The 236,662-nt window shown below is 46.3% G+C and overlaps 4 protein-coding genes and 2 pseudogenes across 7 annotated transcripts; 1 reads left to right on the top strand and 5 right to left on the bottom strand.

Annotated features, from left to right (window-relative positions):
* Window positions 1-37,090: 37,090 nt before the first annotated feature.
* Window positions 37,091-142,721, bottom strand: ADD2 (adducin 2). 3 transcript variants are annotated; one of them, XM_047746731.1, is made up of 16 exons: window positions 142,157-142,720; window positions 86,016-86,133; window positions 80,594-80,810; window positions 78,703-78,841; window positions 69,152-69,303; window positions 68,657-68,737; window positions 65,835-65,984; window positions 64,262-64,405; window positions 62,166-62,264; window positions 57,744-57,917; window positions 52,763-53,020; window positions 51,549-51,668; window positions 50,568-50,657; window positions 48,479-48,626; window positions 46,785-46,910; window positions 37,091-41,273 (listed from the first exon to the last, which is right to left on the bottom strand). In XM_047746731.1, exons 3-16 carry the CDS (start codon window positions 80,774-80,776, stop codon window positions 40,966-40,968), a joined length of 2,172 nt encoding a protein of 723 aa, XP_047602687.1. In that variant the 5' UTR covers window positions 80,777-80,810; window positions 86,016-86,133; window positions 142,157-142,720; the 3' UTR covers window positions 37,091-40,965. The 3 variants fall into 3 exon arrangements, with proteins under 3 accessions (XP_047602687.1, XP_047602688.1, XP_047602689.1); XM_047746732.1 differs by lacking the exon at window positions 142,157-142,720 and adding an exon at window positions 141,667-141,695 and having other exon boundaries at window positions 80,594-80,812; window positions 86,017-86,133; XM_047746733.1 differs by lacking the exons at window positions 37,091-41,273; window positions 46,785-46,910; window positions 48,479-48,626 and having other exon boundaries at window positions 50,481-50,657; window positions 80,594-80,812; window positions 86,017-86,133; window positions 142,157-142,721.
* LOC125109806 (60S ribosomal protein L32-like) lies at window positions 119,922-122,344 on the top strand (annotated as a pseudogene).
* A 6,217-nt stretch (window positions 142,722-148,938) lies between the features above and the next one.
* FIGLA (folliculogenesis specific bHLH transcription factor) lies at window positions 148,939-167,409 on the bottom strand. The gene is made up of 5 exons (XM_047746734.1): window positions 167,203-167,409; window positions 163,379-163,531; window positions 161,651-161,804; window positions 149,234-149,268; window positions 148,939-148,989 (listed from the first exon to the last, which is right to left on the bottom strand). Exons 1-4 carry the CDS (start codon window positions 167,407-167,409, stop codon window positions 149,264-149,266), a joined length of 519 nt encoding a protein of 172 aa, XP_047602690.1. The 3' UTR covers window positions 148,939-148,989; window positions 149,234-149,263.
* A 5,215-nt stretch (window positions 167,410-172,624) lies between these two features.
* LOC125110055 (ADP-ribosylation factor-binding protein GGA1-like) lies at window positions 172,625-174,790 on the bottom strand (annotated as a pseudogene).
* A 1,893-nt stretch (window positions 174,791-176,683) lies between these two features.
* Window positions 176,684-189,803, bottom strand: CLEC4F (C-type lectin domain family 4 member F). The gene is made up of 7 exons (XM_047747171.1): window positions 189,696-189,803; window positions 188,697-188,813; window positions 188,275-188,385; window positions 185,191-186,309; window positions 180,132-180,283; window positions 179,072-179,190; window positions 176,684-178,277 (listed from the first exon to the last, which is right to left on the bottom strand). Exons 1-7 carry the CDS (start codon window positions 189,754-189,756, stop codon window positions 178,127-178,129), a joined length of 1,830 nt encoding a protein of 609 aa, XP_047603127.1. The 5' UTR covers window positions 189,757-189,803; the 3' UTR covers window positions 176,684-178,126.
* Window positions 189,804-197,050: 7,247 nt separating this feature from the next.
* CD207 (CD207 molecule) lies at window positions 197,051-220,232 on the bottom strand. Of its 2 annotated transcripts, XM_047745875.1 has the most exons (8): window positions 220,101-220,232; window positions 207,105-207,248; window positions 202,293-202,424; window positions 202,084-202,200; window positions 200,360-200,734; window positions 199,613-199,764; window positions 198,518-198,636; window positions 197,051-198,129 (listed from the first exon to the last, which is right to left on the bottom strand). In XM_047745875.1, the coding sequence occupies exons 3-8, from the start codon at window positions 202,366-202,368 to the stop codon at window positions 197,979-197,981; spliced, it is 990 nt and encodes a 329-aa protein (XP_047601831.1). In that variant the 5' UTR covers window positions 202,369-202,424; window positions 207,105-207,248; window positions 220,101-220,232; the 3' UTR covers window positions 197,051-197,978. The 2 variants fall into 2 exon arrangements, with proteins under 2 accessions (XP_047601831.1, XP_047601832.1); XM_047745876.1 differs by lacking the exon at window positions 207,105-207,248.
* Window positions 220,233-236,662: the final 16,430 nt, after the last annotated feature.

Raw genomic sequence — 236,662 nt, 5'->3', positions numbered from 1 at the left:
CTTTCTGACATGCAGCTCAGAGTCTGGCTCCTAGGAAAAGAAACGAGGAAGCATTTAACCACTTGCTCCCCTCAGCTTTGGTCAACATTGACCCAAAAGACATTAACTACTTCTTACTCTGGCTCATCAGGCAGGGTCCCAGTGGCATCCTACATTGGGACAACTAAGGCCTACAGGATTCCAAGTAATGTCCAAGGGGTGTCCAAGCGATCATCCAAACATGGTGCCTCAAAGTTTTCTTCTATGACTTTTAATTTTTCCTAAGTGTTAGTAGTGTAATCAGGCTTTCTACCTCCTATTTAGTCCATTTTGGTAACTTACACATTCTTCTTTGAAAATCAGCCCATTTCATAAAGATCCTCAATCCAGCTAGCATAGTTTCTCTCTCTCTCTTTTTTAACTAACCTTTTAGGCGTTGTCTAATTTATTTTTGTTTTAAAGAAACCAGATTGGATCGAATTATCAATGATACTTTTCTGTTTTTCAATGAATTAATTTCTGCTTTCATTATATACTTTTTAATAGCTTTACATTTATTTTATATTAAAAAATACTTTCCTTCTTAGTCTAAAACAGTCAAACACAGAAGCAGAGAGTAGAGTGGGGGCTGGGAAGAGAGGGAATTTGGGAGGTGAAGTTCAAAGGGTACCAAGTTTATGCAAGATGAATAAGTTCTGCAGAGCTAATGGAAGGACCACACTATAGTTAACAATATTGTACCACATGCTTGAAACCTGCTAGGACACATGAAACACACACACAGATACAAACACACACACAAAGAATAGAAAAGAACAAATGGTACCTATATGAGGTGATTGATTGTGGTGGTCATTTCACAATAGAATCATAAATCAAAGCATCAAGTTGCATATCTTGAATATATACAATTTTTATTTGTTAATTACACTTCAATGAAGTTGGGAAAAAAGGAATATACAGTGAAGGCTGTCAGATAGAGGCAGGTAAATAAAGAGATGAAACCACCCATTCTAATTACACAGGAAACAAACAACAACAACAGAACTTTCCTTCTTTAGATAAATAGTTAATTCATTATTTTCATTATTCTTTTTGAAAAATAATAATAGCATTCTAGAATGATTTTTTTTTTTCAGTATGACTTTGTCACAAGCCAAAAGTTTTGAAACCTGGTGTTATTATTATGGTTATTTTCAAAACACTATTTAATTACATGTTTTATTTCCTTTGTGACCCAAGGGTTATTTAGAAGAATATTGCTTAATTTCCTGATATTTGGATTCTATTATTTACTATTTTTCTTGGTAATTCTTTGTTTTGCTGGATTATGGTCAAAGAGAGTTTACATCAAGGAATTTATTGGAATTTCTTTATGACCTAACATATCACCTTACTTTATAAATGTCCAATGGCTATTTTATAGGAATATGAGTTAGGTTTCTGTAGACTATAAATGTTGAAAAGCTTGTTGATTACATTAATTCCTTCACTTGTGGGTCCACTTGATTAATCAAAGTACATAAGAGAAATGATAAATGTTACCACTTGGATTACAGTCCTATCGATTTCTTCTTGATTTCTAAGATTTTTATTTTTTAGTATTTAGATGCTATTTTATGCAGAACATAAATATGCATGAGCCTTATATCTTTTTTGTGATTTGCATCATGTGTTGATATATTCTATATCCTTCTTTGACATTAATATTTCCATCCTTTAGTTTTTGCTTGGGTTTGTTTTGTGTTCATATCTTTGTCATCCTTTTAGAGCACAGTTTTACGGGTCACTTTATCTTAGGCCTGCCTTTTGGAAACAATATACGTTACTCAGATTTCTGTGGAGGACATAGAAACCATCTCATGTCTTTCGAGTGGAAAGGGAGTTAAGGCAGAAAGCTGGGTGCTTATTGCAGCTTTAGGGGAAGCTGGAGGAGTGGAGGTTGGTGGCCTCCACTGGGTTACAGAGTCCGACTTCCTACCCAGAGGTGGGGAAGCTACCACTGCTGCTACCAGAGCCCCAGGGCACCAGCCTCCCTGTCCTGACTTCCTTCCCTCTGGGCTCCTTTCCGCTGGTGGGTCTTCCTGTTAGCTGAGTGTAGGCCACCCACTGGGGCTGTAGTCACCAGGAGTCTAGGGGGACAATATTTGGCTTTTCTAGCTCAGTTGAGAAAGACTGGCCTCACTTCTCTCTCCCTGAACCTAGGAAGGTGTCAGAGGCTGGCGTTCCCCACACTGAAGCGTCTATTGCTCATGCCCCTCATGGTGAAAGATGAGAGATTTAGTCCATCTCTCTCTTCTCCTCGGACTTGTCACCAAACATGTACTGACTGCCTTCATGAATCAGAAGTTGTTGCAGGCACAGCATACATCACAATATATGGAAATCAAACAGCCAATTTCTGCCTTCAAGAAATGTATCTTCTGATGTGGAGAGTTAGGTCCTTAGGGGCGCTATCTTAATACCATGAGACATTCTAGAGACATGTATGTCTGCAGGTGGGATCAGAGCAGTGGGAAGGGATGCTTAGCCCACTCTGCATGGGAGAGGACTAAAGACTGACCTGATTTCAAGCAGGGAGTATTTTCTGGGGGGTGGGAGGCACAAGAACCCTGAAATGTGGGACCCCACATAAATAGAAGCCCTTTGCTGTAACAATGGCATGAAATGCAAGCTGGAGCCAACACAGCTGAGGCTGGAGGGGTCAACGGAGCCCCTTACACTAACAAGGGGTGACCCAGGAGAACATGGATCATCCTTACCTCCACCAACTTGGGGCCTGGTGACTCTCTCTTTCTGGGATCTATTGAGTCTTTGGTCCCACAGACCTTCTCACTCTGCTGGAGCCTGGAGAAAGGGGTGGTAGAGAGATGGCAGAGCTGGTCTAAGGGTGGCCACAGGACAGTTGCACCCCTGTTGTTCGGCTCAGCAAAAAAGGAGGGTTCCCCACACTTCAGTAGACACCAGAGGAGGTGCGCGGAGGTGGCTAGGCTTGAGCACTCTTTTAGGTGACAAAACCCCAAAGGCATTTTATAAGGACAGCATTTGGCTATCTGACCCTCAGAGGCCACCAGGGACTTGGCAGTGTTACCTAGAAAAGTAACACCATCCACAGAGTGACCACTAGAGGGACCTCTTCCTTGTCTCCCCTCAGAGCTGGTACATGGGACCTGATGGAAGGCATCCGTGAGTTGACCCTCCTCCCCAACCCCCACCTCCAAGCTGCTGGGGCCACAGCTGTAGCCTGGAGTTTTCAGTATTGGAGTGAGACTGTTTCAATAATTAAAAGAGGTATAAAAAAAAAAAAAGAAAGAAAGAAAGTTCTAGAGTCTTGACGAGCTGTCCATAGGTGAGCTGCTACCCTGTCGGAAAGGGCAATGTGACATAGTTCACAGTTGGAGGCTAACTGAGGATGTGGAGGAGGGAGTTGGTGGCTACACAGTGTGGAACCCTGCGATAATTCCTAAAGTTCTCCTTGGAATCTCTTTCTCCTCCTCTTCCACCACCCCAGAAATCTTTTTTCCTCTCTGTGTTTTCTCACCTAAAGCAATCTACCAGGGCCATCGGTTCCTCCCCACCCACCAAACCTGTCCCGTCAGGGCCTGACCTCAGCAGGCTGAATCATACCTTCCTGGCACCACCGGGGCCCGCATCCCTCTTCGGCCCCAGCCCACCCGAAGCTCCTCACCTTCCCTGAGGGGGGCTGCTTTCTCTTCAGCCTCCTGAATTGGATTCCCCCACAGCAAGAAATCCGGCTTCCTGAGGAAATCTCTTCACCTAGGAGCCTGACCATTAATTGTTCCTGTTATCTGAGCCAGCTGGTCCTGCCTTTCCCCAGGGTGCTCAGCTGGGGCCTTGGGTGAACTGTGGCCACGGGAGGCCCTGGGCCCTGACCACACGCCCCATTCCCGACTTCCTTTCCCCAGGACGCACCACACGGGTGCATGGAGCTCATCTGAATTTTGGCACATCTCAGCTCTACCCTAGAGCCTTCTAGGGCTGGCAGGCATTCTGCCACCGAGCTGGTCTCTGTGGCTTTGTGCCTACAGGTAATTATCAGGGCAGGGCTCGAACACCCTCTCGGCCTCTGGTGCGGCCTGCCAGCCTTGGGCCCACCTCCCCTGCAGCGCCGGGAAACGGCTGACCACAGACTGGCCTAGTGTGGCACAGCAGGTGGTCGGCTTGATCCCCGGTCCCTCCATGACCTTTTGCCCTCCCGAGGCCAGACAGGGGCTGGGAACATGTCCAGTCATGTCTGCCCCTGACCTCCTCATCCATGAGAGATCTCAGGATCTGCAGAAAATGTGTATTTATATACTAATTCCCAGCCCGCGCCTTCTGACAGACCTTCTTCAACCCTCTCAGCCTCGCTTACATAAAGCCATGCTAAGTGTGGTTCTCCATTTCACACATTGGGGCCCTAAAAGTCCACACCTTCCCCCCCATGGTTCCTATTCTGATTTCAGAATTTCCCTCTTCCTGAAGGACTTTCCGAGGATTGCACAACTCCTGTCGGGCCTACCTCCGCTCCCTTGAGCATAGCTACTGGATGGTCATGGTGAAAGCTCATTCTGGTCAGACTTCCAGGGGGATAAAAACCCAGATAAACCACCAACTATGACCTGAACATTCCAGGCTGCCTGGACCATTGCTAGGGTGTTATATGCAAATTAACACAAATCCCACCAAAAAAAAAAAAAAAACAAAAACTGATAAGTAACGCAGGTATTTACTAAAGTTTTCTTCTAGATCCAGAAGACAAGATTACTTAGCATACCATACAAAATACTGTCTGAAATCTTTTCTAAAAATTTTTCTACTCCCCAAACTTTGAGTTCTCCTCAGTTTCTTATGACAAGTGCTCCAGACTAAATCTCTCTGGTGTTTCCCTCTGTTTCTCCATCCCTTCATCTGTATCTGTCTGTCTTTCTGTCTTGCTTTCTCGTTTCCTCTCTCCCTCTGTCCTGGGTTTCATCACATCCACTTCCTTGGCCAAGAAGATGAAACCGTTCTCCCTGAGGTGGCAGACCCTAGAGAGATTTTATCACCATGATATCGTGATGGATACGGTCAAGATACATTTCCAACACACAGGGATCCTTCCTGTTCACCTTTTAGAGCCCCGTCCATTCCCTGCCAGGCCTCTCTTCAGCTGCCAGTCACCACTGATCTGTCCTTTTTTTTCTGTGTCATTTCTAGACTGTTAAAGAGATGGAATTACAAGGTGTGTAATGTTTGGGGGCGGGTTTCTTTCACTTAGCCTAATTCTCTGGAGACTCTTTTAGGAAACCCATCACCCTTCTGATTTGAGGACCGCCCCCAAGGCCCCAACCCCTTTGGGAGTTAGGATTTTATGAATCTGGGGGGACACCACCAGGGCGTAGTATCCCACAGTAGGGCGTGCTGAGGTTTGTTTACCCATTCAACCCTTGAAACTTGCCTGGGTGGGTTCCAGTTTGGGGCTAATACAAATAAAGCAGCTATAATTTTTGTGTGCCAGTTTTTGTATGAACAGAAGTCATCATTTCTCTGGGATAAATACCCCGGAGGGCAATTGTTGGGTCATAGGGCATGTTTAATTTTTAAAGAAGCTGCCAGACATTTTCCCAGAGTGGCCGTATCATTTTCCATTCCCATCAGCAATGTGTCCAGCTTCTCAGCATCTTCACCAGCATTTGGTGGTGTTACCGTTTTTTTTTTGGGCGGGGGGGTGTTTGTTTACTTTTTAATTCCTGCCATTCCTGATAGGTATGTAGTGGTATCTCATTGTGGTTTGAATTTGCATTTCCAGGACGGCTAAGGATACTGAGCAACTTTATGTGTTCTTTTTTTATTTTTTTTAAAGATTTTATTTATTTATTTGACAGACAGAGATCACAAGTAGGCAGAGAGGCAGGCAGAGAGAGAGGGGGAAGCAGGCTCCCCACCAAGCAGAGAGCCCAACGCAGGGCTGGATCCCAGGACCCCAGGATCACGACGACGGGTGAAAGCAGAGGCTTTAACCCACTGAGCCACCCAAGCGCCCCTCTTTCTGTGTTCTTATTTACCCTTTGTACATCCTCTTCAATGAAATGTTTCTCCATGTCATTTTCTAACTGAATTTTTGCTTTTCTTACTGTTGAGTTTTGAGAGTTCTTTATTTTAGATACTTGCCTTTTGTCAGATATGTGGTTTAAAAATATTTTCTCCCACCCTGTAGCTTGTCTTTTCATCCATTTGACAGGGTCTTTCATAGAGCAAGCATTTTTAATTTTGGTAAAGTCAAATTTATCAACTTTTCCTTTTATAGGTTGTGCTTTCGGGGTCAAATCTAAGAATTTGCCTTGCCCTAGAGCTCAAAGATTTTCTCCTGTTTTTTTTTTTTCCTCTGTAAGTTTTACAGTTTCAGATTTTAGATTTAAGTTCATGATCCAGTTTTGAGTTAATTTTCTAAAAGATTTTATTTATTTATTTATTTATTTATTTGACACACACACAGAGATCACAAGTAGGCAGAGAGGCAGGCAGAGAGAAATGAGGAAGCAGGCTCCCTGCTGAGCAGAGAGCCCGATGTGGGGCTCAATTCCAGGACCCTGAGACCATGACCTGAGCCAAAGGCAGAGGCTTAACCCACTGAGCCACCCAGGCTTGGGTTAATTTTTATGCAAGTGGTGAGAGTTAGATAAAGGTTCTTTTTGTTTTTCTTATTATATCCAATTGTTCCAGCATCATTTGTTAAAAAGCTATTCTTAAATTGCTTTTTTCACTTTGTCAGAAATGGACTGGGCAAATTCATGTGGCTCTATTTCTGTGTTCTCTGTTCTGTTTCATTGATCTACATGTCTAGCCTTTCATCAGTACCAATACTGTCTTGGTTACTATAACTACAGAAGTCTCAAAATTGGGTAGACTAATTCCTCCCACTTTCTTTCTTTTTTTTTCCCAAAATTGCTTGAGCTATTCTAGTTCCTTTGCCTTTCCATACAAATCTTAGAGTAATCTTGTCTATATTTTTTAAACTCCTGCTGAGATTTTGATAGGAATCCTGTTAAGCTAGTATATCAACTTGGAAAGAATCAACATCTTTACTATGTTGAGTGTTTTATTCCATAAACACATTATGTCCCTCCTCCTATTTTAGATCTTCTTTGATTTCTTTCATCAGTATGGTGCACTGTTCAGCACAGAAGCCTTGTGCGTGTTTTGTTTGATTTATATCTAAGTATGTCTTTTCTTCTTAGTGATTCTCAATCGTAGTGCATTTTGAATTTCAGTGTCCATGTGTTCGTTGCTGGTATACAGAAATACATCTTTGTATGTTTATCTTATACCCTATGATCTTGCTGGATTCACTTATTAGTTCTAGGGAGGTTTAACAATTTTTTTTTGTATATTCCTTGGGATTTTTTATATGGACAATCAAGTCATCTGCAAACAGGGTCACATTTATTTTCTCTTTTCCAATTTGTATGCTTTTATTTCCTTTCTTAATTCTGTTGCATCACCTAGAACTTTGAGAACATGCTAACCATTAGTGGAACAGAGAGTCCTGCCCTGTTGCCAGTCTTTACGGGAAAACATTCGGTTTTTAGTTAGGATGTGTGTTGGTCTGGATTTCTTTGGGCTTATCCTGTTCGGAATTCACTTAGTTTCTCAAACCTAGAGGTTTATGTGTCGCAAGATTTGGGGACTTTTCAGCCTTTATTTCTTCAACTGGCTTTTCAGTCCTGCCCTCTTCCTTTTCTGCTTCCAAGATTCTAATAATATGAATGATACACCTTTTGTTGTAGTTCCACAACTTCCTGAGATTCTGTTTGTTTTTTTTTTAGTTCATTTTCTCTCTTTTATTCAGAGTTGCCAGTGTCTACTCTTGTATGTTCCATATCACTAGTTTTTTCCTCTGTCCTTCCATTCTGCTATTAGGACCGTCCACTGGGGGTTTTATTTCAGTTATTATATTTTTCAGTTCTACAATTTCCACCTGACTGACTCTTGCTATCTTCTCTTTCTTTGCTACGTCTTTCTTTGTTTTTTTTTTTTCATATGCTTGAAGCATATTCATAATTGCTTATTGGGACATTTTTATCATGGGTGCTTTAAAATCCTTGTTAAACAATCCTACCATCTCTGAAGTCCTGAGGTTGACATGGATTTTTTTTTTAATCAGTTTGAGATCTTCTTCCTGGTTCTCGAAAAATCAGATGAGCGATTTCAGTTAAAACCTGGATATTTTTATATTGTGTTTTGGAACTCTGGGTCTTTTTTAAAAAATTTACTTATTTATTTTAATTTTTTTATTAACGTATAATGTATTATTAGCCCCAGGGGTACAGGTCTGTGAATCGCCAGGTTTACACACTTCACAGCACTCACCATAGGGAACTCTGGATCTTATTTAAATCTTCTGTTTTAGCTGATTTTCTCTGACATCACTGTGGAGGTTCCCTGGGTTCAAAGTCCCCAGCTTGCTTATCTTCTCTATACCTTCCAGCATCTTTTTTACATTGGCTTTCCATATAATATTCAGGGTTTTTAGTTGTACTTAGCAGGAGGAATATGGAAAAGTGCATCTACTCGATCTTCCCAGAAGCAGAAGTCAGGCAGGAATTTTAAAACTTTATTTGTTCCTGTCCTACATGGAAGCAAAACAATAAGATATTTCTTTTATGCAAACTGCTCTAGAGGCTATGTGGCAGAGGCATTTGAACGTGACCCAGATGGAATCTAATAAATTGAAAAGTTATTAAAAAGAGATAATAGTTGGATGGATGGAGAGAAAGGACAAATTCTAGGAATATTCAGGAGATAACATTAACATAGGTGATTATTGGAAAGTGGGAAATGAGAGAGAAAGGAAGGAGTCTAGACTGTTGGGTTTAGAGCTTGGGAATCTTTTCTTTCTTTCTTTTTTTTTTTTGAAAGAGAGAGAGAGCGAGCGAGCAGGTACACAAGGTGGGGAAGGGCAGGGAGAGATGCCAAGAGAGAATCTTAAGCAGACCCCATTCCCAGCAGGGGGCCTGAAAGGGGGCTGGCCGCAAGACTCCATCTCATGATCCTGAGATCATGACCTGGGCCGAAATCAAGAGTCAGATGCTTAACGGGTTGAGTCACCCAGGCATCCTGACAGCTTGGGATTTTAAAAAGTTAATATAAGATTAGGAACACAGGAGGAGGAGCAGGTCTGGGAAAGGGGAAATGGAAGATGGATTTTAGCTGTGTTGGGTTTGAGATGCTCACAGATCCTCCAAGTGGAGACCCCTATCAAGCAATTACACCCACCCATGTGAGGAAGGACAGCAGAGAAGTCAAGGCTCGTGCTATTTGCTTGAGCGGCCTCAGCACAAGATGGTAGTAAAATGATGAGAGAGGGAGATCACATGGTGAGAACAGAGAGGGAAGAGCAGCATGCCAAGAAGGGAACCCTGAAGGGGAGCAATTAGAGGCAGGCGGAGAGAGGAGCGTTGTCTTGGAAACAACAAGAAGGAAACTTCGAAGACAGAAGTGATCAGTGCATCAAATTCTGCAGAAAAGGGCACAATGGGAGAAGGCCAGAGCTTCTTGATTTCACCTTCCAGAAAGCCGTCACCTTTTCCAGAGCAGCTGCAGCAAGATACAAGGCAGAGCTCCAATACAGAGGATTAAGGGGAGGGAGCAGGGGAGGAGGGACAGCAAGCGTAGAAGTGCTTCTGAAAGGGAAGGAGCTAGCTGGTGGGGTCTCCTATGCACTTTTTAAGATAGGAAGGACTTCAGCATTTATACAGGATGGAGGGAAAGCGTCAGTAGCGAGGGAATGCCTGAAGATATGGGAAAGGGAAGAGCTGGCTAGTGGACTGAGGTCCCAAAGGCAAGGAGCAAACAACAAATCAGGAACATAGAGGAAAGGTTGGCTTTGGGTCCAAGTCCAGACACCTGGTGCTCTGAGTCTGGAGGGACGGAGGAAAAGCTGGGGGCGGGGGCAGTATTTGAATAAGTTTGTAGGTAGGAAAAGACAAAAGGAAATTGTTTACTGGTCCCCCCCCCCAACTATCCTGATAAAGTGGTATCTTCTGCCGGCTCAATAGTTAGGGGGTGGATGGAACAGGGACCCGAGAGACAGTTCTGAGGACTTGGAAAGAGAAAAGATGTGGACCATGGACTCGAGGAAGGGTCAACAGCCAGGTCTGAAGACAGCTCAGGTTGGACACATGGAAAAAAGAAAGAAACGAATAAGATATTTTAGTGATGGTCTCTCAACGCAGGGAAAAAAGAAATGTGAATGTGAAATTTGGTCTGTAGGACATCTATTTGCAAATACCACTGGTGGCAGGCTTGTATGGCTTGTGCTGTGTAATTATTGTAAAAAGAAAGAAAAGAATTCCATGAATTGCCTCTATTCTGCTGTTTGGGCACAGAACCAACTGAGGTCAGGTAATAATAAGCAGTCTTGCTACCAGCCTTATTCATCTCAGCATCTCTCCTGCCGCCCAGACAATGCTCCTCTTTATGCCACGTGGAGGCCCGGCGGCTGGGGCTGTAGGAACCCCCGCCAACTCAGCACTTGGCTCGGTGACCCGAGGGTTCTCAGGCCACAGCATCAGGGACAGCTGGTGCCACGGACACATCCGCTGTCTTGCTCCCCACACGATGGCCATTGAAAACGCCAGGGCGGGGACGCAGTGCAGAACCCCTGTTCAGTCTGTGCGGAGCCCCCAGGAGAACGGGACTGACGTCAGCCTGGGAGGTGAAAGGCCCAGGCCCAGAGAAGGCAGGCTGTGTTCCGGGCCAGGACAGTTTCTATGCAGAGAAGATGTATGGGCCTCTTTCTGCAGCAGCACGGCCGAGGCTGGCGGGGCCATGAAGATAAGCTTTCTGAGGCGGGCATGCATTATTCACGAGGTTGCCAAGAGAGCCTGAGATGGCAGAGGGAGAGGGAAACAAACTGTGCGTTTTCAAGCTGGAGGCTCCGCTGGGTGACCGAAGCCTATTTAGATGCACCGGAGACTGGTCCTCCGACGAACCCAGGAAGGCACGGAGCCCAGGGTGGTCTGCTTTTCCCCAGGCAGGACGCCCAGCCCTCCATTAGTCCTAAATTAGCTTGTCCCGCGGCTTCCTCGCACTAATGAAGGAATAAGAACGGGCACTTATTTAACACCTGCTGTGGTCATGTTCTCAAACAGGCCTTCCTTCATCTTCACAACACCTGTGGAGCGGATCCAAGCTTCCTTCTACGGAGGGGCGAGTGGGGTGACAAGCGGGTTAGAGAGATTACCTCTGGCCACACACATCTGAGGCGCGGGGCTGCGATTCAAACACAGGCTTCGTGACGCGGAAGCCTACGAATACGCTTTCCATGACACACAGGAAATCCACAAAGTAATGTGTTCTGGTGTTTTCCTTCCGCTCCCAGTGCCTGTTTAGACATCATAAAGATTTGCATGTGTTATGGTGAGTGCTGTGAAGTGTGTAAACCTGGCGATTCGCAGACCTGTATCCCTGGGGATAAAAATATATGTTTATAAAAAATAAAATTTAAAATTAAAAAAAAAAAAAGATTTGCAGCTCAAGACTGAACGACCTCAGAGAGCAAGCGGGTATTTGCCTGGTGGCCTATGAGGTGGGAGAAACGTTTTCCACTTTGGCAGGTTTGGCACTGGGCGCAGCTTATCGTCTTTGAACTTCCGGTGTTCACTGCCTGTAGTGCCCGTTTTTACATTTGTCCCTGCCCTGACCCAGGTGGGACCCAGCAGACAGGGCCTCAGTCGCTATGTCATATATACAGCTGGGAGGGGAAGCAGGGGGCTTTCCTGAATCAGAAGTAAGCACACTGGGTGCCTGGGTGACTCAGTGGGTTAAGCATCTGCCTTCCGCTCAGGTCATGATCTTAGGGTCCTGGGATGGAGTCCCCCCCATCGGGCTCCTTGTTCAGCAGGGAGCCTGTTCTCCCTCTGCCTGCTGTTCCTCTGCCTGTGCTCTCTCGCTTTCTGATAAATAAATAAATAAATAAATCTGAAAAAAAAAAAAAAAATCAGGACACATGGACTGACCAGGCCTGTTTCTAACTTGCACCTACGTACCAATCAAAGGAGTAACGACTAAGGACAGCTTGCTCACGTGCACATTTAACCGATGACTTTTATGGAAGGAATCACAGTTCTGGGATGTCTGACCGGATGCAGGCGCTGAAAAATAAGGGTGTCCTCGAGACATCTGGGCCGAGTGGAAGCGGTTTTCATGGCGCCGTGCAATGCCCCGGCCCGTGAGGAGGCCCCGGACGGCTTTTCAGATGAACTTTCTGTGCTGGCCGCGGTGGGGAGATAGAAGTCTAAAACCACTTTCTATTAATAACTGTGAGTGGGTGGCATGTTGGAAGTTTTTCTTCAGAAATGTGGCTCATTTTTCTCAGAGAGTGAGTCTCTATGAAGCTGCTGGACCTCCTTCCCTCATCTCCAGGGCCTGGTGCTCGTCCCTGGGGCACATGGTCTCCAACAGCCTCTCTGTGCAGCACCATAGTGACCGTGCCCTGCAGCCTGGGTAGGACCCCCCAACCAAGGCTCCAGGTTGCTGACGGCTGCTTGGGACTCCCCGCAACCCGGCCGTTCCTCAACCAGCCTCCTTTCCGCCAACAGAAACGTTCACATCTGCACCTGTCAGCAGCTCTCTTATTTCTTCCCTGCTTCTTCCCTCCTTACTTAAATAATGTCCTTCCCAACCCTCTCCATTAATGGGAATAATCCCTTAGCATATTCATCCCTTGTAAGTCGCTACTCTGTGTGCCCATGTCTTCAGTCTCTGCCCAGAGCCTTCTTTCCACCTCCTGCCTTGAATAGCTCACTCTCCAGAAAGCTGGGGCCTGGGCCCCCCAGGTGTAGTCTGGGAGGTTGGAAAACCCATCTCCAACATGACATCTCAGAAGGGCTAGATCCCCGGCTCGTGAGGCATCTTGGTGGGTGGACCTGAGAACAGTTTCTCAGGGGCGTGTGCCCCCAGTGTGGCACAGGGAGGTAGGCAGGAGGGCTGACCCAAACAGGCCCAGGCCTTGGGACAAGGAGGGTAAAGGTTGTTAGACCCTCACCTCAGTAGCCGGTGCAGTTGGAGAGCAAGAACACATCGAGAACTCATGGACAAGGTGCCCCACAGCAGAGCCATGGGGCTGGAGGATGGCCAGGGACCAATCCCACACCTCCCCTTCAAGGGCACCACCGTGTCATTGGCAAATACAGTCTTACTTCCGCCTGTCCAAGCTGGATACATTTTATCGATTTTTTTTTTTCTCATCTCATTGCCCTTGCTACAGCTTCCAGAACAGTTGTGAATAAAAATGAGGAGAACAAACATCCTTGCCTTCTTCCTGATCTCAGTGGGAAAGCTTTCAGTCCTTCTCCATTAAATACGTTGTGAGCTGTGGAATTTTCAAAGATGCTCTTTACCAGCTTGAGGAAGTTCCTGTCTGTTCCCAGACTGTTGAATGTTTTTATCATGGAGAGTGTTGGATTTTGTCAAACGCTTTGTCTGCATCTACTGAGATAATCATGTGAGTTCCCCCTCTTTATTCTACTACTCTGGTGTATCACATTGATTGGTTTTTGTATGTTGAACTTACCTTTCATTCCTGGAATAAATCCACTTGCTACACTGCTTGGCTCTCCTTGCAGGTGAAATCCCTTATCCCAGTTAGGCCACCCTTGCTAAGCATCAGCTGGAGGTCAAAGTGCCCATGAACGCCCCCCCTTCACTAGTTAACTAAAAGGAGAGCATCCTCCTGGGGGAGGAGCCAGGTATGAGCTATATACGGCCTGCCACATTCTGAGTCCATTCTACTCATCTGGTATGAAACTTGTTTGGGGGAATATTCTAGTAACTCAGCAGAGTGTCATAATTAGCCTGTCCTTAGATGCCTGTCCCAGCTGGACAGGTCAGGCTGACATCCCTTCTGGAAGCCAGGCAGGAAAGCTCGGGCTGTGTTAAAGCTTCCAGGTTTGTAACTCCAGCTCGTGCCCAGGGAGACAGAACGGAAGTGCTGAGCCGGATACTCTGCAGGGCTCCCTCCCAACAGCCAGTCTGGCCTCTGGGCATGGAACAGGATTCCACCTTCTTCTCTGTGAAACTGGCCCAGCCTGCCTGTGAGCCACTGCCCCCCAGACAGGGCAGAGCATAGTTCGTCTTGGGCTCACCAACATGGAATGCCGGGGGGGGCCTCCTTGCTTTCCTCCTCACCCCACTCTCCCATGCTACTTGGTCTCAAAGAATAGAAGAACCAGGGAAGGAGCCCCTTCCTCCTCACAGAGCTTAAGCGTTTCCCAGGTTTGAGTCCTCCAAACCCTATGGTCCCAAACCTGGAGGCCACGATGATAAAAAGACAAAACCTCCTTCTTCAGACATTGACTGTGAGGGATGGACTTACAGTGTAGTAGTTGCCGTGAAATGCCCATTTTGTCTGTCCATCAAATGGTTTGAACCACTCTCTCAAGTATCACATTTTCTAGAACAGAAGTTAGGAGACAGGGAGGTGACAGGTTACACTGTATCCATAGGGACAGGTGCACAGGGCACAAGACAGCACCACCTTGCAATATCCAGTGGACGCTGTAGTTGCTGGCAAAGAAGGGGCCATATCTGCTGGAAGGTGATGACCTGCCAGAGAGTTCCGGGGAAATGGGTACAGAGAGTCTTGAAACCATTTACAGAATTCTAAATCCAGCCCCAGTGCAGTGCTTGCCTTAAGTAAATCATAGATTGGCTTAGGGCATCTGTTTTTTACATTTTGGAAAAGGGCTCGAAGATACCTACTCCTTGGATGTGCACCGAAGTATTTAATTAGTGTTTGCAAATCACTTTGAGATGCAGTTTGTAGGGCCCACAGCCAAAAACAAAGCCCGCTTGTTTAGGTTGGCAGCAAAAAGGTTAAGCACTCTTTACTAATTAACACCCTATTAGTATAACAGCAATATCCATGTAGAGTTACTCAAGATTATGTTTATTTTCATCACTTGGCTTCGGTTGGTTTCCAAACTAAGAAAACTGGAACTTACCTGATGGTGTGAAGTAATGAATTTACTGAAACCTCCCTTCAAGCCAAACTCAGCCGACCGAGAAATATGCTAAGATGGGTCCGTGCCAGGAAATGCCAGTCAAACAGGTGCCTGTTGGGGAACAGTGATAATCAGAAACCCTGGGCAAACGTTTCCCAAACCAAAGCTCCCTGGGACTGAAGTGTACACTTCCTGGAAAGAGTGTGGGCACAGTGAGAGTGCCCTCTGCTGGCAACAAGGAATATTTCCGGCGATTTGCATGCCAACTTCCAGGAGTCTGGGGAGGAGGAATGGAGAAACTTTGAAAAGTTCAAGGAATGTTATTAGGCCTGCCTCCATTTTTATAATGGCAATGAAGTCCCACATAACCATTTTGAGCAAGTAAACACACAAATGCAGGCCCTGATATAGAGTGTATCTGGAAAAGTTTAAAAGGGCCCTGAGGCAGGGGGGAAATTGATGAGAAGGGAGGGAGGAGGCAGGGGTGATACCTGCAGTAGATGAGTGAGGATGGGACCTGACCCACAGGTGAGGGTGGGGTTCTCTGCTGGGATTGTGAGCCGCTCACCCTGTTAACGGGAGAAGGCAGAGTGAAGACCCTGGTAGGTGAGATGTCACAGTAGGAGTTGGCAGAAGGTTTCTTTTGAATTTACCAGTGAAATGGGAAGCAAATTCATCAGCTGAGGAAGGAAGGAAGGAAGAGGGAAAAGTTTGAAACAGTCTTCTAGAGAAGGACAGAATGATTACACCCGGGGTGGGGGGACTGGAGTAGGACCTGCCCAGCTGCAGTAAAAGAAATGCAGTCATGAATTTCAAGTGCAATCTGTGGAAAAGCCACTTCTGCTTAGGATGCAGGAAGGGGGACAGTTGTCACCCATCGTAACCTATTGCACAATCACAATTTTTCTAGAAACCATCAGAGAGCTGAGATCACAAGGCAGCAAAACTTTTTAGCCCTTTTGCCAAGAGGTCAATTTTGGGAAGCTTAGCATTTTCCTTCAGGCACGAAACTATAGACCTCTTCTCTAAATATACTGAATTTACTTCCAGGGACCAACTAGGACTCCAGGCTGGGTCCCAGTGCTGGTTAGCAAAGCCCTCCATGAGGGCATCTGGGAACCCCCAGCTTAGGTCCGGTGATCTATATGCTAATCCAAAAGAACAGCACACTCACAGCTGAGCCCTGCCAACCCTGCCAAGCGTCCAGCCAGCACACCCACTCCTAGCAGAGACCCAGTCAGAAAAACAGTCACACCCCCAAGTAAGCAAGGAAGCCCACAGCCACTCTTCGAGAAAAGCAACACTGTTTCCCATTATTAAGGGGGAACTGACAATCACCAGCTAGAAGACAGACACCTGAGTCTGGAAAAACAAAGATACACAAACAAAATCACTCCAGAAGAAACAGGTTAACACAGAGAAGAGAAGAAAACATAAAAGCAACCCTCTAATTAATGTCCTCAGAGTTTTTGAGATGTTGTGTGGATATGAATAAAAAGAAGAGCAGGGTGCTATTAAAAATAAACTATTAGAAAATTATTTAGAAAAAAGTTAATAGAACAGTTGGAAGATGAAGTCCAAGCAATTTCCTAGAACATAATGCCAAGAGCTGGAAACCTGAGAGAAAAGATAAAAGGCCTGAAAGTGTCAATCCAGAAGTCAATTAGCTGACCCATAGACCTTCCAGAGGAAAAACAGAGAAAGTGGATCAAAAAAATAATACATTTACTTCCCCAAGGCTCAAAAGAAACATAATTTTCAGATTTTAAAAGTTAAAATAATATTGATTGCCACACACATCTTCAACAAATTTCTACATTCTGAAGAGAGGGTATATCCTAAAGCCGAGACAGGGAGTAGGACAGGGCATTGGGGGTAGGGGGTGGGGAGAGAGAGGGGGAGGCAAAGAGACATTCTTTAACAATCAGAAAGCAAGGGCTCCTAGGTGTCTCAGTTAGTTGAGCGGCTGACTCGATTTCAGCTCAGGTTATGATCTTGGGGTCCTAAGATCAAGCCCTGTGTGGGGCTCCATACTTAGCAGGGAATCTGCTTGAGGATTTTCCCTCTGCCCCTCCCCCTGCTCATACTCTTTCTCTCTCAAACAAATTAAGTCTTTAAAAAAAAAATCAGAAATCAGATTGTCATCAGACTTCTTATCAACCACTGAATTTTAGAAGACAATGGATCCAATTCCTTCGAAGTTCTAAGGAAAAATTATTTTGAATCTAGAATTCTAATCAAATGTGAAGCTGATGGGCGCCTGGATGGCTCAGTCTGTTCAGTGACCAACTCTTGGTTTCCGCTTAGGTCATGATCTCAGGGGCCTGGAAGGGAGCCCCCAGCAGGCTCTGTGCTCAGTGTGGAGTCTGCTTCAGATTCTCTCTCCCTCTCCTTCCACCCTGCTCGCTTGCTCTCTCTCTTGAATAAATAAATAAAATCTTGTAAAAAGCGTGAAGCTGAAATAAACTGTTTTCAGAAATGCAAAGCAAATGAGGTATGGCTTTGGGGAAAAGGCACCCAGCAGGTCTCCAATCATGGGTACTATAATTGAGATGGACCCACTCTTGTGCTTCAAATCTGTAACACATTTGTCAGCCGGTGATAGACTGTAGCGGAGACACTGAGGCAAACCTGCTTCTGGGAGACTGGGGACTCTTCAGTGTCTCTGCCAAAACTTTCCTTTGACTCAGTGGCCGTCTAGGACACTTCTATCCCACCTTCTCATCCTTTCTCGGTCACTTAGCATCCCACCTGCATCATGGTCTGATGACCTTTCAGACCTTGCCCAGCTCCTTTGCTGTCCCTCTCACAAGTACATTTAATCCCATCTTGGAACCTCCTAACATTTAAAATGTTAACAAGGATTATAGAGAAAATTGAGATCAGAGATGTAGACAGAAGAGGTCCAACATGCACATAATTGAAGAAGAAAACCAAAGCAATGAACCATAAGTATTTTGTTAAATACTGGGATATGTGGAAAGGGAGTGATGGCATATGCTCTGGTCTCTGGTATTGACAAATACTTTCCCAAAATTCTGAGAGCATGCCCCAAAGTCCTCTTTGGCTTTGAAGCCATGTGATCTTGAATTTGAATCTTGTCTCTTCCAGTTACTATAAGAGATCTCAGCAGATTGCCTAACATCTCTCTGCCCTGCTGTTCTCATATGGATAGCATGCCCCTAAATACCTACCACATAAGAATGTGGTGAAAATCACAGAAGAATGGTCCACAGTGCCTGATAGTAACAGGCAGAATGAACAAAGATATAATTTAACCAGTCGGAGCAGATCCGGCTTTGTCTTTTGGTAACTAAGTCTTAGAGTAAATATAGTAACATTTTCAAGCAAGACCATGTACAGATTTGGAACCAAATACAGGGGCTTGAATCCCAGCTTCATCACTTACTGACTGGGAGGCCTTACATGACAGCTCTGTGCCTCAGTTTCCCCATTTGATAAGGATAGTACTTATCTCTTAGAGCTGGTATGAAAATTCAATGAGTTAGTACACGGGAGTATTTAGATGACTGCCTGCATCACAATAAATCCTAAATGTCAGCTGTCATTGGGTTTGGATAATTAGCTTTGAGACCCTCTGGGTCCAGGTGCTTGACTGAATAGAATATACGTCTAACATTTCTCCCCAGTAAAGAAACTTTAAAACAAAGTAGAACGTAAACTCATGATGATAGGAAGAACAGGAGACAAGAACTACAAAGTTGGGAAGCTGGAAAGCAGGAGGTGAGCGGGAGGTGAATTAGCAGAGCCAACGAAGCTCAATGTTAAGCTGTCCATGGAGAACCTGAGCATCACACCTGACTCCTCCACAGAACCTCTGAAGGGCTCAGAAATGGGCCACATTGAGCACCTTCAGAACAGGGGGTAAAGGAGGGGGCTCAAACAAGAAGCCGGGGGTGGGGTGGAGGTGGAGAGCTGTCAAGGAGTAATTAGATTTCTTCCTTACTTACACTCCCCGTGGCTGCCCTTACCCCCACCCGGCACCAGACTGAAAGCTTTTCTGCAAAGAGGGAAGCAGAGGCCTGTGTGATGCCCAGAAAATGGGCTTCTGGGGCGGGGGTAGAGGTTGGACGTGTAGGCTCTTCCTGGGGGAATCTGGCCAGTCCAAGAAGAATGAGACTGAGTTGGAGGGGCTCAGTACACAACCCTTTAGACCAGGACAAGCTCCAGTCTGCCAAGGCCTGCACATGGTCAGGACATCCAGTCAGTCGATTTTTTAGAGCCCAGTTTTAGTCAAGAGTAGACAGCCAAGGCTTGTCAGACATTGAGAAATTTCTCTGGTGTGGAATAAAGAGACCCGACAAATAAACAATGAAAGCGAATCTAGGGGCACCTGGTGTGGCTCAGTCCGTCTGACTCTTGATTTTGGCTCAGGTCATGATCTCAGGGTTGGGAGATTGGGCCCTATGTCAGTCTGTGTGCTGGGTGTGGGGCCTGCTTAAGATTCTCTTCTCGGGCGCCTGGGTGGCTCAGTGGGTTAAGCCGCTGCCTTCGGCTCAGGTCATGATCTCAGGGTCCTGGGATCAAGTCCCGCATCGGGCTCTCTGCTCAGCAGGGAGCCTGCTTCCCTCTCTCTCTCTCTCTCTCTCTGCCTGCCTCTCTGTCTACTTGTGATCTCTCTCTGTCAAATTAAAAAAAAAAAAAATCTAAAAAAGATTCTCTCTCTTCTCTCCCTCTGCCCCACCCCACCCTCTAGAATCTAGAGGAAGTGGAACAAATGCAAATTAGAAGAAAACTTCTTTTTTAAAGCTATCATTAGTACTCCTGGAGAACAGGGGAGATGACATCGATGAAGCAAGAATTATGTGTCAAAAACCCTTGAATAATAGCAACAAAAAAAGGCTCTTGAAAATTAAAATGGGACGGCAGAAATAATATATTCAGTAGAAGAACCAGAAGCTACATGGGAAGAAATTTCCTGAAAAATGGAGCAAAAGGAAGAAAGAAATAGAAATTAAGAGAAGTGACATAATTAATTAGAGGGTAAGTATAAAAGATCCAAAATCTGACCAAGAGGAATTTCAAAAGAGAACAGAGGAGGTAAGGAGACTAGATCATCAAAAATATATATTTTAAGAAAATTCCCCAGAACTGAAGAACATGAGTTCTTGTTGGATTAAAAATAATGGATTAAAAATAAATCCACGTGAAGGGGTATCATTGTGAAATTTCAGAACAAAGACAAGATCCTACAAGTTTCCAGACAGAGAAACTAAATCACATATAAAAGAATTCAAATGGTTTTGCACTTCTTAGTAGCAACACTGGCAATGAGAGGCCAGTGGAGAAATGTCCCCCGAATTATGGAAGAAATTCCAAACTAAAAAATCATTTCCAACTTAGAATTCTAGAGTCAGTAGACCATCAAGGAAATGTGGGGACAGACATAATAAAGCCATCTTTGCATTCAAAAACTCTACCTCCCTGGCACCTCCTCTCAGGAGGCCACTGGAAGTGAACCAAGAAAGAGAAGAACATGGGATAAAGAGGATTAATTTCAGCCCAGAGAAGAAATCACTAGAAATACAGTGAAGGGAGATCCCAGAGTGACAGCCATGGACCAGGTGATCGGGCAGGTGTATTGTCCTGATGGGAGCAGGCTCACTCACAGGGCACGTGTGATGAGCACACCCATGCTCTCTACTGCTGGGTCATCTTCTTGACCGGATGAGGCTCCTGGGGCATGTGGTCCATCCCAACAAGCTATTAAACTAAAAAGAGAAAGACATGAAGGAAATAGAAAATCCAACCCAAAGAGAAAGGCAAGAAAAAATTCAGGGATGACAGCAAAGAGAAGCCAGCCCCAGAAAGGCAGCTATGCAGCAGTCTAGAGACCAAAAACCAGCCCGGATGGGAGGAAGCAGGTCTTCACCAGGGATGGTTCCAACAGCAAAAGACAAAAAAAAAAAAAAAAAAAAAAAAAAAAAAGAAAGAAAGAAACAACTAAATTCCCTGATGTTTGTTGACCTCGTAGAAAAATGTTGAGACTTTTGGAAGTTATAGGGTGAACCGACAGTTAAGCATGAAAAATTCAGTAAATTAAAAAGCAAGGCAAGGGTGCCTGGGTGGGTCAGTAGATTAAGCCTCTGCCTTTGGCTCAGGTCGTGATCTCAGGGTCCTGGGATGGAGCCCCACATCAGGCTCTCTGCACAGCAGGGAGCCTGCTTCCTCCTCTCTCTCTGCCTGCCTTTCTGCCTACTTATGATCTCTCTTTCTCTTAAAAAAAAAAAAAAAAAAAAAAAAAAGGCAAGGCAATTATTAACTACAGATAAAACAAGATTTAAGAAAGGAAATGTAATCGGAGTGCACTACAGGGCCACGCGGTGAATAATATTTGTCCTAGGCAGACAATGTAAACAGGGACTATTGATTTAAAAACTGTAATCTACACGGGGAGGGGGAGGGACAGGAAACAGAGGGATGGGGATGAGGGCGTCAGAGAACTAGATCCTCATCTGCTGTAGGAGGAAGTCAGCGGACTGCATCTAGAACTGGTCATGGAAAAGACAACACTGTATACTTGTTTTTTAGAAACACGGGGATGAGTAAAGCTGGGGAAGCAGAAGTTGACCGCAGTGGCCTCCAGGGAGAGGACCATGTGGCCTGCGGAGAGATGGAACAGGGAATCATATTTTGTTCTAAATATGTTAGTTCAGGGACGCATGGGTGGCTCGGGTCATGATCTCAGAGTCCCAGGATCGAGTCCCGCATCTGGGGTCCCTGCTCGGTGGGGAGTCTGCTTCTCCCTCTGCCTCTGTGCATGCACTTTCTCATTATTTCAATTGAAAAAATATATATATGTTAGCTCAGTTTGACCTCTGAAACTGTGCACACTGCTAAAAAATTAGTTTTATAAACGGATTAATTTCTCCGAGCGCCTTTGCTTGCAGGTCTTTTGGAGACCTCCGAACTGTTCTTTTGAACAGGCTCACCTTCCCTTTGAAAGACAAGGGCACTCCCTCCCTTAGAGCAGTGTCCTGCTCCCCCGCCACCCCACCCTGAGCCTGGCAGGGAAATCTACTCAGAGACCATTAACCAAATGAACAGACTGCCCTCTTCACCTCAGAACAATCCTTAAAGCGCTGTGGGAGCTGAAGGGGCCCTCGTGCAACGTGTCCCACCACCTCCTGCTGTGGAACCCCTGACAGGAGCCCGCCTTGCTCTGGTCACAAAGGACCACAAGCTGAGTGGAATTAAACAACAGAAATGTATCCTCTCGTGGTTGTGGAGGCTAGAAGTACGACGACATCGAGGTGTAGGCCTGGCCATGCTGCTTCCAAAGGCTTGAGGGAAGGATCCTTCTTTAGCTCTCTCAGCGTCTGGTAGCCCTGGGCGCTCCTCGGCTTGTGAAAGCCTGGCCCCCATCTCTGCCTCTGTCTTCACATGAGGGTCTTCACGTGGCTTTCTCCCCTCATCGCTTCACATCTTTGTTTTATAAAAACACAATTATATTGGATAAAAGGCCCACCCTACTCCAATGCCTTCATCTAAACAAACTACCTTTATTAACAACCCTATTTCCCAATGAGGTCAGACTCCCAGGCAGTTAAGGCTTGAACATACCTTTGGGGAGGAGACGCGTACAACTCATGACAGCATGGAAAACAGAATTTCTATTTTCTAAAGCACATTTACCACTAGATTGCCTGGTAGCCCCTCTGCCCAAGCAGGGCGGCCCGGTCCACCAGCTCCCACCCGGGAAAGACAGTTCCTCCAGCTTGCTGAGAGGGAAAACTTGAATATTACTTCAGTGTGAGATCGCATTTTAAAGGAGCCTCTTAAACACCAAAGAGTCCTTTGAGAGCTAAATAAATGGAATCACTGATTCAATGAGAAACAGATTTTTAAACTTGGTAAAAGGCAGTGGGGGCGATATTTGAGAAAGTGTCCTTTCTGGAAGGCCTCCATTACACTTTGTGAGTTTCTACCCCTGACTCATGAGCTCAGACATGAAGGCAGGTGTCTGGGGACAGAAAGGCTCCCCCTCGTCTGAAAGGGTAGAACTTCCCTTCTGCTTGCTCATACTCTGGGGCTCCAGCAGTGCCTGGGAGGTCGGGGAGCGCAGGTGGCCACGGAATGCTTCCCGGATGCTCACCATTGTCCTGTCATTTGTGGCCTGTGCCTCTCCTGCCTGCATCCCATGGCCTGCTCCTTTCCAGTCACTACATTGACCCAATCAGGCCCATGATGGCACGGAGACAGGAGCCCAGGGTCATGGGTCTCTTTCTTGCCATGAAAGAGCAAGAGTGCTGGGCACACCCTTTTAGGATGACACAATCTTTTGGGTTGGAACGTGCTGTCTCTTCTTTTTTAAATTGAGACCACAGACCTCTGTGGATAAGGACAGGCTGTCAGGTCATGCTAGCCCCGTGGTGTTTATTTTAAAAGCCGCAAGAATAAATCTGATTCACGTCTTTAATGATTCAGCCTTCCTCGAAATTGTGAGGGAGGAGAAGTTTTTCCTCCACTTCCTTCTCCTCACTCCCCTTTTCCCCTTAGCAGTCCTAAGTCGCACTAGTCCTTCTAAAAGTAGGAGCCCACACCTGTGTGTTAAGTGGTGTCACCCCAGTCTACATTATTAAAGAGCAAAGCAAAAGAGAAACGCAGAAGCACCGAGCCTTTTGTACAAAGAAGGTGATTTTGGTGGGGGTGGGAGGGTTTCCCGTTGGCCCGCCACTCACTGCTCAGAATTGATGTGGACGGTGGGCTTTCGTGGCCGGAGCCCCATCTGTTAGATGGGAGGAGGATCCGAAAAGGTGGAAACCCAAGAGCCATGGTGAGCCCAGGGATCCGGGGCCACACAGACCAGACGTAGGGAAACCATTATGTTCTTCCACCAAAACAAATTTCAAAGGCAGCGATAAGACAAAAATGCTGGGTAATGACATGCCTGAGCTTTCTTTCATCTAAGCATCTGGAATGTCTTGAAAGCATTAATTACGTCTTCCTCCCTTTGGAGAGAGGAGGAACCCTGTGGTTGTCACCATGGCAGGGAACATCTCAGCTCACTGGGAAAGCTGAGAGCCCTGGACAGAAGCCTCCAGGAGATGGGGCTCAGCCTTGGCCCTGTCCACATGGGTTTCTCAGGCAAATTCCTTGACTGGAGTCTTGGTTTTGTTATGTGATGAATGGGAGCAATAGTGATAATCACAATAATCATACTACCCTCTGGTGTGAAACACTTTTGTGAAACAAGTGCTGATGCCCAGTATTGCGTGAGAGTGGCACCAGCTTATCTCAGGAGGCTGGTACTGCCGTGGAGCCCATTTTGTGGATGAGAACATCAAGGCCTGGAGAGAAGGACAGGCTCTGGGAGTAAATAGAGATGTCAGTGTGGGACTGCGGGTCAGCTGACTGCAAAGCCAGCGCTGCTAGGAGGATAAGAAAGTCTAATGAGACAGGATGTGGCAGAGTGTTCAGGCAAATTCCCCTCGGCACGGAAGTGAAAGGAGTCTCGGGACCAGAGTTCCAGGCCAGGCCTGCCATCCCGCCTCCCACCCGAGGCCACAGGCTACTGTCTCACCGGGTCCTTTCTTGGGGTTGTACTTGTGCAAGTCTCGCTCAGAACTCCAGTGGCTTGATTTTGTGGGAGAAACAGCACAGAATGTCCTATACTAAAATGTTATTTTGTTCCTTTCAAAACCCCCCCCCCGGCAGGGCTTCTGAATCCTTCAGTCCAGAAAAGCCAAACCCTTCTAGCCTTAATTAGTTCTGCAAAGGCAATCGTCAAAGTGAGACGATAATTGAGAAACTGTGTTCTGGGTGTTGCTTTCTACCCCTTCCCAAAGCTTGAGAAACATTGTTGGACGGAGGAAAAAGATGGGGGTGAGATGTGACGTGTCTCCTCTCCTTTCAGTAATGAAAAGATGGCAGATTTTGTAACCAACGACGGTGCACTCCAAATTAGTGACATCAGATTCAACAGCACCAGGGCATGGATTCCCCCCTGAATGCATGCGAATAACCAGCCAGGAGGAAACTGCCACGCCCCCACCCCCAAAGGGCCTGTTCTGGATTGTTCCTCCCCGCCCCCCCCCCCCATTTTCGCCAGGCACCGTGCTGGGCGCTGCAGTTTCGCTGGGGGTGGGGTGCAGAATGGGGAGACAACTGCGGCAGGTGGCGAGCCCCACAGTCCGCACTTGGCTTCAGTATTGGCAGACGGAAGAGCTGAAGAGTAGGCGAGGCGGACAGAGGGACACGGGACGACTGGGACACAGGATGGTGTCCTAGAGGCCAGCAGGCGAGGCTGGCGGCGCGCTTAGGGTCAGATCCAAATAGGTATCCAGCTAAATCGCATGAGATTAGTGGTGTGGCCCAGGGGGACCTGCGGTCCTTGAAGATCCGAAGCCAGGATGTGAATAAGGGATGGGGCCGTGTGTGGGGGCGGGCGCCCCCTGGAGGCCGCGAGGCAGCGCTGCGAGCCGGACGCGGGGCCGCTTCCCCCCACTCCCAGGGGGACAGACCGGCCCCAAACTCACTGGAGACGCGACGCATGTGTTATTTTTAACCTTCGTTCAACTTTCTGCAAAAGAACCTTCTGCCTATTGAATCACGCGTGTCCTGAGTGAGAACCTAAGGCCCGAAGCCAGGTTTCCTCAAAAGCGAGTGGTTTCATGACTGCTGTCAGAGTCCGGGCACAAACTTGAACAGACGGAATCAAACATTCATCAAGGGGTTGTTCAGCCCTCTGAAAAAATATTGCTGCTGCTGCACTTTCCTGAGGGGTTCGCTCGGTGACAGTCGTGACAGCAGCGAATACTTACAGAACGTTGGCTCCACGGCCCGCTGTGCTCAGGTTTCAAGGACCCAGCCTCTCCGGGTCACGAGAGGGGACCCTCGGTAACGGTAACCGCGCCGCTAGGAGGGGAGGGGGCGGAGCTGGGCCCTGAACCGCGGCGGCCTGCTCCAGAGCCCTCAGAGAGGGCCACCCATCTGTCATCTCATCCCTCCACATGCCCAACAGAGGCCAGCATTCGCGGGTGCCGCGTACGGAGCCGCAGGGGCTCCTTCGGCTGGGAGATACAGGCAAGGTTTTGTGTTCATGTGTACTTTTCCGGAGAGAGGGTCTTTGCTCTGGGCACTTCCTTGGTCTCAATCACGGAGTAGCCGTGGGGCTTCGGGCCACTCACCTCTATGCCTCCGTTGGCTCACCTGCAGAATGAGGAGAGGGCAGGAAACCGGGGATCTCCCTGACTTCCTCCAGCTCCACTATCCGCTGCTCCGAGTTAGTCTGAGAAACATCTGAGCCCCCCCCCCCCCCCGCCCCATCCGTGCATGGTCCAGCTGCTTTGCAGTGTTGGGGCTACAGGGAAAAGTCATACCAGCCTGTGCCCCCAAGGAGCTCGTGTTCCCCCAAAGGGCAAGCAGCCAGCCGTTAGGTCCAGTCTCCTTCGCTGGCAGTTGGGGGCTGGGAGAGGGAAGCCTGAGGGCATAGCACGTTGGGCGAACATAAAGGCAGAGCCCCTCTTGGAACACTGGTGGCTGCTGGAGACCCCTGCCCCAGGCTGCTGTGAGTGGAGTCTGGTGTGAGGCCAGCAGGCTCCTGACTGAGCCCTCAGGACAAAGATCCTGCTGTCCCGCATGACTCCAATGGTGACCTGCCACTGAGCACTGCCTCACTTCCTCCTGTCAGGTTTGGAGTCTTAGTTCTTTCTCCAGAATCCCATTATGGGATCTTCCCATCCATCAGCTGGAGCCATCCACCCCTCGGGGTCACAGCTGGCTCGTCAGGACCCTGGGTCCAGATTCTGCCCTTTGGGGCTCATCCATCAGCCTCCACCCACCCTTCCTCATCCTCGCAGAGGCCCTCTGCTTCCCTCCCTGTCCGGTCCCTCTCCCTTCACCTCCCTGTGCTCTCTCGACGACAAATGAGATGCCTCTGATCCCCTGGTCAGGTTAGTTCCCCGCCAGGCCAACCAGCACGGCAGTTCCCCTGCCCATAGGGGTCCCAGCAGCTGCAAGCCAGCAGCAAGGGCGCCTCCCAGGACCGCTCTGCAGGGCGGTCACTTAATGCCCACCAGCCACCTGCCGGGCGGGGTAGGAGTTTGCCCAGGGAGCACGCTCACCACTTCCCCTCCACCGTCTCTGCTCTCCACACACCCCTAGCCTCCCCTCCCGCTCCCCCTGACTCCCAGCAGACCACCTTGCCTCCTGCTTTAGAGGAACGAGTAACAGTCACCCCAAAGAAACTATTTTATGTATCTGTAACTTGATTAAAAAGAAGGCACATTGTAGGTGTTCTTCTGGGGCTTACTTTTTGCACTTACTGGACGTTACTATGACCCATCCCTGTTGTGGCACGTACCTGCAGTTCATTCGTTTTAACTGCTCCAAAATGTTCCATGTGTGAAAATATCACAAAGGCATGAAAAACAGGATTCAGGATGGTGCTTGCTTTCAGCAGGGCAGCCCAAGGGCAGGACACAGAAGGAACACATCGTAAGTTATTGTCAATAGGCTAGTTCTTACACTGGGTGATTGTTTCACAGCTGTTTCTTATAATATTAATTTTAATACATAAATATCTCTGACATATATGTACCTGAGAATGTGCTATGAAATGAAACATACAATTAGTAATTTTACATTATTACTGTGACAGAATCTTTCATAAGTATATTTAACCATAATCCTCATATATGCTATTATGTATATCTACATATACATAATATGTAGTATATAATACATAATATGAATTGTATGCTATATACTCATAAATAAAATATGTTTTATATACCATTGTTATGTATTATACAATGAATAACATACTATGTTATTTTATATGATACTTAATCTTTAGTGACATAAAAACTATATTATCATATATAATGATAATAAATTAAAATGCCCCTCCCACCCCCATCATGGCACCCCAGATGCCACTGTTCTTCCTTCCCTTTTCAGAATCAAAGGTCTTCACAGTGTTGCCACCCTCCCTATCTGCATTTCTCTATCTTGAACCTCCTTCCTCATTCCATCCCATTCTGCCTTCTGACCCATCATTTCTCTGAAGCAGGTTTGCCAAGGTCACCAATGGCCTCCGTGTCTCTGAATTCAATGTCCCTTGCAGCCCTTCTTTGCCATGGCTTGGGGCTCCTCAGAACCTCATCTAAAGCTCTTCTCCCACTCTCTCCCTTCATACATTTCTTTGTCCTCACTTGTCCCCCAAGCTGGGTCATTGGTCATTGGTGACATCTCCAGCCATATGTCTCCTTTGAGCTCTGGATTCAAACATCTGGCTGCTCTATCTGGGTATCTTGGCGCTCTGCAACACGGCATGCCAAACGAAGCTCAGGTCCCCCTCCAGCCCCGTCCTTCTCCAGTGCTCCCTGTCTCTGCATGGGCAAATGACCAAGCTGGGCCAGGGATGGCCACCCCAAGCTCTAGAAAGTGTCCCCAGAAAGGGTATGGGGCCTTAGCCAGGTCAGTCAGAGCCTTCCCCAGGATTTTTCTGTGTCTCTCAAGGAGCATACTCCCTTGCCTCTTGGATCATGAAACTGATGGGATATGAGATGGAGGATCCTGGTGAAAACCTGTCTGCAGTAGAGATAACGATGAGTCCAGGCAAAGTTGAGTCCTGGAGCTTTAAGGGCTGGTTCCAGTCCGCACTCCTCCTGCCTCCATTTCTGTACTACTTCCTTTGGTTTGTTGAGTACCTCTATATCTATCCAGTAAACCAAACTTTTTGCTTATGCTAGTTTCTGTTAAGATGGAGGGGCCCATACAGAATGAAGAGGCCAAGACCTTATAAGTTCTCCCTGCATCTCTATTGTTAGGGTAGACTTACCCTTGTAACCTATGTCTGTTGGCTGGCAAGAATGAGCAGGATTCTAAGGGAGTGTGGCTGGCGTCCCAAGGCCAGCACAGCCCTAGGAGCTGGTGGGGGCTGTGGCTGGATGCTCCACTGAACACAGCTTCTCCAGCTTCTGTCCCCTTTTGGGAACAAGTGGCTGCCTCAGGGCTTGATCCCTGTGGGGATTGGGCCAGTGTCGGGGAACTACTCAGCTGTAGACAAGTGTCCCTCAGACCATGTGGGGTCCACTTCCACAGCCGTGCAAACCTCGGTGACAGTCACAATGGCAGAAGCGGGTTCCTGTGACTCTTTGGTTCTCTTCCTAGTGTTTGAATGCCACACTTCTGACCCAATCCCCAGCCTGGGTGTCGGGACAATTCTAGATGCTGCTGGGGGAGACCTCAAGAGGGGAATGCTGGCCTTTCTGCCAAAATGGTCCCATGTAGACCAAACGATGAATGGGAAGAAATTAGGAGACATGATGACATCCGTGCCTGAGGCTAAGCTGTGGGTCATGGTGATATTTATAGACCATACGGGGCAGCTGCGGAGCTGGTGGCCAGGTCAGCAGATGCTGCTGCCGGTAGTGGCACTAATGAGCATGGCGACGTAGAGGCCGGGATTAGAGGCCTACAGCGCTCTCCTAGAGGGAGCACCTGTGTTTGGGAGATGCCTGAAGGATAAGATGAGGGTGGCTCCCTCCATGTCACCGGGAAGGAATCACCCGAAATGCAGTCTGTGGAAAATGAGCTATAATCGTGAGCTGGATCACCCCTGGGTGATCTGATAAAGTCAGTCTTCTGGCCCTGCTGAGGGGAGAGGCAGTGAAGCAACCAACAATCCCGTGCTATTTCCTGTGTGTTTTTGCCATGTTTCAGCAGCCAAGAGCGAGAGGGGGAGGACGGGAGTGGTTCTAACGCCGTGCAAGGGTCCCTTGTCTCTCTGCATTTGGGTATCACCAAAAGAAGCTCCTGCGGCGTTTAGATCCGGGGAAGGCGAAGGACAGCTTGGTGGGGTGAGAAGTGTCCTGTGTTAACCAGGGAAGACAAAAAACACTTGACATATATGGTCTGAGGTGGCTGGTTGATTTACAGGCTAATGAGGGCTGGAAGAAACCAAGCTGTCCTTCGCCTTCCCGGTGAATATTCGGTTTGTGGTCAGTGGTCCCTTCCTGGCCCTCCCTAGGACTCTGGGCAGCAATACTGGCCTTAGATCTGAACGAGAGGGGCCCCGGCCCTGAGGCCCGCTCTACAGAGGGTCCTGCCCTGACACTTTGTCTAGCCGCACCCTCCATGGGCATGGGGCCTGCAGGGCCAAGGGGACGAGCCCACCTAGTGCTACCTCATGCTCTGACTATCCAGGACCTCAGAATGCCCTGCTCTAATGACTGCACAGGTTCTTTACAGAGCTCATACTCCCAGGGGCTCACAGGGGTCCCAGAAGGCAGCTCTTGGCGTGGGGTTATGAATAGAGCCTGGACATGAGGTCCAGGTGTCCCCACATGTGCCACAAGGCCACTTGTGGCAAGGAATGGATCCAGCATTTGGAAGAGAAGGGTAACAGGCCTCAGGATAATAGTTAGAGACCGGAGAGTAGTTTTTCCCACACTACTGTCTTCCTCTGCAGAAGTCTTCTAAATTTGAGTAGCTACTCTGAGTCTTCTAAATTTGAACCTGGCCTTCAACCTCATTATCAATGTATATTTGTAAAGGTAGGAGAATAGAACATATTTAATTTAAAATGTTTGGCTTGGGGCACCTGGGTGGTTCAGTAGTTAAGCATCTGCCTTCAGCTCAGGTCATGATCCCAGCGTCCTGGCATCGAGGCCCACACTGGGCTCCCTGCTCAGCCGGAAGCCTGCTTCTCCCTCTTCTCCTCCCCCTGCTTGTGTTCCCTCTCTCGCTGTGTCTCTTTCTGTCAGAGAAATAAATAAAATCTTCAAAAATGATAATAAAATAAAATGTTTAGCTTGATTTAAAACTTTTCAATGTTTATAGTATGAGAGCTTCCAAGTATACTCCGGGCCTGGACTTCCCAAGGCTCAGAGTGGCTGTGTTGGTCAGGGATGACCTTTGTTACATGTTGAGGCACTAGAGGCAAAGATCCACTTCAAGAGAGGAGAGACTCCTCTTGCTTGCTAAGTCAGGATCTTTTGAGCAGATAAAACAATGGAAGCTGAGATAATCAATTTTAAATTTATTTAGAATGAATAAAAGGGCGAGTAAGAGAGGGAGAGTCTGGGCATGTGCTTGTGTGTATGTGCATGCATTAATTTTAAGAATAGTAGAAGATGACCTTTAGAATCCCGAAAGACTGGAGATTTTATGGTGTCCTTCACTGTACAATTGAAAATTAAAATAATCTTAAATCACCAAAAATTAGTCCCCCCAATTCTGATTTTCCATACTGATTATTTCCTCATTTTGCAGATGAGGGAACAGTAGATTAGAGCTGTTAAGTGACTTAACAAGGGCACATGACCAGGATTCAGCCCAAGCACTATCATTCATGGCTTCTATCATGTTCATTATCGTGCATGGCCTCTTGGCCAGGAGAACAGATCTCAGTGAGCTGGGGCCGGTGGGCAGGCTCCCCAAAAACCCAGCACTCCGGGAAACAAGGCAGAGAGCACTGGTTAGTAGGTAAGCATTAAAGGCTACTCAGAAATCAGGTTCATAGGTCCTATATAAGTCAGGAGGCTCACTGCTCATCCTTGACCTCTTTGCTGGAGATAAGAGGCCGAGTTTTATGACAGAACTGCTAGGGTCTATCTGCCAGAAAATGCAAGAACTGCTTGGGAGGTTTCTGCAAAGTGGAAGCAGAGAAGGGAAATGTCGCCCCCTTGCGGTCCTCTTTAGTAGCGGCAGTAGGAGGCGTAGCAATCTTCGCTTTGGGGTGGGTGGTTAAGACAAGGAAGCTTTCTTGTGTCCTACTGGATGATCATTTTCAGGTGTCCTAAACGTCATTCTTTCCTGTATTTTATTCATTTTGGGGGTTCTGTAGGCAGGGTGACAAATATGGTCTCTTTTAGTCCATCTTAGCTGGATTGCTATTGATTTTTTTTTTAAAGATTATTTATTTATTTATTTGACAGAGAGAGATCACAAGTAGACGGAGAGGCAGGCAGAGAGAGAGAGAGAGAGAGGGAAGCAGGCTTCTTGCTGAGCAGAGAGCCCGATGTGGGACTCGATCCCAGGACCCTGAGATCATGACCTGAGCCGAAGGCAGCGGCTTAACCCACTGAGCTACCCAGGCGCCCGCTATTGATTTTTTTATGGTTACTTTTCTGTTCAGTGATTTGAAAGCTATATTTTCTTTTAATGAAAATTATCTTTACATTTTTATAAATATGTTCCCAACTTTATATGTAAGCGAACCATTATTCCTATAGTAACAATTTTAAAAATGAACTGATCTATTATATCCCTCTCATCAGTAATAAGGACAGCATCATTTACCTCTCTGCTGACCCAAATGTGTGTGTGCGTAGCAGTAACTACTTCTTAAACAATTGCCTTAGATTCGTTAAACTGATAATGAAAAACTAGACTTAGCTATAAATTTACGTGCTTTAATTGCTCACTACTGTTTTTTAATTTCATGTTTTCTCTATTCTTGAGTTATTTACTTATATTGATTTCCCAATCAACCAGATACAGGATAGGCTAATTTTTTTTCAAGTGGTGGACTTGGGATCCTTCACGTCTAAACATATCTTTATGTTCTCCCCATTCATCAACAATATGGAAACTGCCGTTGACTGTCGACGCCTCGTTTTAAAATATGGTATTGTTTTTCACCACCAAAAAATGTGTTTTTGAAGCACTCCCTTTTCATGACTGGCTGGTGTTTTCTGGTAAATGGATATTAACAGAGATTTTCTTAACTTTCCTGCTGCTTCTCCATGGAGCATCGGGTCTTCCAATTTCTCAGACTGGTCTCCTGCTTTTGAACGATTAAGTCATTACATTATTTTTCTCCACGCTTATTCTTGACAGCGTGAGTTCTCTGTTAGATTAAATGTGGTTCCTGTCAGATGTGTGGATCCGTGTTCAATGGCCTCAAGGAAAAGGAAAGGTTTCTATTTCTTACGGTTACATTGTGTTAGATGAGAGAATAGTTGTGCAGTAGCAGGGGATCCACAATAACTTGGTGGAAGGTCTCCTTTGGCAGATTTATTAAGGTGGCCAGCACGGAGCACCCCCTCCCTGCTTCCTCACTGCGACTTTGCAAACAGGGTTCCACAGTGTGAGCCCAGGCACCTTGCCTCCGCTCGAGGTCGGGCCTGGAGCCCACCTCATTCCCCCAGCGTCCCAGCCCTGCCTCAGCGCCATGGGCCAGCTCTGGGTAGAAGCTGGCACCCCCGCCCCGGCCTTCCCTCTTCCTGTCCAGGGGGTGCTCCTGCCATGCGCAGGGAATGGCGGGTCCCTGGGCCCTAGGTCTTCTCTCCTGCGAGGCATCCTCTGAAGAGAGCGCTTGGCATTTCTGGAAGGTAGGAGTTCTGCTCCCATGTCTGTCTGCCTTGGTTCTGCGGCGGACGTTTAGCGGTATGGAAGATGAGCTCCCCTTGAGGGCTGCCAACACGGCCTTCAACAGCAGAGAGCTCTGTAGGGTGGTGTCAGCTCGTGGCTGTGCTCCTTGGTCTGAGCAGAGCTCCCAGCTGTGAGATTACAGAGCTGTTGTGTTGTGTGTTGGGGGGAGGGGTGGGCATGGTGACCTCAGGAGAGGAGACACTGATGGCCTTGGGGCAGGGCTGGCCTAGGGAGCTTCTGGGTACCTGGGTGTAGACGCGGCCCTGTGGACATAGGCCTGCCAGGAAGCAGCAGGCCCAGAAGTAATGATGGAGACTGTTTCGGGGGGATCTGCTCAAGACATTGTTAGTGGGGAAGTTGTGGAAAGGGCAAGTGTTTGTTAACCTATGGCCCACAAAAACCTTCTCATTTCAGAGCCGGTTTCCTCATCTGTAAAGTGGATAATAACAGGACCTCCCTATGGGTTTTATGGGGTTCAAATGATGTCTAAGTGTGGGACACAATGCCTGACCTATGTGTGCAGATGCTCAACAGCTCCTGGGCTCCTTATTTGAGGAAAGAGGGGCAGGGATACAGTGGAATGGGCTCTTTCTTCGTCTTTCTCTTCCCTACTACCTCCATTCCCCTTTCACGCTCTGGGGGGACCTCTTCGCTCTCCCCAGCCTGCTAATTCTGGCCTGACACCTCTTTCCATTCCAGCTGGTGAATCTGCTTCCCCATGGGGACCATCCACGTTTGTTTTTGCAATCCTCTCCCTTACCCCAAGCCAACTACACTGATTTTCCTCCGAGGGCTATTTGCAAATCCACGTGGCTTTTCTCTTCTTAGAGGTCTACAGCATTTTGTCACCTTCTTCCCCATCAGAACTCAGTTAGTCATCTGCTTGGCTTTCCACATGTGAGGAATGGTTTCAAAGATAAGAGTTTCCTGTGTGGCTGGAGGTTTCCTTCTAAGGATTTCAGACCCGCCCTCCCTCCCCCCCCCCCCCCGGCTTCTGCTCCCCTGGGAGCAGGGAGAGCTGGGTGGCCAACAGAGATGGGTCACACACCAGGAAGCCAAGCACGGTAGATTTACTAGGGTAATAGGTGAGATAACAGCACATACATACAGAAATCCATGGGCAGAGATACCATCCGGCATCACAAACACCAAAGCAGCAGGGGAGTGGCAGGGAGGGGGCTCAGGAAGTGGCTTTGGAAAGTTCTCTTGAAAATCCAAGGGCAACTTTGGTGCTCAGAGATTCAAACAGAAAACTATACAAAACCAACCCATAAATATATATATATATATATAATATATATGTGTGTATATATATATATAAAATTGCAAAATAAAAGCCCAAGAAACTAATCGTCAATCTGCACATTAGTGGCTCAAAAAGTGTTAGCGTAGAGAAAGGCAAAACCGTTCGTGGGGATAACGCGTGATCCAGGGGGCTGGCATTTCCGTAGCAGAAAGAGTATTTACATGGAACCCCTATCTGAGACTTCACAATACTAGGAAAAGCTATACACAGACAATGCATGTACAAGGGAAGACGATTGTCAGACACAGACATTTCACTGAAACCATCCACGGCTTTAGAGAACACGGCACTCTCTAACTAGACCCCTGCATATCCAGCCAGGTGAGCTCGGACCCTCTCCCCAAGCGAGGCTTCCCGGGAGAGGGAGGAACACGGCGCCGGACTCAGCAGCTGAAGCATAGATAGCAGGAGTTTAAGGGTGGACTATACCATGGAGATTAAGCCGTCACCCACAAGGCAGGTCTAATAGGCATGAGGTGCGGTTGAGATGTGGGGGCAGGGATCCCCAAAGTATAATCTCATTTTTATAAGAGCTTTGATGACTTTAAATTGGCCCCTCTGTCCTTGGTCCAACTGTCATCCTCCTCCTGATTCATTTAGAAAGGGAAGATCTAAAAGTTATATGAGATGATCTGCTGGAGGGGAGAACGGTGAGGGGGTTTTCTACAGCTCTTCTCCCACCACCCCAAGCCTTTAAGGTTTCTCTAAGCTACTTAGAGTTCGAGGACTTGCCACGTCCATGACGGCCTCATCCTGCTCCTTGGGAACAGGGCGGGTGGGAAGAAAGCTGAGGAGCCACCACACCGGGAAAGCTCTTGAGGCTTGGTCTCCGGCCTCACCTGCGTCCCTGTGTCAGTGACTGTGACCATTTCTCCTCCACCTCAGGCCCAGTTTCTCATAGCAATGACCCAACTTTTGGGGTCATCTTGAAGGCAAATGGCACCAAACACCGATTTGGCAAAACCCAAGTACGAACCAAGACAAACCATCATTTTTGTATTTTTAAGAAAACCCTCAACTGGAGATGCTAATTATTCCTAGAAAGAGGAACCTATCTACATAAAATGAGGAAAGAAGATTTCTCCACTAGAGGAGGACACCCCCACCCGAAATAGCCACGTCGCTTCCTGGGTGAGGGTGGCTTCTCGGGTGAGAGGCTCGAGAGGGTTGGATATGCTCTGGTGACAGGGCTCCCCTGTGCTTTTATTTCTGGCAAAAAGTATGCCCCATCCAGGTGGGTGGGCTGGCTAGACGGGGCATTGGGCAGTCACACTGCGACACCAGGGAAACTGCAGCAGATGAATAACCGATGACGGTGTTTCTTCAGAGTCCGTTCAGGCCTCTGGCTTTTCATGTTTACTTGTCCCTTTTGGAACAGATGAGGAACAATGATGGGGTGCCCTGTCCTTTCTGTGGGCGTGGAGAGCATGGGTTTACCTCCTCCCTAGTTTCTTCTTAGACCCTTTCAGTGCTATTGTCTTTGAGAGTTTGCTTTGACTCAACTGGTGAGAGAGATACAAGATCTGTTCCCTCTACGCTCAGAGTCAGCAGCAGCTCTAGCAACGAATTCAGTGGCTTCCGCTGACCTGCGTAAGGAACAGGAGTAAGGACTGCATGCTTTCGCATTTGCTCAAGAGTCAAAAACTGATCACTCCTGGCTTAGAACTGGAACATAGACTATGCACTTGTGCAAAAAAGGGCCTCCAGAGGCTGATGGTGGGCTACGTGTCCATCTACCCCGATGCATACCTCCATTGAAAAATCCAAACTTCTTTTTGATCTTTTCGGCTTTCAGAAGTGAATCATGCTGTTGGGGGAATGGTTCTTTCAAATCCAGGGTAAGCAGAACGGTGGCCTATAAGGACAGCAATAGCCCTGTTATGATGGTGCTGAGTGACATCTGAATGACTGCCTTGCCACACTCCGGGCATCAGACCCCGGGAGAGGAGTCAAGGCTCAGTGTATGCAAATCCACAGGAGGAGAGCGATGCTTCTAATGGGGTTCTTACAGACCAGGGTCCTCATCCAAACCCCTGCAAGTCCCTTAAAAAGAACTTCTCTGTCTGCAGAGGAAGATCCCCGTTTTCGTTAGAGGACTGTTGAGGGAGGCTATATTTTTAAAAAGACTTATCTATTTGAAGGGCACCTGGGTGGCTCAGTGGTTAAGCATCCGCGGTCGGCTCAGGTCATGGTCCCAGGGTCCTGGGATCGAGCCCCGCATCGGGCTCCCTGATCCGCGGGAAGCCTGCTTCTTCCTCTCTCTCTCCCACTGCTTGTGTTCCCTCTCTCGCTGTGTCTCTCTCTGTCAAATAAGTAAATAAAATTTTTTTTTAAAAAAAGATTTACTTATTTGAGAGAGAGAGAGAGCAAGGGAGCAAGGCTGGGTGGGAGGGACAGAGGGAAAGGAAGCAAGAACCTCAAGCAGGCTCCACACTGAGCATGGAACCCAGCTTGATCCCGGGATGCTGAGACCATGACCTGAGCCAAAGCCAAGAGTCAGATGCTTAACCAACTGCACCACCCAGGCGCCCCTTGGGGCAGGTTATTGTTATCTCTGTGTTACCTGGCTGAATTTGGACAGTTACTTGGGTCACTACAGGCCAGGAAGCTCTCATGGAGCACAGATCTGTGCTAGAGGCTTGCCTCTTGGCAAAGCTTTTTGCAAAGTTTGAGAAAGGTCACATGGTGTGGACAGTTCTCACATCACTTCTGGGTGTCAGCCACCAGCGCACAGAGTCACTGGAGCCAAGTTGTGTCTCTGTAACCATCTCTCCTGCTGCCTCCCCAAGCCACCCCTGCCTGACTTCCCATGGAAACAACCTCCAAACCTCCCCTTTTCCAGGTCAGACATCAGTCACACTGCAGACTGGCTCCCGTGTTCTCAGCCCTTGCTGCAGCATGTCCGAGCACAGCGGCTCCTCCTGCCCACCCACTCTGAGCCCCGCTTAGAGACATTTTCTCCAGACAGACACTGGTCGAAGTTTTCAGCCAACTTTTTCCAGACCCAAAGAAAACGTCCCGTCCTCTCCCTAGAAGCCCACGGTTTTGTTCGGAGTACACGTCTCCTGCAGCGGCATCCAATGCGCTACCCCCGACACTCACGCAAGAGTAAGAAACCGGCAGAGTGCCTCCCGGATCCCATGGCAGTTCTGCGGTGGGACGAGACAGACCTGGAAACCACACTAAGCATTAGCTCTTTGAATGATTCCCTCTCCTTGTTGAAAATCTTTCCTGAGATGCCTTACTCAAAGAGCTTTGGGGAAGTGAAATTCTGTGCAGGAAGCAAGCTATGCACTATAAAGAAAAAACGGAGTGTGAGGCAGGCCACCAGGCACGTTTCTGAGCTGATGGACTTCATTAGGAGGTCTGAGCCTTCACCACATTTCTCTCCAGCCATTCTCCACTCAATCGACTAGTGGACTTTTGTAAAAGTCAAGCTGACCATGACGCCCTGATTGGAAGCCATCAGCAGCTCCAAACCCCCTTCAGGATAAAATCTAGTTGCACACTTCTGCAGATTTCTCTCTGAGCCAGCCCTGCCCACCTATGTAACAAAACCCCCGTCCATTACACCTTATGCTCCGGCGTTCCTGCGTGACTCCGTGGGCCTGTCATGGAGTTTTGTGCTTCTGTGCCTTTGCACATGCTCTTCCCTCAGCACGAATATCCCACCAACCCTTTTGTCTTCCCGGAGAATTCCTCCTTGTCAGAAAACCTAAGTCAATCATCACATCTTTCAGGAAAGTTTCTCTGGTCCAGAAGACAATAAACCATTACTTCCTTATGTCATCTCTGCCCCCTTGCCCTTTTTGTAACTTGCCTACAAGCCTCCTATACCTAAAAACCTCTGTGGGCAGGGACTACGTTCTGCCTTCTGACTCGACTCATGACCCAAGCTCATGGCGTTTTGTTGGTGGTGGTGGTTGTGTTCGAAGGCATGAGGATGAACAAATGCATAAATAAAAGGTGGACCCATGGCATAAATTCCAAGGACAATCCTCCAGCAAGGCTGTGCTGTTTTCACCTAAATGAGGCCTCGTTGTGGTAAAGGGAATAAAGAGAATTTGTTGAATGCGGAGAGTCAATCAACATCATCTCTGAGCTACAACCACTCCAACACAAAAAGCTGCATCAATGGTGATCCTCTCCATTCATCCCGTAACACTGTTTGCTGCTGATGATTCTAGCCACAACGAGGGGTTTAATGATGGCATAATGCCTGGTGCTTTGTGGGTGCTTCACAAATATTGTGAGGGATGAAAGGATGAATGTGAAATCTAGTTTTTCAAAGAAGGCATCAAAGGACTGGCTTTTAAAGGCATTTCCCATTGACTTTTCTGAGACATCAGATGCCCCTGATCACGGGGTTGCCCATCACAAGGCCCATCAGAAAGTAGAGCAGAGCAGGAGCTGGGATAGCATTTAGAGATCTGCACGAGAGAGACACAGTTCTGCATTCTCCTTAGTCATGCTTCCTTTCTTCTCAAGAAACAGCCCCCCGTACTCTGGCCCAACCAGAAGTCTCCTGCCTCTCCTCCGTCAGAGTTCCACACTGGCCTCGCCACAGTCCACGTTTGTCAGAAGCTTAACATGCACTGATGAGGGAGAACACAGGTAGTTTCCTGCCTTCATTTCAAATGCTGACATTACACAGTGGAGACCAGTCATAGAAATGGGTCCTGGACTAAATTAAACCCCCCGCTTGGGGATTTCAAGTTTTCGAATCATCGTAATTGTTAAGAACAAAGGCTCTGGACTCAGACTGACCCAGAGGTCAAATCCAGGCTCTGGATCTTTCTAGCCAAGTTACCCGGAGCAAGTCAATTGTCCTTTTGGGGGCTCAGTTTTCTTACTGGTAAAATGGGACTGTCTTACCCACATCACAGGACTATCATGACCGTCCAAGGGTATAACGTATGGAAAGCAGGCACAGTGTCTGTATATAGAAAGTAAGTGCTCAAAAGTGAAAAACTATGATTAAGAACTTCAAAAGTACTTTCACCATAATCAGAACAAAAAGGAAAAATACTCTTTGAAGACACTGTGCTATAAAGAGAATGGATTGTCTACTTTTTTAGGAGCCAACAATGCTCATTAATCGGTGTCCCGTGGAAGAGTATGAATGGAGAGTGTTGGCGTTAACAGCAGCAGCCGTGGCTCTTGCTAGGCCCCGGGATGGACAGGTAGTGACAGGGCAAGGACACCCAAGCTGATTGTTCTGATAGCTGATCCAAGAGAATTAATTCTCAAGGGCTCATCTCATTCTCCTCTGTTGGACCCAGAGTGACTGAGTCAGAACCCAAAGGAGCCAAGGTCGAGGTGCCAAGGGTAAGATGCCAGTTCCAGTCTGTGAGCCAGTGCTTCCAGGTTGGAAAGAAGGTCAGGGGACACCTGACCGCCAGACAGGAGTGAAACAGGTATAGCCACATTGCTCCATGTACCATGCAAAGCTAGAAAGCATAGCATTTCCTGTGTTGTTTTGATCCTCCTTGTACAACCCAAAGCCAACAGAGGATCTGAATTACCCCAAATTTCCGCCCTGAGCATGAGACAACTTTTCTCTAAGCTAAATTTGGTTTTAGTTTTGAAGCGCCTGAGATGCACGATTCAAATGGGCCAAGTTCCTGGCTTCTTACATTGATTAAACGATGCCCAATCCTGTGGCTGACTTGGCTTGCCCTTATGTATGCCCGCTCTTACAATTCTTCATCCACCCATCGTTCAGGAGGTTCCATGAAGAAAGCTCAGGGTTAGTGGTTGGGGAAGTACAAGCTAAGCCATCAGCCCTTGGGAACAAAGATTAACTCCTGGTGTAGGGGACGGGTCAGTTTGTCTAGTTACTGAGAGCAGCAGGGCGGGGACCCTATGGAAAAGAGAGATTTCTAAACTGTGACAGCTCCATTAGCAGGAGATTGGATTCCTGTGAGGAAGAGGACCTTGCTCAGGGGAAGTCTCAACGTGTCTGATTTGGTCTGAGACTTGTGAGGCCTTCACAGCCCACTCTGGCCTTCTGCCCTGGGCTCAGACTGGTGGACCACATCCTCACAAAGGTAGCCCACAACTAGGCAGTGTTGTGTAGTGGAAAGAGCACTGGACTGGGGGCAAGGAGACCCCAATTCTAGTGGAGGCTCTACCACTAACTAGCTGTGTGACCTTGGGAAAGTCACCTGATTTCTCTGGGGCAAATGGAAAATGAGGGGTTGGTTGGGTCATCTCTAAGTTCCCCCTCAGAGTGTGATCCAGGGTCCTATTCTATCCCTCCTTGGCCCTGTGCTTCCAGGGACAGAGATGGGAGAAGGGAAGGGGTGGAGGGAGAGGGTGTGGATGGGAGCCCAAGGGCACTACCAATCAGGACTCCACTTTCTCCTTCTTTTTGCTCTTTTTCAGGAAGGACGGGGTTCGGAATTTCTTCTTCTTTTTGGAGGGAGACTTGGAAGGTGAGCCCTCTGGAGACATGGGGCCGCTGGTGACCGACTCGGTTTTGTCCTTAGAGGTATCAACATCTGTGTCGGCATTGGTGGTCATCTGGCTCAAGCCTTTGCTGAGAATTTCCTCTGTGGTCTGTTCGTCCTCCCTCCCGTTGACCACCACTCCTTCTGGCTGTGTGGTTTCAGGCTCTGTGGTGGCTTTGCTTGTTTCTGTCTTCTTAGCACCTTCTAGGAAAAGATTAAAAGATACAACCCGTAAGATTTTGACCAGGTGAGAATTTCCATGTGCGGCTAACAGAACCATTTCTAGGCAGTTCTATAAAATAAGACTAGGGCAAAAGGAGGGACAGGCTGACATTGTAGGGGGAAAGGGTTAGGCAGGGTTATCACCCGAAACCTGTACCCCCTTTCACGAAACCTGCCTTGGGAACAGGCCCTTGGCAAGTCTTTTATTCTGGGTCCTTGTCTACAAATGTAAACAGGTAATGATGTCCAAATGTGGCAATACGGCCCAGTTGAGAGCTTCTGTAGGACGAAATGTGGGGACAGACCCAGGTGAGGAGAGAGGTTATAGGAAGGAGGAGACCACTAACACATACAACTCAGTGGAAGAATCTAAGAACTGTTGTAACCAGTTCAGTTTCACCAGTAAAAATATGGAAATTAAAGGGTTTTTTTTTAAGATTTCATTTTATTTATTTGACAGAGAGAAAGAAAGAGCAAGAGAGGGAACACAAGCAGGGGGAGTGGGAGAGGGAGAAGCAGGCTTCCCGCAGAGCAGGGAGCCCGATGCGGGGCTCGGTCCCAGGACCCTGGGATCATGACCTGAGCCAAAGGCAGATGCTTAACGATTGAGCCATCCAGGCATTTAATTAAAAAATTAAAAAAATTTTTAAAGCTTTTATTTAAATTCTAGTTAGCTAACATGGAAATTACATGTTTTTAATACCAATCTCATTTCTGATACCAGAGAGGAACTTTTGGAAAAATGGAGAGTATCTTTCCAATAGGCAGAAAGGGGAAGTCAGAGGGAGAATGGAATTCCCTGAGTGATATGGACCCCATATTTCCAAGATAAAAGGATTAACCAAAGGGGAAGTTGCCTAGTTGGCCCACTCTAGCGGTCACCTGGAGGGAACCTATTTGGATTGCTGCCATGTTCAAAGCCAGAGCTGCTCAGGCCCCAGAAACTGAACCCCACTACTGCCCTTTCTCCCCCTTCCCACTCTCTCCCCAACCTTGCTTCCACTCAAGCTTTGAAATGCCTGGGTGGGGAGGGAGGAGGGGGAATTCTAAAACCACAGACTCTGAAAAGTAGAAAGGAATTTAAAGATCATCTAGCTCAGCTCCTCCCATTTTACAGAAATGAAAGCTGAGTCAAGTAGTAAAAGTGAGCAGACCTCAATCTCCTGACATCCAGTTTTGTGCTCTTTTCACTATGTGAAACTGAGAGGAGTGTGTGCGTGTATGAGAACATGTGTGTGCATGTGTTTGTGAGTGTGTGAGGATGTGTGTGCATGTGTGAATTTGTAAGTGTGTGAATGTGGAGTGAGCTGTGTGAATAAGTATGGGGGTGTGGTGCGTGAGTGTGTGGGTGAGTGTATGAGTTGTGCTGAGTTTGTGTGTGTGGGCATGTGAGTTTGTGAATGGGTATGTGGGTGTGGTGTGTGAATGCTGGTGTGTGTGAGTGAGCTGTATCAGATCTCATACCACAGGAAGGTAATGGGCATGCACCACTCTCTAGGAATGTGAGCAATGGGGGATGTATGACTGGTATGACTTACAGAAGGAAGGGGTGGGGAAGGAAGTTTTAGGAAAGAACTAGGGTACTTGATAGGGGTAAAGACCAGAGAAATGTATGATTACATGGGACACAGGACAGAGGGTTGTAAATCTGGGGACAGAATGGGCTAGCTTGACTGTGGACAAATTCTTATTTGTTAGGTCTTTTCTAACTTCTGAACTTCTCTACGCAAGTCAACATCCTCTTCCAGATGGCTCTTGAGGGCTGTCTCTCTCTTAGCATCTAACACCTTGGCCCTGGCTTCCATCCTTCTACTGTCCTGCCCATGTCCTCTCATCATCCAGTTACTAAGTTCCCTACTACATCCAGCCTTTACTCTGATGGCCTGCACTCTTACCCTCCCACCATGTGTCCCCATGGTCATCACCTGGCAATAGTCTTGAAATCAATACACTTGTCTAAATTCAACCTTCTGTCCATTCTCCTCCTTTACCTGCTAGTTGGCCTCTTAAACCCTCTGATCTGGCTCAAGCCTCCCCTGAAATTTGACAATGATCTTGCCCCAAATTCTCTAAATCCATTGCTGATATATCCATTTTATAGTTTCATGTGTCATTTATCTTCTTTTTTTTTTTTTTTAAGAGGACACAGTTAGGTGTGGTCCCCTGCCACAATGAATCTGAGCTGGCCCTGTGGTTCACAGCCACCAACAGAATGCTGAGCAAGTGCCAAGGAGCCAGCCTTAGGCTGAAGACTTAAGAAGGCCTAGAAGTTCCTGCTTTCAGAGTTTGGGGAGCCTTGAGCCACTGTGTAATGAAGTCTGACTGCCTTGATGGAAACACACATGGAGAGGCCCTACAACCACATGAAGAGAGACAGAGAGACAGAGACCTAGCCATCCCCATGTCCCAGCTGAGCCCAGCCTTCCAGCTATTCCGGCCAAAGCGCCTGACATGAGTACGCCATCTTGGAAGTCCCGGTTCAGTCAGGCTCCCAGACAAATGCAGCCACAGCTCACCTGAATGGAAAAGAACCATCCAGTTGAGCCTGGTCAACCCACAGAAAAATGGATTTCCATAAAACCAGCTCTTATTATGCACCGTGATTCAGTAATTATCTATTGCTACGTAACAACCTCCATCCCCAAGTTTAGTGGCTTGAAACAGCATGCCTGTATTCTCTCTCACAATCCCAAGAACACAGTACGTAATGAGAACTGATTGATGGAAGCAAGTTACAAGGCCCTTTTGTATCCATTTGCTCATTTTATCCCAGTAACAGTGCTATGGCTTAGGATAGGACAAGGATTCTTGTTAGGCAGCCCCCCATTCTGCAGGGTTTTTAACTGACTTATTTGAGATGGCAAAATCGGTAAGTGACAGTGCTGATCATCTGATCCTGAATGCAGGGCTCTTTCTGGCAGGCACAGCCAGTGCTCCTGAGAGGTTATCGGGGGATGGAGTCAGCAGGTGCAGGGATCAGGAGCTGATCAAAGAGAAGGCGATGACAGAGATGACCAGATGTGGAGGAAGAGGGTTTGAAAGAGTCTCCTTCAGGGAGGCTGATGAGGTAGAAGTGAGAGGAGGAGGGACACCGAGGTGACTCAGCACCAGAGCATGGTGGCACGCAGTGAAAAGCCACCCCTGATTCAAGGGGGGAGCTAATGTGAAAGCGCTCACCTTGATGGGAGTGGGAGGCTCAGCCTTGTCAGCCCTGAGGAGCTGGGCAAGCCACCTCGCGGCATGGCCATGGCCCTCTATGCCCCACCCTGATTACCCAAAGCAGCAACAACTCTGGCCTCATCGTGTGGGCTCAGCTCTGTCTGTACTATGGGCCGAATCTTCAGGGAAGAAGATCTTGATTTTTCTAACAACTCTACCAGGGTGTGCCCCTCCATGAAGGCACAGATTTGCACCAGAGAGGGCAAGAATAGGGCTACCTGTGGGAATAATGTCAGGGGTAGGTAAGCATTTATCCTACACCCCTCCTTCCATGCTCTGTCCCTCTGAACAGCAGAGGTTGCTCCCAGAGGTTCCCAGGAGCTGAAATGCGATTACTATCCCTTGTCCCACTGCTGCCACAAGCTGCCTCTCCCGCTTGGATTTCCCTCCTGCGGCTGGTGCGCACCCCTGGGGGATGCTGAAGACACAGTCAGGCCAGGTGCTCTAAGCATCTCCAGAAGGCAGTTGGTTCTCGGGCCATTCAGGCTCTGTGCCACAGCCCTAGAAGAGTTCATGGGCTCCTTGGAGGGGCCATTAGGTAAAGGGATGCCGATGTGCCCATGAGGGCCATAGGACTCCTCCACAGGGAGGGCCCAGGAGCTGGCCCCCCTGCCCTTTCACTGTGCAGGCTTGTTGCCTCTGGGTGGCATGCCCCATGTGAGGATGAGAGTGTGTGTATGTGCACGAGTCCATCCTATGTGTGCATATCCCAGAGGGAAGCCTGCCCATGCAGAGCACATGTGGAGTTGGTCATGAGCTTTATAGCCAAGAAACCTCCCAAAGTCAGGGTTGCCAAAGAAAAAGCTGGGGATAAACACATTTTTTTAAAAAAAGAGACCTCCCTCCCCCATTGCAAGTGTTGGGGTGAGTTAGTAAATAGCCTCTCTATACTTACTACAGAGACAAGTATTCAGAATCGGAGGAAACTCCTTTGATGAAGGCACAAATGGGAAGAGAAAGGAAGACATTGTGGAGACAGGTTGATAACACCACGATGAGACACAATGAACACAAACAGTTAGGGGACATCCACTTGGAGCTCTGGCCACAAGCAGATGAGTTTCCTCTGGCAACACTGGGACTACACTCAAGGCAACAATCTGCCTGTGGAGGGAGCTCAGAGGTTGGGGGGTTCTAGCAGCATCCACACATGTGGTCAGTCTACCCAGAACAGGGAAAATCACAGGGGACCTAGGGAGCAGTGTTCCTGCCTAGAGGGACTCCAGGACCTCAATAAAGACAGTTTTACGATCTAGGTAGTATAGACTAATATAATATAATATAATATAATATAATATAATATAATAGTATTATTATCCACCATATGTATATTATTAATCATAATCACAATCAGATCTTACATTTAAATTTTTTCTTTCTTTTATATTTTTCATTTCATTCTTTATGAATGAAATTTTTATATTTTCCATTTCATGCTTTATGTTTTCATCTACAGCTTTCTTATATGTATAAGAACCTTAAAAAGGGAAAATATTGGTAGTCCCTTTTCACAGACAAGGAAACTGAGGCACAGAGATTATCTGATTTTCTAAAATTAGCAGTAGGGTTGTTATTAGTTAGCAGTTGAGTTGGGCCTAGACCTTAGTTCTGTAAACCCGTATCTAATGAAGTTGTTCTCAGCCTGGGCTACACATTTGATGTAGCTGGAGAGATCTTAAAACTCCAGTGTACTCTTCTGTACCCCATCCCCAGACCATTTAACTGAGAACCACAGGGGATGCTGTGGTGGGACCCAGGCCAGTGTCAGGATTTTTAAACCTCACCAGGTAATTCCAGTGTGTTGAGATTCCAAAGGCTGAGAATGACATCATGAGCCTTACCTGGGAGCTTGTTAGAAATATACAGTCTCAGGTTCCATCCCACACCTATTGCATCAGAAACTTCATTTCAACAAGATCCTGGTGATCCCTAAGCACATTAGAGTCTGAGCACTAGGCTGGTGCATCTAGAAAGACCCACCAGCCAACCTAGTCTGAGTGAGAGGTGGGAAGGCTGTGAGTCAATCATTATTGCTTAAACAGGGACTTAACTGTAAGCTGTGTTGTCACAGCCTTTGAATGAAACAAGCTTAAATTTGGAAACCCGTATTTCAAACTCCCTAGAAATGGCAGAACAGAAAGCTTTCTGGGTAGCAGACAAGTCCTGCTGAGAGGCAGAGTCCCTGGAGTGAGAATGTCTGCCCTGCCTTCCGTGCAGACACCTTTCTGAGCTGTGGAGATGCCTCCTCCCTTCTAGCTGCTCAGCTCCACTCACCGTCTAAAGACTTGGAGGGAGAGACCGCAGGGCTCTTAGTCTCTGACTTCGCTGGGCTCTGTGCTGGAGAAGCTGGTGCAGACCTTACAGGTGAGCCAGGCTCCTCGGCAGTGGTTTCTTTCTCTCCTGAAAATACAGAAAACCACCCCAGGATAGGGGTCAAATAGATGAAAGGAGAATATTTATTAAAAAAAAAAAAAAAAAAAAAAAAAAAAAAGCCTTCTTCCAGCTGGCCCCCGTTTCTCCTAACTGAAGTTAGCTGCTTCCCCCAAACTTTTATCTTTTTATTTTTATTTTTTAAAAAGATTTTATTTTTATTTATTTATTTGAGAGAGAGAGAGATCACAAGTAGGCAGAGAGGCAGGCAGAAAGAGAGGGGGAAGCAGGCTCCCTGCTGAGCAGAGAGCCAATGTAGGGCTCAATCCCAGGACCCTGAGACCATGACCTGAGCTGAAGGCAGACGCTTAACCCACAGGGTCACCCAGGTGCACCTGCTTCCCCCACACTTTTAAAAATTGCCACTACATCTGGGGGGTGGGTGCAGGGAGGCAAATGGGAGGAGTCAGAGTCGTATTCTGTTTCCTCCACCCAAACACATCTGCCAGTGGGATGTCAGCCCCAGTGTGGACCCCAAGCCTGCAGGCTTCCCATCCATGATGTTTACGTATGGCTTATTTATTATTTATCTAATTTTCTTGTTCAGCCCAAATAATCCCTAAGGATAGAAAGCACCACATTTTCTATCTATTTTTTCAACTGTCCCATTAGAACTTCAAGCAAGCTAGCAAGGGTTTTTCTAGGGCCTGTTTGTGCCCAGGAAGATGGCTGACCCTGGGTGGGGTGGGGGGTTGTGGAAGAGGGTCCTCCTGAGGGAATGACAGCCCAGCCTGGTGGGCAAAACCAGGAACTGAATTCCTCTGTGTCTCAGACCCCAAGTGCTCTTGAAACAAAGAGAAGGGACAGCTCAAAGGTGGAGTGGGGTAGAGAGGGACAGAGAGGGCTTTTTAGCTGGAAGAGAGGCTTGAGATGGAAGTTCTGGGGTCAGGATAGCCAAAAGGGAAACCATGCCCGGAAGGGACAAAGGCATGAATGAGAGCATACAAGCGATCATGAGTGCATATCTGGCACTCAATACAGAGAGATGGGCTTGCCTGGAGATTCTGAAATAAAGAAGGAATAAGGAAAAGACCAGAGGTAGCTGGTGCGAGTTTTCATTGCCAGGCTAAAAGGTTTATACTGGATCTGACAGATTCATAGTAATTATCACTATTATAATTATCTTATCATAGCTCATTTTATCTGACCTCCCCCGTACTTCCAGGCCCTGTTCTAAGCACTTATGAGGATTACCTCCTTTAAGCCCAGGTGAGAGGGTCTGACAAGGTCATGGCAGCACGATGTCACCGTGAGGTGCTGGGCCATGAGGACCATTACGTAAGTCACAGCATCACGCTGGTAAGAATATGACTTGGCTGATGGGGCAGGAAGGGCAAACTGGGAATGTGATGGGGGAGAGGGAGAAGTGAAGGCTGAACGTGAAGGCGAGGCAAGGCTAGATGGAGCCCCAGGGGGCCTGTCAGACGGGAGGCATGGGTCCCAGGGTCACTGGCGGGAGCGAGCCTTGCTGGTTGCTCTGCTGCCCCTCTGGGTGCCCCCAGCTCTCCCTCCACTCCGGGCCAGCCCGGCGTATTTACCGTCAAGCTCTAGTTTCTTCCTCTCCACCTCCTTCTTGTATTCCTCCAGCTCCTGGTCAGTGAGTTGGCTGAAGGGGTTGGGCACGGTCTCCTCTGAGTCGTCTTTGGTGTCTGCATCGCCCTTGGACATCAGCTGGCTCTCTGTAGACTGAAAGTTAACCACAGAGTGTGTGTTGCTCTCTGAATGCTGCAGTCAGGGCCCAGGCCCGAGCGTCCTCTCAGACTCATGTGGCTGCCAGCAGTCCTGCCAGGGGCAGCGTGGCATGCGGCTCCTCGGAAACAGCTCAGGGCCTTGGGGCAGGGCTTGTTCATTCCTTCCCACGGCTACCTCACCCCCAGACCTGGGTTCTTTGCAACTGCCTGGATGAATGCAGGGAGTCCACCCTCTGCCCCGGAAATAAAATCAAAGGATGCTCCCAAGTGGAAGGAAGACACACGTTTATTGCAGACCCTCCTGCGGATGCTTGCAAGCCATCACTACGCAAATACAGTCAACAGCCCGGAGTCAGTTAGCCAAAAGCCAGCAAGCAAAGCATTGGCTCAAGCCCGCTTCATGCCAGCCATTCCCCACCGTGCCCTCCTCCCACCCCCCAACAGCAGCACAAGCCACAGCACACAGCAGGAAGTCAAATGCAAAACACACAATGGCTTCAGCGTTCTCAGTCCAAACTGTTAGTCCTGTTTTGCACACAGTCATAAATTACAAGGGGCCAAGGTCCTGAATCTTGGATCTTCAACCTGCCTGGACTGCAGGTCCCTGGTGGGGGACGTGGGGGAGAGACACTGGCCAAAACCCCTGGGGGACTTTGTGGAGCTGCCGCCTCTGGGAGCTCACCAGCGGGGCCTTGTGTGAGCTTCAGGAATCCTTTGTCCCCTCCAGCCCATGACAGGGTCTAAAATTCAGACCCCGTAGCCCTCTCTCCTAATTTGGCATCCTCAGCTTGGCCTTTGAGAATGCGCCGCCCTGAAGCTGAGGCCAAAGAGCGCAAAATGCAGGGGAGGCGAGCCCAGGACAGTGGGCCCATGCCACGCACTCTGGGCTGCCTTCCCTGGCTTGCCAGGTCCTCTGAGGGTGGCCCGTGGCATCTTCAGAAACAGAAGTAGCACGGGCCTATCTTAAGGAATCACAGAGTTCAAAACAGAATCCAAGCCCAGGGTCCCAAGAAGAGGGACTCAAGGAGAACACTTGGCACAAATGGCAGAGTTTTTATCAATTTTGCTCACTGTATTGAGCTCCCACCCCATACCATGGGGTTTCTCTATCCGTGGTCCCATGGCACTTTTGGCATTCCTCATCCTGGCTAGTGGCAGTGGGTGACAATGGTGGTACAATGACATAACCTTCACACTTCCCTACATGGGCACCCACCTTGTGGGCTGCAGCCTGCCCTCAACGATCTCACTTTACTCTCCAGAGAGGAACAGTTCCTGTATCTTTCCTCTTCCTACCACTAAGGAAAATGCTATCCACGTTGCTACCTTGCCATAAGTAGCAGTGGTCTTCAACAGAAGCCAGAATTCTAATCTTTATCCTTTTTGCTAAGCACTAGACAAACACTGTCCTATCTCAGGCATGAAAACAACTTTATACTTTCTAACTCTATGGGGGTTTGTGTGGGCAACTAACCGTCCCAAATGGAGCACCAGTCCTTATGTACATGCCTCCTCTCTGCGACCCCGTGAGCATCTTCCCAGAGCTATGGCCTCATGATGCCATATCCACGCACAGAGGCCAGAAATGCTCAGGGCAGGCAGGCCTGGAGCAGCCGGGAGCTGCCGGCCACACTCCTGTGATGCCCACTTTGCAGGATACCAACAAAGGGCAGAGTGGAGTTCCATGGGTAAAGCATGGAAGTCAGCATCACTCCGGGGGCAGGCTGGGCTGCTGCCCCCCTGCCCAGGACCCACAGGGGGCAATTACACACTGTCCCTGGTCCTCACAGCGTCTGTGCTGTAGCAAGAGCACCAGCGCCCAAGATCAGGGGAGGGTGGGCATGAGGACTCAGGGGTCCTGCTGCCCAGCCCCAGGTACTGAAGACCCAGAAGGCAAACATGTTTCCCCTCCAGACAGGGGCAGCTTCTGCTGTACCGGGCTTCGACTCTTCTCAGCGATGACACTCGCCAGGAGCTGGGACTGAGGCCCTGCCGACTTCACGTCTTGTCGGTTTTGTTCTCGAATCTGTGAGGCAAGGGAAGGGGAGAGTGAGCTAGCTGTTGAGCATCAGTGTGTGGGGGGAGGGGGCATTCAGAGGGCATCCTGGTGTTTCATGTACCCTGTGACTAGGGTCTACAAAGGTCCTCCAGTGGGGGTGAGGGGCCTCTCTCCCCTATTTCTTGACACAGTGTGTCCTCTAAGAGACAAATGACCAGTTTGTAAAATACCAGATTCTCATGAACTCTGAGGAGGTAACTGTAAGAGGTGAAGAGTGAGACGAGGCACAGGAGATCCTTGACGGGGATCCTCACGCTTCACTGAAGCCCCTGAGAAATTTCTTGACCATCACAAACTCCTGGAACCACCCTACAACTACTGAATTGGAGTCCCTCCTTGGGGAGGAACAAGAGGATTGACCCTGGCACGTGCATTTTAAACCAACCTTGCAGAGGGTCCTTGAACCATACAGTAAGTCACTGCTCTGGGAGTGCACCCGACCTTTTGGAGGGGGTCTACTACAACCTAAGTTTTTAAAGTAACATGAGAAACGTGAGTGAGTGAACTGTAAAGCAAAGGTTGAGAGATAAATATAAAGGATTTTGAAATTTTGAAAATGAGCCAAAAGGAGAATAGCATAAAATTCACAAAAACTCAATTTGTGGGCCGGTTTTTTAGACGTATCTAATGTCTCACACGAGCCCTCTATATGTATGAGGGTTATTTAGGACCATGTTAAGTATAGAATTAGCACAGTGCTAGAGTTGGGCCCATAAATGGTCGTTTCTTTCCCCTAAGCGGAATCTGGGGTTTTGATAAGAAAGGTACATCCCAGAAAGTCAGCTCATATTTGTGGGACCTGAGATGGCTCCCCGCTTGGGGGAGAAGAGATGGTAAGAGAAGCAGCTCCCGTCTTACCTTGTTCCGCATGTCCAGCACTTCTTGGGGGTCGGTATAGAGAGGCACAAATTGGTTTGGGTTTTCGATACGTATTGGCATGCCACTGCTGGATTTCTCCACCTCATCAGCCTTCATCCACTGAACACACATAAGGCCAGGGTAAGGCAAAGGAATAAATCACCATATCTTCCCCTATGGCCCACCCCTGAGATCTGGGCTAACCGGCCCCCCATGGAAGGTCAGCAAGCCTATGCAAAGATGTTCTCTCTTCTTGGGCCTCCTTCAGGACTGTCGTCTCCCAAAACAGAGATGAGGAACAAATGACCTGGTTGCCAAAGAAGGCCCCCAGATCAACAGTCAGCCATCAAGAGCGCTGGAGAGTGGGGCTCAGAACCTTGACAACCAATGTGACAAACAGGCAGCCACTTGAACTTTAGTATCATATGACTTATTGATTTTCAATTTTATTTACTTATTTAGAGGGAGAGAAAGATAGGGGGAGAGAGAGAGAGAGCAGGGGGACAGGGAGAGAGAGAACCTCAAGCAGACTCCACACGGAGCACGTAAAGCTTGATCTCACAACCCTGACTGAGATCATGACTCGAGCTGAAGAGTCCAGTGCCAACTGAGTCACCCAGGTGCCCTGACTTACTGATTTTAATTTGCAGGGCTTCATTTTTTTTTTCTAATAAAGAGCTATCCTACTTGGCTTCCAGCTGCTTTACTATTAATGAAACATCAAATTAGAGTTGATGTGTGTGTGTACTGGTGCGTGTGTGAGGGAGACAGAGAGAGAGAAAGAGACAGACAGAGAAGGTGGGGGAGGGAGGAGACAACTTAATAGAAATTAATATCCCACCCACTTTCTGGGTTTGCACCAGATGGACAGTCCAAATGTTGGATGCCCATGTACTTCCCAGAAGGACCCTGTAAAAGGTCCTTGCAAAAGCCAATTGCTCCTGGGTTTTGTGCTATTGGGAGTGAGGTCCAGCCCCCTGGAGAAATTTCACCCCCTGGAGAAATTTGCTCCTCATCCCCAAAACTCAGTGCAGAGTTGCAAGAAACTGGTGATCAGAGGCTCTATGGGCATGAGCAGCTGCTCCTAGATGCCCAAGAGGAAGCCCTAAAGGGAATAACCCAGCCCAAGGGATATTTGTTCTGTTCTCCTTTTAAAGCTGCTTGACTCACAAATGGAGCCACATGCCCTCCCTCCACCCCGATCTCCTCCTTACTGTGGTCTTGGGCCGGGGGGTGCCCATGCTCCTCTGGACCTCATCGGCCACATTGACCCGCAGGTAGGTGTTGGGCGTGTTGAGCCAACGGGTCTTCTCCTTCTGCTGCTTCTGGGCATGCTGCAGCAGGGCGGGCACCGGGGCACCGTCCTCCTCAAACACGAAGGCTGTGACAGTGGCTGGGATCTCCACCTCACTTTTGTGTTTGGTTTTCTCTTGAACAATGGGGTATCGGTACGGGTAGCCTGTTCTGTAACCCTAAAAAGGACAGAAACAGAACCACTTACTATGGGGAACATGGCCCCCACGCACATATCGCAAACACTTCGCCCCCCTTCTTTCTGAAGGACTCAGTTTAACCCAAAAACTCCATAACACAACGTCAGCCTTGCTGCTCCTTTGATGTGTTTCAGAATTGTTCCCTTCTCCTGGTCCCCCAGCCTCTTCCTTCGCCCCAACAAGCCCTCTGATCAGAGCTAAGAAAATCCCTAGAACCTTGCACACCAGACAGACAAGGCTCCTTACCCTAACAGTGCTCCAATTTTCCATCTACTCCAGGGGTCCTTGGCCATGGCTACACACTGGGATCCTGGGCCCACCTCAGAGTGGCTGATTTCCGGTAGAGAGGGGTGTGATCTGGGCTGCAGGATTTTTAAAAGCCTTCCAGCTCTTTCTAACAGTCAACCCTCATTTTCTTGACTCCAAGACTTCTAAACCATTTCCTTCTTGGAACCCTGAAACTTGACTCAGGAACATCCTTGTATCCTAAACAAGACCACGTCCCACAGAGATAGAAATGACTCCTGCTCAGTGAGAACATTCAGCCACCTTGACACCTCCTCCTATGATTCTTTCTTGGCTTTGCCTATCTTCTTCTTCTTTTTTTTTAATATATTAAAGAGATATTAAAATATTTTTCTAATTATAAATACAGACTTATCTAGAAAAATCAGGCAATATGGAAAAACATAAGAAAAAAGTGGGTTCTATTAAAAAAAAATCTCATCCCCAGAGATAACCACTAAAAATCTTTCTGGTCATCTCTGTAAAAAAAAAAAAAAAAAAAAAAAAAAAATATATATATATATATATATATATATATGTGCGCATGTGTGTTAGCATATATATAATATATAACTACAGAATATATATAACTGGATAAAAATGGGACCATACTGCATAAGCAACTTTACAAGCTGTTTTTCTAGTTTATTGAGATTTTTTCCACATTACTAAACCTATAATACATAGAAACCTTTATTTTTTAATGATTTAGTAAAAAGTAATTGATAGCACTGACACTTTGTCATTTTTAAAATATCATAAACTACTGTGAAATAATATCTTTATACATTTTTCTTTAGGCAAATCTATTTTCTTTCATTCTTTAAATTATTCTCTTCTTGAATTCCTAGAATAAAAAGTACCAGGCCAAAGGATATACATTAAAAGTTTTAATGTATTTACCATCTTCCCAAAATGTTGAGCCAATTTATACTTCTACCAGTTGGGCTGGAGTTCCCAGCTCTCATCTCCCTCCCATCTGCTGAATATTGCTGAGGTTTAAAAAAAAAAATCTTTGGGGGCACCTGGGTGGCTCAGTGGGTTAAGACCTCTGCCTTCCGCTCGGGTCGTGGTCCCAGGGTCCTGGGATCGAGCCCCGAGTCGGGCTCCCTGCTCAGCAGGGAGCCTGCTTCCCTCTCTCTGCCTTCCTCTCTGCCTACTTGTGATCTCTCTGTCAAATAAATAAATAAATATTTTTAAAAATTAAAAAAAAAATCTTTGGTAGTCAGAAGGGTTAAAGTAAAATCCTCCAATTTTTTAAATTCTTTTTTGATTAGTAGTAAAACTAGACATTTTTAATGGCCACTTGAATGTCTTCCTTTGTAAACTGCTTGTGTTCTTGGTTCATTTTTCTCTTGAGATATTGTTTTCACATTGATTCATAATACCTCCTTCTACATTAAGGATATTAATTTTTTGACTGTCACAGATGTTGCAGTATTTTCCTCCATAGTTTGTCTTTTAGCTTTATTTATGATGGGAGGGATAGTTTATAAAAATATACATTTTCCATTTAAATATAATCATATCTGTTAATTTTTGCCATCATGATTTCACACTTTCCCACCATACCTGACAAGTTCTTTACCAACATAAGAGCATCAAAAATATAAATAATCTTTTTAATATCTATATGAATTTACTTTTTATGTTCAAATTTTTGATAAATCAGGAGTTCATCTTGTTGAAAGGAATGATCCACCTTATTTATTTCCCAAAGGGCCAGCAATCTTTCTCCCACTGCTTTATAAGATGCCTTCTTGCCCCGTGTTAAATTCTCATCCATTTAGGATCTATTTCTGGATTCTCTAAGCTGTCCCACTGATTCCCCTGTTCATTCTGCCCTGGTGCCCCTCTGCTCTTCTGTTTAGTTGATGAAGTTTTTCATGATTTACCTTGTGATGGGACAAGTATCCCTAATCACTTTTCTTTCTATAGGATTTCCTATCCATTCTGAAGTTCACTTGGAAAAACATTTTTGCTAAGTCCTCTGTGCTCCCCTCTCACTGAAGGAGTTTATTAATTTGGAAAAGCAACCTCTTAACCCTATGGAATTTTCTAACCAACAGGAAATTGTGGCTCTTTATTAAATTCAGGTTTTCTCTTGATGCCTATTGGTAAAGAATTATGGTTTTCTTTAAATCAGTTCTGCTTCATGTTTTATGTTCTTTCTGCATTTGCAAATGGGCTATTTTCTCCCATTACTATATTTTCAAATATATTATATGTTGAGATGCAAAAAAGCTATTAATTTCTAAATACATTTTCATAACTGACTACTTTAAAATTTTTTTATTTTTTTAAAGATTTTATTTATTTGTCAGAGAGAGAGAGCGAGCGAGCACAGGCAGACAGAGTGGCAGCAGAGGCAGAGGGAGAAGCAGGCTCCCCGCCGAGCAAGGAGCCCAATGTGGGACTCGAACCCAGGATGCTGGGATCACGACCCAAGCCAAAGGCAGCAGCTTAACCGACTGAGCCACCCAGGCGTCCCCATAACTGACTACTTTAAAAGGTACTCACTATTTCTAATATTTTTTCTCCGTTGACTCTTTGACATTTTATAGACATGTAACCATACTATCTAAACTGAATAGTGATTTTGTTTCCTTTTCAATATTTGTTTTATTTTTATACCTCACCACTTTAGATTAAGTTCCAGTGTTATTCCAGAACAGTAATAAAAGTTTGGATAGCAAGAATCACTTGTTTTGTTTCAAAATTTAATGGAAATTCTTCTAATGTTTTACCAGGATATTGACTCTTGTTTTGAGAAAAATATCATTTTCATCATGTCGAATAAGTCTTCTCCTCTCTTAACAGCTATTATTTGTATAAAGTGACACTACCTTTTTATCAAATAATTTTTGATATTTATTAATGGCCAAAAGGTCCTTTGATGCACTAATATCATGAAATATATTTAAAAGATTTATGATATTAAACCATCCTTGAATACTAGGAATGAGCCTTCACTTGGTTTTTATGTATCATTATTATTCTAAGGTTATGCAGGATACTACCTGCTAGCTTCCATGCAGCACTTTTTATCGACTCAAAGCAAGATTGGTCTGAATGTGTTATAATTATTATGGTTTCATGTCCCACTTTCACTCTCTGAAACAATTTAAATGGCGTAAGAATTGTCTGTATGTTGGGCGCCTGGGTGCCTCAGTTGGTTAAATAACTGCCTTTGGCTCAGGTCATGATCCTGGGGTCCTGGGATCAAGCCCCACGTCAGGCTCCTGTTCCGTGGGGAGCCTGATTCTCCTTCTTCCTCTGCCTGCTGCTCCCCCTGCTTGTGCACTCTCTCTCTCTCTCTCAAATAAGTAAATACAATCTTTTAAAAAAGGGGGTTTTTTGGTTTGTCTGTCTTCTTAAAGATTTGAAAGAATTCCCATATGAAACTGTCTGGCTCTGGTGCTTTATTTAGGCGTGGGTTACTTGGCACATGAATGTCAATGGGAACTGTATCTTCAAGGTGGGTTGTGTTTTTCATTAGTATAAAGTGACCCTCACAGTCAGCCTAGTAATAAGATAGGGATGGTTTGGAGGGACTGGAGGCAAGGAGAAAAAGATTAACTATTGCAATGACCTGGACACAATAAAGAGGGTCCAAGGAAGTAGCAGTGAGGAAGGGAACATGGATCAGATATAGAAACGGTCCAAGGATAGGTTTCATCTTCATTTCTCTGAGCAGTCAAAGAAGTTATGGTTTCTTCCTGCAACTAGCTTCTCATCGTGCACGCTTTCTTCTTGTTCTCCAACTGTCTCCTATTTATATGTCATATTATCAACTAAATTGTTAGATTTTGTATCCTTTATTTTTTTTTAAAGATTTTATTTATTTATTTGACAGAGATCACAAGTAGGCAAAGAGGCAGGCAGAGAGAGAGGAGGAAGCAGGCTCCCTTCGGAGCAGAAAGCCTGATGGGACCATGACCCGAGCTGAAGGCAAGGGCTTTAACCCACTGAGCCACGCAGGTCCTCCAAGATTTTGTATCCTTAAAGCCCACCTAGACACATACCAGTTAACTCCTTACATGACTGATTCATTCAGTCATTACGACAGGGTGTTGTTCGAATGCTGCTCATCAGAATAAGGAAATTAGAGTATTATGTGGTTTCTACATTAAAGTCATGAGATAACAAAGGCAGAACTAACTATAAAAGAGTGAACTGTGCCACAATATAAGATGTCATCAACAGCCTTTAGAACGGGGGCGGTGAAGGCCATCATTTAAGAAAACTCAATTACTATTAGAATGACCACAAATTCTGAGACAGTTGCCAATCAATGAGGCTTTAACAACTTCACCCTGATGCTGTTCTCATGCCCACATACTGCGTCCCCCCTGACTGGTTCCAGGGCACTGAGTCTCAACCAACTGGCTGGGAAGGGCAATGGCAGGAGACCCACCAGGTTGTCCAGCATCCTCATGAGGGCCTCAAACTCGTGCTCCCCCAGCCGGTTCTTCTGCATAGGCCCAAAGGTGCTCCCTGCCCACTGCACGGAGCCCACTTGGTGGGGTCGGTGCTTCTCCTCCAGGAGGATGAGGTTGTCTACTCCCCCAGCGCCAGACAGGGCAGAAACCTGCAGTGAAGAGCAGAAGGACCTTAGTATGCATGTGCGTGGACACATGTCCAGAAATGTGAGCTGTATTTGGCTTTTTCCTGCCCAGAGGAAAAGCTACTCCAAAGTTACTGGACATGGACCCACATTCAGGGAAAGAGGTCTTAGCAGTTTTTTCCTCATGTTAGTTCTTAGAAACTATAGAAGAGGAGGAAGAGCAAGTGTCAAACCTTAGGAATAAAGCAATACAGAGGGCTGAAAAGTTACCTGGGATACTGACCAACCTCAGTTTGTGATTACTTCTGGGGAGGGTGGGGAGTACGGTCAGAAAAGGCTCCAAAGGGGACTTCAATTCTTGTCAGTAATAAGTAAAAAGGCTTTTATTTTTTTGAATCTGAGTGGTGGGTAGTGGATGTACATTATTCTTCTGCACCTTTCTGTGTGTTTGAAATATCTTCCCTTGCCTTTTTTTTTTTTTTTTTAAGCAAAAAGTCACTTGAAAGAAATAGGCTGGCTCCTCGGCCAATAAACCAGGAGAGTAGCCTGATGGCCCGAATGAGCTGGCCTAAAGGCAGAGCTCATCTTCCACAGCGGTACTGGTCAGTCGAGGAAACCCAGACGAAGAAGACACCTGAAGGGCTGGGAATACACAGCCAGGCCCCGTGGAGGGTCAAGAAGCTTCGCCGGTGCTCTTGGGAGTATTCGCCCCACTGTCTGGGCTCCTCAGCAAGGGGACAGAACAAGTGGCTGCTGGCGATGAGCTGAGTATTAGGACAAGAGGTGGGTGTATACAGCAGATGATTTTAGAATGATCCTAGAAAACATTTATTAATCTAATTAATCATACCCATCTAATGGTACCTTCTGTCTACTCAGATATAATTGGTTATGATTTGGCATCCAGGGTGAGACCAGCAAGAAGGAGAGAGCGTGGTTTCCGAGTCTTCTCGGCAGGGAGCCAGGTGTCCTGTGCTGCGATCAGATTAATATTTGATATCTCCTGTAAGCCTACTTATTACAGGAGAAGGATTTGATTATATAAACTTCCAGTGTTCCCGTTTTTACTGAAAAGGAAAGGATGCAATTGAGCTTGCTGGCCGACATGCATCTATGAGCCCGTGAGGACCCGTCACACACCCCCAGAGCGTGTTAGATCCACCAGTGTAACAAACGGCTCCTATGAGACTTCCTGGAGGTCAGCCAGGCCACCTTTGCAAGGTGACCCCTGTCACGCTGTGAAGAGGTGGAAGGAAGAACACTCATTTGGGCTGCATTTTTATCTGGCAAAGGTGGAGACTTGAATAGTCATTGATGCCATCCTCCCACCAAAGCTAAGGGTCCTTGTCCAGTATCCCTGGAAGATAGCCAGCTGCATGCTTAGTGAGGCAGCCTACTACACTGTTGTCCAAACGTTTGAAGGGTTACGGTGAGTTGATACAGATTACAGAGTGCAAATCCACCTTTTTGCTATGTTCGTTCACTAATTCCGGTTTGGGCCTCCGTTGCCATGTTTTCTCATGCCGAGGTCCTGCGTCCTCCAGAGGCTGATTGCGAGGGAATGCACTCTTAATGGCAGCCAATCCCAGCTGGCAGATCCATTACCTGGTTCATCCCAGACCCTCACCTGGCCAAGGCGGGGCTTGGGACCCTGGAATCCTGACTTGCAGTGCTGTCAGCTGATCTTTCCCGCAGACCCTCATCTTCCCCGCCCCCCCGCCAAGCAGTACAGTGTAGTGTTTAAGAACATGGACTTGGACACAGGCTGCCTGGGTTTGACTCCTGGCACTGACACTTACTTGCTGTGTGACCTGAAACAGCTATTTACCCTCTCTGTGCCTGTTTTCTCAACTGTAAAATGAAAAAAATAGTAGTATCTACCTTATGAGCATTATGGAGGGTGATAATTGTAAAGCACCTAAGAGCACCTGGTGCAGAGAGTGCCACATCAGTGTTTATGATCAATATATGCAGAGGTTTTACAATGAAAGAAACAATGTGCCCAGGGGACTAGTCATTCATGGAGGAGAGAACAGCCCACATTCTTACAAGAGCTGGGCCTCCTCCCACCTCCCTCTTCCCCCATCAGTTTCCATGGCGATGGGGAGCAGATGGAGAAGAATTGCCTGAGCAAGTCTGCTCTGTAAGCAGAGCAGGGAGCTGCCTCTCTCAGCTGAGGTGACCCAGTTTCCTAGAACCCCAGACCGATGGAGAGCGATGAGAACACTGTCCCCAGGAAAACGGACTAGGCTCTTAGCCTTGAACCACTAAAATGACCACAGCCACGTATGCTTGTCGGCCAAGGTCAGTGAGGGAGAAAAGGAGGCCCACAACGGAAACAGAACGTCAGTGGAGGCTGTTCAAGCAGAAATGAGCCTGGCCAGGGGCTGCCATCCCAACAGCATCTGCAGACTGCTAGCCCCTGGGGTCACCCATGCCCTAAACCACACACACCTCTGGTCTAATCTGGCCTGTTCTGCTTCTACACACTCCAGCTTCCTTTCTCTCTCTAGAAGCCTCCCTGAAGCCAAAAAGAGCCATGGGTGCTTTTCTGGGGGTTATTTGCTTCCATTGCCTGATGCACTTTAACAAGGTCCCATGGAATGAGTCCTGACTGAAAACAAAGTGACAGCAGGCAGGGCCAAGAGAAGCCGCTGGGGCTGTCGGGGCTGGTGCCTGGCAGCTCTGCGCTTTCATCTCCCCAGCTGCTAGACGGCCATCCTGCCTTTGGTTAAACAGTACAGAGGCCATTTCTCAGTGTAGAGAGCCCCACCCCACCACATGGTGGGGAGGCAGAGGCATCTCCCACCATTCTTTTTCAGGCCATGCTGTCTTTGCAAAGCTGTAAGAACTATTTTCTCGTGGAAACCTCTTCTTTAGAAGGAAGATGGGGGGGGACTCATTAGAGCGCAGATATGGGGAAAAGAAAGAGTCTGCCAGGTTCTAACATCAGTCAGGGGTAAGAGCTCAGGGCCCACCTTTGGTTGGGGCAGGGAGGCCGCTGCATCAGAAAGGAACTGCTTTGATCCTGGTTTTCCCTTCTCCACCTTCTGTTCTGACTACTGCTGTCTAGGGGGATAGAGCAGTCTCATCCCACTTCTAACACCTCTTCATCATTGTCTTAACAACTGTCCTCTCAACATACTCAATTAAAAACTATTGAGAAAGGTGCCACTTGCAGAATTCTCATTCCGTGGGAATTACAGAACCTCCACTAGCAATGCCTCTGGGATTATCCCATTCTTTCCCCTGTCCTACAACTCCTAAAACAAAGGCAGGCCTTCCGCCTGGGGCGCTGCTCTGCCCAGACCAGCCAGGGGAGGGCAGACAGGACACCCAAGGACCTTGCAGAGGACTGACTCATCCTGGAGCACTTAGCTCTCCCTTCTGTCAACTGAGTCCTTAAAATACCATCAGCAACACCTCTCCTTATTTGAAAGGCCCCAACCTCACAAGGACCCCTTAGGCCCCCGATATCCAGCTGAGGAAACACAGACTGTGGAAAGCAATTCCCTGACCCAAAGACACATATTCCAGAGCTGGGAAGGATGGTGAGTGCCTTCAGCTGGCAAGACCCCCTTACTCACCCCTGCCAGCTTGCCACACTGAAGTGGGCATGTGTTTGGCTTATGTAACACCCCCTTGTCTGGCAAAACTATAGGATTTGTGTTTTCCTATTGCTTTTCCACCCATTTCTTTAGGGGTCCCATGGCTGCTGACAATCCCCACCCACCCTCCACCCCATCCCCAACAAGTTAGGAGAACCTCCTGATGGGCTCCCTGGATGTTATGCTGGGGGTTCCCTGGTGTTCAGGGTTGCCATGTGTAACTTCATCCCTTTCTGGGCCAGACCATGTTCATGATCTGTGCAAACTACACCCTCCAGACAAAAAAAAAAAGACCAACCTATGATGTGGTGTCTATCTGGCATAGCTAGATGTAACAATTATACCCCAGGTAACACTTAATGGTAAGAACGGTTATATCCCCTGTTACGATTTCTCCTACGCTCCGACTGATGGACCTGGGGAGCTCCCTGTCCCAGGCACTGCCCCCCAAGAGGAGGGTACTGGTTGTTAGGCAACAGTGATGAATATTTTAAAGTTACAAAACTGATCATAAGTGTGAATCTTTAGAAGGATAAGGTGGTGCCAAGGCAGAGAAATAGGGCAAGGCTTTTAGATGGCTGGCTCCCAGGACTCCTTAAATCACGGCCGGTGGGGCCTCTGCCAGAGCCACGCCAGGGCCCCCTCCCCAGGGGACCTTGCTCACCTGTATCTCACACGCAGCCTGCAGGTGGAAGATCTTATAAAACGCCTCCTCCACGGTGTCACCTAGAGCTACCACTCCATGGTTTCTTAGCACCAGGATCTGCAGAGGAGCAAATGGCCAATTAAAACTTCAAGCTGTTTAAACTTTAGTGAAGAAGGAGAGATCTTTCATTTACTCCAGATCAGTTTCCATATCCACTCCCAAAGCATGCCCTCAACTCCTTGTTCATTCTTCCCATACAAACACCCCAGTGCTACCCCACATGTGATGCTAACCCTAAGCAACCTCCCTAACAAATAAAAGATGCTTTTTATTTTATTAATTTATTTTTTAAAAAGATTTTATTTATTTGACAGAGAGGGACACAGTGAGAGAGGGAACACAAGCAAGGGGAATGGGAGAGGGAGAAGCAGGCTTCCCGCAGAGCCGGGAGCCCAATGCGGGGCTCCATCCCGGGATCAGTTCAGGATCATGAACTGAGCAGAAGGCAGCCACTTAATGACTAAGCCACCTAGGTGCCCCTAGAAGATGCTTTTTAAAACAGAGACTAGAGAGCTTGGTGGATCTCTTTGGGCTATCCCTGGATTTTTAGGCCTTGGAGAACTTCGAAGTCTGAAAAACTTGTGTCTGTGTTAAAGTGAATGAAATTACTTCATGTCCAATAGAAGGGTCTAACCTCAAAAGCAAGCTCTTGCTCCTGTGACTTAGTTGGCTTGGAAATCAGAACCCAAGAGGGTGGCTCTCTGCAGGGTGGCCCTGCAGAGACAGGTGAGTCCTGTCAGCTCTCTGGACCTCAAGTCTCCTCTCCATGAGCTCAGTGAGGCCCCAGTAGCTCTAAAATCCTCCACCTCTGTGAAGGAGGCAATAGTGACCTTCTACTCTAACTCTCTGGTTTTTCAGAAGAGGAAACAGAAGCCTAAGGAAATCAAAAGGCTCCCAGCTAATCAGGGGCAGAATCAGAACTAGAACCCAGGTGTTCTCACTGTTGGAGCAACGTTTGTGACTCTGCCAGGAACAGGCAGACAAAAGGGAAAGAAGCAGAAATGAGTTTATACCAAGAACCTGACTCCCCAAAATTCAGATCAGAAACTGTTTTCTTGATTGGTCTTATCCTCATGAACTCCCTGAAACCAGGTGATGCCTGTCCAGCAGCAGGGACACAGACCCGGGCTGAGGCCTACGGGCCTCATCATCTCATCGTCTCGTGCTGAAACAGCTGGAGGTTTTTCCTCTCAAGTGCCAGAGAAATGGAAAGAGAGGAGGACTCTGGCCTAAAAAGATTTTGCAGATAGTAAATGCCCCATCTCTGAAATTCTTGTAGCATTTCACAGATGTGAACATCTCCTCCCTCTCCGGGCACTACTAATGAGGCTTTAGGGAATGTGGGAGAGAGTGGCGGGGTTTCTCCTCTGTGTCAGAGATGGGAAGGCGGAGGCTCCCAGACTGGAAATGACTCAGGCAGTGAGTGCCTTTCGAGGACAGAGTCAAGTGTCCATCAACCTAAGCTCAGCTTCAGAAATTCCCATACTAAGCTGCCTACCCCTAATGATGTGCTGTGAAGAAATAAGTCTTTAGATTTAAGCCAAACAATACGAGATTCCGTTTTTCTCTATCAAGTTAGCAAAAGAAAAAAAAGTGGTGGGGCGCCTGGGTGGCTCAGTGTGTTAAAGCCTCTACCTTCGGCTCAGGTCATGATCCCAGGGTGCTGGGATCGAGCCCTGCATTGGGGTCTCTGCTCAGCGGCGATCCTGCTTCCTCCTCTCTCTCTGCCTGCCTCTCTGCCTGCTTGTGATCTCTGTCAAATAAATAAATAAAATCTTAAAATAGTGATTTGGAAAATATTTAATAATATGCAAAGGTGTTTACTGGATATTACTAAGGGAAAAAAGGAAAATAATTTTATGTTCTTAGTTTGCTAAAGATATATGAATGCTTGTGGAATGCACGCCAAAATCTCGGGATAATGGGATAAAGAATTTCATTTCACTTTTTTGTTTACGTGCAACTTCTACACATTGTCCGCTGAACACATGTCACTCATGAGGTAGGCTTTGGGCAATCCCACCCGAGTGTCTTCCCGCAACAGCTGAGCAAACCTTGCAGGTGGGTCCAAGGCACTTCTGCAGGCTGATTCGATCCGCTTCCTGCTCCATCCCACCATTGAAGTCATAATAGGCCATGTCCCCCACTAGCAGGGCATTGTGGGAGACAGGCAGGAGGCCACACTTCATAGCCGACACCTTTAGCGAGACAATGGAAGTGTCAGCACCTGCAGCTCCCCCATCCCGTCTCTGCCCTTTCCTCAGAGTGGCACAGCCAGGCTCTCCTCTGGGGACCAGTGGGCTTGGGAGCAAGCCCTCAAGAAAGGCACTGCCCTTTGACTCTGCTGCACCTGGCTGGGCTCTGGCTTTCTGTCTGCTTCCTCTGATGTCTTTCCATCACCATTTTGACAGTAGCTACATCAATATACCTCTCTCTAAAATTGCTACAAAGAATGCCTTTGAGAAAGCTAGTGCTGCTGCCCACCCCCCTGCTTTTCTCTTGTCCTAGGACTCTGGGAAGAGGTTGGGGGTAGTGGGGCTACCTAGCACCAGGCTGGAGTGAAGTAGGGTCTCCGGGCCTCTGGGGTGAGCTTGTGGAAATCCTCAGCCTTGAGGTCAGTGCGGAAAGAGGGAGGCCTATTGAGAGGCCCCCTTTGACTAGTGACAGGGCAACAAGAGTGCCAGGGAATAGGGTTAAAATCCATGCTCCATACCCTGCCTTTTATTAAAAGCAAGGAGCATGGAGAGGTTTAGGAGAGCCTCTTGCTTTTGTTCCCTCATTCTGCCCCACGAGTAAGCCAGGGCTCTGCAGAAATGGATACTCAGCACAAACAGATCATTCAGTCTTGGCCAAATTCTGGAAAATCTGCGTGCTCATAACTGGTGTGCTTTGCAGAAAAACCCTGAGCCAATGAGCAGTCCACTCTGCTCATGCAGGGGTAAGGCCTAGAAGTCAGTCAGATGGGTTGAAGGTTGAGAGGACACCCAGACCTGCTTGGTTGCTGCCTTTCCAAGTGACATTACAGTGCTTTAGGTACACGTGGAGAAATTGCCAGAGACTCTGAGGGGACAACCTGATCCTTAAAGGTATTCCTTCTACTCTCTCTGAGTTTTCCTTGCTCCTGTCCTCAGCTCGCAGCCTACCCCGGGCTATGAGAAGTGGACAAGTCCAGGTTCCCACCATCTTATGTTTTATCAAGCTCTCTCCTCACCAGGGCCTGGGCTGGGGGTGGGGGTTGGGGCAGGTGCCAGCCCTCAGTCTGGTAGGACTGGACTGAGTGGAAACGTAAGAGGTGCTGTCACTCGGGTAAGTGGGATTTGTGAGTGTATGTATTGGGGGGAGGGGGACACAGTAGAGCAAACACTGCATATCTTTGCCTCATGTCCCCAGATGAATACTTCTGTGCTTAGAAAAATGGAGAGGATTAGGGTGACCACACTGGATGTTTCCCGTCCTCACCTTGTCCTGAGTTCCAGGAAAACGTTCCAGAACTGTTTTAAATAAGGAGATTGACACTAGCTTGGGGAGACTTAAGTCTTTCATCAGGGAGCCCCTCAGAGAAGCAGGCAGCATGGGCCTGCTGCCAGCCTTGGGGACAGAAATGCTGGCCTGGGAGTGGACACTCACGGCGGCAGTGGCTGGTGTGTGCAGATGGATGACACAGCGCACGTCGGGTCTGGCTGCGTAGATCGCCGAGTGCAGACAGAAGCCCGTGGTATCCACGGGGAAGCAGCTGCTGCCCTTCTCTACCACCTCTCCCAGGATGTTCACCTTGATCTGGACAGGGAAGAGAAACTCAGAGGCACAGGGTGGGGATGGGGTGGGGGCAGGCGGTGGGGGGCACCCAGGACTCTCCCAGGAGGTGGGCCATACCCACTGCCTCCAGGATTGAGGAGCAGGCTAACAGGAGAGTTGGCTGAGTATAATTCAGTGGCGAAAACGCTAGAGTGGAGTTTCTCAAACTTGACTGGGTGTAAGAATCACCTAGAGATCCAGTCAAAATGCAGATTCTCTGCAAACTGGGGTGGCCACCCTGGAGAACAGTATGGAGGTTCCTCAGGAAGTTAAAACTAGAACTAACCTATGATCTAGCAATTGCACTACTAGACATTTACCCAAAGGATACAAAAATACAGATTTGAAGGGGCACGATAGTCAAACTATGGAGACAGCGCAAATGTCCATCAACTGATGAATAAATATGTGAAGTGTGTGTGTGTGTGTGTGTGTGTGTGTGTGAACACCACTGCCTTACTATGTTGAGGGCCAGCCAGAACCACCAGCAGATGTGTGTACACACACACACACACACAGTGAAATATTTCTCAGCCATCAAAAAGAATGAAATCTTGCCAGTTGCAATGACATGGATAGAGCTAGAGTGTATTATGCTAAATGAAACAAGTCAGTCAGAGAAAGACAATTACCATATGATCTCACTCACATGTGGAATTTAAGAAAGAAAACAGATGAAATATGGGAAGGGGAAAAAAGGAGTGAGGGATTCTTAACAATAGAGTATAAACTGTGGGTTGATGGAAGGATGTGGGTGTGGGTGTGGGAAGGGCTCGCTGGGTGATGGGAATTAGAAAGGCACGTGTTGTGACAAGCACTGGGTGTGGTATGTAAATGATGGATCACTGAATTCTCCTCCTGAAACCAATATTGCACTGTATGTTAACTAAAATTTAAATTAAAAAAAAAAAAAACTTTCAGATTCTGATTCAACAGGCCAAGAATGTGACCCAGGAGTCTGCATTTCTGACAAGTTCCCAAGTGATAGTCGTGCTGCTGGTCCACAGAACACACTTTGGGTAGAGATGCTAGAAAAGAGTGAATCACAGAATTCTCTAGGAGAAGATGGGAGGAGTCTTTGATCCCAGTAAAAGAGGGGGATCTGAGAAACATTCCCAGAGAGTAACACCTAAGCTGAAACTTTTTGGGTATTTTTGTTCTTTATTTTGAATTTTTAAGCTTCATACACAAAAGTAAAGATAATAGTATGATAAACACCCATTTACCAATCACCCAAAAGCTAGATCTAAAGGACAGGTAGAAACTAGTCACTGGTCTTATAACCTGCTCTTGAAGCCAAGGAGCTAGTATATGTCATGGCTAGCAGTCACACATTTGTGTGTGTGTGTGTGTGTGTGTGTGTGTGTGTGTGTGTGTGTGTGTGAGACTCACCTGCTTACAGTGCTTCAGCGGCTCTGCACGTCCAGCAGAGCAAAGCCAAAGCACCATAACAATGCTCTTAGGGCCACGTATCATCTGGTCCCCATGCCCCTCTCAGCCTCACTTCCAGACTCTGAATACGTGAGCCAGACGCAGCCCCTCACTGTCCTCCTAAGTGCACCAGGATGTGGCATGTGCCTGGCTTTGTGCAAACCGTCCTCCTCCTGCTGAGGACATGGTTCTCTCTGCCCAGTCTCTCCCTACAGCCCTCATCTAAATCTGCTTCTCCTGTGGGCTCCTGGGGACTTAGCTCCTTCACCATCGGGTCAACCCAGATGTTCCTCCCTTGCCCCTTGCACCTTTTCTGGGCTCTCCATCTTTCCTGCTGTATGGGAGCCTACTTTACTGAGTTTAATCATTGTCTTGCCTGCCTCTCCAATTAGTCACAAATGCTTTTAAGGCAGAGCCTGTGCTTCCTTGACCCTAATGTGGCTTGGCCATGACCTCCTTAGGTGGCTCTGTGCAAGTCACTTACCTCCCTGGGCACCAGCATCCTCTCCTGCCTGTAAAGGGGCTTTGGCAGCCCTCAAGGTCCTACCCTGCCTAGATATTCTGTCACTTTGTCAGCTGACTCTTTTAATTGCATACCTGGACACCACTATCTCAAGCCTGGTAGAGGCCCTGAGGTGGCAACCTCTGCCCTCAGGCGAACAGCACAGCAGCTGCAGCCCACGCATCTAAGATCCCCTGGGCCTCTTCTGCTTGTAAGACAGTCCTTTCTACTGTTTTCCTCTTCCCACCCAGGAATCTTTGCTGATTAAGACCAACTTCTGGAAGTTTCTTCCTACTATACCTAAAAGGAACAAGAGAACCAAAAGGGGTCCTGGAAGCTATTGTTAATGGTACAGCACTAAGCCAGTCTTGCACTGCTTTGAGACAAAGTGGTGGCTGTTGTTTTAATATATTCCCCAAACTAGGATGGCCTTCCCATTCCCAGGCTTTGGGGACCAATCGCAGGCACAGAGGACCGTAGGCCCATCTCCGCCCCCTCCTCCCTCCTATTGCACTGGCTGCCTGTGCTCATATCTGGTCTCATGGTTGGGTTGTGCTCTGGGCATCCTGCTTTGGGGCTGTGTGTCTTCTCTACCCCCGCCAGACCACAAGCTCCATGAGGGACAGGACAGCAATGGCTAGTCTGGAGATGACCTGTCACTGATGACAATGTCTTGTCATTTCAAGAAGCAATGGGCAGCGAGAGGCTAGACTATACTTACCAGGCTGGATGCGGTGACTTCACTGCAAGAAACTCCCTTGGGGCTAATCAGGAAGTGATCCTGTTCCTTGTTGACTCTCAGCTGAAGGGAAGACACATGTCCTCAGTGGCAAGGAGACAGTGGGGTCATTTCCAAGGACCCTCTGCATGAATCCCTTCTTCCCCTGAATCCACTGCACCTAAAACTCCCAAGAACCCTTATCTCTCCCCAGCACCTGAGAGATGAAAAGGACCTGGCCTTTATTTAGAACTGGAGCAATGGACCTATAAGAGGAATCTCCCAATGATCAAGGGTAGCCCTGGAAATAGGATCCAGGAGTTCCTAGCTCCTGCTCCAGGGAAGTGGCCATGGGAAGCTTGTCTATTTTAGGTGGCCACAGTGGTTAGAAACGTTGGAAGGGCTCAGTGCATGGCCATGCCTACAGGCAGGAGCTCCCCTTGGGATTTTGTCAGGGCCACACACAGCACCTACCCCACCCCAAGACACTCTGCTCACCGTGACGTAGGTGTCGCTCAGCTGGGCCCAGCCATAGAGGTCTAGGAGACGATAAACGCTGCTGATCTTGCACCTCATGCTCCGCTCGCGCTTGGCCAGGTTCAAGTAGTCAGCTGTGTGGAGGTCATTGATGGGCGTCATCATGGAGAAGTCTGCAGAGAAACAGGGTGGGGACAGGGCAGCTCTCAGGGTCAGGGCTGCTGTCTGCCCTCCTTCCTTCTTCGCCCTAGTCCCCTCTACATTCTCACTGGCGCTACAGCTGCACAAGAGACTTCCATTGGCAGGGAATTAAATACTCTTTGACCCTCATCCAGGGGGAGAAAATCCACAGAATGGATAGCTGTGCCCAAGGAAGACTTCTGCTTATTCATGGCATTGCTTTTAGTCAAAAATTATGGCAAGATTCAAACCACAGAATGAAGATGTCTCGGGATGCCAAGCTTACAATAAATCCTAAAGATGGACATTGAACAAAACCAAGAATAAGTTTCTGAGTGGAAATATAGGCATATTTCATCGCTAGTTTTGATGAAGGAGATGCTAATTATCAGACGTGCTATTGTTTATTCTTTTAAACGATACCATGTAATATAACTTTTCTTCTGCTTTGGAAACAGGGCAAATCAGAAAGCCGAGTCAGCCAGGAAGTAAATTCGTCAACTTCTTCTGACAATTCTTAAACTTCCAGAAGTCACTGTGGCTAGCTGAAGGGTTTCAGGCTTCAGGGGGGGCCATATCTGCTCCCCTCTGGATGTGCAGTCCCTTGGTTATTTATGGTTCTTTGTGGGAATAGGAGATATGGAAGAGAGTTGGAAATGGGCCTAGAGGGCTGGATGGTCTTATCTTCAGGGCCTGTAAGGAGTCTAAGAGGCGGTGCCCAGTCTGTCCCATTAAAAATGATGACCATTCCCTGTGTGCCTCTGGAAGGCATAAGAGGGCATCTGACTGAGCCCCAAGACTTCCAATTTTTCGATGTCTAGAAACCAATAAAAGAATCAATACAAAAAGGTTTTGGCTTAAAATGATGTCTCCTCACACTGCCTCTCCCAGCATCCCACTAAAAACTTTAATGGATTAAAGGCCCTTTAGAAGCTTCCGTCATCTCAATAAACTTGTTACTACACACTGTGATCTATGTCTTACATCAGGTTTGCCATTAGTTGAAATGATGAGATGGTCTGCAAAGGTGAAGGTGGCCAGGTACTGTTGGGGCTACACAAGGCAAGCAGAGCAGACCTTGAAACACCCATGTCAGGAATATGCACCCAAAAGCCTGTGCCCATCAGAGGAGGGATACCTCCAGGGCATGTGTCCAGGAACCAAAGCTGACAGAGAAAGAAGTGGTCCAAAGGCTCAGCTGAACTGGCAAAAAGAACCACGAAATTCCAAATTCAACAATTTCTCATTGGATTTGACCAATCTGGGATCCCTTCCTGTGCTCTGCACATTCCCCAGACAAGCAATTACCTCTTTACCTCATCCCTAACAGCAAGAAGGAAGGCATGTCCAAAGTATAAGCCCCTCAGACAAAGCCAGGCAGGGGGAGCTATTGCTGGCAGGGTCTTCAGACCCAGACTTCTGTAAGTCCTTCTCTTACAAATTAACTATGGAATCCCAGAGATGGCCAGGAGGCCAGACTAGGTCTAAAAACATGCCATCCCATCCTTTGTGTCTTGTATCAGTATCTCCTTCCCCCAATCTGTGGAGCTTTGCTGTAAGTATTACCTCACCCACAGACCCAGAGCAGAAGAGACCAGAAGGCTCCACAAGTGTCCCAGAGCCTCTGCTCAGGGTTTCAAGAAAAAGAATGCTTATTCTGACCAGCCTCACAGAAGTTAAGATGACTGAACGCCAGGTTTATGACTCAGATCTAACCATGTCCATTTACTCAAGGGACCTAAGGAAACACAGAAAAAGATGAAAAGTCCCTAACCGACCCCAGGGAAGCTAAGACTGAAGGATACGTGACTGCAAAAAAGAAACCAAAATAAAAACACAAAACAACCACAAAATTCTAAGGCAAATGGAGCTGGACAGAGAACAGCCTATCTGCGCTTGAACTCATGACTCTTAGAACTTCCCCTCTCCACGTTCCCTTACTCGGATACCCTGGACATGCCCTAATCAGATTTCTAGGTATCCAGCTTTCTTCCTGATGGGTGCTGGTCAGTGAGGCAGAGGGAATGCCAGTCGGCTCTATTTCTCTTTCAAAAGAAAAAGTATAAAGACAGAGACATGAAAACGATGAGAAAGAATAGGATACCTCTGGGAGACCAAGACCAGAGAGCCAGCATACAAATAATCAGCACTCACATAATAGAAAAAATTTCTGTACTCAAAAACAGATCTGCGTAAATAAATTATAAGGATTCCACAGGGGAAAGTCCATAAAGAGAAAAAGCCTACAGTTATATGCTTCCTGGCACTTTTCTGAAATATAAGGATAAGGGAGGAAAAGGCACAAACATCTACCCCCAAAAATGTTGGTTGCCTACAAAGGAACAAAAAAACCTGCTGTTTCAGATTTCTCTGTTGTAGCAGAAAAAAAAGAAGAAAATAAACAGAGGCTGCATATAAAGAAAAAATAAACAGAGGTCATAATATCATCAAAGTAGAAATCAGGGAAAGCCATATTCCTTTGGAATATTCATCCTTGGCAGCAAGAAAGGGGGCAGAGCAAAAACACACCCTCCCTAGACAAAGCCAGGCAGCAGGGGCCATGACTGGGAGGGCCACTGTGGAGGTCATTTTACATGAATTAAACATATAATCCATCATGAAGCTATAGCTATAAAGAACATTTATACTTTGAATAACATTTCATCAAGATATAAAGCAAAAGCTACCAGTAATATGAAGAGAAATGAACATTAATTAAATATACAGCGAAAGACAACATGACACTCTTTTTTTACAAAATAAAAAAAAATAAATGAAGATACAGATTAAATACTATGCCTTAGAGATAGAGTCTATACCTATATATCATTAAAAAATGATATTAATTAGGCCACAGAGAAAATCTCAATACATCTCCAACATAGACATAGGCCACATTTTCTAAACACAATGCAATCAAACTACACATTATCAACAAACCCTTAAAACAATGCAAATTCAACCACTTGGAAATGAGAAAACACACTTCCAGATAAAAATAGAATAAAAATAAAATCTTAGAATTTTAAGATTAAAAATAAAATCAAAACAGCAACTGCAAACTATCTAGAAATTAACAATAAAGGAAATATTATATCAAAATGCATGGGATAAGATGAAACTTACACTCAGAGGTAAAAAATTCATAGCCTAAAATGTCTTTGTTATTGAATTAAATGTGAAAACAAAGCATCCATTTTATTATGCTTTAGAAAACACAAAAATAACTAAATAAACCAAAGAAAAGTTAAGGAAAAGAATTCATGAATAGAAAAACAAGATCAATGAATTGGGAAACTAGAAAATTAGTAGGGCAATTATAGAAATCCAAGAATTGGCTTATGTGAGAAGATCTATGAATAAACCAACATCTGGATTGGCCATAAAAGAAAGTGGGAATACACAACACCAGGAATAAGAATGGGATGTCATCTCATTCACAGCAGAAAGTTTAAATGATAGAAACAGTATTGTAAGTCGCTTTAATAATTCTGAAAATCTCCATGAAATGGATTTTTTATTTAAAACATATGATCAAAATTTACTCAAGATAGAGCAAAATAAATTTTTTAGAAACCTGATGAAACTGTGAAAAATGTTATAAAAAATTTTCCAGATATGGATGGCTTTATAAGTGAGTAATAAACTTCCTAGGAAGAGAGACTTCCTATCTTATTTAAATTCCATCAGGACAAAGAGAAGGATGGGGATCACTTTGATTTATCTTATGAAATTTTAGTCTTAAAACCAATACTAAATGAAGACTGCCCAAAAAGTAAATTTCTGACCAATCTCATGTATGAATATGCAAATCCTGAACAAAAGTCTAGCAAATCAAATCTAGAAACGTATTTTCAAAAGAATGCATCAAAAGCAGGAATAACTGATTTCAGGAAAGAAAAAAGAGTTCAATGTTCAGAAATCTATTAACATAATTCATCACATCAATAGTTCAAAGAGAGAGAAATCAATAAATGCCCAAATGCATTTTATAAAAATTCAACATCCATTTCTGAGAACCCATATTGAACTAGAATAAAAAGATACTTCCTCAACACAATAATGAACTCAAACTCTTGTGATAAAGGATTTCTATTAAAGTCAGAAGCAAGACAAGGATGATTACTCTCTAATCTATTACTAAGCATTGTTCTGAGGGTTCTAATGGATGCAGTGAGAAAACTAGAAAAAGAAACCAAAGGGTAAATATTGGAATGAAGGATTTAAAATGATCACTATTTGCAGGTTATGTGATTTTTCTATATACAAAACCCAAGAGAATTAACTGAGAAGTTATTAGAATTTAAGAGTTCCATAAGAAGCTACCTTCCCTGGATGATAGCTATAACCAGAAAGAAAATTGAATGGAGAAAAAAATCACTTAAGGTGCGCCTGGGTGGCTCAATGGGTTAAAGCCTCTGCCTTTAGCTCAGGTCGTGATCTCAGGGTCGTGGGATCAAGCCCCGCATCGGGGTCTCTGCTCAGCGGGGAGCCTGCTTCCTCCTCTCTCTGCCTGCCTTTCTGCCTACTTGTGATCTCTGTCAAATAAATAAATAAAATCTTTTAAAAATCACTTAAAATAACAAAGTTATATAAAATTTCCAGAACAAAGTTCACAAGAAACTAGTAGGGACTATAAGAAAAGAACTACTAACTTTCTTTAATGGACATTTAAAAAAGAGCAAATAAAGAGAAGACATACGTCGTTTCTGAACAGACTTAAAATACATTTGTGCAAATGTTTTAAAAATACCTACTCTGTGCCAGCTACTTTTCTAAGTCCAAGACGCTATTCTAGGATACAGCAGTGAACAAAACATACAAGTACCTTTTTCCCCGTGAAGCTTTATTCAAATATATGAAATTGTAAATTTATAAATTCTCCACCAAATTAATCTATTTATTTAATATAATCCCAATAGGGAATTCTTGAGTATGGGGTGGGGGCAGGGGAGACGTGACAGAATAATTCTTAAGTTATTTTTAAAAATAATTAAGTGTATTTGTCCCATGGGATGATAAAACATGGGGAAGGTGTTTCTGAGTGTGCTATCAAAATAAGAACACACAAAGAAAAGTAACAATGGATTCGGCTGCATGGAAATTAAAGAGTTCTATAAGACAAAAACAATACGAACAAAACAGGCAAAGGAGAAACTGGGAAAAAACTGCAATATATCTGACAGATAAGAGGGAAATAGTCCCAATTTATAAAGATTTGAAAGTTCATAAGAAAAGAATACGCGGGTAGGAAAATTGGCAAGGATTGGTTGTGACAGGCAATTTACTACAAAAATAAAATCATCCTAGCATGTATATGAAAATATATCCAACATCACTAGTGATCAGATAAATGCACATTAAAGCACAGATAAAGGACTATTTATCACCTATCAAATCAGGAGGATGAACGGATGGTATAAAAAATACTATAGATCAAGGGGGAGGAAAAGGGAGCTACACTGCATTGCTGGTGGGAATGTAAATTGGTTCCATCTTTCTCCAGGGTAATGTGGCATTATGCATTAATGTCTTTAAAACATGCAAATATTTTAATACAGCCATTCTACTTCCAGTCATTTGTCTTTAGAAAATGGTCATAGCGGCACATACCTCAATATTATCAAAGCCATCTATGAAAAACCCACCGCAAATATCATTCTCAATGGAGAAAAACTGAAAGCTTTTCCGCTAAGGTCAGGAACACGGCAGGGATGTCCGTTATCACCACTGCTATTCAACATAGTACTAGAAGTCCTAGCCTCAGCAATCAGACAACAAAAGGAAATTAAAGGCATCCAAATCGGCAAAGAAGAAGTCAAACTATCACTCTTCGCAGATGATATGATACTATATGTGGAAAACCCAAAAGACTCCACTCCAAAACTGCTAGAACTTGTACAGGAATTCAGTAAAGTGTCAGGATATAAAATCAATGCACAGAAATCAGTTGCATTTCTCTACACCAACAACAAGACAGAAGAAATAGAAATTAAGGAGTCCATCCCATTTACAATTGCACCCAAAACTATAAGATACCTAGGAATAAACCTAACCAAAGAGACTAAGAATCTATACACAGAAAACTATAAAGTACTCATGAAAGAAATTGAGGAAGACACAAAGAAATGGAAAAATGTTCCATGCTCCTGGATTGGAAGAATAAATATTGTGAAAATGTCTATGCTACCTAAAGCAATCTACACATTTAATGCAATTCCTATCAAAGTACCATCCATTTTTTTCAAAGAAATGGAACAAATAATCCTAAAATTCATATAGAACCAGAAAAGACCTCGAATAGCCAAAGGAATATTGAAAAAGAAAGCCAAAGTTGGTGGCATCACAATTCCGGACTTCAAGCTCTATTACAAAGCTGTCATCATCAAGACAGCATGGTACTGGCACAAAAACAGACACATAGATCAATGGAACAGAATAGAGAGCCCAGAAATAGACCCTCAACTCTATGGTCAACTCATCTTCGACAAAGCAGGAAAGAATGTCCAATGGAAAAAAGACAGCCTCTTCAATAAATGGTGTTGGGAAAATTGGACAGCCACATGCAGAAAAATGAAATTGGATCATTTCCTTACACCACACACGAAAATAGACTCAAAATGGATGAAGGATCTCAATGTGAGAAAGGAATCCATCAAAATCCTTGAGGAGAACACAGGCAGCAACCTCTTCGACGTCAGCCGCAGCAACATCTTCCTAGGAACATCACCAAAGGCAAGGGAAGCAAGGGCAAAAATGAACTATTGGGATTTTATCAAGATCAAAAGCTTTTGCACAGCAAAGGGAACAGTGAACAAAACCAAAAGACAACTGACAGAATGGGAGAAGATATTTGCAAATGACATATCAGATAAAGGGCTAGTGTCCAAAATCTATAAAGAACTTAGCAAACTCAACACCCAAAGAACAAATAATCCAATCAAGAAATGGGCAGAGGACATGAACAGACATTTCTGCAAAGAAGACATCCAGATGGCCAACAGACACATGAAAAAGTGCTCCATATCACTCGGCATTAGGGAAATACAAATCAAAACCACAATGAGATATCACCTCACACCAGTCAGAATGGCTAAAATTAACAAGTCAGGAAATGACAGATGCTGGCGAGGATGCGGAGAAAGGGGAACCCTCCTACACCGTTGGTGGGAATGCAAGCTGGTGCAACCACTCTGGAAAACAGCATGGAGGTTCCTCAAAATGTTGAAAATAGAACTACCCTATGACCCAGCAATTGCACTGCCGGGTATTTACCCTAAAGATACAAACGTAGTGATCCGAAGGGGCACGTGCACCCGAATGTTTATAGCAGCAATGTCTACAATAGCCAAACTATGGAAAGAACCTAGATGTCCATCAACAGATGAACAGATAAAGAAGATGTGGTATATATACACAATGGAATACTGTGCAGCCATCAAAAGAAATGAAATCTTGCCATTTGCGACGACGTGGATGGAACTAGAGGGTATCATGCTTAGCGAAATAAGTCAATCAGAGAAAGACAACTATCTATGATCTCCCTGATATGAGGGAGAGGAGATGCAACATGGGGGGTTAAGGGGGTAGGAGAAGAATAAATGTAACAAGATGGGATTGGGAGGGAGACAAACCATAAGTGACTCTTAATCTCACAAAACAAACTGAGGGTTGATGGGGGGAGGGGGGTTGGGAGAGGGGGGATGGGGTTATGGATATTGGGGAGGGTATGTGCTATGGTGAGTGCTGTGAAGTGTGTAAACCTGGCGATTCACAGACCTGTACCCCTGGGGATAAAAATATATGTTTATAAAAAATAAAATTAAAAAAAAAAGAAAGAAAATGGTCATAGAATAAATGAAAGGATTTATGGCACTGTTGTTCATAAGAGCAAAAAGTTGTAAACAACTTAAAAGTCTAAAAATGGGAAACAGTGTAAAAATAATCTGTGGCATATTCAGTCATACCACAGAATAGCGTACTCTCACCAAACACTGTATTACAGAATCATGTTATATTACGTGAAAAATTAGTCAAGACATATTAAAGCTATCATGTATACTTGCATGTAAATTGCGATTCCATTTTTATTTTCCTAATTTATATATGTTAAGAGAGAAAGGCTGGGGGCGCCTGGGTGGCTCAGTGGGCTAAAGCCTCTGCCTTAGGCTCAGGTCATGATCTCAGGGTCCTGGGATCGAGGCCCGCATCGGGCTCTCTGCTCAGCAGGAAACCTGCTTCCTCCTCTCTCTACTTGTGATCTCTCTCTCTCTCTGTGTCAAATAAATAAATAAAATCTTTAAAAAAAATAAAAAATAAAATTTAAAAAAAGAGAGAAAGGCTGGAAGGATATACACCAAAATACTGAAAATAGTTTGTAAGAACAAAGGACATTGATTTTAATTTCCCCTTCTTGATTATTTTCTGAAATTTTCATCATAATCCTGTATTTGTTGTTGAGGAAAAGTGATTTTTTTTAAAGATTTTATTTATTTATTTGACACAGAGAGAGAGAGAGAGAGATCACAAGTAGGCAGAGAGGCAGGCAGAGAGAGAGGAATGAAGCAGGCTCCCTGCTGAGCAGAGAGCCTGGTACAGGGCTCGATCCCAGGACCCTGAGATCACGACCTGACCCGAAGGCAGGGGCTTAACCCACTGAGCTACCCAGGCGCCCCGGGAAAGTGTTTTTTGATGTTCGTTTCTTCAAGGTTGTGTGCAGAACTTGAGAACTTGAGACCCAGGAAGAGGGTTTCATTTCCAGCCCTGGCTGCGTGCATCCTTGTCTATGGAGTCAGGTTGGCCTGCCCTGTGGGCACCAAGATACTGGCTTCAATGGCCTCCTCCCATCCCTACCACTCCATCTGCAAGGGAGTGGCTCCAGGAGGTTGAGGAAAGAGCAGCCTGAGTCAGGGGCTGCTGCTAGCACACGAGATTTTCCTTCAGTTCTGTATCCACAGCTACAATAACAGGGAGCAGAATTTGCAGTCTCCACTCCTGGGTCCTCAAGCAGAGGCCATGTGAGAGACCTGGAGTTACAAAGCTCCTCCCTTCTTTTTAACCCACTTGTGAAGGGGGAAGGAAGAGTCACATAGAGGCTGCCCTGCCTCTCAGAATGGTGACACCATGTCATCCTGTCCCCTCCCCCAACAGAACCAGAAAGAGGTTTTCCCGTAAGATGCCATCCCCCTTGTACTTCTGGGCACCAGGAATAATTCCCCTGTGGGTCTTTAAAGCTAGCAGCCTCAGAAGCAGAGCCAGGTACCTCTCTGGCTGCTCCCCCAGGTCGGCTAACTCAGCTGCACCACTCACTCTGTAGCCTGGCAACCAACCCTCTCTTCCCCACCTCACTTCCTCCACCTCTGCTCCTGGCAGCTCCCCAGCTCCCCACGTACTCATGGAAGATGTTGGGAAGACTGCGTGGGAGGTGCTGGCCATGAAGTCCGCGATCTGCCGCAGGGCCCAGATGTTGGAAGAGTTGTTCCCCTTCTTCATCTGTTCCTGGATCAGGCCTTCCAGCTCCTCCCTGAAAGACTGAAGCAGGCCCCACAGTGCTGGTCCCCCCAGTGGGTCTCATGGGGGAGACTGAGGACCCCTCTTGAAGGAGCCCACTCCATCCCCTGGGTCAGCAAGGCTAGGGCCACACATGGGATCCCTAGGCCTCAGAGGACATTGGGAATTCCACTGGGACCTCAGGAGTCTCCCCAAACTGCTGTTTGGGAAGCAAAAAAATGTCCTGTGGGCAGTAATCCAGATTCCAGGTCCTCCCTGGGTCTAAGTGATACTCAAGAAGTCCCTCCTACTTCCAACCCCCCAGCACCAGCCATCAGGCATGGCAGGGCTTCACTTTGGTAATTAAGAGACACTTTACAAAGCAAACTGGATGAAAAAGTGTGCCATCTTCCTTGTCCATCAGCCATGCCTATGGTTCTTCTGGACCTCGGTTTCCTCAGATACTGAAGGATGTGCTGTCCTCCCTGTCACTTCCACTTCTATGTCCTACTGCTCTAAGCCTGGCTTTTCAGACCATAAATAAGGCATGCCTGTCCACCAGGTGGCAGCAGGGAACACTAAGAAGGAAACCAGGGTGGTGGTTGGGGGGGCGGTTCCAGGTGTTGGTCAGTCTATAAAAGGACAGAAGAAACATGAACTCTTTTTGTCCCACTTCTTACCTGAGAATAGAGTCCTACCCATTCAGGCCCGCAACTTGGGTTGGTACTAACTCTGCCACTTCTATCACACCTGTCATCTCTCCTACTCCCACCCTGGAGTTTTTCCATTATCCCAAAGATTTTAGTACCTGCCATATTCCTCCAGGCTCCTCACACAGCGTCACCTGTCACGGAGACCTCAGGCCCATTACCTCAGTGGTCCTCTGTGAAGCCCGAGCATTCACTGTGTGCTCTCAAACAGGGTCACACATGGCCCATCTACGTGTCCTGTCTCTCCAAAGCCCAGGGGGGACCGAGGCAGAACCCATCTTGGCAGGCACCTGGAGATGCCAGCTCCATCCTGAGCTTCCCAGCCCCTAGTATCATCACTGTTTCCTGAGGGTCCCCCCAGCTCTACTGGCCTCACACTCCCATTGCCTCCTTCCACTCTGCTCTTCCTCTCCTCACCCAGGGACTACATCACCCTCCCACTTCAGTGGTCCATTGGGTCCATGCTTTGTTCTTCTCAAAGCACCACTAGCCTCAAGGATGAGGTCTGTCTCCATGCCATGCAGGTACCAACTGACCTCAAGTCTGGGGCCACGCCTTGCCCTCCCTTCCCTGGCCCATAGCACCCTGAATCCTTCACTCTCATCACCTCCTGGGGCTTCCAGACCCTCTTCACCTCTGCCCCATGCGTTTTCAACCTTACTGCCCCAACAGTGAGTTCTTTGTGGTATTCAAAAACGAGGGCCCCAAGCCTTCCACGTGGCACTCCCTGCTGGCCTCCGGTTTACAGGAATATCCCTGTTAGCTCATTGTTACAAATTTGGGGAAGCCTGGAAACTGAGGCAGGACTCCTGTCTCTCGGACCCACCCCCTCCCAGTACCAAGCCAAACCGCCTGCACATAAACCAGGTTTTTGCCATCTACGAGTGGCCAAGGAGAGAAGGAAAACCCCACAGCGCAGGGCCCATCTTGCTCAGCCGGCTTAAAATTGCCGCAACACTGAGCAAGTGGAAGAGGGGTTGTTTATCTTTCAGGTTCAGCCAGACCAATGGGCGGCGCCGCCTGCTCCCCTGCCTCCCTCCTCCTCCTCCTCCTCCCCCGCCCGCCTGGGGCGGACCCCACTCACAGGGCTCTCCAGGATCATGGTGACGCGCTTCTTCTGCTCCATCAGGTTGAAGTCCTGCCGCAGGTCCGCCGCGCGGCTGCGAAGGCGCAGGTACTCAGGGTCGTCCTCAGAAAAGCGGTCCAGATACTGCTGCCCCTGAGGGGGCGGCGGGGAGGCAGCCTCGGGGACAGTCTCTTCACTCATTGTCCTGGTGGGCTTGCAATCCGCTCCTGGAAGCCTACGGAGAAGGCAAGAGGGAGCCCAGTACAGTTTCTTCCGGCGGAGGGGCTGGATTCGTGGGATTCGCGTGGCCCGCGGCTCTTCCCAGGAGGGTGTGAGCCCAGCGGCGGTGTGGAGGGTAGGGCGCCGGCGGCTGCCGGTCGATAGGGGGCGCCAACACACCATCCGACCTAGTGAAAATGGGGCACACGCACGCGGGCCCACTACCCTTGCCTGGCCAACCCGCCGCACTTACACTGCCACCCCGCAAGTAGGACCTGCATACCTTTTGGATCATTTCTGTGCTGCATACCTACATAGTGTAAAGCTATGTATTGGGCATCAGTACTTACTAATGTACTAGATCTAGATCTGATCCTTGGAATGAGGACGAGGGGAGCCTTTGGAGAGTTGGGCTGGGACCCCTATTTTTTCTACTCAAGCATGCTTTTTCCCCTAAGGCCTGATGTGAATGAAGGAATGTCTTCTCTTACTACAGAGCCCTCCTGAAGAAGCAGGCTGCAGCTCCAGCCTCTACCTCCTAGCCAGTGGGGTTTTGGCCACACCAGTCTCCTTTTGTGTGTTAGCGCCACTAGGCCCTCCAATCTGGGTTATGAGCCTTCGACACCCAGGGCAGCCTAACAAAGCCCTAGCCTTTTCCCTGCTGTGTGATCCCCTTCTCAGCAAAGAAAGGCAAGTGCCTTGACTGAACAAGAATTAGCTTTTGAACACAAGTAGAGAGATGCCAACAAAAGAGCATTACAGGGGTTTGGGACACATGGCTTTCATCTTTAACCCGCCCTCCCTCCCTTTACCTCTGTGAGCTCACATTTGCATTCCACGGGGATGTGGAATACTCTCTTGTTCTCTTAGAGCACTCCTGCCTCCTTGTCCTCATCTGTTCTTCCCCCTTGGCCCATTTGGTTAGCCCAAACCTTGACCTTCCTTACAGCCAGCAGTTCATTATGCAAGAGGCCTTGCTGGCAGCCAGTAAAGCATAGTCTTGTTGTCATTGAGCTGTGACCTCCTTCCATGGAGGGATACTACCCTCCAACTTACAGTGCCTCTGAGTGAGGCAGGTGGGTGAACCACTAGGTTGTGGGAGAAGTGGGAATCTACCCCATCAGCCCAGAACACTCAGGTATCTTTCTTCCTTTCCCTCTTTCATATTTCCTCCCTCCCTCCAAATCTCCCTCCTTCCCTTCCTTTCCCTTCCCTTGCCTTCCTCTCTCTCTTCCCCCTCTCTCCCTTTCCTTCCTTCCTTCCTTCCTTCCTTCCTTATTTTTCCCCTTTTGGGGAACAGCAAATAGCACATTCAAGGGAGGGCACTTGTATGGGGTCCCTCAGCTAACAGCCTGAACCCTTGGCCTAGAGCAGTGGTTCTTAAACTTGGGTGCATGTTGCAATCCACTGGGGAACTTTTAAAAATACTGATACCAGGGAGTTTAGTGTTATTAGTCTGGGGTATGACCTAGACATCATGATTTTTAAAAGCTCCCTGGGTGATTCCAACAGTCAGCCAGAGTTGAAATACCACTGGCTAGATATTAATAGTTGTACCGTGTATTGGATGGTATCCATTCCAGATGTCAGCCATTTAGCAAGCCAGCCAAAGATGGCACAAACCTCATCTTCTGACACTATTGCTACTTCCCATGGCTGTCCAGGTCCCATCCTCCAATGCCAGTCACCACCTGCCACCATACACTTGACCTGAGACAGCAGGAGTGCTCCAAATGACACCACAACCTGCTTTTGCAAGTCTGCCAAACTGTGACATCTCATCTTCATTCTTTCACTAATTAATTATTTCCTTATGAATGCCCTCACCAGTGTCTCCCAACCAGCACCATGCCTACCAGTCCTGTAGATGAAATATTTGCCTGTGAGTGATAGAGTATGGAGGAGGCATCTTCTGGAAGTGGCAGCTAAAAAAAAAAAAAAAAAGCAAAAGAAAAACCCCAAAAGAAAAAAAAAAATCTCTAAAGAAAGATTTGAAACAGATTTAGAGGTTGCTAGAATGGTTGAAGTTGTACCTAGCAACACTCAAGCCAGATTCTTCATCTAGGCGGAGAAAGAGTGATTGAGTCCATCAGGGATATTTCCAGTGGAATTAGCTCTGGGCTAGCGTCAGAGTCTACAGTATCACCCTCACTCTGTCATTCTCTAGCTTCATGGGCTTGGGCAGAGGGTAATTTCCCTCTTTGGGTCTCCTTTTGTCCATCTCTAAATGAGGGAGTGAACGGAACAGACTCTGGAGCCCCTTCCAGCTCTACACTATATGGAGAGAGAGAGATTCGTGTAGAAAATGCAGAAGGATGGAGGAGCTGGGTTTCCTGGAGCAAGAGGCCTTCCTCCTCCAACCTTGTCTCCCCACCCCTCAAGCCAAATGCCAAAATGGGCAACTGCAAAGAACACGCATGACCTATTGACCTTTGCCTTGTAGGTTCAAGTCAAGCCCCTGTGCATAGAGCGAGTTCAGAATACTTCACCTCCACCATGCTCTCGGCCAGCCTCATCCCTGCAATGATAAGCAGCGGTGAGGGATAGCAAGGACAAAGACAATGCATCAGAGCTAGGCAGACATGCAGTCACCAGCCAGACTCTCCTTGGCAGACAGCGCTGCAGACATTTTTCCAGAGGCACTGCCCCTCCCGTTTAAATTCTCTTCAGCACTTTTGTAGTCCCGATCTTTGATGTTATTTTAAAAACAAAACAAGCAACCTCCCAATGGGTACCATGGATATGCACATGGGGATGAACGCCCTGTGTTCTCATGGCTCCAGGTCCCACCAGCTCCAGAGCCCCCTGAACTCTCAGCTTCTCTGGGATTGGGGTCATTTTGGCCAGTACAGCTCAGTACTGAATGTTTCTAGCCTAAATCTTTTCTATTTCTAGCCTAAATCTTCTTTCCTTCCTCTGGGAATGGCTGCATTCCCAGGAATGGGTCTGTGCAGGCCTGAAGTAGCACTTCCCTCCCTGAAACACAAGGGACAAAGAAGCCCAGGTCCTGCTGGGCAGGGAGTCCACACCAACATGTACCCTAGGCCTGCCTGCACTTCTCAGAGCCCATCCCCAGACGGTTACTCCAGATGCTCCAATGGGAATGGGGCAGAAAATGGAAGCCCTTACACCCTGACCATGACAATGGGGCCCAGAGGAAACCACCCTTTGACTCTGTGAACCAGGAGCATCCTTTCATGCTCCTTCCTTCCCTTCCAAAGTGTTGCATAGGTGACCAACGTTATGTGCAGTGTGGCTTAGTGGTTAAAAGCATGGACTCTGGAACAAGAAGACGGTGAGTTCCAATCTTAACTATGCCACTGTGTTGTCTTGCTGGGTGAGTTACTAACCTCTTGTGCCTCAGTCTCCCTGTGTATAAAATGGGATTGAACTATTTAGCTACCTCTTTAGGCTGTTGTGAGGATGTAGATGAGTTAATGTATGTGAAGTACTTAAAACAGTGCCTGGTGTGTATCAAGTGCTATTAAGCATTTGCTCTTATTATGTGTCATTTAGGGGCTGGAATTATTATAGCATTAGGAACTCGAGTAATGAGAGGCTCATGATTCAACTGTAAACAGGTGCATACTCAATGACTGTAATTACATGTTGTAGTCCAAAGAACTAATTCAATCTTGAGCTATATTAACAAAAAGAACATCCAGAAAAAGACTGATAAGAATGACTAGTTCTCTGACCAAATACTGGGAACATGTCAAGTTGGAGATCACAACAAAGAGGATAAGCAGAGTGGTGAGCATCAGAGGCCACTGCTCGACGGGCCAGGTCTGATATTGTAAAGAATATATCTGGCCGTTCTCCCCAGTTCCTGGCACAGAACTTCAAAAAACCTTGGGATTTCTAAAGTATCCAAAAAACATTAGGAGGGTCTTTTGTTATTTATGATGAGCTCATTTCATGGAACCTGAATCCATGCTAACAAGTTGACTTATGGTGGGCCCTTTGATGTTTCAAGGGAGGGACTAGCCACCAAGAAAGACCAAGCACATGGTTACAGGGTTGGAACTTCAGCACCCTGTCCCCACAAACCATGGAGGACAGGTGGGGGAGGGGCTGGAGATTGAGTTCAAACAAGTGGCAGTTGCTTTAAACCATTATGCCTAGTAGTATAAAGCCCACCATTAAAAATATCAAGGCTTGGAGGAGCTTCCTGATTGGTATGCTGGGGTGATGATGCACCCAGATTCTATAAGGAGGGGGCACAGAAGCTCTGCTCTAATCCCCCACCCTCCCCAGGCCCTGCCCTGTGCATTGCTTCCGTTTGGCTGTTCCTGAGTTGAATCCTTTCTACTAAAACTATAATCACAATTCCAGTGCCTTCAGTGAGTTCTGTGAGTTGTTATAGGGAGTGAGTGACTAAAGGGCAGCATGGGGACCCTCAAATTTATAGCCTAGTGAGTCATGAGTGAAGTGGCCTGAGCACCCTACTTGTAGCTTCTGAAGTGGGGGCAGTTTGATTGGTGACCTTGCCCTTTAACTTGTGGTAGAAACCTGTGTGGCCCCTAACTTGGCAGTGTCAGAATTGAGCTGAACCGTAGGAGACGCATTTGCATCAGAGAATTGGTGGTGGACCAGTACTAGGCAACTTCTATTCATGATTTAATTTTATTCCCAGGACTACTTCATAGGGCAGATGTCATTGTTGCTGTTTTACAGATAAACTGCACTGCAGAGAGGTTAGCTAACTTGCCCAAGATCACACAGATAACGATGGAGTCAGGGTCTCAACCAGAACTGTCTCTGGCTCCAGACCCTCCTGCACTCCTCCACTCCACTTGTCCCCAAATGTCTGCTGGGCTGCCATGTGGAAGAGGAACTGAGCTGATTCCTTAGAGTCTCCAGGGCCCACAGGAGGTAAAAAGGATTCAGTGGAAGGTGCAATGGACAGCTTTGCACCAGCAGGAGCAGCTCAGGAACAGGAAGGTGGGTCAGGCAGTGAAGGCAGGCGGTGCACTCTCTCCTCAGAGTCAGGTGACTCCAGGATGCCATAGAAGGGCTTCTGCCCCCACAGGGGGTTGCACTACCGCCTTCTACAGTCCTTCAGATCCCATGGTAGCTCCGCTAGTCAGCAGGATTGGGGGAACCCATGGCAGTGACTCCCCTAATCCTTCTGGTGACTGGAAGTTCATCCTTGTGAGACGGACCCAAACAACAAGTGTGCCTCACCCCCCACCATCACCAAAAACTGCCAACAAATTACCGGGAGGCTGGACCAGCCTCGTCCCAGGCTGCTGCTTCTCAGTGCTCAGCCCGTGCACCCCGCTTCGTTCTCAGGGACGCCGACTGCATCTACTGGATTTCAAACATCTGGATGGAAGCTGAGAGACACAAACAACGAACATTAGGGTCTTGTGTGCACCACCAGGGCTCCTCACCCCGGTTTTGCAGTACCATTACGTGCTGATTTATTTTCAGGACTGCTGAGAAATTCTTAAAAATAAACTAGAAATGAAATTTTATTTTAAAAGCAAATTATGTCTATGAAAGGTGCAGAAATCTTCATTATCTTTATGAGTAGGACCAAAATTCTTTTCAAAGAGAGGAACTGGGAAATCTCTTCAGAGTCCTGGCTTCGAGGACCTGAGGAGAGAAGCTACTCTCCACAGAGGAGCAAACAGGATGTGGAATTCCTGTGTGAGCCTGGAGGGGTCCCACCTGCCAGGCTGGAAGGCATTATGACCCCTTCCTGATACCACCCCCCAGTACTTCACTAGTTGTTACTCAATTCATAGACACCGGTATGAGAGCGTTTCGGAGAGCTGAAGAAGCAGAAGCAGAAGCTGCCTGAAGGATATCACACCCCAGGACAGCAGAAGGGTTTTAGAGGTGCACAGGCCATTAGTTGGATTCAAGGCAATTTCACCAAGCATTAGTATCTTACAAACAGGGATGAGTTACTACTCTAAAAATACTGGGGATCAAGGTCTTCAAAGGGTTAATTGTTAAAATATTTAAACAAACAAAAACCACAAGAGATGGTTTTCCATTTGGGGCACTCTGTTGCTCAGAGTAAGGAGGCCTGCCTCCCCCAGGGCTGGCAGCATCCTGGACACCAACTCTTATTGCCACGTGGCTCTGGGACCAGTCCCCGCCCGTCCTTCCACACTGGCCAGTTCAGCTCCATCCCTGATCCAGCACTGCCTACAGCGGAGCATCTGGAAAGACTGGACTTTCCACTGAGGGGCAGAGAGAATCCATCATGGTCGGTACAGTGTGGCTGAGGAAGGCCAGGATACTGCATACCCACTGAGGCACAGCTTCCTTCTCAGCCTAGCCAGGATACCCTGAGCCCAGTCCTGATGCTCATGACTCTAGTCAGGGACCTGGCAGCTGCTTCCATAACCTCTTCTCTATGCTTTGCACATCCAGCTGTCAGCTGGGGTCCTCCTCCCATTAGTCTTATTTTTAGCTAGAACAGGGTCACAGGCACAACTTCATGCTGCTTCTGTCCAATGCCCACCAACAGGAAAGGGAGCCCTCCTTCCCAGAGCCAGCTGGCTCTATGCAGGGTTTACTGACATACCCCTGGGTGCTGTTCTTCTGAGGGGTGACTACTGCTGTACCCTAAGGACTAATCCTGCAGCCTCATAAGTTGTCTTACCTAAAACACCAGTTTCTTCCCCTTCCCCAGCAGCCTGTGCCACAGAAATATGAGGTTGCCTCATGGCCATAGCTTGCTAAGATTTGGATTTTCAGAGTCTGAGCTATTTCTTGTGTCCACGGAAAGAACTAATATTTTGCCCCCAGAAGTTTTGTAAGATGACAGGCATCTGTCCCCCAGTATACAGTATAAGTATACAGTGAACACAATAATTCCCATCCCAATCTCTACTGGTGTTGAGATTCCACTATTAGAGTTTCATTCCTTAGGTTACAGTATTATCCCCTGATTAAAATGAAAACATGTCTATGAGGTATCATAGGCAAATGTTGTAAAACATTCCCCTGTGGTACCAAAACTATCAGATCTCTGATTGCACAGTCAGGCTAAGCAGGGCCAGGACAGGCACCAATTCTTTTTTTTTTTTTTTTTTTAAAGATTTTATTTATTTATTTGACAGAGAGAAATCACAAGTAAGCAGAGAGGCAGGCAGAGAGAGAGGAGGAAGCAGGCTCCCTGCTGAGCAGTAAGCCCGATGTGGGGCTCGAACCCAGGACCTGGGATCATGACCTGAGCCGAAGGCAGCGGCTTAACCCACTGAGCCACCCAGGCGCCCCCAGGCACCAATTCTTAATGAGAAAGAGGAATGATGCCAGGGCCACTCCAAAGGGTCTAGCAACTGGGGTTGAGCTGTCACCCTGGGTGGACCTCAGGGGACCCGGTGTGACAATCCTCTGAGCCTGTACCTGCTGCAGTGTCGAGGCTGGCATCACCATCCATTCAGCCTTTGGTTTCCCCAGCATGTGTTTTGAGAACCTACCTTCCAACCATTCACACCCCTGGGACAGAGCTAAGAAGCAAGGGCTACTCCAAATCATGAGAAGAGCAGCACCCACCCCCAGGGTGCTTGACACCTCCTGGGAGGCCTAACACCTCAGGGCCACCTGTTCCTTGTCCCCATGTCCAGTCAAGCTGGGCTGCAAGGTGGGAAGAGTTGGACATAGGATCCCAGCCCTAGATGGTAGCCCACTAGAGTGTGAACATGGACAAGTCACAGATGCTCAAGGACCTTTGCTCAGTCAGATGTTCCACAGCCACTTTAAAACTGACTTCTCAGAACCAGGCTACCCTGTACCAACCACCAGAGCCTCCCTCCCCCAACTAGTCCCTCCTCCCTGACACTACCCAGCAAGGATTGGTGGGATACGTCCCACCAAGAGTTGTAGAATGCAGCCTGACTCTTCCCTTTCTCACCCTGTGCACATTCTCTGTCACCAAGTTCTCTGGTTTTCTGTCCACTAAATATCTCCCTACCCAGAACGTAAGGCCCTGAATCATGCCTGCCATCTCTCCATCCCTTTCATGGTCTGTGCAGTCTTTCCTCTCTCATATCCATCATCCAATCAGTGGCCAGAGTTATTGTTCTAAAAGTGCAAAACTGGCCCATGCCTGTTACCACCCTGCTAAAATCCCACCTGAGGCTCCCATCACCTGGGGAGTATTCCTTCACTTTCTTTTTCCCCAATTTCTGCTCCTCTAGCCAAAACTCAGTCAAATTTAGATTGCGACAGGTATCCTTTTACATTTATCAAATATAAAGTTTTAATTCTCAATTTGCTTTTTCAAACCAAACACATGCTCCATGCTGGAAATTCAAACTCATCCATCCCCAATCGGAGAATGGGGGGCAGGGAGGGGCCCCTCCCTTTTCTCTTTGCCCACCTCCTTCCTCTTGAGGATTGCCACCCTGTAGAATGCTATCCTGACTCTTACCTGGCACACAAAGCCCCACGAGTATCTCAGTGCCCACCCGCACCCCGCCTGCCTCTCATGGGTATTCTGGGACTATTTACATGACCTGGAAGGGACCAGGCTGGTTCCTACCTCTGTGCCTTTGTCCATGCTGATCTCTGCCCAGAGAACACTTTCCTCTTTTCCTTCTCCCTTCCGTTCAGGTTGTCCTCTCCTCCTGGAAGCCTCCCACTTACACCCCTGTCCCTTTGGCTCTCACATCACCTTCACTCACCTCCTTTGTTCCACTTACTATCTGACAGCAACAGACTATTACCATGAGCTCCTAGCAGGCAGGGACTGTGTCTGTGGCACTCCTCTGTTCCTCATGCTCTGCCGTAAGACCTGGTGCCAGGTAGATGCTGAATGGATCTCTAGTAACAGTGCATTGCAAGTTGCGCGGGTTCTGCAAAGCAGCATTGGGGTCCCAGAGGGGAAAGAGGCCCCAGGGGCGCTCTTGAAACCATGTGGGGAGACAGTTCCTAGTAAGATGCCAAATGTTGGTAGAGGTAAGCATGGTAGGTTCCTTAGTGCCCAAATCTCCTCCTTTAAAACAAAATATCCTTTTGTTGTATGACCCCCAAATGGCTGGGCCCTCTCTAGCAGCCATTCTTCTTGCCTATTTGGAAGCAGAATTCTAGCAATGGAATACAACTCTTAAACTAACAAGTCCAACTTCACAATATAACACTGATTATGGGGAGACAGAGGAGAAAACAATAGATTCCACATGCCATCAGCTGCAACCCTTCTGGTCCTCCAAAATTCAGCTGTGCCCCCTTATCTGTCTCTTTCACCTCTTCCCTCCAGCAACCCCTCCTCTGCCCCCAAACCCTCAACTCTTTGCTCAGGGGAGCCCTGTGGGTCCCTCTCAGCATCTCCAGTTTGCATCCTCACACCCTTGACCCCTACTCAGGAAATACTCCAGCCGGGATTCACCCTCCTCAGAGAGCAGCTGGGGAACACAAATCATCACTCAGTCGCAAGTCATTTTCCTCCCTGTCCCACTGAAGACCAGGTATATGTAATCACTGGAGTATAAAATTATATTTCTATGGGTCATTCCTAGCAGCAATAAAGGGAACAGAAGGTCTAGAAGGAGAATAACAGATGCCCACATTGTGAGACTTTTTATTAGAAGCTGTGGAAGCTCCATGTGCACCTAAGAGACGCAGGTGCATATCTCCTGCCCTGCCGGTGGGAGGTGTCCCTACAGGAACGGACAGTCTGAGCACACTGAGCCCAAAATGGAAAGATGCTTCAAGCGATTGCTCTCGGCTACCCCCACCACCGCCATGGGCATGGCCTCCCCCCGGGGTGGTGCCAGCCTTGGAAAGCCCCTGGCCCCCAGCCCAGCGTCTGCTCCAAGCCTTAGACTTGAAGTCAGAACCCACACTCACTGATCCCTGAGACTTCCAGAAAGGAGAGAGGAGACAGTTGCGGCCTTGCTGTTACTTTGCGGAGTAAAGGGAACCTGCCAAACAAGAGGTTGGACCACGCCCTGCCTGGTGTATTCAGATAAAGAGAAAGCTCACGCCTCTGCAGGGCGGGATTCTGGGGGAAGCCTATCATGAGCTTCTTCACACGTTTCCAAATTTCCCAAGTCCTACTTTAGGTATCAACGGCTGTGACCATTTAGGACAAAAATAGTTTAAAAGAAGAAAGGGAAAAGGAGGAAGTAGAGAAATGTTACAGTCTCCCTCCGTCCATCTCTGGAACCCCTGGGCAGGAGGAATCCATTAACCCCCAGACTGCTGCAAGTCTAAGAAGTGCTCATTTCTGAGCATCCCTGATGCATCCTTTCCCAGAAAAGTCCAATGAATTTTAAAAGCCTTCTACTAAAAGGCCCCAGACCTAATGGTTGGTGGGTACTTTTTTTTCATTCTTGTATTATCCAGAAATTGCACTGCTATGGAATGAATGGACCCAGGCTTTTCTCTCAGCACTTAAAATCAGTCCCATTCCCTCTCACTGGACAAGCACAATTATTTGTTGAGTATCTACTCATGCCCAAGAGTAAAGCAAGTACTGGAATTGGGCATGAGCAGAAAGATTTCCAAAAGAAGTGAGATTTGGTTCCCGCTTGGTAGAGAGGCCCATAGTCATATTAAGGTGAAAAATATGAATACAAATAAAACTGTGTGTGTGTGTATAACAAGCATTGAACACATTCATTTCAGACCATCTCTGAAATGATGGTGTATATCTGTATATTTCTCTCTGTCTCTCGATATATATATTTTTTCAGTTTCCTGTATATATATTTATAGATATATTGAATATATACATTTATTTTCAGTTTCCTGTCTGTATATATGTATATCCTATATATACACACATATATATAAGTATTCCTGTATAATCATACACACACAAGGAAACTGAAAATAAATGTATGTATTCAATGTTTTCAGAACAGGAGACTGGAAACCCTGGGTCTACATTTTTTTTTTATTTAAATTCAATTAGCCAACAAAGAGCACATCATTAGTTTCAGAGGTAGAGTTCAGCTAATCATCAGTTGCATAGAACACTCAGTGCTCATAACATCACGTACCCTCCTTCATGCCTGTCACCCGGTTACCCCATCCCCCCTACACCAGGATCCACATTTATGAGAACCAAAGTTCTGGGTTAGATCTTGAAGGAAGCCATTATTCAATCAACAAAATTTGGGCTGTTAAACCCAGATGGGTAGGGGTGTGCTGGGCCCTTCTCAGCACTGTAGTGCAGGGCTCACTGCACTGGCTTTCCCATGTGGAACTGGAGGCTCCAGGAAATGGAGTGACCTGGTTGAGGCTACAGAGCTATTCAAGGGCAGAGCCTAGTTTGAACCTATCTGGTTCAAACTTCACTTGCCACTTCACCAAGAGTTCCTCCCCTCCATCACATGCAAGAGACCTGGAAGGAAGGTGGGGAATGGAAATCAGCAAATAGCTAAAGCCCGAGGTCCAGGCTTCATATTCTTTGAAGAAGCCTCAAGGATGAAGCCAGCCACTTAAAGGATAATTCTCATTCCAATTTCCAGCATGGGGACACCAAAGAGTCTAATTCACAATCCCTGCTCTCAAAAGGCCCACGATGGAGCTGGGGCAAGGTGTGGACCATAGAGAGATCACTACAGTATTGGGGGCACAGAGCTCTGGTAGAGGCTCATGAACCATGGGGTTCCAGAGAGGCCCCAACCTTGAGTCTCCAGCGTTAAGCTTTAATCCACTTGTTGGATATCTCTGCCACCAATCATAAGACCATGGCTTCAATGAAGGGGAAAGAAAGGGGGATTCAGGAAACCCTGGTGATGTAGAGGCAATGCTGAGGGAGCAGGAAGGCCGGGTTCAGCCTTAAATACTCAGTCCCTTCAGTGAAAAGGTCAGCTAAACTCGTACACTCTGTGGATAAAAGCTCATCAAAAAGACTGTCTAATTGAATGGACATTCCCTGGATTCACTGTTCCATACCTCAGGCTGTCCTAGAATCCAGTCACAGATACTTCTAAGCAGTCATCTTTCCCTTTCACTTCTGGCAAGACTGCACCGAAGACCAAAAGATGCTGTATTTTGAAAAGCTTCACCTCGGTCAAGTTCCAACATAAAACAGTGGGTTCTGATTTTTTACCTAATCTGAGAACATTTTGTTCTTCATTAGGAAGGTGAAACGTAATCCGCTGAACCCCGTGGCAGGACAACCCTTGCCCGCCAGTCCCATTTCCAACCAAGAAATCTAGGAAACAGCTAAGGGATGATGTGTCCTTCTCTGTCTAGTAGAATAAAGTGCATCCTAGGCCACAGAGGTGAAAACAAATGCTCTTTTAGCACATTCAGGTCAGAACTGTTTTGTTGGCAGCATTTCCCTAACTGGGCAAAAGAGAAAATTATAACACCTTGCATCTAGAACTAGAAAGGAATCTGACACCATCTTACCCCTCTCCAGACGAAAGAAGCTATAAAAATTCACAACCACAGTGACACTCAGGCCTTGCTGAGTTGGGCTGTGGGAAAGAAGACTTCACAGGCCCAGGAAGAAGGTTTGGTAAGAAAACATGTTAAAGGGTGGGAGGGTCTAAAGTCTCACATGGGAAACTCTACTGGCCTCTGGATATCCATGCAGAGATATCTCCAAAGCCTGAGAAGGGAGGTTCAGACTGTCACAGAGTGTCAGCACAAAGATAGAAAAAAAACAGGAGGCATGCTGTTTGACCTTCTCCGCTCTGTGATCCTCCCTGTGATTCTATACGCCTTGGATTTTATTGTGAAGGTGTTAAGGGAGGAACAATTCCAATTTCTCTTCGTTTGTGTGTGTGTGTGTTTGCATCAAGGACAATGCCATGTGCTCACCAAACCCACTGCTCTTCTTCCTGAGTACCCAATTTCCCAGCCTCCCCTCTTTCTTCTCACAAGGGCCAAGTGGAATGTAAGTCAATGGGTTATAAGCAGAAGTGATGTGCATCACCTGTAACCCAGGACATTAAGAGCAGAAATGCCTTCTTGCCTCTCTCCTGGATGCAGAGGGTCCTGTAGAAATTCTGGGGCCCTTGGGGATAGTGCAGCCACCAAATGGAAGGAGCCATGGTGTCCCTGAAGGCAGCCCACTGAGCATCTGATTGGAGATGCTGAGCTTGCTCTTACAGCAGACAGCCTACCCTGAACAACACAGTCATCTTTTTTTTTTTCTTCTTAACTTCAAGATAGTCTTCTATTAACTTAATTCTGATGTCTCCTTCAAGATCACCAGTTACCAGTTATCAGGATGCTGAATCTCTGTTCTCTAAATTTTTCATTTTCCTCTCATTAGTCTTATTATTGACACTTTCCTTGCATTCTGACAGTCTGTCATTATTTCCCACTTCACCAACGTTAATTCTGTGAACGAGTGTGCTTCTCATGATAGCATGGGACATATTATCTGTGACACACTTTCCTTTATGTCCAGTTTCCCCTCAGCCTCTTCAGGCTGGCTGTCCTCTCCTGTGGCTGTCCTCTCCTATTTCTTATAAGCTGTGTCTTTTTGTACTATACAGAGGAAACCAAGTCACGTTCCGACTTTTTTCTTGTGATTCCTATAGCAGATTATTACAAGAAGCATGTGCTTCTTTCAAGTGTTCCAGATCATCTGTATTCCTCTGAAGTGCTGTTTCTCAAGACACTTCTAATTGCTTTTTCCTTCCCTTTGTTTTCAAATAAGATGAAATCAAGTCCCCTAAGATGCAATACATAGGGAAAATATTTTCTAGCAAAAGGTGATGAGGAAACCTCAGGTTTGCTGGAAATAGATGCAGTGTACATACAATGAATGGTGACTTTTAATACCATGTGGCAATTTCTGTACTAGCAGACCACAGCAATTACTTTAATAATCAGTTCACATAAGATCAAAGATATAAAAGGACAATTATCAAGGAAAACAACCCAATCCTACATCTAGGTTATAAAGTGGGTACTCCTTTAATCAAACTCATTTCTAGGCAATGGGTCTCTTAACATCAGACTTGAGGACATAAATACGTGAATCCACAAATCTTAAAATAGGACCTCCCACTTCATAATTTCCTGAGAGCCCATAAAACTACTGATAAGATTTAGGAAGAAGGGAATGAAAGATAAGCATCATGGCAATAGCAGATCCTGGACACTCAGTCAGCTTCACTCCCAGGATACCTCTTGCTTGAAGAAATGACATGGGAAGCTAGTCATACAGATGAGCACAAGGAAGACTTTTGAGTCAGGCCTCAAGTGAAGGCAGAAAGATACAAGCCCAGGTATTGATTTGACAGTGAGAGGTGAAAATAAACATTGGCATTGCTGTATTTCTTCAAATCTAAGACACCACTGGTTGATATGCTGTAATTTTAGGTATTACTAGAAGAGGAAAACCACTGCCAGTTGTAATTGGACATAATCATTAACTGGAAGACACATCCCAATTTCAGAGATGCTGACATGTAGGGAAAATGTGTACCTTAGAATTGAGGAAGTACGGGGCACCTGGTTGGGTCAGTCGGTTAAGTGTCTGTCTTCTGCTCAGGTCATGATCCCAGGGTCCTGGGACTGAGCCCTGCATCAGGCTCCCTGCTCATCAGGAAGCCTGCTTCTCCCTCTCCCTCTCCCTCTCCCACTGCTTGCGTTCCCTCTCTCGCTGTGTCTCTTTCTGTCAAATAAATAAAATCTTAAAAAAAAAAAAAAAAGAATTGAGGAAGTATGGAAACCCAACTTAGAAGCTAGGTCACCAACTTTGGGACTGCTCTTCACATATGGATGGCAGGTCATCTACCAGGTCAGGAAGCCAAGCTATGGGACAGGAGAAAGAGGCCATGAGGCTTTAGGAGAGGCCCATGAACCCTGACCCAGGGTTTTTGGACAGACGAGGTTTGTTGGCTGCCAGTCCTGCTTCCACCAGGCAGTGATCCTATATCGGCGACCGCAAGGCAGACTGATGTGCCCAACTGCCAAACATATTTCACTCCGCGCACACCCATGTCCTTCTGAGGAAGCATCTTCCTCCTTTGTGAAATAGAAGGATCATGTCCTAAGGCTAGACCAGACTAGGATGAGAAGGCCAAAGCTTAAGAGACAAGATGAGACAAACATGGAGATGGACCCAGCACCTGGATTTCTGATTCGCTGAGTAGATGAAAACCACTGTGGCTGGAAGTGTTCTCCAGAGGGCCTAGCACACAGTAGGTACTCAACAAACGCTAGTTCCCATCTCCTATATCCTCTCTTTCAGAAACCTCCCAGATCTGCCATGGAGATCTGCCTTGCATTTTCTCAATTGGGAATAGACAGATTTGAGGCAAAGAGGGAAAATTAACAATTATTGAGGGGGTGGGAGGAATGGTAAATAACTCAGTAGAAGCCCAAAGCTGTCTCCCTACACCCAGGGAGCTGGCTCCACCATACAGCCTTGTGGCTAAGAATCCAGGTTCTGGAAAGCATTAAGGACCCTGGATCAAATCCCAGCTCTGCATCTGTCTAACTGTGTGTACTTGGCAAATTAATTAATTTCTCTAAACCTCAGTTTCTTGATCTGTACAATGGCGAGAGGAATAGAATCTCCTCAGAGGATTATATAAAATAAGATATGAAAGCACAGGGCCTAGTAAATAACGTGAGCTCAGTAAATATTAGGTGCTACTATTAAATCATTCTTCCTGTGGTCTATTGACATCGTAACAACTGAATTTCTAAAATTGCGGTCTGGATTCCATCTTGCCAGCAAGCATATATCTGGGCTCACTGCCCCCAACAAATGTTCTCAAGGGAATGTCAATGCATCTGTGAAACTTAGCTTAATAAAATTAGGCAGGTTATATTTGCTACTGAATTTCTGTACTAAAGACACAGGTAGATTTTTGGTTGATGGGCAGTTCTAAATGGTGGGTTCCACTTCTCCATTGAGCAGGTAAATCTAGAGATTCCAGTGATGTTACAATGCTCCTTGCATCACTGACAAGACTGCTTGGACTGGTTACAGGTTTTTCCAGCTAATTCCCTGACCTCCTTGACCCTGCTATTTATTACAAGCACAGAAAGCTGTGCCCATCCATCTGACATGCTTGTGCCTTGGGAAGGAAGGACTTTGGGCCCTTCCTGGCAGTCAAGTTTAGAATCCAAAGAAAGGGGTGAGGTTTTCAATCTGGGAAAAATAAAAAAAGTGGCAAAGGATTGGAAACCGAGGCAGAAAATCATGGAGGGTATAAAGAGAACAAATATAGGGGGAGAACCCACTCCTCATCACTCAAAATAAAGGCATTTAAAGCAAATTAAGCAAAGTTTCACATTTGGTTAGTAAACAAATGGAATGTATGAGCCCAAGTATGAGCCCAAGACATGATCCATACTGAGAGTGCAGGAAGCACACTAAACATTCACCTGAAGACGTCTTTGATAAGAAACACCCACAGGCATTTAGCCTGGGCAAGCTGTCTCATGGAAAAGTACACCTATACAGTGTTAAGTGAAAAAGACTTTGGGGCAGAATAAATAATAGCTGGGGGTCCCCCAACCTCCCTACACTATAGGGCAGAGGCAGGACAGCTGCACACGCTCCATCTTTGCCTTCTTTGTGCCCAGCCTCTCTGGGAAGTAGGACAAAGGACCTTGATGCCATCTCGCTCCTACCCCTGTGAACCCTCTATAATTTCAGAAACATATTACATAATTTCAGAAGTGTTATGATATGGCAAAGCACGCAGATTCTGTTGAAGACTGCCTGATTTGTATCCTAGGTTCACCTCTACTAGTTGTGAGATTTTAGGCGAGTTACTAAACCACCCCACACCTCCTCATCTGTAAAGTGGGGATGGTAATTATGGTAGCAACCCCAAAAGGTTGTTGCCGTCAAATGGATCCATCCATGAAAACACACAGGACAATATCTGTCACAGGAGACACATTCAATAATGCTGCTATTATCTGGCAGCTGTCAGCAGCACGAGTGAATCCAAACACCAAGCTGGACCAGCTGAGCATGCAGCTTAGAAGCATGGGAACGTTCCAGTGGGGTCTGTAGTGGGTTGAACAGAGGGACCTCAAAAAATATGTCTATGGCTTAACTTCCAGAACCTGAGAATGTGACCTTATTTGGAAAAAGGATCTTGAACAATGAAATTAAGAATCTCAGGATGAAGTCATCCTGAATTATCCAGGTGGGCCCCTGGATAATTCACTTATCCCTTATGAGACACACAGATGAGATGGCCACGTGAAGACAGGCAGATATGGGAGTGATGCAGCCACAAATCAAGGAAGACCCAGAAGCTGGAAGAAGCAAGGAAGGATTCTCCCTTACAGCCTTTGAAGGGAGCACAGCCTTGCTGACACATTTTTTGCACCTCTGGCCTCTAGATGTGTCTCAGGGCTACTCCAACCTCAATATGTGTACTAACTGCCCGAGGATCTTGCTAATCTACAGGTTCTGATTCAGCAGGGGTGGAGTGAGGCCTGAGATTCTCCATTTCTCAGAAGCTCCTAAGTGATGCCATTGCTGGTGGTCCACAGACCACGCTTTGAGTAGCAAGGGTTTAAGAGCATATTGTCACCAACAGCAGCGTGATGACAAAGGGGATGCCTGGAACAAAGGGACTGAAGTTATAGATCCAATCAGCCACTGTGACAGTAAAGGAGCACCCCCACCCTTTCAGCTGGAGGATAAAGGGCAGAAGCAAGTTACTGAGCTCTGCTGGCATGTGTCCCTAGACTCGGTCGATGCTTCTGAATTGAACAGCAGCTCACCGGGGCAGCACTAATGGGTTCTGACTGCTCCTGTTCATCAGTCTCTAACAGGGTCAACCAAGAAGTGGTCTCATCCTTTTGGATGAAGAGGAAAGAAAAGACAAAAAATATGATTTCCTCATCCCTGGCTTATGGAGGGCCCAGAATAATTCCTAGTAGAATGGAAACTTTGGTGATAGAATCCCAGTTTCCTAATTTTAATGAACTTGATGGAGACTTATATGGCGGCACTTTTGCCCTATATTTTTTAAAGATTTTGTTTATGTATTAATTTGAGATTGAGAGAGAGAGTTGGGGGAACAGAGGGAGAGGGACAAGCGGACTGCATGCTGAGCACGGAGCCCAACATGGGGCTTCATCCACGACCCCGAGATAATGACCTGAGCTGAAATCAACAGGCAGGCACTTAACTAACTGAGCCACCCAGGCACCTCTGCCTTATTGTTTTTATGGAGTGAAAAATGCTTGGTCCGAAAAGGGGATGAGAACTTGCCACTAATGTAGCCTAGGCTCTTATGTGTGTTGATATTGAGAAGCTCAGGAGGGTCAACAAGAGAGGAGAGGCCACTGGTAGGTCCCAGGATGAGGCTAGGCGTGGAGTAGCTTACCCACTAAAACAGCCTGGGTTTAAGAAAAAAAAAAAAAAGTCAAATGTAGGAATGGGCAGAAGGTACAGATGTTCCCTGAGCCCGTGTTTTTCTTTGTAACAAAGAAAAACAAGAAGCCTTGTTACAAAGAAAAGCACTAGCCCAAGAGAGTTACTTATGCTAGGCCAATTCACCAAAGCAGGGCTCACTACCTAACCTAACTGCAGTTTCAACCTCTCCCAAGAAATGTTATCTTAACTGGCCAGTCAGGAATTTCCTGGTCAGCACCAGTGATGTAATCTGTCACATGACCCTCGTCAGTCAGGAAGGAAGATGAAGTCATCCACCTAATAAGACCCCCTGCTCTGTCCCCTAAGGCAATGTGACCTTCCCAAAACAATCTTTTCTAGTCTTTTGCTAGTTGTCTCGCCCCTGTTTTGCCTATAACACCCTTCCAGGTTATACCACTCCTCCAAACTCCTTTCTGTTTGCTAAATGGGATGTTGCCCGATTCATGAATCACTGAATAAAGCCAAGTTGCTCTTTATATTTACTCAGATGAATTTTGTTTCTAACAGCCTGAATTCTCACTACTTTCATTTCCCACTGATCTCTTTCTCCAGCACCCCTCCTGCAATCCAATCTACATACAGGGTTTTATCTAAAATGCTTCACAAGACCACCCAAGACTCCCCACTGTCTGTAGCTAAGATAGCCACGAGGCTTTAGATCATGTACCAACTCCAGTGGATTTGTGGCACTGACTTAAGAGAGCTTGAGTCCTCCTCTGCATTCAGTCTGAAAGGAGGAGATTGATTTTCTGGGTCAGCCGCGGGCTCACAGCACCCGGAGTGGCACAAAGCCATTTCTTCCCAAACAACAGGATAAAGTCATCCTGGCTCTCAAGCTACTCAAGCCAGCAGTTCCCCCAGTCTTCCTCTGCATGAAATGCCCACCCCAGACAGACAGGACCACCCTCTACCCCACACCAGCCCCCAGCTCTCCTCTTCCCTTGGTCAAGGTCTTTCCATTCTCTAGCGCCTGATTCTTTTCCTCTTCTTGGCTCTGGCACCTCTCATTTGCCACCAAACTGCCATCTTTTCCTGCTACCACTCATCCCTGTATATGAGTCAGGACAAAAATGATTAGTGCATGAGTGTTCCCCCTCCCCACAGCCTCTTCTCCCTAAACTCCAAGAAGGGCTTGCCTTGCCTCATTGGCTCTTTTGGACTTTGTGAGATAGAATCAACAGGGAAGGGAGCTGGGAGAGAAAGAGAGGAGGGACCTTCAAGGAAGCTGGTGGGTTTTTAAGGCTTGTGTTGAGAAAGGAGCAGCAATATGAGGTGTGAGGGCCACGGGCCACAGAGAAAGGTGGATTTATAGGAGTTGCTGTGGTCTACAGATGCCCCATGTCACAGTCAAGAAATGCAAAACCATGAGTTATCAGAAAAGGCTTCTGATTATTTATATCTGTCCTTGAGGTCACAGTGGCACACTCATGCTGACCCTCACAGGACATGGCTGCGTAAGTATCCCCTTTATGCCTCCCCTGCTCTTTTCCCATATGGCTTGAGGGGCTACTCCTGAGCCTGTCTTCCAGGGTTTGGGGCAGATCCCAGAGTGGCAGAGTCAGGCTGGCCTTGAATGCTCCCCAACATCTTCACTCCACAGAGTCAGAGCCTGAAGCCCAAAGAATGGGGGTCGGTAACTTCTCAAATTCCACTGCAGCTAAAATGCCTGTGTGGGCGGCCTGTCCGGAGCTGACAGCACAGCGTGACTGCCAGTCCCCATTCCCTTCCTTCCTCCTTCAAGCAGAGGTAGTCTAGTGAGGGGATTGCAAACCAATCCGGTTTGATGGGTACTGATTGAAGACACACTATGAAAGTGTGCCTTGTATGAAAATACATTAAACATTCCAGAGGAGCGTGCTATGGACACTGACCTGCTGTGAATTATTTTATGATGGGAATCATAATTTTGCACAGACAGTAATCATCCCAGATCATGGGTGAGACACTGACCCCCTTGCCTTTGGGTTTAGCTCTCCACTCACAGGTATGACCCATCTCCTATTTCCAATTTCTCATCTTTTCCTACCCTTGTACTTTCCCTGCTCCCCTCATCCACAAACACCATCCCAGAAGGCTTGCATCATCTTCCCTGCATAGAGGCAAGTCCAATGCAGAACATGCTAGGTGCACCTTGGGAATGTTTGTTTCTGATGTTGGGAGCAGGGGGTCTCATTAAAGACCATTCTGACCTTATTGGCCTCACGTGCCCATTGGCTCTCACTGAATGTCATTGTTAAGGGGACTTTGGAAGCAACATGGCCTGGGTTGCTCCCAGCGAATAATTCCTCAGCCCTCCCTGTTGACCATGGCAGGCTCCATGTCAGCTGGCTTCCTGCTGGGTTGGGGGCAATAGGAAGCACCAAGCCAAGATGGAAGGAAGATGCCAGGGCATTTCTTCCCTTCCTCTCTGCTTCACGTGGCATCTCCTCCATGGCCCCTGTTCCCACCTGAAAGGCCACCATGTTCCATAGGGTGAGTGGCCCTGGCCCCAGGGCTGGGATAGTACCACTTCCCCACATTTTCCCTCCAGCCTCCTTCCTGGCAGAAGTGACCAGCGGGGGCTAATCTCTGGGCTACCTCCCCGTGATCTGCTTCACCTTCTCCATTACCTGTGTAAATGTCCTGCATTAAATGCCCTCTGCTTAGATCCTTAGAGAAGTTTCTATTTTCCCTGTTAGAGCCTGACTGATACACGGCCCAACTCCCTACCTCCCTTCATCAAACCTGTGAGAAAACTGAGGCCAAGAAAGTGTGATTCGTCCAAAGAAAGACTCAGGGATACTTTGTGGTCAGTGTCTGGCCTGGCCTTCCTGGCTCTGCCCTCCTAATCTCTGCAGAAAATGTCAGGGAATGCTTTATTTTCACCTTTAAGTCAAAAGAGTTGCAAATCATTGAGATCAACAAGTTTGCAAGACGTGAATTCTAAGGCATAACCACAGTCCTTTCACATGCCCTCTGGACATGAGGAGCGATTCAAACCTTTCCTCTGAGGGATGGAGTCACATCAATTAGAGTAGCCAGGCTGTGACCACCGCCAGTCACCCTGGGCTTCTGTGCCTCGGTTTCTACATCTCAGGAAACAAAAGTTTCCTGATAAAGGATAAAAAAAATTATCCTTTCTAGAGGCATTTAAACAGTCCTCTTAATATTTGCAGCAAAATTCAACTCCTTAGATTTTGGACCAGATGGATTCTCAACTCTGCAAAGTAGGTTTCATTTAATAGTTATTTAAATGCACCACATATTTTAAACACACAGTGCTTCTGCTAATTAACACTTCATAATTTCTCAAGAGTCCCATAGGCAGTTGCTACTATTTGTAACTGGTGAAAGATGTGTCAAGAAAATGAATCCTATTCCCTTCTTGAATTGCAGTCCTGGGATAGTGTATGTGAAGGATACTGTCTCTTCCACCTCATGGAAACAAAGTGGTAGGAGATGACGAGGGCAACTCCCCCGGGGCTGAGTGACGGGGACATGTGAGCAGAGCATCACCTTGGACGCTTTAAACACCGATGCTCTGCTAAGGGCCAAGGAGCCCAGGTTGATTACATAGACACACATAAGCTCAACAGCGACCTAGTAAGAAGACCTGGACAAATGCACACATACACACACACACACACAGAGCACTTATAAGGAAAAGCCAGTTGCCAGGGCAAGATGACCCCAGTCTGCATGAATCTGACAGGCAAGGCAAATGAAGCCACAAGTGCAGAGTGGGCGCTTGTGGCACTTGGCCCCCAGATCTCATCAGGCTGCCTAAATGTCCTCATCCACCCCTCTGTGCCGGAAGTTCAATCATTCAGAGGTTTCTTAGACTAATGTCTCCAGGACTCCTGGAGGAGTTGACCAAATACTTGTTAGTCTCTTCCTACATCGGTGTGACCTCATGAGACAGCTGTCTTCCTGGAGCTTTGCAGACATCAGGGGCTGATGGGTCAAGGAACCTGTAGGGAACATGTAACACTTAGGGAGATGCACTGGGAAGATGCAGGCTGCCTTACTTTATTGTACCAGGGACCCTGGGCACCTGAGGAGTCAAGGAAAGGTATTTTTAGAGGTTGATGGGGCCCCAATGGGGGAGGAGGGAGCATCTACTTGCCCAGGGTTCTGCCTAGGATGACCCTATCTGCACCTGCTCCCACTCTCCACACCCACTACGACCTCAGGATTGCTTCTTCTTTGGGGGAAGAAGGAGACGTGAACAAAAGGTTGACAATTAGGGAGAAGAGACTGAGTGTGACTGGGGAAAAGCTCATTGTGTGGAACTTATTTTCTGGAAATTCTAAAAATAACAAAGGACTAGAATAGGCTTTCACTTGTCACTAAACTGGATGTTCTAAGAGGGAAGGGCCTTGTCTGATTTTGTTCAGTGCTGTATCCCCAGCATCTAGAATAGTGCCTGAGAGATGGGAGAGGCCCCCACAGGAACTGGCTGAATGAATGAGGTGGTACAGACCAGCATGCAAGGAGGGCACCCCCAGGCCCTTCCAGTGGCCTTTCTGAAGGCTCACTGACCATTGTGGCGGCACAGTCTCTTGCTGGAGTTGTGGGTGGGGCTCTGGGGGAAAGGGAAATCCCGCGGCACTCCCCTACAGCTATGTATGCTGAGCTCGGCAGGCTTTCTGCTGTTCCCCCAGGTCACTGCTTCCATTAGGCAGCATCTGCTGAATGGTCAGCCCACATGTCGTATCAAGCAACTGGGGCATCTTCCCTGCTGATGCCCACGGCAGGAGGTAGATGCTGCCCCAACCAACCTTAAACTTCCCTCGACCAAACCTTTCCGCCCTTCAACAGGAGGCAGGCTCTGTACCCGAAGAGACCGAAGGGAAACTCTTTGGGGTATTTTGTGCCCTTAATTTTGGAGGCAACAATGGCAAAATGAAACTGCTGATATTCTGTTGTCCCAAGGTGATGTTTATGGGCCTCTTTTCAGTCTCCCCTCCCCCTCCCTGCCATGAGGTTCAGAGGATTAAGTGCTATACATAGCAGGTAAGAATCTAGCCATGATTCCGTAGGAAGGTAGAACAAAGTCATTTCTTTTTTTTTTTTTTAAAGGTTTTTATTTATTTATTCGACAGAGAGAGAGAGAGAAATCACAAGTAGGCAGAGAGGCAGGCAGAGAGAGGAGGAAGCAGGCTCACCGCCGAGCAGAGAGCCCGATGCGGGGCTCGATCCCAGGACCCTGAGATCACAACCTGAGCTGAAGGCAGAGGCTTAATCCATGAGCCACCCAGGCGCCCCAAACAAAGTCATTTCTAACCAAACGACGAAGTGGTACGAAAATATACAGTATGAGATTTACAGATCTTTATAATTTGCAAAATAATTGGTCAACAAATCAAAACCAGCACTGGGTTTAGCCAGTGACACTCCTACCAAAACACATCTACAAAAATCCAGCTTCACATGGAACCTCCTTGCACAATTCTAGATTCACACTAAGTCTTCAAATTCTGACAGAGAAACATTTGAATGCAATGTATGTCGGGACCAGCGGAGGTCATATATGTATAAAACAAAGCTTTCCTGAGCCCTGGATATACACTTGATCTATACACCATACTGAGAAACCACAGCCCTAAGTGAGCACTCCAGGAATTGTGTCCTGGGAAAGAGCCCTGGACAGACTCAAGGGCCAGAGGTCTGGTCCTAACTCTCTAACTAACTTGCTGTGTGATCAAAGCAAGTCCCTCAACATCTCTGGGCTTCCGGGCATCTGTAAAATAAAATGTGGGATAAGACAGCCTCTGAAGTTCCTTCCAGTACAGAGATGCTCTTTTACTGAGAGTCTGTGATTTGCCTGACTCCAGTGGTGTTTCTGCTTGGTCCATGTAGGGGAAGGGCTGAGGTGGGCTTTCCCTCTCCCTGGTCATCCTCAGCTGGCCCTCAGAGATGTAGGAAATGTGGGTGGGGAAGAGAATCTGGTGGCATCTACAGAGTAGCAAGGTCCCAGGGGCAGGGAGGTTGCCTCTAAACAAAGAACTCAGCCTAGGAATTCTCCTGCCAGGGGAGCCTTTGCATGGGGGAGATGAAAGGAACAAAGGAACTTATACAGGGCTTTCGAATGCCACAGCTCCTCCCTTGGTTACTGGGAGGGGGCATGCAAGAGCTAAGATTGAGTCTTAGTGCTTTGGACTTCACAAGAGGAAAGAGTCACCAAAACATCTCATGGAAGAGGTACAGGGTGGGGCGCCTGGGTGCCTCAGTGGGTTAAGGCCTCTGCCTTCCGCTCAGGTCATGATCCCGGGATCCTGGGATCATGCCGCATTGGGCTCTCTGCTCAGCAGGGAGCCTGCTTCCTCCTCTCTCTCTGCCTGCCTCTCTGCCTACTTGTGATCTCTGTCAAATAAATAAACATTTTTTTGAAAAAAAAGGAAGGTACAGGGTTCTGGCCCCTACCTGTCTGTTCGTGCATCTGTCAGAGTCGGCCTTCCTCTGCTAATTAATTCCCATCTCATCAGTCACTCCTGGCACATAAGTACTCCTCACAATTTCTCATCTAAATTACCTAGCTTTCAAGAATGCTGTGCACTGACACAGACACACAAAAAGTAAGACAGATTTGGACAGATTCGCTGCTTTTTATAAGCTCAGGGTCCAAGAGCCATCTTTATCAAATCTACCACAGGCTACAATTTTGCAGATCTTTTTCCTGAGTTTTCTGGCAGCAGATGTTGCTTCTTGCAGGAGACGTGAAGTCACTGCTGGCCTGTCTTCTCCCTGTGATATGCAGGCTGCTTTTTAAGGAGGCTTTAATAATGCATAGGAAGGGAAGGGTAGTGCATGAATTCAACACCAAACCGCTACCAAGATATGCTGCCTTGAAATCAGGCCTGGTGGGCAGAGCAAATGGGTAACTTTCTTTTTTTTTTAATTTAAATTCAATCAGCCAACATCTAGTATATCATCAGTTTCAGATGTAGCGTTCAGTCATTCGTCAGTTCCATATAACACCCAGTGTTCATCGCATCAGTGCTTGGTACCGTCCTTCATGCCAGTCACCCGGTTACTCCATCCCCCCACCAACCTCCCCTCCAGCAACCCTCAGTTGGTTTCCCATAGTTAAGCTTCTTGTGGTTTGTCTCCCTCTCTGATTTCTTCCCATTCAGTTTTCCTTCCCTTCCCCTATGAGTCTCTTTGCTGTTACTCATATCCCACATATGAGTGAAATCACATGATAATCATCTTTCTTTGATTGACTTATTTCACTCAGCATAATACTCCCCAGTTCCATCCATGTTGATGTAAGTGGTAGGATTTCATCCTTGTTGATGACTGGGTAAATATTCAAAGGGATCAGCTTTTAGCCTGAATCTTCTGGTTTGTATCAAGAAAGCGTTTGGATTCCCAAAGCTTTTTCTGAAGATGCCATATGACAAGTGTATGTTTGAGCCAACATCAGTTTGTCAAGTGCTGATTTTCATTACCTCCCAGCTGCCTGGCCACACAAATCTCTTCTAGCTGAAGAAGGGAAAAATGCTTTTCATTTAGCCATCAAGAGTGCTAGGTATATATTTGACTGACATCTTAAAACATGTTATCAAAAAGGTGTTGCTGGTCTGATAAAATATGTCAAGAAATCAGAAGCAATGCAGTGGAAAGGAAGGGAAGATTCTATGTTTGGATTGCCAATGTGTAGATTACATAACTGATGTCATTGTGCCACCTGGGAAATTTATAATATTTTTAAAATACAGTAAGAGTTGGCGAGTTTTCAGAAATGGGTTGCCGCACTGATAAAGAAAGGATCTCCTTTCTTGTCCCCAAGTCCCAGTGCTTTCCACAGACACACAAAGCCCACCCCCAGAAGCAGATGAGCAGACTTCGCCTCTGTTGTCAAGGAAACCAGTCTGTTCTTAGCTCTAGAATTAGAAAGCCTGGGCCTGGCCTCAGCAGTGCCTTCTGCTCACTTCTCGACAGGGCCTGCCATCTCTTCCCCGCTGGGGACACTGAAGACCATGTCACAAAATCACTAGCCCTGGCTGGTGGAGCAGGGGCTCCTTCCACAGCCCACACCAGCCCAGCCCACATGAACAAATCCATGGGGGGGAAATGAGTTCATCCACACAGAAAGGGACAGGACAATTGACAAGGGACAAGTGATTGACCCATGTTACCAGAAATGGCATAGGGAAGGAGGATTGACCACCCAATGCCACCCAGCACTTTTTCCTTCAAAACATCCAATCCCACATTTCTCCAAACAAGAGAGTCAGCCCACTGGGATCTACCAAGGGTTCCAACCTGATTTTTCTACCCGAGGCAGGGAGTAGGGCTCAGGGAAGCTTTTTGGGGGGAAGGATCAGGGTAAATGTTCCCTTGTTTGGGAGGGGGCATTGGAGAGCCGGGGACAGGACAGGGATCTGGGGAGAAGGAGGGAGGAAAACCCCAATATTATTACCACCAGGGACGTGGGAGTCTGAGATAGAACGGAAACAGGGAAAGACAGAGTGAACTGCCTGCTGGCAAGAGAGGGAATATGATGACTGGTACCTTCAGGGATATCCTCTGTGACAACCAAGCATGGGGAATAAGTTAAAGGGGCCCTAAAGAGGTACACGTTAAGGACAATCTTGCCTGGAAAACAACCCATGCACTTGATCCTCTGAACTCCCTGAGCCAACACTGTCAGCACCCTTTTCAGAAGTGAGCACCCTTTACCTCGCATCATACCCATCTGGATACATGCTTCATCTGTCCTCTTTTTTTTTTTTTTTTAAGATTTTATTTTATTTATTTGACAGAGAGATCACAAGCAGGCAGAGAGGCAGGCAGGGGTGGGGGGAGGCGGACAGGAAGAAGGCTCCCTGCTTGATCCCAAGGACCTTGACATCATGACCTGAACCAAAGGCAGAGGCTTAACCCACTGAGCCACCCAGGCGCCCCTCATCTGTTCTTTTAAACCAGGAGTCCTACAGACCTGTTTCTGACCCATCTCTCTACCCTCACAGCGCTGGAAGAACCACTTGCACACACGAGGCCTGATGTGGGTCTGCGGAGCTTTCATGAATGAATGCTTATTCTAGACACTGTGAAATCACCTACAGAAAGTGCTCACAATTTTGAAGTGATTGTGAGAAAGAAATTTAAGGTTTTCAACTCTCGAGTTCCAAGAGTATCGGTTAGGTTTTCACTTCCCACAGTGCTTTATCTGACTCTCCCAGTTACTGCAACTGCCTAACTATAACTGGTAAGACCACCAATGGTGATGGTGTTGGTCCCGTTCCACAGGGAAGTTACAGTGAGACACATGAACAGAGAAATGGGGAATTAAACGCCCTCTCTGAATTAAACCCTAAGAGTATACACAGGGGTGGGGGCAAACAGACATAATGATTAACTGAAAGAGGAACTAAGTCCTTGTCCAGTAGGACTGGAGTTTAATCTGACAGTGTCACTACACACCCAGGTCAGTCCTGGAAGGATGGCACAGTCCTGAGGACAAAATTCACGCAACACAAAATTCTAAAATATCTTGAATCCTTTGCTTAGATTTCTCAAGCACCAAGAAGAATAGAGTGTCCCTCCAGCAGTACTTTTAATCTTTTTAAAATTTTTATTATTTTTTTAAATTAACATGTAATGTATTATTTGTTTCAGAGGTACAGGACTGTGACTCATCAGTCTTACACATTCATAGCACTCACTCCACCTGTACTTTTTAATCTCCCTTTTCCTCTCCGATTCACTACACTCACATACACAGTTACCACAGACCTTTACTCCCAAGTCTCAATCTCTTCACTGCCCAAAACTCTTCTGCCCAGCCAGCTCTGCCTTAGTCCTACCTCAGGCCCCGCTCCTTTCCCCTCACTCTTTCCCGGACAGCCTCAACTTTATCATGCAAATTAAACCTCATTCAATTTGTCTTTCCTTTCTCCTACCCTGCCCACCTCTCCTTCCAAGCCCTGGCTCTCTTCCCCCACCTTCCACTCCAGAAGCCAGGAAAACAGGCTTAATTAGGCAGTCAGTCACGCCTTTCCCCCTCAGGAGGGTCCAACAGGGCAAGGGAAGAAGCTATGTGTACAGAGCAGAGTCTTCTTCAACTGTCAAGGAAGCAAAGACACTGAGAACAATCAGATAGATGGCAATGTCTTCGGCCCCATCCCCTAAAGAAAACCTGTGTCCAGAGGAAGGAGCCCCAGACAGGCATGAAGGCATTAGGAGGGTCACAGAGCAGCAGTGGGATGCTGGATTAAACAGTGGGCCAGCTGGGCAGGAGCTCAGAGCACTAATCATCAAGCTGCACGGAAACATCCTTGCACAAGTTAACACTGGTTTATGCAGAAATAGAGTGTCAGTTAACCGCTTGTTCACAGAAGCAGCACGCCCTCGCTGAGGTTTCTCTACCAGACTCCTCACGTTAATGGTGAGATTGAAACTGGTTCTGCTCCCGCTTAGACAGAAAACTTCTGACAGCTCCTTAATCGTGCTGACCTACAATTTTCAAGTATTTTTGCAAAATGCCCCCGCTAGGCTTCGTGATAATGCATAACAGTTCCCTGAGGTCAGTCAGAACATTCTGCTGAAAGTTCTAAACAAATAAGACAAGACAGAGTGCTACGTATGGAGATAAGTTATTTAGCTTATTATATAATGTCTAGAACTCTTCAAATGCCTTTCAAGCTGCCTTGTTCAGAAAGTCTTAATAAGACTCTTTACTTTAGACCTGTAAATATTTATTTCTCCCTACTCTTGCTTAAAAAAAAAATTTTTTTTTTAAAGATTTTATTTATTTATTTGACAGAGAGAGATCACAAGCAGACGGAGAGGCAGGCAGAGAGAGAGAGAGAGGGAAGCAGGCTCCCTGCTGAGCAGAGAGCCCGATGCGGGCCTCGATCCCAGGACCCTGAAATCATGACCTGAGCCAAAGGCAGCGGCTTAACCCACTGAGCCACCCAGGCGCCCAAAAAAAATTTTTTTTTAATGAAATACTTAAATAAGTACCTGGCACCTGTGTGGCCCAGTCCATTAAATGTCTGCCTTTGGCTCAGGTCATGATCCCAGGGTCCTAGGACAAAGCCCCATGTCAGGCTCCCTGCTCAGCAGGAGTTTGCTTCTGCCTCTGCCCCTCCCCCTGCTTGTGCTCTCTTTCTCTCTCAAATAAATAAATAAAACATGTTAAAAAAAATACTTAAATAATACCAGGAGGAAGGCAGAATCATTTAGCCCACCTAGTTTCTCATAACGGCACAATTCAGGAGAGAAAGACCATCCCTATTATAAAAAGGATACTTCCGGCTTGATACTATTTTGAAACATTTAATTCATCCAAGCTATGCTCTGATTCCATCTCCCTAAGAATTCTTCTGCAATTCAGCTTCTCACATCCATGTGAGGCCAAAAGAGAGCAAGTTCTGGCAAACATACCATAGATAACCTCCAATCTTCACTACCATTCTTTAGAGTGGAAATTGTTATCCCCATTTTACAAAAAAGGAAACTGAGGCCCAGAGCAATTTAAGTTTCTCAGAATCATAAAGCTAATAAGTGGCTGAGCTGAATGAACACTAGCCCTGGGTTCATCTGATTCCAAACTCCAGTGTACCAAGAGGCATGCAATTGTTTCCATAGCTTGTTTATTTAAAAAGAAAATCAAATACTACTTGAGAGACCTATTTATAAATGAAAACAAAAATCTGGTGATAGATGACCAGAAATGTTTTAAATAATTACAAATACTATGAGAAATTCCAACTGAGGATGGTGTCTACCTAGTTCTCCATTACTCAGTCTCCCCCAACTTTTCAGTAAAACCCCATGTTGACTCACACACTAAATCAGATCATAACTCATAAATACTCCAGAAACAAAGACTGACAATTCGACTTGAGCCAGAACAACAGAGGAATATTTACTCATCACAAGACCTATGTTATTGAAAGGAGAGGCACAAAGAGTGACTGACACAGGCATCTGTCTTTGTCATTTGGAGGAGAGAAAGCTCATCAGATAGAAGGTGACACCTTATTCTTCCCCCACTGCCTGCCTACTAGCTCTGTACTCTCCAGAAACTTTAGCAACCTTCCCACTCTGATGTGGAGCTTTCCCTTGAGTGGTCAGGGCCATTTCACACATATCACCGTGAGCATCTCTCATGCTACATCTGTATCAGGACTGCAGTGTTAGGCAAGCAACATGGCCGGGGACAGACACAGATTCCAATATTAAATTAAAACCAGAGATCTGAAGACACAGATAAGAAGAGACTGTAATAGGATATGTGTGGGAGTCAGACAAAATCCACCTCTAGGCTACTTATAAAAAGATATATGTATGTCATTCAACATGATTAATAATCATTAGCTATCCAGGAAAAAATAAATGTAAACAAACAATGGGTTACAACATTTTTATCAAAGATAAAAAATTTCAAGGTAAAAACATCTAGATAAAGCAAAGATTATTTTATATATGAAGAGAGTAGTTTCCACAATGAAAATATCTTATTGAATGATTGATGTTATGCATCAAATAACATAGTATTGGACTATATGTATGTATTTTGATACATATGTATATACATACATATTAGTTATACATACATATATACATGTTATATATACATATACCTGTATATATCAACAGTTGAGAATTGGTGAGAAAACAACAGGATCCAAATGATAATGGATGACACTAATATCCTTCTCAATTCATAACAAATTAAAGAGGTTAGAAAAGTGGGGTGGAGGGTACAAAAACCTGAATAGTTGATTAGACTAAAATGTATCTCTCAATATTCACATTCTCACAATACAAACTCAGGAGTCAATAGGTTTGGGTGACAAGATGTATACTGAACATTAATACTATAAAAGCAATTTCACTGTAAGCATCAAGTGCAGGGCAAAATGCCTGTTAAAGAAAACAGTCCAGCAAAACATTTCTTCCTTCTAGGAGAAGCATCATTTAACCTGAGTGAGATAGTGGGGGGTTTTATGGTTTCTTTCAGGGTTTTTTATATGTGTTTTGGGTCTAGGAACTTTTTTGATGGGCCTCTTAAAAAAATGAAAAGTGAGGGCTGCCTGGGTGGCTCAGTCGGTTAAGCATCTGCCTTCAGCTCAGGTCATGATTCCCTGGGTCCTGGGATCCAGCGCCTCGTTGTCAGGCTCCCTGCTCAGCGGGGAGTCGTCTTCTCCCTCTCCCTCTGCAGCTTACCCTGCTTGTGCTCTTGCCCCTCTCCAACAAATAAATAAAATCTTAAAAAAAAAAAAAAAAGTAAATTCCTTCCTCCCTTGTGGTGAAGTAAGAAATATGTTACCCCCAGTTCCTGACACAGAGCTCTACCCTTGTAATCTCCTGAGAATTAGGGGTACTAGGAGCGTCTTCTGTTCTAATATTTGGTCTTTGACCCAGGTTCCTGACACACAGCTACTAAAACCCTTGGAATTTTCTGAGTGATAGGGATGACAGGCACATCTTACACAGAGTTTTGGGTTTTTTTTTTTTAAAGATTTTTATTTATCTTTTTGACAGAGAGAGATCACAAGTAGGCAGAGAGAGAGAGAGAGAAAGGAGGAAGCAGGCTCCCCGCCGAGCAGAGAGCCCAATGCGGGACTCCATCCCAGAACCCTGAGATCATTACCTGAGCCGAAGGCAGAGGCTTAACCCACTGAGCCACCCAGGTGCCCCTTACACAGAGTTCTTTAATCCCTTGGAATTTTCTGGATTATAGGAGCATCCTTTGTTCTAATGAAGTGACTCTTGGTGGGCTTCAGGATGGGGGTTAGTCACCAGAAAGACCAAGGTATGATCAGAAGCCTAGAACTTTCAGTCCTATCTCCCATCTTCCAGCACAGGGAGAGGAGCTGGAAATTGAGCAAATAATTGATCATGCCTATGTGATCAAGCTGCATAAAAATCCCTAAAATACAGGATTTGGAGAGCTTCCAGGTTGGTGAACGAATCCCCATGCTAGGAGGGTAGCCTCTCCCAACTCCATGAGGACAGAAGCTCCTGGGCTTGAGACCCTTCCAGACCTCACTCTACGCAACTCTTCATCTGACAATCTGTATCCTGTATCATATCTTTCATTATATAATAAACCAGTGGATATAAGTAATTCCCTAAATTCTGTGAGCTGTTCTAGCAAATAATTAAACCCAAAGAGGGGTAGGGGATCTCCTGATTTATAGCGGATCAGTAAGAAGTGTGCAGAGGCCTAGGCTTGCAATTAGCATCTGAAATGGCTATAGTCTTGTGGGACTGAGCACTTAACCTGTTGCATCTGTTGCTAACTCCAGGTAGGTTTTGTCAGAATTGAACTGAATTATTCTGTATTATGGAATTGGTCAGGATTTTAAAAAAACAAAACAAAACAAAAACTACACATTTCATGTCAGAAATGAGGGTAAAGGAAACAAGTTCCTTTCACTTATCAGCCTTGATGTGGAAGAAGATGGGGAAACAAAGGGATAAATTGTTTTGTAGAAAGAGTAACAAATATATCAGAAGTGAGGGGGGGCACCTGCTGACTCAGTTGGTTAAGTGTCTGCCTTCGGCTTCCTGATACGGGGGTCCTGGGATTGAGCCTCACGTTGGGCTCCCAGCTCAGCAGGGAGTCTGCTTCTCCCTCTGCTCCTCCCCCCTGCTTGTGCATGCTCTCTTTCTCTCTCTCAACTAAATGAATAAAGTCTTAAAAAAAAATCAAAGTGGTGCACCAGCACCATATGGGGAGAAAGATGGGAGATGCAAAAACAGGTGCACTGGGACAAGAACATGGCAAAGAACGGGGGCCTACAGAAAGAAACAGACAATGAAAAACTCCCTGTGATGGAGAATGGCCAATAAATTTCAAACATCACTGATGCTGAATTGAATTTAAAAGTCGTTTCCAGCCCTATACTATAAATAAAAAACTTCTGTGTGCCTAATCCTTTGGTTAGAAGTCTGACATGCAGAAGAGCCTTGTGTTAGTGGTGCTCTGGGAGAAGAACGGAGAAAGGACAGTGTTTAATGGGGGCAAATGTATTAACAAAGAGGGCAGCTCTTCTGGGAGGCAAGTTGTCAAGTATGATGGACATTCCTGTTCACCAGTATCTGTTTCCTCTCTACTTCCAGAGATAGAAGAGGATAATTTCCCACCTGCTTCCAGCTCACCACTGCCAATGTCTTCTTGGGATCAATAAAATATGAACAGAAGCTCATCTGGGAAGAAGACTTTTAGAACCGGTCCTCCGGCTGTAGCCACCAGCAATTTCCAGATGGTGACAATTCCATCAGCTTAAGTGTCCAAGTAAGGGAGCCATAGGACAGGTCCCCACCCCACCAGGAAAAAGAAAACAAACAAACAAACAAACAAACTCCGTAGACATGCAGCAAGAACAAGAAAGTAAATCTCTATTGTGTTCAGCCACTGAGGTCACAGAAGGGCTTGATACCACAGCATAACAGGTCTGTCATAACAAACAGTCTGACTAAGGTCATGGTCAGAACCACAAATAATATAGAACTAAGAGGTGGACCAAGAAATGCAAGTTCCTCCACCCAAAATGTCTTGCAGAATCTGTGAAAGGCATGGACCTTCCCACAGTTTGTGGAATAGAGGTTTGAGCCATTTTGATTACATATTAAAAGAAAGGTAAATTGTATGTAAAAAATGGGCTGGAGATCTTGGAGACATTTGGATTACACATTGATGGAACATTTATAAAAATTTATTATGAATCGGGATACAAAACCATCTCCAATAAATCCTAAGAATTGAGAAAGACATTCTCTGACCACAAAACATTAAAATTAGGTAATACTTTTTTTTAAAGATTTTATTTATTTATTTGACAGACAGAGATTACAAGTAGGTGGAGAGGCAGGTAGAGAGAGAGGAGGAAACAGGCTCCCTGTGGAGCAGAGAGCCCGATGTGGGGCTTGATCCCAGAACTCTGGGATCATGACCTGACCCAAAGGCAGAGGCTTTAAACCACTGAGCCACCCAGGTGCCCGGTAATACATTTTTAACCACAAACAAATTCACCTAGAGATCTTAAAACTCTCTCCTAAACAACATTTATTTGTTCACAAAGGAAATCCAATCTGCAATTGCATATTATTTAGAAAATGACAAAAAGAACACTATATATCTACAACTGGTGACTGAAGCCAGAGCCACATTTAGAAAGAAACTTATAGCCTTTAATGTTTTTATTAACAAGAATGAAAATAAAATATCTAAGCATTCAACTTTAAAAGTTAGAGAGACTGGGGCTCCTGGGTGGCTCAGTTAGTTAAGTGTCTGTCTTTGACTCAGGTCATGACCCTAGGGTTCTGGGATCAAGCCCAGTATTAGGCTCCCTGCTCAGCAAGGAGTCTGTTTTTCCCTCTGTCCCCTCTCTGCTCATGCATTCATTCTCTCTCTCTCTCACTCACTTTCTCTTTCTCAAATAAATAAAATATTTTTTAAAAAAGTTAGAAAGACAGAGTAAGTTTAAGGAAAGAAGAAGCGAATTAGGATAATAAAAGTTAATGAAACAATTAACTAATCCAAGACCTGGTTATAAATAAATAAGACATATTCTTAGCAACTCAATAAAGAAATAGCTAATACATGAAATTGGGAATGGGACTGGGAACATAACAGTTTACAGAGAGGAAAGAAAAATCTATGAGGACAGGTTCAAAGCCAGCCCAGCCAATGGGGCTAGGGGAGATACTGAGAAGAGGGAGGAATATATGATATTACTCAGCAAGGAACTTGTTTTGGAAAATGGCTGCCTGTGTTGTGCTCAGTGTTAGCATTTAATTTGGCAACTTCCAGGAAGAGCAATATTTTCAACAAGCTCTATGCATAATGAGCCTATAAGAAGCACAGTTCTCAACACAGAGAACAACCCAATTCTGTTCTGCAGTTGGGAAGGAAGGAACAGATACGTCTTCATGACTGGGTCATGGTACATCATTGAAATCCATACTTCCCCGGATCCAGACGGTTGCCTCAGCCTCGTACTGGCTCATAGAGCACCACTAGTTATTGGAGAGGGGGGAGGGAGCCACAGTCCTTCAGGGGAACAACTTGCCCCCAAGATGCGGTACAAGAGTTCTGTGTTAAACTTCTGTAGACGGAAATGATCAAGGCCTTCCCTCTCCTTTCAGGGTCAGGTCAAGCCCCTCCTCCAGCTTGAGCCCTTTCTTAAAAACTGACTGATAAGGGTGAGCCCTAATGTAGACTATGGACTTTGGGTGATAATGTGTCCATGTCGGTTCCAATCTTGTAGGAAATGCTGATAATGGGGAGGCTAAACATATGCAGGGTCAGGGAGTATGCAGAAAACCTCTGTACCTTCAGTTCAGTTTAGTTGTGAACCTAAAAATGTTCTAAAAAAACCTCCATTACAAAAACCTATCATTTGCAGCTCTGACTAGGCAACCATCCCTTATTGCCCTCCTTTGGCATTTACTAGCTTTCTCTCTCTCTTTTCCTTTTCTCTTTCCCTTCTTCTCTAACTTCAGACCAGTCTGGTCACCCTGGAGTCAGGATGCCAGGATCATAATCTCAGCTCCCCCACCACTTGCGAACCCAGCTGTGGACTTGAAGGCAAATCAATTATCCCATTTTGACATCTCTCCAATCAGCAATAAAATGAGGATGCTGGTCTGTATTATAAATTTTCAAGCTATCCTGAGAATGCTCAAGTTCTAAAGAAAGGCATCAGGCATTCTATAAGCATTTGATTCCATCTCTTCTATTTGAAAGACTATAATATGCCATACCTTTAATATCCCTAATATGTCTGGAAGTACCAATACCTTGTGCTAATTCTTCTTTTCCATAACCTGTTTTCCTTCTGCAGTTTGGAGAACTGCCTTAAACATATCCTAGGACAGGAAAGTTCCATTTCTGAGCTGGTGGAGCAGGGAGACTGATGTGGGGCCTGATCTCAAGACCTTGGGATCATGACCTGAGCCGAAGGCAGATACTTAACCGACCAAGGCACCCAGGCTTCCTAGAGAGAGAATTTTAAAAAGAAAATACAATGGTGCGTTTCCAAAGTGATCAAGTTCAAGGTGAAACATCAAGACAGACTCAACTAGTACCTACTGACCCTTTAACTCTTTTGGCTACAGAACAGCAGTGGATGAAATAGGAGGAAGACCATAAAAACTCAAAGATAAGAAAATGCAGTAGCTAATATCTGTCTTTGGAGCTCACCTTTCAGGACAACAAGATCCATTCAAGTTCTTGCTGTGCTTTGTAGCAAACTCTGATAAAATAACCTTAGGGTCTCTGCCATAGAACATATATCTAGTGAGCCTAAAAATGAAGTTCTTGGCTACACTTACTATAAAACAAACATCTTAATGTGTTTTTAAGTTATATAATATTTAAGTTTGACCATGCATGTTTAACATTGTCCATGAGGGAAAACCCCATGCTCTCTTGTAAAAGCTTATTAAATCTTATGCTATGGACCTTGTTACATATGTGTTAAGTGAAAAGCCTACTTTAAAAATATAACACTGCTGTCAGCACAGTCCCCCCAAGAATCCAAGACTATGCATTTAATGACTTAAGTGGGTCAAAATTATCACCACAAGTCACATCTGTGATGAATTAGGTTCCGAAGTGCATTAAAAGGGACAAAATTGTTTAAAGTCAAAATTGTCCTTGAGCATCTCAATAGTAATAGAGCATGGTTTTCTATGTATTGTCTCACACAGTAATGTGCATGTAATATGTACATTGTAATGTCTGACTCACAAAAGAATACATGCAAATAAAATCTGGTCATATTTTTTACTGTTTTTCTGGGAGTTGGAATACTATGAGATAAATGTGAGCATAAGGAACTTCTGCTCTACAAGAAATGTTCAGTTTCATTGACAGAAAAATGTCGGAACTTGTGGTTCTCTTTATGCTGCTTTTTGGACATTACAATCATTCAGGTAATTTAAGGGAGAATACATGCTTTGACACACTTAACATTAATACAAGAAGAGAAGAAAATATTTTATAAAATCTCAAATACATTTGTAAAATTTGGAAAGGTTTGTCAGGTTTATTTTTAAATAAACCTGGTTTCTGAACTCTTGCCATTTGCAATGACTAGGATGGAACTAGAGAGCATTATGCTAAGCGAAATAAGTCAATCAGAGAAAGACAACTACCCCATGATTTCACTCATATGTGGAATTTAAGAAACAAAACAGAGGAGGATTGGAGAAGGGAGGAAAAAAATAAAACAAGACATAATCAGAGAGGGAAACAAACCGTAAGAGACTCTTAACCACAGGAAACAAACTGAGGGCTGCTGAAGGAGACAGGAATGAGGGGATGGGGTAACTGGGTGATGGGCATTAAGGAGGACATGTGATACAATGAGCACTGGGTATTATATACAACTGATGAGTCACTGAACTCTACCCCTGAAACTAATAATACACTCTATGTTAATTGAAATTTTAAAAAATAAGATAAAAATAAATCCCGGTTTTAAGATTTAATTATTTATTTGAGAGAGAGAGCTCAAGAGAGAATATGAGTAGGAGGGGCAGAGGGAGGGGAAGAGACAATTTCAAGCAGACTCTGCCATGCTCAGTGCAGAGGCCCACACGGAATTCGATCTCTCAACCCTGAGGTCACAACCCTGAGATCACAACCTGAGCCAAAACCAAGAGCCTGATGCATAACTGACTGCACTACCCAGGCACCCCTTAATTAAACCTGGTTTTAAAAACCCAGGGGGAGAGATGTCCCAAAAGCATGGTTGTAGCTTATTTAAAGCTATCCTTGTGCACAAGCTATTAAGAAGGAGGCAACGGCTTTCAAATCAAGGTTTTAATGTGACAAGCAAATTAAGACATTGTCTTTAAACACTCTCACCCCAGAATTCTTTGTAATATTTTAGAGACCAAATTCCAGAATATTAGCTTTTCATTACAAATTTTATTATCTATTTCAAGTCAAGGTATTGGTATAAATATTTTAAATGAAGCAAGAAATTATTCTGAGTTTATTTCTCTGACAAGAAACTTACTAGATACCTCTGAAACATAACAAGAATAACCTAGTTTGCATATCTTGTTGATATTTTTAATAAATCAAATGAACTTAATTTGGCAATTTAGGGTCACAATACTATCTGTTCATACATCATTCAGTATTGAAAAATGAAAGCATTTGGACTGAACATTCCAAACAACATGTACTTGACTATTTCAAAACTCTGAGTAAATATCTGGGTGGAATAGCTACAGAAAAACTTAATAGCATTGTTGGACAATTGGTAGTATTAAAAGCCCACTGAGAAGAATTTTCTACCAAACACTAATGATTTTTTTTTAAGATTTTTTTTTTTTTTTAATTTGACAGAGAGAGATCACAAGTAGGCAGAGAAGTAGGCGGGGTGGGGGGGGAGCAGGCTCCCTGCTGAGTAGAGAGCCCGATGCAGGGCTTGACCCCAGGACCCTGAGATCATGACCTGAGCCAAAGGCGGAGGCTTAACCCACTGAGTCACCCAGACACCCCTAAACACTAATGATTTAAATTGGCTAAGGGGCTTGTTCAATCGACTCCATCCAAACTGAACACTCGGAGAAAAGAAATGAACACTGTTGTTAGATGTTGTCAGTGATTCAGTTGAGGGAAAAAAGCATTCAGCATATGCTATACAGAAGGTAGGCTAGTGAGGGAAACCAGGAAACATCCTAGCAAATATGAAAATTACAGTTTGGTGTAAGAAAGGGACATTAGCCAGTAACGCAGAAACAATTGTATGCGTACCTGTGATTACTTCTTTTTAGGAGGGACCCAACCATGACAGGAATAACTATACTTACAGATTTAGGCACCTAGCAAAGCAGGTTTGAGATAGCTTGCCAGGGTAAATGACCTTGGAGCTGATACCGTGAGGAAGAGTAAGAGGAAACAATGAAGCAAGAAGAACAGTGTGAACCACAGAGACCAGCGGCAGGGCACAAGTGGGAATCGGGAGACTAGTCAGAGGTCACTGCAGATGTCCAGGTGGGGTGACAGGCATGATGAGGCTTGGACTCAGGGCAAGAGGAGATGGGAAAAAGTGCATGGATTTGGGAATGTTCAGGAGACATATGAAAAAAATCAAACAGGACTGGGTAGTGACCTGGATATGCCCTCTGGTCCTCTTAAGTTTCGGATAAGCTAAGGGAACTGAACCTAAGATTTCAAGGGGAACTATTAAAGTGCCCCACCTTACCCTTGCTATAAGTTTGGGTTTTGCTTTGCTTTGTTTTGCTTCTTATTCCCATACCCCTTTTCCAGACAGTGCCACAAAGTACAGAACCAGAGACTAAGCAAATGAAAGCTGTGGGGAGAAGTTCTTCTGAGTATGGAAGAGGCGTTTAGATGTGACGGGCGCTGGTCTGCTCCTGAGGCACAGGCCACAGCCCTCAGCGTAGCATGGCATTTCTAACATCCCAGCACAAAGCAGGGAAGCACCATGTGCTGAGGGCCAAGTCCCCATCCACTGCCAGACCATGGCCTCAGAACGCTGCCCCCCAGGAAGAGCAGCTGCTCCGCTAACTGGGAGATTGCCTGCCCCTCCCTCTTGGAAAAGCACAGCAGATGCTTTTTATATAATGTCCAATTACTCCAAAGAATGTCATCATTTTTATGATTAATCAGTTGCACATACTCAGGGACATATGTGAGATGGATATTCAAGGACAACAAAGGACCCTGCAGAGAGGAGATAAATTGAGTCTAGCATCTGTAGCCAATAGTGAGAGAAACAAATTAACTGTATCTATTGCATAAATATCCCTCCATGCAGATTATGGCCAAAACAAGGACTAACAATCTAAATTCATTGTGAAGCAAATCTATTTTTTAAATCTACAGGTTATGCAAATGATGGGGAGAAGTTGTAAGTAATAAATATCCCCTTGACAGAACACAAATAATAATGAGCCAGCAACTGCAATGATCACTTATAGAACAGCACCCAATAAATAAAGTTTTTGTGCTTAAAAGGAGTCTGTCAAGAAGGAATCAAATCAAGCCGGAGTATTCCAACTTGCTTTGTAAGGCCCAGCTCAAATGTCAGCGCTTTTGCGGTGCTTCCTCTGATCTCTTGAGCAGAATTAACAGGCCTCTCGTCCGAGCCCTTATGGCACTTGTCAGTGGGGAGTGGGATTACTATCATGGGGTGTCTCTCTGGTGGTTCTCTTCTATTTCAGCACTTGCATACAACTCAGCTTTCTTCTTACTCTGGGGCCTTAAAGAAGATGCAAATGTGAAAAGCTCTAACAGTAGAGCTGGCAGAGGCTAACATGAGGGAACAGTTCATGGGGCCAGGCACTAACCCTGTGCAATCATTCCTTTCATCCTCACAGTGACCCCAATGAAGTAGGTCCCACCAAGAGGAGTAAACCCAGCAACAGAGGTGAAAAGATGTGTCCTCAGTCACACAGCTAGTAAGTGAGGACCATCAGGTTTCTAAGTCAGGCACTCCCACTGTTCCACCTTGCACACTGGGGGGAGATGGGAAAGCGCTGGCCTGAGGGTCCAAATACTTAGGGTCAAGGTCTTTTTCTGGTAGTTTACTAGCCGTGTCATCCTATGGTACTCACTGGACTCCCTGGCCTTGAGATTTCCCTGCAAGCCCAGAGTTACAGGTCTTATCCATCCTCACCTCAAAGACAGCAACTGTCCCCCAAGGGGCTCGGCTTCCCACCACTGAGTACAGCCTGTAGTTACTGGGTTAGCATCTGAACCGAATGTTTTTGGATGGATTTGCCAGGGCATCCTTTCTTTCCAGTGCCCTTACTCATCTCACAGCTTTTGGGCTATGCGCCAAGAGACAGCAAAGGTTTAGCAAGTAGGCTCTGCTTGCAGAGGTGGTGGCCCTCTCCTGCTCGGCATCACGGTCACCCTCAGACCTCTGCCAAAGCCCAAGACTATCAAAAAGAGGACCAGGAATTTCATCTGGCACCAGTCAGACCCATATGTAAAAATTAAGCTCAACTGGCAGAAACCCTGAAGCACTGACAATAGGGCGCACAGAAAATTCAAGAGCCAGATCTGGATGCCCAACCCTGGTTACGGGAGCGACAAGAAAACAGAGCACAGGCTGCCCAGTGGCTTCCAGAAGTCCCCAGCCCACAGTATGAAGGAGCTTGAAGGACTGCTGGTGTGCAACCAATCTCAGTGTGCGGAGTCTGCTGACAATGTCTCGACCGAGAACCACAAGACTACTGCTGAAAGAGCAGCCCAGCTGGCCCCCAGAGTTGCCAATCCCAATGCCAGGCTGCGCAGGGAAGAAAATGAATAGACAGCTCATGTGCATATCATATTTGTGTTAAAACCAGACAACTTCCAAAAAAAAAAAGGTTTAGCAAATGATCCCTGCAATCCAGAACTAAGAGTCCAACAGTGGATTCAGACAAGGAAGCCAAGTCTTGAGACACAATCCCAAGCCTCAGGGCACGAGCTCCTCCACCATGCCCCAACCCAGTCACTCAGGCAAGAGAAACTCACCCTGGCTTCTGCTACATCACCCTTCTCCTTATACCTTCTATACAGATTTTTATATTCCGGGGACAGTGTCTATGGGTCAGTGGCATGGGAACCACTTACAATTTTCAGAGTGACCTTTCTGAGACATTACTCTGTGATAAATAAATCATTTCCTTTGCTCTCAAGGGGATTACAAATTCTATTTTTTTTTTTTCTGAATAGTATGTCAATTACCAAAAGAGTACAAGGGCATTTGTTCCTTTCAGCTGCTGCCTTTGGATAGGCCAGTATAACCTGTGTTTTGTTAGAAATGTATGGCATAAAGTTTAAATGGTTTTTAAGAAATCTTGATGTGTTTTTGCTGAAAGGAAAAACAGGTGTTTTGATATCCCAGTTTGGTTACCTGCACCAAGAATGAAGGAAAGATCTTGTACACATAGGAGAGAATAGAAAACGGCCCCATCTCCATGATTGTTTTCCCCAGGCCACTAGGCTCTCACTTGCAAAGAACATCGCTGTTCTCAGGTTTAATGACCTGATTGCCTTACCCTGTGGGTCCTTTCCTCCTCTTCACTTAACTCCAGAGGTAAGATTAGAAACACCACATATTCAAACAAGATCAAAAGGAAACCTCTTTTAGAATCTGTTGTATGTCTCTGTATCTTTGACATTATGGCCTGCTGTATTCAGGCTAAGCTATGTTATGCTGCACTAGCTAGCCTTCTTTCTCCTAGCCTGTGTGCTCTCCCTGACCACACAAAGTAAAAGGGGGAGAATGAAAAAGAGTTTTAATGCAGGCTCCTCCTGCAATAAGCTTGCAATTGCAGGTCCTACCTGGGAATGGAGGCATGCACTTTGGAGCCCCTGGTGATTAGAATGAGTGACGGCAACAGTGATCATTGAAAACCCTGGCAATGACAAAGCCTCCTAAGTCACAAGACAGCATCCTTGTCTCAGAGAAGGTGGAAGTTTCCCTTTTCACTGCTTTAAATGTTGGACAGAAAAAATGGTGATGCTTCTACGATGCATTCTGAATGTATTAAACAGGGCAGCTATATATTTAAGGGATTTGGGGTCATAGAGAGGGAAGCTCCAAATTCCATTAGAGCACATTAAAGAAAATGAAATTAGCTTAGGAGTGCAGGCACACATCAAGCCATTAAATAATTTAAAAGGCACTTAGGGTAGCACGGAGCCATACAAGTATGGGTACTTCAAACTTCCTGAGTTGAGCTGAGCTAGAATGCTTGGTAGGATTAAACTTGGAGGCTGGTGGGAAACACTTAGCACTCTATAGGAAACACTCTCTAGTGAGGGACAATGTGGACACATCTTTAACAAGGGTGATCTCTTGGTCACTAATGCCATGGGAAATTAACATGTGTGGCCATCCCAACCAGCTGCCTAGGCAATATCACATCCCTTATTCCTTCCTAACAGAAACTCAATTTCATCCAAAGTACACTGTATCCAACAAAAACCCCTGCACTTCTCAGCCTTCCCTGAAGCTGGAAGCATGATATAATACAGTCCTCATCAATAATGTGCAAGCAAAAATCTGCTGGGAATTTCTGGGAAAGCCGGATTTCCTGATAGAAATGCTACCGCTTCTCCCTCACCACTTCCTCCTCCTCTCTGACTGGGAGGTAGTTGGGAGATTAGAGATGGAGTACCTGGTTTGCAAACATTCAAGAGAAAGAATCCACTTGCTGAGCATGGCACAGCAAAGAGATAGAAAGAGCCTGATTTATTGGTACCATAATAAGCCAGTGTCAATCCCAGACTCTGACCTCCGAACTTTCTAGATGAGAGAAATAAATCCCTACTAGACTAAGCTGCTGTGGTTGGCTTTCTTTTTCATGAGGTGGAGGCAGCCCTTAATCAATATATAGACACAGACAAAAGTGCTCCCTGTCCTATAAACTTTGGAATTGGTAGGGTATACACAGGTCCTGGTTATAGGGCCTTTCTCAACATTTTTTATCCTAGATACATCATGATGCTTCAAGAGGAGAGCAGGATACAGTGTCTCCTGAAGTTTCTGGACCATTGAAACTTTTACCATGTTACATTTCTTGAGAATTGTGTTCTACCAGATACACTTTGGAAAACAGTGCTTCGGGTGCATCTCTGTCTCTCTCTCTCTCCGGACTAAAAAAAAAAAAAAAAATAGAAAAAAAAGACTTTCTAGAGCATACAAACATAAATTCTTAGCAAAATTTAAAACATAAAATCACTGTAGCTTTGCATACTGGATTAAATGGCATCTCCCCAAAATTCATGTCTAACTGGAACCTGTGAATGTGACCTTATTTAGAAATAGGGTGTTTGTAGAAAATTAAGAAGCTATAGTGGATTAGGATGGGCCCTGAATCCACTGATGGGGATCCTTATAAGGAGAGGGTGATTCAGATATAAAGAGACATAGAGGATACACAAGCACAGAGGAGAAGCCTGTGTGATGATGGAGGCAGAGACTGGAGTGATGTGGCTGTAAGCCAAGGATACCCAGCATTGCTGGTAACCACCAGAAAGCAGGAACAGGCAAGGAAGGATTCCTCCCTTAGAGCTTCCAGGGGGAGCATGGCCCTACCAACACCTTGATTCCAGAAGTCCAACCTCCAGAACTATGAACAAATAAATCTGCTGTGTGAGCTATCCAGTTTATAGTACTTTGTTAAGCCAGCCGTAGGAAACTGATATACTTTGTGACACTGTAATAAAGTTTAAATCACTGTAAATTTTTCCCCATGTCCAGGATGAGGATTAAGGATCTTCACGGATGGAGGCCTGGCTCAGCCCCATCTGTCTCCTCTACCATATTTAAGATCCTTGCAAGGAACTTATATTCTTCCTGTCTCTTTTCCTTGAAAACCAAATAGTATCTTGAAAACTCTGACATTTAAAAAAAGGGAGAAATTGACATTTAGAGAGAAATGTCCTGAAGAACAGCTTTTCAGGAACCCTGGATTTGCCAGTAATTATGGCCTCACCTTGGGTCAGTGTCTTGTCTTCTCTTGGCTTCATCTGTCCACTCTCTAGAGCTCCAGGGGTGGACTGGAAGGTCTGCATAGCCCCTTCCACTTTGACATACTGGAATTCCAGGGAGCATTTCATATATAGGAGATCTGCCACATGTTCCCCAGAAACATAAAAATGGCAGGCCCTTGCTAATTAATGGTGAGGGCTCCTTTAGAGCATTCCTGAGTTCATTTATATGCAAGAATCTTACTTCCAAGGATATATGAACTGAGCTGGAGAAAGGACTGCAGTGTTATATTTGGTTGTTTGGTGTAATATCTGCCTTGGCATATGGAAGTTCTAAAAGAGGGGAGTGGTTCTTTAGAGAAACGTGTAATAAAAATCACTAGGATAATGGTGAATGTGTGTCTCCCTTCCCCCCCCCCCAAGAGAAACTCACATTAAAGTCAGGTAAATTATTCACATTATGAAAGATGTCTTTATAGGGCTCCTGGGTGGCTCAGTTGGTTAAGCATCTGACTCTTGGTTTTGACTCAGGTCATGATCTCAGGATGATGGGATAGAGCCTGGTGTGTCCGGCTCCAAGCAGGGAGTCTGCTTGAAGATTCTCTCCCTCTGCCTATCTCCCACCTCTGTCTCCTCCCCATAAGATAAATAAATCTTTAAAAAAGAGATATCTTTATGTCTTTATTTTACCAACAAGTTTACCAAAGATTTCCTTTAAAAGGAACAATATAACAAACTAGTGGCTCAACCTGTTCTCCAATCTAAACAACCCTTGAATCCTTGAGAGTTTTCTTCATATGAACTTCTTCCCCTCTACTAGATCATGTAGATTTTTTCCTGAACCCCAGCCACTTCCCATCATAGGTTATAAGTGTGATAACCAACACAGAGCACCGTACTCTTGAAACCAATCAATGCAAATGAAGCTTAGCAAAGGAATCCATCTTGGAGTTTAAAGGCTGTGTTCTCAGTGTATCCTATAGGTTATGGGAAATGCAGGAGTGAAAATAAAAGAATCCCTGCATTGCACAAGGACATTGAAAGACACAGTGTCTTTGTAAGGTGCATCACGATATTATAATTATCAGACATAAATATTTTTAATGTTTTAAGTGCATTTTGCCCTTGCCAAAAATGGTTTGAGAAAGCTAAAGAGGCTATAAATTCTGTAACATGCACACCCTTTGGACATTTGCCAATGGATATTTGCAATGTAATTTGTACTAAGCAAGGCCACACAAACTTAAGATAGTGCCTCCCTAATTCTCTAAGTATATAGCCCTGTTGACTACCATATGTACAACAAAGGAGACAAACAAAGGAATGAATTGGGTTTTTTAAGTCATAAACTGTTCATTTATATATCGTTACCTAGAAATAAGTTTTCCTCATCTATATAATGAGATTAATAATACCATCCTCCTTATAGGGTGGTTGTGATCATCAGATTTTTAATATATATAAAAACAAATATATAATATTATCTTAGCTCAAGCTGCCATAACAGAATATTATAGACTGGGTAGATTATAAACAACAGAAATTGATTTCTCATAGTTCTGGAGGCTGGGAAGCCCAAGATCAAGGTGCCAATAGATTTGGTGTCTGGTGAGGGCCTGCTTTCTAGTTCGTAGTCAGCTGTTTTCTCACTGTCCTCACATAGTAGAAGAGACCTCTTTTATTAGGTCATTAATCTCATTATTGCAGAGCCTCACGACCTAATCATCTCCAAAGTCCCCCACCTTCAAATACCATCGAATTAGGGATCAGGTTTCAATATATGAATTCTGGGGAGAAATAAACATCTGGTCTATAGCAAATCACTAACACAGCCTGATATGCAGAAAGTGCTCAGTAAAAGTCAGCTACTACTTTTCTGATGGAGCCAAGTGAAATATTTGGGATATGTTTTAGAGGACTAAGCCGATAGAATTTGGATAGATTGGTTAGAAAAGTGACGAAAAGAGAGAAACCAAGGACAATTCCAAGATTCTTTGGTAATGAACAACGGGGAGGATGATCTAACACAGAGAAAAACAGGTTTGAGGAAAGAAATCAAGACTCCCTTAGGGCCATGTTAGGCTTGGTCTGAGTTATCTGTTAGACATCACGTAGAAATGTCAAGGAGGCAGTTGGGAATACAAGTCTGCAACCTCACTGCTCAACACTACTCAAAATAAGATCCCAAGGCCAGCAGACTCAGCATCACCGAGGAGCCTGTTGGAAATGCACCACCTTTGAGCAATGGAATCAGAACGTGCATTTTAACAAGATCCCCAGGTGATCCATATGCACAATGAAGTTTGAGTAGCACTAAGCTATAGAGTTGTGGGGAAAAAAAGAGACGACTCATCAGCATATACACAGAGTCTAAAGCTAAGGCCTGGATGAGCTCCCCTGGGTGTGTGGGGGAGGGGGGCAGTGTGTAAGGGAGACTTGTGGCCCAGAGTAGAGCCATGGGACTCTCCCACATTCAGAGGTCTTGTAGAGGTGAATAGAACCTCACAGAGGAAGAAGAGGAACACCCAGAGAGGCAAAGGAAAACCAGGAGAGTGAAAGGTCCCAGAAGGCCAAAGAATAGAATGTTGCAAGAAGAGGTCCACGGTGTTGAAAGCTGCTGATGCATCAGTAAGATAGGAACAGAGAAGAGGCCATTAGATTTAGCAACAAGGTTATTAATGACCTTGACAAGAGTAGTCTCAGTAGCACAGAGAGGACAGAAGCCCATGTAGAGACAATGGGGAAAAGGAAGTAAGACAGCAAGCAAGGCAATTCCTGCAAGGAGTTTTGCTGAGAACATAAATAGAGAAATGGGGTAGCACCTGAGATGCTTAGGTAGGAGATACTAGAACATGCCTGAATGCCAATGGAAATGTTGCAGTAGAGAGAAAGAGAGAGGCCAATGATGCAGAAAGTAGAATGGCCAATTGCTGGAGTGTGGTTTTTAGAAGGTGAGAGGAACCAGGGCCAGATCCCAGAGAAAGAATGGCCCCTGATAAAAGCAGGGCCACTCTCATTGCTTCTGTCTCTCAGTGAAATTAGAGGCACCCAGCAAGGTGGGTGAGAATGCAAGGAAAGAAGATTTAAAAAAAAAAAAAAAAAAAGGAGTGAAATACTTATTTTGGAGAGTGGGAAAGTAAATGCCTCAGGATTGCCATGTAGTGCAGGGTGCTTTTCTGAGATTTTTGGTCAGGCATTTAAGAAACCTCACACTTCCCTTTAACATGCTTCATTCCTCAAAATACGTCCTGTTCCAATGCATGAGTACGAATTTTGAGAAAGTGCGTCCTCTTTATCAATCCTTATTTTTCCTGTCGCAGTTTATTTTGTTAAAGGTCACCATCAGCAGAGCAAGTCTAGACAAGGAAGTCATCTCAGAGCCACAGCAAGATGGTGATATGGAAGGACAGAAGCCTTCTGCCCCCTCCATGAGATTTATGGCTGGGGGTAATGCATGAATAATGACATGAAGACAAAAGATGCCTCAAGAGAGGAAGTTTTTCTTCTATTCTCACAATGCACAAGAACTGCTAGGAGAGCTCTCATGAGACCAGTACTTTCATAAACAACGCCAGATACTGTTAATTGCCTTTAATTGAGTTTTGAACAAGCCCAAAGTCAATAATGCCTCCTTGGTTACCCTCCTTCCTGCTTGGAAGCCAATCTCATGAACAATCCTATAACTCTTTGCAGGATTCCCTAAATCTGCTACATAAAGCCCATTTCTGTGATCCAAAAATAAAAAAAATCTAAAGCCTCACTCTCCTGTTATCTCACAGCCACATCCCATATACTTGGGGCCTTGGCACCATGTGGATAGCATTTGTATGCCCCATAGCCACTTACATCTACTTCTTCCACTGCTTCAAGAACCCACTGCCTTGGAAGTCCATGGCTCCCATTTAGACAGACTTACCATCAGCCCCCTTGTGGCTATCCTCCAATTTCCTGGTCATTCCCCTTACTCACTGGTGACTTTACCATCTTCCCCTCCTTTCTCATTCCTGATAACTTCAACATTCACATCTATGCGGTGATCCACCCAACAGCCAGCCTTCACGTTTTCCTGGCCTCTCATGCCAATCATCTCTCTCTCCACCCCAGCCTCAGCCACCCACTCCCATAGTCATATACCCTAGATCTTGCCATCACCAATAAGATTAACATCTCCAACGTATGGATTTCACATCCTCCTCCTGGACCATCCCCTTCCAGCCTACCTACTCTGATTCTCCAATGTCTCCAAGACCTTGTACTCATTTTTTCACTATCTACCCCCAAAGTCCACTCTTCACATCCTTTCTTATCTAGCTTATATTAACTAGTCCAGCCAGGTAATAATCCCCTTGCAAAGTACCTCTAACTCCTCTGTTCCTCTCTCCTCTGCTATTCTCATCTCAGAGAGCCCCACCTTTGGTTAAATACTATAAGACCTTGCTCCCAGTGTACATCTGAGTAGTTGACCCTTGCATACAGCTGTGCAAACTGGACTTATTTAAACATCTATTTTAAAGAGATATTTACTGGTCTTTATAACCAGTAAAGACCAGAACTTGAAGTAAGCACATTAAGAAAAAAGAAAAAAGGAGTCAGTATTACAGCTGTCTTCTTCCATCCCTCCCTTACTTCCTAAGGGAGTAGCTCCTCATAATACAAACCACAAATCCTCCAGAGAAGAAATCCTGAAGCAGCCTGGGTAGGAGGGAAGGATGAGATAGCCTAGCTCCTGACTTCACCCCCTCCACCTCTCCCATATTACCTTCCTCTTGGGCAACTCCCCTTACATCCCTCTATAGTGCTCCCCACACTCTCACTATGGCCCATTATGCTTCTGCTCCCTCTTTGAGACTAAGGAAATATCCCTTCTCCTGTTTGCCTTAGAATGGCCGAAATGTGCAGACATTTAAAAGACAAGAGACAACCAAAAAAGAGATACTGTGGCATTCAAGCTCATGAAAAGATGTTCAAAGTCATTGACATTAAGGAAATGCAAATTAAAACCACAATGAGATACTACCACCTCTATCATAAGGGCTAAAATTAAAAAAAAAAACAAAACCTAGCAATACCAAGTTTAGAGCATCTAGAACTCTAATAATTGCTGGTGGGGATGCAAAATGGGGTACAGTCATTTTGGAAACAATTTGGCAGTTTCTTATAAAGTTAAGAATACACTTAGGATTCCACAACCCCACTCCTAGGTATTATTTACCTGAGAGAACTAAAATACACAAAAATTTGTGTATCAATATGTACAGTGGCTTTATTCATAATCATCAAAAACTGGAAACAACCCAAATGTCCTTTAATGGGTGGATGACTAAGCAAGCTGGTACAGCCATCCAAATAAATATTACTCAGCAATCAAAAGAAATGAACCATTAATATTTGTAGCAACAAGGTTTAATCTCAAAAATATTATACAAAGTGAAAGAAGTTGGACACAAAAGACTACACTGTATGCTCCCATTTATAGGACATCCTGGAAAAGGCAAAACCAGTTGGGTCGTTGTCAGGGGCTGTGGGTGGATGGGGGAGATTCACTCCAAAGGGGCACAAAGGAACCTTGTTCTGTCTTGATTGTGGTGCTGGTCTCTCATGCCAATCATCTCTCTCTCCATCCCAGCCTCAGCCACCCACACCCACTGTCAAAATTTATAGAACAATATACCTAAGAAAGGTGAACTGTACTCTATGATATCTCAGCAAGCTTGACTTTAAAAAGCACAAGCCAGGGTGCCTGGGTGGTTCAGTGGTTAAAGCCTCTGCCTTCGGCTCAGGTCATGATCCCAGGGTCCTGGGATCGAGTCCCGCATTCGGGCTCTCTGCTCAGCAGGGAGCCTGCCTCCTCCTCCTCTCTCTCTCTGCCTGCCTCTCTGCCTACTTGTGATCTGTCAAATAAATTAAAAAAAAATCTTTAAAAAAAAAAAGCTTTAAAAAGCACAAGCCAACAAATTAAAAAGTGATGTTCTTTTGCATAACACATGGGACACAATAGTAAATTATACCTGTAACACAAATAGCATCAGAAAAAATCATTTTTGCAGAACTGGTTCCTGATCCCACAGAAGCAGCACACTAGGATGGAAAGAACTCACATATGACAGAGTACCTTTCCTGGTACTCCCAGGCTCCTTTCAAGGGGCCATATAGTAGCTGGGCATTCATCTCAGCCCCTCTGTCAGGAGCTAAGAACCTCACTCCAAATCCACAACCATTTGGTCCTCTGATGGGCAGAAATAGAATGACTGACATCCTGAAACACAGAACTCAGCCTTGCTGCCTTATCCACATATGTCAGCCATACCACCTCACACTGGCAGAAGTAAAAACTTCACTAACCACGGGGCAATTATAGAGCAAGAATGGCGACCTTCTTTCTCAAATTCTGACTAACTTTGAAAGACTATTTTAGCAGGTAAAAAGTAATGCAGAACCTCAATAGGAGAGACACTAAGATAATTACAGATCAGCATGTAGACTTGCTCTGCAAATTGAAGCCCCACTTTCTTGGCTCGGCTCCTCATTTCCCAGCAGACTTGAACTTTCTGGGGATGCACCCAGCCATCCATAAAATCCCAATGAACCCAATCCACAGCAATAAAAACAAGGTCCTTTTGCATAACTAAAGCTAGAGATCTGCTTTAAAACATTGTCAACTTAATTAAGTATTGCTTCCTGGTTGTCCCAGTTGTAGGAGCTATGGATTTTTGTCCCATTATTATAAATTAACTTAATAGATTTGTCCTTTAACAATATTCTCTAACTATTTTCCTTTTGTGTTTGAAGTTGACTGTTTAACATCATGATTAAGATGAAAGTCTCCAATTATAACAAAAGAGCAAACACTATAAAACAGCAGACATACTTAATTATGAAAAAATTCACAAATATGCAAAATTGGAGAGCATACTATATAATGAACTCCAAGTACCCATCGTCTAACTTCAGAGTAGATTGCAATTTTCCCGAGAGGGTCTGGGTCACATCTCTTGTCCCAGTGTAATTTTTAATAGCATCTCCTTTCACTTTAAAAAGTGTCAGTTTAGATATTATACCCAGTCTCAAAACTATCAACTTGTAGTCCATCTCAATTCACCTCAACCCCACCTATACCCCAATAAAAAAAGATTTTGAGACAAATCATAGACATTGATCATTTCATCCATAAATATAATAGATTTTAAAAAGCAGATTTTAATTCTTTGACATCCTTAAACCTGATACATTTTCGGTTCAGAACCAAGTATAACAAGGACAGGCTTCAAAGCTGGTAACAGTTTTTACAGCCTGTAACTTCAACAGTTAAGATCTATAAAGCAGGATCCCCCAAAACTGTCTTCTGTCTCAGTGATCACTGCGAGGGCTGAAAAATGAAGCAATTATCTCCAAATTAAATGGAAACAGAGAGGCAACTGAAACTTCTTAATGTGTATAACTCCACATTTACTTTCTGAACAAAGCACCTTTGGAACCCAAAAATCCCTCCTTTTTATCAAGATTAAAAAAAAAAAAAAGCCAGCAGCCCCTACCTCCATGAGGACACGCAGTGTTTGTCCACTAACTTTCTCTGTTAGTTCCTTACTTTCTGCATCCAAATCGAGTACTGGCTACTCTGACAAATGACCTTCCATAGCAACTAGCCAATAACTGCAGCCCAGGTTCCCCCCAAAGTTGTTTCTGTCTTATCTTAACCCTCATCTTATCCTGGGCTTTTTCAGACTATTAGCCAAACCCTTCTAATTTGCGACTTGCACCTTTCTGAAGAGAAACAACTGAGCCTGTTAGAATTGTATATAAGCTAAAAGTCATTCATCTTAGAGTGGGGTGAAAGAATGATTCAGAGTTTCTGCACTATCCTAGACCAGAGAAGATGTTGGAATTGAGTTGGTAGGTACCATACATATGTGAAGGCATTTTCAAAACAAAGAAGAACAAACTTCACTGGGTTTTAATTTAAACCATGGGCATACCAGCAGCTGATTTTATCACTACTATGCATGGCTTGATTGAAAACTAATGTCCTTGGCTTCTAATTCAAGATGGCGGGCCTAATCCCACATAGCCCTATGTTCTTCTCTCTCTCTCTCTCCTTAGAGTCCATTAAATTGACCTTAAGGGGATAAAAATGCATAATCCCATAATAACAAAGTAAAAGCAGGTTGTTATCAGAGGAGAGATTTCAGCAAGTTTCTGTAGGACAAAAAGCAGATGGGGAACTGGTGACTAATGTTTGAAGCAAAAGAAGCCTCAGCCCAAATTTTAGGCAAAGGATGCTAGAGCCCAGGAAGCAGACGATCTGTGGCAGAGCCCTGAAGTGTCCCAGCTGGTGATATGGCAGGCAAGATAAAGGGCAGGAAGAAAAAAGAGACTGGACACCGCAGCACAAATTGTGGGTCTCTATGGCAGAGCAGAGCCCACTCACCTTTTCTCCTGTGCCCATTCACAGTGACACCCACCCCCCACCCCACCCCCACCCCCACCCCAAGCCAGGCACTCAGCTGTGGTAACCTCTGTATCTCAAAATAGTAGGCAGGTGTTCTCAGTTCATCAGTTTGATGAGCGGAAGGATCTTCTCAGAGAAACTGCACACCCTGCAGGGGGTGAACAAGGGCAGCTGTGGTGGTGTTTGTGTCCCCAGGGTCATCTTGGGAGCATTTCCTATCTAGGGGCCCAAGGGTTCAGATATGGGAGTCCCTGAGAAGGATATGAAATTCTAGGTTATTACTTGTGAACAATATCAACACAGATAATGAACAGTTTAAAATTTTTCAGCTTTTAGAATTACCATCATTATAGACAAATCATAGAAACTAACTATGGCCATGGAACAGAATGAATATTTTATCAACTTTGATAAAACAAAAGTAAAGGAAAGCTAAAGGGAAGGAGGAAGCAGGGCAAGAAGAGGTGGTGGTAATAGCCTTACCTTACACAGAGTAAGTCAAGTGACCCAATTAACAGTCCATAGAATGAAAAAGCTCGTTTTAATGAAGACATTGTCTGGAGCCTCAGCGATGACCAGAGAAAGAGAGTAAGGAGAGGTAGTAGGCATGATGTAAATAAACTACATCCTTGACTGTCATGGCAGAAGGTCACCAGAGGATGATCGAAGTTGATCGAAGCAGCAGTGTATGCATATTATTTTGAGATACAGAGGTAACTATGGCAGAACAGCAAAGAGCTAAAAGCAGTTTGCCTGTGGATAAGGATTTGGGCTGGCCAGGGATTGCTGCTTTCTGTTAGAAGCCCTTCAGTCCTATTTGATTTATCAACTATACACACGCATTGCCTTTAAAACAGTACAAACCTGGGGTGGGGAGGGGAGGAGAAAAACAAAGAAAAATAATGACAGTTCTTCTGGATATGCAAGAAAGGAAATCTCAAGCACCCTGCAGCAGGAACAAGCCTGGAACGGGTTAAGCTGGATACCGCATAACTATGGTAACAGATGTAGCTAATTTGGGACACAAATGAGGGTGTTGGAAGGATCTAAGAGAAATGTGGTGCTAAGAGGGAAGAAGAATCAATTCTAAATAAAGGAATGTCGAGATAATCAGTATGGACGCTCTGCCATCTGACACAGTAAAGGAGGAAAGAACTGAACGCACCCTCACTTTTTGACTATTTTTTCACCATCAATTCTTTTAAAGATTTATTTTAGTTAGAGAGTGAGCGAGCATGAGTTGGGGGAGGGTCAGCAGGAGGCGGCGGGGGGGTGCGGTGGATCTCAAGCGGATTCCATGCTGAGCACAGAGCCCTGACACGGGGCTCGATCTCATGACCCCGACATCATGACCTGAGCTGAAATCAAGAGTTGGATGCTCTACTGACTGAGCCACCCAGGCACCCCTTCGCCATCAATTTTTTTAAAAGCAAAAGTCAAGAGATTCTTATATGGGCTCCTTACTGAGTAAAGAAAGTAAATATAATAAAATTCATATTCAATAAAATAACATGGGCTGAAAATCACGTCCATTGTTAGAAGAAATTGTCTTCATAAGTCCCCAAGCATTTCAAGTTTAATGACTTCAGTTGCTCTTCAAGAAAAACAATTTAGAAATGACATGCAAATGCACATGTATTGGCTTTCCCTTGATACAATGATTTGCAAAAGAGCATATGCAGTTAAGTAACTCTTTCGAAATTCCACAGAAAATGACCAAAAAAAGAGAAAAATAGGAACAAATCTGCATCACTTCTGGTTACCAGGAAGACTGCCAACCACGTGGCAGAATCTGTGAGGAATCGACATCTTTGCTACATCAACTCTTCCCATCCAGAAACAGGACATTCGGGATTTCTGAAATACTCGTAGTTCACATGTTCTGTGAAAATGTCCATTTCATCAAGATTTTCACATATGTTAGCATACAATAATGCAGTGTTATGATTTCAAATCTCTTCTCTGCTTTGTCCCACCTTTCATTTCTAGTATTGTTTTAATCATAATCAGGCTTGCTAGAAGTTTGTCTGTTCAGTTGGCTTTCTAAAAGCAACTTGCCAGACAAAAGTGGGGGGACAGCACGTAAGGTTGGAGGAAAGAGCTTGAGAAAGGTGTGGAGACTGTGGGGGAGGTTTGTAGAAGGGACATGTCCAGGAAGATGGTGGGTGGAGTGTGAAGGAAGATGTAAAGGTAAAGAATTTGGGTTTTATTCCAAGAGTAGAAGATTGTCAAGATTCAATTTCTGTTTCAGAAAGATCACTGTAGATTGATGGAAGGAGCTTGAGTTCAAGGTAGGCAAGAGAAGTGGGAAGATCCAGAGGAATCCAAGAGGGACTGATGAAACCCAAGCCCAAGCAAACTAGCCCCGGCAGGATGGAAGGCAACCTCATCAACACAGAGACCAAGGTCTAGCTGGGCCTCATGGAAGCTACCAGAACAAAATCACTTGGCCACCTCAGGAAAACCAAGTGGCTTCTTCTCTAAATTGGCTAGGGGAGCGGAGGAATGGCTTATCAACACCCTCATGTCTGGTTTTTTTTGTTTGTTTTGTTTTGGATGGTGTTGGGGGGGGGGCGGGAACTGGTTTTTTTGTTTTGTCTCCTCACCCTGACTCCCCCTCCCTGTTTGGCCTCATATGGACACCCTGCCCTGAGATCCTAAGTCCTCACAGGTCTATGCCTATCCAATCAGCTGTCTGCGTGGGGCGAAGGCATGGGTGAAGGATGTCAGCGGTCCTTAAAGCTGCCACTCACAGTAGTCAAAGGCATTTTCTCCTTGGCTTGGTAAGTACTTTCAAGGCTGGGCCCAGGGAAGACCGTTCCAGATATCATATGGAGAACTGATATTTGCTTTCTGACAACCACATCCTAAATTCCCTAGCCTCCAGGTCCTGCCTGGGTTGCTTAGGGGGTCCTCTGTCAGACCAAGTACATTAGAGATATTTACAGCTGGGTCAAGTGACATTTATTTATGTACTTTATTTTCAGCTGTAACTATTGGGGGTGATCAGAACTGACCTGGTTTGAAGCTGGCTATCTTAAAGCCCCACATTATTCGGGGGTCCCTCAGCACACCTCAGGATCGGGGGTCCAGTTACTCAAGGTAGAAGGTGCTGATAAAGTTCTTAAAGCCCTTTATTACCCCCACCTTCCCCCTAACCACACCATAGTGCATCCAGGTCTGGTGCATTGAGCCTGAGTATTTTTCTAGGACTCAGCTGGAAGAATATCCCTGCTTCCTTGGGGGAGGGCCCCTTGTTGACTCATGGGCTGGTTGATGTTGGTTGGCACCATCTCTACCATATCTTCTAGAGAGTCCTTGAAGAATCTAGGCCCTTTGATATCTCTCTCTTCTCTGCAGCTAAAATAGATCTGTCTTCCTTTGCCTGGCATGTCCTGGTTTTTGCATTAAATGTCCCCCATCCCAAAAAAGCCATCAGTCCTTGGCAACCAGGGCCCTAAGTAACACAGCAGCAAATAAAACCTGTGTGTAATAGAATACAATATAAATGCATATGGTCTTAAAATTCTTTCAAGCTAAAACTATGGTAGCCAAGGTATACAGAGTAAAATATTAGGGCTGCAATCTCTCTTCTAGAGATTCAAAATTCTATTTCAAACATCTTGGGTGTGTCCTTGTCCACAGTCCAAAATGCTTACACTATAGAGAAATTTTTTTTTAAGATTTTCTTTATTTATTTGACAGAGATCACAAGTAGGCAGAGAGGCAGGCAGACATAGAGAGGGGGAAGCAGGCTTCCTGATGAGCAGAGCCTGATGCAGAGCTCAATCCCAGGACCCTAAGATCATGACCTGAGCTGAAAGCAGAAGCTTAACCCACTGAGCCACCCAAGCGCCCCTACAGAAATCTCTTTTGAAGGAAAAAATTTCTCATGGACCCAAGGTTGACCTAAGTCACATTTATTAAAATGTAACTTAAATAAGTACACTCATAAAGACCAGTTAAAAACACCCAGGCATTATAGCTTTCATATAACTAAAATGCCAAAATAAATTTACAAATAAATGCAACTGTAAAACTTTAAAATGTCAAATACATAGTTATCTTCTTGCAACAGATGATATTGTTTTGCTGGAATTAAAACTCCATTTTGGGGACGCTTGGGTGGCTCAGTTGGTTGAGCAGCTGCCTTCGGCTCAGGTCATGATCCCAGCGTCCTGGGATCGAGTCCCACACTGGGCTCCTTGCTCGGCGGGGAGCCTGCTTCTCCCTCTGCCTCTGCCTGCCTGTGCTCACTCTCCCTCTCTGACAAATAAAATCTTTAAAATAAAAAAAAATAAAACTCCATTTTGGGTTTATCAACAGAAAGATATAGTCTCAGGTCTAGTTACTACATGTTGTCACTATCTGAATTTTGGCTTCAAGGATACCAATGTGGGCACTAATAAAGCATGTATGCAAAATAATATTAGTAACCTCAAAAATGTGTTTGCTACCTTGAAGATAATCAGGTACCATAATTTAAAATTCTTCTAAAAACCATCCTGAGATGCCTACATAAATGGGTACCATTTCATACTAATAAAAATAGTAACTAACATCACTAACATCTATTGAATTTTACTATATGCTCCAAGTCTTTCACATGTAGTAACTCTAATCCTTGCAATGTCACTATGAAATCAATACCACATATTTATCTCCATATTATCAAAAGAAACTGAGGATCACAGAGGTTGAATAACTTGCCCAAGTTTCACAGCTAGTAAGTAAAAAAAAAAAAAAAAAAAAAAAAAAGAGTTTGAAGTCAGACAGTCTGGCTCCACTCAATCATTACACCAAATTACCGGTCTCATTGTTTTGGACACAAGGTAGTTTTTGGGGGTTACTAAATCTGCATCAAATTTAGATCTAATCCAATTATTGCTGAAACCAGCAACAGGAACTGTCATTGTGTTTTCACTACAACACCTGCTGCTAATAAGTTCCCACAACTCAGTAACTATGAAGGTACGACTAGCATGAGAGCATCAGTCCTTGACAATATAGTGCTGATCCCAGGAATTGTTCTTCTGAGCCTGACGAGCCTATGCCCTGTGTGGACTCACTGTTCTCTCCATGTACCTCTAGTTAAACTCCTCTCTGCCTCATGACCTGAGCCACCAGGCCTGCTCCTGGCTCACATGGAAAGACACAGAGGCAAATACAGGCCCCACCATTGGCTTTGGAGTTGCCATCAAGATAATCCAGAACATATTTTATTATTAATTATTTAAGATTATCACTGAAGTAAAACTGCTAATTTTAGAGAAGACACAGATCCCTCAAAATGTATAGATCTCAGAACCCCAGTGGTCTGAGAGACCCATGAGTGGTATAAACTCACACTGAGGAACACTTTAAAAACAGTGGTTTGGGGCACCTGTGTGTCTCAGAGGGTTAAGCCTCTGCCTTCAGCTCAGGTCATGATCTCAGCGTCCGGGGATCGAATTTTGAGCTCTCTGCTCATTGGGGAGCCTGCTTCCCCCTCTCTCTCTGCCTGCTGCTCTGCCTACTTGTGATCTCTCTGTCAAATAAATATATAAAATCTTAAAAAAAAAAAAACAAAAACAGCAGTATGAATCCCTCCTTGTATCTGACAAGAACATGATTGAAGCCACCATTCCAAACTATGTTATATTTTTGAAGAGTTCTTTTCTGCTCTTAGAATCAAGAACTATTGTGCTTCACTTACATTTTTGTGTTTTATGTTCTGGACATGTGACATTCTGCGTTTCATGCTTTTTCTGCATAGCTCTCAGAATAATCTGTGATTATGCATTCATTTATAGGGTTTCCTGATGGAGGTCAGTTCCTCTCCTTCTAAGTGCTGTCAAGACAGAGACCATGTCTGTCCCTGCACCCTTCACAGAACCTGGCGCATAGTAGGGCCTCACTGAGTGTTTGTTAAATGAACAAATGGGTGGATAAGTCCATAAATAAATAAAACACATGAGTCATGGGTTGGTCAGTTCTTCCTGTTCGGTGACATGCTGGAAAGTTTAGAGTTGGATTTGTTTACCTTCAAAACAAGTACAGAGGGTCTTATGCTTGTATTTTTGTATTAGTTTCATTCTTAATACCATTTTATATCTCTACCCTTAGTCTTCTTTTTTCTTTCTCATTTATTTCTAAGTTAGTCTCCCTTGCTATGTTTTAAAAAGACCAATAAACTGTCTTAGATTTCTTGTAGAACAAGGTAGATAAATACATTTATCAAAGTCTTTCCAACATACTTTTGAAACCTTAACACTGAATTCTGTCCCAATAAACATATTTCATCACCTGTAAACTCTTAGAGAATACTGTGATGTGCTAATTCTAGCACCATCCTAACATTTAAAGCCAATTCAACTCAAGCCCAGAAACCACATGAGGTGTGTCATTTCAGGCAGTGCTATGTATTTTGTATGTAACAAGCATATTTCTAATAAGGTTAAGCAATTGGACAAGAAAGAATATATGGCTTCCCACAAACTGTATGGATTTGGGATCAAAGATTTTAGTAGTTCTCCAAAATATATTGAAATTACAATAGTAAAAGGTTTGCTATTGGGGGTGGGGAGATGAAAAGTGGACAGGGGTGGGGAAAGAGACAGGTCTGGGCAAGATCCTGGTCCCTACCCACTGACAAAAGTCTGACCACAGAATGAAGGTATAACACTATAAAGCAAAAATATTAAATGATCTAAATCCCTCTGTAAAATCTAACATAGACTATTCATATGCTAGTGGCTAGAGTGACTTGCAAGTCTGAAACTTCAGTTATCTGCTCTTATTCATTTAAACCATTTTCACTTCAAATGTTTACCAATTCTCTCTTAAAATGAAACCCAATGTTTAAATCCCTTTAACGAGGCCACCCCTACAAGTTAAACATGCATCTCATGTACCTTAACTAGACCCACACTAGATGTGAAAGGAGGTGGGTCTGCCCTCTCCAATCACTTGCTCCCACCAGGATGTCAGATCACCCTCTCCTTTGGGCTTAGTCAGAAAGCACAAAATGTCCATTTAGCAAACTGAGATTTGATTTCTATTATTAATAAGGCTCATTTGAGTCACTTGAATCTTAGACAACAAACTGCAAGAGGCAAGAGTGGGTGTAAAGAAACAGATGGGTAATAATCATGTGTCACAGATAAATGACAATTTTTTTAAAAGAATTTGATAGGGTGTGGGCTGGGGCTTTTTTTTCCCCCTTTCCCTTTTCTCTCTCTCTCTCCCTCCCTCCCTCTCTCTCCTGGGGCTTTCTCTCTCGGTCTTTCTTTCTCCCTCTCTTTGGCGAGGGGTGGAGATTATAGAAGAAAAGGAAGGGGGGGAAAAGCAAGACAATAGGCTAGACAGAGCGCCTGATCGGCATCCTAAAGCAGTCTGCCCCGCCCCCACTCCATCCCAAACCTAACACCTGGTAGCTCAGTGGTTGTGATTTCAAAACTGGCAGAAGCTGCCCGCCCCCCACCCCACCCGGCCTCCCGGACCAAGGGTGGTCTCCAACCCCGGGACAGGAGGGGAGAGGAGGCAGGAAAATAGAGGGGGAGGGAAGATGAAAGCTAAGGGAGGAACAGACTGGCAAGACCTCTTGGGGACAGTGGCCCTTTTTCCCTCCAAAGTGGTGGAGTGGCATAAAAATCCAGATCCACTGGGGCCCGCTCACGTGCCAGCTCCCCTGCTCCAAATGCAGGCCGCCGCCGATGCCGCACCTGCTGCCTCGCAGCTGCGGCAGAGCGCCCCGCCTCGAGCCTTGACAACGCCCGGGGGACGCGCCCAGCCCGCGGAGCACTCCTCACTGCTCCCCCGGAGGGCGGCGGCCAAGCAGGAAGGTTAGGGAGGGGCAGCCCCCGTGAAGCGACGCTTGCCTCCCGCCAGCCCTGACCCAGAAGAATGCCCCACCTGTCAGGCGTGGCGCTCGGGGCGAGTGCGTCCCACCGTCCCCACGCAGAGGCCAGCCCTACTCAGCTCCGGAGGATCTTTCCGAAGATCCTCCAATTTTACATCATCTACAGAAACCTTTAGACACAAAACACGCAGCCGTGGGGAAGGGCGGCAACACACACACACAAGCAGACCCTCGACAATCGGGACCAACCAGCTCGCGCACAGTGGACGGACGGTTGCTGTAGGGGTCTCAAATTCCATCAAAAGAAACAAAACCAAGGCAAGCCACGACGCCCATTCCCAAGCCGGGCTTACCTCCTGCACAGCATCTTATCCATCCCTGGTCTTCCACGGTGGGTTGTTGTTTTGCTTTGTTGTCTTTTCCTTTGGGTGTCTGCTTAATAAATGCACCCAGCTAATCTGCAGAGCAATGTTTTCTTCCCGTCCCGCAGCCCCACACTTGTCAGAGCTGCCTGGAATTCCACCAGCAATGCAGCTTCCCCGCGTCAGCGGTGATTACAGACAACAGAAGCCGCTACTCCTTGACAAAAGGCTGTCGTTCACGCTCGTCCCTTACACCCTGCGGTCAGAATTAAATCCATTTCCCGCACAAGGCTGGGAGGAAATGAGAGCTCTCTTGGCCGTGCGCTCTGACAAAAGGACGCCTGGCGGCGCCCACAGCGCCCCCTCTAGCGGGCCGCTGCCCGGCTGCCCCAGGGCCGCTGTGCTGCAGTGCCCCCACCCGCATTGCCCGCCGCCCGCGCTGCCGCAGTCCCGCCGCCTGGCCTCTGCCCACTTCCACTCCGGCACTACGAACTTAGCCAAGAGCTAGTATGAGGATTTTATTACTGGGAAGGAAATCTGAAACGTGAGCTTCCTTTAACGATATATTCTCCCTGGGATTAAAAAAAAAAAAAAAGTCCTACAGCTGGAACATTTATTGCCTGGGAAACCTGCCTTTAGAAAATTAACTACTGCCTTTAAAAAATTAACTACAAGCGTTTTAATAGCAATTGTTGACCATTTGAATTCTGAGCCCAAATTATCCCTATTCTAATTCTTCTACTATAGCAAAATTTTTTGTTGTCCTGCGGTCTGGGGCTGTGCGCCCAGCTCCCTCCAATTCTCATTACTTTCTCCTCTCACCCCTCTCCTCATCCCAGAGGGAACAGGTGTTTAGTGAATAGGGAACTGGGTGGAGAACCAGAATACTTGATTACAGTCTCAGACCCGCCATTAACTAGCTGTGTGACTTTGATGAAATCACTTAACCTTTCTGGGCAATACTGTCTCAGTCTGTAAAATGACAGCATACCTAAAGCATCTTCCACTTCTACTTTCTGACAGTTTCTCTCAATATGCCCTCAGAGTAGGAATGTCACGTGGTAACTTAGGACTTTAGAAACCACTCCCCCTACCCAGCTCCACCAGCTTCCCCAAATCAGCATTCACTCCACATGGTTTTGTTTTTGTATTTTTGTTTTAATGTTGATTGCAGGGCAAGTACGGCTTCCAGAAAAGCCCCTGGTCATTTCCCCCAACCAGATCATGGCCCCTCTGCTCATTCTAGCTCTAGGCCACCACCACCTTTAGATGCTCCCATAAAACCCACCAATCTCCATCACAGGGCTGCCACAGAAACAATTTCTGGAGGTGGACCTAGGAAGCTTTTTATTTAACAAGCATCCCTAGTAATTCCTTTGTACTCTGACATGTAAGAAATGCCACTCTATGTGAGCTACTCCTGGTTTGGAAAAAGAGAAGATGGCCACCACAACCATCCAAGAATTGGCCAATACTCCATCTCAGATGCCAGAGTAAATTGTGTCTTTCTGCTTTAGCTCTTCCAGCCTCTCCATCCCCCCAGTCTCTATCCCCTCCTTTCTTACCCAGAGCTTCTCACTCACTCCCATTTCACTTTCAGAATTGCTGAGTCCACAAGCTTTTTCCCCATTCTCCAGTCAAAACCTGCTAGAATTATAAGCAGCTGAGTCACGAAGATCCAAGTTCCGTCTGGCCAGAACCAGAAGTCATGTGTTTATTGAGACACTTCAGGTGGCTATGTATTATTGGTGCTGAGGGAGAATATCTAGGGAGTTTAGAACATCTTCTCCAGAGCCCTGAAATCATAGTTATGGTGGGCCCTTTTCAGAAATAGAATCCAAAAAGGGAATAGAGAATTTTTGTTTAGTCCAGAAATAGCAGGCTTCATAAATCCCCTTAGTCATCTCCATCACTCAAAAATTTCTCTTCCTGATGTATTATTTAGCTTTCTCAAACTAGTAATTGCAAACTCTTGTTGGCTCCTGCCAGTGTTCTGTCCATTTTTATTCATTTAATCCTCACAAGAACGCCATAAAGACAGTACTATCATTATCCCATTTTACAGTTGAAGAGATTGACACACAGAGAGGTAACTGGCCCAAGGTCACACAGCTAGTGAGTGCTTGAGCAAAGATTCAAACACACACAATACGGCTCCAGAGCTTATAAGCCCTAACCACTACCCTGCACATGGCTTCTGGAAAGAGACCAAAAAAAATAACTTTAAAATGCAGAACAAGGGGGCTTCTGGGTGGCTCAGTCATTAGGTGTCTGCCTTCGGTTCAGATCAGGATCCCAGGGTCCTGGGACCAAGCCCCACGTCGGGCTCCCTGCTCCATGGGAAGCCTTCTTCTCCCTCTCCCGCTCCCCTTTTGTGTTCCCTCTCGTGCTGTGTCTCTCTCTGTCAAATAAATAAAATTTTTTTAAAAATGCAGAACTAGTACAAGACACTGATAAAGTTGATAAGGCTGATATATTCTTTTCCCAAAAAAGTGATTCTGCTCTTCTGGTCATCACAGTTAAAATAAATAAATTAAATAAATAAATAAATAATCCGCCATCTTCTCTTATATGTCATCTGCATGTGACAAGTGCTGGAAAGATTAATGCCATCCTGTGGCTATAGGAATTGTTCAAATATCAGATAGGAAGCAAGACTTCAGTATATAAATTTCCATATTAAGAACCTACATGGAATTTTAGCTGAAGTTCCCGAAGTTCTCACTCAATTCCAAATTCACCTTGAAATCCTACAAAAAGAACTGCAGTTGGCTCCACAGGCTATCCTGGGAAGATCATAAGAATTCAGAGTCCCTACCACAGAAAACCCAAGATGCCTAGACCTTAACTAGGGACAGGAAAGCACAGAAGAATCCATGTCAAGTCCAGAAAAAATCACATCTGACTAGCCCCCAATGACCACGTCAAATAAATATTGATAAATTTTAGTTTAAAATTAGATTTTCTGACTGATTTGCAGTAAAATTATTTCTAATCCTGAGGTCTCTTGACAAAAAATGTTTCCAGTCAGCAATAACTTATCAAGTGAGCAGATGGCCGTGTAACAGACTATAGTGCCTCCACCTCCTGGTATTCATGTCCTTGTGTAATCCCCTCCCTCTTAGGTGTGGCAGGACCTGTGACTTGATCCTAACCAACAGAATACAGCAAAGAGGATGGGATATTGCTTCTGTGATTGCCTTACATAAGATTCTTCATCTTGCTGACTTTCTTGATTGCCTTCTTGGTTTGTATGCTTTGATTAAGTAGCAATGCTAAGAAGAGCTACACAGCAAGGAACTGTAGGTGACACCTGGTCAGCCACCAGCTAAAACATCAGTCCATAAGTCCTAGAGGAATGAACTTGGAAGCAGATCCTTCCCCAGTCAAGCCTTCAGCTGAGACCCCAGCCCAGACTAACACCTTGATTTCTGCCTTGAGAGTGAGCTTAAAGCAGAAGACCCAGCTAAGCCATGCCCAGGTATGACTGCTGATCCACTGAAATGGTGAGATAATGTGTTAAGTTACTATGTTTGTGGTAATTTGTTACACAGCAATAGATAACTAATACAGTGCCTTAGCACCCTCCAGACACAGGCATAGTTATCAATGGCCTTCTCTAGGGCATGTCAGAGGTGCTGGAGGGATTGACACCCAGAGGATCAGCTCTCAAACAATGACCATCAGGAGTTGAGGAACAGCCTGGCTCCCTCATTCCTAAGTGTTGGAAGGACACCTCTGAAGCATGTTGTACATAGTCTCCCAGAGTGCCTCAGCAGGACTAAGACCCAGTGGCCCACAGTAGCAACCTGCCCAGTCATGCATCTTTCATAGTCTGGCTTTTCTCCCCTATATTACTTCCCCACTCTCCTATTGGTGGTTCCTGGGCTTGTCTCCCAAATAAACTATAAATCATGGCCTACTTTGAGGGAAATCAAATTTAAGAAGAAGGGAGGAAAGACAGTGCTTTCAAAGCAAGACCAATGATAAATTCTAAGTCTAGGTTTCCTGAAGATGCCCCTCTCCAAACAGGCGAAAGTATAGCCAACCTGTGGCTGAGGCCTGCTGTGGAAAGAAAATGAACTGGGAGTCCAGGACCTGGGGCTCCAGTCTCACTCCTAGTGACTGTGTGCACCGAGGAAGAACTGACCCAGGTTTCACTTTCTAGCTATACAATAAGGGTAACAGCCCTTGCTCTCTGCTGTGGGCTGAATGGTGCTCCCCCTATCAAACCCCTGTCGCCAATTGCTATGTTGAAGACCTAACCTCCAGAACCTCAAAATGTGACTGTAATTGGAGATGGGGTCTTCAAAGAGATAACGGAGATAAATCAATGAGATGTTCAAAAGATTAAAAAATTAGGTGATGTGGATAGGTCCTAATCCAATAGGATGGGTATATTTATAAGAGGAAATGTGGACATGACTGGTACAGACAGAAGACCATGTGAAGGCACAGGGAGAAGTCAACCACCCACAGCCAAGGAGAGAAAAACCAACTCTCTTGACACCCTGATTTCTTGATCTCGGGTAAACTTCTGGTTCAAGCCACCCAGTACTTTGTTATGGCAACCCTAGAAAACTAAGTCTCCTACCATCCAGGGTTGTCATGAAGACAAAATAGGATACCAAGTGTAAGTACTTAGTCTTATTACTGATCAGAATGAGACAATCAGCAGCCCTAACCCCAGGGAAGAACCATATAGGGTGGAGTGGTGAAGCAGCACCCACAGCTGGTAGAAAGGTCCCAGACTCCAGAGGAAAGGTAATTCCTATTATAAAGTGGCAGAGAACTTGACTAAATTGTGTCCTAGTGTTCTGTAGAAGGTAGAACTTACAAGTGATAAAATTAGATATTTTACAGAGGAGATTTCTAAGCAAAATAGTGTAAGTGCAACTAGGGTCCTTCTTACTGCTTATAGTAAAATACAAGAGGAGAGAGGAATTAAAGGAAGAATCATTAAACACAAAGGGATCAGAGCTTGAAGACTGGGAAAATTCTCAGCCCATCCATGTTGCCAAAAGTGAAAAAGCTTGTTTTGAAAACAGCACTAAGGGTATGGCTGAATAACCATTTGATAAAGAGGTCATGGAGTGTAACTCACGGACCTTATCAGTTATCTTAGCAGAGGCTAGGAATAGAGATGGGTTTTTCCAAAAGAGAGAGTGCTAGATTGAACTAAAGCAGGACATAATGAAGGAAGGCTGTCGAATTCCTTGGATCTTACAGGATGAGACCACAAAGCTACTCAGTTGCAAATGTGCACTGCTCTTCCAGGAAAGGGAAGAATGACCCCAAAGATGGTTCAGAGATTACCAGGGCTGCCATTCCAACCACAGACCCAGGGGTCAGGTTGGTTTCCTCCAGGCTTCAGGGGGCAGGGCCACTGCAGAGCTGTGTAGGGTGATGCTTCCACCTCAGTGGACCTGGAAGGTAGGACACTGAGCCAAAGAGGGTATAAGGCTTAAGATATAATGGAATTTGCCTTGCCAGGTTTGGGAATTGCCTGGAACCCATCACTTTCTTCTTTCTGATTTCTTCCCTTTGAATGGGAATGTCTGTCCTATGCCTGTTCACCACTGTATTTTGGAAGCACATACTTAGCTGGTTTCACAGACTCATGGCCAGAAGAGAATTTCACCTCAGGATGAATCCTACCTCAACTCTCACCCATACATGATTTAGAGGATATTTAGATGAGACTTTGAACTTCAGACTTTAGAACTCATGCTAGAACCAGTTAAGACTTTTGGGGCTGTTGAATGTATTTTGCATGTGTTAAGAGCATGAACTTTTAGAGTCAGGGGCCAAAAGCCATGGACTGAATTGTGTCCTCCCCCCCACCAGATTCATATGTTGAAGCCTAACCCCCAATATGACTGTACTTAGAGATAGGGGTTTTGGGTGGTTGCTAAGGTTAAATGAGGTCATAAAGTTGGGGTTCTTAATCCAATAGGATTGGTGTCCTTCTATGAGGAAGGGAGACAAGAGTTTGCTCACTCATGCACACCACTGTTCAGTCTCTCCACCCACTCCCACCCTACCATGTGAAGCCACAGAGAGAAGTCTGCAAACCAGGAAGAACAACCTCACCAGAAACCAAAACCCATCTGACCTTGATCTTGGACTTCTCAGCCTCCAGAACTGTTAAACCATTGTTTAAAGCCACCCAGTACAGGATTTATATTTTGTCAGCCCAAGGAGATACACACTTTGTGTCTTGGTTTCTCCACCTGTACAACAGGGACCAGCAGGTCTATCTCATAGGACTGTTATGAGAGCAAGGTAACATATGTAAAGTATGGGAACAGATACAGCATATGTTAAGTGCTAGGTGAGCAATGTTATAAAGATGAAGACTGTCTCTATGCTCAGGGTTATGGCCTTAGCTGGGTTTTTAGACAGCCTTGAAAACTGTTACTGCTAGTGGCCAAAGCCTACCACTCCATACTCTTCTAGCTTGAGTTTACATTCCTATTAAAGGTTAATTTCCCCGGGAAGGGTAATAGGCACTTATTCCTTAAGTGATGAAAACAGACAGAATGAAAGATATTAGATATAAGTCCTGAAAAGATGAGAATGGAAGCTGCATAGGGCTGAAGGATAAGCATGAAGGCTGAAGACTCTGAGATCTATTTTTTCAAAGCATGAGATTAGGAAAAAGAGTTGAGTAAGTATGTGACAAGTTAGGCCATTTAAAGGGTAATTGTTCAACTTTGAATTATCACAATTTTTTAAGAGACTTCAACTTTCAACACTGCATTTATTTGTCTCTAGAAGGTAGCCCTGGGCTGGCCTTTTTACTTTTTCATATTTGGGGGAGCCTGTAACAGAGAAGAGAGTCCCTTATAAATGGCTAAACAATAAAAACAGACAGTACCAAAAGAATTATGTAAGAAATGTTTCATTAGTAACCAAAACTGTTTAAATTGAAAGATACCGGGTTTTACCTTTGAAAATTCTATCATTTTAATAAATTCCACTGTTAGCAAGGATATAGTGAAATTGGCCCTAAAAACTGGTAGTATTGTAAGTGGCCTCATGCATCAAGTCATAGATTATACCTACCTGTGACTCAGGACTTCCACTTCTATGAATCTATCCTAAAAAAGAGAAAGGAAAAGAAAAAGGAAAGGAAGAAATAGGTAAACACATCAGGCTATTTGCCATGTTTATGAGAACAAAATACTGAACACAACTTAAGTGTCCAAAAATTAGAAAACCATCCTATTTAATGGACCATTAAAACTTATAATAAAGACTACATGTTAATGATAGAATAAGAAGAAACAGAACATACAGTAGTATATAAATGTGATAATTTCTTAATTCAGTTGTATAAAAAAAATTTAGAAGCCTTTTAGTATATTTCCATTACTAAGATGGTAAGATCATTTTGGGTCTTAGTATTCTGAAATCTCAACTTGAAGAAAAAAAAAAAAACCATGATGAAAAACAAAGTCACTCCAATCAATCACTGTGGATAATATAGCACTGTAGTCATATGCTTTAATTCAGTTTATAAAAACACATTTACCTATTTCCTAGCCCAGTCTCCTCTATATTTAAAGGGTGAGTTTTGTTAGAATGAAAGGCAGTAAAGAGTTTAACACTATTACCTACATGCCCTAATTCTATCCTTTACCCACCCAGTGGATACTGGGCAAGTTCCTTAACTTCTGTTTTCTAGTTTCCTGATGGGTAAAATGGATATAATTATACAGCATGGGATGGTCATGCAAATTAAATAAGTTAGTATATATACACCACCAGGAATCATGCCCAGCACAAAATAAGTATCAACAACTTTTCTGATCTTGATCAAGTCCTTCCACTATATACATGATTAAGCTAACACTGAGTTCCAGTTAGCTTTAAAAGTTTCATTTTTTAAAAATTTTCACATATCCAGAGTATATTAAACCTAAGAGACGGGATGCCTGGGTGGCTCAGTTGGTTAAGCAGCTGCCTTTGGTTCAGGTCATGAAACCAGCGTCCTGGGATCGAGTCCCACATCGGGCTCCTTGCTCAGCAGGAGCCTGCTTCTCCGTCTGCCTCTGCCTGCCACTCTGTCTGCCTGTGCTCACTCTGACAAATAAATAAATAAAATCTTTAAAAAAAAAAAAAGTTTAAAAAAAACAACAACAACAAAAACCTAAGAGATAAATTCAGGTATTGCTGGGTTTTTCTGAAGAGGTAAAGGTTAATTTGATCCGAGGGGCACCTGGGTGGCTCAGTGGGTTAAGGCCTCTGCCTTCGGCTCAGGTCATGATCCCAGGGTCCTGGGATCGAGCCCCGAATCGGGCTCTCTGCTCAGCAGGGAGCCTGCTTCCTCCTCTCTCTCTCTGCCTGCCTCTTTGCCTACCTGTGATCTCTGTCTATCAAATAAGTAAATAAAATCTTAAAAAAAAAAAAAAAGGTTAATTTGATCCGATAGCCTAGAGTCTAGTGTATTACAGATTATTGTCCCAGTTTGGTTTTAAGTATTTACCAGAAAATTCCAGAAATGTAATACTGAAGAATCAGAAAATGAAAACTTGCTGGAGATTATTGATGTTGCTTTATTCTCACAGTTCATTAAAAAATAAAAAATGCCTGTTGACCTCATCTGAATAGTTGAGGGTCCAGGAAGAGGGTGGTCTGAGAAACAGACTCAGCTTGCTACTCAGCCCCTCTGATAAGGTGGGCATACTGCTGTTGTTGGTTGTATAGCTGCATGGCTTGACATATCATCCAATGTACCTTACCCTCCACCCACTGAGCCAAGGCTTGGGGGTGGGGGCAGGGAGAGAGGTAGATAGATACCAACCAGAAGCCCTTGCTTACTTAGCTTCAGAATTCAGTTCCCAGCAATAGTAGTCTGAAAAACAAGGCTCTCATTTGAGAGAAGCTGACTTTGTTGGAAAAAACACGTGGGTTCTGGTGGACCAGACCTCAGATGGCAGCTCAGGTAGACACAAAGCAGGGAGGAGGCAAGATATGATGTAGGGAAGAATTCCTACAACCAAAAATGGAGATGAAAGTTGAAACAGCAGGAAGTAGTTATTCAGAGGGGATAGAAATAGTTTGTAGAAGCTACTTGATCCTCAGAAAGGGGTCCTACACCCTGCCATCCCAGGCCTTGACCCAGGGATGGGGAAGAATTACATAAGGGGACAGAAATGTAAAGAAGAATCTGAGGAAAGCAAGGATTCATACACATTTTGTGGGGTATAGCCTCTCACGGAAGTTTAGAGACCACATGCCTGAGGGACATCATCAAGTACGTACCTGAGTGCAGCTGCATAGCCCATCTGGCAGTGGGGGAGTCAGGGAGACCAGAAGATGTCTGGGTTCTAAAGGGAGAAAACTGAGCAAGTCTGGCCTAGAGAAGAGAAGCCACAATGGGATAAAGGACATCCACAGCAGATGTCAGCTCAACAAGACCAGGGGCCCAAGGACTAGCTGGGGAAATACACATGAGCATTCCCATTCCAGCCTCCATAGTACATACACTCTTTGCTGTACCTAAAGGAGGATGAGAGGATCTCCTAGGAGAGCTGGCATAAGAGGCAAGAAAGCTCCATGGGGATTCTGAACATTAAACAGACACAGTATTTACTCAAAGAAGTACTTACCCTTAATGGGGTAAACCAGTCTTGCCACCATCTGAGTCAGAGGGTCTTACTGGGTTCTCAAAAGTAGAATTCAGTGTAGAAAGTTACATTTCTTCCCATCTAAATTGTGCTCATAATTGTCAATCCTGCTTTGAAGTGTGAGATTAGAACCCAGCATTGTGACCATAGCCTTGCCATCTCACATCTATAGGGAGAGCTGCACAGATGATCTTCCAGCAAATGAGCTCCTTTATTATGAGCAGGGCTTTGGCCACCAAGTCCCACATGGTCTGTCTCTTCCCTTGGGGACCAGCTCCAAATTGTATGATGCAGGAAAACTCTCTTAGGTTCTTCTCACCTCAGAACACCCCAATGAGGCAGGTGCCCCAGGCCCATCTTCCACACTGGTGTTGCTAGAACGATATATTCTTGGGGAACAAAGTCTTCCAAAAAGGAAAGAAGGGATCCAAAGAGGAGTAGAAGAGGTCCCCAAAATAATCAAGTCGTATTTATAGACCCTACCCTCCCATTGAAAGATCTACCTTTAACACTGTGTCTTTGGAATCCATTTTATTGCTAATCCAGTGCAATGGGATAACCCGGAGATTAGAACAAGCAGAGAAGGTGGAGGGTAGGAGGACACAGTGACTTCCCTCAGGGGCTAGCTTATGTGGTCCCAGTACTCAATGCCTCTCTGCTAACCCAAAGAGCAGTCTGTCTCAAGGGAGGTCAGTAGCACATCAGAGAAGTCCTGTCTCTATCCTTGAGAGACCCTTCCACTCAATTCTTGCCGTTCTCCTCTGTATCTATGTGGGACCAATGAGATAGGCCTTTTATAAAATTCATATAAATATTCCCTCTGGAAGTCCACTAGAATTGATTAAGACTTACTTCAATTAGTTTAACCACCAGGCCCATCATAGGTCAGAGACACAGAAATGATTAGCTTTCTCAAAATATGTTCAGCTCACTGCCAGAGTTAGGAGCACACACCAGTAGAGATTTTGTCAAACACACTGAACTTCACACACTAAACCCACTTTTGTGATTGATTTAATTTTTCTATGGGGACAGAAGATTGAGAGTTACAACGAAGGAAATCCCCCACTTATTTTCATGAAGAAATTCATTTTCCCTCTAATATTTTCTTTTCATGCTGATCACATGGGGGTCTCGAGAGTCTGCTTTGGGTGTTGCTTAGATCTCTTCCTGAGTAGCTGCAGCCCAGGGCACCCTCCATTGGAGGTGGCATTGCTCCGAGTTTAGATGGATCCTGTCTTGTATGCTCCAGGTCTCACTTTTCCCAAGTTCCAGGGAGGACAACCGGCATCCATATCATCAAGGCACCACTCCCTAAACCCCCAAAGTTTAGAAGACATAGTAGCATCCTGAGCCAGCACAACCACTAGTGCAGACTCACGCTGAGTCCCAGAATTCTTGGTCCAGGGCAGCAAAGTTTAATGCCTAAACTGGTAATGCAAGAAGGAATGGTGGGGCTGACAACCAGAGGGTACCCACCCCAACAAAGGGAAGTCCGAGTTTTTAAAATACTCTGCTCACTAAACCCAAGAATACGCCCCACGGGCCACCAGCAAACACTGGGACAGACAGATGTGTTCCCAGGGAGAACTGTAGACCACCACACTGAGGTGGGATATTTTGCTATCGCGTACAGCCAGGATCTGGGGAAATGTGAGCTGGAAAGCAGGAGATCGATGCTTCAAGGCCTTCTCAGGGTGCTAATGAATTCATCCCAGCTGGCTAGACCATCTCACTTCAGAACTTAAAATGCTAGTAGAAGAAGTGTTCCCAGTGATTAATTTCACACAGATTACCACAACCTGCAGACAGGGTCGTGGAAATCTACCACCCCTAGAGGCCTCCTTCTCTCAGAAACCCTTCCAAGGCATATTTCCAGAACAGGCCAAAATTTAGAAGTATGAGATGGTAGCACATCCAGGCCCCATAACAGGCACTTATGCTTGTCCACATACTCCTTTCCAAAGTCCCTCTGACTCCAGCACAATTGGTATCTCACTCCACAACACTGAGGATGATCTTTGTCCAGAGACATACCTTTATAGGATCACAGCCATCTCTGAACAAAATTCAGAGCCTTGTAGGATATGAAATGCCCAAGCCATAAACACAGGTATCAAATAAATGTAATAAACAATAGTGGGTCAGTGAACATCTGTCACCCAGCCCAATCCCAAAACAACAAAATCCTACACCTTAAAAGTCCAATTCTGAATGATTCTTGTCAGGACCTGGACATTGATCCCTATCCCTACCAATGCCAGATGCCGTGGCTTCACACAGCTCATCACCCTCTACATTTGCACACATTACTTGCTGATTCAGTCCCCAAGTGAACCTGCTCTGGCCCCAAGAGTTAATCTCCATGCCTGTCATCAGCAGATTCTTTTGTACTTCATTTGGGATTTTTGCCTCTCAGGAATGTTGTTGATCTTGCATAGCCTGTTCTGACTCCATCCTCAAATCCCCAACAATGCCCATCTTTGCCAGCCCCAGGATTCCACTCCTCAGCTCCTCTCCAAGGGCAGGAAGAAGAGTGCCATGCCTGCAAACTGAATCTGGAGGGGGCTTGCCTCCCAGATCCTAAGCTCTTTTGTATATAGCAATTCAGTCCAACAAGTCACATCAGCAATATCCAGGTTTCCAGTTAGAGTATCTGGCCAGGACCCTGAAACTCTATATAGTCACCTCTTCAGGTAAACTGCACTGCACCATTATGAGAATTGTTTGGCAAACAAAGACTGGGCTGAGCTTTGTTTCCCTGGCCCCTCTCACTCCATCCTGGTTCTTGATTGTAAAATGCAAGCTTTTATAAAGTTATTAAAAGTTGTTTTGAATAATTGCTCAAGCCACATGCCAATAAGGATCTCAGAATTAAACCTATTAATAAGGAGAAAACTAACCAGAAAGATAGTCACACAGTAGCACTTCAAAGAGAAAAAAAAAAAAAATCACCTCCCCCTTCCCATCCTGAACAATTCAGTCCTAATGCTATCAGCTCGCAGTGAGGTAGGGGGATCCACGGTGGCCCTGAGTGAAGTTCTGGAGGCTGAGCAGGGTGAGGATGGCATCCACACATGGAGATGACAATGTCAGAGGATGGCAGAGACCAAGCAGATAAGGGAAGTGGCTACACAGCGGGGTGGCAAAGTCCAACCAGCAGGAGAGGGGCTTTGGAGGGGTGACCTGGTATGGAGTCAGACCCAAGCCAAGTAAGAAGGGTGCTCAGGCACTCTGCTCAGGCAGAGTGGCAGGGTAGCATGGGGAGAAGACACCCGTGCCAAATCCAGCAGTCACGCATGTGTGTAGGTGACCTCACGTGGTGAGCCAGAGTCCCAGCAGAATGAGGAGATGTCCACATATGCAGTGAGGGATGGCCTGAGTAGAATGTCAGAGCCAGGGAGAGGGTTCTTATGGCCAGGCAGCTTGTCATGGGTACTGTTATGGGCTGAATTATGTCCCCTCACAATTCATATGTTGAAGTCCTAACCCCCATACCTTAGAATGTAACTGTATTTGGAGATAGGGCCTTAAAAGGGGTAATTAAGTTAAAACAAAGGGTGTGGGAGTTGGGTGGAGATGGGCTAAATGGGTAATGAGTATTAAAGAGGCCACTTGTGATGAGTACTGGGTGTTGTATGTAAATGAAGAATCACTGAATTCTCTTCCAGAAATGAAATCGCACTATATGTAAACTAAAATTTAAATTAAAAAAATAGATATATAATGAAGGGTGGGCACCAATCTAGTATGACCGGTGTCCTTATAAGAGAAAATTGGGGCACACACATGCAGAGGAAAGGACATTTGCAAGCCAAGGAGATGGGTCTCAGAAGAAACCAAATTTGCCAATGTCCTGATCTTAGATTTCCAACCCCCAGAACCATGAGAAATAAATTTCTGTTGTTTAAAACACTTAATCTGTGTATTTTGTTATGTCAGCCCTGGCAATACAGATGATAAAGCCCAAAAGGGGTGAAGAGAAGAGTCATCACGGGGGAGACAGCACAGAGAGGAGAACTGAGTTACACATGCAGTATCCTTGTTGAAAGACTCATTCCAAGGCTCAGGGTGGGAAAGTATATGATGTTCAAGCTCAGAACATCTTCTGCCAGAAAGGAAGTGATCAAAAAAGTGACTGGTCAAATAGAAAGCCAGCCCATTTGAAGGGACTTTCACTGGCCACAATGAGGACAATTTGATTAACAAAATAGATCATGAAATAGTATGATATTATGATGGTAATCTACTGAATTAAATGGAAAACTATGTGTCTATTGTATAAAATATAAATGAATATAGAAACAGCCAAAATGTCCTACAATTTAAAAAAAAATGGGGTGTCTGGGTAGCTCAGTCAGTTAAGCATCCAGCTCTTGATTTCGTCTCAGATCATGATCTCAGGGCCATGAGGTCAAGTCCTGCATTAGCTCCGTGCTGGGCATGGAGCCTGCTTGGGGTTTGCTCTCTCTCCTTCTGCTTCTTTCCCTCTTTCCCTCTCTCTCCTTCTCTTAAAAAAAAGGTTCTACAGTAAGTAAATGATTAAACTGTGGCACACCCATCCCATGGACTAATACTCAGCAATGAAGAGTAGAGTAGACTTTCAATACAACCACAGGGATGATTTAAAGGGCACTGTGCTAAATAAAAAGGCCATATTCTAAAGAATACATACTGCATGATTCCATATAGTATAGAACATTCCCCAAATGATAGAGATGGAGAATAGATTAGTGGTTGTCAGGAGGGTAGGAAGAGTGGAGATGTGAGGACAGTGGGCAGGTAGCAGCAGGAGACTTTTACGGGGGTGGAATAGTACTAGATCTTCCCAGGAGTGGTGATTCTGCACATCTACACATGTGACAAAATGAAAGGAAAGTATACACACATAGTACCAATACCAATTTTCTTGTTTTGATACTGTACTATAGTTACAGAAGACATCGATATTAAGGAAGACCATGTTAAGGATGCATGGGACTTCTCTGTACTATCTTTGTAACTTCCTGTGGATCTGTAATTATTTCAAAATAAAAATTTTCACAAATATAGAAAGTTTGATGAAGAATAGGATATACAGATAGCTTCAAAACACCTTCACACAAAACACAGATTACAAAGGAGAAAAACTAAGCTTTAAAGTAGAGAGGCCTGGCAGTCATCCCATTAAGCAAATGATTGAAGTGAATATCCTTAGTAATAGAACAAATCAAAATGTACCCCATCCAATAGAATGCAAGGAGTAGAAAACAGCAGCACTTCTGTGATATTTCTGCCAAAGATTCATGTCTGAATCTAACTCAGGAGGAAATAGACAAACCCAAATCCAACATTCTACAAAACAACTGGCCTATAATCTTCAAATGTGTCAAGGTCACAAAAGTCATGGAAAGACCAATAAAGTGTTCCAGACAGCTGGAGGATAAAAACATATGACAGCTAAATGCAACTCATGATTCTCAGCTGGTACTTCTGCTAGAAAAGACTTTCAGACTGTTGGTGAAAACCTGAATTGAGCCTGAGGATTTTGTGGCAGCAATGTCACAACATTGACTTCCTGATTTTGACAGCCACACTGTGGTCTACAAGAGAATGTCCCCATTTATAGGAAATGCACACTAATTGGGGGTGATGGGGTATCAAACTGGCAACTTACTCTCAAATGGGTCAGGAAAAAAGTTATTTGTACTCTACCTGAAACCCTTCTGTAAGTTGTTTCAGAATAAATGCTTTTATGTTAACAATAAATGATTTAGATGTCAAAGAATGAGAAACTCTTCACAAAACTGATGAAATCCTAGAACATTTCTGCAAAAAATGGCACTCTTTACTTTCAGGCTTGGGAAATCACACTTGGCAGAGGGTACATGCATATCCAAAAAAATCTCAGAAACATGATTCTTTGTTCATTCTAAGAATTAGCACAGTCTTCAATTTAAACTGCATTAGCTAAAAGACTGAAATGTATGTACCTCCCTTTTTTTTTTGTACCTCCCTTTTTTAAAAGAAAGTTCCAGTTAGAACTTTTTTGTGTCTTACTAGAAAATGTTAGTCCCCAACTTTAAATCTACTTACTATAAATGGCCTATTTCCAGAATCAATAATCCTTAGAAGACAGGACATCCTGTACATCCTTGCTGCTGGTGATTTCAAGCATAAGCCTACTCTCTTTCCATTCAGGTTCTAGTCCCAGACAAGCCCAAAAGGACTGGCAGAAAGGTGCAGCCAGGCATCTCACCATGAGAATGATATGGTAATACCTACCTGCTAAAAACCAGTGAGGATTAAATGCAAGTAAAAGTCTTGCCTTAATACACAGAACATATTGAAACTAACATTACTATTATTAACAGAGAACACATTCAAGGTTCAGCTCAAGTGATATCTTCATCCTTATCTTGTTCTCAGGCATTCCCTGTTAGCTCATGTAGTAGCCTTGGGGATTTTGTTGCCTAAGGGTTGACTGGCAAGGGAAGGTTTGATTTATAGGTCAAGTGGCCAGAATATGAAAATCTAAAACTGAACATGTACAGAAGTAGAATCCTTAGAAAACAGTAATCAAGTCAGAAATCAACAAAACAAAGAGGCAACCCACAGAATGGGAAAAGATATTTGCAAATGTCACTACAAAGGGCTGATATCCAAGATCTATAAAGAACTTCTCAAACTCTACACCCAAAAAACAAATAATCAAGTCAAAAAATAGGCAGAAGACATGAGCAGACACTTCTCCAAAGACACACAAATGGCTAACAGACACATGAAAAAGTGTTCATCATCATTAGCCATCACGGAATTTCATTTCAAAACCACAATGAGATACCACCTTATGCCAGTTAGAATGGCAAAAATCAACAAGACAAGAAACAACAAATATTGGAGAAACTGTGGAGAAAGGAGAAACCCTCTTACACTGTTGATGGGAATGCACGTTGGTGCAGCCACTTTGGAAAACAGTTTGGAGATTTCTAAAAAAATTAAAAATAGAGCTACCCTATGACCCAGCAATTGTACTATGGGGTATTTGCCCCAAAGATACAGAAGAAGTGAAAAGAAGGGCCATATGCACCCTCAATGTTCATAGCAGCAATATCCACAATAGCCAAACTGTGGAAGGAGCCAAGATGCCCTTCAACAGATGAATGGATAAAGAAGATGTGGTCCATATACACAATGGAATATTATTCAGCCATCAGAAAGGATGAATACCCAAATTTTGCATCAACATGCATGGGACTGGAGGAGATTATGCTGAGTGCAATAAGTCAAAGAGGGGCCCCTGGATGGCTCAGTGGGTTAAAGCCTCTGCCTTTGGCTCAGGTCATGATCCCAGGGTCCTGGGATTGAGCCCCTCATCAGGCTCTCTGCTCAGCAGGGAGCCTGCTTCCCTTCCTCTCTCTCTCTGCCTGCTTCTCTGCCAACTTGTGATCTCTGTCAGATAAATAAATAAAATCTTAAAAAAAAAAGAAATAAGTCAAAGAGAGAAAGTCAATTATCATATGGCTTCACTTATTTGTGGAACATAAGGAATAGCATGGAGGAATTAGAAGAGGAAAATGAAGGGGGAGAAATCAGTGTGGGAGATAAACCATGAGAGACTATGGACTCCAGGAAACAAACTGAGGGTTTTAGAAGGGAGTGGGGTGGGGATGGGTGAGCCTGGGTTCACCATGGGTGAAGCCATGGGTGATGGCTATTGAGGAGGACACGGATTGTATGGAGCACTGGATATTATACACAAACAATGAATCATGGAGCACTTCATCAAAAACTAATGAGGTACTGTATGGTGACTAACATAATAAAAAAATAGTATTAAACTAAAATGGTCTAATTTTTAAAACTCATTTATTTTTGGTTTGTAAATTTAGGAATTCCTTATATGTGAGACCCTAAAATTGTGAAAATATTTTTAAAACAAAGTATGAAATTTGATAGTATGCATATTTGACTTAAGACAAAAGTAATTTTGTTTTAGGTCTATGTAATAAATCAGCCCTTTTTTTCTGGTATTCTGGTATAATTCATCTATGTGAATCACAATCTTGTTTAGTAACTTGGTTTCGTTTTTTACTCTGTTTTGAATACTATAGTTTAATGATATCTGCAAATTTTATTTTGTCACCACAAAAATGTTTTGAATAAGAAATATAAATTAAAAATTATAAATAATGCAAAAAAAAAAAGAAAGAAAGAAAAAGAAATGGCAGTCAAGGCCAGCCAATCACGAGGAAGCCTGTAAGACCTCAAACCAGAATAGAGCATTATTAAGGGCCAAGTGGATAAACTCAGAGCACAGACAGACCTAGGATGCCTGTAGCTTATTGTTGATTGCTCACTAATCAATATTGATTACCCATGATGAGCCAAGCAGATTGAATAACATATGTCCAAGTGAACACTGACAGGCCAAACACTGCACTAGACGCCTCACTGACAGGATTCCATTTAAGCCTCACAATTTCCTGATGGACAAGGTAGGTACAATTATCATTTCTATTCCACAGATGGAAAAGCTGAGGATTAGAGATTCAGTAGCTCACTCAGGATGCACAACTAGCAAGGGTTAAAACCAGCATTTGAACCCCCATGTTTGGTCTCTAGAACCTGCATTCGGCTGCTGTTCTAAAGTGCCTCCCACCACCAACCGTCACTTGTGACTCCACAGCTCCCGTCGTCCTGTACATCGCACTATGCAGCTTGTTTATCACAGTATGCTTGGCTCCAGTTCCTACAAGCCGTTGTTTCTATAGCAGTTGTGCTGGAGAATGGACCAAGGGGTCTCGTCAGAGTGACACTGAGACACAGCAAGGGTCAACAGTCTACTTTGTGGACTTAGAGAGGCAGGCTGCGCCTTGTATCCAGCAGCTTTATTAGTGCGGCAAAGAAACAAGAGCTATTATAATAAACTCTTGTTTGTACTTAGAAAATGCACCTTCCTACAGGAAACAATTGAGGGTTGCTGGAGGGGAGGGGGTCGGGGCATGGGATAACTGGATGATGGGCATGAAGGCAGGCATGGGATGGAAGGAGCACTGAGTGTTGTATGCAACTGATGAATCACTGCACTCTACCCTGAAACTAATAATAAACTATATGTTAATTAATTGAATTTAAATTAAAAAAAAAAAGAAAATGCTGCCTTCCCACAAGGGAAACCAAAAAATACGTGTGCATGCATGTGCGCACATGTGCATGGGTATGTGGGGTCATCATGGATCTTTATGTATGGCAAGCTACTTCTTTTTCTGGAGACCTCAGACTTAGAAAAACTTTAAGATTTTATTTATTTATTTATTTATTTATTTATCAGTCAGTCAGTCAGTCAGTCAGAAGGAGAGAGAGAGAACAAGCAGGCCGAGTGGCAGGCAGAGGCAGAGAGAGAGAAGCAGGCTCCCCACTGATAAAGAAGCCCAACATGGGACTCGAACCCAGGGCCCTGGGATCATGACCTGAGCCGAAGGCAGTGGCTTAACCGACTGAGCCACCCAGATGTCACTAGAAAACCTTTTGATGAATTAATTAGGTCATAAAAATGTAAACTTATGTCTGTACTAGATAACTTTTCAGGGGCTGCCTTCTCCTTGAGTTGCTTACCAATTAACTGGAAACATCATAATAGATTTTCCAAACTAGCAAACTCTACTTTTCCCACCTAGGTACTTTCACAAAATGATCTTATTTCAAGCATCTTTTAGCCTGGAAAATTCCAAACGCCTCAAGGAAAATGTTTTGGGTTTTTTTACATCAATGTGGCTATTTAAGAAGAAACACTTTACCAGACTCCTGGTTGGGGAGATAACTCCAGTCGTAGACATCACACTCTGGCGACAAGTATATACTGACTCACCACTGCCACCATCTGCCCAGGGCCTTTCCTCCTCATTCTTCAAGCCCACAGTACAGCTGGCATGCTGGGTGATGTTTCTGGATAGGTCTCCAGCCAAGGATATAGGTGCCTCAGAAGGATTGTTCCTATAGGTCTGGCGATCCGGATTTTGTCTCTAGAAATCATATTTATTTGTCAAACAGTATAATAGTACAGTCATATTTTGAAGATCTAAGTCAATATATTTTAAAATTTTAATCAATGTGTTTTCATTTAAGTGATAACGGCAATCTTAAGTTATTATGGATGAAAAGAAAAGAAAACTCAATAGACTGTATTTATTTTTTTCTACAACCTTAAAATGTTGTGCAATTGGCAACTGCATTAAAAAGATTATCCCATGGAATAGATCCTGTAGTTTATAATAAATGCAGCACAAAGCACTTCTGTCACCCATACAAGGAAAAACTAAGGCAGCCACCGGCCCATGTGCAAACACTGTGGTCAGGCCCCAGCCCAAACATCCAATTGGCTAACAGGATAATCCATTCCCACCATTGCAGAATGTATCCCCTCAGAAGTCACCCTTGCAGGATAAGTGGACAAGGAAAAAAAGTTGAAAGTACCATTCTATACCTGGCCACTCCCGCCCTAAGTTTCTAGAATAATTGTGTTTCTCTACTCTCTAGTATCTGTCCTTCTCTTCTGTCCCTAAACACAATCACATCACTACATGGAAGAGACTTCCACTAACCTAACCATTTCTTCCCTCCTTTTGATCCTTCTTTTCTGTCTCAGATCTCCAGGTTTAATGGACTTGAAATTTGCCATTGTGCTCTGCCTGGACTTCACCAATCTACACTCAACCCCCTAGAAGCAGAATTCCAGCCCATTACTATTCCATGTCTCATGTGCTGGGCCTCTCTGTAGCTTCTTGCACTACTTCCTACACTCAGATTCCCAAGATTCTCCCCTGCTTGACCTTAGGTTCTATCTTTCCTCTCCACCTTCCTGCTACCTTCTCCTGTCTGATTCTCCTCCTCCATCTTGTCAATGGTGTCCCTGAGGGCTCATTTCTAAGGTCTTTCTCTTTGTGTCTTCCCTCCTTTGATGACTGATCCACTTACAGGTCTTCAAGGCTTGCCTGACCATACATCCAGCCTGTATAACTAGCCCACAGCTTCCACCACCTAATGGATCTTTCTGAGCTCTGCATCCTGATAATGGTGGTGACAACTATGTGCTTCACGGTTTGCAAAGCAGGTTCAATTATTTCATCCCACCAAATGGTTGCAAATACCATGAGACTGGCATCACAACCACTGCTAAGCATTCCACCAGAGTGGTCTCTCAGGGAGGGCCTCTCCAAGAGAAATGCCTCTTCCTTTCTGAGTCCAATTCGATGGAAAACCACCACTACAGAGTGGAAGCCTCTTCTCCATCCCTAGCTATCAATGTTCTATTAAAGATTTAGCAGTCAGGAGCCAGATGCCCTGAACAGTGACAGGAGGTAAGTATAGACCTCAACCAGGAACTTGGCTCCAAAACTCACACAGATCTGGATTCAAACCCCGGGCCTGACATTTCTTAGCTATGTGGCCTTTCCCTGTATTTTGGTTTCTTCCTCTATAAAACATGGATCATAATTAATTCCCAGAATTGTTATAAACAACTGAAACATATAAACTGCCTGGCAATGGAAAGGGCTCAATAAATGGTAGATACTGCTCTTAATTCCTAAGGCTTTACCTCAGAGTCTTTGGCTGCTTCCAAAACATCACTGAGAACTTGTATGTACTCGGTTGCACCTTTAAGGATATCAACTTTGCTAGGCTTCCTGCTTTGGGGAAGAAATGGCACAAGTGCCTTCAGTTTGGCAAAACCACGGTTGAGATTTTTTATCTGGAAAACAAACAAACAAAAGCAAAGTGACATACAGAGAAGCTAACTTGTATAGCTATCCCCCGCCCCAAAACCACAGAAGAGGGCTGTGAGGGCTTGTTTGCACAGCTCTTGTCTGGGTGGTGAACCAAAGCACATGCCAGAATCACCACTCCACCAGCAGTGCCGTTGCTGGCAATCGAGGAAGGGCTGGTGTAAACTCAGCACTTTGGGTGAATGGGCTGGAAGGGAAGGGGGTTGGTATTCCTGCTGAACCCCTCCTCTTCCTCCTATAGCATACCTACTGCAATGTTCAGGCAGTGGGGAAATGGCTAGAACTCGAAGTCAAAACATCAGGATTTGAAACCCAGCTCCTCCATGTACTACCTTACAAGAATGTAGGATACTTCATATCACCAAGCTATGGTTTATTGCAAAATGGAAAATACCCACCTTGTAAGCTTTTTTGTGGTGATTAATATAATCACACATAAGACACTTCTTCCTGACCTGGCCCAAAGAAAGACCTAAGTGGTACTGATAATGAATAAAATGTGCAAATACTTGTCTACTCAAGCACCATGCCATCAACTCTTTAACCTCTTTCCCAGCCTAACGAAGTAAAGAGAGTCTAGAGAATCTGCATGTTGGCAAGATTTGAAAGGCAGAATAAGGTTATTTATATTTATGTTTATAAGTCTCTAGGATCTAATCCTTCAGTTCTAAAGGCTTGGAATGCTGAGGACCATCCCCCAAAGGGAACTGGCCTTGGAAAAACTGGCTTCCACTACACCATAAAGCCAATATACTCATATTGAGAGCCCTCTCCCACTCCAGATCAAAGTGAATAATGGACACAGTCATCCCATTTCAGAATATAAAGACCAACAAAAGTATGAAAATGAAAAAAAAATGAAAATGTGGAGCTTTGTTAAAATAACTACAAAATAGAAATTAGGTATCATTTTTCATGTGCCAAGCTGATAATATTGTTAGTCATACCCAGCAATAGAGATGAGCAAAGGGAAGAGTTTTCTATCCCATAAGAAGGGATTAAAATTAGTAAAATTCTCTAGGAAGAAGCAGTTGGGCATCTGGTATCAAAAGTTGTGAGACTGTATACATCCTCTGTCCCAGTAATTTCATTTCTAGAATTTTATTTGAGAGCAATTATCACACATGCACATAAAGACCAGGAAAACCTGCAAAAAGCATAAAGACTGGAGAGGTATGGTCCATTTTATGACAGAGTATGCAGTAAAAAGCTGTTCTTTCAAAGAATTCTTAAGAATGAGGAAATGCCAAATCCAAACCACAATGAGATACCGCCTCACACGGGTCAGAATGGCTAAAATTAATAGGTCAGGAAACGAGAGATGCTGGTGAGGACAAGAAGAAAGGGGAACCCTCTTGCACGGCTGGTGGGAATGCAAACTGGGGCAGTCACTCTGGAAAACAGTTTGGAGATTCCTCAAAAAGGTGAAAATAGAGCTACCTATGACCCAACAATTGCACTACTAGAGATTTACCCCAAAGATACCAATGTAGTGATCTGAAGGGGCAACTGCACCCCAGTGTTTATAACAGCAATGTCTACAATAGCCGTACTATGGAAAGACCCCAGATGTCCATCAGGAGATGAATGGATAAAGAAGATATGGTATATATACATAATGGAATATTACTCAGCCATCAAATAACTGAAATATTGCCATTTGCAATGATGTGGGCGGAACTAGAGAGTATTATGCTAAGTGAAATAACTCAATCAGAGAAAGACAATTATCACATGATTTCACTCATATGTGGAATTTAAGAAACAAAACGGAGGGGGTGCCTGAGTGGCTCAGCTGGTTAAGTTCTGCCTTCAGCTCAGGTCATGATCACAGAGTCCTGAGATCAAGCCCCATGTCAGGCTCTCTGCTTGGCCAGGAGTCTGTTTCTCTCTCTCCACTCATGCTCTCTGGCTCTCTTCTGTCTCACTCTCTCTCAAATAAAGAACGTAAATCTTTAAAAAAGAGAGAGAAAGAAACACAACAGGAGAATAGGGGAAGGGAGGGGAAAATGAAACAAGACAAATCAGAGGGCAGAGAGGAGACAAACCATAAGAGACTCTTAATCATAGGAAACAAACGGGGTTGCTGGGGAACCGGGCGGGTGTGGGGAAGATGGGGTAATTGTGTGATGGACATTAAGAAGTGCATGGGATATAATGAGCACTGGGTGTTATATAAGACTGAAAAATCACTAAAGTCTACCTCTGAAACTAACAATACACTATATGTTAATGAGCTGAATTTTTAAAAAATAATCAGGAAATGCTTTTGATAACGTTGATTGAAAAAAATGGAAAACTATGTACCATCTCACAAATTTATAATTTACATATGTGCACACATAACTAGAAAAAAAAAGACTGGGAGGGTATATACAAGAATGTTAGTTCATAGCAGTTATATCTGTGTTACAGGTGTTTCTGTTCCCCAGTCATTTCTCTAATCTTTAGGTGCATTAATTTTGTCCTTGTAAAGAAGAATGAAGGCCATTAGCTTTAAAATAGAGGATAAAACCAGGACGAATTCTCTGCAGAAAGCACTTGCTTCCTGATGGGAAGGCCCATATAAAATGCAAACTATTGGATCAGAATCTTGTTTGAGGCCACATTGTCACTCAGATCGCAGGGTTATTTTCACAAGGGGTCTAATGCCAGGTGAAACCATGCTTTCCCACTCTTGGAGTTTCTCCAGCTTCCCTCGGTCTTCTACTCTCACTTGGTCCTCTCTCCTTCTGCTCTTTCCCACACTCTAGCGGATTCACTAAGGGCTACACTTCCAAAGGGCTCAGGCATGCAGGAGCGTCCCCAGCAGAACCTCCCCCTCAAGTCCCCAGCTTGAAGGCGCCCCTCCGTCCTCCCGTGCCCCGCCCCTGCTCCCTCTCTAGGACGCCTGGGCTGCCGTCAAACTCCAGGTTTGCAAAGAGCACAAGGGAGACCAGACGGGACACACCGGGGCCCGGTTCAGTTAGAAACACTAAAAGCCACCAGTAGATGTCGCTCGGACGACGGGCCCCAGGACCGTTGCCCCTTGTGATTCGCCGCGTCCCTGCCTGACGGGGAAATGAGCCACCGGCTGGAGTGGGAATCCGGGGCACACCGGGGCACCGTGTTTCCTCACTCCAAGAAAGAGAAACGAATAACCTCCACTGGGCCCCGTGATCCCACACTTGCTTCCAGACAGAGATGCAGAGGAGAGGGAAAGGGACGGTGGGAGCGCTTTGCGCCCCAAGCGCTCACCCGGCGCGAGCCGCTGAGAGGAGGCGCAACTCCCGGGCGCTAACCTTTTTGAAAGCACCTGCCAAGCGCAGACATTTTCGACGCCGTCACGGGCCTCGCGTGCCCCCGTCCTACCCCCAGACCCCCTTGCAGGCGGTTAGCAGGTGAGAGGGCCATCCCACCGTCAAAGAACGAGCGGCTGGACGAGGGAGGAGGGTAACAAGGCCGCTACCGTTCTCTCAAGCTAGAGACCCGAGCCGGGCCTCAGGAGGTTCGAGTCACCTCCGAGACCCGCGGGGGGGGGGGGGGGGGTCGTGAGTGGGTGCACCGGCTACTGGCCAGATGTTCGGCGGGGAGCAGCATGTCGTGGGGTGGTCGAGCCCGGGTGGCCTTGAGGACCCGCGCGGGTCAGGGAGCTCACCCTCTCGCGCTCCTTGGCGTTTGCCACGCGGCGCCGCTCCAGCACCAACTGGAGGTCCTCGGTCGAGGAGTAGCCTCCCGAGGGAAGCCGCTTGAGCCGGCAGACAGCGGCCAGCTGAGGCAGCGGCCCGAACTGCTCCCGCAGCAGGTCCTCCAGCACCTCAGCCGGCGGGACGCCCAGGAGAGCGGGTGCGGGCGCTGCGTCCATGGCGGAGGCGGGAGCGCAGGGGCCCGCGCGCCCTTTCATCGCCCGCACCTGGGGCCTCACGAGGCACGGGGGCGGGGCCTGGGCCCCCTGTCGCTGTTCTCCTGCTTGCCTCGTGTTAGTCAGGTGGGGCTGTAGGGAAGACTGGCCCTTGGGGATCTGGGTTTCAGCAGCTCCGCAGGTGATTTCGGTGAACACGGGATTCCTGACAACAACTGGTCCTCAAATTTGGCTGCACACCGGAATCACCTGGGGAATTGTGTTATTCTTAATCCGCCCACCTGGGTACCAATCTCCAAAATTCTACTTTGGTCAATCCAGGTTGGGGACTGCGCTTCTGGATACACATATACACATGTATGCAAATATATAAATGTACATGTATACATTTACCGGAAAAACTGATGGCTACACACAAAACTTTTAAAAGTTCATTGTGAAATAAATAAAAGTTGCAAGAACAGTAAGAGGTCCTGTAGCCCCTTCACCTAGATTCTCCACTTGTTAATTTTTTACTCCATTGCCCTCCTTGTCTCTCTGAATATTCCCGATTTCATTATTCTTTTACTAAAGTATTTCCTAAGTCTTGCCCCATCTTCATGACCTTGACAGTTTCAAAGAGGAGAAGTCTTCCATTCTGAAGGCCGTCCCTCAACTGGAGTCTGCCCAGGGTTCCCTCCTGTCCAGACCTAGGCCATTCCTTCTTGACTGGGACTCCACAGAAAAGATGCTGGGCTGTCTCCATACATCCCTTCGGGATATACATGATGTTGACCTGTCCCACAACTGGTGAAGTTAACCTTGATCACCCAGTCAAGGTGGTATCTGCCAGGTCCCTTCACCATAAATGGACTATTTTTTCCGTCTGATTGATAAATATTTTGTGAGGAAATCACCGATATCCTCTAGCAACATCCATTGCCGACTCCTGCCTGAATTAACCATCATTTCATGGCCAAGTTGTTGACATTCTATTGTGGGGAAGAGCTTTTCCTTCTCCCCCATTTATTTATTTATTCATTTTGTATTTATGTCGGCATGAACTCATGACTTTTTATTTTATTTAATAAGATGTAATTTATTCATATCCCTATTTCAATGTTCAGATGGCCCCGATTTGGGCTGTAGGAGCCCCTTCATGCTAGTTTTTCTGTTCTTTTGACATGGCCCCATCACTTTTTGCGTGCTTTCTTACTTGTCCCCAAAATGCTCATCTTTGATTGTCCCAGTTCAGCCATGGAATCGGTCAGTTCTTTTAGTGGAAAATGAAATTTAGAAACAAAGATTTGGGGGGCACCTGGGTGGCTCACTTGGTTAAGCATCTGCCTTCTGCTCAGATCATGATCTCAGGGCCCTGGGATCAAGTCCCATTTTGGGGCTTCTCCCTCTCCTCTGCCCCCCCCCCACGCATGGTTGCTCTCTCTTTCTATCTGTCTCAAATAAATAAACAAAATCTTTTTTAAAAGAAACAAAGATTTGGATATTTGGATATTAATTCTTTTTGAGATGCAATCCTTCTAAACCCTTCTAGCAGATAGGAAATATACATATGTACACACATAAGCATACACACACATACAACTATATATAGATATACATTTCTGTGTAAATAGATTTAAAAAACATGAGTTCACATTAATACCTCCAATTCCAATCCAATTGCTAAGATTTCTCAACGTTTCTCCTTAATTTGTAACTCCCTTCTCTAACAGCTAGAAACATGACTCCCATTATCCTCAATGTATTTACTTATTTACTCACTTAACTCCATAGCCAGTTTCCTAGCCACATCATCCACCTCCTCAGGCCCATCTTGTCTTCAGCAACCCCAATGCCACTGCCTACAAGGGAAGAGCGAGGGAAGAGAAGAGGACACACCAAATGTTTAACTGGGGTTCCCCAAGCAGTGGGCCTTGGAGTGAGGTAAGATCTGTGCCTCATATCTTCCATATGTCTTGCATTTTTCACAATAAGCATGGGTCATATATATACATACACACACACACACACACACACACACACACATATATATATATACATATTTATATTTATATTTATGTACTTAAGTATGTATTTATGTACTTAAGGGAAATGATTTTGTTTGGTCTAAGTTTATTTGGTGTTGTCTGCTAGCAAACAGAAGGCAAAAGAGCCAAATGTGTGGAAATAAAGCTTAAAATGGAAATCACTTACCCATTTATTTAAATTTCCTTCAGCATCAAAAAGGACATTATTGATTGCCATTTTCTTTTTTATTCTAAACCCTTGAGTGGGCACACTGGTGTGTAGCAGAAACCCAGTGTGAGAACCACAGAAGTTATTCCTTCATCCTTGCTCCCCTCTGTTAACTCCAACTCTCACTTTCTGGCATCTTGTCTGTTCGATTCCTATATGGAGCCCTCTGTCCTAAGGGAGAGCAACCCCATGAACGAATCTGAACTGAGATGTCACACTGATGGTGACTTGGTGCCCCTACCTTGCCATTACCCGAAGATGCAATGGCCTAGTGAACAAAAAAAAGTTAATTTTTCTCTCATTTGGTAGTGTGAAAGGTGCAGGTCAGTGATGCCTCTCTGCTCCTCATGATCACCTGGGGCTTAAGCTCCTTCCAGATCATTGCCCCTTCAGCATTGCTCCTGAACATCATTTTCAAAAATGAGCCGTCCTATTAGAGGCCTGTGTCATCTCTGGTGCCCAGAGCATCAAAGGCCTCAGCTCATTCACCCCAGTCAAGATTCAGAGCAGGAGCAGAAACTCTTCTAGGTGTTCCAACCAGATGCCAAATGATTTAATTCAGGGATTAGGCACCTAACGCAATCACTGGGAGGGCTGGTGGAGCAGAGGGGCTCAGTTAGAGAAAATACCACCAAAGCTGCAGTTTGGGGAGCAGGAACCAGTGCTGTTGGGGCTGCCACTCAACTCCCCAACTGCTAGGAAAGGGGACCCAGGGACATTGCTGCACAGAAACGCCAAGTCCCCATCCCTGGGCTTGTCCACAGAACATAAACAAAAGGACAGGGACATGAGTTCTGCCTGATGTCCATGCTCACCAGCTCACACACCTGTTTCTAAGGAGGCCATCTTAATTGGCATCCAAAACCCTGGGAATAAGGGGTTCTGGAAAATGGAATTTCAGCCTTCCTGCCTCTACAATGCGGGGAGGCACTCTGGAAGAGGGGAGGAGGGGGAGGGAAGGGATGGGAGAGGAAGTGGGGAATGAGGGAGTTGACTCACTGTGTCCTCCACCCTGAGACACAGAGAAACTAGACAAACTGGCCCTTGCTCCATATTTTGCCCCAGCAGAGTCACCTCATCAGTCTTTCCTGTTTCCTACTCTGGGACCCAACTAAGAGGAACACTCCCCATATCTGCCTGGGTCCTTGGCAGCCTCTCATCACAATGACCAGTTTGTGGCCCAAATATAGTTCCCTTAATCTCTGTAGCTCAGTCAAAACATGAAAGAGCTGCTAAAACAAAACAAAACAAAACAAAACACAAGAACAGCTTTACTAAGGGAAGGCAAAGAATGACATTTTTAAAAGGGATCAAAAACTAAAAAGAGACAAGTCTATATTGCCCAGAATTCCTATCTAAATCAATTTGGCATCTAAATGCATATTATTCTTGCATACTATGTGTTATTTTATCTCACCACATTCCTGGGAATTGGACTTTCCTCCCATTGTACAGATGAGAAAATCAGGTCCAGAGAAGTTGAGGGACTAGCCAAGGCCACCCTGCTGGTCCGTTTATCCTCAAGATCTGAATGTCCTCTATCCCGGGGCCACCAGGCCCAGGCCCACAATACCATCTGACATGGTCCCCGAGTGACAGGGCCTCCCTGCTTGCCATGCCCCATACTTCACTTCACTTGAGGTTCCTGGCCCTCCGCCCCCACTGGGCATGAGCTGGGGTTACTGTCTTGAGCACACCAACAGCAGAGTTAACTGTGGGTCAGAAGTGTTTCTCCACCAAGAACAGAGAAGGGAACAGACGCACAGGCTTTGTCCCCGAGAGGCTGGTGAGAGGTCAGGGACCCGGCTCAAGTGCCAGCATGCCAGCAGCAGCCAATGGCCTCCAGCTTTGACAAGATGCAGAAAGGTGCCTGACAGCCTCCTGAAAGAGTAGATGGATGGAGGCTTGGAGCCCTGCAGACTGTGGGGCCTCATGAAGAGTTGAGACTCACAGGGCCTGAGGGTTAGTCGTGGGTCTGAGGGGAAGAGCTGCTGCAACACAGGACTTTGTAGGACCACAGGCAAGACCTTCAAACTCTCTAGGCCTCATCTTGCCAACTGTAAAGCGGAGATTGTGATAGAAGCTTCCTCAGAATTGTAGCGAGGAGTCAAGTAGGCCATTGGCACAAAGATAACAGCTAATGCTATATGATGGGATCCATGTGCTGTGCACTTTTCCAAGCTCATTTTATAGATTAACTTTCTTTTTTTTCTTTTCCAGGAAAAAAGGACATTTTTATTTCTATAAGTACTCTGCTCTCACTCACACACTGACCTCACTCGGACGCAGACAGATGGATGGGCAGAGGGGAGGCGCCCACGGGAGCCCCCAGCAGAGGCTGGCAACTGAAGGAGACGCACTGAGGAACTCCAGGGCAGGGCCTCCCTTGGCCAGGAGCCCTGGAGGCCCCAGCTGTAGCACCGGGCTCTGCCACAACCTCTGGGCCAGCAGCTACAGCCTCCACAGCCCCTCAGGAGGCCTGACGGCAAAGGGGGCAGGTGGGTGGAGTGAAACCCCTATGAGGAGTGGGGATCGTGGGGGGCTCCCCCCACTGGGCCTCCTGAGATGGTGACCACAGGGCCACTGAGAAAGAAAAGCAGAGTCAAACCACACACGACAGAGTGCAAAGAGCTGGGGGAGCAGGCTTCACCCTCCCCCCAGTCACCCAGTTCCTATGGAGAAGGTCTGAGCTGGTTGCCGCACCAGCATGGCCCCCCGAGTTATGGCTGGACCTTCCCATAAGGCATGAGACAGGTGGGGATGACCCCATCTCGGGCTGGGGTCAGGGCTGGGCCTGAGGTCCTGGCCCCCGCCCGACAGCCACGCTTCCCCCCATGACCCCAGGTCCTACTAGGGCCTTGCAGCTGTTCCCTGCTCCAGGCTCCCCACTGTGGTGAAGGTCCTCAGCAGTGCAAACTAAGGCCCAGCCTCCTGCTGGGTTCAGCTCCGCAGGAGAGGGGACAAGGAAGAAGGGGGACCACAGGGGTGAGGGGAGAAGCACCAGGCCCAGGGGATCTTGCCATGGGAACAAAAGGTATCCTGGGCCACCACAGCCTCCTACCCAGGCTAGACGGTGCCCAGTCCTGCTGTCCCCTCCTCTCCCCGCCACCTCTCTGTTCTAGAGGTTCCCTCAGGTCTCGGGTGGGGGGAACTGGTCCACATCCCACATCTTGTTGTAGGTCTGGTTGCCCATGATGAAGAGAAGCTTGTAGCAGAGCGAAACCTTCTCCTTCTGGAGGTTGGAGTAGGACCTGGGTGATGGCTGAGGGGTGGACAATGGGGTTAAACGCCAGCACCTCTGTGCCTGAGGGGGGCTGCAGCTTCACTTTTATGACTTTGGGGACAGCTGACTGGAAAACGATGTTGCGGATGGGCTGGGGCGCAGTGCTCAGCATGGAAACCACCAACACCAGCACGTCTGAGCACCCGGGCAGCCGGTCTCAGGCAAAGTGGAAGAGGACCTGGAAGCCATGCTGGTTATACACCGTCACTGGCAAGATGCTGCTGGTTTGATGGATTCCAGGGGCACAGTGATGCTGGCCAGCGAGAGTTCAGTCATCGTGGGCTGCTGCAGAGGCCCAGGGGGCTCGGGGGAGGCGGCGTGGAAGAGGCCGGGGGCGCCGGAGCTGGGCGAGCTGCAGTTGCTTTTATTCTGCAGGTCCTGCAGTGTGAGCCAGGGGTGCTGGCTGCTGCTTCTCCCACCACACTTGCTGGGACTCTGGGGGCAGTGACTGCTGCAGGAGGGTCTTCCCCAGGAGATCCAGGTCATCCAGACCACTGCTCGCTGGCAGGGGCATCTGTGTTGGGGACCCGAGGTGGGGCTGGGGGTTCCACGCCATCGGAGGACTGGAAGCTGTTCCATCCGGCACCATCCAAGCTTGGTCCTGGAGGGAGTATGGGGTCACTTAGTCCCAGAGACATGAGCTCATCGTCAATCAGGGAAACTGAGGTGCTAGGCTGCTTTGGGCTGGCCAGGTCAGTAGGGCAGGTGGGCACGGCAGGGTAGGTGGTGCCCGCAGGAGGGAGATCCAGGCTGGAGAGGTCCAGTAGGGCCGAGGGGCTTCCAGGGAGGGAGCCGGCTGCCGCATTGCCGTTCACCCCTCAGCAGCTGCTTGTACAGGTTGTACTGGGTGAGGTTGTCCTTGGCCTGCAGGATCTCAGCTAAGACCTCGCCATTGTCTTCTGTGTCACTGGCCAGTCGGAAGAGCGCTGGCTGCATCCGTTCACAGCACTGATACAGCTCCTTCATGAGGTCCTTGCTGCTGCGGGCTGAAGCCCCGCCCTGGCTATGGCTCATCACCATCTCGGTCAGCAGCTTCACATTGTTGTTGACCTCCTCAATGGTGCTCACCTGCTTTGAGATCTTCTCCATCTGCTTCTGGTCCCCCTGCACCATGTCCTTGATGAGTTTGTTGGCTGCTCGGAGGTCCTCGGGGTAGGAGCTCTTCAGCAAGTGGGCCAGCATCTTGGATTTCTCCTCGTCTTCGAAGATCATATTCTTGGGTCATGGAGGAGAAAGAGGAAAAGTGGCATCATCTGGAAGCTTTGGGTCGGACTTCATAATCCCCTGCTTCTTCAGCATCTGGTAGGCCTCTGCAATTTTCACTTCCTCGGGCAGGCTGACCATCCAGCTGTAGAGGAGCTCCAAGATCTTGTTCTTCACCTTCTCCGACATCCGCAAGCCCAGGTACTTGGGAGACACAACCTTGATGAGCTCGTTGAGAAAGCAGAACTTGCCCACCTTTTGCCGCAGCTCTTCATGCATGTTTCCAGAAACGTCAGGGCTTGGATCGCCTCCCACTCCTGTGGTGACTGGATCTTGTGAGCCAACAGCTGGGTGGCAAGTGGAGGCCCCTCAAAGTCCTCGTTGAGCTGCTCACAGAAGCTGTTGATGCTGGTCCAATTCAGTTCCTTGTTCAGGGGGTTGGTGGCTCTGTTGATTCATGCCTCCAGAGTCTCCGGCTCCATCGCAGGCTCCATCGGCCACGGGCCTGGATTAACTTTCTTAATCTGCGCAACAGCCTCAAAAGAGGGGTACTCTGGTTTTTTCGCAGAGGAAGAAACTGAGACATGAAAGTCAAGTAACCAAGTTTCCCAGCTAGACAGGGGGAAAGCTAGGATTGGACCCAGATAGTCTGGCCATGGAGCCTGGGTCTATAATCACCAATGTCTCCAGCCTCACGTGATTCCCACCACATTGTAAGTTATGACTACAATAGCAATGATGATATATGAACCAGATAGAATGTCTGGAAACTTGGCTAATACACAGACAAGGCAGAGGGTGTTCTGAGCAAAAGTGTAGAAGCTGCAACGAGAGTGGGTTGAAGAGATACTGAGGTCCAGGGCTCAGGTCTGGTGACCCTGTAGCAGAGATGTCATGAAAGGCTCATTGGCACTACCTTGAAGAGGGCCTAGAATCCCAATCCTGGGACCAGCTAGAGTGGGAAATGCTTGTTAGATCTAAGAATAGGATAAGACTGCAACAAAAGCAGAGCTTTGAGGATATTCAAGAGGAAGCTGGCTACAGGCTATTTTGGGGAGGGGAGGGGGAACTGGAGGCACAGCTGTGTGGTAGGTACCCTGCTGCATGGGGCTTGTCCCGTGGAAGGAAGCCATCTTGAGGCCCAGCTAGCAGACTCCCTTCTATCGTAAGTCATCCCTCCCAAGAGAAGCCCAGGCCTCCTCACTCTTCTGTAACTCTCACTGGGGCCTGGGACTCTCACTGGTGGTAGGGGTCTCTGGAGTTGGTTACCTTTGAGCTGTAGGAATTGCTAGCAGGAGAGAGAGGAAGAGCCACTTACAACTGGCCCTTAAATGAAAGAGCAGCACAAAGGGAGAGGCTCCTTCCAATAAGCATGGTGTAGGCATATGAGGGGGTCGGACCAAGGCCCAGGCCCAAATCTGGGTATATGAGAGCAAAGCATTCTAAGAATTGCAGAGTAGAGAGGGCAGGGGGCATGGCTGGTAGAGGACACTCAGAGTTGCTGATTATAAACACAGGTAGATTTTTTTTTTTTTCTGAACTAATGACTTATGTCATCTTCAAAATGCTGTGACATCTGCTTCCAGAATGTGCTTACTCTCCTGACTGAGATATTGTTCTCTGGCCCTAGAAAACCAAGCCTGGAAGGTCAGTTCATGACAGCCAAGAAGTATATGCCTTCTCCTCCCTGTGCTAGAGTTGGACTTTCCCCTAAATCATGCTGTGTAGACTCCAGACTCTCTCAGGTTGGGTCCTCCTACACCAAGAGCCCGGAAACCATGGCTCTGGGAGAAAAGGCTGTAGGCATCAGGGTGCCAACAGCACATCCATGGGGTGGCAGCAGTCTGTCACAGCCTACGTCTGTCACCAGTGCAATCCATGGTCACCGAGTGTGGCAGCCATACAGGGTTCCCATGGCAGAGGCTGGGTGAGGCAGGCACTCCAGGGTGACAAGCTGACCACTTCCCCCAGGACAACTGAGGGCTCCACTCTGTCTCCCCAGATGGCTCCACTCAGTCTGTGGAGAACTGAATTCTTCTGCCTTTCTGACTCTTGAGGAAATTGCAACTTTCAGGACCTTCTTTGGAGAGAGAAAGATCCAGTCCAGGCATGAGAATTGACCCTGCTGTGTGAGTATGTTTATCTGTCCCTGTTCCATTTGCTTTAGGCCACAGACCATGGTTGGTTAGATAGATAATGAACAGCTAGCTTGCCACTCCAGGATGTCACCACCCCCAGGTTTCAGGCTCCAACGGACTCTCCTTGAGGTCATGAGAAGGGGCTGGGTGTCCTAACTACCCCTCCTCACTAACAAAATGCTGGCTGGGGTGGGGGAGAGAGGGATTTTCATCTTTTCATCTGTTTCATTCACTTCGGAGTGTTTTTTTTTTTAAGATTTTTATTATTATTTATTTATTTGAGAGTGAGAGAGCAGGGGGAGGGGCAGAGGGTGAAGGAGAGAATCTCAGACAGACTCATTGATAAGCAAGGAGCCCAATGCCGGGCTCAATCTCATGACCCTGAGATCATGACCTGAGCTGAAATCAAGAGATGGATGCCCAACTTACTGAGCCACCCAAGAGCCCCTGTTTCCTTCTCTCCTGAAAACTTGGAAGAGTGACTGGTACATGGTAGAGGCACAGCAAATAATTCTGGGTTGCATGAATATTGATAAAAAGTAGAAGTCTTCAAGTAGACTTCATGGTTATGAATCTTTAGACATTAAAGTAACACTGAAATATATAAATCAAAAGCTATTAGAAATATGACATGACAGGATGATAAATGTAGGTAAATGTTCTACATGGGAGAGTTAACACAAATCCTCCTAACGAAACTGACCAGTTGTGTAGACAAAATATAAATGAGGATAAAGAACATCTGAAAAATGAAAATCACAAGCCTAATCTAATAAATATGCCTGTGGAACACTTATAAAAAGTGAGCAGACACTACTAGGCTACAGAGATAATCTCAGTAAATTTCCCAAAAGTGGAACATATTAATATTGGCTCCTACCCTTTTTTGTATAAGCTAGGAAAACCATAAAACAAAGACTAGAAATACATAAAAAGAAAATGAGTCCATCCCTATATATCTATATTGCTATAGATGCAAAATACCAAGGAATAAACCATAAGGAAATAAAATCCAGTAACATACGTAAATCTAAAAAAAAAAAAACAACTATAAAAGTACTAGAAGAAATACAGTAAAATGTGATTTCAGTCCTGCAATAGAGGAGTTTCTAAGGTTGATAAAAAGCTAAGAAGCCAATTCTCATTCTAAACTGAGCTGGCAGAAAACCCAGTCCCTGGAAGAGGGGATGGGACCACAAGAAGAAGCTGAAGCCAGGGATATGGCATCAAAAGTTAACAGTCGGGAAATGAGATGGGGCTAGCCACAGGACAGGAAGAAGTCTGGGGAGTGGTTTAAAGGCCTGGCAAAACCCAGCTCCCGCCCCATCTGCAGCAAAGGAACTGCAAGGAATATCTAGGATCACTATCACTTCTTGGGAATTTGTACTCCCTGTATGATATCCCTGTAGTTTGTGTTAAACCCCTGCTGTTTTTCAGTGACTAACTAAATGTTCATAGCTATAAAGCCCTTTAACAAAGATATGTTTGTTTCAGGACAGAAGGGACATTGAGGAAGGAGAACCAGTTCGGGGAGAGAAGATTGTGATGGCTATCACAGAGACAAGCAGAAAACTTCCATGTACTCGGTCAGTATTTATTGGGGACCTGCTGTCTCACAAGCCCGTGCTGGTTGCTAATGGGGATACAGAAGCACAGCAAGCCTTTGGCCTTGAGGAGCCCTTGATCCCACCAGGTTATATGAAATAAACACATTTCAGGGGTTAAATGGACGGACAGAGCAGGAAACACAAAAGGCCAAATGGAAAGACCCAGAGAATAAGCTGGGTTTAGAGGTTCACAGGCATCAGGTGGGGAGGGTCCAGAGCTGGCAGCGACGGTGACCCCTCAGATTTGGCATGTCTCAGGCCACATGTTGGCTGATGGGCTTCTTACAAACCCAGTTATAGGGGGTGTCACAGCGAATGTCATTCCACTTCTGCTCAATATGAACACAGTCTTCAGTCTGCCCATCCCAGGACTGCCAGTTGTCTGGCTGGTTTCTGCCCCAAAACCTGGAAACAAGAGGGCTTTATTCTGCCAGATGAAGAAACTGTCCCTTCCCCCCACTATGGCATAAGGAGCTGAAGTGTCATGGGTCCCTTATCTCCTGGAAGAGAGCTGGGCTCAAGGGTGCCCTAAGTGTGGCTCTGCTGTCTTTATTTACTGAGGATCAAGGGACAGGAAGGATGTCTGATGCTATAAACCCCCACCCCAGAATTCACATTCAGAGACCTTCTAATGAAGGCAGGGCCTAAAAAGGGCATAGGACAGGCAAAAAACAGGGGTGCCTGGGTGGTTCAGATGGTTGAGCGTCTGCCTTAAGCTCAGGGTCCCAGGTTCCAGACCTGCATCAGGCTCCATGCTTCTCCCTCTCCCTCTGTCCCTCCACCCTAATGTGTTCTCTCTCTCTCTCTCTCAAATGAATAAATAAAATCTTAAAAAGTATAGGCAAAAAACAAACAAACAAACAAAGAACAATAGCACAGGAAGACCCACTCGTAGTCTCCCTGCCAACCTCAGGACCTATCCCGCTCTGATGCCCCTCTGTAGAGGGGCCTACGCAAGGACCACAACATACCCACACACATCACACACATCATATGTACACACCTATCACACATACATCACATACACAATCGTACATCCACTCTATACACACACCACACCCACGTCATACACATATATCACACACAGAACACTAGCACTCATCAGGCAGGAATCCACACACAAGAAAAGGACAAAGAGTCTCCAGCCAGGCCTGCCCTGTGTTCCTGGGACAGCACCAGACAGTGCTGGCTGGACTCACTCTCTGCTCTGGGCGGCATTGAATGGTGTCCCATCCACCCAGCGCCAGGAGCCCTCCTTGCCGCTGTCAGTGAGGCCAATCCAGTGGTGAGAGGTACTCGTGAACTTTACCAGAAATGCCTGTAGAGAAAAGGAAGTGTTGTTGGAGCCTGTGTGAGGAGCGGGTTCTCCCAGCCATGTGGAAAAGGAGGCTAGGCTGTCCTTTTCCTGGTCCTGGGTCATAAAGCCCACTCCTCTGCACCTTGCATGGTTTGTCCAGGATTGAGGCCAGGACCACGGTCCCCTCAGAGAAAGCCCAGCTTCTTCCATGTTGACTTGATGAATGTGGCTTCACTGAGATGAAGACCAGCCTGGCCATAGTTTATTAAAGAGATGTATTTTATTAAAAAAAAAAATACCATGTCTTTTGACAGACCTACAAGACCAGTCTCAGGAGAACCACAAAGAATGAGCAGTTCCATGAGTTGAAATGGACCAAACCCATTATGGTCCTTTGACAATAACCCTGGTAAATTCTGGTAAGGACCTTCAGCAGATGGGCCACTGGGGTCTATAGTGCCTTTGGCAGTCCTTGGATTTCTACGTCTGGCTTTCCCGAGAAGCCTGGGTCTCCTGCTTGTGGGCCTTCCACGGCCCTTGGATTCACTGATGTTAATATTAGGATTGACAACTAGAGCAGCAACTAAAGGGAAAGTGAGGGGTTGGGGAGGGAAGTTATACTCCCAACACTTTAAGGGCAGTCACCCAGTGGTAACCTCCCTTTGCCCTTCCTCACTGCTGACAGCTGTGGGTCTCTGGGTGTCTCCCTCATTCGTCGAGGACATCATCAAGGTTTGCTGTCAGTGCTTCTACCTCCAGAGCAAGATGCTTATGGGAACTCAAACATCTGTTCCCTGACTGACCTAAGAGACCACAGGCCTCTGCCCTGTCCCGCTGCAAGAGGAGGAAGGCCAAGGCACCAAAGTCTGGGTGGTCCTGGGTGTGGCAGAGGTCTTGGTCCTGGTCCTGGGTCCATATCCCATGTCAAGCCCATGAACATCACCTGAAGGCTGCACTCTGACCTGCTCCTCCTCAGAAGTCACCGAGGCCAGGTGGGCTCCCTGGGACACACAGAACTGCTCAGCCTCGTGCCAAGACTTCTTGACGTGAGAAAAGTAATACGCGCTCCCGCCGTAGACATGCCAGCCCTGCAGGATCAGCTGAAGAAGTTGATCTGGAGCAAAGGTTGGGGACGAGAGAGAACCAGAGGCTGGTTGCAGATGCCCAAGAGCTGCCCTTCCTGACCTCTCCTGGGACAGGCCACTGAGGGTTGCAAGCCCATGCCGCCCTCAATGCTCAGTGTTCCAGGGGCAAGGCCTGGGAGGCTGTACCCCTGGCCTGAAACTCAGTTCACCAGGAAGCCACTCAGGACACCTGGGTGTATCCCTCCAGGGACCCTCAGAGAGTTTTGCTACCCAGATGAGCCTTTCTTTCCAGACTCCTGCTTTCTGGCTCCACACCCTCTCTTGCCACTCACGGCTCCCACCGGACAGTCTGCTGATCTTGGTTCCTACCATCTCCCTGGGAGACTTTGCAGCCATACCACAGTACCACTCACTGCCTCCCCTCCATCTCCTTCGACGTCAGCTGCTGCCCACACCCAGGACCATCCGCGGGACCTAGCCTACCTGACCTTCCCATTTCAAGCTCTAAAATCTCATTCCGTGAGTACAAGCCTCCGGTGCTCTCAGCTCTCCCATCCCTCCCCACAACCACACCTTGCTTTTTAATATCATCTGCACTACAGCTGTTTGAAATGGTGCCACAATAGACTTGCTTATTCATTCATTTTTTTGTTCAACATCCACATCTCAATGGTGTTTGAATTCTGTGAACCAGGAACTATTAGACAAAGATCAGTAAGACATGATCCCCACCCTCAGGGAGCTTACAGTCTAGCAAATGAGACAGAGGTGTAAGAAAGGCATTGAAAAACTTCCATGGAAGACCATGCACATGTTAGAACAGAGCCATAAAAAGAGGGGGTGGTCTATGTCACCTGGGCTGCACGTGGCACTCAGGAAGGACACTCCAGGTGAGCTGTCACTTGAGCTAAGTCTTAAAACACTGAGAAAGAGTTCGCCAGGTGGTCAGTGCCAAGGAGAGCATCCCAGGCAAGGGGAAAAATTAGACACCAAAAGGGTGAAGGTGTGAAACAGCATTGCATGGCCTGACCTGTCCAAGTACTTGGGATGGTCAGTGCATAACGGAGGGGAGAAGCACTTGGACAGCTTCACCAGCACTCTTATTGTCTCCATCTCATGTGCAGGAATTTGGAGGTTTTTGCCTCTCTGAGCACTGGGGAGCCCTGAAAGGTTTTAGGAAGTATAGCAGTGTGCTCCAGATTTGCACTGTGCTAATAGCGACCTGGTGATGGTGTGGAGACTGAGTGAGAAGAAGGTGATCCTAACCAGGCCAGAGACACCAATCAGAATATCATTGCAAATATCTCAGTAACGATGCTGAGCATGGAAGCCAGTGGCTTTCAGAATGTGGTCCCAGACTATCAGCATCACCTGGGAATTAAGTAGAAATGCACATTCTCAAACCCATCCCAGACTGGCTGAATCTGAAACTGTGTCTTAACAGTTGGTGTTTTAACAAACCCTCCAGGCGATCCTGCTGCGTTCCAAAGCTGAAGAACCAGTAGTCTAAACTGAGGATTGGCAAACTGCAACCTGCAACCGGCAAGCAACCTCTTTTTATAAATAAAGTTTTATTGGAACACAGTCACACCCTTCAGTTTACATCCATCTTTGGCTGCTTTATTGCTACAGCAGGAGAGATGCTGCAACAGAGGCTGTTTACCCAGAAACCCAAAATATCTACTATTTGGCCCTTTAAGAAAAAGTTAAGCTAATGGTTCTCAGTCCTGACTGCCCGTTAGAACCACCTAGGGAGCTTTTTAAAAAATTCTATGTCCAGGGCGCCTTGGTGGCTCAGTGGGTTAAGCCTCTGCCTTTGGCTCAGGTCATGATCTCAGGGTCCTGGGATCGAGTCCCGCATCCCTGCTAGGCAGGGAGCCTGCTTCCTCCTCTCTCTCTCTCTCTGCCTGCCTCTCTGCCTACTTGTGATCTCTCTCTGTCAAATGAATAAATAAATTCTTTTAAAAAAAAATTCTATGTCCACACTGCATCCCAGACCCTCCTCAACCCCCGAAAAAAGCCATAGTTCTGGAGGTGGGTCCCAGTCATCAGTATAAGTAAAGCTCCTTGGGTGAGCCCAATGTGACGGACCGCAGAGAAACATGGGTCTCTGCTAAAGCAGTAGGTGGACATGGGAAGGCACTAGGAGGACAGCAGGGGGCACTGCAGAGGCATTAAGAAGGTCTGACATCCAGGCTTCTGACAGACCCAGACCAGGAGTCTCATTTTTTTTTTTTTAAAGATTTTATATATTTATTTAGAGAGAACAAGCAGGAGCAAGGGGGAGGGAAAGAGGGAGAGGGAGAAGCAGACTCCCTGCTGAGCAGGGAACCCAATGCAGGACCCTGAGACCATGACCTGAGCCAAAGGCAGACGCTTAACCAACTGAGCAAACCGCCCCCCTCTCACCCTTAGCACCCTTAGCAAGTGACCTACTCTACCTAGGAAGAGACACCTAGATCAGCTCCCTCAATTTCTTGTTCCAGCATCTGCAAACCTGGGTGAACACCTACTGCCCCACCTCACCCTCTCAGCCTCAGAAGTTCAAGTACTTATCTTCCCAGCCTTTCAAGGTCAATCCCCCAGCGGCTCATTTCATTCTGCTTCTCTGTCTCTCTCTCCTCCCACCACCTCCCTCTTTGCTGGTTCCTTTCTCCCACCCTCAGATCAAGCCTATTCTCTTAATCTAGAAAAACTCTCTTGAGGAAGTTCACCAAAATGCGAGCAGTGGGCTCATATAGAAAATGTAGAGGGGCGCCTGGGTGGCTAAGTCGGTTAAGTGCCCAACTCTTGGCTTAGGTTCAGGTCATGATCTCAGGGCCGTGGGATGGAGCCCCATGTCAGGCTCTGTGCTCAGGGCAGTCTGCTTGGGATTCTCTCTCCCTGTTCCTCTGCCCCTCTCCCTGCTTGTGCTCTTTTTCTCCCTCCCCCCCCCTCTCTCTCTCTCTCAGATAAATAAATACATCTTTTCAAAACTGTAGAAATGTTCGTGGAAATACAAGTGGTTATTTTCTCATAATTTTCTTTTTCAATATCTGCACATTGTCTATAATCAATATGGATGTTTTATAATGTAAAAACCAGTGACACACGTTTTTTTAATCCCTCCCTCCGCCATGCCATCCCCCCACCTCAGCCTCATTGTTCTCCTTCACTCCTCAGCCAAGGTCACTCATTCACACCCTACCAAGGGTGGTCTGGCCTCCAGGCCACACACTGCTCTCCACTGGAACTTCATTCCCAGTGACTTATAAATTGCCCAGAGTCAGTGGGTGCTTATTGGTTATTTTATGTGACCTCTTAGGCACTCACCAGAACTAGCCACTTCCTTCTTGAAATTCCCTCCTTCCTGACTTCCCCAGCTGCCCCTCTCCTAGTTCTCCTTCTGCCTCTCAGACTGCCGTCCATAGTAGTCTTCTTCAAAAACACCTCTTTCCCCTCTTGCCACCTGAAAGTTGACTTCTTGTTTCTGCCCTCAGCTTCCTTCCCACGAAGCATTTTATCTCATACAAACCTCCCCCAACCCCACTCTCACCGCCCCAACCAGAACCCAATGTACCCAGGGCTCCCACAGCTGTGTCTGCAGCCAGAGCCTGTCCCCTACAATCCAGATGGCCTGCAGATGACAGCCCCCCAAGGCATCTCAGGCTCAGCCTGCCCAAATCTCACTGCTCTTCTCCCTTCTTTTATTCCCTCTCAGTATGGAGATCCATCTGATCAGCCTTCTTGAAGCCCTCCAATACACCCTCATCTCCTGAAGGATAAAACCCAAACTCAGAGGACTTCCACATCCATGTGGCATCTCTCCAGTTCTGCCTAGTTTCCTAGCACGGTGATTTTCAAAGTGCAATCATCAACCCATTCGTGGGAAGTATCAAGGTATTATTATTTTTTTAAGAACAGATTATAAAATATCAGAGTACATTTGTATGGTAAAACTTTTGGCTTTTGAAGTGTGTGTGTGTGTGTGTGTGTGTGTGTGTGTGTGTGACACATAATTATACCAGGCCACAATATAAAATGAATTTCAGGTTTACATTCAAAACAGTTTGAAAGCTACCATAGTGGTCCCTGCCCGTTAGCCTCTTAGCCTGTACTTCATCACCTGCCCTCTTGGCCATAGTCCAGTCAGACAGAACTGCCTGAAGTTTCCTGAACCTCATGACTTCACATCTTCATGCCTATGAACCTGCCATCCTCTCACCCTACTTGTTTGGCAAACACCTACTAGTCTTTTAGGACTCAGTTCAAGGGCCCTCTTCTCTACAAAGCATCTTTTGATGATTTCTCCTCCAGAAGGTTCCTCCTCCACTCAGAAGATCCCTTTTATATACCAGAGGACACTGACCTCAGCAAGTCCCTCTCTCCCTTCTTTTTGTTCCTCTCCACCCCAGTTCCTAGATCTCCCTCTCACATAGCACCTCTTACGCCTCCCCACCTGCCTTCCACACATCGTTCATTTCTCATGTGTTGTTTTGTCACTCTGACCAGACGACAAGCCACTTAAGAGCAGGACAGCTGCCTTATGTCACCTTCACCGCTGCCTAGGCACATAGAGCCTATTTGGGGGGCTTCAGCCCTTCTCCAGCTCCCACCCTCCTTCCCAGAGGGATGCATGTTGAAGTAAGCAAAAGACAGGGGCGCCTGGGTGCCTCAACTCAGTTAAGCGTCTGCCTTCGGCTCAGGTCATGATCCTAGGGGCCTGGGATCGAGCCCCGCAGCAGGCTCCCTGCTCAACGGGGAGCCTGCTTATCCCTCTGCTTGCCACTCCTCCTGCTTGTGCTCCCTCTCAATCCCTCTCTCTCTCTCCCTGTCAAATAAATAAATAAAATCTTTTTAAAAAATGTTTTAAAGTAAGCAAAAGGCTGAAGGGACAGAAGACTCTGCCTGTCCAGAAGACTGTACCTCCCAGGCCAAGCTCTCCCATCCCACTTACTTTGGGTCCTCTGTAGCTGCTCCTGGGAGCCAAGAGCCACACGGACTGCCTCCAGGCGACTCTGCTCCTCCTGGATTTTCGTAGTTAGTGTTTTGGTGTTCTCTAAATCCACTTTTAACTGCCCGATCTCAGCGTTGGCCTTCCGTAGATTGCTCTCCAGCCTCTGGATCTTGGAACCTAAGGCTGCAGCAGACTTCATCCCTTGTTTTAGGGTCTGTATCTCTCTGCTGGCATTTTTCAAATACACACCTAGTACCTCAATCTTGGGATCTAGGGCACTGGCATTTTCAAGCTCTGTTTTTAATAACTGGATCTGAGCATCTGTCTGCTTTAGACTGTTGCTGGTTACTTGGGTCTGGGCAGTAACAGTTTCCAAATCTCTTTTTAACAAGTGAATCTCATCACCAGCCCATTTGGAATGACCTTTTAGTAACTGGATCTCAGCGCTGGTGTTGTCGAAACTGCCTCTTAGAAGAGTCTGCGTCTGGGAGTTTAAAGCACTGGCATTTTGTAGGCTTCCCTTGACCCTCTGGAGTTCAGCCCTGGCTCCTTCCAAACTGCTTCTTAAAACCTGACTCTGGGCCCTTAACTCCTGGACACCAGCCAGTTGGCCACTCAGAACTTGGATCTGAGCATTAGCATTCTTTAGACTGCTGTTCGCCCACTGGGCCTGGGCATTTGCCATTTTCAGCCCTGCTTTCAATATCGCAATTTCAGCATTGGCATTTCCTAAGCCTCTGCTCAGCATGTGGAGCCCGAGGCTGGTGTTTTCTAAACTGCTTTTTAAGAAACTGTGAGTCTGGGAATTCGAAGCATTTGCCTTTTCCAGATCTCCTTTCAGCTTCCGGAGATCCGCACCAGCCCCCTCCACGGAGCTCCTCAACATCTGGGTTTGGAAACTCAAGGTACTGGTGTCCTCTAGAACATCCTTTACCCTCTGGATGTCAGCACTGGTGTTTTCCAGGTGACCACGGAGCACCTGGATCTGAGAACTGACACTGTCCACTCTGCAAGTCAACATCTGGATCTCCGTGATCCAGGTGCTAGAATTCTCTTCATGGCTTTTAAACATCTGGATAGTCTCTTGCAACCGTGCCACCCAGTCAGAGTGGTGGGGATCTGGAGGGAGGAAATTGACAAGGCAGCCACAGAGGCCCGTTACAGAGGCAAGCATTCATAATATGGGCCAACCATAGTGTTCTCACGTCTTCTAAGGGAAATGTCTAAGGCACAGCCCTGGGTGCTCCTCAAGGAGCCTCCTGTTCACCAGAGCCATCCAGACCCTGGGGATGGGCCACCTCAGACTGTGGGCCAAAAAATAAGATAAAGGTGTACTTAGCTGTCCCCCATGAACTGAGCAATGAAAGGACTGAAATACTTGCCTACTATAAACTAGCTACCACTAAGAGTCGTGCTGGTCAGACTTAGATTATTTTGCCCTTGTAATTGAACTTGAAGGTAACTGATGATATCATTGAGAGATGCTGAAGTTTAACTCCACTGACATTTCACCATTAAATGGTGAAATTGAAAAAGAAACTAGGTATGCATAAAGCCGGCGTTTAGTCTTCCACTCACTGTATTTGTACACCAAGCACGAAGCCTCTTGATTCACCTCCTAAAAACGGAATAGACGGCAAACATAGTTCTCAGATCACAAATTCCAGAAACTAAACAAAATAGGTACCTGTAGAGGACGCCCTCTGTTCAGTCCACTCATGGGGCTATGGTGAAGGCCCTCCAGGTGATACTAGATCCTGGAGTGGAAAGGGCCTTTTGAAGGGCTGTCATACCCAGTGCTAGGCAGAGCAGAATATTTCCCACAGAACAGTCTGAGGATATGGGAGAGCTGAGTAAAAGCCCCGGTCATCGCAGTCATTCAGGGAACTCGCAGCCCCTTTCAATCTGCATGATAGTTCCCAGCAACCCCTCCTGCAGCTGGTCCTACCAGCACCTTTTGCTCACCTCACAAGCTAAGACCTTACCTCAGACATTCATGGTCTAAGACTCTCGATGCCAGCCTTCTCTCAGGAATAGGGAGAATCCAAGTAGGCCCGGACACTTTTTGGAGGAATCCTGCCCTATTCCTCATGCCCTACCCGGGTCAATGTAGGAGGTCTCAGGCACTATGCTGAGGAAAGGCCAGGTGGGGCTAGGTGGCCTTTGAAGATATGAAAAGTCCAGTCAAATATTCTGCCTTGTCACGGTAGACAAATACATCAATGGAACAGAATAGAGAATCCAGAAATAGACCTACATATATAGTGATGATTGATTTTCTACAAAGACACAGAAGTAACTCATGATAATCTTTCAACAAATGGTGCTGCAACAATTATATATCCACACACAAAATAAAAATTAACTTCATGCTTCACACCGTTAATATAAAGCTTAGCTCAAAATTAATCATAGACTGAAATGTCAACCAAAAAGTGCAAAATTTCCAGGAGGAAACATAGGTAAATGTTTTTGTGACTTTGGGATAGGTTTCCAATATGAAACCAATAGTACAATCCATAAAAGGAAAAAAAATGGTAAATTAGACTTTATTAAGATTTAAATCTTGTTAGGAGAATGAAAAGACAAGCCATTAACTGAGAGGAAATATTTGCAAATTACATGCTGATAAAGGAGCAAAAAGAGTACATACCGTAGGATCTTTTTCACATAAAACTCTAGAAAAAACCAACCAGTCTGTATTACTGCAAGTAGATAGGTGGATGCCTGGGGATGAAGAGAGGAGGGGCGAGGGAAGGATGTCGAAGGGCACAAGGAAACTGTGGGGGGAGGATGATGAATACGCTCATTTTCTTGACTGTGGTGATGGTTTCACGGGTATACACATAAGTCAAAACTTATCAGAGTGTACGCTTTAAAGATTGTACCTTATTATGTGTCAACTGCACCTTAATAAAGCTGTTTGGTTTTTTTTTTTTTAATAAAAAGATCATATCTTCTTGTGAGAAAATTGGAACCCATTCAGGGGCATAGGAGGCATCAAAAGAGAGGCTCCTCCTAGGGTCTGGGCATCTGAATGCCCCAGCTCCCCCACTCCACCCCCACCTCCCTGTGGCTACTCACTGTGGGGTTCCACAGGTAACTGTCCAGTTGTGTTGTCATCTCCAGGAATCATGGCTGGAAACTCCTGGAAGGAGGCATAGGGCTCCAGTGGAGGTCTTGGCTTCTGTAGAACTGAGACACCCATTCCTGGGTCAGCATACTCTCTGCACTAATGCTGGGAGAACAGGCTGCCCCACCCTCGGTCAGGGTTCTAGAAGGAGGGAGATGCCCCCCACTTCAGACTTCCCTCCATGGGCCTCAGCTCTTGGGAGTCTCCCTTTGGACGGGGGCCTTGGTTGACTCTCAGATAAGATCTGGTTCAAGCCGGGGGCCAGAGGTAGAATGACTCTTCTGGAAGCAGAGGGTAGGCAGCTAGCCTCTGTGGGACCTTTATACAGAAAGACAGAGAGAGTCAGTGGCATTCAGGTCACCTAGGAGCTTACCCACAACAAAGAGAGCCACCAGAGAGGAGACAAGAGTCACAGCCATAACTGCCAGGATGGTCTGAACAAGCCTTGGCCTCCTGGAGGCTGCAGGAGCCCCTGCCACAGAGTCCAGCCCTGCAAGGGAGAAGCCAGTGTACAGGAGGTGTGTGCTACACAGGCTGGACGGGGTCAGCCCTGGGCTCAGTCTCCTGGACTATCTGAGGGGGATGAGAATACTGGCCATGCTTAGCATGGAGATGGGAAATAAAGCGCTTGGAAGTGTTCACCTGCACTAACTGGGGGTGTGGTAGCAACTCAAAGGCAAAGAGAAGACTACAGAACCTGGAGGAGGGGTACAGGGCATGGACCCCAGCATGGAGGAGGGCAGCAAACATGTAGTTTGCATGAAAGAAGAAAGGAAGGAGATGGGAAGGGACAAAGCAGGAACCTGACCTCTGAGTCCCAGGGCCAGGTTGCTCTTGAACCCTGACCAGAGCAGGACTCACAGCCCTTTGGGACCATTGCCTCTCCCACAGACTGCCGTAGGTCAGTGCTGGAGTCCTCCTCTACTGGGGTCAGAAAGCCCTGCATGGGTGTCCTAGGAAGAGCTACACCTATTGAGTCTGGGGGTGTGGTTAGGGATGAACAGTATACAGCAGAATCTGTTCTAAGCCAGAGAAACACCAGCCTAGAACCCCTGAGGCCTGGGGGGGCCAAGCCAACGTGCAGAGAGGGGACCAAGAACCAGGTCCCTCTGAATTCAAAGTTCACCTTTCCCTTGTCAGTTGCCATCTCCAAGGGAAGGGGTCTGGGGAGGTCTCCTGCAGAGACTGGGGTGTGCCCCAGTCTCTCTGTCCTCACCTAACTCACCTTCAGCTCTTGCCTATTTATTCTGGAGGCTGAGACAGGGAGGAGCCGAGCTCTGGCCTGCCAGGCAGGACTGACAAGAATGGCAAGGGCTGCGAGACCAGCGAGCCAGTCCCTGAGGAAGATGGGGTGATGCCTCAGTTTTCTTACCTCGGAGGCGCAGGAAGACCTTCTGGTTGTCCGTAAAGAAGTGGACCCCGTCACCATTCATCTCTTCCTTTACCCTCCACCACTGCTCCCTGCCACAGGCCCCTTGCAGGCTGTGCACTGGGAAGTAAAGCTGAGCTCCTTGGGACTTATATGGCCCTGAGTAGGAACTCCCGTTCCTGCTGATTCTGCAGAAGCACCCCAGCAGGGTCCTCTCCTTCCAGGCTCGCAGGCGCCAGTCTGACCTACCCTCTCCCTCTCTTCCCTGGCATCATCCCCTCAAGCCCTTCACCCCAACCTCCACTCTCCAGCAGAGTCCCCAAAGCTAGCCTCCAGGGCCATTCTGGAGGGGGGCCCGGGGATCCTTCTCAGCTTTATAGAAAAACATCCTTGTGACCTGTGGCTGACCCTTAAACCTAGCCGCAGAGCCCCTCAAGTAACAGGAGGTCAGGTAAGGAGGGAGCTGGGTCAGTGTAGGAGGTGGCTGGCAGGGCTCAGGTCACTCTTGACCACTTAGCACCACACAACTGGCGGGGAAAGGAAAGGGTCTGTGCTAGACTAAAAAGTGTATTTGGTCTTTGTCACAGTTCCTTGGAATTTCCTAAGTGACAGGACTACCTTTTTTTTTATTCACAAAGAGGCCCTTTGGAGCATACCTGAGTTTATGATAATGAGGTGACTCAGGGTAGGCCCCTAGATCGTTTCAGGATGGGAGCCGATCCCAGAAAAACCAACCCCCCACCCAGGACTTCCAGGTAGGAGAGGGGGCCTGGAGATGGGATTATGAGAAAGATTCAAGCAGTTTTCAGGGAGTTTCCTGGTTGGTGAATATATCCACCTGCCTGGAGAGTGGCACATCCCAACTGCACAGGAACAGAGGTTCCATTGCTCTGAACTCTTCTGGACTCTTGACCTCACCCTAGGTATTTCTTCCTCTGGCTGTTCATATGTTTCCTTTACCGTAAACTGTAATAGAACGCATGGTGTGTTCTTGGGTTCTGTGAGTCATTCTAGTGAATTTTCAAAGCGGAGGGGGGTCATGGGAGCCCCCCGATTTGCAGTGGACTGTGCAGAAGTTGCCTGGAGACCCCACTTGCAGGCGGCATCTGAGGTAGGGGCCATCTTGTGGGATTGGAGCCCTTAACCTGTGCGGTCTGTGCTAACTCCAAAGTCATTGTTAGGACTAACTTCAAGTGTAGGATACCCAGTTGATGTCAGAGAATTGGTTGGTGTCAGAAAACAGCAAGCAGGACCCAACTTGATCCAATTTCGCACCTCTAGCTGATTTCATCCATGCTTCCTTGAGTTGATGAGGTTTGAGACTAACTGAACAGAAACTGATGGATACGCCGATGTGCTGCTTTGCAGTGAGACCCTGTGACGTCCCTGCTTCAGGGGGTTCCTGCTGCTTGTGAGCCCGGACTTAGAAGACAGAGAGGGAAGTGAGGCATCCTGGTGAAGCCACATGAGCCCAAAGTCCCCAGCCCCCAAGGGGTAAACAGCTGAGCAGAATCAATACTCCCACTGGCTGGCCAGTTTATGACCAGAATCCATTCTCCCCAAGTCAGTTCAAAGTTAATGGTTCCTTGGTTCTCTGGTACTTTAGGTGGTTATAATCTTATCAAAACGGATCACATTTTCTTAAACTCATAAAAATCTAATTATATATTTGTCCCCTATCTCACCAGCGACCCACTGGCAAGATGTCAGTTACTGCCTCGCAAATGGCTTGTGCCATCCTTCTTGTGTGGCTTCTTCCCAGTTTCATCTCAGTTTCTAGTTTCCCTCTTCTCCTGTTCTGACAGCTTTTTCCCAAATCCTGGAGTCAGCCTCCCACAGGTCCTCTGACTAAGAAGCCTGCAGCACCACTGAAGTGATGGAGACACTGTCCTGCGAGTGCCTTGTCCCAAGAGGGGGTTGGGAGAGCAGCTTCTGCCCAAGAAGAGCTTCTGTCACGGAGGCCACTGTCAACTTGGCCAGCGGTTAGCGGAGCGCACAGTGGGTGTGCAGGGTGAGGAAGGGGGTGGCTGCCTACACATAGTTCATGAGGCCGTGTGTGTGCATGCGCGTGCATGTGTGCGTGCATGTGTGCATGCGTGCGCATGTGTGTGTGCATTCATGCATGTGTGTGCACGTGTGTGCGTGCGTGCATGTGTGAGTGCATGCGTGCCTGCATGCATGTGTGTGTATGTAGGTAGAGCATCCATGGAGGCCTGTTACCTCCTGTCCATTGCAATCTAACCTGGGAGGAAAGGACACAGGAGGAATCTGGAGCCACCCATTTCTGGACCAGTCAACAGCTCTGCCTAAGATCCCAGGAGTGTCTAGAAAACCACCTCTGTGTGAAGGGAGAGTTGCTTGAGGTCCTTCCCCAGAGGCCCAGAAGAGACCCAGGGGTGGCAGAAGAAAAGGAAGAGCCTGCTTTCATTTCCATTTCCCCACACTCAGGAAGGGCCCAGGCCAGACCCACTCAGGAGCTGATTCCTCCTGGAGCCGGACAGCTGAGGGAGCCTCAAAAGCAGAACTGGAAGGGTAGAGTCTGGGCCAAGAGAGGGCATAGTCCTGCAGATGTGGTGGCCTCAGGCGTGACCAGCCCAGTCCTTCCCCTCTTCCCTGTCCCCATCCCTGTCCCACTCCAGGCTCCCAGCTCTAATTTCTCCTATAAGAACACCATCTGCCAGCAGGAAACACTAGGAGGCTGATGCTACATCCTTGCTGGGAGGTTTCTCTGTTCTCTGGCCAGAATAAATCATATGGATATTTTATACATTAATACCAGAACTGCTCATCCACTGGGACCTCTTACACATTGGTTTTTCCTGACCTACTAAAGAGCACAGGGTCACACTTCTAGAGGTGCAGATGCCTAGCTGCAGAAGCTTTTCTCTTTCTTTTTATTATTTATTTGAGAGAGAGTGAGCAAGAGAGAGCATAAGCCAGGGGAGGGGCAGAGGGAGAGGGAGAAGGACTCCCCACTGAGCAGAGAGCCTGATGTGGGACTTGATCCCAGGACCCTGGGATCATGACATGAGCTGAAGGCAGAGGCTTTACCGACTAAGCCAGCCAGGCACCTACAGAAGCCTTTCAGTCACCCATATTGACCCTTAACAACACAGGGTGGTCAGCTGCCTTCCAGGGAGCAGCCAGATCCAGCAGTTTTGAGGAAAAGGGGAGACCCAAAGCCTGCAAGCTGGGGCCCTCAGCAGCTGAGAGCTGATAGTCTGCTGTCTTCTGGAATCTCTGCAGGTCTTTATCTTGAGAATAACCCTTCCCTCCTGCTTAGTCTGTCCAGTAACGGGGAGGCTAAGCCCATACCCAATTCCCAGGCCCAGGAATGAGCGTGTGGCTTGGTCAACATAACCCATCTCCCTGATCTCCATTATAGCTTTAGGGATGAGCATGTCAGCCAATGCTGGATTTTTGTTGGAACTATTGGGAAAGGGACCACATCCCACTGAAGCTGCAAAACCAGGAGGAGCTACCCAGGTCGCTCCTGGGGAAGGTCTGCCTGGCCCTTGGCGCTAAGCCAACGCAGTCAGAGGGTAGGGCTGGAGAGAGGCAGCTTCGGGGCAAGATGTGGGCATCCAGCTGCACGAAGTGTCCCAACTTGGCATCCCATAGCAAATCCAACAACAGTAACAGTGATCCCTCCCTTCACAGGCCCCGATGCCCCCTCTCACCCAGCTTCAATTCAGTTAACCTTCTAACTGTTCTCCCTGCCTCTAGTCTTGCCCCCCGCAAGTCTTGTCACCATATTGCATGTATAATGATCTTAAAAAAAAAAAATCAGGTATCCACATACACATTCCCTTGCTCCCTCAGCCAAGGAGAAGCAAATACCCGAGCTGCAGCGGCCACACACACGCACCCAGATCTCAGTTTCTAATATCATTATCCGAAAAAAGGAAACCAGGGCTCTTTGGAGAAATGGCTGATTCTAGGACCAGGGCAGGACATATAAAAAAGGCACCCAGAGTATCTTGTGCCTGGAAGTAAAAAGATGCTTTAAAAAATAATAACAATAAAAAATTGTTTATTTTTGTCAAAAAAGACACAGGAGCTACATAAAAGAGAGCCTACTGGCCCAAACTGGAACCATTTAAGTAAGAAAATAAAGTTGTATTGGACTATAACCCAAAGTATAAAATCCATGAATCCATCCTGATAAAATAAACGTCTGAATAAATAAATAGATAAATCTCCCACACAGAAAAATTGCAAATAATTTGTGTGGCTATTCCATCTTCAAGAAAGTAGGGTGTAACTCCCCAATTCTGAAGTGTGGGCTACACACAGTGATTGCTATTGTCTGAATGTTCGTGTCCCCCTCCACATTTGTATGTTAAAATACTAACCCCCCAATTGGATGGTACTAGGAAGTAGGGCCTTTCGGAGGGATTAGGTCTTGAGGGATTAGGGATTAGAGTGGAGTCCTCATAAATTCGACTCGCACCCTTATTAGGATAAAGGCCCCAGGGAACTTGCTCGCCCCTTCTCCCATATGGAAGGACACAACAAGACACAAGGAATCTGGGACTGGGCGGGGGGGGCGGGGGGAAGGCCCTCACTCCAGCATGCAGAAGGGCAGGTACCCATGAAGGGACCTCACTGGAGAAGTGGGCCCTGGATGTGGGGATTAAATGAGCCAAGACCACAGGACGCTGACCCAAGGCACAGACTCCTAGTAAAAGTATATCCTCACTGACTCGGGCTCTTTCTGTTTGGAAAAACGACAATAGGGTGGAAGGGCGGGGCTAGTCTTATCATTACATCCACATGCACAGGACCCAGGAGGGTCTGGAGGACTGGTCTGGATCTAAGGTGGCACCAGGAAGCCCCGCAGCCAGAATCCTTGGGCCTTCATTCTGCTGCCCTCCCCTCTGCAGCTCAACTACTCTCTCCCCTGCACCGTTCTCTTTTCCCTGCCAGATATGCTCCTAGGCGCTCTGCCTTTCTGCCCCGTAGCTTCTGCTTGTCCCTCGTTTCTGCAGGTGCTCCATGATGGCCCTAGCAGCCCTTCTTTAAGTCAGGGCCTTCCAGCTAGACTTCCCTATTAGTGGCCTCATCCCCAGGGTGTTTCTACCCCAAATTCTTTCCCAGAGAAGTGGTCAGAAGGTCCTGCTCACATCTTCACACCAGGACCAACCTCGTTCGGAATGCTGCCTGTTCACCCCAGTGGTGGGTGACGCAGTCAATTCAAGCTATGATATCAAGAATACTATAGACGAAGAGGCTTACACAAGGAACACTTGCTTCTCACCGTTCTGGAGGCTGAGCAGTCCAAGGTCAAGGTGCTGGCAGGTCCAGTTCCTGCTGAGAGCATTCTGGTTTGCAGACTGACGTCTTCTCGTTGTAAACTCACCTGGCAGAGAGAGAGAGGCAAGATCTCCTGTCTGTTTTCATAAAAGCATGAATCCCAATGTGAGGGCTCTACTCTTGGGACCTAATTCCTTCCTAAAGTCCCCACCTCCTAACACCATCATGCTGCAGGTTAGAATTTCATTGTCCAGGTTTTGAGGGGACACAACCCTTCAGTCCATAGCAGCGAGGGAAGGATCTCGTGCCCTAAATAGTGCAAGCTGACCAAACAGATAGCATCTAACACTGAACGGATGAGACTGACAGTTGTTTCTTAGTCACATATCACAGTCTGGAGACACCACATAGGATGCAGGTGTCCTCGACCCCCACGGCGGTTATACCCTTGAGCAGAGGGAAACGGCAAGGACTGTGGTAGGCAAGCATTATAGTAACCAGAAGATACAGTGGCCCTGATTCTGCAAGGGGATGTGATCGGCGCATTGGAATAGATTCCTGAGTTGGCGGGCAGGTGGATTTGTGGAACCCAGCAGGTTGCAAGTTGGGTGGAATGCAGCTGATGCAGTGGATAGAGGGATTAGCGAGGTAGGGTGACTCTCTGATGAGAACTGGCTCAAAGATGTCACAGCAGGACATGAAACTATAGACCTTACAGTACAAGCTTCTGAATCAGCTGTCCCGGTGACAAGTGCCACCTCGGGAGGTAGGTAGAATGGGGAGCAGGGCCACATGCTGCTCAATATATCAGGACTAACATGGCAAGTGGGAGAGTGAAATGGAGAGCCACACAATACTTGGAAACCCAGTGGGAGAGCTTCCTAGAAGCAGCTTGTATTTAATTTCTGTACCAGCTCGTGCTAGGACCAGAGAGCCAACACTGAGAAAAAAATAAAATTCTTCCCTAATTTTCTGCTTGGAATTACAAAGAGTAGGAACAACAAAATCTCTCTCTCTTTTTTTAAAGATTTTATTTATTTATTTGACAGAGAGAGCGCACAAGCAGGGGGAGTGGCAGGCAGAGGCAGAGGGAGAAGCAGGCTCCTGGCTGAGCAAGGAGCTTGATGTGGGACTCGATCCCAAGACTTTGGGATCATGACCTGAGCCAAAGGCAGATGCTTAACTAAGCCACCCAAGCGTCCAACAAAATATTTTTTAATGAAGATGTAGAATTCTTTCTTGCCTACAGCAGCCATACTGGCTTGCCCATCTTCTCTGCCCTGACAAGCCCACGCCCTCAGACCTCAGCGGTCTCTGGAACTGGCCCACAAATGCTCCTGCATGGACACGACCACTGCCTGACCATCCCTTATCCACTGCCATAGTTTGAAAATCCCATTTGGGGTGCCTGGGTGGCTCAGTGGGTTAAGCCTCTGCCATCAGCTCAGGTCATGGTCTCAGCATCCTGGGATTGAGGCTGACATCGGGCTCTCTGCTTGGCGGGGAGCCTGCTTCCTCCTTTCTCTCTGCCTGCCTCTCTGCCTACTTGTGATCTTTCTGTCTGTCAAATAAATAAATAAATAAATAAATAAATGTTTTTTTAAAAATCCCATTTGTCCCATATTTCTTCAAGCTTCCTCCTCATGCCCCTGCCCTAAGCCTGACCCCTTTGCACCCAGAACACCACCTGCTGGTCACAGTCATTAAAGGAAGATGTCCTGTCCCCAGGACCCTACTGAGGGCCCAGATGAGGACCTAAGGAGAGGAGGGCTCTCTGCTGAGCCCACCCCTGTGCTCACACCACATCCTCCCTGCTCCCCCTCTACTCTCCTCCCAGCGGTTCATCCCCTGCCTGGATCCCCACCTTGGCCACCAGATCAGGGTTTGGACTTGATACCCATGAATGGGGTCTGAGTGAAGAGTGGGAAACATGGCCAAGTCTCCCCTTAGGGAGTAAAGCCAGGCAACAGAAGATTGTCCAATGAACATCAGAGAGGAAAGACCACCGAGAGGGTTGTGACACTGCAGAGCTCACTCTCCTTTATTTCAATAAAAACCAGGGGTAAGTACTGCTTATATTTTGTGGCATTTCCAGGGCCAGGTCTTCTCTACCCCTTATCATTTTTGAGCCCCCAGCTGCTTCGTGGGGCTACCCCAGAACTTCATGTCCAGCGGAGCAGATGGCCTTGCTGACACTTTCACCTGCACATCCAGGAATAAAATATGCCCGCAGAGGTAAAACACGCTTTACCCGGCAGTAGTGCGTTCCAATACAGTTTGCAGATGAACTCTCTAGGGACAGAGGACCACCTCCTCTATATCTAAAGGGCAGGGAGGAAATGCAGCCCGGAGAGGATGTGCAGGAGGCGAGACAGAGGGGCTGGGCGGAGGACTGCAGAGACAGAGCTGGAGCACGGAGTTTGCAGAATGAGGCGGAGCGATAAGGAGCATGGATACTGATCCAGCTCTAAAGGAAACTTGTTTCCACATCAGCCCCTGACCGGAACCAGATGCCCCCATCTCAGAGAAGAAGGGGCTCAAGTGACAGGAAGTATGGATGGCAGAGGGCAGTGGGGTCATGGCCTGGACAGGGTCACCAAGTGCAGATTTCTTCCCACTGAGAAGAACACGGCCCATGAGGCAGGCAACTGGGAATTCAGTGGGATGAACTGGAAAAGCCCTAAACATTGGTATCAGAATTGTTTGGGTGGTCTGAAGTGACCTCCATGTGATAAAATTGAGGCTTCTCTGAAGGGACAGGGAACCCCGAGGTCCTGATCACCTTACAGGTGGAACTTTTAAATCCTCTCTGCTCTCCTCTCCCTTTCCAAGGTCTCCTTTCCATTTCAGCTGCCTCTATGGGGTCAGAGAATTCCCAGCCAAAGCAGATGAACTCCAGGGTGCCTCTGAGACAATTTTGAAGCCAGAAAAATGAAGGTGCAAAGTCACACTGGAATTGGAAGAAAGAGGGGAATGTTCTCGAGTTCGACAAGCATTGGAGCTCAGTGTGTGAGCTTGGGGCCAATCCTGTCATGGTTCTGATGTGATGTAGGGCCGTTTACAGATGAAAAGGAACTTATTGTCACAGGAGGCATCGTTCCATGACTGAAGTGAGGACATCTTTATATTGGCACAGTGTTCGTTGTTCCCATAATTGTTGGGCTCACCTGGAATCCAGAACCTACCAAAGGAAAAAAACAAAACAAAACTTTGTTTCCAATGAAGAAATGAGTGGCTTCAACCCCAGCTATGACCCTGGGTGATCATCACGTTTTTGCACTCGTGCCTGAGAGGAAGGGGATAGGGCCAAGCCAGCCCATGGCTCTCAAGACCCTACACAAACCCGCATTGCAAAGCCCGAGACTTAGAACAGGGGCCCTGCTGAGGCTGGTGGAAGGCCATGCTGCCAAACCCCAGAAGTCATGGAGAGGCCACGGATTTGTCCCCAGGCCCACAGACAATGAGTGGAGGAGAACAGGCAAGAACCACAAACCCTGTAGTCACCCCATCCTTTGTGCCCTGGCCCTGACCCGGGAAAGTCAGGCCGGGAAGGAGGCTCTGGGGCTTACCGTGCACTCTGGACCTTGTCAAATGGAGTATTATCCACCCAGTACCAGTCCCCTTCACTCCCAGCTTTGGTCAGGCCAATCCAGTAGAAAAGTCCACCTGCCATCTTGTACAGAAACTCCTGTAGGAAAGGAGAAGGAGTGAGATGCTGCCATGACTCACAGCTGGAACATCTGTCCCTCTAGGTGTCCTTCACCTGTCCTCTGTGACAGCACACATTGACCTCTCTCAAGCCCCTTCCCTATCCAGAGTCCATCTTCCAAATTCTGATTTATCTTTGCCCCACAACTTACAGTCTCAGGACTTAGGCCTTTTGGCCCCTCAGGAAGCAGATGCTGGAGCACAAGAAAAACTCAGCTGAACCCCAGAGCAGGGACCCCAGAAGAAGGGCCCAGATCATGACAACTAAACGTAGTGAGCACTTAACATGGATCTGCTCAGCTCTTCTCTGAAGCAGGAACAATTCTCATATATGTTTCATGGATGAGCAGGCTGAGTTGATGAAGTTAAGTAACCTACCCAGGGCTCTAGAAGTAGTTAGGGGCAGGGTTGGGGCTTTTGACCAGACTCCAGAGAACACACTGTTACCTGCTCTATCAGCCCACCTCCCAGATGAAAGGGACTCATTCAGTATTCTGCTGACCAGGTAGGAGACTTCCTGGGTTACGTTAATGTTATTAATGCCTTTGTTTTCTGGGCCCATGGAAAGATCGTACCTCCCAGCCCTCTCTGAAGCTGGGACTAGGTCTTCATTTGCTTTGACCAATGAAATATGAGCAGAAGTGATATCTGTTATTTCCAGGCAGAAGCTTAAGGGCCAACATACAATTTGCCATGTTCTCTCTCCCTGCTTCAGCAATTGTGGAAACACACGATGAGATGAAGTCTCTTTTGGCTTCAGTCCTTGAGTAACCACAGTGGGCAGAACCCCTTGCAGGCTTTTGCTGGACAGGCAGTGTAACGGAGAAGTCATCCTCCACTGTTAGGTCACCGATATTCGGGGACTTTTGTCACTGCAGCATACTCTTGCCCATCCTGCCTGATACAGCTGTTAATACACCCCCTTCCAAAAGCCCCTCAGAACAGCACTCACTCACCTGTTCACTCTCCGAGGCCACTGAGGTCAGCTGTGAATCCCTGGACATACAGAACTGCTGGGCACTGTACCAGGTCTTTTGGACTTGAGAAAAGTAATAAAAGTTCTCCTTGAAGTACTTCCAGCCTTGAGAAATCATCTGCAGAATGTCATCTGGAAAACAAGGGTGAAAGATGAACACTGGGGCTCCTGTTTCCTTTGGGTGCTGCCTGTAGGTGGCTCTTGAGTGGGATCTCAGAGACAGCAGTGGGTAGGGCTGGGCTCTGGAGTCCGGGGGTTCTTGTGTAAGGGGCTCAGGGACACTGTCCCACCTGCTGAAGGTCTGGCTGAGAGTGGTAGAGTGTCCGGGCTCAGAGAGGGGAGAATTAGAGACATTGATCAAGAATCTGTCTCTCCCGGAAGAGGGAAGCAATTCTCTGTTGACCATCACAAGGGGCTGAGCTCCCCAGCTTTGGGGAAGGAATTCAACAGATAAATAGCTAGGTGTGGGCCAAAACAGAGACTCCCTAATGCCTTCATATTCTGTGCCTTGGTGTGAGAGCCCATGCTGGTGCCTGGTCCCTTCTCTCCAGCCCCTAAGTCCTCCAAGCCCACAGCTGAGCCCTTGCTTCTTAACTGTCCAACCATGCCTGCCCGGCTCCTCTTCCCCTTCCTTCCACACACACCAGCCTGCCGGCCTCATCCCTGTGGCTGGCAAGGTCCCATGGGCCACTGGTCAGCTTGCAATGTTCTTTCCTGAGTCACTTACTTTGCCGTCTGAGCAACTTGCTGATGTTCTCCAAATGGCTCTGGAGTCCCTGGATCTTTGCATTTAAAGAGCTGGCTTTACCCAGATCTCTTTTTAGTGCTGGAATCTGGGCATTTAAGTCATTGACCTCCTCCCATCTTCTTGTTAGCATCTGGATCTGGGCAGTGGCATCCCTCACACCAGCTTCCAACTTCTCGATCTGAGAACGCACATGAGCCAGGCTGGCATTTACCATCCGGACCTGAAGGCTGGTCGCCTCCACGCCGCCTCTGTTCCTCTTAATCTCAGAACCCAGAGTGCTGATGTTGTCCACGCTGCCTTTCAGCAACTGGGCATTGGTCTTTACATCTGATATTGTGCGCATAAACCAGGGATCTGAATTTGAGAAAGTCAAGAGGTGAGCCGAGGGGATTCCCAGGGCCTGGGAGTGTTGTCAGGGTGATAAAAGGAGGGGAAAGGAGGAGAGAGGCTCAAGCTCCCAAAGACCTGTTGCTCACGCTCCATTCATTTGTGACATATTCATTCAACACACATGCGATGGGAAACTAGCGCTGGCCAGGAACTCTTGCAGATGCATGCAAAGACTAATAAAATACAGACCACTGGAGGACCTCACAGGCAAGTTGAAGTGGGGATTAGCACCCAGTCCTAAATTTTCTCTGCATGTTCAGGACACAAAGGATGCCCTAGTTACTCCCTTGCTGTATCCCCAGGGGCTCCATCACTTGCTTCCCAGCTCTCTCCTTTTGGAGGCCCCTGCAGTGGCATCAGCTAGGGCAGCACCCATCCCACATCTGCCCACAGGCCCCTTGTGACCAGGGTGGGAGCCAACAATACAGACTTCTGACCTGAAAGTGACTTCTCCAGAGAATATGGAAAGAAGGAATTATGAAACCATTTCTCCCCTTTCCTCGTCCCATCCACTGTCATGCTCTGCTCAGATCACAGGCTTGGGTGCCAGGTAGGAGACTGACGATAAGCCAAGAGGAAACTCTGCTCAGAGGCTCCACGTCTGAGACCAAATATGTCCCAAAGCCTTGAAGGGAGAAGACGGATGTTCCCTCCCCCTGCTTTCTGGAGACCTGGTGGGAGGCAGAAGGCTCTGCTAGCGGAGAACAGGAGGGGCTGGACAAAGCAGAAGTGGAGGAAAGATAAGTCACACATCTGGTGAACAAGGAGGAAGTCTCCTTTGATGGGCCCTCGGTAGGGATGGGAAGAAGAACAAGAGAGCATGAAGGGGTCCTGGTAAGGATGGTGAACCACGAGATCTGTCCGCTCATTGGCAGCTTCTCCAACTAGTCAGTTGGGGCTGAGGATACAGTTGGAAGTCCTTCTTTTGTGGGGTCAGGAAACATTCTGCTCACTGCTAACAGCTGCCCAGAAGGCTCCAAATAAAAGGGACACCGCTCCAGGGGTGGGGACGACATGGGATGAAGAAATGGGTGAATGCTTCCTGGGGACAAAAGAACACATCCTTGAGCCCAAGCATGCAAGGGCTGATCCCAATCAGGAAAATCTCCCCAGAATCGGGAAGGAGAGAGCAGCAGCTCATCTTCCTGGGGACAGGGGACCCCATGGCTGTACCTAGAAAGAGGAGAAATGAGACAACTGGAAAAGCCAGAGGTGGGAGACGCAACTGGACAGCAGGAAGGACAGGGTCTGGATGTTTAGGGAGCTGATGGTGGAGAAGAACCAAGCTGGGACGATAAAACCCGAGGACTTACAGAGAATGGCCTGCAGCAGGATGGAGGCCGCGAGGCCCAGCATCAGGGTGATGACTGCAGCCCGGACCAGGAGAGGCTTCCTCAGAACCAGGCACGGGTCTGTCTTGGGAGGAGGCTCTGTCAGAAGAAGAAGAGAACGTTTGTTGAAGGACCTGCCAACAGCAGAACATACCACAGCAAGCAGACTCTGAGTAGAGGCTGGTGCTTGCCTCGGGGCCAGAGGGAGATGTTCTGCTTATCCACAGTGAAGTGCGCATCCGGGACCTCACTCTCAGCAGCCTTCATCCCGCACGCTCACCCCTGCAGCACAGGTGCTTCCAGCCGGCTGGCTCCCCGAGGACCTTTTATCCAGAAAAAAACGGGAAGTGAGTACCAGAGGAGGAGGTCTTATCATCCCAAAGTTCCCCATTCCTGGTTTAGACACCTTGTCTGGCCTCAGCCTCTTTGCAAAGTTCCGAGCTCTCAGGAAGAGGCCATTTGTCTTCTCCATGGGCCTGTTACACAGACATTTTAACTCTACTGTCCCAGTGCTACTCCAATTCTCTCATAAGACTCCTTTCAACCCTTATCCATCCACACAGGCATTCATACCATAAATACACACTGAGTGGCCTCCTAGGTACCAGACACTGTACAAGGACTGGGCCACAAAGATGACTAACTCATAGTCTGTACTCCAGCAGCTCACAATCTGGTAGGAAAGACAGACCAGAGCAAATCAATTACAATAGAGTGTGATGGGCATATGCACCATTCAAGCAAGTACAGAGATGGAATAATGGTAAAAAGGTCCAAGGAGAAGGATTAGCATATTCAAAAGTAAGGGGGCATAAGACAGCATGGAGGGCCATTTGGTGGTGCTGGAATATAAAGTGTGTGACAGGCGTGGGAAGGGCATAGGGCAAGAGAGACAACTGGGGTCATAATAAGCAACTTGAACTTTGACTTATGGATGACATCGAGCCAGTGAAGGCCTTCAGGCAGGAGAGAGACAAGGTCAGGGCCACTGAAGAAGGTTCACTCTGATAGTGGTGAAGAACATCGCATAGGATGTGGGAAGCCTGGAAGCAAGGCTTCCAGGGAGACCACTGGAATCATATACTTGCTGTTACTAAGGCATCCCAGTGACAGAGCATCGCTGGAATCATATACTTGCTGTTACTAAGGCATCGCAGTGACAGAGCATCGCTTTATAAGGTGGGGCTTGGAGATGCAACATGTAAGTGTAAGATGGGGGTTCTCCTCCCTGCCTTCCTGTACTTGTGAGCTTCTCAAAGTGAAGAGGCTTAGCCCCATCAGGCCAGGAACTGCTCCTTCATATATGGGAGAAGCTCAGGGCAGAGGAGCTGATGCAGGGCTCAGGGAGGGACTAAGTTCTCTCCTGAGAAGCTTCTCATCTTTGAAGAAGTCTGCCACAGCTGAGAAGCCTGGCACATAACAGACTCTAGGCCAGTATTACTTGGAAGAGAGGAAAGAGAAGACAAGAGTGAGGAGGAGAGAGGGAGAGAAGGAGAAAAGGAAGGGATGAGGTCCAGATTAGATGGATGGCTGGTTGGCTGGCTGGCTGAACAGATGAGAGATCAGTGGATGGAAGAATTGGTGGCTGATCATTTCGCAACCCTGAAACCTCTCATCTGTGGGTCGGGATCTGTCTTCTAGAAGCTACCGCTTCTTTCTAGCAGTTCCCATTCATTTCCACAGCAAAGACACGAGACAACTGTGATTTATACCTTACTCCAAAATGCATGACACTTCTGACCATGGGACGAGAAAGTTGGCCCAGCCTTAATGAATCTGAGCCAATGGATCTGGATGACAGGGTGGTGTCAGAGACAAGGGCTGGAAATAAATGAGGAAGGCCAAGGAAACAGCCACCCACCCCTGCAGAGGCTTCTGCTGCTTTGATATCTGAGAGGATCCTACCTCCCTACTCAGCCCGCTATACTTACGGGCCCCTTGGTGCTCTCTCCAGGCAGACTGGGCCTCACACTGGAGCTGCTCCTCTCACGGGATGAGGATGGATGCCCAGCAGCAATCCTTTTCCCACATGGTGGGAAAGAAACTGGGCCACAGGGGTTGTGTCCCTTTGGCCCTATCTCATCTCTTCCCTACCCACTTTCTGTCTGTAGCTTCCAGGACTGCTACCTCTCTAAACTCTGATGTTGGGGGCGCCTGGGTGGCTCAGTGGGTTAAGCCACTGCCTTCGGCTCAGGTCATGATCTCAGGGTCCTGGGATCAAGTCCCGCATCGGGCTCTCTGCTCAGCAGGGAGCCTGCTTCCCTCCCTCTCTCTCTGCCTGCCTCTCCGTCTACTTGTGATCTCTCTCTGTCAAATAAATACATAAAATCTTAAAAAAAAAAAAAAAAAAAAACACTGATGTTAGTTCAACCCCCAAACTGAAGGTCTCACCCTAACTGACTGCTTGTCTCCGAACGCTTATGACTATACCCACTCTCTTCAGGCTGCTCATTTGGTTGCAGAACTTTGGTTCTACCAGTGTTCAGAAAGGGTTAGAATGTTCTGATTCTGGGCTTTCGTGGTTGGTACCCAGTCAAACTCCAGAGTCATCTCAGACCTTCTGCTCCTGGCTCCTGGCCTGACATCCACAACCTGTCATAGTCCAGGGCCTGGGGTAGAAAAGAAGCCAAGTTACTTAAGACTCTGGTAGAAGGGGCATTGGGGGTCCTGGTCCCCTTCTAAGGCATGGGAGGGACAAAAGCCGCCACACAATATTACCTGGAGTGTGTGGCCTCTTCCCTGTCAAAGAGCTGACTTTTCCCAGACCTCTGCTGGTTTGTAGCATGAGGTACTGATGAAATGCCTCTATGCCCTCTCACTGGTCCCAGAAGAGGATCCAGAAGCCTTACCAGGATGGAGCCTACTGCATAAGAAGGCCTGGGCTTGGGCGGCATCTACTCTGAGTAATGGAAACGGGTGCCTCACATAGATATTCAGCTGATCCAGCATGAGGAAGCTAAGCAAGAAGCAACCGAAATCCCGGGCTGTGGGCCCACTGGGGTTTTAGAGATGGTAGATGTAAAAGTCCCAGCCATGAGGAGTTTCATTTCCCACTTGGCAGGGAAGGAGTGAGTCACGAGCTCTTTTCCTATGGCCGTGCTCATCTGTCCACAGGCACTGACTGAGCTCATCTCCCGTGCATCCCTCTCGGGCCTTTCTGGCCCCTGAGCTGAGAGCCTGGGAAGGAAAAAGAGAAGGAGGCAGGCACCTCAACCATACTTTCCTGCCAGGAAAATGGGAGATTCTCCTGGACACTCAGGCAAGCCCAGCTCTTCCAAACAGAGGAGGAACTTTAGGGCAGACTTAGAGTGACCAGAAATCACTGCTATGACGACAGGAAGGGAAGTTCATGGTCATCTCTCTGTTTTCCCACTTGCCGTGCCCCTGGGGCTCTAAGACCTTCTTTGTAGAACGGTGGTGGAGGAAACAGTTTGGCCACTTTTCCCCTTCTCTGGTCAGGATTCTCTTTCTGCTTGGGGTAGACCATGGACACAATCAGTGGGAGTGGAGAAGAGACGTAGGTTGCTTGAAATGCCCCAGCAGGACCAAGAGTCATCTCCAAGGAGAGGAATCCAGTTCCCTCCAGTCAAGGCATGGAGGAAACTAGAGTGGACAACACACTGGGAGAGGGGTGGGGAAAAGAAGAGGAGCACAGAGAGGGGAAAATGGCTATGATGTGAGAAAGAAGACACTGTGACATCTGATCAGGCTTGTTCACAGCATCAGAGGAGACCCTTGTGTATCATGGGATGCCAGGTTTGACCAGCAGACCCCAGATAATCAAAGGCTCCTAGGCTACCCTTTGGGTATGTGCTCTGGCAACAGGGGCAAGGGCAGAGAAACCAATAGGAAAGTGGTGCTAGGTGGGACCACTCATCCTTACATTCCTCTGGAACACCCACTGTGCACCAGGTGTGAGGAGAAAGACAGCCAGAGACCCTGCCCACAGAAATAGTGTTCCTCTTGTTGAAAACATGTGCATCTCCCAAGACTCTCCCAAGCTTGAAAAGGACCAAGGACCCTGCAGGGGGCCTCTCCAGGCCTTCCTTGACCTTGGGAAGAGGTTCCTCTTTTTTGGAACATTAGGTAGGGACAGGTTTCTCTGAAACAATGACCACAGGCCAGACGTGAGTGAATATACCATTACGTCTGGCGACACCATGTGCAGGGTGGTGTGGATATGAGCGAGTAGCCTGGCTCTGTGGAAGGATCGCTGTGTTCCAGGCAGAGGAAGCTGCTCTGAACCATCCAAGCCAAAGAGTTCTTGTATAATCATCACTTCGTCCTTGAGCACAGGGATCCTGCTTGGCAACTGGAGTCAGGTTCCCAATGCCCAGAGTGAGTGAAACCCAGCCACTGTCCAGTTCTGTCTTGATGCGACTTCCGTGATACACGTGCTACGCAAATCTGTACCCAAACCCACAAAAAAGAACAGGACCTCCAAAAACCCCAAATCCCACAACAACATCTCCAATGTCATAACAGGGCTTTCTGGCCTCTGCAAACGAAAGCCACTAAGCCAATAAGTTCTAAAATCCCAATATATACCTACGCTCTAACAAATCCTAACACCGTTCACTTCATACCCTGATGCTGTGTATGGTTCCCTCCAACTTTCTTCTTCAACTTTAGCAACAGGTTTCTCTTTCCAGATATTTCAATTTTGCTCCTTTGCAACAAGTAATGAGATAACTGCTCTCAGCCACCATTTTATGCTTTTAGGTTATTCTCCCAGCTTACCATGTACGAACTTCTTTCCCCAACCTAAGATCTCCAGCTGGCCCTTTAACTGGCTCAGTCGTCCTACCTGAAACCTTAAACTTCCTTTGCCTCCTGCTGCTCCCTAGAGACGTTCTTGTTTCCTACCGGCTGCGGCTTTCATCCAGGACCCTTAGGATGAGCGTCTCCCATCCTGTCTCCAGGATGTTCCTCTACAGGAAACATCCCCACAGGAATTCATGGTATTGCTTTGCATCCAGTCACTCCAGCATCCATTTACCCACCCAGTGAAATTTATCAAGTACTCGCTGGGTGCCGGTCTCGACGCCTAGCTGTTGGGAACTCCACCTTGAACAAAACAGTGACGGTCCCTATCCTGCAGCAGAATGCAGTTCTCTCTGAATAATTCTTGGCATTCCACCTGTGTTCTTGCAAGGAAAATAAAGTGTATCCATGATTAAGCCTAAAGCAACAACCAAAAAACATGCAGTTTTAAATGGTGTAAAATGTGACATTCTCCCAGACTACTCCTATTTAAAACACAGTACAGGGGGACGCCTGGGTGGCTCAGTTGGTTAAGCAGCTGCCTTCGGCTCAGGTCATGATCCCAGGGTCCTGGGATTGAGCCCCACATCGGGCTCCCTGCTCGGCAGGAAGCCTGTTTCTTCCTCTCCCACTCCCCCTGCTTGTGTTCCCTCTCTCACAGTCTCTCTCTGTCAAATAAATAAATAAACTCTTTAAAAAATCATAATAAAATAGGGCTGTTTCTTCCCCCAAAGTACATGGATCTAGAGTATTTATACTAAGGAGTATAATTAGGTAGTATCTCTCACATTGACATAAAATGACCTATCCTCAATTGTCTTACTTCCTTTCTGAAAGTCTAGATCTGCTGACTGGGGGTACCCAGAGGAGAGATATTTCTACCAGAGAACACAACAATGGTTCCCCTGACTTAGGAGCTGGGACTGCTATCAGGCTATTTCAAACACCTCATGCCACTGGAAAAAACAGGTGGTTTTTTTTTTAATTTCATTTTTTATAAACATATATTTTTATCCCCAGGGGTACAGGTCTGCGAATCGCCAGGTTTACATACTTCACAGCACTCACCATAGCACATACCCTCCCCAATATCCATAACCCCACCCCCCCCTCCCAACCCCCCTCCCCCCATCAACCCTCAGTTTGTTTTGTGAGATTAAGAGTCACTTATGGTTTGTCTCCCTCCCAATCCCATCTTGTTTCATTTATTCTTCTCCTACCCCCTTAACCCCCCATGTTGCATCTCCTCTCCCTCATATCAGGGAGATCATATGATAGTTGTCTTTCTCCGATTGACTTATTTCGCTAAGCATGATACCCTCTAGTTCCATCCACGTTGTCGCAAATGGCAAGATTTCATTTCTTTTGATGGCTGCATAGTATTCCATTGTGTATATATACCACATCTTCTTTATCCATTCGTCTGTTGATGGACATCTAGGTGGAAAAAACAGGTTTAAGAAAAAAGATCATAGGTTTGGCAATGTCTCAGACTTGATTTTCTAAAAGCAGACACTGAGATGGCATTTGGTGTATAGGATTTTCTATGAAGGAGCAACATCTGCAGAATGGAGTGGGCAAAGGCAAAATTAGGCAGAGAGAGAAGCAAAACTGTGGAACTTCAGTACAGGACCAACAAACACGAGTCAGCCCTATGAGGAGCTCCAGAGCATCAATGACCCACCAGACTTGTCCCATGTTAGACTAAAATGTCCTTACCTGATGAACCCTGCCTTAATCATTCGTTGAGTGTAGGCCACCCACAGAAGGACAACCCTGAAGGAGCTGACAGCTGGAGACCATCTGCTCACAGCCCCAACAACCAGTTCAGGCAACAAGCTCTTCTTTGAAGGGGGATCTGGGAAATATATCTCCATGTCTACCATGTAGAATGGTTGGTCTGACAGTCAAGGGAAGAAGGTTCGCTGACACATAAATGGGATGTGGTAGGTATCCTCTAAGATGGTCCCCAATGATCTCTGCCTCCTGGTAGTCATGCCCTGGGGATCTTGAAAGAATGACCCTCCCCCACTCGTCATGTCTTCAGATGAGACCACAGTCGCTGTTGCCCAACAGCCTGAACGTAACCTCATGAGAGACACTGAGGCAGAGGTGCCCAGCTAAGCCACACCTAGATTCTAGCCCACACACACTGAGGTAAAGAGTGTCTGTTGTTAAAAACCACTGAGTTTGGGGGTAATTTGTTAGTCAGCCATAGATGTCTAATATAGGGGGCAGGGAGGATTTTGACTGAAACTCAAGCAATAGATACCCTGGGGCATCTTCTAGGTCAACCTGTCAAGTTTGGCATCCTTAACAAATGGGCTGACCAACAGAGGAATAAGTCAGCTCAGAAACAAAGGTCAGATTCATCCCACCAAGTCAAGAACACAGGCAGTCGACATGCTGACTGAAGAGCAAAGGAAGACAGAATAAATGGTCATGGAGGGTGGTCACATGGCCTTGTGAACTTAGCAGAAACAAGGTCTAAAGCCACTATACCTGTATTTCCTTCTTGCTGTGTCATGTATCTTTTTTATCTAATTTCATTTTTCTTTCTCTTTCTTTTCTTTTTCCTCTCACTTATCATTGGATACCCAGATAGGGTCATGACAGAACTAAAGAGGATGACACATCACTCAGTGATGCTGGACTTGGAGCTGGCTGCATTAACTCAAAAGACAGTGGACTGTCCACTCTTGGAAAGAAGATGTGTCTGGACAGCTGCACTAGGTCAGGCAAGAGCAGCTTGGGGAAGTGCTAGGATGAGGGAAAGTGTGTATACGGGTACTGGGCTGTAGAGATACTTGTCTCTTTGTCCAGGATGGCAGTACCCTTCTTAATAATGAAAAATCTCAAAATCAGTGGTAGATAGGACCACAACTCCAAGTCAGAAGACAAAAAGGATCAGACATTTCTTCTTTCAAGCTCCCTCAAATACTACTCAGGCACAAGCAATCAGATGTCACCATCTGCATGACCAAGACAATAATGCACTACCTCAGAGATACCAGAGTCTTCAAGGGAATTCAAGGGAATTCTCGAAGGGAGTCTTCTCTGATGTCCTCCTTTCCTTGGTCCTGCCCCATTTTCCAAGCCTTCACACTGAGTCTGAGAACAAGTGGTTACCTTCTCAATAAATTTCTTATATGCTTAAACTATGCAGATGCGGGCTTGTTGTTTCGATCAAGAACCCTAACTGATATACCCACGGACAGATCTCCTTCCTATTAGGATTGATCCAGTTTTCCCTGCAGTGTGTTAAATGGAACACTAGTCCAGAAGTATGCTCAAAATGGGTTCAGAGGTTAAATAAGTTTGGTAAACAGTCCATGCTGTATGCCTTTCTTGAAAAGTCATGGTAGCTGCGAGCATATTAAAGGTTCTGAGAAGTCCTGTGTTAAGAAAATCTGTTTAACATTGTTTATAACAGGGTTTCCATTGTCATTTTTCTTTTACACTTAATTGACGACACTTCTCACTCTGAAGCCAAAAAAAGGAAGATTCAGAGAGAGACTGCAGTTCCTTCCAATTTCTGAGTTCGTTTGTTTGCTCTATGAGGTCTTGCCACTTCCCCAGCTGAATCACACAAAGAGTCATCACCCCCTTCCAAAGAGGCTACCCATAGAATATCAGCCCTAATCTGTTGAATATTATGTACCTTCCCCCTTAATTTCATATACTTTTCTTTGACATTAATTATTTTCTTCTCAGGTCTGTTAAAGGCCTCTCTATGTGGCTTTATTAACCTTAGAATTACTAATAATTGCTTTACCAAATCTGAAAATACAGCATATCCCCCTTGTTAACCATTTTTGAAATAAAATTTTCTTAGTCATTCTTGTTCTTTCGAATTACCTTTTGGTGAGTTACAAAAACAAAGTCCAATGCAATTTTATGCAAAGGTTAATTTTAGTAAATTTAGTAATTTTAGTAAAGCTGTAAAATAATTTAGGAAGACCTGACATCCTTAAAATAGTCTTCACATCTAGAGCCATATGGTATCTGCTTCTGTTATATCTGTCAGTCTCCATTTTTGAGTTTCCTTCAGGCAGTTCCCAGCCTTTTTCTTTTCAAGGGAAGAAGACAAGGCTATTATTATTTGTAGATGAAATGATATTTTCCCTAAGAATCTGAAAGAACCATCTGGAATAGTAATTTGAATTGATAAGAGAGTTCAATAATCATACAGACAAAACAATCCACATGAATAACTTTCCTGGGTACACAAAACAACCCATTAAAACTACGACTATATAGAGATATAGAGGGGATCCCAGATATATTTAGGAGCAGAATTAACAGGACCTGGTAATGGGTTTGGTGTCATTTGTGGGCGGGCCCCCTTCTGCCCCACGATCACTCTCCAGAAAGAACCATATTGGATTATACAATCTCATTTCAATTTTAGAGTCCAAATTTTATGTCTAAAGGACACTTTTCAAAATTTTTGGCCTTCCTAGCTTCAGCCCTGCTGGTGAGGTCTTTGCTACATTTCCTCATCTCGTTCTTTTCATTCCAGTCAGGCAGAAGTGGTTTGGTTAGCTGGTCAGCTCCCACCCCACCATTTTTCTCAGAAATCTGCCTGTAAGCCTCTCTGTGACTATTTCTTTCTCGCTCTTGCCTGATTGTCTGATGAAGCAGGAGGGGATGATCTGTTAGAGTTGCACTGGGAAACTGAAAAGAAGAGTGCAGATTTAGAATAGCAGTAGAGGAGAATGGAAGGGGAAGCTCCCTGGGGATGAGGAAATGGACAGACAGCCCTGAGAGGACATATTCATACAGTGGCCTTGTACATTTCAAAGGCTCTCAGATCCTTTGAAAAAGGAATCTACCATGCATGGAGGTTGGCAAGGGAAATGACAACGTTCCTTTTCTGGACTAATTCAAAACCTCGCAAGTTATACCTTCAGGAAAAAATATATCAATGTAAATATTGTTATCAGGACACTGACTTGTTGAGTGACAAGCAATCGGAATTACAGGCTTTCAAGAATTAAAGGTTACATTCACAGCACTTAACAACCTCTGAACTCCAGACATCCTAAAAGATTCCTTTGTTATATGAAAACAGAACAGGATTATACCTGTTCAAGTCTTCTCACTGGCAAGGAGAGTAAAATTGGTGTTCTTTGTATATTTTCGCAATACACCTGTTTATCAGAACTCACTTTAAATAGGTCTGTTTCGGGGCACCTGGGTGGCTCAGTGAGTTAAAGCCTCTGCCTTCAGCTCAGGTCATGATCCCTGGGTCCTAGGATCGAGTCCTATCCTGGGATTGAGCCCCATACTGGGATTGAGCCCCACATTGGGCTCTCTGCTCAGCAGGAGCCTGCTTCCCTTCCTCTCTCTCTTCCTGCCTCTCTGTTTGTCAAATAAATAAATAAAAATCTCTAATAAATAAATAAATAAATAGGTCTGTTTCCCTATAGTTACATGGGAGGGAATGCTTTCTGCTATAGTTTCTAAGATCTTTTCACCAGCGAGCACACTTAAGGTTAAACCTACTCTCAAGATTAAGTCCTTTAGTCCAGGAAGAAAGTCCTGGGAAACTTTAATATGGGGGGTGAGGGGAGGTAGAAGAAAATTTTAAACAAATGAAATATGCAGTAGTATGCTCAAAGACGTTTAACAACTGGCTCTCTAGATCTAGAGGAGAAGCCCCGATTTGTAATATTTGTCAATTGTCATTGTGTAAATATTTCCACCACGGCCATTAAGTAACCAACACGATGTCACTGAAAGCAGAGTTGAGAAAAGATGCATATGATAGGCTCTTCACGGCCTGTAAGGGCTAATTCTAGCACACCACTAAGAGATAAGTAATGTTTTCCTCCTGTGCCCCAATCTATCCAGTTATGTGGTTTTTCTCCAACCTTGCACTCCAGGAAGGAGAGGAGGAGATGCAGCTGTAGGTTGGCGACAGAAGGACAGGCGTACTGTTAAATGCTATCAGGGAGACCTAAAGAGGGGAAAAGATTCAAAGACCCAGCATAAAATAGAAGGAATGAGCGCCCAGCCCTCTTAGGAGTCCTCCATTCTGAGCATTTATTTGTCCATTTCCACCAAAAATGTGCTATTGTTTGCTTTAAGTTCTGTCTGTAAATTCCCGAAGAAGATGAGTTCCTCTTCCCTGGCCACAGGAGGCCTGGCTGTCCCCCACGACCACAACTCCCTGATGAGGGCACAGCTCCCTTTCCTGGCTGTGGCTTCCAATTACCTTCTTGGGAGTGCGTGACTTGACAAGGGAATCCCCTGGTTTCTGGGTACTTTCCCTGAAGTGAGAACCATGCCCAGTGTTTAGCCACTGCAGAAATGGGGTGGGGGTGGATAGCTATCTGTCTACAAAGAACAAAAACTCTTCCCATGGGTATAGTAGCTCCAGGTACCTTGGGACATTTCCCAGGTATGGGAAGAAATGAGATGCATAATGGGATTAGGCAGTTCCTTGCTTCAAAGGATGCTCATTACCCTGGAAAGAAAATTAAATACCTGTCATCTTCAACAAAACACTTCAGGATCTAGCATCTGTCTACCTCCATGTTCCTATCTCTCACCACTCCTTCTCACGGACTTTCTTCACATTTGGAAATATTCCAAGCTTGTTTCTTCCCCAGGTCCTTTGCACTTGCAAATGTATGTATGTATATATATGTATGTACATATACAAACTTTCTCTTGCTGAATCATTTGAAAGTGAATTGCAGCATGGCGGCATTATTTGATATTTCTGCATTTATTCTAAAAACAAGGACATTCTCCTCCATAATCATAATACCATTACCACACTCAAGGAATTTAATGTGGCTGCAATATCTAAACTATATATAAATGTCTAAAAAATAAGTCCCTTACACCTGGGGGTGGGGAGAAGGTCCTGACTCTAGGATCCAACTGAAGTTTGTGCATTGCATTTGATTGTCATGGTCCTGGAGTTTCCTATAACCTGGACCAGGCTCACCGCCTCATCCTCCCACGTGCGCGTACACACACACACACACACACACACACGCACGCACCTCTTTTTATCATTCATGACACTGACATTTTGGAAAGTCCAGGCCAGTTGCTTGTAGAATGTTCCCAGTTCTGGCTTTGCCTAATTGCTTCTTCATAATTACACTCAACTTAACGATTTTCTTTTTAAAACACTGTGCAGCTTGACAGCCCCTCGCAGGTAGGGTGCTGAGTGATGACTGAGCTGGGGACCCAGCAGGTGTGCATCAACTATGGCTGAGCCTGGCCTCCAGGTGTCCCCTGGGATCCACTGTCCTGATGCTGCTCAGATCTTGGGTCCTTCTAAGCTGGAACAGTAGTGAGGAATTTTTCAGCTAAGGGCCATGGAGCCAAGGGTTTGTTGTTTTCTGACAGCAATATCTGAACCCCTGGGGCAAACATGTCTTAATGGAGGACACAGAAACCAAGAAGTGGGACACCTGGCTGGCTTGGTTGGGAGAGTGCACAACTCTTGATCTTGGGATCATAGATTCGAGCCCCACATGGGCATAGAGCTTACTTTAGAAGAAGAAGAAGAAGAAGAAGAAGAAGAAGAGGAAGAAACAAACCAATGAGGAAGCAACTGTATCCAGAAGGCTGTGTCACAGGGACCCCTGACCAAGACTAAGAAGATGCCCCACAAAGTGGAAAGACCGTTCCCTGCCAGGACTGGCACTCAGTGTGTAACCTGGGACCACAGAACCAGACATGTCACACATCTGGGACACCAACCACACCTACCTAGTGTGGGGAGGGATGATATCTTTACTATGTGAACGCTGAGAGCAGAGGTTGGGTCCTAATCTCCCGAGATGCCCTGAGACTCTGCTAGTGGTGTCTTAAAAGCCATCCAGGAACTTGGGTTGAGCTAGTTCAAAACTAAAGTGATTGAATGAAGACTTCTACTTCTGGCCAAGAAGGAATAACAGCAGAAGAAGAAACAACATTCAAGAAACCATGATCTTTAAGACACTGGACATCATCAGGATGCCTGGGTAGCTCAGTCAGTTAAGCATCTGCCTTCAGCTCAGGTCATGATCCCGGGGTCCTGGGATCAAGCTCTGCATTGAGCTTCCTGCTCTGTGGGGAGCATGCTTCTTCCTCTCCCTGCTTGTGCACTTGCATACACTCTTTCTCTCCCTCACCGATAGATAAATAAAATCTTAAAAAAAAAAAAAAAAGACACTGGACAATAGGCAATGAAAGACAGGAACCCTGAGATGTAGGAAACAAGTGAGGGGAGCCCTACAGTTGCCCCTGCTGTATCTTGAGAGCTTCCACAGTGTATAAGGAAAGAACAGGCAGAGCCCAGCATACTCCCTCAGTTGACGGGACAGAACTGAGAGTCCAAGAAGACGGAGGCCACTACAGAGCACAGCACAGAGCTCCCAAGAGGAGAGAGCTGCACAGATGCTCAACTCCAGAGAGCTGCAGAGGTTCTCCTCAAGTGTCCGGGAGAGTACTGGCCACACGTCTGGTCATTAAACAAAGATCTGTAGAGCTCACACTTCATTAATCAATATGTTGAACACTACATCAAGTACTAGTGATGTACTATATGTTGGGTAACTGAACATAATACTAAAAAAAATCAGTAGGAAGAGTATGGAATCCCATTCCCTACTGTCCTGCCTCTGCCTCTCCTTATCACAATTACACCATGCTTTCTCCATCAGTGGCCCATAGATGGCACCATTACCTTTGCCTGGACACAGAATTACTCAAGGCTACCACTTAGAATATGGTTTTTACAATGTGTGTGAATCTGGTCCTCCTTAAAATTTTGTAGGATGGCATGATAGTTATAATGGAATCCTGGCCTTCCAGGAATTCCAGACCTCCTTAATAAATGTAGCAAGCAATACTAGTAATCCCGTCCCTATCCCTCATTCCCAGGCCAGGACCCATGAGGCTTCTGTAAATGTATAAAGTAGGGGGATTCTTTGAACAGAGAGAGACAGGTGATGGCTTTATGGAACGGCCTTATCCCCAAACAGCAGATGCGGACAATCAGTCTTGGCCTACAGAAACCAGCCAGAGTGGAGGTGGCCTCTCTCCCACCAGCTGTGATTGTTCAATACAGCAAGCCCTGATGGGATCAGCCCCAAGAATCTAGAACATTTAGAAATGCCAGGTCCCTGTTGGGAGGAGACCCCCTGCAAACAGGAAGACAGGCAGCAGGGCGACTCCATGTTTGCCTGCTCCACCAAAGCTGTTTTTGCCAAGGGCAAGAAGACCTCCACCAAAAAAGAAAGACACCTGGACAGCAAGTGCCTCCTGATAATGATGCAAGTACCACTCACGGGGTTCTATTGTCCAAAACCGGGGGAAAAAAAGAAAAATCAAACCTGAATCTGATAAGTCCTCCAAATCAAACTGCCAGAGAACAAAGCAACATGGTTAAAGACACCAGAGGGGGCAGCAAAAGCCAGAGTCAAAAATTCGAAGGATTTATTGTCTAGTTTTTACATGTGTGTGCATGCACACACAAAGTTGAACAGTTACAGGGGCGCCTGGGTGGCTCAGCGGGTTAAAGCCTCTGCCTTCGGCTCAGGTCATGATCCCAGGGTCCTGGGATTGAGCCCCACATCAGGCTCTCTGCTCAGCAGGGAGCCTGCTTCCCTTCCTCTCTCTGCCTGCCTCTCTGCCTACCTGTGATCTCTGTCTGTCAAATAAATAAATAAAATCTTTAAAAAAAAAAAAAGTTGAACAGTTACAGATTTTAAAAGCCTAAAAGAGGGGCATCTGGGTGGCTCAGTCATTAAGCATCTGCCCTCAGCTCAGGTCGTGATCCCAGGATCCTGGGATGGAGCGCCTCACCTTGGGCTCCCTGCTCAGCGGGAAGCCTGCTTCTCCCTCTCCCTCCGTCCCTGCTTGTGTTCCCTCTCTCACTGTCTCTCTCTCTCTCTCTCTCTGTCAAATAAATAAATAAATGCCCAAAAAGAGTGTGTCAGACGGACACAATGTATATGGGTTTTTCTTTTTGGGGGGGATACTGACTGAAATAAGCTACTTGTAAAAAGACACATGAGATAATATAGAAAATATAGACAATGACTAGGTATTTGGCAATGTAAGAATTAGTACTAATTTATAGCTATCATTATTGCATTATTGTGGTTATTCTAAAGAGTTCTTACTTCTTTTTTTTGAGAGTTCTTACTTCTTAGACATCCTGGAGTTTTTGTAGCAAAATGATATAATATGTGGGATTCACTTTAAGACAATTTGAGGGAGAACAATAGGGGTGGAGATCAAATAAGATCAGTCAGTTGTTGAAGCTGGGTAATTGGTATATGGCAGTCATTATACCAGTCTCTCTGCTTATGTATTTGCGTAATACATAATAAAATACATAATAAATAATAAATACATAATAAAAGGCTAAAGAGAGAGAGAATTTCTTAGCAAAGCGCCCCAGGCAGCCACAGTCGAGATGATAGAGCAGCCTTCTCTGCTCAGCTCTGGGCTGGGGCATGGTAATCCTGGCAAAGAGGCTGCAAACCGGGAAAGAACCCAGCTGTCTTAAAGGTGAGTCTGTTCAGATAGGGTCAGAAGTCTGATCCTTAGAACCTGGCTATTTTTACAGAATGCTTGCTTACTTGCTTTCCTTCTTTGTGCGTGTGTGTGTCTGTGTCTTTTTGTTGTTACTACTTCTCTCCCTCAATCTTTGGTAAAATTTTTTATGAAAATTCCAACTTCCTTCAGAGGTAATCAGAAGGACCAGGGGAAGTTGGGTTCAATCACTAAATGCTAAGACCTGCACTCTCATACCCAGCCTTCTTCTCCCACTGGCTCCCAACCTCTAGCAACTTTGCCTTTCCCTCCTAGCAGGGAACTGGGAGAAACTTCTCTGGGGCATCTGACCACTCCAGGAGATATATTTTCAAGGCAATGAAATGGATAGAGGCCTAGGAGGAGCTGGAGACTTCCAACTGACCATCCCCATAAGGACCAGATTTATAGAGCATATAACAGGGTTTGAAGTCAAACATTTGTTTGCCTATATGTGCAGTTTGGAGCAAGCTGCATTTCCATGTTATCATGTTTTTATATTTTTAAGGAGCCTGGGCTATGTGTGTTTGCCTCCTCTCCCAGATTCCACGAGGAGTGGGGGGCGGGGGGCAGCCCAACCTGGAGCAGGAGGGGATATGAGGCATGATTGTAGCTCTTGGCATCTAGAACAGAAGGGCCAGTTTTGACCTGGAGGCCACATAATATATTTTAAAAACTGGGCTTTCAAGGTTATTCATACAGCATGAGACTCACAAATAACATCCCTTAGCCTCTCAATAAGTACCCGATTTGATGTAACTTTGCCTTATTCTCATTCATTGCCTACTGTTACCTTCTCTAAGTGTAGCTTCCTTTTCTCTTCTGTTTCTACTAGGTTTCTATAATAATAACGAAATTTTCTTTCCTTGTCAAAACCAAAACACAGCTGTTGTGAATCTTTTGTTCAGAATACCTCTTCTGCATATTTAATTTTCTCTCTTTCTATGACTTCTGGACTATCTGGACTCTGGCATTTGTACTTCTACTGCCATACCTCTTAACTTCAATTCAAAATTTCCTAATTATTCTTTACTGCTTCCTTCTATAAGACATCTGATCTTGCAATATTAATTGTGCCCATTCTATTATTTATCCCATCTGTTGTGGTATTTCAACTATTGTATTGCTCACTTTTAATATTTCCTCTCACTTTTTATGATTCCTTATTCTTATATTATTAATATCTTCCCTGCTTCCTTAAGTGTATTTATTGAGGTTATTTTAAATTATTGGTCCATCTGTTCTAATACTTCAAAAGATACATGTTATCTCCTTTGTTACTTTCTTTTGAGAAACTTGTTTTCCTCAGGTGTCTAGCTTTTTTGGCTTGTGAGGTCATATTCCCCACAAAATTCCAACCACTCTGTCTGAGAGTGAGTTCAGGGAAAGAACCAAAGTTCAAACTCTGGTCCTTGTCAGCTGTGTGAGCATAAATGGAAGGGAGAAGATGAGCCTAAGATGAGCACCAGAACCACGGGTAATTACACCTGTGTGCTCTTACCCCACTTTTCTACTTCGGATCCCACGGAATGGGTGGTCTCTTGGGTTGTGACCCCCTAGCCCTGGGAGTGTAGAAAAGGAAAAGTAGAGAATAAATGCAGGAAGCCAGTCAGTTCCCAGTGACTTTCCCAGTTACCAACAAGACCTGTTCTCTGTCCAAATAGTACCCCAACGATACCTAACCAAGCTCGATGGGTCATTTTCACAGAGTGAGGGAGGACATGATGTTTTCCCAAAAGCAATAGAGTAGGGACAGGCCAAATCAAAATTAAAATAATATTCTGTCCCAAATTAAACAGACACTTTCGTCTCTTTGCAGCTTTTTAAGTTAATAAATATCTCAAATACACACAGACACACATACACACACAGTGTCTTATCAGATTCCAGGGTCCTCTCCCAGCCTGTGACCCTAATGTCTAGGTGGCTATAACACTGTCCGTGTTGAAATCCTCCCCATTTTCACAACCCACCAAAAAATGCCACTTCCTTCATTAAGCCTTCTCTGAACACCACGGCAAGAAGATCCTCTCCTCTCTGAACTCAGCCCACACTGGCAACAACCTTTATAGGTCCTGATTGCTTTCTACCACACAATTTCATTATTTGTATATCTATCACATCTCCTCTGCTCATTCATTTGGCCTCGAGGAATGCTACTTTGCTGAAACAGGCCCATGATTCAAAACGCCACAAATTCCCAGTGGCATCCTCCAGGCTCACTTTATTTTTTTTTTCTTTTTTTTTTTCTTTTTTTTTTATTTTTTTTTTTTCAGGCTCACTTTAGATGATTCTCATGCACCGAAGCCACATATTTGCCCTTCTGAATGGCCCCCAGCCACTCTCCTGAACACGGGTCCACCACATCCAGGGCAGTGACCTGAAGAGCATCAGGATCTCACATGCTGACAGGTCAATGAATTAATGGCCATAGACCATTTCCTTCAACTTTACATACACGACAAAACGAAGCCACAGAAACCAACAGTCCAAAGTGACCAGATTTAGAGATGACAGCAACAGCCTCTGACTCTCTTCTGTGATTGTTTTCCTGGAGAACAGTACTCAGTCAGGGAAGGCCTTCTCACAGGACAGAAGAGCAGGCTAGAAAAAGCCTGTCTTCCTGATCTTTCGGAGGACCCACCTTCCCCAACATTTTCGGTATTTTTGTTGTCATATTTTACCTGTTCAGCTAAAGACAGCGGTTGTCCTCTTGTTAAGTTGGCAACCACAGTTAAGAACTGTTGCCCCATGGTCTTGAAGGATCTAATCTCCAGCCACCTGCCCAAGATGTGTGACAGGAAGCTCAGGAAAGAGCCAGGTGAGGCCTGGAACAAAGCAGACACAAATGCACACATCAGAACTGCCCCACCCATCTGTCTTCGTAGGGCCCTTCTGCACAAGAAAGTTCCACCTGGTGGGCTCTTACAGAGTCTACCGTGCTTGTTCAGGTGTAATCTTATGGTGACCCCTGACCCTCCTGGTACCAGGCTTGTTCTTTATACTCATAGTTATTCTCAAATCATCAGTCTGTGCTATTTGCTCCTGTATCTGTTTCCTCTACCAGACACTGAAAATGACGACACTGAATGGAGGAGGATGGTGATGTCAGGCCACAGGGCGGCCTGGGGTGGGGGTGGTCATTGTTCACTACCACAAGGTGGGTGTTTTCATCATCCTGGTACCCTCAGAACTCAGGAAGGGCTTCAGAAACCAATACAGGATGCCCTTTGGCCCCGCGGCCACAGCTCTCTGGGCTCCGGGTGGTAAGGTCCCGCCCCCTTGCCACCCCCTGCGGAGAGACCGGGGTTTAGGGAGGGCGGACTCCAGCACCTAGCGCAGACAGATAAACCAGAGAAATGAGACCCGCTCCTGGCCTCTGTTCCAGGCGTTCCCGCCGACTTCACTGGGTTCGGCATCCGGCTCGCGGAGGCTGGTAGAACCGAGAGCGCCGGCGCTCTCGCCCAGCGCGCATGCGCAGGGTCGTCGGCGCGGGGCGAAACCCCCTTGTCTCTTGAGCTCGCAACCAGCAGGGGGCGACACGAGGACGTCTGCCCGCTTGAGGCCGGGAGCTAAAAACGTCGTGCCTGGAGGGTGGGCTGGCACCTCACTGGAGCGGCGAGGAAGAGAAGAGAAGCGTCCAGTTTCTCCGGGTAAAATTAGCGGAAGGATAGGACGTGGCAGTAGAGATCATGCTGGCGCGACCCCCGCCGTCCCCGCCACCCCGGACCGAGCGCTTGCATGCTCCCCCCCACCGTCAGCGTGGTGTGGCAAGGGGTTGAGAGGTGCAGTGGCTGAGGAAACAGGCTTTGGCTGAGACTGAAAGACTTTCAGCCTCACCGTTTACTCTGATTTTAGGCACCTTATCTGGCCTGAGCCCTGGCTTTCCTACCTATTAAATGGGGGTAGTAGACCCCACTTCACTGGGTCATTATGGAGCTCGCAAGCACACAAGTAAGTGCATAATAAATGTTAACCCTTATCAGCGCTTTTCTTCGTACAACATTGTTGCTTGTCTGTGCATATTTGTCCTCCCCCAGGAACCCCCACTCCGACCCACCACAGGCGCTGACTCGGTGAGCTCCCCTGGGTACATAGTGTGGGTCCGTCAACTTGGTATTACCATGCACAGCACCAGCCCTGGTAAAAAAAAAAAATAACTGCTCAGGGAGCCAGGGAGAAGCCAAGGTGCTGAGTTGGGATGAGATCCCAAAGGGTCCACACGGGGTCCTACAGAGCCCCTGCTCAGACCTCAGTCCAAATCATTTGCTCAGATCCACAGACTCCAGCCCCATGGAACCCAAGGGCTTTGTTCTGTCCCAGCAGCCTAACCTCTCTGCTGTGTGGAAGGATGGGCTGCTCCCTCCCTGAACCCCCCTGGTCCACCTAGCCCTCAGTGGGTGTTTAGTCCTCCCCAGAGTGCTTTGTCTGGGTCTCCACCCACCTCTGTGTCTCTGACTCTGCCCAACTCTTATCTGTGCTTGTGTCTATCACTGAGGCTGTAGATTGGAAAAGAAGAGGAGGGAACACCACCTCTTTCTAGCTCCTGCTTGAAGTTGGTATATATGATTAGCCCTTCTCAACTCTCTCCCCAAAACACAGCTGGAATCTCAGCCCTTACCTCAAACTGCAGCCTGTGAAAATTCTACTCTTCTGTTCACTGCACAGCCCCACTCAGGCTCAGCCCAAAGGGATCTCCCTAGAGGGGCTGCAGAGCCCTGAGAGACTGCTGGCAAGGAAAACATGTCCTATTCAGGAAGAGATAGCTGGTGAGAGAAAGGTCCCGGGGACCCTCCACTGGACAGTTTCCTTAGTGAGCCTGAGGCCAGGGAGCCCTGGGCACTGTCTTCTCCCTTATGGCTCAAAGACTGGTACACCTCTAACCCACGCAGCACCCTTGTGAAAATTAGCTCAGGCTGGTTTTCAGTCCCCGTTTGTCTTCTAGGCCAGGTGACCTTGTATAATGCCCAACCTGCTCAAATTGTACATGGCAGAAAACTGCATCCTGCTAGTCACCAGATGTCTGCTTGTCCACCTCTACACTCCAGGACAGTGATGGGGAAAGTGACTATTCCTACAAGAACATAACATTTCTGAGGCACTTGGGTGGCTCAGTGCATTAAAGCCTCTGCCTTCAGCTCAGGTCATGATCCCAGGGTCCTGGGATAGGGCTCTTTACTCAGCAGGGAGCCTGCTTCCCTACCTCTCTCTCTGCCTGCCTCTCTGCCTACTTGTGATCTCTGTCTGTCAAATAAATAAATAAAATCTTAAAAAAGAAGAAGAAGAAGAACATAACACTTCTTACTCCCATCAGGGGACCCACAGCTCCCTGTGCCTCCCTCCAAAGCCTCTGCCTCTGAAACTGATGGAATCTACAGGGTAGCTTCTGGAAGCTTGTGGCCTGTTCCCCCACTATTTGTCATGTCTTGGCAAGGATGGTTGACTACTCCTCTGTGCTCAGCTCTGCTCCCAGGCACAGTCCTCACTGCCTAACTAGACCTGCAATGCTTTTTTATATTTCTAAAACCAGGAGACCCTCTCAGTGATGCCTTCTTTCTTCCCAAACTCTTGTCTCTGAGTCCCTGGTCTTCACGACTTTTGATTTAGCAATGGTTTCTTAGATATAATACCAAAAATATAAGCAACCAAAGACATAGATAACTGGACTTCATCAGAAGTAAATATCTTTGTACTTCAAAGAACACTATCAGGAAAGTAACAAGACAACCCACAAATAGGAGATTTATTTGCAAATCATATCTCCGATAAGGGACTTGTACCTAGAATATACAAACAATCCTTCCAACTCAATATATAATGACAAGTAACCCAATTAAAAATGGGCAAAGGATCCGAGTAGACATTTCTCAAAAGATATACAGATGGCCAACAGACACATAAAGACAGTCAACATCATTGATCATCAGAGAAATGCAAATCAAAACCATAATAAGATACCACATCACACCTACTAGGATGGCTGTAATCAAAAAGACAGGTAATAACAAGTAACAACAAAAATGTAGGGGAAACTGGAACCCTCACATATTGCTGGTAGGAACATAAAATGGTGCAGCCATTTTGGAAAACAGTGTGGCAGTTTCTCAGATAGTTAAACACAGAGTTAACTCTTCAACCCAGCAATTCCACTCCTAGGTATTTAGCCAAGAGAAAGGAAAACATATGATCACACAGGAACTTTTACTAGAACATTCACTACAGCATTATTAATAATAGTAAAACAGTGGAAACAACCCAAATGTCCATCGACAGATGAGTGGATAAAATGTGGTACACCCATATAGTGAAGCATTCTTTGGCATTACTAAGGAATAAAGGACGGCTACACGCTACAAGGTGGATGAATCTTGAAAACATGATAAGAAATGCGAAAAGCTGGTCACAAAAGACCACATGTTATGCAATTCCACTTGTATGAAATGTCCAGGAGAGGTAGGTAAAGCTACAGACACAGAAAGTAGATTAATAATTGCCCAGGGCTTGGGGCGCCTTGGTGGCTCAGGCTCTGCCTGAGCTCTGCCTTTGGCTCAGTTCATGATCTCAGGGTCCTGGGAATGAGCCCCGCATCAGGCTCTCTGCTCAGCAGGGAGCCTGCTTCCCCCTCTTTCTGCCTGCCTCTCTGCCTACTTGTGATCTCTGTCTGCCAAATAAATAAATAAATAAATAAGATTTTTTTTTTTATTTAAAAAATAATTATAATTGTCCAGGGCCTGGAGGCATAGGAGGATTGAGTAGAATAGCTAAAGGCTTCTCACTGGAGTGATGAAAATGTTCTAAATTTGATTGTGGACATGGTTGCACAACTCTGTGAGCATACTAAAAACTGTTAAATTATATACTTTATGAGAATGACGCGCTACCTACTGCACTAATGAGGAACATAAATTATATACTTTAAATAGGTGAACTGGGGGCGCCTGGGTGGCTCAGTGGGTTAAGCCGCTGCCTTCGGCTCAGGTCATGATCTCGGAGTCCTGCCTGCTTCCTCCTCTCTCTCTGCCTGCCTCTCTGCCTGCTTGTGATCTCTCTGTCAAATAAATAAATAAAATCTTTAAATAAATAAATAAATAAATAGGTGAACTGTATGGTATGTGAATTATATCTCAATAAAACTGTCACCAAAAAACAAACAAACAAACAAACCCAGAAGCCAGCTGAAGGGAATCCCATTGACTACATTTGGGATAATTTGCAAATTAAGTAAATAATGATAGTAACATGTTATAACCCATCGAATAAAATATGAGTTCATTGTACTTATTGTTATAAACAATGCTTAGAAAATTTGATGAGTAATAGGATAGATATTTCTGTAGTCTCCGAGTTCCTCCCTGAAAAATATTTATTAATTACAAAGGAAAAAAATACTAACTTTAGAGAGAGAAGCTTGGCAGACACAACCTCACTGAAATGATCAAAATTAACATCACCCGTAACTGGATAAATAAAAATCATGTCCCCTGTGATAGGATAGAGTAAGAGAATTCAGCACCAGTTCAGTGGTATTCCCACCAAAGATGCATAATCTAAATTGCATCACAAGAAAATATCAGACAAACCCATACTGACAGAACTTACATATAATAACTGGCCATGGAAGTCAAGGAAAGACTGGAACTGTTACAGATTGAATATGAATAAGGAGACAATGACGATCGAATACAGCATGTGTTCTTGGCTGGATCTTTTTGCTATAGAGAGATTGTCAGGACAACTGGCAAACCTTAATGAGGTCTAACTCGTCCATGGCAATAATGTTGATTTTATTATTTTGATGATTCCATTACGATTATGAGGGACATGCAAAATAAAGCTTATACCAGCAATTGATGCTCAGATGGGGCCAGGGCAGGGTGAATTCTTTATACCTGACAACTTTTCCATAAGTTTCAGATTGCTTAAAATAAAACAAGAAACCATAATACATTAAAAAAAAAATACCTGGGCCATGTTCTTCAAAAAATATCTGTTACAAAAAGGCAAAGAAAAGTTGATGAACTGTTTCCAGCTAATGGAGACTAATAAGAACTGGAAAACTAAATGCAATGAGTGATACTGGATTAGATCCTGGATCAGAAAAAAAATAATAAAGGACATTATTGGCACAAGTGGCAAATTTTGAATAAAATCTGAAGATTATATTATAGTATGTTAAATGTCCTGATTTTGATCATTGCCCTATGGCCACGCAGGTGAAGGACTTCCTTCTTTGGAAATATAAGGAGACATGGGGTTTGCCACTTACTCTCCAATGTGTCAATAACAATAATTTTCTAAATATATAGGGAAAGAGAACAATAAAGCAAATGCAGCTAAGAAATGGGTTTACAGCAGTTGTCTGTACTACTCTTGTAACTTTTCCATAAATTTAAAATTATTTAAAACTGAAGTTTTTCAGAATAATATTTAAAAAACAAAATGAAATATAAAAGCCAACGCACATGAATGAAAAGCACACACACAAAAAACAATGCATAACAAAGAAAGTATAACAACAAAACATACATTCCAAACTCAACTCAAAGGTTCCTTAATTGAATGGGGGAGTGGGGTGGGGAGGAAAGTGGGAGCTTGGGGCTAAAGAGAACAAATAAAACAATTTTTTAAAGACTGGAGTGGGGGTATTTAGAGGAACAAAAGTCAAATTTCTGACTTCAAACTCCTGAAGAATAAGGTGGGATAAGAGTGGAGGCAAACATGAAGAGGAGAAACATCATACAAACACAGGCTGTTTTGTGTTTTATCTTTATGTTTTGGCATTGTTTGAATTGTTTCATGATATAAAATATATTCATGTATTACTTAGGTAATTTTCAAAATAGAGGAAAAATGGAACATCCATATAATGTAATCTAGAGGAGCTATTGAAACTGAGATAGAGAGAGGGGTGTCCCTGTCACTCGGTTAATCATCTGCCTCCCACAGGGAAGGCATGATCCTGGGGTCTGGGTCCTGGGATAGAGCGGCATGGGGCTCCCCACTCCACAGGGAGTCAGCTTCTCCCTTTCCTTCTTCTTCTCCCCCCTCCTGCTCTCTCTCTCTCATAAAATTTTTTTTAAAAAACTGAGAGAGAGCTACATCCACTGATATATAAGAATGTCATGGTCTATGGTTAAACTTTTTTTCCAATAGCGATTTGCCCAGTAGCAGGAATAATATAAGCGGTTGATGAAAAACATATAGTTTGCACATGCAACATTGTAACTATCAGCTATGTTACTTAAGGAGGGAGGATTAAGGAGAAAGGATTTATGTACATTTCAGCCTGGTTATTTTACAATGAGCTTGTGTTAGCATAATTTTTAACCACAAAATGCATGAATATATTCTCATTTTGGAACAAAATCAAGAAATATATGTATGGTTTTAAGATACATATCACTGTAGCTAAGATAAGAAATTGTTTCTTAAAGGACAATTGGAATTTATTTTAAAGGGAATGTAAATTCCTTTTTAACAAAACACTACTTAAAACAATAATTATGTAATTTCGTCTCTGTTCCTATAGGGAACAGTTTAACACAGTGCATACGCCCAATGAGGAGGTCGTTGGTTTCCAATTCCGTTGAATGAAAGGTGAGAGTCTTACCTTGCCAGAGTTTCCCAACCACCCTCAACACTCCCGCAAAGCATAAATCTCTTCAAAGTTTGCCCCTCTAAACCCAGAAAGCCCTCCAGCTACCCAACCTGTGCACAGGAAGGTCCCTATGTCACTCCTTTGGTTTCTACTTGACAACTTCTGCCTGAGGCTTTTGGGACATCACCTCCACTGGAAAGTCTTACCTTTCTTCAGACAGGAGAAGGGATCTCCAGTCCTTCTCTCCTCCAGCCTCACCATTCCACCCCACCATCCCCACACCGTCCCCATCTTCACCACCTTTCCATCGTCGCATCTTCCCTCCACCTAGAGGGTTCATCACTTCTCGCACTGACTCTCGATTCAGAGACCTGTCTCAGCAGAGGCATAGGGTGTGGGGGAAATGCTTTAAGGCAGTTTGGCACTGTATTTAACAAGAGCAATGCAAAGGTCCCTATCCTGTGGACTTAGTAAGGATCCTAATGAAATACTCCTCCCCAAAGGAACAAACTACCTATTTGAAGATTTTGGTATGAGCATCATTTTAATGCTGAAAAACTGGACATGCGGAACATTTAACAACTGAATGGTTAAAGTAAATTACCAGGAACAGCGTATCTCTTCGCCATCGAAAAGTACGGACAAGGCTGGGGCGCCTGGGTGGCTCAGTGGGTTAAGCCGCTGCCTTCGGCTCAGGTCATGATCTTAGGGTCCTGGGATCGAGGTCCCGAATCGGGCTCTCTGCTCGGCAGGAAGCCTGCTTCCTCCTCTCTCTCTCTCTCTCTCTCTCTCTCTCTCTCTCTGTGCCTGCCTCTCTACTTGTGATCTCTCTCTATCAAATAAATAAATAAAAATAAAATCTTTGAAAAAAAAAAAGAAAAAGAAAAGTACGGACGAGGACAATAGCACATGTCAAATATTTAGTTGAGACCTCAATTAGAAAATGCAGAATAGGGATGCCTGGGTGGCTCAGTTGGTTAAGCAGCTGCCTTCGGCTCAGGTCATGATCCCAGCGTCCTGGGATCGAGTCCCACATCGGGCTCCTTGCTCGGCAGGGAGCCTGCTTCTACCTCTGCCTCTGCCTGCCATTCTGCCTGTGCTCGCTCTCTCTCCCTCTCTCTCTGACAAATAAATAAATAAAATCTTTAAAAAAAAAAAGAAAAAAAAAGAAAATGCAGAATATAAAACTGCGTGTTCACCATGATTAAAACGATGCAAATTAAGTGTGCAGTGAAAAGAAGAGTGGGTTGTTTTTTGTTTTTGTTTTTTCCTTCTTTCCCAAGAAAAAAGGTGATGAATTTAGGTTTGGGCACTGGGATTTTTTCTCCCTTCTCTCAATTCTATTATTATTGTTCTAACTGTATGACTAGTGTGCAGAGGCTGGAAGGCATTAAAAGGAGTCTCAACCTTGTCTACAAGAGGACTGCATTTCTTTTCTTTTCTTTTCTTTTCTTTCTTTTTTTTTTTTTTTTTTTTAAGGACTGCATTTCTAATCGAGGGATTCCGGCACCTCGACCGGCCAATGGGGGCTGGGGACCGGGAACAGGATTCCCAGGGTCTTTTAGAACAAAGCCAAGACCACCTAGTGCACCTGGAAGAATTGGTATGAAAAGGACCCCTTGCCCACTAGCCAGCCACACCGCACCTGCAACTCAGGTCTGGCTGCGCGGAGCCGATTGCCGGTTGGCTGAGTGCATGTACTTCTCCAGCGATCCGTCCCTTTAGACTAATTCCCCATTAACAACCTGCCAGTTCCCACTGAGACCTGCCGGACTGCGGACCAAACCGAAGAAATCGGGAGAAACTAGGGAAAAGGCCGATCACTCTTCACCTAGACCAGGCGGCGCTTTGTCTGGATCGCAAGCAGCCTCCCGGCTTCCGGCTCCGCCCCTCCCCACTCTCCCGCCCCCTCTCCCCGACTCAAGCTCTCGCTCTTGGGCTCCCGCACCCTTGCTTTCACGGCTTCTGTCCCCCTCCCCTCGGCCTCCTCCTTCCCACTCTTTTTCCCTTTCTGCCATCACCACCCACCCAACACACACACTCACTCACTCACACCTCTCCCGCGTCAGGACCTCCAACACAGACTTCACCACCACCATCCTTCCAAGGATTTGCAATTTTTGCCCCAGGGAACGGACTCTAAAGAAGGGGTCTCTGCAGAAAATCAGTAGGACTTAAACCGAGGGGGCGGGCTTTCGTGGAGAGATCAGGACGCCGGCCGGAGCTTCTCGGCCCCATCACTCCAGACAGCGCCGGCGGCGCCCTTGGGGAGGGGAAGGCGAAAGGCCGAGGCAGGTCTCTGGAGAAGGAATGACCGAGTGGGAGGATACTAGAGAGGGCGACCAGGGTGGGGCCGTCTCCACTTGGTGACGTTGAGCGCTATCCGTCATCTATCCGAGCGTTTACTGGGGTTTGGGGATGATCTACCAAAGCCAGGATTTCCGAGTGGAGAGCCCACGTCGCGTCTCCCGATATCCCCAAGTTTGTTCTCCATGAGTGTCAGGGGGAGGTGGGAGAGAACGAGCTCAAGGAATATATCAGTACATTCTTACTCTCCTAAAACAAACAAACAAACAAACAAAAAAAGTCAAGTCAGGGGCTCCAAAATGACACACATTCCCCCAAACACTCACTTTTTTCAGGAGAAGAGCTGGCTCTCTCAGCGGTCCTTCCAGCTCTCCCTCCATGCACATACAGGACACAGAAAAGTGTAAAGGGTGGATCGTGGTTATTTTTACACAAATGGTGTACATTCCGCGATTGTCCCGCCGCGGAGGCCGCGGAAGCGTGCCACGGGAAGGGAGAGAGACGAACTCTTGACAAAAAATTCCTTCGCACTGCTCGGTACTGTCTGTTGAACCATGTATGTTTGCCCAAGACGTATTTTACCTTGTCAGAAAGAAAAAAAAGAAATATTAAAAATAAAGAAAAGGAAAGGCAATTAAAATCTAGAAGAAAAATAGGCAAACCCTGTTCCTCTGACACTCATGCCCACAGGCGCGCATCGGGAGTTCGGGCACATTTGCTCTTTATTCTTTGAAATTGCCTCGGACTCATCTCAGGGCTCACTTCGCAGCCTCTCATTTCGTGTGGCCAAGACCCAGAATCCGGAGGTGTTCTCGTCCCGCGGCCGCAGGAACCCGTCCTCTAGAGCCTGCCAAAGCCATCCACGCGCTCGGAACTCAGGCTTCTGCGTGCAGCCTCCCGAGATCGCAATCCCCCCGCTGCTGTCCCCGCGCCCGGCCCGCGGATACCAAGGACCTTGACCTCGCCGGGACCTCGTCGCCTCGTTTAGCTCTCCCTGACCTGCTTTTGAACCCGCTAATCCTGTCCGAACTCTCGCCCCGCGGCGATCCCTCGCCGAGGCCCGGCGCGCTAATTCCCACTGACCCCGCGGCCCCGCCGCCCCTCTCCACTCCCCAGGCTTTGAAAGGGCGGCGAGGGCTTCAGCCCCCTAGGGCGGTGCGGTGCGGTGCGGTGCGGCGGCTCGCGGGTTAGGATGCCCCACCTCGCTCCAACCCACATACACCCCCCTCGGACCAAAAAAGCAGTCTCGTGCTGCAAACATTCTCTCCTTTTTTTTTTTTTTTTTTTTTTTTTTTTGCTTTTTCTTATTTCCCCTTAGTTTAATTCTCGTTTCTTTAAGAAACCCATCAGATCCACAGAGATAAAAATTTTAGGTAACATAATGAACTGGCGAGGCTGTGAGGAAGCGGACACTTTCGCAGGAGGCTGGCAAGCAACCAGGGCGCAGAAAGGGTAAGCGGGAGTCGGACTATACCACCGAGCAAGTGCCTAGCGCGGGCGAAGGCGGGAAAGGGCAGGAGGGAGAACAGAGGGACAGTGTGACTTCGTTCCTGTTTTTAGGTGAAGGCGGGTACGTCTGAGATGGGGCAAGAATATGGGGCTTCTGGGATGGGGCTGAGGATCTGGAGAGACCCCTGCTTGTCATTTTATAATCCTTTGTGCTGGTTAGAGGGTTTTTTTTTTTTTTTCTCAGATGAATGTTTTCTTTAAAAAAATTAAAACTGTTTAAAAGTTAATTTCGTGCACAACATACACACTTAGGAACAAAAGCCACACACGCGCACACACACCCAAGGCATGGGACTGCATGTTTGTTTGGGGGTTTTTGTTTGTATGATTGTTTTCCTTTGTTTCTTTAGCCAACTGAACTGGAGAAAATGCATTCCCCTTTTTGGATTTTCCTTTATTACAGAACCACTAAGGCTGCCCAAAAGCACCTCTTTCATGGATTATTTTCAGAGGCTATTTTCTAGTTCCCAAAACAAACCTGTGCTTAGTCACCGGCTGGTTTGTGCGTCTCAGCAAACCGTCAGTCAGGCCAAGTGACCCCCTCAAGACCAACCATACAGGTCCCCAGCTATGACTTCATTTTGGGTTTCACTATCTAAGGGAAGTTTAGCTGTCCCCAATAATGTAGAATCCCCGACTGTGGGGATTCAGGTCTGTTCGGTTCAAAAATGTCCTAGTACCTGGGAAAATACTAAAAACTATTGAATTGTATAGTGTGTGAGAATTGGATGCTATATAAGTTATATTTCAATTAAGCCATTACCAAAACAACAAAAAACAAAGCAACACAGAGTAAAGGCAGCCACATTCAACTCATCTTCTGCTCTTTGAGAGTCTAGGTCTCACACTCTGGGCGAGCAGGCTTCTTTTGGTCTCTCTGGAGAGACCACAGCTCCCCTCCAAGCTGCCAAGGCACCATGTCACTCAATCTGAAAGTCCCTACCCCAGCAGCTGAGCTAGGAGCCACCAGCTTGTACCAGGGCCATCCAGTGCCTGAGTGAGTTCAGGGGGAGCCCAGTTCTCAGAGTGAAGTGAAAGACAAGGGAAGAGATTTTTGTCTTAGCAGTGCCCTTGGTTCCCACACCTGCAGTTGAAGCCACACAAAGTAGGTATGTAACCTCGGTCTATTTCCTTCTCTGCAGAAGGGAGCAACCAAGTCCCACCCTAAGGGGTGTCGTGATTTGTTCATGATAGTATTAGTGTTGCACAGTTTGGGGCACTTAGCCCTGTATCTGTTGCTAGAAGACAAATAACTTGTCAATTGATTTAGAGAATGATCCAGATCAAATCAGAGTGTTGTAGGAGTGAGTGGCTTTTGTTTGTTAAGAAAGAAGGAAACATTTTTGGAAGATACTCTCAAGTCCCAAGCTTTTTCATTGGTTTAAACTCTGCAACTGGCTGGGATGGTTATTTCCTAAGATGAGCAAAAGTGGGTGCTTCTGCCCCAGCAAGGGGAAGGCTGATGGAAAGTGGGGGAATTGGGGAGCCAAAGAGGGAAGGTGGAGAGAGGCGAGGGAGAAAAAGAGAAAAAGAGCTACGGAGGCTGAGGGGCTGGGTGGTCAAGACCATACCGGGAAAGGAGGAAGACTGGAGAATTAGAAGGAGAGAGGAGGTGGAAGGAAGATGAAGTAGCAAATTATCAGAGAAGGGGCAAGGAAGAAAATTCACAGAGCACTACCAGGGAAGAGGAATATGAAGCCAAGAAAGCTTTGGGGAAAATCTGTCTAGAAGAAAGCAAGAGACGATCTGCAAATCAGGAGAGCACCTCCCCACCCCCCCACCCCCACTGCCACCACCAAGCCCCTATTCTAGAACCTGGGAACACCCATTCCTGTGCTAGTGGCTAACTCTACTTCCTTCCCTGCCCAGCCAGCCGCCTGCTCTCTCACCCTTGGGTAGCCTCTCCTCAAGAGAATCCCGAGTCCGCGGGTTGGGGGTGCTTTTCAGATCGGGTTAGACCCCTGCTTGTTGGGTCCGGCTGTATCCTGGCCGGATCCTTCACCCTCTCTGATCTTCCTACCCCCAAATTGCCCCCACTTTCCAGACCTCTGCTGGCTTCCCTCCTCTCCCACCCACCCAAAGTCCTGTTTCTCATTCCCTGATTACCGCATACCAACCACTCAAGACCTTTGCTTCTGGCTTTCATCCAGCAAAGCGTGCTTCCCCTACACTCAGCCCAGCTCAGGGGGTCCCAGGCTTCCCCTGGAAGCCTTTTAAATATCAGGAACCCACTGGGGATCTGATTTGAAGTCACTGGACCTGAACTGAAGCCATTTGGTGGGCAGCCTAGCACCAGTGAATTTTTTTTCTAAATTATCCAGGTGATTTAATAGGTGTCAAGTTGTGAAATCCATTGCCTCCTCCCTTAAGCCTTCCTGGTACTGGTCCAAGGCCAGAGTCAAGGCAGGAGTTGCCTGCTGATAGCCACTGGGTGGTAGGTACCTGGAGGATCTTATCAGCCCTGGCCTGCCCACAACTGTCACTCCAGTGTGGCCCTCTTTGCAAACTGGCCTAGACCCACAGCCTCCCCTGGGCAGCTCTCCCCACAGGCCTTGGGACTCACCAGATCAGGGAAGGCACCAGTGGGTTGTACTAGAACCTGGCACCAGCAGATCTTGACCACCCTAGAACGCCTACTGCCCAGGCTGGGATCCCTGCCTATGCACAAGAGGGGACAAAGCAAAGCAGGGGAGTGTTGCCTTGAGAGGCAAAGAAGTGGGGCAGTAGCAGGGCCTTGCCCACCTCACCCTGCACCAGCCCACCCCAGCTCAACTAACTTGGGTTCCCTGCTTTTCCTGCAGAAGTGACCTCTATCCTCCAGCTGGGTCCCTCTAGGGCCCAGAGGGTCTGCTCCCTGCAGAATCCTCAGAGGGCAACAATGACTGACAGGCCTCAGGCATCTTGTGTTGCCTAAATTGAGTCAGTGACTGAGCCCAGTTAATGAGCCTGCTGGCAGCTAGCTAGCTAGGAGGAGCCTACACCCTAGAATTTGAGGAGCCTCGCTGCACCTGGGCACCTCTCCCACTGACCCCAGAAACAGCATGTCTCACGGAGAGAGCAGCCCTCCTTGGGTTGCAGCACTGCTACTCTTCTCAGAAAGGAACACATTTTATTGTTTGTTTGTTTGTTTTTATAAAAATAGCAATGCTCATTGTAAAAAAAAAAAAAAAACCCAAAACCTCCAACAGCACCCCATCTACTTCTAAAATGTCAATCCTTGGGGTGCCTGGGTGGCTCAGTGGGTTAAAGCCTCTGCCTTCGGCTCAGGTCATGATCCCAGAGTCCTGGGATCGAGCCCCACATCGGCATCTCTGCTCAGCGGGGAGCCTGCTTCCTCCTCTCTCTCTCTCTCTCTCTCTCTCTCTGCCTGCCTCTCTGCCTACTTGTGATCTCTGTCTGTCAAATAAAAAAAAAAAAATCTTTAAAAAAAATAGAAAAAATAAAATAAAATGTCAATCCTTCCTACCAGAGAGTGGAATGTGGGGTCCCTCTCTAATGTGCCAGTACAGAGGTCTGGCTCCCAGGCTTGTGGGTGTGGGGTACAGGCAGGCAGGGTCAGGGAAGGAAGTGATGCACAGAGTTTTTCTGCCACCTAGGACTTGCACTCCCCAGCTGATTCTTCAAGGAGTGTCCTTCCCCATTCACCAAACCCCTAGCTCACTTCAGCTGCTGCAGAATAATAGCTGGGGGCCAGAAGAATGCCATCCAGGATTCCCAAGGACCTTTGTGTGCCCCCCCCACGCCAAACCTGCAAGAAGAATGATGGACAGGAGACTGAAACAAAAAGGCGAAAGAGGCAGGGCAGAGGAAACAAGCCTCCTGAGTCTCTAGGCCTCCAGGAAAAGACTAGGGAGAAACACAGGCTGAGAGAAGGGAGCAGGGAGGTAGAGAGGCTGAGGAGGGGTGCAGGAAGGAAGCCAGCTGGGGAAGGCACCTGAAGAGGCTGCAAGCTTTTGCCCAAGCTGCAGAAGGAGCAGGGCTGAGCTGGGCTCATGGGTCCAGGCCTGGAGAGGGATGTGAAGGGCTTGCCAGAGCACCCTAGGGATACAGAAGAAGGAAGAATAACCAGATACAGGATGGGGCCCCGACTTCCCAAGTTCTGAGCAAGGAAGGGGATGCTGAAGGCTCCTGTGAGCTGCAGGCCCACTGTGAATGGAGGACCCAAGGGCTTGGCTTTGAGATACAGGGAGCTCCTGGGGGAACCTGGACTCCAACTCCCACTCAACCATATGCACACCTTGGCTCCCCCAGAACCCAGGACAAGTGACATATTCTGATCCTATGGGGCCTGCTGCCCAGCAGGGTGGGGGTAGGGAGACTCTTTACCCATACAGGAGGTGGTGGGGGCAGGGAACCTAACTCTCAGAAGGACAGAGGCTCACTCAATAAACTGCTGGAAGGCCTGGTGAAGGTGGATGCGGAGGACCTGGAGGATCCCGGGAGAAAGACTGGACCAAGCCCACTCCAGGAGAAAAATCAGCAAGAATTAGAGATGGCAGTTAAGCAAGGTGAGACTAGAGGGAGGACAGCCTCCTTCCCCAACTCAGGCCATTTTGGAGAAACTCTCTGGATCCCTAGCGCTAAGAAGCATCTGGAGAGTGCTGGGTTGGTGGAGTCCTTTCCTGACTGGATGTCCCCCCACTCCTACAGCTGAGCAGAGGAACCTGGACCACCATGTGGCCAGGGAGCGCCTGGTGGCAGAGCATCATGGGACTCTAGCCCAGAAAACAGCAGCTCCTTGTAACCAGACCTCCTCATCCTGCAAAGCAGGAGCCCACTATTTCTCTGGGACTGGCAGAGGTCAGAACAGAGACTCATAGCAGGGATGGAACCTGGGCTGTGAGCTGTGGAGACTCTGTGGGACTCAGAAAGGGCCGGATCAACACCTGGGGTCTGTCAGCACTGGAGCCTAGAAGGGTCAGAGGCACAGGGAAAGCAGTTTAGGCCAAGGCTATGTCCCTGCCCCTCCCCTCTCCCCTACACACACATCCCTCCCAGAAAGGTGCCTGAATCGCTTTACAAAAAGGGAGGGGGTGTGTAGAGAGAGCATTTTCCATGTCCCTAGGATCTTGAGCAGGTTGAGATGACAGTGACCCTGCAAGTGTAGACTGGCAGTGAGAGCATAAAGCATAGGATGCACAGGCCATTGGTCCCAGTGCCACGGGGTGAGGAATCCCGGATCTCGGTCAATTCATGCCAGGTGGGCTCAACAACAGGAGCTCTGTGTGTCCTGCTCTGGCAGGAGGATGTCCCAGAACCAAACGGCATCCCAACATGTGAGCATGCATACACGCTCAGCCAGGCCAACCCTGCACACCCCTGCCACATGGCCACACCGGGTACAAGGGCACCCAGCATTCCTTACCCAGCAAGCTCAGGAAATAGACCTGCAGGACAAGGTCTCCAGAGAGGAAAGGATGTGGGTGAAAGACCAGTGGCCCCACGCAATCCGTCCCCTCCGTTGTTAGGCACTGGGCTGCCCAGGAGCCAGGATGGCCTGGCAGGCATATTGGCTGGGCCAGAGCCCAGGCTCAGAGCCTATATCTAGCAACGCCTCCCCCCAACACATCCACACATGCAGGGGACACACTCTTCGCCTCAGCGCACAGAAGCCCTGAGTTCTTCGCTAGCTCTGGCACAGGCAAGATCTCCCCTACCAGGACCCCACCTCTAGGCCTGGAGAGCTGAAAGAGTCTGATGTCCCCGGGACACCAAATCCTACCCCTCAAAGAGGGAACGGGAGGAAAAATAAATAAATAAATAAAGTGCGGGAGAAAGAGGAAGAGCGGGACTTGCCCAGAGTGAACCCTGCAGAAGCAGGAAAGCCCTGCC

Source organism: Lutra lutra, chromosome 9 (genome assembly GCF_902655055.1).
Source record: "Lutra lutra chromosome 9, mLutLut1.2, whole genome shotgun sequence".
Taxonomy (NCBI): Eukaryota; Metazoa; Chordata; class Mammalia; order Carnivora; family Mustelidae; genus Lutra; species Lutra lutra.
This window is presented reverse-complemented; position numbering and strand designations above follow the sequence as displayed.

Excerpts from the sequence above, each read along its gene's own strand:
- CLEC4F (XM_047747171.1), bottom strand. The coding sequence starts at position 189,756 with ATGAATGGTGACGGGGTCCACTTCTTTACGGACAACCAGAAGGTCTTC. Across the intron at positions 188,386-188,696 it reads GGTGGCTCTCTTTGTTGTGG|TTCTACAGAAGCCAAGACCT; the intron begins GTAAGCTCCTAG and ends TGGGTGTCTCAG. Across the intron at positions 178,278-179,071 it reads AATGCCGCCCAGAGCAGAGA|GTTTTGGGGCAGAAACCAGC; the intron begins GTGAGTCCAGCC and ends TCTTGTTTCCAG.
- CD207 (XM_047745875.1), bottom strand. The coding sequence starts at position 202,368 with ATGAAGGCTGCTGAGAGTGAGGTCCCGGATGCGCACTTCACTGTGGAT. Across the intron at positions 202,201-202,292 it reads CATCTCCCTCTGGCCCCGAG|AGCCTCCTCCCAAGACAGAC; the intron begins GCAAGCACCAGC and ends TTCTTCTGACAG. Across the intron at positions 198,130-198,517 it reads GACAAGGTCCAGAGTGCACG|GTTCTGGATTCCAGGTGAGC; the intron begins GTAAGCCCCAGA and ends TTCCTTTGGTAG.
- ADD2 (XM_047746731.1), bottom strand. The coding sequence starts at position 80,776 with ATGAGTGAAGAGACTGTCCCCGAGGCTGCCTCCCCGCCGCCCCCTCAG. Across the intron at positions 69,304-78,702 it reads CTTCCCAACATCTTCCATGA|ACTTCTCCATGATGACGCCC; the intron begins GTACGTGGGGAG and ends GTTTCTCTGCAG. Across the intron at positions 50,658-51,548 it reads TGCTGGACATGCGGAACAAG|ATTCGAGAACAAAACCGACA; the intron begins GTAAGACGGGAG and ends CTTGCCTCACAG.
- FIGLA (XM_047746734.1), bottom strand. The coding sequence starts at position 167,409 with ATGGACGCAGCGCCCGCACCCGCTCTCCTGGGCGTCCCGCCGGCTGAG. Across the intron at positions 163,532-167,202 it reads ACGCCAAGGAGCGCGAGAGG|ATAAAAAATCTCAACCGTGG; the intron begins GTGAGCTCCCTG and ends TTTGTTTTCCAG. Across the intron at positions 161,805-163,378 it reads AAGCAGCCAAAGACTCTGAG|AGACAAAATCCGGATCGCCA; the intron begins GTAAAGCCTTAG and ends TATGATTTCTAG.